General features: G+C 39.8%; 9 protein-coding genes and 2 long non-coding RNA genes across 29 annotated transcripts; 5 read left to right on the top strand and 6 right to left on the bottom strand.

Moving 5' to 3' along the window:
- Positions 1-5,117: 5,117 nt before the first annotated feature.
- Positions 5,118-32,032, bottom strand: prtga (protogenin homolog a (Gallus gallus)). Of its 3 annotated transcripts, XM_037096355.1 has the most exons (20): positions 31,477-31,512; positions 29,884-30,001; positions 29,699-29,806; positions 21,829-21,973; positions 21,528-21,661; positions 20,918-21,214; positions 20,635-20,794; positions 20,086-20,333; positions 18,119-18,283; positions 16,880-17,185; positions 15,803-15,991; positions 9,970-10,065; positions 9,693-9,879; positions 8,705-8,832; positions 8,439-8,609; positions 6,925-7,104; positions 6,700-6,823; positions 6,440-6,581; positions 6,164-6,277; positions 5,118-5,988 (listed from the first exon to the last, which is right to left on the bottom strand). In XM_037096355.1, the coding sequence occupies exons 2-20, from the start codon at positions 29,957-29,959 to the stop codon at positions 5,566-5,568; spliced, it is 3,393 nt and encodes a 1,130-aa protein (XP_036952250.1). In that variant the 5' UTR covers positions 29,960-30,001; positions 31,477-31,512; the 3' UTR covers positions 5,118-5,565. The 3 variants fall into 3 exon arrangements, with proteins under 3 accessions (XP_036952250.1, XP_036952248.1, XP_036952249.1); XM_037096353.1 differs by lacking the exon at positions 31,477-31,512 and adding an exon at positions 31,896-32,032 and having other exon boundaries at positions 29,699-30,001; XM_037096354.1 differs by having other exon boundaries at positions 29,699-30,001.
- Positions 31,572-32,301, top strand: LOC119018575. Its single transcript, XR_005074791.1, has 2 exons — positions 31,572-31,809; positions 32,017-32,301. It is a non-coding gene; the product is annotated as an uncharacterized LOC119018575 (long non-coding RNA).
- A 4,970-nt stretch (positions 32,302-37,271) lies between these two features.
- On the bottom strand, positions 37,272-66,401 carry nedd4a (NEDD4 E3 ubiquitin protein ligase a). 2 transcript variants are annotated; one of them, XM_037095366.1, is made up of 30 exons: positions 66,335-66,401; positions 66,132-66,191; positions 64,074-64,147; positions 62,722-62,800; positions 62,580-62,618; positions 62,299-62,352; positions 49,139-49,189; positions 48,617-48,678; positions 48,350-48,452; positions 47,681-47,844; positions 47,464-47,581; positions 46,325-46,486; positions 46,061-46,144; positions 45,695-45,814; positions 45,324-45,548; positions 44,986-45,063; positions 44,786-44,840; positions 44,632-44,690; positions 43,852-43,917; positions 43,023-43,252; positions 42,657-42,778; positions 42,434-42,504; positions 42,235-42,330; positions 42,070-42,143; positions 41,931-41,991; positions 41,789-41,848; positions 41,587-41,694; positions 41,390-41,486; positions 41,215-41,287; positions 37,272-40,370 (listed from the first exon to the last, which is right to left on the bottom strand). In XM_037095366.1, the coding sequence occupies exons 2-30, from the start codon at positions 66,174-66,176 to the stop codon at positions 40,268-40,270; spliced, it is 2,733 nt and encodes a 910-aa protein (XP_036951261.1). In that variant the 5' UTR covers positions 66,177-66,191; positions 66,335-66,401; the 3' UTR covers positions 37,272-40,267. The 2 variants fall into 2 exon arrangements, with proteins under 2 accessions (XP_036951261.1, XP_036951260.1); XM_037095365.1 differs by lacking the exons at positions 62,299-62,352; positions 62,580-62,618; positions 62,722-62,800; ... (1 more) ...; positions 66,132-66,191; positions 66,335-66,401 and adding an exon at positions 54,667-56,767.
- A 351-nt stretch (positions 66,402-66,752) lies between these two features.
- On the top strand, positions 66,753-75,647 carry LOC119018042. Its single transcript, XR_005074640.1, has 4 exons — positions 66,753-67,176; positions 67,577-67,665; positions 74,802-74,960; positions 75,519-75,647. It is a non-coding gene; the product is annotated as an uncharacterized LOC119018042 (long non-coding RNA).
- On the bottom strand, positions 71,152-88,466 carry LOC119018037 (DNA-binding protein RFX7-like). The gene is made up of 9 exons (XM_037095364.1): positions 87,720-88,466; positions 83,109-83,142; positions 79,354-79,439; positions 78,954-79,076; positions 76,875-76,991; positions 75,739-75,823; positions 75,407-75,620; positions 74,839-75,119; positions 71,152-74,523 (listed from the first exon to the last, which is right to left on the bottom strand). The coding sequence occupies exons 1-9, from the start codon at positions 87,839-87,841 to the stop codon at positions 71,326-71,328; spliced, it is 4,260 nt and encodes a 1,419-aa protein (XP_036951259.1). The 5' UTR covers positions 87,842-88,466; the 3' UTR covers positions 71,152-71,325.
- A 128-nt stretch (positions 88,467-88,594) lies between these two features.
- Positions 88,595-94,990, top strand: tex9 (testis expressed 9). The gene is made up of 12 exons (XM_037095371.1): positions 88,595-88,739; positions 89,784-89,917; positions 90,620-90,683; positions 90,777-90,853; positions 91,039-91,084; positions 91,194-91,276; positions 91,423-91,577; positions 91,889-91,980; positions 92,803-92,976; positions 93,097-93,231; positions 94,543-94,677; positions 94,760-94,990. The coding sequence occupies exons 1-12, from the start codon at positions 88,683-88,685 to the stop codon at positions 94,835-94,837; spliced, it is 1,230 nt and encodes a 409-aa protein (XP_036951266.1). The 5' UTR covers positions 88,595-88,682; the 3' UTR covers positions 94,838-94,990.
- Positions 94,721-99,435, bottom strand: mns1 (meiosis-specific nuclear structural 1). Its single transcript, XM_037095369.1, has 10 exons — positions 99,227-99,435; positions 98,878-99,087; positions 98,215-98,342; positions 97,969-98,071; positions 97,526-97,755; positions 97,084-97,300; positions 96,874-96,981; positions 95,617-95,874; positions 95,333-95,458; positions 94,721-95,232 (listed from the first exon to the last, which is right to left on the bottom strand). The coding sequence occupies exons 1-10, from the start codon at positions 99,227-99,229 to the stop codon at positions 95,122-95,124; spliced, it is 1,494 nt and encodes a 497-aa protein (XP_036951264.1). The 5' UTR covers positions 99,230-99,435; the 3' UTR covers positions 94,721-95,121.
- Positions 99,436-100,728: 1,293 nt separating this feature from the next.
- On the bottom strand, positions 100,729-113,002 carry znf280d (zinc finger protein 280D). 2 transcript variants are annotated; one of them, XM_037095367.1, is made up of 18 exons: positions 112,818-113,002; positions 110,944-111,068; positions 110,387-110,592; positions 110,195-110,294; positions 109,819-110,043; positions 109,661-109,735; positions 109,436-109,542; positions 109,080-109,267; positions 106,705-106,862; positions 106,525-106,625; positions 106,288-106,434; positions 105,454-105,588; positions 105,095-105,327; positions 103,860-104,000; positions 103,706-103,771; positions 103,507-103,622; positions 103,389-103,413; positions 100,729-102,962 (listed from the first exon to the last, which is right to left on the bottom strand). In XM_037095367.1, the coding sequence occupies exons 2-18, from the start codon at positions 111,059-111,061 to the stop codon at positions 102,569-102,571; spliced, it is 2,535 nt and encodes an 844-aa protein (XP_036951262.1). In that variant the 5' UTR covers positions 111,062-111,068; positions 112,818-113,002; the 3' UTR covers positions 100,729-102,568. The 2 variants fall into 2 exon arrangements, with proteins under 2 accessions (XP_036951262.1, XP_036951263.1); XM_037095368.1 differs by lacking the exon at positions 103,389-103,413 and having other exon boundaries at positions 102,780-102,962; positions 112,818-113,001.
- Positions 113,003-114,844: 1,842 nt separating this feature from the next.
- LOC119018606 lies at positions 114,845-125,185 on the bottom strand. Of its 2 annotated transcripts, none has more exons than XM_037096410.1 (13): positions 121,919-125,185; positions 120,898-120,993; positions 120,728-120,817; positions 120,492-120,552; positions 119,323-119,389; positions 117,651-117,749; positions 116,904-116,978; positions 116,725-116,772; positions 116,507-116,623; positions 115,927-116,036; positions 115,695-115,747; positions 115,366-115,471; positions 114,845-115,247 (listed from the first exon to the last, which is right to left on the bottom strand). In XM_037096410.1, exons 1-13 carry the CDS (start codon positions 122,267-122,269, stop codon positions 115,006-115,008), a joined length of 1,515 nt encoding a protein of 504 aa, XP_036952305.1. In that variant the 5' UTR covers positions 122,270-125,185; the 3' UTR covers positions 114,845-115,005. The 2 variants fall into 2 exon arrangements, with proteins under 2 accessions (XP_036952305.1, XP_036952304.1); XM_037096409.1 differs by having other exon boundaries at positions 116,725-116,775; positions 121,919-125,181.
- Positions 125,186-128,675: 3,490 nt separating this feature from the next.
- On the top strand, positions 128,676-209,673 carry tcf12 (transcription factor 12). 12 transcript variants are annotated; one of them, XM_037094434.1, is made up of 21 exons: positions 128,676-128,904; positions 129,695-129,783; positions 129,965-130,037; positions 140,659-140,732; positions 146,069-146,171; positions 169,301-169,362; positions 171,812-171,944; positions 172,536-172,588; positions 189,207-189,306; positions 190,130-190,269; positions 190,706-190,847; positions 191,040-191,110; positions 194,558-194,702; positions 198,532-198,605; positions 200,707-200,778; positions 201,277-201,468; positions 204,033-204,144; positions 204,415-204,577; positions 205,462-205,706; positions 206,170-206,323; positions 207,138-209,673. In XM_037094434.1, exons 2-20 carry the CDS (start codon positions 129,712-129,714, stop codon positions 206,310-206,312), a joined length of 2,169 nt encoding a protein of 722 aa, XP_036950329.1. In that variant the 5' UTR covers positions 128,676-128,904; positions 129,695-129,711; the 3' UTR covers positions 206,313-206,323; positions 207,138-209,673. The 12 variants fall into 12 exon arrangements, with proteins under 12 accessions (XP_036950329.1, XP_036950331.1, XP_036950332.1 ...); XM_037094436.1 differs by having other exon boundaries at positions 128,677-128,904; positions 205,477-205,706; XM_037094437.1 differs by having other exon boundaries at positions 128,677-128,904; positions 204,030-204,144; positions 204,415-204,520.
- A 5,382-nt stretch (positions 209,674-215,055) lies between these two features.
- On the top strand, positions 215,056-244,940 carry cgnl1 (cingulin-like 1). 3 transcript variants are annotated; one of them, XM_037094429.1, is made up of 19 exons: positions 215,059-215,259; positions 218,195-219,890; positions 220,006-220,100; positions 221,623-221,725; positions 222,111-222,200; positions 222,726-222,862; positions 224,171-224,309; positions 224,758-224,970; positions 234,768-234,974; positions 235,082-235,186; positions 235,279-235,431; positions 235,874-236,044; positions 238,442-238,603; positions 239,321-239,410; positions 242,173-242,256; positions 242,489-242,613; positions 242,971-243,079; positions 243,229-243,392; positions 243,476-244,940. In XM_037094429.1, exons 2-19 carry the CDS (start codon positions 218,247-218,249, stop codon positions 243,627-243,629), a joined length of 3,945 nt encoding a protein of 1,314 aa, XP_036950324.1. In that variant the 5' UTR covers positions 215,059-215,259; positions 218,195-218,246; the 3' UTR covers positions 243,630-244,940. The 3 variants fall into 3 exon arrangements, with proteins under 3 accessions (XP_036950325.1, XP_036950324.1, XP_036950323.1); XM_037094428.1 differs by having other exon boundaries at positions 215,061-215,259; positions 221,620-221,725; XM_037094430.1 differs by lacking the exon at positions 242,173-242,256 and having other exon boundaries at positions 215,056-215,259; positions 221,620-221,725.
- The last annotated feature ends 292 nt before the right edge of the window (positions 244,941-245,232 follow it).

Genomic DNA, 245,232 nt, shown 5'->3' with positions numbered 1-245,232 from the left:
GACTGTGTAATGAGATAATCTTTTATTCATAACAAGACACTAATTGCTGTGTATAATTTTCCTAAGACTTATTTGTATGTAAGTATGCTTATGGGCAATTTTTCTTTGTTCTAAATAAGCAAACATTTGTGCATAGGAATGCAAATATGTATGTAAATTACCTCTTACTTTTTATGATTTACAGTGTTAGAACATAAAGTTCACTATTGGATCATTATTGCTGATATATTAATGCATAAGCAGCAACTAATAGATGGTCAAGCTTTTGTTCCTTCAGTAACCTCATACACTTGTTTAATTTATGCATCCTCACAGTTAATGAGCGTGTCATGTTTTTTAATACATAAACCTGCTCATCTGGAAATAAGGATTGATTAATGCTGTCAAATAAATGCATAGGCGTAGAAACTACATTCATAACATTAGTACTAAGTGAAATAGTTACATAGGTGGATCTAAGTACATTACAGATGCAGTACTTAAGTGTTATATGCTCAAGCAGAAGTCTTTATTTCACTTTTATTTATTTATTTTTCTTTTTATTCAACTTTATTCTTTTACCTCTGCACATCTCATAGGGAAATATGCAACCTCAGGAATCTGACAGCTATAGTTACTCGTTACTTTACAAATTAAACCTGATACACACAACAAATATAGCTAAAAATGGACAGTAAATTAATCAATTTGCCAATTGACATAAAATAATGAGGCATGTAGTTTTGGTTTTGGACTGTTGGTTGGACAGAAGCAGCACTGTGCAGGTGTCACTGTGGGCTCTGTAGTTACGACATTTCTCACTACTTTTCTCACTTTTTCTTAATTTACTATAACTTAAAAACATTATTTGTATTATAAAATAACCATCAAATGATTCCATAATTAAAATAATAATAATAACAGGCAATTATATCAGAAATAGATTAAAATCAGTTCCTCCTCAACCAACTAGACAAGTAAAAATTGCTTAAATTAATGAGTGGTAATCTAATGGTATGTAACAGTGCAACAGTCGCAGGGGACATTTTTCTACATCAAGCACCTTAAATACTTGAAGTTAATTTTCTGATTATACTTTAAGTTTTCAGTGAAGGACTTTTAATAGTAATGGATTATTTTTAGTGTGTGGTAAAAGTATTTTTAGTGAAGTAAAGGATCTCAATACTTCAACAACTGAGTATGAGTGTAAAGCACCAACTTAAGGACATTTCTTGAACTTAATTTACTTTGCACCTGTTTTAAGTGTTGACATGTTTGATATACACATATTTTCAAATTGGTGTCCTCTCTGGGAGCTCATTCATGAAAATTGTGAAACAAGTTGAACTGTCCATAAAACTATTCAAAATTACATTCTCAAGCAGCATAAAGATAAAACAACAAATTAATGTTTAATCTGTTTTGCATTTCAAGCAGCACAAGAACTGAAAACGCATTCACAAAAGAACAGTTGCAATTTTTATACTTTTATTTAAACTGAGAATCAGACTTTTTCATAATTATCTACAATCTTCTAGCTAAACATATTTGGCAAAAACACACTTGCAAGTGATTTTGCTGACAAAGACAAACTGACAAACTCTAACAAAACATTAACAGAAAATATCAGAAAACAATAATTACAAAAAGATACATTCAATTTTCAAGACTTGAAACCTGCTTTCTCTTAGAGGAGGAGCAGCTGCAGGTTCCCCTGAGTTTGACTGTAAATGATCCTGCAGCGCTCCTCCTCACAGTATTCAAACACAACATTACTGCAAAAGGGAGAACAAACAGTGAGACCAGACTGTATGTTTTATCCCTTAAAATTCAACTGCTCTGACAGAAAAGTAATTCCAACATAACACCATTCACGAGATGGACAGCAGACCAACGTCACAGGTCTCGCGGATGGTGATGAAACATCTTGACCTCAATCTTACAAACATTAATGACCCAAGTTTACTGTATCAGAGGTAGCACTTAAAAACTTGTATGAGCTTCAACAGACCAGTTCAGAACCTGAACGACTCCGGTACTTTTGTGTCTAATGATCACAAGCTGAAAACACGAAAGAGCTGCAGTTCTGTGAAGTAAGAGGTTGGTTATCTCCAAAACATCACTTGAGAATCATGTTCTGGATTCAGGAAATAAACGTGAGTACTATGTTCATGTTCTGAATTGAGCCCCTGAAGCTCTAATAAAACAGGATATATGAACACATTAAAGGGTTTAATTCAAAATGGAAATCTGAATCCTTCTATTACTTTACTACTGAAAGCAGGTCAAACATGATTCTGGTCATAAAAGATGATTAAGAATCACAGTGTAACACTTCCATCCTGCTGTCTCGTAGTACATACAGTCACACATACAGTCATAAAATGAGTTCGAGAACAATGAAAATGATGACGTTTCACTAGAGATAGGATACTTTTTAACTGATCTCTTGCCAATATGCAACGGTGACCTATTGTGAAAAAAATCTTTGGTTTAAGTTGTTTGCTTTTCAAAAGAAAATTAAGCTGATTGTGTCACTTTTCATCCCAAAAATCTCCCATGATTGAATCCTCATGCAGAATCCTCTGATTAAAAACACAGACATGTGAAAACACCCACTGATTTTTCAATCTTTCTCATGAGATCTTCAGTTTATCTGTATAAAAGCATGATATTTTAATACTTACTAAATACTTTATGTACTTTATATTTTCTAAGTTATTTTTGGTGGTGTAAAATCAGCGGGTGCACGTTGACACATAACTGCACTGTTGCAACACAGACTTCTAATCAATATAATATACTGTATTTAACTCTCATAATTTCCCCTACAATGTACAGATATCTGTGTGCAACAGTTTTGGAGGAACTCAGCTTAAGGATCATTTGGCCCGTGTGCATAAAATTGATTATTAATTGTCACTCCTGTTGTATCCTGCTGGCACTTCCTCGGAGTTTGAACCTGCAACTATCTCCACTCTTTTTGTTGCGGGTCAAGGCCACTAATGTGCAAGGCTTCATTTGGAGGAGCAGCGCCTCAACTCATCTCAAAGGCTGCGTTCAACTCATCTTTGGTCTAATCTGTTTAGATTATTTCGCATTCCTCAGTAACCTTCTGCCAGAGATTAGTTAAGAGGCTAAAATAAACTCAGGTAGCAAACAACTCTTTGGGTTATAGCGTCACAAGTCACCGCTGCACATTGGCCAATAATACAAAACTACTTGGCAGACAAGTGCTAATCTTTATCTACTCTACGGCAAAAAAAAAAAAAAAAACTACTTGGGAGAAGAAACTACAATGTGTACTCGGTAGTACATTATCTTCTAACAAAAATATAGATTTTTCTTACTAAAGTTTCATGGTGTTCATTCAATTCTTCACTTTCATCTCTGATTAAAACACTTCCATTGCTTTTACTACAATCATTCTTCACGTGTTGCATCCTCATGTGGAGCTTCTCCCTCAGAAAGATTAGGCTTCAGCTTCTGAGGGACGCTTCCCACATTAAGGCCAATTATAAAGCTTTTCTGTACCGACATGCCACTGCAAGCACTTCTGGTGTGATTCTTTACACAAATTAAAAAAGGAAGAAGAATAAACAAAAAAGTCTGCTGTAAAGCAAACGTTAGAAGACCTGAGGAGAAACTACAGAGGGGGTTTCCATCTGTTGGGGAGGGCAGCACAAACATCTGAGCTACTGGCACACAATGTCGGAGATACATTCATAGCATTTTCTATTAGGCAATTACACACAACAACGGTTTAGTACTGAGAAGATACCCTGTGAGATCAGCATGTAACACTACATGACTTTTCAAATGTACTAAACCTTGTTCCCTGAGTTTAGGAAAACAACAAGACAATAAAATAAATTCTTAAATGAGGTAGTATAAAAACAGGAACGGTAAGGGCAGCTGCACATACAAAAAAAACAAAAGCAGACATTCATTATCTTTTCATACCATTACTCAATAATGGACGAAATGAACAAAAACACATTATTAATACTGGCACAGCACCTCAGCAACATCTGAGGAGATAAATAAGAAATGTATGTGTTCCCACCTTTTCAGTCCACATGATGGGCGGAGCGAGAGGAGAGAAGCTGCAGTGCCCTTACCATCCATAAATCAGAACAATGCAAGAGAAGAAACACAAAATGGGATGACAATCAGAAGAAAGTCATCAGGAAGTATCAATGTAATGTAACTGAAGTAGTCCATCACATAAGGTAAGTATAAGTAGTTATTAAATATACAGTGGAAGTTTACCCGGAGGTAAACCGAGGTAGATAATCAGTGAAAAGGGCTCATGCTTCCCTTTTGCTCCAGTGATAAACTCTCTTAAATAATGTCAGAAATGTCACATTCGTCACATTCTCGACAGGCTTTTTAAACATTCATGGTGGGTGAGATTTTTTTTTTCAAAAAGATACACACAAATAACGAGAAAGTAAAAAACAACATATTCACTGAATGAAAAAAGGAAGAAGTAAAAAGAAATCAAATGACGCTCCCTGCCAACAACAACGTTTAAAGGCATCTGTTGGCTTTCTGTTCATTGTGTATTGGACCAAAAGAAGATAAAGGATTAAAAAGAAGGCAATCTCTTTGTTTCTTTGCACCTCTCTCTCATACTTGCATTCAGGAAAGTGGTATACTTGCAATAGAGAACAACTGCAGGAAGGTAATGTGGGTTAATTTCAGCCGAATCTGTCCACAGCCTGTCCTGCTGCGAGAATATCTGGAGGGTTTTGACCGTTTCTAAATCTTCATTCCCCCTCCTCTGTCTTGCTTTGTTGTTTTCTGAGTGTCATCATTTTCTCCAGTTTATCTTGATGGCATGGGACAAAATGAATGGAGTAGTTTGGCATTTTGGTGCATATGCATAGTCACTTTCTTGGTAAGAGTTAGATAGTAAGATCCATACCACTCTCATTATCTGTTTTCTCAATATGAAGCTACCAGCAGCAGCCAGTTAGCTTAGATTAGCACAAAGGCATTGGGGGAACAGCCGGCCTATCATAGTCCAAACGGAACAAAATCAACTTACTGACTACGTCTTGGTTCTGCGCTGGCAATAAGCAGAGACCCCAGGGTGTTAGTTGTCCCAATCAAGAAATAGGCCGGCACCGAAAATTCTGTGAAGACCACACCTTGTTTCTGTATTTCAGTCTTTGCACAGATAAATCAAATGAGATATAATAAGCTTTAGATGTGCAGGTAGACACGTTTAGTTCCCTTCGGGCTGAGCCAGGCTGGCTAGGTGCAGCCTTATATTCAGCCACAGACACAAAAGTGGTATCAATCTTCTCAACTTACTTCCTGGCAAAAGGTGAATTTTCGGAAAAAAAAAACACTGAAATGTTCCTTTGATTTTCACTTTAAGAGTAAATAACCAAATATGACACTGCAGACATTTCTATGATGTGATTCCCTGTTTTCTACATCACTACAGTTGAACTCTCGTGCAAGTATACCACCGCCTTCACACGCACACTTACACGCTTGCTCTCGCTTGCACACACACACACACACACACACACACACACACACACACACACACACACACACAGACATAGATTCTCAGACACACTCGGACACACACACTTGGAGAGAAGGCTCAGACTGAGAACTGCCCTCCACTTCACAATGACAGCTCTCCACAGACTCCATTAACTTCCTGTCAGTCTGACTTTCCTCCAGCAGCTTGCCTGGCTCTTCAGCTGAGCTGCCGCAGTCCGAGCCGCTGCTGTCCTCCGCTGACAGAGATGGTGGGCGGCTGCTAGCACCAGACGACAGGTTGGTCATCTCTGTCTCGTCGTGAGAGTAACGACCCGAGTCGCCAGTTTCATGGCTGCCCTCGCTGTTGGAGGAGCCCTCCGTGTCTCCGGGACGCCAGATCAGGGCCTGCATGGTATTGGGCTGATCTGGAGACATGGACAGCTCCTCTTCAAAGGTCAATACTGTGGAACTGAGCTGGTAGGAGGTGCTGCCATGTTTCTTATTCTGTAGCACAGAGAAAATGTTGTTGTCTGTTAGTCTAAGCATTGACAGCTTGGTTGTGTCGCTGCAGATACTTACGACCTCTAACAAGATCTTATTCTGCCTTCACATACTCTCAACTAAACCTACAAATTTCTGATGATGATTGAACAAGCAGGACTGGTGATTTTAATCGTACCTGTACTGCTTTACTGTCCTTTTTCACATTACTGCTGAAGGAAAACCATTTCTCTTTCTTCTCAGTGTTAGGATGAACAGGACCGAGACAATTGATGATGAGATTTGTTCCACCCTAAAAGTGAAAATTTAAAAATGTAAGTCTGAAAAGGTATGACCCATGCCCAGTACTGAATATAAAACATGACTGATACAATTTCTTATCATCATTATTAATGAATTTGTACCATTAGTATCCTTATTTACAAGTGTTAGATGCTGTATTAAGTTTAGGTACCTTGGTATCAATGAAGTGGCTTTGATTCATCATTGGCACAGTCACATCAGCGTTCTCAGCTTGTCCCTCAGAGACCAGATGTCCTGCAGCCAACGCAGATGTGCTCACTCCTTCTCTGTACGTTTTCACAGCTGAAAATTTCCTAGAGGGAAACAAACATGATGTCACTACAGACAGTTTGCTGTTTTAAAGTCTGTGTCAGAACCTGTTTCTAAGTACGGTCAGTGCTGGTGTCACTGTGTTCAGACATACAAACATACCTGTTTTTGCCTCTGCAGACAATGACGAAAGCGCAGATAATAATGCAGATGAGAGCGATGCAAACTCCCACAGTGATCCCCGTCATCGACTTTTGGTCCAGGTGGTAGAAACCATCAGAAAAGGCTGTGAAGGATGAAGGCAACACAATCAGATCAACTATCAAAAGCTTTATTCATTTCAAGTTCTATGACAAGAAGACCCCAACTGAAAACGTATCAAGTGACCTGTGGAGTGTGTGGAGCCACGGGAGAGCCGGGGATCCTGACCAGAGGAGAGATCTGCTCGTACTGTCAGCTCCACCGTATGACAAAATGGCCCATCGCCCATCTTGTTGGATGCAGAAACTTTCACAAAGTAAATCTGACCAGGCTTCAGGTTCTCCAGCAGAGCCATGGTGATGCTCCCTGTTGGTGAGAACAAGTGTGTGGGCTTTTCTTCATCAATTATTCAGAGACCATCAGGAACTGCAGACAACTCAAGAACATGTTTGAACTTTTTGTTGATGCATCACTGCTCAAGCTTGTAGTTTTGGATATAAAAAGGCAATTACATTTGGTACATATTTCAGTATTCAGCAGCCTATTCACTTCTGACTCTCACAGTCAGCTGAGCTTTGAAGAACAGGACTTCGTGATGCAGTGAAAGACATGAAAGACAAACAATCCTCATGGCTGAGAGGTGCTATGACAGGGGAGCTTCAGAAGGGAAGAGCGTGAGGTCAGAGGATCAGGATACACATTCCCTTATCCAGTACCACCCAGTATACACAACACCAGGGTCCCAGCAGAGCCTGGAGAGGGAGCGGGGGGTGTTCAGCTTGAGGCGATAGGGGGCTGGGTTGAGCTGGAGGGGCTTTGTGAATGGCTTCACTTTTGACCCCTTCGCCAGGGGCAAAGGGGGAATTGTGAGTGTTTTTTGTGTGTTTCATAGAGTCATCTGCTCTTAAAAACACCTACGCAGCCTCACAACCCAGATACAACTACAGCTTTATCATTTATAATGCCTGAGACTGAGATGGCTCCTTACATGTTTCTTTCTAAACGTTATATTTCTTTTCAGCTTAATCGTGTCTTTTTACGGCTGCAAAGAAAACAAACTCTAAAAATCAGAGGGGTGCTTTCTCTTTGATTATGCACATCTAGAATCAGCGCTCAAAGCTGTATAATTAATCAATTACAAATCAAATGGTCTCTGACTTGTACAACAAATTGAACAAGGGAAACTAAATGCATTCAAAACTGCTGCAATTTTGAATATTACATGGAGAGAAAGAAAATAATTGGTACTGCAAAATCCTTTATTTGAGTTTTATTGTATAACCTGGTGACCTGTTTGTTCAGTTTTTCTTTGTATTTGTGTTCTAACTTAAAAAAACAGAAGAATTAAGAAATCCATAAAGAACTCTGCACTTTGACGTGAATAGGAATAATTATGATTCTACTTGAATAGAGTGTATTAGCTTCTGTCGAAGATGTTCTGAGTGGACTTTGTGTGAGGAGATAAATCACAGCCTTTGTTCTAATTACATTAAACCTCCAAACTGATCTTTTATCAGTAAGACAAAAGCAGCAGTGAGCTCTCTGTGTCCTGGCACTATTCAGGGTTCACAATGACCACAGACACAGATTGGAGGATGAAATGAGTTACTGATTTCCAATGCACCATTTGTGTGGGACAGGACAGTGGCTTTGTGCTCTCCCCTTCCCTGCACACCTGTATAACGCATTGTTTTTCTAACCTTCTCTCTGCAGCACTTGCCACTCCCCAGCAATCCAGGCATGTCTGGAGGCGTACAGAATCGTGTAATGTGTCACAGCAATGTTGGATTCATCAGGGGGTTTCCATGAAACCAGCGCTGTGTCCTCTTCAATCAGAGTCACTTTCACATTGGAAGGAGGCAGAGTGGGAGCTGGATGGTGGGACAGATGAAAAGAATAAAGTCAAATAAAAATACTACAAATGAAGCAAGGTTTTCATATTGCTATTAATATTTGAGAGTCCTACCATCAGGGAAAGTAGTCTGATAGACCACAGGGCTCCAGGGGCTGGGCAGCTGGTCGAGATGAAGGCGAATGGCAAATTCATACTTGGTGTTGGGCTCCAGATCTCGTACCAGGAGGCTCTGCTCACCCCTGCAGATGAAAGACATAACAGAGGCTAGATCTCTCAAAACATTTTTCACATCCTTGTGCCTGGACGAGAATCTATCATCCAAATCAGCTAAATGTAATTCGCTGAGGTTTGGATATTTACATTTTTGTATATCACTCTATTAAACTTCTCAGGGAAGGATTTTACACAACATTCAGTTTACAGCTATTTGTCCTTTGAAATATTATGGCATAGTTTTATTAATCCACATTTGACTGTTTGTAAGCTTTCTTGCCCAGCAGGTGGCGATATAGAGCCATACTGGCAGTCCAGAAAAGAGGCTCTGGTGACAAGCTGAACACGTGTGAGGAAAGTAAGAGTGAAGTGTTGTAAAGACAAAGTTTAAATGATTTAATACACTTGAGATTGTGATAATCAACTGCTGCTCAATAAAGTATGAGATTTAGCCATCATGCAGTAAGATAGACAAAACACAGTTACAGGGACTTGTATCTAGTATCTCATCCAACTGTGTGTGCATTCTCATCTGCTTGCATCAGAGAATATCACTTTCCATGCACATAGATGTATTATTGAAAACAAAATGCACTCAGAGCACCAGCTGAGATGGAGTCACAGAGGTTGCAAAAGATAACATGAAAAACCCTTTCTATTCTGGTGAAAAGTTTTAAGTGAGACCCCATAGTTACATGTGTTATACATCTGGTTTCACTTTACATGAACAGTAACATACTGAAGTCCACACAACTTTAACACTGAAACACTGATAAAAGTGTATATAGGCTGAGTAAATAATTGACCTGTAAATTGCAATGATGTTCTAAATGTTATTGTGAGCAACTGTTTAAAATGAAAAGTTGTATGATGAAGAAATTCTTACGTCTGCAGGTAAAGCACCAAGGAGGCGTTCTGCAGGCCGACTGGGTTGCAGCGGACAGTGTAGTTGACTGCATGACTGGAGGTGAAGGCTGGTCGGCTCCAGTACAGAAGTACAGCGGTGGAACTGTTAGTCTTGGCATACAAATTGTGTGGAGGAGGTGGAGGTGGCACCAGGCGATCTCGAACAGCTATAGATGCATTAAGAGTAATGTTATTTCCCCCACTTTGTTAAGACAAGTAACACTTCAGATGCAATCTAGAAGTGTATTGGGACTTACAGACACATCCAGGGGTGCTGATAGTCTGGTCTGCCTGGTAGCCATCTCCAATGAAATTGTACGCCAGAAGTTTAACGTGGTACTTCTTCCTCGGGTCTGTTTTTAAGAAAAAGGAAGACAGCAAAATGTCTAAATAAATCACATCCAAGAAATGTGAAACACTCCCAGAGTTCAGGCTATGTGTTGTCCCAGATCTAGACTTCAATAACACTCTGCACTCGATGTAATAATTCACCCCAACACCAAGGCAGATGACACTATGTGATTCCTACAGGCAACAGGAAACAGGGGTGATACATGAAAGAGACCTGGTCTGTGTGGGTGTGGGGTCAGTGAGGTTCTCTGGTTTGATGCTGTGGTGGGAACTAGAGGTGAGGCAGTGTGCGACAGATGCCCAGTGCCGTAAGTCCTTTGGTCAGTTTCTGTGGCACGTAGGGCAGCAGAACAGAAGAGCTCCACTATCCATCACCCTGTCATCAGGAGTCTTTTGATTGTGAATACGAAGGTCCTTTCTCCTGCTGGTTAGTGGTCAGTGGCCACTCCTATTCAGGTCCAGATTCTGGGGGTTAAGTCGGCAGACAAAATCCCCTGGGAAGGAGACCACTGTCGGTCAACAGCAGTTGTGGCCTTCAGTGACCCTGAAGACCCTGTGTTGAACAAAAGCCTTCTGACCAAATGTCCCTTTTACCCCTAAAAGAATAATGATCCTGGGCCAGTGTGAACGTATACAATATTGATAAAGATAATGAAACACAAACTCTCTAACCAACCTCTAACCAACCTCTTTAATTTGTGTTTCTCAGATGCTTAGTCACAGTCAGCAGGGACAGACAAGTTTTTAAAGATGAAAAATATTTTTGCAATACTGTTGGGTAAAACATAATCAGAGCCTTTTGATTGACACTGTAACTATTATGGTACAGCATGTCTCTTAGAAAACAAACTTCTCGTGCTCTATGAAACGTTTAGGGGCTCACAGGAGACCACAGGAGATAAATTTTAGTCCATCAAGTTTTAGGAGGGGTGGAGTTGAGCTACTTGCCGGGGGGGCCCCCATGTAGCCCTTAGGAGTTTCACTGGAGCCAGACCGGGACCAGCAGGTCAGGACGAGATTAAACTCTGAAAGAATCTGAGGTCATGGGTGTAGAACATGAGAGGAGCCTCTTCTTTTGCTTAGCAATGATTCTCCCTGAATACAACTACATGGCTCTTTGCAAAGACAATTAAGAGTAAAATAAAATCACTAAATTTAAAAAAACAGTGATATTAACTGCATCATGAATGTTTAGCATATTGAGACTAAGTGGGGAGATGATGGGAAGGAAAGAAAAGTTCTCTAAATTCTTTTACTTGTTCTAAGTAATGAATAAAACCAGAAGGCCTACACTTTTTGCACAATGTCCACCTTGTTTCTAACCAGTTTGTTATGCCTCAGTGTCCACCTCTAAAGAGGAGCAGGCACATAGTATGCACCTCTACCCAGCCCCACAATACAATGGGCCTGCCGTAATTATGCGAGAGAGTAGCTCTGCGAGGGGGGAAGCTGTGACATCTGGGCCACGACCTTTGACATGGAATCTGGGCAGGCTAAATCCTGCAAAACGAGGGGTTATAGGGCTCTCTGTGAGGGGGGAGGGTCAAGCAGAGGAAGTGAGTGGAAAAACAGGGAGGAGTCAAAATGAAATGCCACTTAATAGGTGATGACACAGTGTCCTGATAAGAGAAAACTCAGAAGACAGTTTTGTTTTTCATTCGCAATGGAGCAGACACCTGAAACTCGTGCCTTAAAAGACTGTATTATCATATCAGTTGCTACTATATCCAGCTGCGTATATAAAAACAAGTGCTTGGTCAAACATAACCAGGATGTTACCAACCCATCCATAACACAAGCTACTTCAAAGTTTCTAACAAAACAGTGTCGTTACTCATCAAACTTAATATTCTTGTTTGTAAGATCTAATTGTGTAAACTAATGACATTTCTGACCAACAGACCATTGACAATTGACAATTATAATCAGTATTATCAGACTGCTATTTTCTCCCTGAGTTGAAAGCCACTTTCCTCTCCTTCCCACTGGCATGGCCTTACTTCCATAAATTATGCTGTTTGTATTAAAGGGCATATTTGAGCCATTTGTGGTCACCCCCTTTTTTTACAGCCAAAATGCAGATCCTGTTGGCCCCTGAGGTTTTGTTCTAGCCTGCGAAAGGCCCCCCAGGCCGCAGCAAGCCAGGCCTGAACAGGGGCCATAAATGTCAACTCCCAAATGAACCCTCACACCAGCATCTATCATCCCCCCCCCTCTCTTCTGCCCTTACTCACACAAATCAACACACAGACACATACTGACACACACAAGACCTTTTAAATGGACGGTCAGAGTACAACTGTAGTTTTCAGACCAAGCATGCTCTGCCTTGTGTTTAATAGAGGGAGCAGAGATGCCAATGGGCCTGCAGCTGTGAGATAAATCTACAGTTGTGCACACAGCACTGCCTGGTGCCAACAGGTATGAGAGGTATTCAAGCTTCAACTTCAACGACATGTTCCTCTCATGAGCCAAGCAGAGAAAACACATGCGAGGAAAGGTCACATCACTGTGTCATTTATACCCGGCTGGAGCCTCTCAAACACATTCCTGTCTCTCAGGGTGTGCTTTCAATCATCTGGATCATCATAAGTGATAATTTAACAGCCAGCTCAGAGCATGTCCTCCTGCAGCTGTACATGGCGCTGAATCAGCAGCATCCAGTTTTACCACAGCTGATCAGAAATCAATGTTATTGGCACAAAAAAGGATGGTTGCTGCACACAACAGCACCAGGATTATAGGAAATACCATTTACAGTACAAGCACATTTAATTTGCAAAGATCGCCTTCTGAGAAAAATCAGCATTTACCATTTGGTAGCCTCAAGGACAATACAAACTTCAATTTGTATAACAAAATACTGCAAATAATGTCTCAGAAATAATGTGCAGGAAAAGACAAGGTATGATATTGTCTCATAGGAGGTTACAAGATCCAATCATTTTGCAATGCAATAATTGAGGCATAAAGGCATAAAGGCATAAAAAAATATGCTCATGTCTTGGGCTTATTTGTGGGAAATATGAACAAACACCTCCTGAAATGCATATTCCCTACTTATGTGACTAAGCAACTTCTTAAAATATAAATAAAACACTCTTCTTGAAAATGAAAAGTGAAACTCATTAGCAACAAAACATTAAAGTTGCATTAAGGGGGTTTAGCTTCTACAGCCGTATTTAATCTAGTAAATTCATGATCTTATGGTAGCTAATGTCAGCTAATGTTAGCAGGCTTTAGATACAGTAGGTGTTGCTTTATAACTGACAGTGAGTTTACTGACTTCTGTACTTGTGCTACTGTCAAAGGAGGTTTTAGCATTAACCATGTATTTAAAGCAGGATTATCTCTAAATGTAGCTGCTGTTGCATGAATGAACGAGGATTCGTCATGATTGGGTTAATACGATCACGCAATAAAATAATTAACAATGAATTAATTTAAATCTTAAATATGGGTTAATAATGTGATTAATGGGGCACACTATAGTAATAACTGACTGAGAGAAGAGCCATAAGTTTGTTTATATTCTGTTTTGCGTGGTGCAACTTGGGTTTCTGGTTTGTGCTGCTGTAACACCATGTCAGAGCTCACTGAAGGACTGTATGGAGCTCAGCATGGACACACTTTTAATATGTTGCATTTTGATTATTTAAGTGTGGAGCTGACAATAAAACAAGCTTTCGAAAAAATGTAATAACCTGTGTAGCTGTAATAACAGCAATTCAAAGCAATGTCTTAAAAAAAGGAAGTTATAATCAATAAAAAGCGTTAAGGCCATCAGATTCCTCACAACACAGCAGGGTTTTTCTCTGATACAGGATGTGCTGCCAGACAAGAGGTCAGATTGTGCATTTTACACCTCTATACTTGTGCACAGCTAAGCCATGAGAAAGAAATCTCAGATCGGCAACATTGTGAACTCACAAGACATACTCATTGTTTGGCCTACAGCTCAGTTGGTGAGAGGCTGCATTTCCTTTAAGTCTTGGCTAATAAACTATCTTTGTGGCGCTCAAAGCCAAACACAATGAGAGGCTTTGATGTCAATGCTCCTCCGGCAACACTGCTCACAGCAGTCATAAAACACATAATAAATCGACCCCCACTAAACAGCTTCCCTCCATTCAAAACACAGTCCTGCAAAGCTCCTTTATCAAAGAAGAACAAAAAGATAATTCTTCTTATTCAGCTTGAGCTCTATTTTTGATGTTACTTATTTTGCTGATTGGCTTGGTATCAATATGAAGCATAATTTGCAGCTTCTTGTTTCTCCCATAACCAGAAAAATCTGACCTCAACAAAACACTTGAGAAACTTTTAGAAAAATACAGTGCTCTCCATATTATTACACACCAAAACAACCATTATGGAAATAATGTTATTGAATATTATTGAACTGGAATCCTAAGTATCTCTTTAAATTTAGCTTGTTACTTAAGTATTCAGTGTGATTTTAGCTGTGACAGGTTTCACAGTAGCTGTATTGTAGCACTCACATTAATGCCAGTGGTGTTCAAACCATTAAACTGAATATCTAACTAGCTAAATGCCTGCAGCAGTTAGAGTTAACACCTAAAGTAATTTATAGTGCCTCCTAATCTTTCTGTCTTTCTGATCCCATTCTAGCACCAAGCTTCCTGATTTACAAGTCAGCTGCTGACCACCTGGTTGACCCCCTCCGGCCACAGATGGTCAGATGTCCACTGCATTGGCCTGATCCCCCTTTCCTCTCTCAAACAAAAAAAGTCAAAATGAATCTGACCTAAAGGCCAGAAGAGCTGTGATATGGCCCAAACACCATCCAGCAGCTGCTGAGAGGACACACACACTGGGCAGAGGTTGGGAGGTCATTAAAGTGGGATGTGGTGCTGCTCTATTCCATGGCTAATAGCGCTGCTCCACACATGACAAGACTTAAGGCAATTAATCACTCATAAGTTGTCAATAGATGCTGCCGTTGGTTTCAACCAAAAGTGTCCACCATTAGCTATTTCAATAAAGCTTTTGCAAAATAAACATTTTAAATAACTGTTAACAAGTTCTCAGTTCAAAATCTTAAATCGTGTCTTTGAAATTGGTTTTGTCTTAGCTGCCTAATGACCCACTATAATCACTCACATATATGGAAAGTAATGGGTCTTACTAGTAAGAAGAGCTGTAATGATTAGCTAATTAATCTAATAGGAGACACAAATTCATCTAATTAATGGTATTTTGATAATTGCTTAATTGTTTAAGGCATCTTTTCAGCAAAAATGACAATCCTTTTTCTGTATCCAGTTTCTTAAATGTGAGAATTTGCAGATTTTCTTTGTTATTTATAATAGTAAATATAATTCACAATTTCTTATGACATTTTATAGACTAAACAATAAATCCTGACAAAAACAATCAATTATGACTATAATCAGCATTTCCAACCCTACTATTAAGTCCAATGATTTCAGTAAATAAGGAATAAGTTGTACTTGACAACTTAAAGTGGTTTTAGAAAAAGTAATTCATTTTTTCAGCAAAATGAAAACTGTACAGTGAACTATACCCTCTGTCCTTGTAAACTCTATTTAAGTAAGGAAAAAAACTCCCTAGAATAAAAAATGGAAGAAACCTCAGGAGGAGCCAGAGAGGAGGGATCCCTCTCCCAGGACAGACAGACATGGGTCAGCATTGACATGAAAACTGTGAAAATAATAATGGAAAAAAGGTACTAAAATCATGTGAAACAGAACTCACCAAGGCCTCCGATGGTGTGCCTATTATCTGAGGCACGCAGCTGAACCGGGGCGTTCTCCGACTGGCTCTCCTCATGGTAGAAGAGTCTGTAGCCTTGAACACTGGCTGAGTTCCTGGCTGCCAGTTGCCACCGCACCAAAATAGTGGTGCAGTTTAAAGGCTCCAAATGCAACTCAGGTGCCAGAGGAACTTAAGAGAAAAGAGTCAGAAAAACATTCATATTTTTGATAATGGTATTCTGAGGTAGATTACAGTCCTACACTAAAACAAAAAAGGTTAAACAGTTCACAAACAGTTTCTTCAATAACACTCTAGATAAAGGTCCATGTGAGCAAAAAGCTGACACTCTCATTTCCGCACTGTGCTACAGCAAACTATCTTAATATTCCCTGATAGTAATTCAAACCAAACAGCAACAACAACAACAAGGGTAAAAGATGTTGTTCCTCTATATGTATTTTATAGTGCAAGCTTTTCAGAAAGCAGGGACTTGTTCTTGGAAAACCGGAATGTCCTCTCCAAGCTGTTTCCAGTGTTTACGTGATGATCAGAGGAGGTTCCTTACCAGGAGCCCTCTTTGAAAAGTGAAACTACCATCTGATGTTCTACCAGCTGTTTCACACTCAACCACTCTCGCAGTCAAGGGAGCAATTTCACACATTTTTATTTTAGGAATGAGGGGAATGAAGCTTACCAACTGAAGACTCCTGTCTAAAGAGTTTAAACTGGAGAAAGAGGGCAATAGAGATGGGCAGGAAAAACAGATTCTCCCCTCCCCCACCTCAAAGCTTCAGATGTGGCTCTAAGCAGCCATATACTCTTTCCCACCCAGAGGCTTGAGATGCTCCCTTTATGACCCATGACTGAAGCCCCTCCAATGTTACTGACAGTGCAGGGCATAGGTCACAGAGTAACAAATGCAATGCCTTAACAAGATTATTAGAGCAAGCTCGTTCTCATGATTTGAACTGAAGAGAAGTGATGATAATTCTTTATTTTCGGGTCAAATTCTTCTGTCTAGATGTTATTTTTTCAATGAGCGGGCACATTTGAGAACAACTCTTCACAGTATTGTACCTCGAGCACTGGATGCCTTCGGAGTGCGGTGGGACGTCCAGGCAGACTGCTCCCCCCACCCTATGGTGGTGGCAGCAGCAATACGCAGGAGATAGATGGTGTCAGGCTTCAGGTTTTCCAGGAGATGCTGGGTCTTCTCTCCAGGTAGCTCTACCTGTGAGACAGCATTCTCGGCACTGGTGCGATATGACAATCGGTAGGCTGAGACTCGGCCACGACTCAGCTTGTCTGGAAGGGGCTGCCAAGACACCTGGATGTCCACGGGACTGTTGCTGGTGAGGCTGAGTTCAGGGGCACGGAGGGGAACTGTAGACCAAGAAGACAGGAAGGTTAACAACTGAGGAGTCCCCTTTGATGATTTAATGGCTATTCCTTCTATCGGGTTGGCTTCACTAAAAAGAAATAGGGGAACCTTGTAATGGTATATATGATCTTAAAAACATTTTTCTCAACATACCGGATCACTGCTGAATGTGTTTTGACTACCAGCTCCATTCACATCAGTGGAATTCAGTACCACAATCTATTAGAGGTCCTCATCATATCATTTGAGTGTAAGCTAAGAATTGGCTTGTTGACACCAGAGAAAAAAACTGATGAAAACTGATAGTATTTTCATCTAAGGGCTGTTTTATGGCAATATTAGACTTTTCTCCTCAAATGTCACAGAAAATGCTTCACAATAGATGCTATAAAAATTAGATAACAAATGACACATTATTTTTTTTCCAATTCAAAAGACATTCTATATACATCTTCCTAAAGTTCTTAATTAGAATTGAATTGGACTGCCTTAAACAGAGCACCTATTTAAGGTGACCTTAAGCTTGTCTGCAGGCTATGTAACATAATTTAATATCTTCAGTCATGTAGAACAAGACAGTGGGTCAAAACAGCCTTTGACCCACAGGCCAAGACCATGAGCTAATGAGGTTTTGCTGGATATCAAAAACACTCCAGGGGCCTGAGACATAAACACAGGCATATAAATATACACATGAGCTTGTGTACATGCTGTAGGCATATTGTCCCAAACATCAACAACAAAGCTCATTCACTGCAGTAAACAAACATCTTCTGAGCTCTCACTGGAGTAACATACAGCCAGTTTAAGATCAATAATAGCACTGTTTTTCCAATATCTGCCATTCTCACTCTTATATATTACCTCCTACTGGTGTTGTATACACTGTGGGAAGGATCATATTGATTATGACTTTCACTGGGTGCGAGCCTCACCGTCCTCGAGCGTGTGCTGGAACACATTGTCCGACATTCGACTGGCTCCCATAGGCATGTAGGCTACAACGTAGAAGGTGTAGTTGCGAGCCGGCTCCAGGTCATCAATAATGTAGCGCGTTGTATCGTTTCCAATGACAACCTGGTATTCCTCGTTGTTTAATCCTGGAGAAATGATGACGTCACAAAAGGAACTTAATTTCAAAATATCCCAAATCAATAGTAAAAGTAGATGAGATTCTTTTTTTTTTTTTACAAATGGCAGGCTGTCTTTTGATAAAAAAAATGCTGTTGCACCATAACAATCTTTAAACCAGGAGATAAAAACCCTACCTATTAACCAGCTGACAAAAAGTGTAAAAAAAAATAAGATTAAATAAGTTTGAAAGTAGATACATTTGAGTGTTTAATGTTTGGTGAAACATGATAACTTGCACAAGTTTTCCAAATGGCCTACTGTGCTATAGTTTTTTAATTGACACAGATTAGCAAAGTCACAAAAGCTGGTGTGATTTCTGACCTTGTAAACAAGGTACTCCTGGAGTAAATAAAAAAAAGCTTTCTCTGCAGTCTGAATACCTCAGTAAGTCTCTCAGAAAAGTGTTACAAAGTCTCCCTTCCTGTCCAATTCACACCGACCTGCTCTCAGAGAATACACACTTTTGGACACTCCATCACAGGGGCTAATTAGTTCCTCCTTTCATTAGAGCCTCCATTTAGGGCCAGGCTTCTCTGTCTACTGCCTCAGATGCAGAGTGTACTTCCTGATACTCTGTCAATGTCAATGAACAGCCATTCTCTGTGTCTGGGACCAGGGAGATTGTATCATTAAATCTAAAGTAAGTACATAAAATCCCCTGACAGATGTCAGTTATTCAAGAATAAACTAGAAACAATTTGTTCAACTTGTTCTTTTTATTTTGACCTCCTTATCCCCAGAAAAACGAGCAGGTGTTCCTTTTTCTATACGTTTCACCTCCCAAATGGAAGTCAGTGGCATTATAATTAAGTGCAACGCTTGAATGAAGCAGCTGAATATTTTTCCTGAAATGTCTCATTGTTTGAATGTGACTCTTGTTGTCAACAGCAAAGAGTTCCCACGAAAGCTGAAAGGCTTTTCTGTTGCCACACCACAACCTATGTGCTTTTTGTGAATAGTTCTGTCTGCATCCTGCATCTTAACAGACAAAAAGAAGGGACCCCGTGCCTCGAGACTCCACAGGACTGTGGTCTTTAGAGGACTATTCCTGTTTGTCATTAAAAAAAGGAGTTGTTCTTTATTTTGGAAGAGTACTTATTTTTTTGCCCCTAACTTCTGCCCACCAACACTGCACTGACAACACAGAGTCAACTCCCAAAATATGCTTCATAGAAAAGGGGGTGGCAGAATTTAAGAAGCTAAACTGCTATTTCCTGTTGCCTTACAGAGGGACTGCAGCAATTGTACACATCAGTGTCTTTTTACAGGTCTTGGGGGGTATTACTACATATGTGAAAAAAGTTGTATAAACTAAAGCATTCAGAGGGAGCTTCTTGAAGTTTGATAAATTGCCTCAAGTGATGTCATTTGAGTCAGCTTAGCTTGAGGCTGAAGACTGCAATTCTGAAACTGAAAAAAATCTGAGATGTCTCATCAGACTTCTAAAGTAAGCTACTGTACTCCCTGTTAACAGAGTGAAGAGAGGCAAATCTCATGAGAGTTTTTCACAAATAAATCTACAGTCCAGCAGCATACAACAACTTATACAAATGGTCTCAATTATCAAGTCAAGTTACAATTAACACAAATATTTATGTACAGCCTCTTTAAACCTTCCACTGTGCTTCCAACAGTGTTATCAATTTGCAACGCTAGTACTCTTTTAAAGGCTATAGATAAAACATCTAAATACATTTACAGTTTCTGTCTACTGGAGAAAATGTCCCATTGAGTAATAAAGACTGTTGTTTGTTTATAGACCACTCACCTTCAGCTTTCATGTAGTGCACAGAGTAAGCAATAACTTTATCAGAGTTGTACAGAGGCCTCTCCCAAGCCAGAAGGATGGCGGAGCTCGACACAGTGTCAGCTCGGATATTCCTGGGAGCACTCGGACGATCCTCAGACATCACCACGATGAGCCTCGCCAAGGAGAGCACAGATCCCTGCTCATTTTCTGCCTGACACTGATAGATGGCATCGTCCTCAGGGATGATCTGGTTGATGACCAGTTTGCTGTGGCAGACATACAGATGGTGTCATCCTGAGGATCTTTAACCAGGGCGTACTCATTCTATAATCACCTTTAACAAGCACTGACAGTTGAAAAGTAGCAGGAGAAAATTACAGGGAAACCAACTAAAACCCCATTTGCATTTCTGTAAATTATTTAGTTTCCTTTCAACTGAAAGGACAGTGTTGAATAATTTATAAAAATAGTTGGCCAATAAAGACTGTTAAACGAGTGTTTTATGGCAAAAGGAGTTAGAGTTCCTGTAGATCTAAGGAAAGACACTTTAAATGAAGAGAACAACACCTGTTGTACATCTTGATACGACCGTTGGAGTGAACTTTCTCTCCATTCTTGAACCAAGTTATTTGAGGCGTTGGTACTCCTTCAGCTTGACACACAAAGCGGGCGGTGCCGGCACGTGGCCGGGTAAGACTCTCTGGCCACTCAACCAAGGAAGGTGGTGCTTTAGAAGAACAACATCAATGAGATACTATTATATGATATTTTTTTTTATATCTTTATATTATATTTATGATCATCAATACAATATCCAAACATATACAGCCAAACTAATGTATATCCTTACCCAACACAGTGACATTGGCTGAAGCAACGGTATAGTTGCGTGTGCCGGGAGTGGTGGCTCTGCACATGTAAACTCCTCCATGCTGAGGCTTGATATCTGTGATAATGAGGTTACCATTTCCCAACACTTTGGTGTTGTAAACGTCAATAGACTTGCTGTCAGCTCTGCTCCAGGAGATGATGGGTCGGGGATTGCCTGTGGCCATGCACTCCAGAATAGCATTCTGGTGCAGCGACACCGAAATGTTCTGTGGCCCGGAAATGATGCGTGGCCTCTGGGGAAGCTGGGGGCTGGGGGCTGCAGAGAGGGAGAGGAGCCAGCTTTAGTGTACAGTAGTGTGATGTGATGTAAACCATAGATTAAGGTGAAAATGATCTCCCTTTAGTAAATAAATAAGCCTTTTAACAAACTATAGACATGTTTACAGCCACTAGAAAGACACAAGCTCATAACCTTACAAAGATATTGCAGTTTAACCAAGGTTTCCCATTATATCTACCATCTCATCATCTCATTTTAATGTCTACAGCAAACATAGTTTCTGCCTTGTGATGGACATTTCACAATTAAACTTTGTGTTGATGCCCTCTACACCACAAACTTTACACACCTGGGGTGACAGTGAGGGTGGCCTCCGTGCTTCGACGGCGACTGGCAATGTTTGTGGAGATGCAGCGGTAATTTCCAGCATCTGCCCGCTGCACTCCGATGATCTGAAGAACACCACTGGGCAGGACTGTGATTCTGTGATGACAGAGACACACACACAGATACAATACCGCATTAATCATTAAGTATGAGTACGGAGCAACTTATAATGCCTAAGGGTTGTCAAGATAATACTTCATGTCCAGTAAGAATGTGAAAAATGGATGGAGTGAAAGTTAAAGTGAAAACAACAGAGTACCGACCTTTCAGTGGCAAGGGGTAATGTGACCCGATTGAACTCCCAAGTGATGATTGGAGGAGGGTGGGCACTGATTTTGCAGGAGAACCTGGCGACTGAGCCTTGTGTCACCACTATTGATGTCGGCTGGATTGCAAAAGATGAGATACCTGCAGCAAAACAGACCACCAAGACACAACTGTTAGTACATTTGATGTTCTGTATAGTGCCAAACTGAAAATATTTTGTCACATGTTACTTCTATAACTTTTCCCCATTTATCTTGTAGTTTATCAGGATAAGAAGGCATATATTGTCTCTTAGTAAATACAAATAAATAGATGATTCACTCAGGTGACAGACCGCTGACAATTATCGACATCCACTCACTTCTTAAGACTCACATTTAGGTCGTAGATCTACCAAAGGGCAATAAGAGGAGAACTGGCCTCGATATATCAACATACAAATTTTGTGGTGTCTCAAACTGTAGAATTCTTCCCAGAGACCCACTGTTTATTTATGTTTTTATGTCTTATGTGTTGTCTTTTTAAGATAAAGTGAAAGGAAACTCCTTTCCATCAAGGTGTTTCTTTGCTGTGAAATCTGGTGTTGTATTTTGCTCCTTGAGTTGCCACGAAACTTGCTTGGACATAACACTTAATGCAATTAGACATTATCATTATGAAATACCATCATGAAAGTGAAGTGTCTGTGGCATGTCGTGGATGATCATCTAATTACCTCCCTCTCTTTCCAAACATATTGATGTATTTCAGTCATCCATCCATCTCAGTCAGTTTCAGTGGATGTCAGAAAACAGAGTTGCCTATTACCTCTTGCTACAGACCTGCTGAGTGCTGCAGGAAGGTGATGATTAGAGTCAACAGCTACATCCTGCGTGGATAGAGTTTCCCTGAAACTGAGAGCTGTTGTCAGCCACCAGCTGAGCAGCAAGCAATGGAGGCCCAACGTGAATTACAATAAGGCCTTTTATAGTGAAGCACACAGCCGAGAGACGTATCTGCATTTTATAATGATTTAAGTTGTTTTCGTTAATAAACCCTCTCTTTGACAGTGGTTCTTCCTGGGCCGTAAAAGCCCTAAAAGCCATTAAGGTCACCCAGTGCTGTACCGTCCCCCTCTGTGCTCAAGCTGCAGAAGCCTGAGGTCAATCATTCCATACAAGAAATCAATCGCACTGCTGTTCGTGGTACAGAGCAAATACTGTGATTACCTAAAAACAGTCAGCATCACGGCACGCTAACATTTAACTCATTATAATAAATATATCAATCATCCATGGACAAATCAATGGACTGTGAGGGACTTTTTCCAATAAAGTAGCAGAACTCTCACCTTTTAAGTAATGGATAAACAAACATACTGCAGTGCTCTTTAACCTTTGTTTATTCATAGCTTCTTATGCTGCAGTGAGCCGTCAGCGCTCAGCGAAGAAGATACAGAAAGCAGCACGAATCCTAGCATCAAGTTGAAACCACATGTGGGATAAACATCCAAGCATCCAACATCCTTATCTGTAATATTTTTCCACAATTCAACGCTGTGGTAAACTTTGCTTTCGAGAAAGGTCCACAGGAAATCCCTTCACTGCCATAAACACACAGTAGTGTGTATGTGGGCCATGATAGATGGCTGTGTGTAAGCAGAGTTGCCAGGTGTTGTGGTGCTAAACAGCAGGAGAGCTTCAGTGAATTATGACTTTTACACAGGTTGACCTCAAATCAAGCTGACATTTGTGGAGGGAGGAGCGTCTCATTTTGATCAAGTCAAGGGTGACAGTTGGGGTTAAAGATTAATTTGTATTTCTGATTACTTTAAAAGAAATTAACGTATTCATTATAACTGTTAAATTTGGTGTAGATTGCTGTACTTAATCATGTTGCTGGGTCTATTTTTTTTCATTGTCATAGCACCATGATGGTACCAGATATGAGGGACATGACGACGGTATGAACTGAAATGAATTTGTTTGTAAAGTGTGTTGATGTTTTCAAAGACTGTGAGGCTAAATGTTCCTAAAATTGTTCTTGCTGTTAAGAGACAAACTGTCATCAGATCCTTTCACCACAGACAGATTTAATCAAATTAGTCCTGAGCTGTTACCCCTCTAAGCTCCACTGCGGTTGTTTGATGTGAACACAGAAGTAGCGAGAGGCACTCAAAACCCTCCTCCTCCTTCCCACAACCACCCTCTCCCACCCCCTCTATGTTAACGCAGGCTTTTACAAAAATGCCTTAATGTGCTGAAGTGATATGCCTGCAGGGCATGAGAGATGAGCTGCTCTCATCTTCTCCCTCACTTCTTTGCTTTTCCATTCAGTCAAATGATGCCAGATTGACAAACAGCGGGATAATCATTGATTATTGATAAACTACTAAGACAAGGTGGAAAATCTATAGCTGCTAGGGCTTGTCGAGCATTGGCCAGAGCTCTTCTCTCTGAAAATAGAAGGCTGACCTTCTGCTGTGAGCGATGATGTTTGCAGACGGGGCATCTAATGTGCAGATGAAATGATCAAGGCAAACACGTAAACCTCTTGGCGATTTTCTTTACTAATCTGTAAATCCCCAACAATTCATTATTTGTGTGTTCAAGAGCAAGTACATGTGTCTGTCATTTTTCTTTATTTAACAAAAGACACAAATATAAAGTCTTTGGTCATGTTGTCCGTAGCATTTCAGCCAACTCAAAGCTAACACAGAAAGAACTGCTCCACCGTTTCTCCAAAAGCATGAAGAAACTGTCCCTCTCAGCAATCTCACTTCTCACCTCTGACCTCAACAAATCCTGTTTAGCACCCGACTCAGGCAGAGCCCTGCATGACCACCCGAAACCAGCCCTGCTGCTCACTGCTGCCCTACTAACTGCCTAGAAATCACTCTGTTTGTTCTCCAGCTGGGAGGTTTTAAAATGCTGTTGATTGATGCTGTATCTCTGACATCAGCCAGTTGCTGCTAGTACAACAAATACAAAAAATATACACGGTCCAGCTGCTGGAGTATGGATGGTATACAGGACATCATTGCTTTATGGATTGCAGTGTGATGAACTGAAAGCTGACTATTTCTCTCACTCAATCAGAAGTGAGAGAAGCAGCAGTTTAATGTGACAGCAATATACAGGGTTCGAAATTCGAAGCTAAACGTACACAGTACACAGGTCTGTCCAAATGCCTTCCTAGTTTCTTACAGTACGTTCTCTCTATCGTCAACACTAAACCTGAAGAGTACAGCTCGAGTTGCTTCACTTCAACTTGCAACAGATGGGCTTGCTGATGCCAGCAGCTCGACAAACTGAAGGTCAGTGGACAGGTCAGGCCCAAACAAAGGTTCCCTTACAAATACCAGGAATTAGTTCAGCCCTCTCTCCTCTGGTTACTCTGGTCAGTTTCTCAGCGAGGACATAGCTCATGGTAGTATAACTGCATCTGAGCCACAGATGTTGTTGTCCAAACAGTGATGTGCTCAGGCGATGTAGCTAGGGCACTAGTGGCACAATTAGCCATCCAAAAATGTTGTATTTATGGTCTTTATTTTTGTGCATTTAGTTTTATAGTTGTCATTGTAAATAATACTGTCAATAGAATCGCTGTACCTTTTTTAAGCTGATGCTGGCCAATCCCCTACACTCTGACCCCACAAATGAAACATGTTTGTTAGGACGTAATACATTTCTGAAATGATTTTTCATTCTTTTAAATAAGCCTCATAACAATATTGTGTAATAACGTGACACCATGATAACTTGAAGCTATGATTTCCTCAGATGGTCATCGTACTGTGTCTGACTCACAACACTGAAACTCTACTTCCCCTATCCTACCTGACAGTTATATTTCTTGTTCAGGCAAGATAACAACATACTCTGTCTCAAATACACCCACAGAAACGTAGAAGTGTCATGATTACACATTATCAGTTAAAAACAGAATTTTTGTAGGGAATAAAATCTAATTATTTTCTGCTGTATAGAACAATCTGAGCAAATAGCCTCACATAAAGTCATCCTTCAGCTTTCTAACAGAGAGTAAACTTGAAACTGACAGAAGCAGGTTTTTGCTCAGTTACGCTGTGTTCATTCACTTCAGCCACGTGGACGCTAATGATGCCCCTCGACCACACCAAAGAAAAGGCTAAATCTACCTTTACTTGCACTAGAACTCCTACTGAAAAACACAGCAATTTAATTGAGTGATGAGTCCTTTACAATTTTCAGTGACCTCACTGAACATTAATAAACGGCTCTGGAAAAAAAGAGGGCTGATAAGCAAGAAGGAGAAGAATGCAGCTGAAAAGCCCACAAATCAATCACTAGCTGGCTGGCAGATGTGCTGCTGCTACACCCAGGCTGCAGGACAGTCAAGTGACCACTGGCCTGGCAAAACAAAGAACTATTCCCACGAGCAGCGTGACCTTTCAAAGCACCGACCAGGCAGTGGGGGAGCGGTGTTGGAAGGAGCATTCATCCCCTCCTCCAATCCCTTATCTCTGCTCCAAAGTTTTCCAATCATTCAACAGCAAACTTCTACTCACCACACACAGAGGCTTCATTGTTTTTAATCTCCATATCACAACAGAGTTGAAGAGGTCAATCTGTCTACATTCTGGTTTCAACAACAGTTTCATCCTTTATCATGAGGAATTAGATAAGTAAGTAGAAAAGTTGTTTTTACAGAAAGTCAGATAAGAGAGCGAAAGATGCTCCTGAAAAAAAAAAGCAGACTGATGACACTACCGCAGCAACTGATAAAATGAAATGAGCATCCAGTATTATTGTAGGAAAGATTTAAGTCCTGCACTCTGTCTCACTGCCCTCCATCTATTGAACAATTTAAAGAAACCTTTGACCTCTGGGCCTGCCGTTCAGGGGAACCATGGTAACCTTTCGTGTCCAGCAGAGGAGAAAAACAAGATTCCAGGCTTTGAGTTGTCTCACTTAAGGCCATCTCATTCATTCACACCACAGCTCACACTGTGCGAGGTTTGCTTTCGTCTTATTGGAGTTTCTAATTGTGCCAAGCCAGTCCAAGCCCGAAGCATTCCTTAGCAACTTAAAATAATGCTGGTGGTCCTGGCCTGGCTGCCTAAAATAAACTTTCAGAGTGAACAGCAGCAGCTCGTTCAAATTCATGTTTAAAACGCTCATTTTTAAACATAAATATAATGAATAATACTTAACATTGTAACATCTGCATCAGAGCCAGAAACAAGAACACAAACTGTAATCTATAAAGCCCTGGATAACTCAAGCTTAACAGGACTAACACTAACAGGAAAAAGCTTGGTTCTCATTTTACTTTAATCTAGTAATCATCTTGTTTCCACATTTTCAACTAAACTACGACAAAGCTATTGGTGCCAGAACCAGATTAGAGATGCACTGACAGATGTGACAAATCCACATAGAATACAGTTTCTTTGACAGTTGTCGCTCAGCTGTCATATTACGTTGCATAAAATGCTTAATGAAGTATGACAACAGTAAGGTAAACACATTTTGAATTTGGGAAAGAAAGTACACTATTACTGGGTGAGTCCTTAATATCGGCAGATCACCTGAGTTGAGGTATCGGTAGAGACAATTCTGGATGACAGCTGCAAATTAAGCTGTGACACAAAACAAACACTTACATAACTAACTTTTCATTCATCTTGCACCAAAAACTAGAGCCCAGTGGACATAATGACATAACAGTTTGACCAGATGTCCTCAATTTGAACTGTTCCTGGAAATGGCAGTTTATCACCAGAAATGCCCCCAGATTTTGCCTTGTACTGCATCAATAAGAGGTGCAGATTAAGCGAGATATTATCAAAATGGTCAAGTGCAATATCCACGGGTTAGGTATCCAAGTACTCTATTGCTGCAGAGATGCCCTGGCCTACAAATCTTGTTCTGAAACCAACACCACGCCTTATTACATACTAATTATCATATGGTGAAAGAGCCCAAAATAGGGAGCCAACTCAGGAGACAATCTCTGAACTTAAATCCCCATCAATCTGAAGTTTATTGACAAATGTCACATGGTGAGGCTCAAATATCGCATTCCTTTTCATCACAGCCAAATCCCTTCTCACCTTTGTGCTTTAGCAACACAATGTTTAGGTTTGCCCTCCATCACTATCACATTCCTCAAAGACAAACTAGTAGGTACACAGCTTCAACATATGAGCAAAGGATTAAAAAGCACAAAATGGGTACCAACCCTACACTTGAGGCATGAAGCAGTCCTGATGTGATCCTCACTTAGCTATTGGAAAGGAAACGGTTGCAAGAGTGATAAAGAGGGGTATGTAAACAGCTATGACACACTCTACATGTTATTCTATCAATCTTTTAGCTCAGGATTTAACATGAGAAAGGACCTCAGGAAGAGATTTTGATCAAAATGTTCAACATAAACTGAACTTCATGTAGAGTTCAATTGTGTTCAAAGACAAATGACCACATGTTGCCATCTCTGCACACTTTCCATGCAATAGGCCTGTCATAAAAGAGAGCCATGCTGTTTAATTATGACTTTAATTAGGACCAACTTAGAATCAATCTCTGATCTTTAACTTATACACTTATTGTAATTAGCCTTGCTGTGGTGAGCAGGTCCAGCTGTTCTGTCCACTGATACTTGGTCAAACAATTGCCCCCAAACTAACCTTTTTCTTCTGCGAGAATAGGGGTGGGGGCAGTGTGGACAAAAACAGTCAGAGTGAAAAGCTTTTCACTCTTTCACCAGAGTAGTGAGGCAGAAAACAATTGTGTGCAAAGCCTCCAGCCCCTACTGACCTGGTAAGACCTGCAATAAAGTTTGGTCATTTAGACACTCGGGGGCAAGGCAGTGGTACTGGGAAACAGCAATTCACATTTGTGTGTGTGCGTGTATGTGTGTGTGCACACACCACTCGCAACAACCCCCACTGCTACCTCTGTGTCCTTCAACTGAGCATTTCTCAGGTATGTGCAAACTTTATGAGCTTCCAGATAGACCCTCAAGAAGGTCTAAGTGCCATTTTAAAACAAACTTGTAAAGCTTACTGGCAGCCTTTATCACCTCTTAACTTCTTATAAACTACTCAATTAATTAAAAAAAATGTATGTACTTTTTTAAGACCAGAATACATCAGAGTTATAACTGGGATCTCTACCAGAAAGCACTGAACTGCACTTCATTTGTCCAAAACATAAAATTAAATTTAATCCTGCACAGAATGTTAAAAATGCATGTTTTAGTGCACATGGGAATGCAATGCCGGCAGGGTGAAAGTGTTAACATATACATGCTGCAAAAGTGGCACAGCAGGACACATGGCCCGTGGTGTAGGAGGTCCCAAAAGATCAACTCTGCCTGAAGCTTCTCTGCTCCCCCCCTTAAAATATGAGGCCAGCTCGCACAGCACTGGAGGAGAAAGAATTCCAAAAGAACAATTCCTCAAGCGATCAGGGTGCAATAACATGAAAGCCCCCGCTTGTGAATAGGGGTCATCTGCTCTTTAGCATTGGAGAGCCGGTATCCTGGACAGCTCCTAACCTTTCAGATCTGTTGCTCCTTCATTTACACACCAATGGGCATATTCCCCTTCCAAACAGCATCTTTTTTGCCCTCTAACTTTGAAGACTTTCTCCCTCTTCCTCCACTGCTACAATCAAAGCTGAGCAGGAAAAAACACTAAATAAATAGAAATGTGAATAACGTTAAATCTCCTTGGGCGACTCATACAAGGAGATCTTAATCTCACACACTGATTATTCTAAGTTAATGGTGGCAAACGATCAGGATATGAGAAGTTTGGGACATGAATACAGTTGTCCTTCACCCTCCATCACATCACATAGCCTTGTGTCTCTGATGTGATTCCAGCACAATACTCACTTGCGATTGTAAGACGGGCTTTCTGGCTCAGGATTGCGCCATACTTGTTCTGAGCAAGGCACTGATAGAGCCCTTCATCTGATTTGTCTCCTCTTCTGCTCTCCACCTCTGAAATATAAAGGGAGCCATTGGAGAGCAGGTACACCCGTTCATTCTCCACCACTTTTACTCCGTTCTTGAGCCACCTGACGTCGATGGGCGACTCTCCGTGCGCCTGACAGTCCAAAATAACGGCATCTCGCCGCATGACTGTGACATCATGAGGCTCCTTGATGAAAAATAACTCACTAAAGCATAAAACACCTGCAGGAAGAGAGAAGAAGAGTGCATTAGGAACAGAGGTGGCTATATCTATCATGGCAGAGGAACAAAACTTGCCCAGCAAAACATTTAAAACCTTTGCACACTGATCTAACTTCTGGTTTAAAGTGATTTAAAGGGTGAATTTTAAATCACCCTTTTACATGCAATCAGTGCGTGAGATCTGGAGTCAGGGAATGGGTACTTTAAGTGTTTATAGTTTCAGAAGGATACAAATGTCACATTGAAACGTCCTATTGAGGTGAAATGAAACATTCAATGGGCTTGGAGGCCTGCCAGCAAGAGGTCTACTTTGCTGTACAGTAATCTCATTGTAGCTTCATAAAGTCTTTCCCGCTCCACTTTAATCCAATTACTTAAGGCTCATAAAGTCACCAGCTGAAGGTGAAACGGTTGATCCTATTAGTCCCTTTAGTTTAAAAAGAAACCTATTACAGAACTCTCAGCATGCGCTTTATGTAATGTTTCATTAATGTGACCTTTGTGGACCAAATAGAGGGACACTGTGTCTTTCCTTAAAAGGTTATCATTCAATATATCTACAACACTCACTGTGGGGTCTTCAGCTATAACGCAACAACATGCAACTATGTGATGTTTTTATCTCACTACCAGGTGAAGTTTCCAAAAGCAGGACTTTCTCCTAAATCAAAGCAAGGGACTATGCATGCAGCATGGCCACAATATGCATCTCTTTCTTGACTACACATCTCCTACACAAGATCTGTGTTTGATAAGAGACGTTTTGATTTCGTATTGATTCACACACCCGGTCTCTCATTTGAGCTCTGTAATTTGAGGATCCTTGCTAGAAGATCACAAAGTCACACTACTGCTTAATACATCTATCTAAATGTACTGCCACTTCACACTGCTCCACTTTGCTACTCACTTTAAACATCAATATTACCACACATCAAGAACACATCAGAAATGTTGGCATATTCATAGTCCATCTTTTCATATCCTTTATGGCATCTAACTCATTTCTATTTATCTCAAAGGTGCATTATGTAGTTTAAGAGAGGAAATTCAAATATCAATGAGCAAATAATACGAACTCACAAGTATCTACTTTTTCCAATACATGAATAAACAAGCTTCTCTAAGAGGAAAGCAAGGTCCCCAGAACACTGTTTGAAGCTAGAAAGGTGGCAGGGTCCGCCACACACCAACAAAATAAAACAACATAAAATTGTGTTGTCCTTTAAGGTTCATTTATTAAATGAGGGAGTTTGTTTGGCATAAAAACAAATAAACCAGTCAATGAATATCTTCTTTATCTGATTAACATGTGTTCCCCAAAACTACATAGTGCACCTTTAACTCGAGCAGCATTGACTTGAAGTGGTAGCTATGAACGTTAAACGGAACAGGTGAACGAAACCACCGCTAAAAAACAAAAAAACTAAAATGTTTCATTGATAACCTTTGAACATTTATATCAAATCTAATACCTGACGGTGAAGATCTGAAGGGAAACAACGGCTGAAGTTTACGTAACGTAACGTCTCAAAGTTAACTGACAGTTTCCCTCGCAGTCACGCGACTATATTTTGTGTCGTCAAAATACATTTTCATTAATAAGTATATATGGAAATGTTAAAAATCCGATTATTTGTTTTAACACCAATGTTTATTCGTCTCTTGCAGCCACCCGCTAATGATAAATGTTGACAAGTTTCTTCTCGGTAACATTTAGTCGAGTTATCAACCGTTATGTTACGGAGGAGCTGTAAACGCAGCCCAGTGGGAACGTTAAATGGTCTGCTCCAGTCAAACCGATGCCGGTAGGTTACGGGGCAGTCACGGTGATGTACACACAACAGTTCAGCGTTTAACGATCTCACAAAATATCACTGAAAACGCTCCTTACCTGAGATTGGAAGAAAAACCACCAGGAACAGCAAACGCTGATATAATTTCCTTTTAACGGGCGCCATTTATCATGAATTGTCCGTGCATGCTAGCTACTCTCTCATAGTTGTTTCCTCCAGATGAACTGCGTTGCTACTGAAGAGGAGGGCTGGTGTGGAGAGCAGCAGGAGTGCAGTTTCCCTCCTCTGGGATGGACAGAGTCAATTAACCACCTCTCCAGGGCTGATTGAGGCTTTCAGACCAACGCCACCTAGCGTTAGCTGCAGGTCAGAGGGAGGCTGGTGTGCTCTGCTTGTCCATCAGCTCTGCAGCCATCATGAGCACTGGTCCAGCTTAAAGTGTGTCCCCTGTTTGAGTCTACCTCACACTTAAAAGAAATGTGAATGTACCCATTTTGTAATTGACAGCTGTCTTGGGTTTTTTGTTAAAGTCAATTTCATTCTCACAATAAAGAGGGAGCAGCATATCACAAGAGTGACCACTAACTGCTCCCAAATGTAGCTGCCAGCCGCTAATTAGCTCAGTAAGCCGTGCAGCTAACAGTGCAGAACGGCTCTTTGGAGTGTTTTTGTTGTTTACCCCGCCACCTCAGTAGCTTTGGATCAGGACGAGTCAGGGCTAGCCTGTTAGTGAAGTCATGTAGTAGAGTAAGTGCAGTTTTTGCATTTGTGTACATTCAGTTCCCTCCTCTCAAAGCCTATGGGTTTTTTAAAATTGGTTTTCAGTTAAATACCTGAAATAAGGTCTGTGGTTACTACAGGCTTAAGATATTTACAGGTTTTGCTCTACTACCTCAAATACATCATTGAAAGTCCAACAATTTGCATTACATGTCTTACAGGAAGCTGTCATGGACATTGGGAACACAGAGATTCATTTACTCACTGTTCTGTCTTTACAGTAAGTCTTTAGTCACAAACTGTCTAACTTTACAACATCCACATTGATCAGTTTATGGAAAATGTAGCAGTGGTGATATTTCAGTCAAGCGACCACAATGTAGTCTGTTTATCACCTAACATTAGCTTTTTACTTCTGGTGATTCAGTTTACTCTTTGAAAATCACAAAAGTGGTGTTAATCAGTGAGGATTATCTTGCTTAACAAAATATTTAAATATTATGAACTTGTGTTTGCCACAAAGTTTATTTTCCAAAAATTGGATTGGCTTTTTGTCGAGGGGACCAGGGTGATGCTAACTTCTGGGTTAGCCTAAAAAAATATTTCATCCCTACACCACTCTACACACAGACATAATGTCAATACTGTTAGTCCTTCACATTCTGTTGGTAATTTAGTTGTGAATGTTTTCAGCTAAAATTCTTACATATAGGATGTTTGATATATGAACAGTGGGCATTATGTTGAAGGTATTCCAGTACTATGTCAGATTACTTCCTTAATAGGCTACCTTTGGATAGCATTCATTGCAATGCAATGTGCAATATTTCATAAGAATATACAATATGAACGCAAAGTACTTACGGCTATGTTTATCTGAAGAGTAACCAGAAATGTCAGATAAACAAGAAAAAAAATAGATGAGGGGATCCCACTGTTTGTGTTTAGTATGTGTATAAAAACACATTTATTTTGGAATGTGCACCGTGGACATTTTCATGAAAGGCCTTTTTGAGATATGTAAGTAAGGATTTTGGGGGGTAGTTTTTCCTTGCTCAACTCGAGGTTCTAAAGACAAAAGAGTTTCATATACGGTACACATTGTAAAGGTAAATGTGATTTTAGTGTATATAGATAAAATTTAACTTGACAAATTAAAGATTTGGACATCACAAGGACATCTTTATCATTTTCTTTAACATTTCCTGTAGAGTACCACATGGGCTCATTTCACAGTGACCAAACATCCTGTGATAACGCTTGTATTCCATATTTTTTGACAAAAAAAAAAAATATATGACAACTGCTGAAGAAGACCATGAGTTGAAATCACCCCAGAAATCCAGTAAATGGAGATTTGGTTAAGATGATTTTTGTTAATATACTGTTTCCAAAGTCAAGAATGATTTTTTGTGCTATTTTTTGTTATGTTGGCTGACACATTTCTTCCTTTATTCAAACATTCTACTTCACACGTAACTTAAATAACCTAGTTGCTTGTGTTGAACAGAACATTGTCCTTCCACTCCTGTACATGTAACAGCCTTTAGATGCAGTTTAACAGACATCCTGCCCTTTGAGACAGTTGCATTTTAATCCAGATTTTATATGCTACGAAATCTGTCAAGTTTAAGTGAATAATGTTCATGAATTTCAACAGCATTCATATTAACACTTATGACTTGTATCAGTAACCTTGTTATGTTTTCTGTGTAGTGTGAACCTTACACCAAAACCCTGACTGATCCATGATGGATGTTTTTTTCAAATGTTGTAACAATGGGAGTTCAACCCTCATACACCAGCAGTGTCATCTCACTCGCGCCACCAAGACCCCTTCACTTTTCCTTATCAATACAATTGAGGCTGTATTGATGAGAGCAGATCCGTCAGTATCAGAGACCAACTGCACACCAAATGTTAATGGAAATTACGTTTCCCTCTTGTCCTTTAAAACTGGGCCCAGCAATTAAGAGGAAGCATTGATAGGAGCAGGACAGCTGCTGTGTCAATGTCGATATTGATCCAATGTCCATCACTTATTGTGCAGAGAGATCAAACCCCCTTCATCCCACGGTCCTCGCCCCTCCCTGTGTGAACCTTTATTCAGACACAGGATCGCAGCCCAGCTGTGATGTTCGCTCGGTCAGAAAGAAGAGAAAACACTGAGAAGGAAAGGTTTGTAATTGCAACAAACGTGTAATTTCTCTATCGCTGTCCTTAACAGTACAGGTTTATATCAAAAATAGATTTTATACTCTTGGGAAATACATTTTAAAAATATGGATGATCCTTCACCTAAATGAACTGATATGTTTGTTCTGTATGTTTGTTCTCCGAAAATGAAATCAGCAAAAAGGCAGTCAAAAATGGGAAAGTCTATTGTCATCATCGCAAGTTCTTTACTTCATTTTCTACTGAAGTGCCAGCTTTTTCCTGAATTTGAATCAAAAACATAATCTTTTTTTTTTTTATTGGAAACTTGGCAACTATTGGTAACATATTTTAAATCAGTGTGTTTCAAGCTTCCTCTCAAACTAATGTCAGATATTGTATGCATGAAGAAACATGCAGTCATGTTGATAGTGACTGGTTAAATTCAAACATTAATTCCAAGAATATCCCAAAGATATCATCCAATTAATAAAAACAATCCAATTTCCTCCACAAAATATGGTCGACGTGACGTCTTCTGTCACGCACACTTAAGCTGTTTGTTCGTTAACGTTTCTCTGTAAAGTACTTGTACTGTATTACATAACCAAATACTTGTCCACAGCCTGAGTGCAGGTTGTGTGCTCCTCTCTTACATAACGTGAGAAAGTGAGAGCCCGGCCTCATTCATGGTCAGCGAGGCTCTCCCCAGGGTGTTCAATTAATCAAGAACTCAGTTTCGGCACCTGCCAATATGGCAGAGTTTGTGGGTGGAGTGATGGCCGGTCAGCATGTGCACTGCGGCCGAGCTCTGAGGCCGGATCGATGCAGTAAAAGTCATTATCAGGTTATGAATGTTGGTAAGGTTGTGGGTAGAGGGGACCTGCTGCCATTGGCTGAGGCCCCTGCCTTTGCTGCTCCCACACATGCCCATCCCCGCTGACCTCAGGAGTGTCCAAAAGGGCCGGCCTGAGTCCTGGGTGACCTTTCCACTGACCCTGCGGAGAGAAGGGGGTTTTACTGCCACAACAGGGGGGTTGTGAAGAATTAGGACCGTGAGGCTGAGTCACACAAAAGGCTTCGACCACAGAGATGAGTCCTCTCCGCTCCTCAACAGCTTACACCTTTTATTTACCGTTTATTCCATACTGCTGGTCAACAAACACACAGGAAAGATCACATCTGCAGCTTCAGATAAAAACTCAGATTGTGCTTTTAGTTCTGTGGTGCAGTGACATATAATTTGAATGAATAACTAAATAAAAACCCATTGCAAGCTGAGAACAGATAGACATAAAAAAGCAGAAGTGGAAGAGAAGAAGTAATGCTTATCTTGCTAAATAAGAGAAGAAAATGTTGTTCCTCGCTGGCAAGCTTTAAAGTTAGACGATGCCCCTAAAGTTAGTCCAATGTGTTCTATCTCCCCCAGCTGGAACAATTCAGTATTACAAACACCTACATCTACACAACACACAAAAGTATGATTAAACGACATGCTATTCAAAAGAGAAACCATACATGTCTGAAATGCAGCTTAAGTACTGAAAAGGATATTCTAAAATAATGGAAGCGAGAAATCATAATCAGCTGTCAAAAATTAAATGTCAAACTGTGTTCATTTCATAAAATCCTAAATGTTTGCTCCAGAAGGTGTCCTCCAAACTCTTCATGCAATCATCAAAAGTGTATTACATTTATCAAGTATTTACAACAACTATAATGTAGTTGTAAACGGATATGTGACTTCTCTGGGTGACACATTTTTTATCAATATGACTGTATTTCACAAGGGCCGGCTGTAGCTCAGCGGGTAGGGCAGGTTGGCTAGTGATCGGAAGGTCGCTGGTTCGAAATCCCAGCTCTGGGCTGAGTTGAGATGCATGTCAAAGTGTCCTTGAGCAAGATACTGAACCAGCGAGGGCCCTGCGATGAGCTGGCCACTTGCCCAGGGAGTACCCTGCCGAGGGCGGGGTACAGTTGGGATTGGCTAGGCAAAAAAAACCCCCAAAAAACCATGACCCCATAAAAAGGGATTAAGCAGTTACAGACAATGGATGGATGGACTGTATTTCACTCTCATCCACAGCATTTACACTCCAGCTTTCACTTGAGAGTTATATGTGTCAACAAACGCATCTCTTTCCAACTACCATAGTTATGGTAAATATATAGTTTAATTGTTTGACAAAGATGCACATTGCGTCAAAACCTTAATAAAAGTATGTGCTCTGAATCTGTGCATTCCAGTATACTACCAGTATAACATTTTGTGTAATAACCATTTATCGTGGTCATGGTTATTCTCAGTGCTATATGGTAGGCAACTACACTTGTTTCAGATAAACCATTTATTAAGTCTACATAATGTGTATAAATACTACATAGGGGACTTAGAGTAAAGTGATGCTAAGAATATGTGAAAAGAACCAGAAATCATTCAAAGTCAAATTCAATGCACCACTGCCTTAACAGTCTTTAGGTACAGATCATCAAATCAAGGGAGAAAATTTCTAGTAAGGATAAAAAACTGAAGTGCACAACAAGAGCAATACAGATGACAGCAGGTGAATATGTGAAGAGACAGACATGGAGACACTGCATAACTGTTTTTACATTTCTTTATTTTTCAAATATATTTCATTTGGTGCGCTATAAGTAATCGAGTTTGGATTTAACAGCTACAGTTCATTCCACCCCTTAAACTGTCGTATATATGTCGCATGCATGTTGTTGTTGTAATGCACTTATAGGTGTTATAATTAGATTCTATAATAACAAAATTTGATATATCAGAAATTAAGTGTTGCTCTATTCATTATTCTTCAGTAGACAACAATACATATATAACAGTACTTCCATTTAGAGATTAAAACATCAATAAACAATCAAAATCTACAATACATTACAAACGAAGGCCTCAGGACTTAATTAGAAGAGAAAGAAGAGAATGTGCTTATTTTCAGCAATGTTCACATGTAAACATTTATAACACAGATGCACTTGAAGCATAGGATCAGATTTAAGCAGTCTGCAGGTGACAGATTGGCAAAGATTCAGACAGTTCAGAAGTAAGACTCATCGATAGTAACAAAGTGCTTCACTTTATAAAAGCATAAGTATAAAATTGTGTTGTCAGAGACAAGAACCAGCCCATGATATCTTCCTTTACCAACGACCTGTAAACGTGGCAGGTAGTGTAAACACATGTTTTACCATTCAGAAAACATTAATGGTACTGCTTGAGTGCAGTTGCTTTCCTACACAGGGATTACAAGTGATGACTCTTCTTGAAAACAGACAAGAATCTGTACACAACCAACAAAACAATCTTTAAAGTTGTACTCGTAAAAATAGAGCACTGTGCTGCAATTAGACACCCATGATGAGTAGAAGAAAACAAAATGATATCACTCATTAACAACAAGACATAATTCACATACTGTATGATAAGGCCAGTCTGTCGATAAATGTTTCTATAAGCTACTGGCCAGGACATATAATGTGTATATACATTTATAGATATTCATCTAAAACACAGTCAGTGTTGAACTTGAGTACGAGTGGCTATTGATTATAAATGACACACGGATGAGGATGAGGAGGTGCACCAATAACCAATTTGTCATTCTGAGTCACTTTTACAGTTTTAATAAATGCTTCATCCTTTTGTAGAAGGCAAATTTATATTTGTATGTACAGTATATTTGTGTATATAATAACAATATCAGTATGTACAATAATAATGCATAGTATTTCAGCACAATCTAACACTGCATGAACTCACTTCTTTGGATATGTGGCCTACACAGACACAAACTACTGTATAATTAGTTTAGCCTGTTACTGGTCCTGGTGGTGATACATCACTACATAAATGATTAAATGACACGTGCTTTAAGTAGTCACTCAAACTGCTACAAATGCTTTTGAGGTGCATATATTTGGGATTTGCATCAGGGTTTCTAGTATGATGGAATGAAAAATGTTTAATTATGTATAGAATCTAAATGACAAGAAAATAGAACAAATCTTCACATTTGTTTTATTAAGTCTGAATTGCCTTTTTAAGTCATTCAAGTTTTGCGTCTTACATACTGTTGCCCTCAGCTAGTGTTCTTGTTGGGGCAATGTCATTTTTAAAAGGGATTTGGGACTTTTAATATGTAACATTTCTGCATTGAAATGCCTTAAATAGACATTAGTTATATATATTCTGTTGAGTTGTTTATTTAAGTGATCCAAAACTCAAGGTAACGCCGAGTTTTATTTTGTCACCTGTCAATGGAGTCATATCCTTTACACGGGCATCTCTTCTAGGGAAACACCAGATGATACGTCAGAGAGTGAAGAATGAAGTCAGCGAACTGTACTGTTAACTATTGATTATATTCAGGGTTCCTACACCTTTGCAGTCAGATTTAAGCACTTTTAAAGCATTTAAAGGTGTATTTTTAAGCTTTACATGAACCTTGGGATGTAACACAATGCATCTTGCAATGTAAACCTACATTTTTGAGTTTTGATCCGTTTTTTCTATCACTAGCTGTTACAGAAAAAAAGTTACAGAAAGCCAGCCCAGTTGCATTTATTGGACTTTTTATTTCTTTATTTAAAAATGTAGCTACTTAGTTGGGTGGCGATTTTTCATGAAAGTAATGCAGTTACAATTTCAAGTACTTTATCAAGATTCCAAGAACTTTTCAGACCTTGAAAACACTTTAAAACTCAAGCATTTTCAAGGATTTCCAACACAAACTGTTTTATTTCGGCGGTGATCGAGCATGATGACTCACTGGCATTTTTTGCAATTACTGAAGCCAGCTGTGTCTGAAAGCTCACGTGTACAACCAAACAACCCAAGACTTTTGAAACTTTGTGACAAACTGGAACTACAGAAAGATGCTTATATCTCATGTGTTCCACTGGACAGAGATGGATAACATTTTCATTGACAACTGTGGCTGTTTAGCAATTAAACAACACCTCTCATGATCTCACCCTTCTTCATGACATCATTAAACTACATTGTTCATTATTGTGAGATTCCTAGAGAGGAAATAACATACTGTGCAATTAACTTTGGAGTTGAAGGGTATTGGACAGGATACATTTTTATATACATATTTATATACCTGTCATAGTGGGCTTGACTGCTCTGACCCATGGTTCCCTCTTTCCAGCACCTACATGTTGTGAAAGGGCAAGTTACGGAAATTCAGACCATTCAAAACATTTGCATAACATAACTAAACTAATTTACTACAACGTGAAGACCAAAATATAGTAGGTACCTGATGTGAGAAACTGAGGCAATTCAGCCCAAATAAAACAAATGTTTTTGTTTGTTTGTTTGTTTTGTTACACAGTATACAGTTTAGAATTTTTGCTTTGTAAACTTTAAAACACATGCGGAGATATTAAATACCTCCAGCACTCAAGATTTTATGTCCTTTTTCTGCTTGTGCCTCAACAGGTTGCAAATTGTGTGACTGTCCTTCATCTGTCACACATCTGGCAGGTTAAGACCCGAATCTGACGCACAGCTTGTTTCTCTCTGACGGCAGTATTGTCCTTTCAGCTCACTAACAGCAGGAGGCTAATCCACCCCGTCGAAGCCCTGTGCATTCTCGATGGCGATGTTGAGTTTCTCCCTCAGCTCTTCAAAAGACTCATAAGGAGGCAGGTCCAGCCGATTGAAGCTTTAGGGGGTGAAAGTAAAGACAATCATCACATCACATCTTAATAGGAGTCATTAAAATAATGCCATTTCTGGCATATCCATATTGATTTTAGCAAGTATAGATGACCAAAAACCAAACAAAATGCAATTTTTGCAAATAGTATCCAAACCACACTTGTAGATGGTTCACAATGCAATTCAAATCGTATTTTTACACAACCCTCTCAGTCTGGATGCTCATAAGTGTCTTTAACTTACAAACAACAGTGCTGACAATCGGGTGTTTAGATTTGATTTGAAAAGCAAAACTGCTCTGCCTGTTGCAAATGACTGTATTCATCTCTCAAATAGCAGAGTGAGAGCTATGACTGCATGCAGCCACTAGAGGGCATTAACCCACTATGCTCAATTATTATTTTGTATTAGTCCTTTTTTATCATTTTCCATCACTGAGGCCACGCAGTAACTCAGTGTAATCTAAGATGAGGAACTAAAGCACAACACACGCAGCTGTCTCCGAACTCACAGGACTGTGTGTCTGCAGTTTACTGTTGTCTCTGGGTGTCTACACATTTTAGCCACATCACAGAAAAATTATCATATTTGTAAATGTTCCTCAGAACTGTGACAAAAAGCCAAACTGCAAACCTGAACCACTCAACATCTACAAATCAGTATATATATATATATATATATATATATATATATCATAGAGTAGAAAGGAATGTGAGCAAGCTCCTTCAGCTTTTTTAAAGTAATCTAGAGTATGTAACTAAACTTAACTGGGTTGAATATATTAATAATAATAATAATAATAATAATAATAATAATAATAATAATAATAATAATAATGAGGTGCTCACCATGTGTGGGCTCGGGGGAGTTTATCACGTGTTCCCCACTGCTCAATGGTGAACAGCTGTGGTCCGTTAGACCCTGGAAAATAAATCCATCAAAACATAAAATAAATACATACATACCGCGTGGATAAAAGTACAGTAGAGTCATGAATCTGTAAAATGCAGCAAGTTATCTCACCATAGAGTTCAGCAAAGCCGTTCATCGGTACCCTTGATGTTCCCGTCACAAACTGCAAGAGCCGGATTCTCTTTTCTGCATCCATCAACAGCACCGTCTGTAACAACACAAACAGACGCACCAATAAATAACTAATGCAAAGCTCCTCTTAAAGAAAAAAAAAATGTGCTGGCTCCAGGCATGGAAAGACTTCTTACTTTCCAAAACCACTGGATAACGATGTGGTTGGACACGTAGCCGTTCTTGTACTTGGTGTTCTCCCTCCAGTCATTCACATCCACATCTCCAAGACCACACATGAGGAGCTGTAGAGGACAAGAAGGCAGGTAGGCAGATCGTTATTCATCTTACTGGAATGAATCTGGTTCATTTTATGTTTCGAATGGAATGAACACTCACCTCAAGCTCATTTTCATCAAAGATCTTGATCAGATCTTGTGGTATCAACTCAAAGAATCCCTAAAAACACAAAAGAAAATATGACATCATATTCTAAACTGTTTAATGGTGACATATAAAAATATATAAAATATATCGTCACCTCTTTGAAGGCAGTCATCTGCTTCTGTACCCTGTTCACAAACCTCCACTGCATCACCAGACTGTCAAACACAGCAGCAGGTTAGCATCAAACCACAATTTATGTGAAGACGATGAAAAGCTGATTCTTTATTGCTTACTGGATGTACTCCTTCTTTGTTTCATTAGTGACAACGATATCTGTGCCACCCGGCGTCAGTTCATGCTGGTGAGTCTGAAAAAGTTGATTGGTTTCATGTAAATTACATGAAAATCGTGTGACAGATTTAAGGCTGTTGAGGCAAATATCAAATTTATAATCAAACCTGTCCAAACAGGTCCTCGTCAATGGTGAACCTCAAATCCAGGTCTGTTGGGTCGTTCTCCAAAATCCACATCAAAGAGTTAAAATATTCGCTGTCCTGAAAAGACAACATACAAATTTAAACACATCACAGATCTTCCAAATTGCCTGTAATATGAAGCTCCTGATTCGAGGTGTTTACTCTATAAAGAGACACTCACAACAGACTCCATGTCCTGGAGAGTGATCGGCTTCTGCAGCATCATCTTGTAGAAAGGCCGAATGAAGAACGCTTTGAAGAGCACAAACAAAAATGTCAGAATCTATTAAAATCACACAACTTGATCTAATTACTTTTAATTTCCTCACTGCTGTGGCTGCTACCTACATAACAACATTTACACAAACATTTTCACAAGTATCACACAGACAGGTAGTGCTCACCATCGAGCAGTTTGCCATGATAGACAGCCATGCCTGCCACCCGGCCAATGAACTTGAAGTAGGACAGGTGGTCCTCGTTACATAAACCTGAGTTGGGGTTGATTTGCAGCGTGTAGTTGTCCCTAGAAGACAAACACAAAATCAGCTCTCCTGCTTCCAACTTGGAGATAATTACAGCTCTCATATGTGTATCTTTATGTTGCTAAAAGCAAAACAATTCTGTGTTTATGTATTAATTTTGACCTGTGCTTGTATTTTCGTTGATGCTCAGTCTGTGCAACACTAGACTGGTCTGGGTTACTAAACTCACTTAAACACACCTTAATGATGTATAAGACGAATAAGAAGGTATAAAAAGAGACTCACGTGGCAGAATATTCAAACAGTCCATAGTACGGGTTGAACATCTCCTTAGACATGAGGAAGAACCACTCCCTTGCCACGCCACCATAATCCAGTCCTTTTTCTCCCTCAAACTCCACCCACAGTCGTGCCTTCAGCAAGTCAGCCCTTTTAACTGACAGGATGCGTCGGTATGAGTCCTCGAACACCGCATTTCTTCTCATCTTCATCTCAAAGCGGTTTGGGATGTCAGCCTGCAAAGAAATGTATTGCGCTCATTAGAATAAAGCTTGTGATTATTCAGTGGTTAAAAATCCCATGTTTTGCAAAAACCGGATGTATACTAGAAAATACTCCAAAAACACATATTTTTCTCATGCTGTCTGTTGCTCTGAGTGAACTCTCTGTGTGTCTGTCTCATTAAGGGTCACCTCTCAAAAAGCCCAGTCTCTTTTCATTGGTCAACTCTCACCTGCCTGAGCAGGCACCGCCCACATCAGCTCTTACAGTGTTTCTGTAACCACAGTTATGCTGACGGCATTGTTGAAGGTGGTGACTGTATAGCTGTGACATCACAGCCTTACAGACATCCTGATGGCTTGTTTGAAGGCACAATACAGGCTGTGTGCATTTCTTCACAGATAAACTGTTTTGATAATTTCACAGAATATATATTATATACAAAGCACTATGCATTATATAAAAAAGACATGAAAATCACACTTTTTATCGTTTGGAACCTTAAAACAAAACTGAGACAAAAAACTGATATCAGAGTAAAGGTAACACTAGTCCTCATTAGAATGGTTTTACTTGCTAAGTAAATATTCTCAGTTAACAGTTAGACACTCACCGGTTTCTTGAGCTTCTTCCTGAAGTAGTCATACTTCTGTTTATAATCTCTGGAATAAGGCACTGCCTATAAGCAAGAGAGGACAGTGTTCAGCGGCAACAAATCAATCCTAACCTTATGACCTACGCTGTGGTCAATGATACATATCTATAGGAAATCTTTAAGCTATAAAAAGAGAACAGGTTTTATTGTATGCTAATATCATGTTACTGGGGATGCAAGATATGGATTTTCTCCTCATCGCTTACCAATAATAATTGTATGATACTCATGGCCAATAACGATAAGAAAATTGATATTTCACATTTTTTGTATTGAAAAGAAGTTCACATGGTTTATGCACACCTGAGGGTGAGAAAGGCTCAGATGTAGTGAGTGAAAACATACTCCACAGCTCTCATAAGACCTGTTGAAACTTGTACACTTGTTGCCTCCTCTCTAAACCCCTTTGAAACATGTGCTGCAAACTGCAAATATGTTGGCTTCTTCTGAAACTGTATGAACATATTTGATTGTTTTGTTTTCGCTGTGTTTATTTTTCAAACCAACTTTCAAAGTGCAAATAGCCACTGAGTGTATCAGAGTTTGTAAATGCTTTTTTAAGTGAATGAAAGCAGTTTGCTTTCTCATTAGCAACTCACTTATTGGCTAAAATTTCACTGATACAGATGAACAGCCAACAATATACATAACCCAATATTGGGCCAGTAATTCAAAAATATATATCGCACTTCCCTACATTTACTGAGAAATAAACGTTCTAATTCAGGTTATACTTACTGGTCCAGTTATAGCTGAGTTCTGTAATCTGGGGTCATCCCATTGTGTGGTCCTGGTGTCTATGAAATATAACACATCAGAGGCCCTTTATCAGTATGGAAAAATACTCATCATTTAGTCTGAGATGTATTTTAGTGATGAATGTCATACGTACTGTGATCTATGTAGAATATCCTCCCATCAGTATGGACTCGCTCCTCCCAACCAGGCTAGGAAGGAAAAAAATGTGTTTAATAATTAATGGTTTAATAAATAACTTTAATAACTTTTGACTACTGAATACAGTAGGCAGCACTGTCAGCTCCAAAGCTGAAAAAGACTTTCAACTGATCTTTTCGTAGCTGATGAACTTACTGGCAGGACTCCAAGATCAGATGGGTCGAGTGAGGCTCTTCTCCTCTGCTGCACAGGAATCTTTAGCCTTGGATCTTCCTGTTCAGAGATAAACAAACAAGGCCAGTTTCAGTCAAAGAGGATTACATACACAGGAGATATTACTGCTGAACAGACTTTGCATCAGGACACAAGTAAGAAAAAGTCTGCTAAGCAATTGAAACTCATTCTTGTTGTGGAAATAAAATACTAGCTTTCCTGGTACTTGCGTCTAGTGGCCATTAATGGAAATGCATCTGTAAGTGGGTGGCCACCACTTATAATTGAAGGAAAAAGCACCAAGTGTGTTGCCTTCTCACCCAGGTAGTAGTCTTTGTGTTGTGGTCAATGAAAAATGGTCTTCCACTGGGAGCACTGCGAACCTCCCAACCGGCGGGCAGGAAGCCAGATTCATATGTGGGCTCGGGGCTCGGGGTGTGCTGGGGAGACTCTTCGCTGGGGGCAGGCGGTTGGGATGGAGGGATCTGGGGTGAACCTGCACCACCCTGTGCTGCTGCTGGTGCTGTAGGCACATCGGAAGTTCTCTGTCAAGCAAACATGGAGACAAATACTAGTGTTAAACAAATGACAAATGACTAGACTTGATGTTCATATTGAATATGTCAGTACACACATATACATGTTAGTACATTTGCCCACCCCATTGATAATAAGAAAGCCCAGTTTGTACCTGAACAAGGGGTTTTGTCCATGAAGTGGTTCGACTGTTGTGGTTGACGTAGTAGCGTCTTCCTTTATTGTCTCGCTTCTCCTCCCAGCCTGGAGGAAGCCCAGTTGAGGTTGGAAGCAGCTATAAAATTACATAAAAATTGAATAAAGTGATCAATACCGAAACCTCAAGCTCCCTGTGAAACACAACACCAACAAAGACATTCATCTCACTCTAACCATTTCCTAACAGCACAGGAAGTGAGAGAAGCCATGCTGATTAAAGAAAGTACCTGAGAATCACTCACACAGAAAAGCTCAGATGCAAGACATGTTTAATAAAAGGTAGGAAGTAAGGAGTGATTTCAACAGGGTGTGAAATACTTACCACAGGATTAATGGGATGTTCCTCTCCTGCTGAAGACCGGGTACTTCCTCTGAGTCTGGAATGGCGTGAATTACTAGCATGATCCTGCATCAGAGGCAAAGGATGATAAATACAATGATGATCATCTGGCTATTTATGTGTTTTCTACTGTACTTTCCTCCTCTCTCTCATTGGTAGCCCGTGGTTCATATAAATCTCATTATGTGTCTGTCTTCCTCTGACTTACAGTAACTACAACCTTATGCTGCACAGAATATGACTCACTGTCTGGGAGGTGTTCAGCTCACTGGATGAGGCCCATGAAATGTTAACGTTCCTCAGATCGTCGCAGAATGAGTTGAATTCGGGCACAGGCGTTCTGGGTGCAGTGACCTGGTTATTGCTGTGGTTCAAAGTGGCCTCATCCTCTGTAATGACCTCCCAGCTCTAGCAGATAAGACATTAGAGACACTTTAAGGACACACAGTCGGAGACTGATCTAAGGTTAGCTCTGCCAAATTACTCAGTTTAAATATACAGTGCAGGCCACTGAGAGTTCTGTTTCAAAAACATAAACGATAGTTTGTTTAGAGGAAATGAAAGTGTTTATGCCCAAGCCCTCAGACGACAAGCCAAAACTGCACTGCTACAGCAACATCTGGCTTCAATATGGGCTATCAGGACCCATTCACCTAAAAAGCATTGTTAAAAACTCTGTTGTGGTCAGGCTGTGTGATATTCTTAAAACTGTAAAAGATATTTTTCTTTGCCACTTGGGGAAGTAGAAAAAAGTGAACATATTACAGTCATATCATCACATTTAAGTTGACATGTTGAACAAACAGGTGCCTATTTACACATCCAGCAGATACAGAGCAGAAGTATCATACATTTGTTTCTGCTGAGGTCCAATATTCGCTCTCCTTTTGGTACTGTTCTTGCTCTTTTGCTAGATCCTGATGGAAAATATCTGGCTCTTTAGCTGCTAAATGCTCCAATATGTTAACCAGCTATTTATTAATTGTGTCTGCCATCTGTTTGGTGCTGAGCAGGGAGTGCAAAGTAGGTTTTTTGATTTTTTTTACTGGAAACTACAGCCAGTGGCACAAAGAATAATGCTATGAAGGCTGTGACGTTACAACCAAAAACAGTTAAGTCAACTGCTGAAAAATGGAAAAACAAACAAACAAACAAACAAAAAAACGATAAGATGAAAAACGATGAAAAAAGCCTGAGTGAGTTAAGACCTGTTCAGTGGGCATGTTGGGATTGTGTTTTAAAACTCATTCATCAAATTATTTTCCGTCCTAAACAAAATGGAAAAATACAGGTAGGTCTGAACATAACACAGTAATACAAGACAAGCAGGACACAGTGAATGGCATGCAAATGGTAATGCAAATATTTTAAAAAGTTTAAATAACCTCAGGAGACTCTCGTGTGGTGTTCTCATCGGGGTCTGAGATCTGTCTGCGTGTGTTAAAAGCATGCTCCACTTCCGTATTACTATTCTGTCTTCTTTGCAGCTCCACATTATTGTCTCTGTTTAGGACGAAAACACACACATACAGATTCACCATCAGTACTGCACCAACAACTACACCAATTTTTTTCTAACTCTGCAGACAAGACTCTGCTTACTGCACTGTGGGTCGCTGCCACTGTGTGGTTCTGCTCTCATGATTGACAAAGTAGGTTCTCCCCAGGTTGTCCTGCCGTTCCTCCCAGCCAGGGGGCAGAGCAGGCAGCATCTGGCTTTGTCTGGGACCTGACATGTCCTGAGACTCCAGAAACTCCCAACTAGGCTGCAAAACATGAACAAAATGATTTAAAAAGGCAGCCCAAACAGGATGAAGACAACATACTAATGTCAGCTGTTTGACTGCACGCACCAAGGAGGACTTGGCTTACAATCTTTCAGATGAAATCAGCAGCATATTTTAAAAACAGTGACGTACACACAGAGAGACAACACACAGAGTGACAACTTCAAGCTACTCATGGACTTAGATTTAGATTAAAGAGATTATCCATGCTCTTAAATGATTCATATCTCTCTCATCAGCTTCAACTGTTGGGCAAGGAAGAGTTTGCTCAGAACAAATTCACAGTGAATTAAAAATCTATGACCAGTGATTGATGCTCTAAAAAGTTTGCTTGAGGCCATCAAGCAACAACTGAATGACCTTATCAAACTGAGCTTATTTATCATAAACGGGTGATTAAAATCACTGAGGAAGCAAACTTAACACAAGATGATATTATTGAAGATCATGAGAGATATTTTGCACAAACATTAGCCAGACTTACATCCGTGTCCTCAGTCTGATCTGCTGTCTCCTCTTCCGATCCAGGGTTTTTTGGTAGATAAGTCATTTTAAGACGCAGATGTCCTTTGACTCTAGACTTGTGACTGTGCGAAAAACAGATTCAGGAAGAAATATAATAAATATATGTCAGGATGGTTTAAAAACAAAGTATTGATGGAAATGTAACCATTTCTCAAAATAAACATGTAAAAATGGAATGTAAAACGGGAAAAGACAAAAGATTTAATAACCATGAAATCATGCCAACCTTCGTGGGTGAAGCAGAAAATCCTTGAATGTAAATGGCCTTTCTGTGTTAGGATTTTCTGTCTGAGAAAGAAACAAAACCATAAAAAAGGAAATCTGAGAATCTGAGAAAACGATAAAAGGAAATCTTTAACTCTCCAAACAATTTTACAGCCACGTGAATACATCTACTGCCCTGCATTCTATCATAACACTATATATTTAAAGATACGACTGCATGAAATGATGTGTGACATTGCACCATGAGAGCAAATGTGTGGGTGTTGTATTTATAATGAAACAAAGCAGGAACATAACATAAACATGACGTGTTGTGTTTACAAAACTATAGACAACGATGTGGAACAGACACTAGAATACGGGTGAGCATGTTTACATCCACATGGTGACTTGAGTGAGAGTCACCATGTGGATCGAGGTCGAGAGCACGTACAGTAAAAACTACAGTTAAAAAAGGCAGTTGACTCACTTGACCTTAAAACAAGTCACATAGAAGAAGGATTTCCTGCAACAAATAACTCACCGGGATCTGATTCAATGGGATGTCCACCTGTCCCAGGAAGTCATCACGTGTCTGTAGGGAGAGAGACACACACGTCAGGATCATGACAATGTTATCTTCTCACACACACACACACACACACAGAAGACTGGCCTGAGCATGTTCCGTTACTTAGCCGGCTTTAGTGTAATAAGAATCACTGTAATTTCCCATAGGAGCATGTAATGTGTATTTTTAGTGGTGTTTTACCTCCTGTCATGTCTCCATCATATCAAGACAAGACCGTCCAACTATCTTAAATCATCCTCAGCACAAATACAGCACTATTTCCTACTTGAAACAAAGAGTCATTTGACTTGATCCATTTCCTCATAGATTAAGAAGTAGGAGAGTGTTTATCAGGCCACAATGAATGGCTGCACTGTGTTATTGCTCGAAAGACTGGGACAAAAATAATGTAGCATTTGTCAAATAAACTGTCCCTTCTTTGAACACTTCACACATTCACTGCATGCCTTTACTGCAGTCTCAAAGGCAGAGGGGCTAAAGGCACTGTGGGAGTCAGCTTTGAGACCAAATTAACACCCTGCAGCAGGTCAGACCGTCCAACAGCAGTATAGAGTGTTTACGTGAACAAATATAGATGCAAGCCTCCTTCGTCCTGCCCTTGCAATTCTATTAGTGCAGTCAAGAAAAGCAGTTAAGTCCAAGTTCAAAGAAAAGCGACAAGCACACAAGTGATGATTAAATTCTGAAAACCCATATGATCATCCCTTTTAACTTTGCCAAGATTTTAACCACAATAGGGTGTGTTTGTTTTAATTACAAATAATCTCAAGTACATCAAAGTTAATTGTTGGAAATCGCAGTCTGTTGGTCTAGAAATTAGACTTTACTCTACAAATAGTTATTCACATACAATATGAATGCAATACAATATATAAAATATATTAGTTAGTCACTTGGGATAAAGTCTGTCGGCCAAAATGGAAATCAGAATTTACAGATTAATCATCTGATGTTTACAATGTCAGAAAATTCTAAAAGTGACTAATTTAAATGACTTATTTTGTCTCAACAGCAGTCTTTAACGTAAAAAAATCCAGTCTCCAGAGAGGCAGCAAATCATCTCAACTTAGAGACTGCAGTTGAGGAATTTCTGGCATTTTTGCATTAAGTCTCATTTCTAGTCTGCAAGCTGTAGATGCTCTCCATTCCCAGGGAGCAGTTGTATTTATGGCTGCAGTAGCACTGTTGTGTTTACAGTGAGCAATTTGTTTAAGGGGATATATGGATTCAGTATCAGAAATGTAAGTTACATTTATTTACTCATGAAAGTCCACAGGATATTAAGAAAGTTATTTGTGTATCTTTTGGTATTGTTTGCATGTGGCCCCTATAATAACCACTGGAGATTTACTAGAGTGTACGTGTGTATAAAGTATACACAATAGTGTTGTTTCATATTGAACATTTTCCTTTCTACTTATATTTATATTCACAACAGTTAATGACAATAGAGAGGAAAATAAAGATAAAAAAATATGATGGTGATAAATACTTTTTCCTTCTGACTTTTTTTTTAGACATTTCGAGATTTGGAAAGAAAAGATATTCATCACTATACAGTCAGATGCACAACATCTAGAAGAATAAAATGATCCATTTAGTGTCACATTCACACTTCATATAAACTGTGTCTTGTCATCATGCCACCTGCTGCTTTTGTACATCAACATTTATCAGTATACTCTGCCCTTCATAACTTTTAACAGACTTCTCATATACCGCGATAATGAACGATACAAACAATCACAGATTAACAAGACAACTGATCCCTCTGTTAAATCAAACCTCTGCACAGTTTTTCATAAACAGTAATGCATTAACAATTACAGTATTGTACTGTAGTGGTGATTGTGCCAGCTGGTTTGAAAAGTTAAGCGTGTTGTTTCCTCAGAACTCACAAATATAATTTTCTGCGTAGTGAAAACATCTCTTTCCCTGCACATGTCCTGGGTGTAAGGTTGAGTGAGGCGAAGCTTAACAAGGAGGGAGTGTATGGCCTGGACACACAACGAGACCTCAAGATAAAAAGTCAACCAGAGATAAATGTCCATTCAGAGCATCCCTGAAGGTTCATGTGACACTAAAAGCAACTCAGTTTAGCATGTGGCATTAAGCAGTGCTGACCACATACTGTATGAGGCTGTGGCAAACAGCTAGAGACACATGTTTTGGTATCTGTGGAGCAAGCTCAGTGATATCCATCTTAGCTCTGCAACGACAAACTACTTTTAACAGGTGGACAGCAGCTTGTGAAACCTAAACTTCTGAAGAGCCGCCCAACTAATGTTATTGGAGCAGGCAAAGTGTCTAATGATGAGCCATCCTGGTTACGAACTGAGGTACAAATCTGTGAAAACATTGACATTTAAGAAGAAGTTATGTTTTGGCAAAGACACAAAGGAGCAAGTGAAGGCTGCCAGAGCTGCAGAGATTTTGTTTAATTATCATGACGAAGTTAATTCTAAGCTGTCAAATGTTGTGCGACGGCCTTGTTTTTTTTCCACACTGGAAACTATTCACTGGAGGAGGCAGTAACATCAATACGGACAGCCAGCACACTTCATTTGTTGTGCTGATGGAGAATGTATAACCAAAACATGTTAAGGAAGGTCATATCTCAGTTTTTACACAGTTGCTGAATTAAAAGGTACTATAAGCTTTCTATGAAAGTTTCAATGTAATAGTGAAGCCTCTCTCACCTATGTAAGCATGAGAAAAGGTTGGCCATTTCCTACATACTTATTTTTAATGCCTTCTGATTGGTCGGATTTCCAGTGAAATCAGACATAGAAATTTACAGTACACAGACCGGAAGTGCCTGTTTACATTTCCCCAAGCCAAGTTTTACAGAGAGTTATGCATTTACTGGTTAAAAAGAAGCAGGAGGAGACTTTTCTTTAGAGACTTCTATTTAAGACAACATAGTTTGTGCTTATGGCTGATGGCAGAGTAGTATTGAAGAAAAAAAATTAAGAAATGACCAAAGGATTTTGATTGGTCATTCCAAAGAAGGAGAGAACTACAACATTTTAAAGGATTCAAAACAGATCCTGAATTGGTCCTCTTTCTCCTATGCAGGTATGTGATACAGTGTATGATGTCAACTTTAGCTTTCTCAACAGAATTTTTATTCACGAGCAACCAAATCTGCACATAAAACCCAAGTGTTTAAACTAAATTTACTTTGATTCACCATCGTCATATTGCAATTATTTATCTTATATATCAAGAAATTCATATATCCTTATTGCTATTCCTCCTGCTTACATCTGTGTTGTGTCAAGACAGATCAAGATCTTATATCTTACAATACAGGGTTTTTAAATAGGTGAATGATTTATGCAAATCATGTTATGACTTTTGAAGGAAGAAGGAAGCACTGCTCTCCACAACAAACACTGTGGCAGTGGCACAAAAACTAATTCAGACAATCAAATCTTAACTAGATTTAATTATAGTTAAATATGGGCCATTATACGACGACATCTGTTTATTCTGCTTGTGCCTTCAATAAGCTATGACTTGCTTTGTGGCTAACGCAGCAGAGAGATTTGTGTTGTTCACGTTCCGTATCTAATGTGGTCACACCTGGTTGTTCATTAACTCATGTGAAGAGTCACACTTGGCTGAGGGCACAGCAGATAAGGGGCAACAAACCTCAAACTTTCACAAAAATTTCCATTGTGGCTTGTGACACATTTGACCATATAGTTTTCCAGTTATTTTCCAAGCAGTATTTGATTTTATTTTGTTTTTTTGAGTAAACCACAGCAGTTACAAATTATGTCACATTATGTATCACATTTGGTCAAAGCAGGTGGAGTGATAAATAGCTATTAGTTCTGACACCTTGCAAAAGTTTGGAATTTCAAAAACTACAGATGTTAATTTTTCCCCATTTATTTGATATATTAAATATTGTTGCTGCTTGCAGGCATGAGGCGATCCTTTTTACAGCTGCTGTAAAAAGAAGGTCATTTAGCCACATTAAGTCAATGAACTCTCTACCTGCTTGTTTTTTTTTTAATGTGTCAATCTATAAAGAATAAGAAACCAATTAGACCATTTGAGTTATGTTTTAGCATTTTTACGTGTTATTTGAATTATGTACTTTTGATAGTGAATAATATTGCTGATGTTCCGTTATGTGTTGACAGAGTCAGAATGTAAACAAAGGCGTGTGTATTTGATGCAGGTTTCTGAGAGGGAGATGTTTGATTTGACACAGGACAAAATACACACAGAGGACTATCAACAGCAAACTCAAGTGAAATAAATACTCTCGATAATGGCATTTCAGGGGCATTTTAAAGTGAAAAAATTGAAATCCTGATTTACAAAAGCAAATTTAGACATTTAAAAGTTAATGGAGTGGCTAATTACTGCAGGGGACGTTCATACTTGACAACCTGCTAAATGCAGGGGGGAGGCTGACACCTGATACTTCACAAACACTGCCTGGCAGGGGGACCCAGAGGGAAGGGACACACCATCCTTTTACTGGGAAAGGCTCACGCTCCCATCCTGCCTACATTACATTACCCCCACCACACAGACACACACACCATGTCCACAGATGGCTGGCATGACTGTGCGCTGCTCTAGTATCATGCTGTTAAATTTGAATCCACGGGACTGGGCAGAGCTACAGACCACCAGACTATCTGGAGTCAGGGGGAATATTTCAGAGGCACTTTATTTATATCAGCAAGGGGCACTGCTTTTCCCACCACTAAAATTAGCCTGGGTAAATACTTAAGTCGATCACTCATAGCGCTAACAGAATAATAAAAATGGAGAACTAACTAAGTTGAGCACGTCTTCACACACACCAAACAAATGAACACACACAAGATGAAAGACCAACAACTTTTCCTTCTTGTCACGCTTTTCTTGGAAACCACCAAGCAAATGGATTTACTGTAATGTAACCGAATACCTCCGAATGTTTGTCCACATTGGGCTTGTTAATTGCATGACTTAGCTGTAGCAATCTTCTCAGTTACTGAGTTTCGCTCTGGCTTGTGCTGAGCCTAATGGCTGACGCTGAGTAAACAGAGTTTTAGGGATTTAAATGGCATATATGTATATTCCCCACTCCATTTAATATCTAGTGTCAGAAAAACAATCCCTCTTAAACTATCCTTCATTAAAAAATTGCACAAAGAAGCAACATTTAGCACAAGGCCAACATTATCATATTTGTTATTTAAAGTACTCATGACAGTCAACTTTTACCAAATGCTTTGTATAAAGGCTGAAGTCAAAGTGGTGTCACCCAAGCAGTCACAACAAAGCAGCATGGAATCTACTTGAACCAGTTAAGCGACATTATGAGTAACACAGTGCTCATTCATAAGGCCTTTCTGTGTCAGATATCTTGACCACTCTTGCCTCACAATTCACTGTGAAATTTCACACATCTCCGCTCATTCCTCATGGTCAGACACCATCAGTTAATTAAGAAACTTAACACTCACCTTGGGGTTTTGACCAGGGCTTTTTGGTGTATTATTCCCTTTGTGGTTTGGGTTTACATCAGCGACAGAGCTAGGCAGCTTAGCCGGGCAGCAAGGAGACAGATGAATATGTACATGTGGAGAGCAAGGGCTACTGAGTTTTGGATTCGAAACGTGACATGAAATTCCAGTGTTAGCGTAGGGCACCTCCAGAGAAAAGCTCCTTTGTATGGCACGATGACAATGGTTTTCCTCTGGCATTTCCTGGCCTTTTCCTGAGCAGACCTTTTGGTTTCTCTCTGACGGTTTAGTTGAGGAGAACAAACAAGCAGAGGTACTACGATACAGTTTTTTGTGAGGATCATGTTCACCCTCGACTGGGTTGGCGACTGTAGCCGTGGTTGCAGCTCCCTTCCCGGGAATAATTGGTCTCTGGTGGGCAAAATGTAGCAGAACGCTGCTAGAGTGACGGTTTGATCTGTCTAGATTCGAGGACAGTTCCATCACTTTACTCCTTTCCTCCGTTTTGCCTTTTGGTTCATCCTGAAGAGGAATATTAAATTGCACCATGTGTTTGGTGTCCCTGAACTCGGCTGCACAGTTTCCTTTCGTGAGACGACGGCCACTTACTGCCGTAGTGGTGGACCCTTTGCAAGTCACCTCCTCATCATCTTGTGAGAATTCACCAGCAGATGTCTGAAGAGATGACTGATGAGACCCCCTCAATGGTGGGAGAGCAGGTAGAGCCACTGGACTGACTGGGGAAGCAGGTGGGGTGCTGCAGGGGCTCTTTGGAAATATAACCAAGGAGGAGCACCGTCTCAGCGGGACCTTCGACTTGCGGCAGAGTTGACTCCTCTCCTGGGTGGTCCTGTGCTTTTCCGGAGCCTCTGGCTCAAAGATGCTGTTGCTGCTACAGTACCCGCCATCGCTGGCCATGCTGCTGCTGCACGAGCCTCCGTCAGAGCCACTACCTGCTCCTCCTTCGCTGCTCCCAGGGTCTCCATCCTCTATAGTGCCATCCGGCTCTCCACTGACCTTTCCACAGGGCTGCAGTGCGATCTGCAATATGCTCTTCTTATTAGATCCTCCAGTGTTCACCCTGGGTATAAATACTGAAGAGTATCGCTGTAAATTAGCATAGTCTGGTGACAGAGGAGTCACCTTCAAGTGGACAGAACTATGCGCCAGAATCTCTGCGGGGCTTCGAGCTGGCACGCTGACTCCACTCTCCTCACCATGGCTGCTGAGGCTCTCTGACAGAGGGTCCGTGTTGCTTCTCCTTGACGCAAAGTGCAAGCGCAGCCGACGTGCCATTCGTTTAACTCTCTAATCCCTGCAGCGCCAGCGAGAGCTGCATGATCAAACTTGCTGGTAGGAAAAAAGGAAAGCAAAGCAACTGCTCCGAGCTCTGCTCTGTGATCACAATCATTAGCTGCTGTACATTGCCAAAATAGCTCTGGTGACAACCTACATTCCTCTCCAGGCTGATCTCAGCTTTTAGTCAGAGGAGGTCAGTGGTTCTGTTTGGAGACATGACCCAAACACACGACCTTTGAAACTAGAGCAATCACAGAGGTTTGCCCCTTTAAGGGAGCTTAAACTCTAGAGAAAAAAATTAAAAATAGACAAAAAATTCAAGGACAAAGCTTCAACCTCTGACCTGCTTTTTACCATTAGCTTAGCTGCTAGTTAACTGTACCTCTTGAGTTCCATACAAATTAACATCTAACACCCTGAATCTTTTCTAGCTGCCTCGCTCCTGTTTACCCTTTTGGAAAAACAACAACATGGAAACCCTCTATGCTGCATCTCAGACTGAAGCTCTGGTAAACTGTTACATCTGCCTCAGGCACCTCACGCAAGACTTCCTGCTGCAGCTATGCTTCTAATGTTTCTGCTGCTCTGTGCCCCCACAAATATTTTTACCCACTGCTATTGAATTACAGGAAATCAAAGGGAATGACTTTCAACATAATTCTGTATAAACCTGAAGACTGGGTTGCAAAACTGCACAGTAGACAAAAACCACCATAGCTTGTAAAAATTCAATCTTAAATCATGCAAAGGTAGATCTAAAATCCAAAGTCGAAAGAAATTATTTCACAATGTTTTTTGCTCGTGAAGAAACAGAAAACTTGTTAAACAAAAATGCAGAGATGAAGTGATATGTGACATATTATCTGCCTACCTACAGAAAACACAAGGAGATAAGAACAAGAATGAACTGGGATTGCTTTGACAGTGACATGACACCTGTTAAATGACACCTCATGTAACAGTCAGTGCTGGTCTGATTTCCGCTCCATGGCTGTTGACAGTTCTGTTTATTAATGGCAGCCTATTGTGAGCCAGGCTAGCCTATTTCAGGGCATTACCCTGCATCCAAATCACTTTCAGTATAGGGTGTAATAGTAAGAGTCGGGGCCAGGATAAAGATATGATTCACCAGTAGACACTGCAATGCTGTAGTGACCTATTTTTTTAAACCAACATGACTACCGGGACACCTCGTGATAGGCTATTAATCACTCATCAGGCCAAAAGAAGGTTGGACTGACGGTGGTACGTAGGCCATAAGATCAGATTAGTGACGCACACACCACGTGCCACGTCATACATACTGTGTAATAGGCTGATAATAAAGCAAAGCTGCTGATAATATACACATGAGTTTGGAACCAAAATGAGCATGTGACTAAAGGAAAAGCTGAAGGACAAGCTATATTTAATAAACTCTTTAGAGAACGTGTTTGAGTGTCATTACAAACTGTGCCGGTGGGGTGTGGTTACAGTAGTCTGCATGAGAGATGGGAGGGCTCTGACACTCAGCAGGAGCTAATGGGCTGATACACTGTATGTGTAATCATTACTTTGAGAGCAGCCTTAATGAGTTTGGCTAACAAGTTGCTATCACTTCGTGACAGTCTACAACCCTCCTCACCACAATTCAGTGACGAATCAAATCTAAGAGAGAGTACCTACCTATCTAAGAGTACCTTGGAGTATCCACCTTATTTCTAGTCCCCATGAGACTTCTGGCGCATCTTGTGCCATAACCTGAACTGGCATCTACCATGGAAACAGGGACAAGACTGAGACTACGCAGCACCTGCAGCTTGTTCAGGTCACTGTGAGAAAGGGCAACAGTGAGCTGAAAGCAATCTCAAGTCTGGTTCCACTATTCAAAACTTAGCGAAGACAACAATGTAATATTTGAAATTTGCAATTCAAAGCTGGTGAGGACAACATGTCTAACCCGTGGAAACATATGATCAAACATGTAGTATTACTAAAAGCTGCACAGTGTACCCTGTTTGATGGTCTGTAACCCATGTCTCCTGAAGCAACTGCAGTTAACATTAGCACGCCTGCAGCCAAGGCAGAGAAAGTTAAACCCTCCATCTAAAGCAAATTTACCAGCTAGTTGGATAAGTTATTGATGGCGATAACTGGGCTTTTTTCCCACTGTCTTGGTCGACATTAGCTTTTCCTAGCGTTTGCTGACACTCTGTCACCGGTTACTATCGTCTGACCTATTTTTTGCCTCTGAAAGTCCATTATTTGCATTACAGAGTAAGTTAAGTACAGTAAAAAGGTACCATCGGGTAGTGGAACCAAATTCAAGGTACCAATACCCATATTAGTTCAAATTTGAATGGTATCAATCCCTAATATTTACCATAAAGTGTACTATTACCGCCAAGTACTGTGAATGACCCAAATCTCAATTTACGTCTCACTATTGAGTAAAGTGTCGAGTGTTCATTATCTACTCTGGGGAGTAGTGAATGAGAGAAAAAGGAAGTGATTTCAGACAAAGCTCCAGTCTCTATGTCCCAGCAAATGTTGACAATCATCTTTTATCTTGTCCCTAAATGCTCTTTCTGAAGAGAACTGACGGTTGTGTTTATGCTGCAGCCCTGTTGTGATAGTTGACTTGTGTGATTTAATAAAATTTGCTCTCTGGTTTACGGACTCTTGAGAGTTTCTCATTTGAATTTGTTGCCCAATAGTGTATTGATAGCTTCACAGCTTCTCACAGAACAAAGCTCATGGGCCTGCTGTTGCAGTCAACCAGTATTGGAAGTTTATTTTGCTGGTTGTATTGTTGTGCGTCTCAACACATAGTGAGAGCAGAAGGATTCATCTTTATAGCGTAACACTGAACAAAGCCAGATACATGTAGATGCTTTAAAGCAGGACATATCAACCTGATCAAATATGTTCTGGACTTCATATATTAGTTATATATATTCATATAGCATATTCTGGTTTGTCTGTGGACAGATCTGTGAAAAGTTCCTGATTTATTTCTGTATCTGTCGGTAACACGACAGCTCTTAACCATTTTATCAGTGTTTTCCATTTGAATTCATGGTGGCCATTCATTCAAGGGATAGTAACCATGGTAACTTCCACATAGTGATGTCATGTGCATACCATCTATTCAGGCTTGTTACAAAGACATCTCCATACCAGCACGTGATATCTGAAAGGAGACTATTCAAAGTTATCTCACTACATTTTGAATGTGTTACTTCGAATAAGTCAGCCGGTGTCTGGGAGTTCGTGAGTCTCTCCGGCTGCTGCTAAAAGAACTTGGAACCAGGAGGGGTTGTTTTGGGGTCCTTCCTGGTTTCGCCAGAGCACTTCTTCTCTTTCCCCCTTAATAAACATCTCAACTTGCTCAACAAGCTGCAAAAGGGCTGAACTGCATAACGTGCATTCCTTAGCATTTACAAAATTACTGATCAGAAGCTGCAATGCTCATCACACTCCCACCAGTTTTTAAATCTAAGGACGACTGCCATTAGTTTTCAAAGATCATTGTTATGAAACAATCAGGAAACACACGATGGCACCAGGTGAAAGGCCAAACTGCAGATCACAAAAACAATCTCTCATTGTGGAACAATAACTTTACAATGAATGGCAAATTTCATGTCTTTAAAAGGGACAAGCAAAAAGACCCAGTTTCATTCTCAGACTGTTGCTGACAAGGCAAAAATGAACAAGTTTTTGTCCCACTCCTCTGTGTGTCAGAGCAGCATTGAATCACATGTGCTCAGACGCACGTTCACAGTGCTGACACACCCTCCGAATTTCTCCCAAATCTATCCAGAACATGACAAGGCGCAGCCTGGCAGTCACACCCAGGTTTGTTTTCTCATGTGACTGTAAACCTGTGACACAACACCTTCTAGAAACATTCAGCATCACAAACAGTGAAGAAGAGAGTTTCCTAAAGATGGTTCTTAAGACTGAGGTGTGTGGCCAAACTGAAGGTATAATCTCACTTGGCACCAAAGTTGGTTGTATCTGAAATACGAAGTGATTCTCATTGCTTGAGCGTCATTTGTACCCTGGCATCTTCATTCTAAATCATTCAAAAAGTGGTGTCCCCAGAGTATTTATATATGAGTATGTGTGTGGCTGTGTACACTGTTTGTATTTACTTTCCAATGTGACCTGCCAAGGGACTGCAAAAATAAACAAATCTTGTGCAACACTTCAAACTGAAACAAATGATCAACGTTGTCCAAGCTTCTCCATAAAGAAGAATGCAGAATTACAAAGCATTGCAATGCTGAGAAACATAACAGCTAAAAGGGAGTGAGGCAAAAATATCATAGTATTTTATTATCATAGCATAGCTTTGGAAGTTCTGTGTAGAATAGTGACACATTGTACATAGTGGAGAGAGAAGAGAACAAATGGTTGTAAATAGCTGCGCCAAGCTGTGCACGGACTTGATTTTTCTGAGAACCCAACATCCTTGTTATATTCACAGAGCAAACTCAACCAGTTTGGACAGGTTGATGAATCAGTTTCTCATCATAGGGAAGACAGGACAGGTACAGATAAGTCTAAATGTAACCACAACTACATTCAGTTAGAAAACAGCCAGATATATTCAAATAATTACAACTATCACATCAACTAGAAGCACCTGCATTACCTATTTATATTCATATGTTATTCTTAAGTACTACTATTATCATTACATGTCTTTATAAATATTCAGTATGCTTGTGAGAGGTTAGATGATAGTCAGTAGGGTCAAACACTTCGTGACTGTTCATGTTGGCTAAATGCTTGACTGTGTTTATATCACATACAGTTAGCAGCACGTCTCAGACAACAGTCGCTCTGTCACTTTAGTGTGGCTGCTCAGGTGTCCCAATACCAGCTGTGCATCAGACCAGCATGAAACTGGGTCAAAAGCTCAACTGATATCGACCTGACATTCCCAAAAGCTTCAACACTGCTGTGCACTAACTGTGTAATCAACCAGAGAATGTTAGATGATGGCCTCTATATTCACCGCAGCTGCCTATCTCCTAACTCAATCGGACATAACAACCTAAACCTCAGATCTCACCAAGCTGCTTCTATACACAAGAACTTTATGCATTGCGTGAGAACAGACAGTATTTAACTACATGTCATCACACATAATGTCTCTGTCACCTACATGATCTACCCTTGATGTGATATCCGACTCTCCATGCACACTTGTACAGTAAGCTACGGGCTTGGGGATGCCCCTATGGAAGCCAGATTTGCCCATATTTACAGCTCTGACTAATAAGGTATCTTTTTCAAACAATATCACACAGGTCATGGCAAAATAAGGGTGACAAAACAAAGTTAAATTTGCACTGACTGGAGGATACCTTTATCTACAGGGATATGACACAATCGATTGGCATTCATGGTGTGTTTGTGGTATATACATACACGATGTTTATATAATTAAATACTTCTTTAAAAAAGCTTCTCTGCAAATCTATCTGTTTTAAATATCCAACTGTTGTGATACTGTTTCCAGGCATAACATATTTGAGCTCTGTCCAATATGCTGAGTGTGTTAAAACTATCAATACCACACTGCTGTCAATTATCAATTAAGACATATCCCTCTATAGGAGAGCAGCTCTTAAAATTGATTTCCAGTACTTTATTTTCAGTGATTTATTTAGATCAGTGTACACAGCCAGAAGGCCTATTTGTGTAGTGCCTGTCCAGGGATTTTAAACACTATATAGTTAACAAAACACCAACCCCTTAATTATAACGAACTGACATTTGTCATGTACAGGTGGAACAGGTTCTCCACCTTCTTACAACATCTACAGACTTAATGGATGTTGTTTTTTCCTGTCCATTATGTGCTAAAGGTATAGAAAATTAGATTTGGTGGAAAGTTAAGACCTATATGTTGTTTTTCATGTCAGGAAACAGACACTAATACTATCTATTGGTGAACAAGCTGCAACACTTTGTCATTTAATCAATTTGTTGATTGACAGCAAATACATCGGCATTTTTCCAACAGACTCTACTGATCGTAAATTTCAGACAAAGCAACAGCTTTAAAAAGCATCTTCTTTTCTGACATTTGCTTGACCAAATGATTAATCGAGAAAACAATGAACGTTTAATTATTTGAGGAAAGTTATCGTTGGTCAGCTGCAGCCCTACAGTGAACGAAGCCTTCCACTTACTCTCAGTGAACATAAAGATGCACTTCAATAGATTTTGTAGGGGGAAAAAAAGAACTAGAGCAATTTAAAAGAAAACTGCGTAGAGTTTGTCAGAATAATACAAATCATACACAGACAGTTTTAACGTGAATATATCACTTACCAGACGGTTCTCGTCAAACACCTCCAACAGCATTCGATGCTTATTGGGATCAACCTGAAACAACAAAGAGAATGTATGGTCAAAACAAAGTACTAGGTTCAACAATAATGTCTGGTCAAAAAGCCAACCACGTGACTTTTTAAATGTATTTTATGGCTAAATTAGTCCAGTGCCCTGACATGAAATGTCACAAATCACATGTATGTGTAACACAACACAAGACAGAAGAGATAAATAGATTTTAGAATACTGAATGTTTATCTATGTCAAGTTCCACTTACTCGGAAAAAGAATTCTTCATTCCATTTTGGGTCCAGTGTCTTCATGTACCATGAGATGCGAATGAAAAATAAAATCAAGATGAACTATCAGTCAAACAAATAGACGGACTGAAACTGCAAATGTAGATGTTCAGTTACTCACCTTTTTTATTGTTTTAGTCTGAAGGCTTGTGAGTTCTCCATTGACAGGGTCATAGAGGGACAGTCTTGTATATGGATCACTAAATGAAAAAGAGAGTCACGTATGTATTAATGTATGGTGTAGATATATAAGATTTTAAAATGTATGATCTACTTTCTGCTCTTTGTGTGATTATGGGGTTTCTAAGGGAAGTGAAACACTTTCCTGCACTGCTTGATCAGATCAGGCAGTGCATCCTGCCCTCAGAAACATTAACATAATGATTCTAGCTAGTTTATGCTCAACGGGAAATTGAGTGTAATTGTTAATTTATAATAGATTTAGGCACTCTGACGTGTATCAAAACCACATCCATCATTGACGTCATATTATTATATTATACCATCTCAATGACACTTTAGGCCTGCAGCAATTTTGTGGCATTAGTAATGTATTAAGTAGCTGGTTAGATGTCGGCGTGTCATTAACACAGCAGTTTTGGTTATAACGTGAGCAATTAATCATACAGCAGAAAAAAGCAAAGAAAACCTCCATAATACAAAAATGACCAACCAACATGTCAAAAGCAAGATGTTAAAAGGTCATAAACAGGTCAGTAAGTGGACTACATTTGCTTATGTCTTTCAAGTTTTCAACCACCTCACAATATAATCTTATAATGTAGAATAACCTAATCAGTACTCTTGACTAATTCATGCTCTTGAGAGAAGGGTCAGTGCAGCAGAATTTGGGGCTATGTGCACATTCAACACCAGCGCACTTCTTATTTTTAAAAGAATAAAGAACTTTCTTTTCCTTTTTTAGTATATGATGGACTCATTCAGAAGTGATGACACACAAACTGATTCACGGTTCATTGAAAGATCACTGACAGGCTCTGACATACGTGTATTCTTTGTTCACCAAATGTCCTCATCACCTTCCTGTCCTGCTAGACAATGGTTCAGAGGATGCAATTTCTGCAAGCAAGTTCTGACTGTCAAGCTGTACTGAAAATAGTCAAGAAATTTGACAGCAACAAGCTATCTCATATGCACAGGAAATGACTTTGATTCCACAGAAAACAGAAAGACATAAAGAGACAAGACCAACAAAGTTTCTGAGATACTGAAAGATATATTAACAGTCAACAATTGTATATAACTATAATCATATATAATAATTTGCTTAAGTAAATCATAAAAAATAAGTTTTTGTCAAATGTGAGGATTTGTTTTCTCATGGATATATTGTTGTTTATTAAACATAAAAAATATCAATAGATTAATGTAGAGCTACAGTGAGTCAACTAATGGATCAGTCAACTTCAATAGTACAACAGCACAACTGTGATGTTAACATCTACAACTTACCTGGCTCCAAGTATGTCTTTTTTGGCCAGCCCAATTCCAGCGATGACTTTCACTTTTAGGATTCTGGATTCCTCCTGAAATAACCAAAGGAAAAGCCATGCAAGTGAGTGTATGAATACAATAATATCATAAGGACAAAGACAGAGATATATCCTGATGGGCAGTTACAGTCACACATAAATCATAAACGAAATAACTCAAGGTGAATCAAAGAGAAAGATGAGAAGCAAACAATAAAAACATAAATTAATAACATTTTAACTAAAAACATGAAGCTAAGACCTCTAACTCTAAATATACACAACAGTGCCTGGTGTTATCCTGTACATGGTCAGCTTAAATCCAGTAGAGAGTGAATATTGTCTTGTATTTGGTTTCGCTTCATTAGATATGTACACACTCATGCTATATACAGATGAGTATACTATAGAAATCAATAGCAATGTAGTTAATAGGGATGGGACGATAAAGAATTTATCTTTGATCATAGTACAAAAACACAACAAGTTGATCAGGCTTAATTTTCATTATTGGGATAACTGTGGATCCAGATGACTGTGACTATCCTCACATGAAAAACTTGAAAACGCTCCCTAGCTCAACCACTTACAGTACTATATTGTTTGCTTGATTTAAGTTGAATTGTCTAAGCCTGTCAACATGGCTGAGGGCCTGTCTTGCACATTACAATCTCCACAAAAGCAAGTTAGATTGGATGCGTGTATATAATTTGGATTCCAAACTACAAAAATCAAGAGAGAGATGAGGTTAACACTATTTATTTATCCTTTATTTGTGCAGGAAGTCCTTATGATTTATGATTACTTATGCAAAGCTACATTATGTAGAAACTGACATTTTTTGCAATTTGGAGATCCCACAATTTCTGAGTGCAACATCCATGTCATAAATACAGACCACAGGTTTATCACTATTTGTCAGACGTAATGTAGGTGCTAACTTTACAAATGAAACTCCTTATGTCATAACAGAGTTGTGTGTATCTTGAAGTAAACATGTATGTAACGCTGTGATCCTTGAATTGTGACACAGTGCAGAAACAGGTGATAGGGGTGGAGTGGCTGAGATGGAGAAACAATTTAACCTACCTACCTATTACAAGACACTGTACTATCAACATGATACGTAATGTTGCTTTGAGTTTCTTTGCGATTGCTTGTTTATCCTATCTGCGATGCAATCAAAATACCTGTTTACTATAAAAATGTAAGGTTAAAGTGATGTCTTCGTTTTTATTTTAAAGTTTTTACGAATATTTGGATGACTATGGGGATAATCGTGAGGAGAATGCCTCATATCATCCCATGCCTTGTAGAAAATCGTAATCTTAGGACACAAAACAATCCCCATTCAATCTTATCTCATAAACATGCAGAAATCTGTCTTTGCACATGAATCCCTTTTACAGGCATGTTGTAAAGATCCCCTCTGTGCAAGCAGTGTCGCCCAGTATTGTCAGGATGATGTAACATCCTGACAATACTCGGCAGCTGAGCGCATTTCCCACCATAATAACCCCAGCCTCATTTATGCCTTTACTGTAAAGTTGATGATGAATCGTCATGCGATTTCGCAACCAAATTACAGCTGAGAGAGCTGGCTTGGCATAGAGTATAACCCTACCTCTGGGCCCTGACATTGTTATCTTTACCAGGGAGCTCTAACAACGTGATTTCCTAGCAAGATAATTCAGTTTGGTGCGTGCGTGCGTGCGTGCGTGTGTGAGTGTGTGTGTGTGTTGAGGACGGGCCAACAGAGGCGTTGACAGCTCAGGAGCCTGTTGTGTTTCCTGGCTAAGAAAAAAAAGTGAGCGGCTACGGCTCTGAGTTATGGATAACATAGATGCAAGCCGAGAAGTAGTAGAGCAGATCAATAACATAGATTTTCTATCAATAGTGAACACATATCAGCCCACAAAGAACTCCTGGTGCCGCGCGAGCTGGCCAGTTAACGTTCGTTAGCTCGTTAGCGTCAACTAGTTAGCCATCTTGCTAACGACGCGGTCACATGAGCGCTCTCATTAACGAGATAGTTTACCTCATCTGTCTGAAGTCCTCGGATCTGGGGAGAAAGTGCAGCCATAGTATCCTCGCCCTTCTTCCTCCCAGAGAGCGACAAGAAGAAGAAGAAGAAGAAGAAGACAGTGGTCCGGCCAACAGTAGTTATACTCTTTTTGTGTTCACTTCCTCTGTTATCTCCTCGGTGTGTTTACGCTGGTAGTTTGAAACCATGAAACTGACCTAGTGGTTAGCTGTGACACCGTCGTCACTCACCATCCTCCTCCTCCTCCTCCTCCTCATCGGTTTCCTTCCTCCTCCTCCTCCTCCTGCTTCCTCCTCCTCCTTCCACCTCCTCTTGTCCCACCTCGCTGTATGTCGCTGCTACAACCTGAGATAACCGAAGGGAAGAGAGGGCAAGTGAACGCATCATCTTGCTATATTTGAGTAAACCTTTGAGAGTATTTGTACTTTACCCGAGTATTTCCATCTCCTGCTTCTGTATATACCTGGCCCACTACATTTCGGAGGCAACAGTTTTTTGTTTGATAACTTTATTTACGAGTTTCCTATACGCAACAACCCAAGCTATTAGAAAACAATAAATGATGGAGTAATGTAACATCTTTGTTTTTTAAAAAATATATATATTCACATTTATTTTGAAAAGGGTATATAACTGCAACCAATTACTCTACTGTCAGGTAGTTTAGTAAGTGCTACAGCTGGCTTAAATAATTAACATTGAAGTGTAGCTTTAATTTCTGAAATGTGATTTATCATTGAAACTGAATTCAATTAAATTAAACTGAAAGCAGTTTCTGGCAGGAAATTAGGAAGCTGGTCAGAAAGTCTGCATCTGTAACTAATGATGTGCAACCATAATGGTGGTTCAAACACAAATCTGTCTGCAGAAACATAAATAGTAGATGGTTAGAAAAGGGCAGAGATGCTTGGGCTGTCATCAGTCAAACAGTAAGCCGAGCTCAGGCACATCACGGTGCTGGTGTTTAGTGCTGCTGCACGAACAACAAGAGAGTTCAAGTTACTCAAAGCAAGAAGGCGGGAGCCCAGATCCAGCACAGGTTCAGTATTATTACACTTCAACACATAGGGGTAAATGGATAGTTAAAGTAAAGTTGCTTCATTTCTGAGGCACTTTACCAGAGTATTTCCATTTTTATACATCACCCTATTTCCAAGGTGTTGGGGCTACAAATGTTGACCTCTATCTTACCACATCCCCCCCACCCCACCCCCCCATTTTACTTACTTCTTTATCCTTGCTTTTAATATTTATTTTTAAATAGAAAGTCATCTTCAAAGATCCTTCACAACCACACAGGTGTTTTCAGTCATTCCAGCTAATTAAACTCAGATGGCAGCTGGTCTGAGAAATGTTGGGGGGTTTAACAGCAGCCGTTTTGACAAATCATAGCAGGAAAAACAGAGCAAAAGTACGTAACTATGTTCTATGTGCCACAGCTCCAAGGTCCTTGTACTCTGCATGCCGGCTGACGGTCATACGACTTACTGGAACAGAGCCAGAACAGAACAGAGCCATCATTAATGCTGTGAGTTACCTGTGATTTTCCCTGCTCATCAAACTTCATGAAATATAAGAATGATAAATGTGCACGATGTTTGACAGGTGCAACAAAAGGGAGAGTCTTGGGATCTTAATCAGGTTTGTTTAAACACCTCTGTGGGCAATTCAGTGGTGAATCTCAAAGAATCTTCTCCTCTTCTCGGATCGCAGTACTTTTATATTCACTATATATCAGTATGCCTAACTACTTCACAGCAGACATTTTGAATTTTCAAAGCAGGAAACTGACAAGAAGAAAAATGTCTGCTGTTAAAAAACATCTATTGAGGCACCTGACACGGTTCCATCACTGCAGTCTGCTGATTCTCATGGACTGCAGAGAATACAATTCAGCTGAGGCTTTTGTTTTCTGAACATATTGTTGTGCAATTCCGTGGACGTTTAACGCCATGCAGACATTCCTCGGCTACATCTGTTTATAATTGCCGACCACATGCAGCTGGCGCCTTTTTTAAAAAACTTTTTTGCCCCTGCCTCCAAACAACCTGAGGACACCACCGTTTGTACCCAGTGCTGTATTTTTTATTTTCCACACATTTTTTGGTGATTCTCAAAAAGAAAAGGCACCACCAGAATAGTTAACAAATGCCAACAAGTGAGCTACTTACCAGAACTCTAGAGTCTCCTATGCTGATATCAAAGAAACACTGACTCATGGATACCGATGTACTTAAAAATGTTTATTAGTTTTAAAAAGTCTTTAAAAATGAGTATCAACAAGCACTTCCTCTTATAAAAGCACTTGCTAAAATGCAAAAAAAAAAAAAAGAAAAAGAAAAAATCGCCTGTACACTGGGCACAGCAACACAACAGTGGAGGGCAGTTCTACAGCTCTGAACCACGTTGAACAAGAGGAAGGGTAAAGGCTTAATGTAACACAAACATCAGTGCTAACCAAATAAATGCAAATGTTTTCACAGACACAGTAAAGAGAAACATCTAAACTGAGAGAACAGATTCAAAAAACTGAATATATGTAAGAGAGGTTTGTCTAAATTAAATTATATTCCAATGAGATCATCTATTACGGTGATATAATCTGCTTTGACATAAGTTTTTTTTAATATATCATGACATTAGTATTACACCATATAGTTATGGATAGTCTCATTCCCACATTTTGAAACTTGTGCAAATAATTTCTAATTTTCCCGCCAAAATCCTTATTTTTTATTAACCGAATATCATGCTGCAGAAAACAACTGCATATGATACATGATAATATGCTATGACACTTAAAAAGTAGGCTGAAAAAACCTCGTAACAGTGCAAGTCCGATTAGTGTGAGTCCACAAGGTTATATGGTTTGCAAGGTTACACCTTCTGTACAAACAACACACTGAATAAATAGTAAAACAAAAACACACTGAACAACAGGCCACACCTCTAATCTGTACAACAAATAATGTCAGTGTGACCAGTAATACACACTCAGGGATCTAATGCTAACACAGAATGAACACATTAGAGTGTTTTGTTTTGTTTTTTCATAAAAAGATCATTTTCCATTTGCATTTACAAAAGCCTCAACAATAGTAAACAAAGAAATCCTTGATGTCCTGATTTTATAAAGACAAGATTTCCGGTGCCACAAACATCACAAATATTTTACTTCTCATTTCTCATTTTCTCATTCATATTATTCAATACATTTGTTATGGCTATGTCCATCACACAGTAGATTGATCTCAGTGCATGTTATTACAGGTTATATTAAAAGTCTTTGGTATGGACATAAGGCTCAGAAACCAAAACCCTTTACACGCAGATCATACGCAGTGTAGAACAAGACTTTCACATTTGATCAGTTGATTAGCTGTTATATCTCAGGGTGTGCAGTGAAAAATACTCCTCTGTCATCTAAAACCAAACAGTGCATTTATGTAAAGAAACACAAGTATTACAGATTGTCAGTGCAGTATCATGAGTGCTACGGTAGGAACCGAAAGTATTGCGTCCATTTTATACAATAATATCTTATTATTATTTTTTTACCATCTCAAAATGCTATTTTTATTCTATTTTTAAACACGATTCATTCTTTAAAAGTGCAAAAACCCGCCCATTCTAGGGGGTTACTGTAGTTCTTATGTAAATTGTTTCTTTTATATATTTTATCCGCTTTTTCCAGCCAGTGGTTTTTTCCTATTCGCCTGTTTGATGGGCACCTTTCATGTTGTACATACTACGATGCCTGGTGTGACATAACTACCATTTCAATGCCAAATGAGTATTCAATACATAATTAAAGCTTATCTATGGGTGTCATAACAGGACAGAGGTCATTCTTCTTGGCTCAAGGTGTCTACAAAAAGTTACTCTGAACCACTGAGAGAAGTTATTATTTTGTTCCTTATAGCGTATTGCTTATATTTCTTAAAATATCTATGGATCTATGGATGGACACATTTTTGCAAAAGGTGTCAAACAATGTGCAAAATAAGCCAAATCATACTACTGATATCAATATCTTAATTTTGTCAGAGCCCTGCTATTATTGCACTGATGATTTTGTAGATTTGATATTGGTTTGATTTTTTGATAGAGATGACAGGTTTACTTGGCTCTTTAAATTTACTGGCTGACTCCAGGACGGCCAAAATCTGAGATGATTGTCGGAATTATTAAACATAAATAATTACAAAGCGTGAAAATGTTGATATAAAAAATTTAGACTAGAGGTCGACTGCTGTGGCCTTTTCAGGGCAGATACTGATACAGATTATTAGAGTGAAAAAACTTATTTGGGGCCGATATTAATTCACAGTAAAATCAAACTCTTTGTGTCAAAATTTCAAACAACCAGCGATGAAGTAAACCAAATAAGAGAGTGTTGTAGGCAGGGTACTGTGTGAGAGGGTGCTGCATTAGAGCCAAAGTAGCCTGTTTTGAATCAGCACAATTAAAAGTATTAACATATACTCATCCTGCACTCAATCAACGTGAACATCAGTGATGAGAGGTCATAACATTATTAAATAGCTGAATTTGATTCTGTCACTAAATGATATTTCTGTAAACTGTCTTGTTTGTAATATTTTTTTCAGACACCAGATGAACAGTTAAAGCTCTGACAAAGATAACCTGTGATGCTTCCAGTTTTTACATTGCACACAAATGTTTCATTTATGACATATAATTAGTTCAGCAGTAAATATATTTTGCGCCTTATCCTCCTGTTAGTTAAAGCTTGCAGTTACCAATATCTAGACATATTGATATAAAGAAATGTTGTTGTTGCAAAATGCTTAATAATATTTATCTTGTTTCATTCATTCCCACATATCTATATATGAAGAAATCCATGGCTCTGTTATCATTTCTGACTGGAATATCAAACAAAGCATTTTAAAAAAGCAGGATTTGGATTGGGTCTTTTTTGCTAAGTAACCTTTGTTTACTTGTTGTTGGAAATGCTCTTGATCAAACAAGGTGAGGCGATGTTCACTGATTAAAGGGAAATGACCAGCATTTTAATCAGTGCTGCAGCATCATTGCAGTTCAGCCTGGCACTTAGACTGGACAAACAAGTGTCCAGTGTTGCACTATAAAATGTAAATGCCTGAAAATAAATAAAACAAACCACAGATTTAACATGTTCAACATGTTAAATAAAAAAATATTATCAACCCATCAACCCAACAGTTGGATGATCTTTGTTTTCCAGCCAGTCGAGGCCACTTGAATGTGCCGCCTCACTGGTAATCTGCTGAAACAGTACATCATTCGCCAGCTCCTCCTCTGCAGCAGTGTTTTGATATTGTCCTTGCTGCTGGTTGGGGTCAAACAGCAGGTTGGTGTCTAATGCGTTAAGGTCATTGATGCTGCTGGAGATCTCCGATGTCATTCTGATTTCACAGGGGAAATCTGCCCCGCCTGTAGTAAGCTCCGTTACCTGTTCCATGAGGTGGTTGCCAGCGGTAAGGCTGTTGTCCATCAGGAGGTCTTTCACAGTGTGGCTGAAGTCCAACTGCTGGTGCTGCTGCAGCTCTTCTTGATGCTGCTGTGAACTCAAAGACAACAGCATAGACTGGGCCTGATGCCCACGCTGCTCTCCAGAGGCTCTGCTGTCACCTGCTGAGAGAATCATTTGTTCGTTCATAGCATTTTCCATGAGGTAATTTGGCCTCTGCATCTTGCTGGTGGATTCGGAGGACATCAGGCCGAGCTGGTTGTCACTGTAGGAGAGGTTGGGGTCAGACTCCAGGACCTGGGTGAGGTTCATGCGTGCAGTGTAGCTGGAGGGTAAATTATTGATGCCGAGACCCCGGACGGTGTCATCCTGGTCCCCATCTAGCTTGTTCAGAAGGACATTGGTGATGTTCTTGCCATTGCATTGTTGGCCCGGCGTGGGCAGGACCTCAGTTTGCATCATGACGTTGAGCGGCACAGAATGGCTCCTCTGAGCCATGCTGCTCACCCTGAGATTTGTCTGGCTGTTTGCAAAGATGTTTAACATCTCGGGCATCACAGGTGAGTTGAAAGGGGACACTACTGATCGAGGGATGTAAGGAAGGTTTCCTGTGTTCAGATTCCTCTGATGCACAGCAGGGCTTACGCTGCGACATCGAGAAGTCGTAGCAGGCGAGTTGGTGGTTTTATTATCCAGAGGGGCAGGCACAGCAAAACCCTCCTGCTTGGCCATGCTAGACACCTGCTGCTGCACTGGCGAGATAGGAGTCAAGCGGCCAAAATGGCTGTCGTGGTGGCGTGCATGAGGGACAGCGAAGGCATGAGGCTTTTGAAAATTATCACCTATGAGGCCTTGATAGCTGGGGAGGATTCCCATTCCACTGCTTGCCTTGTTCAAGCTCCCACTGCTGCTGCTGTTGTAGCTGTTGTTCATCCACTCCAGCCGAGTCTTGTCGGGATGGGTGGCCATCGGTCTCTGCATGGGCTTGACGGGGCTGCTGGAGACGGTGCTGCCGTCATGAAAACCAGTGATGCTGGAGTTGATGGGTGTGAATGCAAACGGGTTTCTGCACTCCACTGGACTGGGAGGCACGTTGCTGCTGCAGTTAGACAGTGGAGTACCAACTGGGGTGTGACGACTGCTTCCCAGCGCACTGTCCACTGGGGTTGTGGAGGTGATGCGGGAGCAGGGGCTCTCTCCGGTGAGACCTTGGGCTCCTCCCATCATTTCTGATGTGGGTGTAGGAGTGGGCGTCGGCGTTGGAGTGTGGATCGCGTTGTTGTTTGCGGCATTATAGAAAGCAGTCATGGTCTGATTAGTTGACGTTACATTATCTGGCATCAGCGCCTGTTGGCCTTGCAGCGTGACACAGCCTCCGAACTCCTGCATGTTGTTGAGTTTCATCTGCTCCTCCATCTGCACCAGCTCTTCCACAATGCTGTCCTGAGTCACGTCATCGTCAAAGGGAAAGTAGTCTGTATCCGTCTGCATAGGGAGCTGGCTCGACGACGACGCTTGATTGAAAAATTCCAAGGATTCAGTCGCCAGGTTGGACTGAGTGTAGGTCTGCTGCTGCACTCCTTCCAGGCTCCCCGTGGTTGAACTCCTCACATCGCTCACGCCTGAGTGTTGTTGGAGGCCAGGGTTATTATTCACACTAGCCAATGTGTGCCCCTGGTGTTGCTGTATTAATGCGTGACTGACCGAGGTGCCAGTTTCCACAACAGTGGAGGTATTTTTCCTTTGCATTGAGCCCTGTGTTTTGGCAACAGAGTAGAAACCACTGGCTCTGAAAGAGGAGGTGCAGAGTGCATGGACTTGAGTGGACGAGTTCATTTTCGTCTCTACCTCCCTCGACACTGGTGCACTTTCAGGTCTGGTAGGAGCTCCTGGTCTTTGGATGTTGCTGACCGTGTTTCTGATCCCATATCCAGACCCAGCAGCTCCCTCTACTGACTGCTGGGGCATAAAAACCCTTTTGACCGGTGAAAAGTCAGGACTGAGGCTTGAGCGTTTCCTGAGGCTCTTAGTGGACAGGAAACCTTCCTTTACTGATGTTCCACTGCTGCCCTCCCCACATGAAGGTGTTCTGATGGTGTTGAGTAAAGAAACAGCACTTGTATTCTGATTGCAGGGAGTTAAGTGCAAAGTGCTTGTATTATCAATGCTATCATCGCTGCTTTCAGTGGCTGCCACAGTGTGAGTGCTTGAGCAGGACCTTCCACTGCAATTAGTGCTGGGTGTTTCCTCCAGACTCAGGAAGCCTCTCGTCTGAGGTATGGGCACACTGGCAGCCCTCTGCACGGCGCCTCCAGCCTTGTTTGTCATTGCCCCTTGGGTCAAAATCAGACTACTAGAATTTTGCATTTGGCTGTTTTTATGTATAGCTTCAACTTCCATTTCAACATCGATGTTAGGGGTATTAACAGCCTGCACCGGCCTGGCCACCGGGGCCAGAATGGGGACTGCAGAAGTGCTCCTCGTGCTTTGATTGCAGCTGACATCTTCCGCAACTGCGGAGTTGCTGATGCCTGCAGAAGCCGGCCGCAGAGAGGAAGTGGTGGTATTGCTGCCGGTGGGTGCAAGTGATATGGCTGTCATCTTCACCAAGCTGACTGGGCTGACATGACATGTAGTCATCACAGTCTTAATGGGGTTGTTGCCGATGATCATGGTGGAGGGCGAGCGCAAGGTGATGGCAGTCGCAGCCGAAGGTTTGGGCAGAATTTGCGCATATCGTTGCCGAGCAGTGCGTTCTCCCATGGGACTGGTTAGAATATTTTGTGGGGGTTTGGGGCTCTGTTTCACTGCCTGAACTGGCTGTGTCAACATCTGGAAGTTAAGTGGCAGCATTTTGTTCTCTACTGTTCCCATTGGGCTGGGCGACATCAGCTGCCGGCTTCTCTGTACCTGTGGAAAGAAAAAAACAAGTGAGTGCTAGACAACACTCATACAGTTTCTAACATCATATTTCTACCTGTCGATTCTCATAATATAATTTAAATTTTGTATGCAAAAGGTAATGTTCCGATTTTTTATAATTCTACTCTCATTACCTGTGAGGAGGGTAATGTTTCCTGTTGCACAGTTTTGTTGCCGTACATAAATTTGTGAAAATGAGGCAGGACCTGTATTATTTTCAGGACAGGTTTAGCTATTCAGGAATATCATTCTTTCTCATACGACAGGTACCAGAATTGTGTTAGGAAGGTCCTGCATTCTCACCGTGATGGGGCTTGGGACCGCTGCGACCACAATGCCGATGGTTGTCTGAGGAGACGGAGGAGTGGGGCTGGCACAAGGCACACCGTCGTCAGCCCTCTTAGTTTGTCCCTCTCCAGGTGAAGGTGAGTGCAGCTTCTGCTCTTGTTGTTTCCTCTGGATCTTCCTCTGGAGCTGCTGCTTCGCATCGACAGAAGGTGAAGACAGGGTGGTCACATGAGGCTGGAAGGAGTGAGCCTCGGCGGTGGGGACGAATGCTGAGACCGACTGTGGAGTGTTCACCTCTGAAAAAAGGAAACAGGGATTTAGATGCGTAGCACTGTTATTACTCAAAAGTAATGACCTCATCATCATAATGTGAAATATGTAAATATAAGCTTGAATTACATGTACAAAAACACCTTAACCTATATTTATTTGTTTATTTACTGTACATCCACATTAGCTACATGAAGCTGTCCTCATGAAAACAAACTGGAACTGAAGTGCAGTAACAGGCAGCTGCCACTAGATGCCAATATCAACCAGTTTTTAGACAGGAGGCATGAAGCCGATGTAAACTGTCTCTTGCCTGTTGCAGTGCCAGTTGTAATAGTGAGCGCTGCCAAAGACTTGTTGCTGATGTAATGGCTGTCAATTAGGAAGCGAGCCAAGTCTTCCACGTCATCAAACTGTCGTTTCAGCACCTTCTGGGCCCACTCGCACACCAGATCACAGGCTGCAAACCGCACGTCCTCCTGTATGCTGCTCAGCTGGCCTGCTGTGTCTAAGACATCACACTGGAGCTGCACGCAAGAGATAAGCAGTTAAACACGTGATACACTGCAGGACAGGACAGTGACACTCATGGAGTCAGAATACAAACATAACATTATTCTGAGATATTAACAAGGCATTGCTTACTCCGTCGCCTGTTTTATGCATATCCAAAGTTGGTAAAGATGGCATGTGAACAAAGGGCCTCTTCCTTAGTCCACTATAGCAATATGTAAGCTGGTGTTAAGAAAAAAACAAACAATTCAAGAAAACAAACATAGGCTGGTATTATACTGTATATACACTACTTTGGGGTGACAATTATCTATCAGCTAGTCAATAATAAAAGTCAATAATTCATACATGTAATGACATCTTAAACTATTAGCTCAGAACAATTGACAACCTTAAAGGCAGTATTTAAAGTCTGAATGAATATAACATTTAGTTGTAGTAAATGACGAATGGCAGAAAAAGCATTTGGCACTTTCTGCAAAAATCAAAAAGTGTAAGTACTTTTTTATTGCACACTGTATCTGAGTTCAAGCACCTGGAATAAGGCTTTTATTAGAGAGCAGTCGTCTAAATACGTACATTTTTAAGTTGCAGTCTATGTTGAATTGCTTAGGTCTGATTTGAGCGTGGTAGCAGGTTTAGTGGTCCAGGTTCTGCTTTTAGATTTGCAGTGATTTGTAGACACAATGTCTCAAATGATGGATGTAGTGAAGTGATCCACAAACTTTTATGTCTATAGACCTAAATATAACATAAATCAAGTGTTAACTGGAGTAAATCTACCTCAATTCAAAATTATTTTACATTTTACATGTGTTAATTATGTTGATGTACATCCAGTTCTTTTATAAGATCTTTTTTTGGTACCTGACTTATTGTATTAATTACAATAAATCCTTTTTAGACATTTTTGGTCATTGGACAGTTGGCTAATATGAGTTCAAATCAAAAGTCCTTCAACAAGCAAACCCCCATAAAATGAATAACTTATTCAATTAACATGAATGACAGAAAGTGGTAAATATAAACCAAATTTTGCAAAAAATAATAATAATAATAAAATTAAAATAGAAAGTTCCCTTTTCATGAAGGTCAAGATCACAGTGACTCCCCCGAGGGGCCTCTGTATTATGCCTCTGCTTCAGAGGCAGAGGGGGACTTTATTTCATTTCACATCTATATTTAGAGAGCTTATGAACTGCAACAGCAGATGGTCTGTGACCAGAGACAGAGGCCAGACTGTTACAACCCATTCCAGTCAAGGATATTTAGATTTCCCTCTCATGCCAAGTCGACGCGCCTTCATGTTCGGGAAGACATTTTTCATCATTTTGCCAAAGTCTGCAGCACTCAGCGGGTGGTAGTTCAGATTGTCACAGAAGCTCCTGAAAGACATTACAAAATAAATGTCAGTAAGAATGGAGAATTTGAATGTGAAGTGATATCATGAGTGCAGGTCTGCACTGTCGAAAGTGACAAGTGCTTGCTCATGGGGGGACATGTTGGGTCTTTTTGATTTACTTAAATAAAGAGTGTGGCCTAGACCTGCTCTAAAGGGGCATGAGAAGACTTTAAAGGTTTTTTCACTCAGCTCTCAGAAATGTCTTTTTAAACCACAGCAGGCAGCTGCTCTCCGACACTTCCTGTCCAGCACCAAACACCCAACAAAAGTTAGTGACTACGACTAGGAGCGACTTGCAGAGAAGAACAATTAGAAGCTAAAAAGACAGTTGGTGGAGACCAAACACAGAGTTTGAAGAGAGTAAATATTGGACTAAAATGTATCACATGGTCAGAAACACGACAGGTAATGTAGCTCTGCGACTGCTGGATTTGTAAATAGGGACAAATTTGCTATATCAACTTTTTAAGCTGAAGTCAGTGTTGGATTTACAGCCTCCTGTGCTGCCCTAACCTTGCCGAATCAGTTAAAGCAGGTTTAAAGGTATCAAAATGTAAAGTTAAAGGCTCATTAACGCAGTACAATCAACAGAGAATTCTGCTCAGAATGAAATCGGGCTCACACGGACGTCCACTTTCCATCACCATCATCCATCACCATCTCTTCCCAGCTGTTCTGTAGTAACTATTTGTCTCTCTGCTGAAGTTACATCATACAGATGTTTAAAACTTCTCACCAACTCAAATGACCTCTCCTCAAAAAGATCTGCTATTTTTTAAACGTCTTTTCATGTCTTGTTTGAATTATTGGCTACACTGATATACTAGCCTGTGTGACCATAGCAGTAACTACTCCGTTCTTCTGTAATTGTATGCTTTCAAAAAATGTGCAGATATGAGCATAAATGAGCTTTAAGTATCAAGAACTGCAATATAATGAGGTTGATTCTGCTCCATCCAAATTCCCACATAAAATATAGTACCTTTAATAGTTATTTTTCCAAAGTATGAACCATATAGACACGTGGGTGTATGAAACATAAATTGTAGTCCTTGCAGAGTATGACTTGAGTTAACTGATGACATTATCTTGCTGAAACATCTACATTGAGTCTTCTGACACAAATTGTTTCCAGTTTCTTATCAGGTACAGTTGAGTTCCAGCTCTGAACTCTGGTTCAATGCAGGTTCAGAGCACACAAATGGCTTAATTGTGTGTGTGTATGTGTATGTGTGTGTGTGTGTGTGTGTGTGTGTGTGTGTGTGTGTGTGTGTGTGTTAATCTTCAAATGTTTCCTCTGTGCTATTTTAAACTACGAGGTGTATTTCTTTCAAACAAATGATCAAACACACATAGTAAAAGCATGTGGCAGGACATGTGAATATTAGTTACCAACTGATTTACTGTTCAAGACAAAATGTTTTCGTAGTTTTAAAGGGATGCACATTGTGTCTGTTTAAAGCCTTTTCACCTGTCGGTCCTAAAGGCGCCAATATTTCTGGAGGGCACTGTATTTCTGATCTGGTAGAGTTAAAAAGACAGTTACATAATACTGTCAGAGCATTTCAATGGCTGTCTCAGACTTTCCATTCTAATATTACCGACACATGCTGCACTCTGTGATTCCCAAGCCTGCAGAGTCTATTTATACTGACGCTTTAGCTGGCGGCAATTTAGAGGAGAGAGAATCTCAAACATCAGAAGCTGTTACCTATTCAAGGGGTGAAAACCAGCGATAAATATTCAAATAAATAGTGAAGCACACAGTTAATTCATGAAAAAAGTTAGATTTATTCTCTGTTATATATGATCTTCATGTGTTTAATAATAGACTAAACAATAAAGCCTCAGCTTGAAATTGGTTAGTTTTTTTAGTAACAGAAATATTATTCTCATTTCAGAAAATGTAACATGTAGCTTTCAAGAACTTTCTGATTATACCTACTTGTATTCATCATAGACCTCCTGTTTGGGGAGAGAGGTTTCTGGGTATTCCTCTAAATGATTGCGGATCCAGTTGAACGCATGCATCTGCTGTGTGCGGCTCGATGACAGGGCACTCTGGTCACTGAGAAAAGATTATTCATCATCACTGATTGATCAACAAATGACCCAGCAAAAGAAACAACATCTAATCTGACTCAAGTCAGTGTGACCTCTGTCCTGAGACGTGGCCAAAGCTAATTTAAGATCTGTGTGTGTACAGAATTTCACGATAAACATTTTTTATGACAGTAGTGAAATGAAATGTAAGCCACTATCAATGACTGATCATTCCCTCTTCATACATATTTCATTAACTGGTCATTGTCCTGTAAAGTCTGTAAGAGCAGGTGTAGTCTTACCTTTTCTCAGTGTTACTGCTCGGACCAGAAGGCAACTTAAGGTAGAGGTAGAGCTTTTCAATGTCTGAGAACTTCTCCACATCTTGCTGTAGAAATAAAAAGAGGTGTGTAAATATTTGTCACTCCTGTATATCAGCACAAATTAGGATTAAAATGTATAGCTCATCCTGTTGCACAGGTGAGCACACACAGCAAAAGAGGGAGTGATTCTTGGAGAGTTCACGAAAGTAAACCCGACTGATTGCTAAGTTATTCATTTTTAGCTGCACTGCTCAACTTTGTCAATCTGCGGGTTGGTTTCTCCGCCACTGTCTCACAATATCTCAATTGTTGTTCAATGGATTGCCATGAGATGACTGACTCACAGCATGTAGACTGTTGGTGCAAAGCCTGTCATTGGGCGCATACTTCAGTCTCCCTCCCTTCCGTTATCTGCATGTTAAAACTTTCCATGGCTCTACATTAAACAACAACAACCAGCTCCAAGCTAGCAATCTACGCACTGATAACGGCAAGTCACCCTGACCTGGTTGCCAATGGTGCCAACCTAAACAAACCAGTAGCTGGTATCTTTTCTTTTGTGGGTATTCAGCAATTTTAATGCCACGGCTCAATGCCCCAAATGCAAAACAAGTTCCCCCAGCACTTTTTTGTCGAGGCACCGTCGCTGCATTCTGGGTTTAGTTTTGCCCAAGACGACTGAGACTGGTTAAATAAATTACATAATAATAACAGCCCAGAGAGTTTCTCCCCCTGTTCAAGAGAATACAGACCATACCATCTTACCTTTAACAGTAAAAGAGTGAACATTGATCCTGGCCGATTCTCAGTACATATGTGACTATAGTAGCAAACATACAATAAACTCAAATACATTCAAATAATAATAATAATAATAATAATAATAATAATAATAATAACAATAATAACAATAATAACAATAATAATAATAATAATAATAATAATAATAATAATAGGCAAACTAAAAAGAACATTTCAACTTCTAATGCATGATACTCTGGCCCGGTTGCCTTGACAAACATACAACCGGCAGCCAGGGGACATGAACCGACAAACCAGTACTATGGAACATTAAACATACTCTAGATCATGTCTACACATGATGATTTTTGCATTTTCATTGCTCCCTCTCATTCATTCATACCCAAAACATACGACACATGACAAACTGAACCTCCTCAGCACGGCCCTCTGACCTACTAACAGTCTTGAGCTCTTCTCACTACGTTCCTCAAAGGTGAAAAAGAAACATGAGAGCGTGAAGAGGGAGCAGTTTAAATTCTGCTGGTTTAGATGGCAGCAGCACCAAGCAGTACTCTAACCCAGCAGGAAGGAATTCAGTGACAATTAAAAGAGGGTTCTTCCACACTGTAATTATTTTTCTTACAACATTGAATCAAAGTAGATTTAAGGAGGCATGTTTTTTGTTAAAGAAAACGTGCCATTTTGTCTTTTGATTACATACTTACAAAGAAATAATTGAAAAAGAAAATTTCTATGATCTAGGAATTGAGATTCCAATTTTTGCACTATATTTTGCACTGTATTAACACGTATTAAAAACCTGTATTCAGAAAATTGTGCCTTCAAACGAGCTGCCAGGACTGTGAACTTGTGATGTCACAACTGTACAGAAACACTTTAAGAGCTGATATGGAAACACAGTGGTCGCTGCCTTCTCAGACCTGTGAGAGCTGACCAATCAGAGCTGACTGGGCTTTTCGGTAGAGTGGCCTTAAAGTGTTGGGAGCTAAAATGGAGCATTCAGACAGTGTGTGAAGATAGGTGCTGCAGCAATGGACAGTGTCAGAAAAGCAGTCTGTTTTTTTAACATTTAAAGCACGTAAACATTTTGTTGTAGACACCCAAAAGTATGAAATCTAAAATGGGACCATTAAACTAATGACAAAAAGGAAATATGAATTCAGTCTTTCATATGACACAACTGAATCATCACTGGACAACAAGAAGCAACTCTCTAAGCAACTCCGCGAAATGGAGTACTGCTTCATGTGTGAGAGGAGTCGAGGGTTAAAGAGGAAGCAGCAAGAAAGCTGATGAACTGCCACAAATAAGATCACTTGAGTCAGTGTCAGTTGGCTCAGAAGACTTTCAGGTTGAAAATTAGACAAACCTGAAATCTGCCTGGAGCCGGCTGTCTTCAAAGCTGAGTGTATAAGAAGTAGACAAGTGAGGAAAGCCACCAAGAGACCTCTGAAGGGGTTAAAAGCTTGAGAGGCAGTGAACACAACTGTTGGACATCTTTGCTATAGTTTGCCAGAAGGCACGTAGGAGACTCTGAAATCAGCAGGCAGAATCTTCTGTAGTCGGACAAGACCAAAATTGAGCTTTCTGCCTATCAGAGCCACACAACGCACATTAAAAAATGCTTCACTCCAAATTAAAGCCCATAGCAGTGCAGAAGTATGAAACATAACACTACATTTGTACACACACTCACATGTGCACACATATAGTGTATGTGCTGCAGACAGACACAAAGGGTCAGACAGGCTTCTGCAGAACAAAATAGCCTGTAAGATGAACTTGAATCAATTGTTGTTAACCCTCCTCTCAGGACAGCTTGCTGCGTGGTGACTGTACAGGCACGTCTACACGTTGCCAACACATGTCTACACTCAAATACACTCACATATATGTGTATATATGTTCTCCCTTCTAATTGGCTCCTAAAAATGTGGCTCTCCTCTGATTAACTTCTTTGTTGTTAGGCCGCCACAGTTCACCCAGTGCTGAGGATAAGATACTGAGCAGCATCAGCCATGAAGAATACATGTACATACACATAATTCTTACAAATAAGCACTTTTTTGTAACTAGGAAAAAATGGTGGGCATAATCTATCATCTGTGGGCTGCATTTTTAAAAGCCATCCTGATAAAACCCTGTTGTGTATCATTCAGAGGACACCGTTGGCCTTTTCAGTGCGACTCACTTCCTGCTCTGTTGACTTGGACTGTCAATGTCTGTAAGTTACTGTGTCATCAGCACTGCACAGTGAACTCCTTTCCCCCCTTCAACTCACTTTACCTTGATACGAAGATGTTACCAGCATTCGAACACATACACACTCTGTGTTTTGTTAGTTAATGTGCATCTTTGTGTACTACGAACTATAAGTTTTTTCACCCAAGGCGACATTTGATTAATATTGAATCATAACATCGGTTTATGCTCTATTCATGAAGACAAAAATCAGACTCTGGTCTGCTGAGGGCATATCTGACCTGTTCATGAGGCTGCTCAAAGGTTAATCCTTTGTAGCCAACGTTCATAGAGGCCCACTGCGGCCCGCTGCACATCAGTACCTCTGTTCCTGAACACAGCACTACATCCCACAGATTTTACATTGTGTTGATATCCGCCGTAAAGAAATAACGTTCATAGGCATGAACTTTCATAGCTAAAAATCAAAATACAGTCATAATTGAGCCAGCCCAGTCAGCCAGTAGTTCAGTACAGTTGTCTGGTCTCAGATGCGCCCTCTATAGATTGACCTGAAATGCTGCTGAAAACAGATTGACTTTTTCTTTAATTTTTTATCATGCACGGAAGGAAACCAAACCATCGGGAAACACTAGCGTTTCAGCTCTACATGCTAGAACTGCAAAGATAAATTACAAACAATATTTTAAAAGGTAACAGTTAAATATAACGATTAAGTTTCATTAAAAGCACAATTTGTAGGTGAAAAAGACATTAAGAATACTCACCAGAATGTTTTCCACTTTCGATTGAACAGATTTGCTGCAAAATAGAGAGATAGTATAAATTAGAATGAAGCCGCTGTAACACGATGAGTGCTTGTGTCTAAAGAGTATTTATTTATAAAGCAGAGGTATGTTTGGTATGAGACGACCCTCCCTTCAGCATCTCTCAGGTCATGTATCCCACCACCAGGAACACATGTTGTCATATGTAAAAAGAGAGAGACAGAGACAGACACTGTGGTCACATTGTCTCTGACAGAAGCACAGTGAATTACATACAGTCACACCAGAAATCCACTTCACTTTAATGTTGTGGGAAGAATTTGATACAAATGGGAAGCCATTATTTAAACATATTTTAAGAAAGGAAAAAAAAAAGTGTTTCCAATTGTTCTATTGTGATTGTCTGAGACACACTGTATAGTCATACCCAAACTATAGATTCTGTAAACATGCAGAGTTCAGCCAATACATGCACAGCAAATAAATGAATGCCAGTCATTATTATGAGAGCAAGTAAACACAAAAAAGGACAAACTAAACTACTCTATCTGATGCCAGAGCATCTTAAAGCTCGTAGGATTTGTGATCAGACTCATGACACTGAATTTCTGTTTGAAGCAGACAACTTTATCTGGCCCCTGAGGTCAGGTAAAGTAAGAGTTGATCCATTTTCCCTGAAACGTCACTCTTCTCCTCAACCATACAGAGTTTTTTTCATGTAGGCTTTTCCGTCTCCACAGTAAACTGACAAGACGACCACTGAAATAAAGTGCCATCATTGTTGACAGACATAAACCTTGTGACACTCAGAAGGAGCCACTAGGTGCCATGCAACAGAAGTCTTTTTACAACCTGACCATTGTCTATATAATACAAAGTATAATACTTGGTATACTTAAAGGCCTGAAATCTTTGCTCTTTCTTGTGGCCAGCGAGGTTGACTTGACAGATTTCCAAAAAAAAAAAAAAAAAAGTCTGATTCTATGTAAACTTATGAGAAAACAACCCCACTCCTTACTTGATTTATTACCTCAGTATGCACTCTACTAATACGTTAATGGTCTCAATAGCTAGATATAAGTCTTCCTTAAAACAACTTTTAAAAAAAGAGCAGGGTATGTATTTTTAGGGCATGGCTTCCTTGTGATTGACAAGTCTCTACCATGCTGTGTCCTCTGGTTTTCAGTCAGATCCATATAGAGCCCAACTGATATATCCGTAAGCTGATATCACAGATATATCAGAATTGGCTTATATATTGAGTGATATGAAAACTTTATTCATATTTTACAGACTATAATGCAGATTAAGATTCATGTCATTGTGGACACCATATTCAATATCCTGCCTCCATTATGTGTCTTTGCATACTCTCACATTTTAAAACTGCTTGTTTAGGGGCACGATTTGACGTATGAGCAGAGTAGTATGTTAAATGTGGACTACTGAAAGTGAAAGTACTGAATGAAATGATTAAAGTATAATCTCTGAGAACCACTACCACAGCACAAGGCCCTCTATACTGATTACAACAGGCGAAACATCAGAGTCAAACCAGCTACACGAACAACATCTCCACTTCTAAACTCCTAATCTGCAGACAGGCCAGGTTGTTGTTTACTGCGAGGCAGCAGGTTAGTCTCATTTAAAGACTCTTTAAGCCACGACGAGAACAGTTCACTTTAATTCACTGTTACTGGGTGGCCAAGGATTTTGTCCGCGCAGAAGGGCCGCCATTAAGCTGTTTGTAAGGCAGATTTGGTAGCTAGACTGAATGACACCTGAGACCTAGATTAGAAAAAGGACTAAAGAACTGATACAAGAGATCCTTCAAATCACATTACGTATGATATCCAGGTGTAAGTCAGCCTCTGATTGGGCGGCTTAAGTACAAACCAGCAGCCCAGTAACACTTAAGACTATTACTCCAAATGAAGACACAGTGGCGGTGTAGTTACAGACAATATTGCTGAACTTGCAAGATGGTCTCCTTCTGCCATGAGCCACTCGGCAGCAGAAGGTCAATATTTATGCTCTAATCCTCTTTAAGGTGAACGATTTAGAGACAAACATTCAATATCCCAGTATGTTATTGACCTCAGCTGGGTGACATGTTTCCGTTGAGGTTTTTTCCTGCAGACATTTCAACTCTGAACTGCTGTGCTTTCTTGTAGTTCAGCCTTTCGACACGTTATGTTCCTTCGCACTCAGAAATAAAAGGTTATTTCCAGTCAGACGACGGCCTTAAATAGCTGCAGCCACGGAAAGCATACACTCGTAACAATTGTTAAGAAAAATAGCATTTTTTTCTTGTCCAGCAATCTTAACCCTCTTTACACACTCTAGGCACGCCTTGCATTGATTCTGTGACATTAGGTTTTTGATTCATTTTTTTTAAATCTATTTTTTTATTTTGTTCAGTGAAATCCCACAGGCTTCAGTCCTGCTTCTTTCAAACTGTAATTTTATACTTCACAGTCACTACAGTCATGTGATTCTGTCTGGCTTATTTTTTGGAAATAGTTATTTGTAGCCTAAAACTAAGCACAGCCATCAGAGTTTGGGGGGCACTTTTAATTAAACTAGTGTGGAAATCATTTGAATAATTTAAATAAAGGTCATACTCTATGTCTGGTATGTGTGAGCAGTTTTCAGAAACACATCTTGTTGATTACATTACATTGGTGCTGCAAGAGTTGAGTAACCCAGTCAACATTTTCTGAGTTTCCTGCAAACTGAGTTATGTCAAGTTAATTCACCCACTGCAGCAGGACATACAATTTATACTGTAGCTGTTTGGTTTCAGCATGCCATTAGTGTTTTGATGATGAAAATAGGGAGCGGAGACATAACTGGGTAAAAATACAGTCAGACAGACAGACAGACAGACAGACAGACAGAATATAGATTGCTACTGCGAGATCAGTAAACAAGCAAGCGATGAAGAGGTGAGTTTGATTTTTACTCTAAGGTCTCATTTGTAAGATCATCAAACATAGATGTTTTGTGATGGTGGCCGAACAGAACTACACTCCCAAAGCGTCAGCATTTGACAAGCTGGGGATGAAACTCAAAAATCAGCTTAAAAAATAAATCAATCAATCAAAAATCAAGTAGCATTACTCTATTACAACTACAAATCCTGCATTCAAATGATTTTCGTACTCAGAACTATCTAAGAAGAGTGACCCTGTAAGATTTAGATTACCTTACACTACAATAACACAGTGTACCTACTGATGCAAGTAGTATTTTTAACTGTCAAATATATGCTGTTTAGTAAAAAGAACAACATATTCTGGGGAGATGTTCAGTAAAAGAGCGTAAAGAAATATGAAACCGAGATAGGCTGAATACAAATACATCAACATTGTAATGTACATGAGTAAATCCACTCCAGAATGCTGAGGATCACCCTAAAACAATGTCCGAACAAGAGTCTGAGTCCTGATGAACAGATTTTGATCATAAGATTATCTTTTTAGTTCTGTTTGTCAGCATTAAAAACCAGCCCAAACAGACAATCTCCAACATATACCCATAATACAGTTCAGGTTTGAGAAGGTTGACATGTCTGATCATGTCCACCATGACTATATTTCTCTCCTAAAACGTTTACATTCCCACAGAGGCAGTCGGTCCTTTATCATTTAATTAAGTATTGATGCTCAAACTACATATTTAGAACTACTGACAGTGGTGGAATGTGTCTTAATACATTTACTCCAGTATTGTTCTTCAGTGCAACTTTGAGGTAGTTGCTGGTGAGGACTTCAACTTAATGCCACTATTACTTTACTGGATTTGAGAGGGAAAAAAAACCAAAAACTTTTTCCCACTTATCTGACCTATAGATTAACATCCCAGTTTTACTAATTACTAGTATTTCTCTACTAGTTACTACAGATTCATATTTTACATATAAAACATACTGTATAATCAGTTCTTGAGCAGCTCAAACACTGAAATGTGCTGATATACATTTGAACTTTCACTTTAGGGACATTTTGTATGCAGTGATATTTTAACATGATGGTGCTGCTACTTCTGCTGATGTAACACAGTGGTGAAAGGAGATTCAGCACATTTACTCGAGTACTGTGCTTCACTTACTTCAGTAGTAAGAGTATATTTCACTCTACTGCAACTACACTATACTTCTCTCACAATTTACTTCAAGGGGAAACATTGTAGTTTTTACTCCAGAACATTTATTTGACAGCTAAATACTTTAGCAATTTACTATTTCAAATATAAAACACATTATTTGATATCATTTTGTAAAAAATGATACAATGAATAAACTTCCGAGCAGCATAAAGGTGAAACTGGTTTCACTTCCAGCAACTATAACAGTATGGCTAGCCTAGATATTAATACATCAATAATAACATAATAATAACAGTGCATATTGATCATATCACAAGGGCTCAACCAGGGCTGTTTACTTTTCATATAAGCACATTTTACTGATTATACTTGTCTACGTTTACCTGTAATGAAGTATGTTTGCACTATGGCATTGCTACTTTTAGTAAGTGAAAAGCCTCAGTAATTCCCCCCAGCAGCATCAACCCATGGTCAGCAGTATGTGGACAGACAGCTCCTCACCAGATGGAGTTCTTGATCCTGAGCTGCAGCGCACTGGCCTCAGCTCCCTGCAGCCCGGGGAGCAGGCCGGGAAGCGTCCTCGCCCCGCGGTCCGGCTGCTGCTGGGGGTCCTCCTCGGCCATCACGCTGGGCCTCGGGACGGCTCTGGACAGGACTGGACTGGACAGGAGGCGTGGTCGGGTGTACTCTGGCCGGCAGAGTCAAGCAACATGGACCGGTGGACGTCGCGATGCTAACGGGACAGCAGCGCGCCCTGTTGTTGTTGTTGTTGTTGCCACCCTGTCCTCCTCCGACATCGCTCGCTTCAAGTCCGCACACTTGGTGAACTGAAGAGGCTGTGCAGCACAACTACGTGTCGCTGCCAAACTCTAGGTGATGCATGGGTATAAATAAGAGCAGGTGTACACAGCAAACGGACAGCTGGAAGACAACTAGCTTGTTCCTCCGGTGTGCTGTGCCCCTCACGTTATGGGATTTCTCTGCATGTGCAGGGTGAGTAGTAGCTGTTGGGCACACGCATGCGCACTAAGACCCCGAGTATTAAAAACAACATGTAGGCAGAGGACGTTACTACGGAGCACGTTACTATCAGGTTACTATGAGTATGGACATCATTATAACAAAAAACAAATGTTACCCAAGCATAATTCCAGATGTAATAATAATAATAATAATAATAATAATAATAATAATAATAAGAAGAAGAAGAAGAAGAAGAAGAAGAAGAAGAAGAATACGCCTTTTAGGGATGGACATTGCTGTAAATGTTTTGATGTATGGCAATTTATGCTAAATACTTGTTCCTTTAGAAATAAACATTAAATAAATAGCAGCAGCAGTAAAAGTAGTAGAAGCAGCAGTAGCAAAAATATCCAGTAAAATGTCCCTGAAGGGCCACCGTATAGTGTGCGCAGTGAACGAGTAGTTGCTAAGCAACCAGAGACACATCGTCTCTGTGTGACAATGGCTGGAAGAAGTTGTGTTAAAAATGTCCGTCCGCCTCAGCCCGTCGTCTCGCAGGTTAGTAGCGTCTTTTTTTTTTTTTTTTTGATATTTTGAATCTCTCAAAGGTTATATCAGTACTGTTTGTTTGCTATCCGTAAAGTATTACATCCAATTATTTGTTTCCAACAGGTGAAGTCGCTCACCTTCGTCAACAAACATCAACGCAAGCTAACGTTAATTAGGTTGCTTCCTCAAACATTGTGCTCTGTTAGGTCTCTCTCTTCCAAAACATGTGCACACCTAGCTGGAGATAGAGACAATAATATGTGGTATTATGAATATTTTAGGTATATCATAAGTTATTACAACGTTTAAGTGAGTGGGTGGTTGAATAATATCAAGCTTATCCCATTTGCTTGTGTTCTATTTTTAATCTGTTACAACCTGCTTTTATTCAGTACTGCTGTACTTATTTTACCTTTCAATACAAGATGCTGTGCCTATAATGCAGAGAAAATGTGAAACTGTATATCACATCATCTGTTGTTGATCTAAGCCAAGTCAATTTTATTCATGTAGCCCACATTCTTACAGGTGTTCTTGTGTGGTTTGTCACTAGACATCAACAATCAATGGATTACTTAAGCCTGGGTGTCAATATAGTACCACTTTCTATTGAGGTTCTGTCTACAATGAACATATATGCCTTTCAGTTAATCAGAAAGATCCATCCAACTCTCCGACATTGTTTGACCACTTACCTGATCACTAAACTTACATGAGAACAGACTGATACTGGTTCTTTAAGGCCTGCAAAAATAGTGTTATTTAAGAATTTAAAAAATCAGATTATGACTTAATAAGTGATTGTTATTTTCCAACACGAATACAAAACATCCCTTAAATGAAATTTTTAAAGAATTGTGACCAAGTTACGACGTTTTCTGCAAAACTTGTCAGGGCTCCCATGTGGATAAACTGGCCGTACAACAGTTTCAGTAGTGCTTAGGTAAAAAAGAGGTGAAACACAAATTATTTGGTATCATATCCAATCTCAAAAAAAGGAAATTTGACCTTCAGGAATGATTGTCACAAAGTCTACTGCTTTGTCTTGTTCAGCCCAAGAAACGGCTGTCCTCTTCCAGTAAGGCTGAGAAGTCGAAGAGGGCTGAAGAGCGAGCGCAATTCAAATCAGCTTCTGCTCCAGCAAAAAAGGACACAGATGACCTGTTTGCTAAGGAAGAACAATACAAGTAAGGCTCTTTTTTTCTCATATTACTTCTTTGGATAGGGCGGCTGTAGCTCAGCGGGTAGAGCAGGTCGACTCGGGATCGGAAGTTCACTGGTTCAAATCCCAGCTCCGGGCAGGGCTGAGCTGCATGTCGAAGTGTCCTTGAGCGAGATACTGAACCCCACATTGCTCACTAGTGAGGGCCCTGCGATGAGCTGGCGACTTATCCAGGGAGTAACCTGCCCTCAACCTGAGACAAGGCTGGGATTGGCTCCAGCAGCAACACCCCGCAACCCCATGGAAAGGGATAAGCGGTGCGGACAATGACATGACTTCTTTGGATGTCCCCTTCTGATTAATTTCAGTGTAACAGGTTTATTAACTTCTAATGAGAATAGCATTCTAAGACTTTTTTTGGGGACTTTAGAAAATTGACTGGGTTGCACTAAATGTGTTTTCCTCTTTTACACTGGTTAAACTCTATTTGACCCCTTACACAAACGTACAATTAATCACTTTATTTCATTAAAATACCTACCATAGCCATAATACCACCTAAGAGACTCAATATGCCAAAAAATGTAAAAGACACTCAATAATGCTGTAAAAATCACATCAAGGAAGGTGGATGTAGTGTATTTATTGCAGTTTAGTGACACAAGAGTCTTTGTTCATGTAAAAATTTGGCATGTAATGTCACTGTTCTCTGTTTTATTTCCTTCAGACTCATGAATGCAGAGCTGGAAGCCAAAACAGCAGATCTAGTGAGGCAAGCAGAGCAACTTATGGTGAGTTGTCAACATGGTAGTATATATTAGCCTGACAAATATTGTCTTGAATAAAGACTTGTGAAGTAATCATTTGTGTGTATTTGATTTTAGAGAGAACACAGTGAAGTTCTGTCAAAACCTTTATCCACCGTCCAGTTCACCGACATCGAGGATGAAGAGAATTCAAGGTAAGAAATATCTGAGTTTCATGCATGTCACAGAAATAATTACTTTCCAGTGGTTCATTTTCTTGTGTCTAGTTCACACAGAGCAATCAAATATTTGTTAATTGAAAGAGTGTGAACCATATCAACAAAAATCCCCCATTTCTTTCATTCTTTATCTATGAATGTATGCATCTCTTCACCTACAGGATAATAAAGTCTCGCCAGGCCACTGTACAGGATCCCAGTGTAAAGGTAGACATTTTTCTCAATAGACTCTAGTTCACAGTCTTCAGATACAGTCGGGTAATGCTGCACGTCTTCAAAACAACACGTTGTTTCTAATCACCATCTCTTTTCTCAGGCGCTGACCAAAAAAAGGGGAACATCAACATCAGAACAGATGGGTACTGGAAAACAAGGGAAAGAGCCCCCATGGAAAACACAGTGAGTTTGATTGTGTATTACTTTTTTTACAGCAATGTGCAAGTATGTCTGTCAGCGACATAATAACACTGTGCAGGTCACACATTTGTTCAATCTTTCTGCATTATCATTCTTCACAAAGTTTTTATATTATTGCTTGATTTCAGAACTCCAAAGGTGTCTCATGCGGATGATTCAGAAGCTGTAGAAGACTCGGCTGACTTTTTCCTGGCAAAGACGATACGTAGCATGGAGGAGAAGATGAACAACACAGTCACTCATGAGAATGTTGAGGATGATACTGGAGAATATGTAGGATCAGGTGAGGATTATGTTACTTTTAATATTTATTAAATGTACGTTTATTTGTCTGTTTGCAAAACCCGACTGTTTCAGTTAGTTCAGTGAAGACATTTTGTCAGAGTGAGACTCTCTGTGTTAGCTCCTGTGTTACATTAATCCTTGTTTCTGTGTTTTGGGGTTAATATGGGGTTTTCTATTAGGAAACCTTGCCACTTATAAATAAACATTTAATCATTCAATATGTCACTCAGAACTCGTGATTATATTGGTAGGTTGTTTTTTCTTTTGTGGGCTTAATTCTTATTGTGTTGTCTGCTCTAACTTGTTAAGGCATTTCAGACGCTCAGATAAGAGTTTTGAAGGCAAAACTACGGATTATGCAGGAGGAACTGGATCAACTCACAAATGAATATTATAAGAAGGTACTGTAAGGTTTGATTGAACTAGAACTGCTAGTGACCCGGTGTATCAGCAGAGGGAGACAGAATTCAGCTCAGCAGCTGTGAAACGTCCAGTGATGGCGAGAGGGCGATAATAACAAGATTGACACACATCATACCACAACACAAACCACTGATGGTCGCATTGTAGTTTCATCGGTTTATTGATTTTAAAATTCAGTCTAGACATACTGCAGGACAAACACTTAAACACACAAAACAAACAACAACAGAAAAATGTTAGTAACACAAAAGAAGAGAAGTTACACATAATGTATTACATTACCAGGCATTGACATACCTCGTTCAGGCAGGTTGCCAGAGAGAGTCCACCTCTGTTTGACAAAATAAATCAAATTTTCTCTAGTATTCGTTCAGCGACATATCAATGTTGCGATCCTCTCAGATTTCTAGAGCTGCAGCAGCAGTTTCCTGTCTAGCAGTGTAGATAGAGAGATGGCTGTGCTTCTCATCCTTCACTTTCCCCAAGTCAACTGCAAATTCTAATTACAAACTCCCTCTATTGTGGTTGGAGGAGCCGGGGCAACTCAGTATTAAAAACAAAGACCAAACAGAACAAAACAAAACAAAACAAAATCTTTTTGTGACCTATGACATTGTAAAAATTGGTAAGACAGAGTTCCTTGATCTTTTGAACATTTCATCTAGAGAATTTAAATACCTTTGCCAAGCATTTCTTGAACTACTGTGAATATTTTCAGCACAGGTTGTTCTCACTTTTCCGCGTCATTTTCAACAGATGACTTTGAAATCAAATAGTGATAAATTACACTGTTTCTGCAGGATGATGAAAACGCCAAGCTCAGTGCAAAAATTAAAGAGCTTGAGGAGGATCGAGCCAGGCTGCAGAAAACAACGAGCATCCAGCAGACACAGATTGAGAAGCACAGAGCGTTAGCAGAGGAGTCTGGCAAAAAATGTGTCGGTCTTCAAGTGCAAGTGTCTGCTTTACACAAGGTCTGAGAGCATTTTCAAGTCCGAGATATAAACACTTCACATTTCTAATAACAAAACGTAAAATGTGACACCATCTCACATTACTCATGTGTGATTACCTCGTGGCTGTGCTCTTTGTAGGAAATAGAGAACCTGAATAGATCTCACAAACAAGCAGCAGCCGTCCATGGCTCTGTGGAGGTCCGTCTGAACAGAGCCTTGGAGGAGGTGGAGAGGTTAAAGACTCAACTGAGCAAGATGAAGCAGACGAACAAGGTAAGCAAATTACAGTGCTGTCACTCCTCATGTACAGGTATACTATTAATTTAATTACTGTAATTACTGTAAATTTTCAAGTATAGAAATAAATTAGAAAGCAAACATTTAAAAAAAAAAAGGTTTTGTGTTAACGAGAAACTCTTGCCAAAAAGCAACCTAGGCTTTATTTGTGAATGCACATGAGTCAAACCTTAGTGTAAATGTATAATTAAGACAAAAGAGGCACTTTTAAGATTTACCGTAGTTTTGTTTTCAGGCAAAAAACCCTTAAGACCCTTTTAAAACCCTAAGAAGAAGGTGACCTAACAGAAAGGAGAGTAATGGTGGACCTCCTACCTGTTAGGTCACACTCTGGGATTGACACTTGACACGTCTGCCATGACGGCAGGGTGCCAGAAATGCTACTGCTAAAGTGAATTGTCCAAAAACTCTCTTTTTAGTAAACTCTGTGTACACAAACCATGTTTTCAATGCTCGTGTTCATGTGTAGAGACCCTGGTGATACTATGAGCAAAGTTTCATGTTGTGCCGAGCCTTGCCTCTGTACTCCACTGAAAATTAGCTTGCCCAAAAACGAAACTACGGTAAATCTTTCGTCATGTGCCTCTTTCGTCTAAATTATGCTTTTACATGAAGGTTTGACTCATATACATTCACAAATAAAGCCTAGGTTGCTTTTTGGCGAGAGTTTCACCTTAATAATAATATGTCTGACAAATTGTCACCTTAACATGTAGAAATTAATGTAAAACAGATAACCAAGTTGAGCCTTAGCAACAGAAAAGTGTTTGGTTTTTTTTGTTGTGGTTTCATTCTTTGCTATCAAAATGTACAAAACATTTAATCAGCAGAGTGCTTCACTTCATTTTTTTGTCCTGAATAGAAGCTAGGGTCCAGAATTGCACATTGTTTCCAGAACATGGTTCTTGTTTAGCATTTTTCTGTTCTTACATGATGTATTTTATTAGCACATTTTAAAGGCAGATTTTCAATGCAGGAGTAATTTGTGGAATCAAAATAAAACCCAGAAATCTGAAATAATTTGATATATTAAGCAAATATGCATCAAGTAATACAAACGTAAATCTAACATGTAAAGACCAAAACTTGGACAAAAATATCATGTTTATAATAATGACAGAATGTAATCTTTATTTGAATATAAATGATATATTCCAGTTGTAGAGGACATAGCAGCAAAAGTGGACAGACACAGAGCTATAAAACTAGAGAGTTGCCACACAAATGTTGGGTTCTGCATAACGTCGACTAATTTCAGTCTTTCAAACTCAAACTCTTTCAAATAAGGACAAGATAAGCGAGGAACACCAGAGTAAAGAAAATCTACTTGCTGAAAACAAAATTCTGAAAAAACAGAAAGCCGAGCTCATCGTGGGTTTCAAGAAACAGCTCAGGCTGATTGACATTCTCAAAAGACAAAAGGTAAGTGTCTCTGTTGTACCCTGTTAATACAATCAACTGTGTGTTTAACCAAAATAATTAAGTAACTTTTGTTTTTTTTCAGATGCATTTTGAAGCTGCCAAGCTGCTGTCATTCACAGAAGACGAGTTCATGAAAGCTCTGGACTGGGGGAAGTCATAAATAAGTTGATTGATGGTGCCTCGATACATTTTAAAAGATATTTCTGTATGTAATTTGATTTATTATTATCACATTTAGCCACCACAGATCTTTTCTTTAATGATTTTAATCAAGATCCTGTCAGCACAGTTCTAATAAAAAGATGTCCTAAAATCATTGTGTTACTTAATGTCAAACAAGTCCTATCATAAAAACTACAAACTGAAGAACTCAACACTTATTTCACTGTCACCTGTAACTCTGCCATCTAGAGGCACAGTGTGCAACTTCAGGGGGAAACAAATCTAATCATCTCCCTCCCAGCTGTCTTCAGAGAAGATATCTGCCTGACGTGATTTAAAGTTTCTTCTGAAATCTTCATCAAAGTGCTCCAGGTCCTCTTCACGAAGTAAGCCCTGAGAACAGATATGTTCATGGTCATACAGTATACATGTTTGTTGTACAGAAGAAATGAACCTGTGTAAAATGATTCATGATTCATTTGCTGCCTCTTACTTTTGGAAGGTATCCAAGGAGCTTAGTCGCATGATGTTTAAGAAGTCGCTGCCTCTCTTCTTCAACTATCCGTCTACGCAGCGCCTCCCTCTCCTGTTCAATCGCTCTTTCTTTGGCCTCCAGTTCCTTGAAAAGATATCAGTGCATTATCAACGTAGGTCATTTAAAATGGGCATTACATTCAAAGAGTGTAGTGCAAGTATTTTAACTTCTGACAATAAAACCACACACTAGCACCACCTTATTCTGGATGTAATTCTGCACACAAAGTGAGTGGTTTGTACCATGTCAGCTTCATGTTGCCGTCTTCTGCCCTCTATCAGTTTCTCCACCTCGCGTTTGTGCTCGAGTTGCTTCATGCGTCGTTTCTGGGCATTCATCTGCTCTATCCGATCGTCCTCTGCGTACTTAGCCATCATCATTTTCCTGAAGGCCTCCTCTTCTTCTTTCTCTGCCTGCCTCCGCATCTCTTTGAAAGCCATCTGCTCTTGGCAAGTCTGCTGCATCATCAGTCTTTGTCGGATCTTCTTCTCCATCTCTTCCTGTTGGATGAAAGTTTTGAAATCTATTAAGATAATTCAGGTGCTCCAGAGCACACAGGACTGTGTTTGTTTCCTGTCTCAGGAGCTGCTGTTCTCTGAAGGCATAAAACTGCCTGCTAGTGACTAGAGCAGACAAAAGTCATTTTAGTTAATTAAGCATTATTACATGAGAGGGTGTGCTTTAATGTTATTTGTTGCAGGACAGTAATACAGTCAGGACTGAGGTGCTTGTGGTCTAGCAGCAATCTAGCAGCAACATAAATCATATTAATTATAACTATAATATTTATAACTAATTTAATCAAATGAATCACTTGATATAAATATGTTTTAAAGCTTCAAGTTCAAAGTTCAATTTATGAATTTCGATTAAAATGAACAAATATTCTATGCTGACAGAACTAGAGGTGAGATCAGTATAGGCCCACAGTGGTTCCTCATTTTTTTCTCATGAGAAGAAAAGATACAAAAAATACCCTCCACTGATTTTTTTTTTACAAATTGCACCTTGTGTATAACTATATGTATACTGACCTTTGCACCAAATCTGGCAGTTACAATGTTGTCATGGAAATGGCAGAGTAGTTTGTGATAATTTGAGATAATATGGTGTTGTGATAATTGGGATGTTCAAACTCAGATTGTTCAGAGTGGTAAAAGGATGCCCTACAGCACTGATTCCTCAAGCGTGAGCTGCGGCCCCCTAGTGGCGACTCAAAGATACTGCATATGGGCAGCAAAAGGTCATTTGTAATAAATTAAAAACACGTTTATAATGTTTCGCTTTGTAATTAAGCTTGAAAAGATCAATAATATTAATGATTAAATATTAACATTAGAAACTGAACAGAACAAATAAGGTGGTCAAATTACTTGTTATTCTTCACTGTTATTTTACATGATGTGGATGGATTATATGGACAATTTATGCTGTTGTGAAGGGGAGTGTTACACAGCAGATATCTCAGCCGTGATTGAAAAGTGATATTTAGTACTTACAATATCCCTCTGCCTGTTAGCCTCTTCTTGTTCTTCGAGGTAAAGTTCCTCACGGACTCGTTCCATCTCTTCACGCTGCTGCTGCTCCTTTTTAATCTTCTCAGACAGCTAGGGGAGGACAAAGAGGAGTCATTTCTGATGCCAGTACAGACTCATGTCATTGAATGAACAGACAGAAGTATGTGTGTTTTTTGAAAAAAAGTTCTCAACTATTTTACGAAGTTGCTCCTTTGCTTCGTCTCTCTCTCTCATCTTAGCCATTCTGGTCTCCTCCATGTGCTGCTGATGGCTTGCAAACTCCATGATGCGTCTGTTCTCAGCCTCCATCTGTTCTTGCTCCATGCGTCTCCATTCGGCCTGCTGTCTCTTGAATTCTTCAATGTGCTGCTGAGTGGCTCTGACCTTCTCCATTTTCAGCTGTCTCTCCCTTCAAGAAAACAACATCATTTTCCAATTAATCCATTATGCTTTGATGTTTTCTGTGGAGAAGATGGTTGCTAGTAGACACTTTATTTGACATGCAGACATACAATGGACTAGCAGTACTCAGCTGAATTTAAATCCACTGAATTCAAGTCAAGTTTTTGCTCACGCTAATATCCTGACTGTTATTTGAAGCGAGAAAAATATTCTTGTATGCATTGTGACTCACATTTGATCCTCCTCGTAAATCTTCCTGACAATCTCATCAACCATGAGCTTCTCTTTCAGGAACTCCTCGTATGCCTCTTGTCTCTTGCGCTCTCTCTCCATGAGCTGCTGCTCCAGCTCTCTCTGAAACTGCACCTGCTCCTCGAGGCGTTTCTGCTGCAGCTTCTGCTGCTCGACGGCTGTTCGCTCATTTTCGCTCCTCATCGTGCGAGCAAAGTCTGCCTCCTCACGCTAACCTCGGAGAAAAAACATACACAGCCTGTGTATAGCCCATTAATTACCACTTCAAATTGAAGTCTCATAAAGCTACACAGTTCCATATTAGAGGGAATAAGTATCTTTTTTCTTCCTACATTGGTGTAAGTGTAATTCTAAGTATTTACTTCTATATTTAATAACACTGGATGTCTGCCTGGTGACTCGTATGCAAAGAAGAGTGCTCACCATTGTCTCAAACCTCATAGCTTCCTGCTCAGCAATCTGTGCAGCTCTTTCCTTATTCAGATATGCAGACTTCAGCTTTGCCTCCAACTCTCGAAGCTCCATGCTGACAAGTATTTAAATAGACATTTAAAATTTATCATTTGTGATTAAAAGAGCACAGCAGAGAAATTTGACAAAAGCAAAAACATGTTGCATTTGTATATTAGAATAAACATTCAGTCATGATAATGTAGTGAGTGTGCGTACCTGTTCTCTTTAATATACTGCCTCATTTTCTCTTCTCTCTGCGTCTCATAGCTGATGCGAGCCAACTCCTTAGCCATTCTCTCCTCTTGTTCAAGTTGCTTTTCTCTGTTAATTCTCTCCTCTTCTGCCTACAAGGAAATAAAATGTATGATTATCTAAATCTGAGTGTAGGTAAGTCACAGGCAATACCTTGATGATACAGCATAGTGTTGTGCAAAACAATGCTTTTCAAAGTTTGGACCTAAACTGAGTGTGTTTTCTTACTAGTTTTAAATGGTGATTACCAATAAACTCAGAAATGATTATTGAAAAATAATTGAACAATCAAAAAAAAAAGAGTATTGCTCTTCCATAAAATTGGGTGTTGCTCTTATAATAAGAAAAAATACTGAATATCTGATTCAGACATCTGAGTCTCTATCTACATAGGTGATTTTTTAAATAACTTATTTTAGCAAAAGGAAAGGGCAGTTCAGTCTGATTATCAATATCATAAACTATCATTTGTTTGAGATTTACTCCATCTGTTGTTTTGAGGACATGGCAGCTAAGTCATCATATTGGGTTGAGCTTTGGTTCGGTGACAAGAATTTTGAACAAAACACAATTGAGAGTGGCACCTTGTTATCTGTCTAACATTACCGGAACAGCAGTGAAGCCTACCTTCAGCAGAGCGCTCTCCATCTCCCTCTCCTTGAGCTCCTGCTGCACCTGTCGCAGGTATCTCCTGTTCTCAAAGCTCTCCTCGTCCCGCAGACTGGCCTGCTGCCGCCTCTCTCGGTCTACCCGCCGGGCCTCCTCCTGTCTGTGCTGCTCCTGACTCTGCCGCTGAGACAGTAACCTCTGCCTCTGGGTCTGCTCCCAGTTTCGACTCTGTACCGACAAAACAGACACATGAGAGAACAGTGAGGACGCCATGAAATGTTGTGTTTACGGTGCGGTTACTAAGCTAACGCTGCTCTGTTATCAGTCGAGCTAACGTTAACGCTGACTCCGGTTTCGGAGGCTTTACCATGTTTGCGGTGCTTTCTGTCGAATTCCGCCTTTTGGACCTGACTCCTCTTAACTGCCGAGTTCTTAAACACGTTATTATTATTTAACTTGAAATACATTTAGAAGAAAAGTCGCCTTGAATGACCAACTCGCAGAAGTTAACCTGGGGCGTAACTAAGTGTACTCGATTGTTTGGCGTTTCGTTGTCCTGGGAACGCCGCGTGTCCGGTCACTCGGCCAATAGAAATGAGCCTTGACAATGACGTCAGGTCCGGGAAAATCTAAACGAGTCTCACTGTAGGAACATCTTTCCGGTGTTTCTACCACATGGGTACATTGTTAGTCAAGATTCTTGTTAGTTGTGTAGCCTATGATGTAACAAGAATTATAGATACAAGAATTTATGAAAGAAAACTACATAAATATAAAATTTACCATAAACGTGATAATGATAATACATTTAATTTGATAATGATAATAATAATAATAATAATAATAATAATAATAATAATAATAATAATAATAATAATAATAATACAAATGTTATTGGTATAATTATTGTTGTTGATGATATTATTATTATTATTATTATTATTATTATTATTAATAATAATAATAATAATAATAATAATATGAAAAAGAAGAATAATACAAATAATAATAATAAACATTCAATTGACATTCAATTAGGTGAAAAACAAACAAACACATAGAATAAAGTACAAAGAAAAAATCATGCACAAAAAGTAAGCAGGTTTAGATAAAATAAAGCATTTCCATTACTTTTTTTCAAGTAGTTTTAAAAGGCCAGGCTGTAGCCTCCAGTGGTGCTCTGACCTGATTTGATTTGCCTATTTGTCCAAACAAAGACTTTTGATAATCACACAATCCTTTCATGTCATGTAACCTTCTGAGGTCTGTCTATTTATTGGTGAACATGAGTTATATAGTAAAAACAACAACTTTATATCATATAGGGTCAAGCTGGAAAACTTGCTCAAAGTGCAGCTGTGAGGCTTTCATACATTCACATTTCTGTCTGCACAACATAAAAAAGTAAAATTGTGATTTTTATTATTATTTTTGATGACTTACAGCCATAAATAGGGGAGACTTTCAATGAATAACAGCAGCTGGGGAAACATTTTACGTGTAAATAGACTTACAGTTTCATTTATTACCTTTTGAGGCTGTTTGTGCATTAATACCTAATCAATGGACTATTAAGGACTGGACTATTAAGCATGCAAAAGTACACAGTGTAGGCAGTTAATAAATGGTTTATAACATGTAGTTTTAATCAGGTATACAGCATGTGCATCTTTCATGTACCTGTCAACAGCTGTATTCAAAACTTTTCCCAAGCACTCAATCCATTCCCAGGCCTGAGAAAAATGCCTTAATTTCATAACTTTTCCTGGAATTTCATGGCAGTGGGAACCCTGATCAATGTTGACCTGCTTTAGAGAGCAAAATTCAGAAAATAATTAATATAACAGCACATCATCCACAGACACAAAATGATTGTAGTAAAGATTTATTTACATAGCAAACAACGGAAAAAACACTGATCCAAACCCAGTAGTGTATGGTTCTGAGGAACACGTGTCCTTACATTTTTAGAGGAATGTATTCAAAAACAGACTCGGGGTTACATTTACAGTGGCATCATAGATGTAGAAGCATTTATAGACTCACTCTACAGAGACTGTACATATGAGCAAAATCCCTTTTAAAAAACCTGTGAAAGAACAATGACTTTTGAAATATTACATCATCAAAGTAAACAAATTGTATAAAAATACCCCCAGAGGAACATATAATCAGCCTTTTTTTAAACCCCTAAATGCAAAATAAAAAGGCAACTTAATCAACCAGCAGCTGAGACATAAAAATTGGCTGACATTTTTCACCGCGGTGTTTTGTCGACGGTAACAGACATTTTTCACAAGCTGACACTTTGAACAGTTAAAAGAAGGATAATAAAATCTACTCAAGTACAGTGGTATACATATTAAATGTGGTCACTTTCCACCTAAGGCTCCCTACCAATGCTTTTTTTTTTTTTTTTAAATCAAAGCCACACATTTCAAAAAATGGATATTCTTTTCCTCTGGGAATACAATTTTAGAGCTAGGTATTTCTATACATTTTATAATATTTTTGAATGGTTAACAGAATCTTTCCTTCTCTTGGGATAAATGATACTCTGGGATCATCAAAACCAGCTGGTGACAACATACCTGTAACACCACACATAACCTGTAAATTTTTTTATTTTTTTATTTATTTATTTTTTTGCCACAAACCAGGAATGTTTTGCTAACTGCCAAATAAAAGTATGTTTCGTTTTTCATTCATCAACCTCACATTCAATACAACGGGTGCGAATCACAGGTTGAAAAGGAAGACAAATCATGATGTTGGTGATGTAAAACCGAAACAAACAAACAAAAAAAAAACCCCAAACCCATCGCCTCTCCAACCAACATATCTATATAAAATAGTCTCTGGTGTAAATGGGACTCAAAATGCCTAAACAAAATGTATTTTTAAAGGTTAAATTACATCATTTTAGTATATGTGGATACTATATGGACCAGGAGAAGAGCTGTATACCATCATCTTTTGGGCAGATGGTGTTTTTCACTAGTTTTTTAAATATTCCAGAACAAGCTACAATCAAGTCGAATCAGTAAGACACAGAGAGATCTGAAATCTTATCATGAGCATAATAATGATTACCGAAGCTCAAATGTACAATTATGCAAAACATAAGAAGTTTGTAGTGGAGTTTTTTTTTTTTAATTCAAATATAAAGAATCTTTACATTTAGTAACTTTCTCCCACAATTGGTAATTTCTCCCATTTTTCTCCCAATTTCATTGTGTTAAAAAGTCAAACAGGTGTTTCTCAGTTTCTCTGTACAATGTATGCTAGGCTATGCAAGACCTCCCTTGTTACTGACATTTGCCTCCTATCTCACTTGCCCACACTATGCAGACTGTAGTCCTGCAAAAATTTATCCTTACTGGCAATGATGCTGACTTGTGATCACTTTTTGATCATTTTGCATGCATTTTTAATTCATTTTACTTTGAGCTAGTTAAAATTCATTTTGCTTTCACATCCTTTTGTTTATTCTATCTGGGGTGAAGGGGTGCCGAGGGAGGGCCATTTGCCAAAACCCCCAAAAATCTTTATCACGCTGAGTGTCTCTCCAAACACATGATTAACAGGAAACATCAGCAGCCAAAGCACAATTATCATCTGTTCAGTATTTCTAAATGAAAAAATGCTGAGGAGTGGCTGATGATACAATTATTTTTTTAAATTCATAACTGTACAGTGTTGTCACGCGTCACTCCGGTTTAGTTTGCTGAGCCTTCGTCTCTTCATCGGGAATGCTCCCTGAGACAGGCACAGTTTCTCTCACCTGGAGGCTTTCAGAGTTGGCCTCTGACTTGTCTAAATCACAGAGTTCTGAAGCCACATCTGACGTATCGGGCGTTGGCGGTGATTGCTGCTTTAATTGTCCTTCAGAAGAACCTGCAACAGGGCGTGCTTCTGTGGGATCCTTTTCCTGATCACCTGCTGGTAACATTGGCTGTGATGCTGGTTGGTCGACAGTGGCCAGAGTAACACTTTGAGATGTGACACTTTCAGCTACTTTCAACTCCATTTCCTTTGGTTTTTGAACAGGTGCTGTCGTCAAGACATACAAGACTGTTGCTGGCTGCTCCAAGATGAGATGCCTGCACAAAAGGAAAACTGTCAAAGCATTTCTCTAAAATTATACCTTTACAATACTTAACAAAAATTCAATAAAGATAAGGAAACTTTTGCAGGAAAGTCAGAGTGGGTTGTTGAAATTCTTGCTCTTGTGTTGTTGTGTAGCAGGCTGCTGTCTGGCTGTTAAGCTGCATAACAGTCTACAGCATTGATCTTACCGTTTTATTCAAATATGGTAAAAAGTGAAATGATTGGCTATAAATCGAAAAACAAGTTCAACATCTGCATAGATAAGGAACTAACTTACTGTTCTAATGGGCTAATTTAAAGATACGGGGCATCATCATGTAACCGAAAATACAGCAATAAATGTTGTTTTGTCTTCTGTTCTTAATAGATTGAAAATAGATGGATTACAGGATGTAATGTGGGTATTAATTTCTACTCACACTCGATCTTTGGCTTTCATATCTGCTGGGTTAAAAACAAGAGACAACCTGTTCATGAAACTTACAACACTAAGTACTGGCCATGACTCAGGTGATGATAGCAGAAAAAGGGACATACCTTTCTCCTGGATGACTTTGCATACGTGATTTGGTCGATCAGTTAAATGTTTGCTCATCAAGTCACCACCTGATGCATCTACCAGCAGGTCACAGTTGAGACACCTCAGGGTAAATCTAAAGAAGAAAAAAAAAGAATGAAAAACAAAACCTCTTTGTGTTTAATATGCAAAATATAAACTTCCATGAAGTGTACTTACTTTAATGCAGATGGTTTTTTCTTATCCATTTTCAGAACTCTGTTTTTGGCTATTCGACTATGATATCTAACAAAGGACAAAGACAGATTTGTCAGATAATGACACTGGGTGCATCAGGGTAAGTGCATTAAATTCAGTTTAAATGTTTACTCACCTTATCATGTGATTCCCGATGGAAAGTTTACAACTTGTCGAATATTTGCACGCACCACAATTTGAAACCATTGGGAAATGAGAGAAGAATTGGTCGACTTGCCCATTGCACTCGATGCAGGTGTAGCGGCCTCCGTCCATGCTGAAAAATGGACAAAAGGAACACAGAACACAATCAATCATATATCATCAGATGGATACTTAGATATTAAAAGACGTTCAGTCAGATTTTTAGATCCTGCAAAAGCATCTTAAAATGATTACAATTTTTGCTGTCATTAATTTTGTCTGTACGGCAGATGCACAAACTAAACAATCACCTTTGTTAATCGTCTGCCGAGTATCTGAACCTCTACATTATCTCATGTCTCTGCTTTTAGACCATATTATGTGACTAAAGCAAGCACACTGTCTTTGATTACTGAGCCCAATTAGCCAAATATCAGACTCATTAGTTTGTTTTTAAAGGCAGAAATCCCACTCTATGGGATATATACAATTTTATTTTTAACCAGCCTAATGATGAGTTTCTAGTAAATTAATTGAAATCTCAATTAGCTACTTTGTGTATTGTGTATACATCTATTAATATGCTCCAATCCTGTCATGAATACCCAGTGGGTGGGTCTATATTGTTATTATATGAATCAAGGGGCCCAAAGCTGGACATGTCAAGGACTATATTTATGATTACGGGGCACAGTTTTTTAAGGCAAATGCAAGTTCAAGAAACATTTCCATTTATTAAAAGGAAGCATCTCCACAATGCAAACATTCTAATCACAATAGGTTGGAAGTAACAAAGTTTTTGTTGTAAATCTGTATTTTATTCAAGCATTTATTTTTCAGAAAACTTTTTACTTTTACTCCCTATATCTTAACACAAATATGTGTACTTTTCAAAATAAGCTTATTACTTTAGTTGTTGTGCATTCGACTGGAATGATCAATAAGACAAAAGGCTATTACACAATTTGGTCACTCATGCATTATTACTCCAAAATATCATAAAAAGATCTGCAGAGATCCCCTTTAAGAGACATTTGTTTGATTAACTGTGATTGCAGAAAAGCCGAACACACTAAAACCTTCAAAGATAGCTACATTTTGACCCTTGGTTGATTTTTTATTGCTTCACAAAGTATGACTATCTGGAATAGCAAAGAGTTTTGTAAATATAAATAAGTTATCCATCCAGTTTCTCTGACTTCAGGATTAAAAAGCCCAGATAACTACCCAAGATTCCTGAGTGCCAGATTGTGCTTTGTCTTATTCCTTTGCTGCTTCTGGCCCTGAGTCATCTTGTTTTTTCCCGCCGCAGAGCCGTCTGATTTAGACTTGGATACACTGACTGGAGGTTTGGTTTGCTGATTGAAGCTTAGTGTTTCTGAACTGACAGTAAAGCCAGATCGATCAGGAGAGTTCGGCAGTGCAGGTGACTTTCCTGTGATGGAGGCTCGTATGGTCACCTGGGAAGAGACAACACAACACATTGGCACCAGAATTTAATTTGGATCAATCTAAGAATAGTGAGAATGATCCACCCCATAACCTAAAACAAATGTCACACTGATGCCATTTTGACAAAGTCAGACCTTTGTTCCTGGAGGAAGGCCCTCCAAGGCTTTAGGTTTTCTGAAAGTCTTGTGGACATGAGTCCTGTGCTCCACTTTCTCCTTGTAGGTGAGGAAATTCAGTCTGCATTTTCCACAGCGATGGATCCCCTTTTTCTGAAAAAGCACCACAGCGTAGAAACAAAAAACTTGATTAATAAGCAGTGCAACTAGAGGCTAATTGCTGAAATGTTTCATTTGGATTCACTGAAAGAACAAAACAAGCATGAAATAATCTACTTTCATTGCTATTAATAGAACAGTAATTAATTTTGTTTGGTTGCAACTCTACAATGTTTATTGTTCCTTTAGGGCAGCTGAAGAAGAGAGGCAGGTTTTACTGTCAGGCTTTTATGTATTACAGTAAGGTGCTCGGCAGACAACCACATCAATCCAACCCTGGAGTTGGAGCTAATGGTACAAACCAAAAGTAAGAAACCAAAACTCCTGAAAATACACTTTTTACAATGCTGAGAAATCAGAGAATCAGTTAACTTTGTTAAAAAAAATCGATCCAAGGCTTCACTTGGCTGACTTAATATGCATATCTTATCTTATTGCACATAACTTATCAACTTATCAGCATTTGGCTGTGACCTGATTAACTGTTGCAGCTCTAATTGACAGTGATAATTTTATTTATTGTTTTGTTTTTCTAGGTTCATCTATTCTATTTAGGTTTATCTGTTGCTCTTTGAAAGAATGTACTTATATTATTTGGTTATTATAATATCATCATATCTGAGGCATAAAATAATCTTAACAAGAACATTCTTTGGGGCAATGATTTCCGGGAACAATATGTCGTCAACATACCTGATGCTTCATGTAGTGCTGCATGTACATGTGACTGCTTCTCAGAACTTTGAGACAGAAGGGACACAGCAGGTCTTTTGTGTTTTCATGGGTAACTCGGAAATGTGTCTCCACATCTGAGAAGAAAGAGGACCTGAAATTGCAGACCTGTGGGATGCGCAAAACAGAAATTCAGCATCAGTGAAAGTTTTCCTTCTAACATTTAAGAAAAGCACAGCTCGGTATGAGGTGACAGACCTGGCACACATAAGGCATTTCCCCGGGCTTGTGGTTGTCCTTCATGTGCTCCAGGAGAACTTGCTCTGACTCAAATGCCAGCTCACAAATCTTGCAGTTGGCTGAAAAAAAGAAATCACACATGAGTGTTTGACCGAACTGTCATGTCAGATTGAGCTGTACAGAAAATGTATGTCATACTTGAGGATTCAATCGGGCTGTGAGCACTCTCGATGTGGCACTGAAGCTGGAATGGAGTCATGTACTGGCGGTAGCAATGCTGGCATGTTGTGTGGCTCTCCCAGCTCTCACTGTTCTGCTTTTCCAGCTCCAGGTGGTGCTTCATATGGTTCATGAACCTGCGGGAGAGGGTTAAAGGGAAGTGCTGAAAAAACGCTGTCAATCCCCATCAAGAGGCTGACAAACATGGGGCAGTGGCAAGAACAAACTCTCTAAAGGGCAGGTGCAAAAAATGAATGAAAGAATGTAAGTGATAAATATTCCCTTTTGCAACAGATTTATGCAAATTTACACTAGAGGGTGGTTTATTCTATCTTCTGACATTTTAAAGTTATTTGGTGCATTTTACTTTTAACATGAAATTACAATTACATCCCACCTGGCTCTCAGACTAATTGACTGTAAATACAATGTATAGTTTCATGTACAAAATTAAAGTAATTTGCAAGAGAGTGGGGCTGTTTTGAGGGCAAAAGTTTAACCAACCACTAATATTCCACATCCATGAATTATAAGTGTGCCAACCACAAACATCATATTATTTACTCATTAATCAAAACATTACAAGTCAAAGTCAAATGAGTTGAGAGGACAAAAATCCCCTGTATATTCATAATCGAGATATGCAGGAGATTACAGTGATTCAAGGAATATTCCCATTTTTGTAAGTCTAAATAAATGAATAAAATCATTAAAACAATATGTGCAGTGCAGTGGGGGTAACAATCCATATTCATGGCCTGTGTACATGCGTGGTTATAGTCCAGGTCCCAAAGGTTTTTAAGATAAATGAAGGACTCTCCTTGCGCCTCACTTTCTAAGCATGTATAATGGCCGTTATAATATCAGCAATTACACACAGATTTCTGTTTTGCCTAATGATGTAGTGCTCCGTGGCTACAACCAGCACCTCCACAGCTACCTGCCACTGCTGCCCTGATGAGGCATGGCCCATTTTTCAACCAGCGCGTTCTGCTGCCTCAGCTCCTCTAATAGAAATTTTTATGTGGATGAACTCTGACCTCGACTGTGAGACTGTGGTTGCGGGACAAATGTGTTACCCCATTAAAAGCAGCTTACAGAAGCTTTTTTTGCGATGTTCTGAAGCAAAGTTATTTAATCAAAGGAGCAGTTCTTGCACCATCTAAACTAACAGCCATTTTTCATCTTTAGGCCCATGAGGGAAAACAGTCCCGGTACTGTCATCCATCTGAGAAGAAAACTGCAGCAAGGACAGGGGAAGACATCAGCTCTTCCTGTAGTGCCACTGGACAAGTATATTTTCAGCAAGTCCTTCAAGCTCTAAGTCTGCATTTTGAGAGTATATTAATTAATGCAATCCAACTCAATGCTGGAAAATACTTTCATCATCCAAATGGAAACAGAACAGTCTCCAACAGTGGTTACACATGGGGTGCCATATTTCAACTAGCAAAGTTGTCAATATGAAAATTTCCTGACATTAATAGAATAATTGTCGAAGACGTCTATAATCTTAATCCAGTGCATATTTATCATGTCTGTGATTAGTTAAGTAAAAATTCTACTCCTTTTAACCTGCCATATTTTGTCAAATGCAGAGCTCATGTGAAAGAGGACCTGTCCCCTTCGTTTCTGGCTTTGCAAACTAAGTAGCTAAAAACAAAACAAAACAAAAAAAACCATCAGGCCCTTTTGCTTATATTCAGACTTGAAAACCCTGGACCCAGAGATTCTTGAACTTCCTCACCAGGCCTCAACTCACTCCCTGATCACTACCCACTGAGTTCTCACAGCATAGAGCAGCTTCAGACTTGGAGATGCAGCCGTGCTCAGACAGATTTTAGCCCTGTGTGAAAAAAACACAGCCTCCACATTCATTTGAGTGAGTCTGGTGTCACAGCAGGGGTGCCAGTGGAGAGGGCCCCACCCCAATAAAAGCAACCTCCTGCATTGATCTAACACAGTTTTGGTATATGTTTTTTGTCTGAACACCAGTTTAGTCCAAATGTTTTAACCCTGCGCAGAATGCTTGGATGCCATGTTGAGGTCACCAAACTGAATTGATGAATAACAAAACAGTTGCATGTTTTTTTTTTTTGCCAATTTACTAACCAATCAATTGAGGCAGCGCTATTGTCGGCCCTTGTATCAGCACACTGGTACTTGGATGCTAAGAAGGATTGCAGCTGCACCTCAACGAGGTTTGGCCATCAGTCAGAGGACAAGCGACAAAACAAGAAAACTAACTGTGTTTTTTTTCTTTCCCTGAGTGACATGGTATATTTAGAAAAAAAAGAAAAGATACCAGGTGGAAAGAAATGGATTACTACCCTTATATTTTCTGATTGTCATACCTGATGTTGTTCTTGAGAACTTTTAAACAGCTCTGGCACTTGAAAGTGGTGTTGGTCTTCTGCGTCTCTTTCTTGTTTCCATCATTGTCAAACCGGCCGTAGTAGAAATCTGAGACCAGCATAATGCGTTTGTTGGCACCAACATCCACAGCTGGTGGGGGTTTATTGTCATATTTTGTAGAGCAGTTCTGAAATAAAAAGATTGTTTTACACGAATAAGCCAAATTCACATCGATGTCTTATTCACTGAGACAAAGTTTCAACAAATCAAGCGCATTTGAAAAGAATTGGAAAAAAACAACAAACTTAATTTTAAGGGGTTATAGTCTAAAAGCATTAATAAAGTATTTACTCACCGTCATATGACATCTCAGGGTATCTTGGTTAATGAATTCTTCATGACACTTTGGGCATTTTCGCTTTATGATCCCGTTTTCCACTGGAACTACTAATTTTGTTGGCCCTACAGAAAACCAGTTAGATGTTACAATTGACAAGACCAACTAAGATTGGGTTTTGTGTTTGTTTACATAATCAACAGAACAGTATCAATAAAAATTCGTTTATCGTTAGAAACGTACCTGGATCAAGCTTGACTCTTTTAGCTACGCTGTCTATTAGCTGTGGTGGCAATGTTCGTTTGGCTACTATTTGGTCTGTTGAAAGAAAATACATTTACATCTTAGTTACTGCCAGGTGTCTGTCCTAAAAGTATGGTAGAGTAAGGCTAAGCCATTACCTTTGTTATTGGTGTCAGCCTTTACAGGCATAGAGAGAGTCTGAAGAGGTTGTGAGTTGGAACGGTTGGGTTGCATCTGCTTAGACTGCGCAGAGTACATAGCAGGGCTCTGGACGTTAGTCAGCGTAACAATATTGTTGCTGATTTGTTGCACCTGAGGCCTGTGGACAGCACCAGGCATTACATTGGCTGCACTGACACGCTGAAAAATCGGCTGCTGACCAGCTGAAACAAGGAACAAACAGACGTTTCAATAAAACTCAAGATTAAAACTACAAAAGAGTTCGCGCATAATTTCTTATTACACAAAGTCACTGATTAGAGGAAAAAGACTAGATTAGAGGACTCCTCAGAAGTGTATAATACTCAGGTTTACCTGGAACGATTGTAAATGAAGTCCCGGGAGGGTACTGGGACCCAAGAGAGGCAATAAACTCACTGTTGTTCGCAAATTGTGAGGAAGTGACGATAAAGCCCTGGAAAAAAAAAAAAGAACAATCACACTAAAAAAATGGATATTTGCTTTTTTGCACATTATTTACTTAAATAATTTTAATAGCAACAATACCTGGTTATTGACGATAACAGGCTGCGGAGCAACTGTTGTCAGAGTGGGTGCTGCAGTATTAACTGCATTTCCAGCGATATTCAATGGCAGCATTATTGGTGACGGGCCAATGGCAGGCTGAGGTGCAGGAAGCTTTATCTCTTGTTTCTCTGCACTTTTCCTCTGGAGAGGTGGAGGGTCAGGCTTACTATCCTTATGGTCATTTGCTGTAGGAACATACAAAAAGGACAAAATAAGCACTTTCATGGGACAAATTGTGTTCACCTGTCAGCAGATATTATATGCTACATACTGGAGGACATGGAAGCAAAACAAATATTCAAACAACCATAACACATATTGATTTATTTATATACTATCAAATATCAATCACTGACCTATATTACAATATTACTTTTATTAATTTCAAACTATAATACTGAAAAACAGAGTGATTCTGAAACACACATGTAATATAATACTTATGCATGGTTTTGTACTCGTGGAGCTTTAACATCAACATAATCAGTTGTTTCAAACATTAACTTTAATACATTTAAAAATGTGTAACGACATACAGAGTACTCCAACGAAGATGGGTTCATCGTCATCATCATCTATCAAGTTAACTTCAGGAACTTGTTTCTGCCACGGCTCCAGCTCCTCCTCAACACATTCCATAAATAGTTCTGACATCGTGGACCTGAAACAACACAAAAACACTTACTGGAAAAAAAAAAACAGGAATGAAGAGGAATTGCAACGACAACACAATACCTTCATCGACATTTTTAGTTTTACAGACATGATGTGACATAAGAACATGCACAGGTGTAAATAATGACATTAACGACGTCTGAACTAGCTACTTTGTCTTCAGGGTCCTGTTCATGCTGACTCACTGTCAGATATGGTAATTAAAGTTCTTAATAACAGCTGTGCTCTACTGCAGCAGGTCAGGCATAATCTCTGCAGTGGAAAAAAGGCTTTTAGCGCTGTAATTTTCTAACTGACAGATTTACTGAATAAAGGAGCCATTGACACAATAACGACACTTGCGCACAGAAATTCAGGTTTCTGGGAAAATATCACATCACGGTGTGAAGCCTGAGGATGTTTCATATGCACTGCAATAACCTGGTTACTACAAAACCACCATTTTACAAGACATCTATCTTACTTCTCGTCCACCCACTACAGCCAAAACAAAGAGCTGAAAGGTTGTCAAGCGAAACAACCAGCTGCAACATTTCCATTCGGCAGTGGTCGTGTTTTAAGTCCACCTGTCAATTTCAGGTCTGGTGTTCACCCTCTTTTTAACTCTTCTTTGCCATCAGTCACCAAGTTTGTCTCTTTGGGTTCTTGGTAACTGCAAAACAGCAATTGTTTTTTTTGTTTTGCCTACAGTTGGTGTAGGGAACAGTGAGAGTAGAACCAAAATAACTACAGGTAGTTAAAGGTAGTAATACTCTGTAGGTTCAGTGCTGTAAACGTCATCCTTCAAGACATAGTCAATTGATTCATTGTGATTATCAAAGTATAAATTATAGCTGCTTTGAAAGTAATGCAACAATAAAAAAATAAGCATCATTCTTGCAAGTGGGACTGCTAAATTAGCAAAACAGAGCACATCAATCCATTAGATGAATATTTGCAAATGGTCTTAAAGACACTAAGCAAGAAATAGCAGGATTTATGTTAGTAAGTCTAGCTCAGAAATAACTGATCAGGGATAATTTGGGCCTTTTATTGCTGGAACAAAGCTTTTCAACAGACGTCCAAGATGGCGACAGTCAGCCCACTGTCCAAATATAGAAACAACTTCAATTTAAAAAAATAACACAAATCGGCGTGCTTTTAAAAATATACATATATATTTACTCGTCGTTGTCCGCTAACGTGCGACAGAAAACAATCTTGGCCACAGTCCATTTTCTCCCGATTAAGAACCAAATTGGTAAACTGAATTGATTATAAAGATGTTGGTATAGTTTTGAGCTAACATTTTTCTCTTCACAGTCAAATACAAAATGCAAAAACTAAAGTAAAACCTAATTATAAGCAAGGCTGTGAGCGGTCATCAGATTAATCACCAGATGCTACCATTAGCAAATAACGTATTAGCATGATTTACCAGCGCCGCAACTGTATTATGTTGTTAGCTTCCCGGGTCCCTTTCAGCAGCAAGACAGCTAATGCTAACTAGCTATCGTGTGTGATTAACAATGCTGCAGCTCTTGAATTCTGCCATGGGATTAGAGGCGCAAGCACAACATCTGCTTTTGAACACTTCTGACGCATTTTCTCTAATTCCCCCAATCGTTTTATTGCTAGACTAATCGGCTATCGATCAGCGCACCATAACATTAGCTAGGATACGTTAGCATGTTCACAGATCTGGGAGGTGGACGTTGGGACAAAGACTGCACTCAGAGTTTGCGTTTGAGCTTACCTCTCTCACGCCCAGCCTCTGGGTTTCAAGGTCCAAATAGCGTCCAAATAACAACTTCGGTCCTTTACCTGAAGTCGAGAGAGTTAAAATATAGTGACTCTGCCACAGCAGGGAGAAAACTGTATCGCTGGCCCAGCTCCGGCCGAGAGCAGCGGAAATGCTCTGACTGGTCTGGACCAATCAGACTGCAGGACGCATTCCTCATCATCACTTCCTTTTTGTGTTGGTTGGATTTCCTGCTGGTCTCCCCTGTGGATTTTCTTGGGATTAACTACCTTTTCTTTCAAATTAAGTATATTTATTGGTGAGAGAGAGTACAGTCACACTGAATAGTATCTGCTCTCTCTCTTTTTTTTTGTTTTTTTAGATGAAGGCCTTTATTTTTCTTTAAAGGGGAAATAGACTAAAGAAGGTGGCTTTTATATTGTTTTTGGTTGTGATGCAAACATTATTTTAATGGTTAGAGTCCCTGAGATGTATAATTCAATGAAATCATCATATTTAAGGTGCACTATGTAGTTTTGCCATAGACATTTTTTATCAGAAGAAAAAGATTGTCATTGACTGTTTTTTGTTTAAATAAACTTCATAAACAAAGTCTTCATTTTCAGAATCAAAATCAGCTTTATTGGCCAAGTATATGTTCACAATCAAGGGATTTGACTCTCAATGTATAAGGAATAGTTATTTAAACATTACATCTGATGGGGTCAGATGCAGTGTGTGAGGTAGAGAGGTACAAGCAAGATACAGTTGGGCTCACCTGGAACCAAACTCCCAGAGAGGGGCTAGATTCTCTCCTTTGCTGGAGTTGCCCAGGGTCGCCTCTGTGTGGCTGAAATGATGGAGAAACCTGATGGAAAGAACACTTTGAGGAGCTCCTGAATCCAACTAAGAAGTCCTCTGAAGTAGAGGCAGAGTCTGAAGACCCAGGGGAATATGTGTCCATATCACTGGCAGAGATTGCTGGAGTAGTCAAGAAGATCCCATGCAGCAAGGCACCACAGGTGGATGAGATTCGCCCTGAGATTCTGACGGCTCTGGACATTGTTGGGCTGTCTTGACACACCTCTTCAGTGTCCTGTGGAGGTCTGGAACCACCACCATTGGCTAGGCCTAGCTCCCATCTTTAAGAAGGTGGACCAGAGGCTGTGTTTAAGTATCTCAGGGTCTGGCTCATGAGTGATGGGAAAACGGAGCATGACATGGTGCAGTGTTAGAAGTACTGCTGGAGCTGTGTCAGACCATCGTGGAAACCATTCTGGTTAAACAGAAGGCATACTCTCGGTTTACCAGTCCATATAGGTTCCAACCATATGACCACAAGCTGTGGGTAGTGATCAAAAGAGCAGAATTGCAGATACAAGCATGCAAAATGAGTTTCCTCCGCAGGGCAGCTGTGCTCAGTCTTAGCAACAGGGTGAAGAGTTCAGTCATCCTCGGGGAGCTCGGTGTAGAGCCACTGCTCATTTACCCCATTTATACTGTAAATGTTAAAATTCTGGGTTAGAATTTCTTATCCAAAAACTACACAGTGCCCCTTTAATACTACATCATAATACACACTTATGTATACAACATTATACACTCATAAAGCTTGCTGGTCTCACAGTCACGGATGGTGGAGTGGGAGTTAAAACGTAAAGAACAGTGTTGACAACATTTGGAGCATATTCTGAGAAATCAGAGTTTTTAAATGACCAAAGTTCACCCCACCTGCATCTAACCACATCCAGGTCACATAAGTGATGTTAACCCATTTAAACCTAAAGTAAAAAGGCCCTTTTTACTACTTTCACTTGTTTCTTTTTTAGAGACAATTAACGTGTGACTCATTTACTAACAAAGATACTTGATAAACTTGTCGCATTTAGGTCTCAATGGCAAACTAAACACTTATGTGCTAACCCTAACGTTAAAACAAATCTGAATCAGCAATGCTTTATTCCACAAATTCTTACTGTACCAAAAAGTAACTGAACCAGTGCCAGCCATTTAATACTACCTGAATGAAGCGCTTGAAAATGTTTTTTGCTTTAAGAATTTAATTTACAGACATAATATTACAATAAAACCCATACCTTTAAAGGGGAATTTAAGTGACTGCATGTAATACAACAGTACAACAACTTGTGAACTTACCCATCATAACCGTTAACATAACAGTGTGTTCTCTTGGTGCACTAAACTATCGTTTGCTCGATGCAGCAGTCAATTTATGTTCATGTTCAGCAAAGCAAGGCAGAGACAGGTTTACAGGACTAGTCTGTGAGTTCGGTTGGTCTGGCAGCAGTTGGTTATATGATGTTGCTCCACACACTGCAGGACTCCGGACACCAGACAAGGACTCCTGGTTGTCGATGATTTCATCACAGGCCTCTTGTTTTACAGTCGTTGTGGCCACATTACGGAAACGACGCTTCTTAGAAGCTGAAAAACAAAACACAGACTCTTGAGACCAGCTTGAGAAAAATAACAACATGTGGACATGCTAACAGAATGCTCATTATACAATCACTGAAAAAAAAAAAAAAAAGCAATCTTTTACCTGGTAATACTGTGAATGAATTCCCAGCACGGCACTTTGTCCCGAGAGAACCAATTAACTCAGCGTTGCTTGTTAACTGCTGCCTGGGAGAAGTCCCAATAAAGCTCTGAAAAATACAGAAACAGAGTCCATACTTCAGGAAACACACCTAATATCCACGCATCAAAGTCTTAAAATTAACATTACATGTTAAGGTACTAGCTACACCTTTTCACCCATTAGTCAGGTCATTTATTACAATTATACAAATCTAATAACATCAATACTTGGTTGTTGAAGGCAGCCGGCTCTGGACTTTCTGTTTTTAGCTGAGCTGGTAAATTACTTACTGTATTTCTCTGAAGAAGTGAAGGCTCCGGGCTACAATCAGCTTGGTCCTTACCTGCAAGAACATACAAATAGACAAAATCAGGTACTTTAACAATAATCCATCAAAAAATGGACTATTCAACAAACAGTCGCAAGTATTTTTGCAATGTATACATAATCACATGCTTCAAAGAATTAGAATGTCTGAAAACCTCAACACCAATATGTCCTTCAAGAATCAGTGCGACATACTCAACTCTCCACTATCATCCCCTTCTTTCAACCGAGCGTGTGAAGTTTGTTTCTGCCATGGCTCCAGCTCCTCTTCCTCACATTCCAGTAAGAGTTCAGACTTTGTGGAGCTGAGACAGAAAGCAGCAGACCGACACCACCGATTCACTTGACGTATAAAATCCAAAGATTTTTGTATGCTACGGTATTTTTACAATATTCTTCTTCCAAACTAAAGACAAGTCATGTCAGGTGAATGAACAGAGGCACAACACAAAATGTTTTCACCGCTTCAGTTTTGGCAGTTCCTTAACTGAATGGGTAGAGAAGAAGTTCAGCAATCTTTCAATTTAGAGTTGTATATTTTTCTTTGCTGCCCTTTTCCAAATATTCCAAAGTTCTTTTATTGTGGAAAACAAATAAGATTGGTTTGGGAAGATTTGTACCTCTTTTTCTTTACTACTTTGATAAAGTTGTAACAGAGGCAACATGTAAACTAGCAGAATCTGGATTTAAAAACTGAGCATCAAGCATAAAATCTTTGTGACTTGATCGATGTACAGATCCCCAATCTTGAAAATGAGCCTGATCAAATACGTACAGGTGCCTCTGGGGAATTGTTGGTACGTAGACCTCTTCATCACAGCTGTCATCAGCTCCCAGACCACTCAGCTCAGATGTTTCTGCAACTTTTTCCACATCACTATCCAAGTCAGATCTATTCAATTAAAAAAAAATTAAAAAATAGAATCTTGAATCAGATCAGCCATAAAAGTGAAAAAATTGCAATGCAATATATCTGACAAAATATAAAATTACAGTCTGTTCTTCATACTGTCCTCGTCAATGGCGACATCCATCTCGTCACTACTGAAAACAACAAATTACAGTTAGGGCACTGAATAACAGTGTGAAATTGTATTTAAATGAAGTCAGTACAGTACTGACAGATACATAAACCTACTGAAATATACATTCGCAAAACTATCCATACTAACCTGTCCCGGGGATAGTTCACCTCAGATGCCTCTAGTGTAGTGTCACTCTGATGATCAACATCACCTTGTTTACCTCTGCAGACATATATATAAATTCATTTTCAGACCATTCAAGAGTTGTTATAGTACATTGATATGGAATGTCTACTGTGACACACGATTACCTGTAAGACTTAATGTCTCTAGAATATGTGTCTAGATAAAGATTTTTTTTTCAATGACTTTATTGCATAGAACAACTGGAGAGTGACTGAAAACAGGATGAGAAACAGGGTATGACAAGCAGCAGGGGTTTAGAGGTTGGATTTGAACCCTGGACCACCGAGGCAATGACACAGCCTCCGTACATGGGTTGCACACTCACACTGGAGTACAGAAAACACAAAAACATGAGGAAATAGGGCCCAGGATCAAAAATGCTCAAATTACCCTTCAAGCTCTGCAATTCACCACAGCAAGTAGTCATACATTTCCCTGTTTTTCAGAATAGACACCCACTGCATACATTGGGCTTCAGGGCTGTCCAAAGTGGCGCCTACAGACAAAGTTGACCAGCCAGATGTTTCTGGCTAAAATAAAAAGAAATCATTTCAAATAGTCATGTTATTGGTTTGCTGTTTTTATTCGTTGTGTGGCAAAAATCTTTTATATATGTAGGGATAGAGTTCCAGTTTTACTGGGCCACTCTATGCTGTATCCCTCCCCCTCCAAAGAAAAAACAAAACAGTAAAGTTTACATTTGCCTACCTTGCAGAGGCTGATACATGTTCAGGACTTGATCGTGCAGGAGGCTCATGCATACAAGTACCAGTGGAAGTCAGCGATATTGAAGATTTCATTTCATAACTGTAAAACAGAAACATTGTTGTCAGACACAACACCTAATTTGGAAATATTACGCATGCTGACAAACACAAAAGCTCCAGTTGAACTGGTTTCAAGTTCACCGGGTGGACATTTTCTGAATGTATGAGAGCAGAAAGCAAGTATTGTAACCACCATACATCTTGTTTGTTACGTATAACGTATAATATGAAAAGTGTTTCTGGAAAGATGTTATTTTTCTGGTTTTCAAACGCAGTTATACATGTGCCAAAACATGTGGGAGTGTTTGAAGATGTGGATATTGTTTTAATCATACTGAACTAAACTGACCGCATGGCTACAGAGCATGGGTAGGTAGGCATTAGGGTGAGTAAGAAAATATTAGGATGCTGTTGGGTGAACCTTGCCCGACCAGCAAAATTGTCTGTGTATTCAAACAAAATAGTTGATGAAAATGTATGTATATTTTGAAACAAACTGTTTAAATTTAAAGTGAAATTGAGGCTGGCAGGTTTACTTAGAGCCAAAAATATTGTAATAACAGGAGAAGGGACGTTAAAATCTTTTGTCTGTAGTTGTTTGAAACATGGGTGTGACTCAGCTACAGCGTAAAACCGTCAGTCTTCCAGGAAACCGAGGCACTCACTAATGCTGCACAGATAAAAACTTAAAATGCTTTTATTCATGTTTTTTTTTTAAATCCACTTTATTTCATGCAGAAAAGATGAGGTTACATGGTAGAACATTTGGAAGAAAGACACAGCAATGTATGTAGCAATCCTGTGAGATAAGAGTTTTTATTTAATTAATACCAAACACATTACAAAATGACTTTGAGATCAATTTCATCACGTTGAACGTACAATAAAACTTCTCATGGAGTGAAATGGACTGACACAATCCATGCAGGGTGGAGGTCCTAGACTTTTTCAGTCTGAGTCATCTACCAGACTCTTGGGAGGAGGGCTGCCCACCGCAGGTCTGACATCATTCATTTTGTTGTCTAACATGTATTTATTTAAATAGGTCCCATGGGGAGTTATACTTCCTGGAAAACAGAACATCCTTAATGGTGATCTCAAACTTCCTGCTCTATTAGTAGGGCAAATGAGTTCATCCAATAAAGCTTTCAAATATTTTTCAACAATCTCACTTTAACAATGTTTTTTTTTTGTTCTTTTTCACTGACCTCATAATTGAAATCTATTAAGTTTACATCTCTAGCTTCACGAGTCCATTTTTTTTTTTTTACATAAAAAAATTTCAGTTAAACACTGTTGGAGGTCATTTGTAATTACAAATACAGAACCATCACTCAACTCTGCACCTCTAGATTCTGGAAGTACAGAGTCTAGAGGCTAATGACAACCACCAATTAGCTTAGCTTCTTCAGAGCTGCTGCATACACCCAGTTTAAGTGAGCTTTCTGTGTCTCCAAACAAACAGCAGGCCTGATTCATGTCACTTGAATATGTTTACTGGATTCCCATAGCTTCGTCTCAATCCACAAATGACTTTAAAAAAAAAAGGTTTACCATGTTGATCATCACTAGCCATTTATAGTAAAAAGTATAGCCTGTACATGCTGCCTCACCTTGACCATGACGATAGAACTCCCTTCTCTCTTCTCTTTGAATAGGCCTTAATGTTCTTCAGAGGACCTTTACATTAAAAACAAGAAAACATTCAGTAACACATGCTAAGCTTTCAACGTCTGGTTCAGTCATTAAGATTATGTCTGATATTAAAAGATGCAACTGACACTGTAAGGTTTTGCTTTACACTGGTGTTGTCTGGCTGACATCCTTTACTCATGTAGGGAGAAGAAAAGATGTAAAAATAAGAGAACTAGAATGACACCTCACTGCTGTTTGCCTCTGTGCACCAGTCAAGTTGCTGTTCCTGAGCTAAGCTGTTGTATAATGGCCTGAACATTGTTTGCTGAATATTATGATGTCAAGTTCACCTTTGACCTCTTGGATATAAAATCTCATGACTACTTAATTTTATCCTATTAGACATTTGTATAAAATGTCATGATTATCATACAAATTGTTGTCCAATGGCTGCCTATGTTGTATGACAATGATATAATATATACATGCATATATACATGCATTTTTCTGCCTTTGAAATAAACAGAGTTTTAGGCTTGAACCTGCAGTTTGATGTATTGGAGAAATAAAAAACAATCAAAGTTGAATCCCAACATTTTTTGGTTTTTGACATTGAAACCAAACCAGGAAAATCACCTGAAATGTGAAGAAGAGTGTCATCACTGCACTGTTGGTGGACCCCCCGCTGTAAAGATCCCTCCCTGCTTATTCCGGTGCATCTGTTTCATTTCAGGGTTGAGGTATGCCTTTTGAATTTCAAAAAAGTTTTTATGACCCATGAAATTCAGGTGCAGATGTTTGGCCCACTTTTTGAAATGCGTAAAGGTGCCACCAGAAAAAAGAATGGAAAGAGTCGTAAGAACGTGGATTTCCGGAAATGCCTCCCAAATGTGGGGTGATGATGTCCATGTGCCCCTGTGTCCACCGAGGCACCTCCACCTCACCTTCTTCTGTGCTCCGCAGTGAGACACATTCTTTTTGGATATGGGCTGTCCACATGTCTGGCACTTCTTAAACAGCTCCATCAAGCAGCTGTCATTCACAATAGTCTTTGACTGACTCAAGTCTGACGTTGCTGTTGAGTTTAATTCAGTCTCTTTCTGTAAGCTCTCACTCAGTCCATCCACGGATGCAATACTGCACAAACCTTTGCTGAGTTCAGCTGGTGGAGGGAACTGGGATGAGGTGCTTGGAGCTCCTGTGTCATTCTGGGACAACAAATGTCAAATTCAAAAAAACGAAGAAGGGAAACTATTCTGAATGATATTTTACAATAAAAAAATGTATTTTGAAAAAAAGTTCTACCAACAAACATTACCTCTGACTGCATGTATAACTCATTTACACAGAAATAAGGCTTCAGATGTCATGTGTTATACCTACAGCAATGGGCAGGGAAGGACATGGACATACAGAATCCACATCAGCGACTTGAACACCCCCAGGAGCAAACTGTGACGATGTAGTTGGACACTAGTGTAAAAACAGTGATTTTTAAAATCAAGAATTAAACATCGAATACTAGGAACACAGCTGTACTACATCATACTTACTGAGGTTAACACAGAGTGCCTTTCCAAAACGCTATCAATGCTGGAACAGGAAACTGCTGAGGAAGAAGCCTGAGCAGCTGTACTGGAAGCCTTGGCCTAATAAAAAAAAAAAAATACAAAAAATGTTTTGGTAGTCAGTCATTTCCCACCCAATTCCACGTTAGAGCAAATTACTTAACATATGGCACCTGCTGCTTGTGCCAACTTGAATCGACGGCTCACTGTGGCAGTTATAAAAGTAATACAAACCTTCGCCAACCCAAGTTTTCTACACAAGTATTGCACTCTCTGAGCAAACGATACATCAAATAGAACCTCAGTTATGCATCTCGACTCCTTTTCTAAGATGGCCCCTGCTGACTCCTTTAATTAGCTCAATTTATACACAAGGTTTAACCAAGGTGGGGCCCAAATAGTAAGTGGGTGAAAGATTGCAGTCCTATGTGAGCATGAACAAGGGAGAGCCTCAAAGGGCATGGCAGTTTCTTATCAGTTCCACAATGATGTCAACAAGCTCCTAATTTACAATATTACAGATCTCTGATTCCAATAAATAGGTGCAAAAAGTGTCTCATTCCAACGTTGTCCAACAGCAACGCTTTGGGGTGGTAGCTCAGCCCAGTACCAGCACAAAGTGTCAGTGACTGACTCTCAACAACCAACTATATTATTGTAGAATAAAGAAAGTTTCAGAAAGAGACGCTTGTAAGTGGAACACACAGACAGACTGTAGCAATATCCATTTAATCAGAGTAATCATGTTCAAACCACAAAATCTTTTACATGCTATTTAATTTGCAATTAATTCACAAGACTACATTTCCCTACATGCTGTGAGGTACTTCCAGGGGTTGAGGTACGGGTTGACGTTTTCTCCTGTCACCATGCACCAGGTTCGTCTTTACCTTTCCACCACATGAATGTCCAAGCTCTCGCCAGCAGCAGCTCTGCTCTAAACCACACATGTGGGGTTTCCTAGCCAACGTTATGTTTAAAACTCCAGGTAAAGTAAATGATTTACCTCTGTTCGGCTGCTGTCATCAGCGGGCAGAGAGGTGTCCAGGTCCTCTTGTTGCCTTCCAGAGAACACAGACGGGATAACGTGGGACTTGAGGATCTTTCTGGGCGTTGTTTTCATAAGTTCTGCCTGTATGTCTGGCTCGTAATCTTCCGGTTTAAAATGCTGGCTACAGACTCTTATGTTGCCGTATTTAATGACTGGCGTGTTTTCATCAAATTTGGGGTTCTGTATGGCCTTTAACCACTTTCTGCATCGGCCCGGGTCTCTTGTAGGCAGAGAGTGGAAGACGACTCCCCGGGACCTGGCCTTCCTGTAGCCCTTACAGCCCGGCACAGAGAACATCCCCGGCATCGTTACACTGATAACACCGACCCCGGTGCAGAAGAAACGAGGAGTTGTCTTACTGACTGACGGTTGCCACCATGTCTGAGTTCAAGCACAGTGACCAGCAGTCTGCCGCTCCAGACATTGGTAAACGTGACCGCGGAGCGTAAACACATTAGTTTAAGGACGTCGCGCTTTGCATTTTGGGAAAGGTAGTCACCAGTGTTTTTTTTTTTTTTAAGAGAAAAAGATAAGTGGAGAGGAAGAAAATAAATTGACTTTTGATAGCTACTGACCTGAAATAATAATAAGAAAAAGAACAAGAACAAAGAATCACAGGGTTTCCCATTTTGAACACGCCAAAATGTTGGTCACACGATAACAGCTCAACCGTCTCCATGGCAACTGACCTCCATTCACTGACAATGGTTTTAAAACATGGCTGAAAGATTTGGACAATTTCCGGGTTGATCTTGTGCTAATTTCTTGTCAAATTACTTATTTGACTTAAAGCTCAAAAATTTAAACGATGACTGAACACTTAAAAAGATATTTCTCATATCATTTTAACCCTTATTTCATAGTATCCATTTTATTGGACTGGACTCATTGTAGATCTTTTACTTGCTGTTGTTATTTATATGCCCTTATTCACAGTAATCCTCCTCACCACCTTTCAGCTGATCTCTCAGCTTCTTACCAAGCACAGCAACTACAAACAAACTATACTGAGTGGTCAGCAGCTAGCTAACAAGAAAGTTGATGTCCTGTTAAGATGATTCTTCGCACAATGCTTAGTTTTGGTGCTTTTAAATGAACATACCCACGCTAAAGAGACAGCATGACATTAGCAGAGATAGAAGAGTTTAACATTTAGCCATGTAGATGCTTTCTTTACATACGTCCAACTGTATACCAGGACATATGTAACTTTCACTGGCATCGTTAGAGCAGATAAGAAAACAGTAAAGTGGTTACTCAAGTGATTTTACACATAAAAGTCAGTTTATGTCGTGGAAACTACTTCTCAGCCTGTGACACAGTTGTATGATCTCTTCTCTGGCTCTGGAGGAGTTTTATGAAATCAGAGATAATAATCTGGATTAAGTCAAATGATGTCATCATGGCTATCATTTTCATTCCTTGAACCCACAGTCTTTGGTGAAAGCGCTTCTTAAGTTTTTGCACCTTCATCCTGGTGTTACAAAGACACCTTAAACAAGATTATTTGATAAATGTGGAAGATTAGGTTAAGGACTATTTAACCAATGAATGTACACGTCCTCTTAATGAACACTGGTAAATTAATGGTCTTGATGTAATTTGCTGATCGCTTTAGGTCAGTTGCTTGTTTCATTTATGTAAAAAATTGTTGTTAAAGAGATTCAGCATCTCAATAAAAATATTCCTGGTACAATACAGGTAAAAAAAACTAAATAAAATAAGAGAACCTTGGTTACAAACTGGGGCACAGACTTTGAAAGACGTTGACTTCAACCAGGCAGGAAAGGGCCAATAAAAAGAGCCTAATTTTTGCATAATAGGAAATGGTAGAATCCAGAATAGATTCTGGAATCGGTGTCTCTGCCTAAACACATGCATAAGAACAGGCAATAAAATGCAGAGCAATGTCCCTATTTCCAACGGAGAGTGCAGCTGAGGTTGCAAGTCGTAGAAGCATGTGTTTCCCAAGATTTTCAACCACGGTTTGAGGAAAAGTAAACAAAAATGTTTTCCCCAAATCTGCTGACCTCCATGAGGCAAGCAATATGACATTTTGCCACTGAAACGAGGGGGACTTATGTCACTGGAAACATTCATGGAGAAATTTACAATCACTTTTTTAGGTCCATCAAGCTTAAACTAATTCAGTAAAATATGGCTCTCTACCTTCATTGAAAGAGATTTTTTTCACCTCCACCCACCACAGAAGAACAAAATCTGGAAGACCAGTAAACAATGCTACGCCCCTCAATCTATATTCCTGACAGTTCGATTAATTCATCTTTTCCAAGACATAACCTTATGTTGTATGTTTAAAATGTTTCTAAATGTACTACAAAGCTGCAAGACTTCTGTTAACAGTAAATTCTAACTTTTGACTTTTGTTATTCCCAACATTCGTGAAATAATTTAGATGAACCAACAAAAGTGTTTTATGTTCATCTGCCTTTTGTCGTGGGAAGAACATCTGGTGAAGTTTGTGTGATCTGTGTTTGTCCAACAGGTGGCAGTCTGGAATTAACAATAGGAGGTAGTGGTGCCTCCCATCACTCCCTGTCGCCTTCAAAGAAAACTTGCTTTAGCTGATGATTACAATTGCCAATAGTTTTTCTTGCAAGGCTAGCAGTCAGCGTAACACTATAAACTAAATGTGAGCACATCATTGCTGAGCGCCCAAGAAACGAAGTTCACTGTTTTTTATTGTTGTAATAGATGCTTTATGCCACTGAATTACAGGACATGGAGATCCTAAAAATACCTCACATGGTTTAAGTTGCTGAGGCGTCCACTAACTTAAAGCGGGGGCTCTTCATTCTCTCCTGTGTGATACTGTTCAATCTTGAACTACTGACTGACATACTTTGGTTACAGCTCTCTGTGTAAGTACATGTGCTGTGCAGAGTGCACGAGGCTCTGTAAAGTTCCAGAAGTGTTGGTGGTTCTTGGACTGAATTAACTGAAGCTCTTGTTAGTGTAACAGGCCTCATTCTTTAAAACATCTGGATAAGATAGGAGGGGGAACCCCCAGTGATGCAGACACACCTCCCTCGTTTCTTCAAAGACTCACATATGGTTTTTGTCCTTATTAAAGTGTTCAAAACTTGATTTCTTTCAAGTTATTTTTACATACGGATTTTCGATTCACACGGATTCAGCCATGCCTTCTTCACACCCTGTTTTCAGTTTTGTTTTTTTTTCTTTTTAAAGTCATAATAGTTTCAGTGTGCGCCTGCCTGCCTGTATGAATATGCTATGAGAAAAACCCTTAACTTCCACTGCAAACTGTCTTCTCTGACTGGCAAACCAAATGCAATAACCACTCAACCTCATCCTCTCAAAGAGAAACTACATTTAAGTGTCCTCAGTCAACATTGATCACATAAAAGATAAGAACACATGAGCATCTGTCTATCAATGATACCAATTTTACAGTTATAATACATGTACCATTACGCAGATTATATGAAAATAAGCAATCAATACCTCTGGAATAATATTATATCTTGGTTCATATTAAATCAGTTCATAGTTTTCTTACATCTTTGAAGAGAAATAGTTAACATTTGTGATCTCTGGAGTAGACTAGGGCTTGTCAGCCACTACTTAATGCTATGCCATTATTAAACCACCTAAAATGCACTTATAACTAAAACAACTAATTCGTAAAGCAATAGCAAAAGGGGGTGCCGGGTAAAATGCCTTGCAGACTTCAAAAACATTGTGATATTTTCATTACAACACACGATGCGCATCCAGAAGCCACAGCCGTAGCCTAACTTTACTGCAGTCCTCTTGTCTGGTTTCTCGCCAGCGCGGAGGAAGAAAGTAGTTCCCACACAGCGGGGAAAAAACGGTACTCTCTTACAGTGGTTTTCATGCTCTCTTCAGAGCATTTACCGATATACATTTAGGCACATTACCCTGCTGTCATTCTACACATTCAATGTTTCTGGGAGCTGTTTCAATTCGCTGTTGACACATTTTGGGGCATCGCAAAGCCTGGCTGTCAAAGCTGACAATGAAAACCACGTACTGGTCCTGAACACACCTGTAGAGAAACTGAGCTGTCAAGTGAAGACAAACGCTGCTAATCAATGACTTTTTCAACTGTACTTGCTTTAAATGAACCGTTTCGATGTGTGTTTACGTTTAAGCCTGCGTTTTATCTTCAATAAAACGAATAAAACGAGAGTTAGGTGTGACACGATCTTAGCATAATTTATGAGATGACAGCGGTTGTCTTTCCTCCGTTATATTCAAGTTTAATGTGTGCATATAGTCTTTTTTTAATGTTTGACCGGGCCTGATGTATGAGCTTTGATGACAATGTTTATTTGTCAGCGAAATACTTCAGACGTCGGTCAGGATTCAAGAACATGGTCTAACGAGGCTTTCACCAAATACTTACAAGTTCAAGAGATAGTTAGCGACGTCTCCGTCAGATCGTAGGTTATTTTCCTCTTTAAACTGTCTCCATCTTGTGAAGCTGTACGATATGTTTATCCTTGTTTTGACTCGCAGACGGTCGCTTTCCTTTCTTGCTCTCAGACCCTCCTCAGATCGACGGACTGGTTTCGATTTTTTCGCCACTGGAGCTGAAGTCTGGTTGATATCAGGCCATTGCGTTGTTATCCCCCATGGATTTGCCATGGGGAAAAATGCCCCTTCTTTTTCATTTCTTGAAATATGGCCAATATTCATCTTGACTATAATTTACAGTTAGCTTGTTTTCAAATGCCCGCCCGGTTTCCGCCGACGGCAACAGCAAATCCGGTCTGAACCCTTCAGACTAAAAGCACAGTCCAACTGAAGTTAACTGTCAGAAAAAAACTTTGATTTGTCACAGTTGCAGAAATGTTGGTCCAAACACTTCAAATTTCTATGTTTATGATTTAAAAAAAATCAACATAGCAAACAAAGCTACAACAAAGGAACGTAAAGTACAGCAAACAACAAATCAAATCGAAAATAATACAATTTTAAATAGAACTTCAAAAGTAAATACATACATAAAAATAAGTATGATAAAAGTCCACTGCTGGACTTACCTCTGGCTGATAATTTGCTGTTGGTCCCTCGCTGACACCCCCACCTCAGTGCTGTCTGTATAATAATAATTACTGGGGTATCAACTACAAAGCACAGCAAAATTAGCTGATAATGCATGTACCACCTCAGTTAGTAATTACTTATTATTTGGTGAAGAGTGCCTTATAAATAACATTAATCAAATTACCAAATCCATTTGAGAGTGAACTTGGGGCTAATGAGGCCTCTCAAGATCTGAGGCCCTGCAGGCAATTAGACACTATGCTGGTTGGTAATCCAGCCCTATTTACAACCCTCTGTTACAGAATGTTAATCAAATTATTGATATTAATGACTATTATCATTATTATCATGATGTCTTCAAGTAGAAGATCGAAGATTTTCATGGATATAAACATCTGTTAAGTCACCATCTACCGCTGAATTAGAGAACACAATGATGATTGAGCCTGTGGCCTCCTGATGAAAAGCCCTTGCATTTGCTGTAATACCAAAGATATACAAAGGGTGTCTTGGCTCGCTAGCTCTTTTTTTATCCATATGAATCAGTAACTGCAGCTAGCATTAGCGGGTGAGCTAACTGATGTGAGGTCCCTCCGCTGACGTTGACCATTGTTTTTTCTGCAAAACCTGCCTCACACATGATCAAGCCTTTGGCCCACTGATGAAAAGCCCTTGCATTTGCTGTAATACCAAAAATGTACACTGGGTGTCTTGGTGAAGAAGAAAAGCAGAAAATATCACAAGAGGCATATATTTAGTGACGGGTTCACCCAGCAGTGGTTGGTTGGCAAGACAGAGTAGTTGCGACATTACAGTTGTTTGTCCTGGTCTCTGCTAGCATTGGGGGAAAATGGCTAACCTTACCGTTAACAGTCATGTCTGAACAAACAAAGAAAAGACTGATAACTGTGGACAATGAAACTGTAGGGTAATTATGGAGGCGTGGCAAAGCTGCCAACTGCCAGACATCACACAGGTGACACAGAATCTCCGGGAAGCAGCGAGGTCCCAAAATACACCTGCAATTGCCGCTTCTGGAAATCTTTAAGATTGCCACTTTCAAGATTAGCCAAGTAGTTGCTTACCTGTCAAGTAGAAGACATGCAAGATCAGCATCTTTCTGCAACCCAAGCTTGTCTCGAAGTTCTCTCCATTTTGGAAAAGCCACACCAATGTTCACTCTTGTTTTACCCCTCTTCTTGTCCCAAAGTCTTCTTGGGTCGTTCACTTCCCCTGTGCATTTACGCTTTTGGGGGACAGCGTCTGCAGAAGGACGTGGCAATGAGTAACCGTGTTCCATCGTCAGTGAGCTATATAAAGAAGTATAACAAGTTTGATAGCAGAGTGTCCAATAATTATTATTACCTATCTGCTGTTTCACCGGAAGTTGTAGCTAGTAAAGAGGATGTGACGTCAGGCGAAATGAAACGCACCGTTATCACCTTTAACAAAATAAAAATGCTGGCTTCTGTCATTTGGACATTGCTGGGAAAATGTGGGATTATGTAAACAAAATATGTAACATAAGTGTCCTTGTTTGCATACTTGTTTAATGCGGAGATGTTATTGTGCGTCAGAAGCACAGATGAACATGCGGTGGATCAGTGTGACCCGCACAGCGCGTGCTGACTCCCGCAGCATCTCCCGCTGTGTGGGACCATCATGTCACTGTGCTTCGGCGGAGGGATACAATAACCAATGTCATCGTGGTGCTGAGGCTTTCGCAAAGCAAAAATGTCTGCCTAAGGGAAACTCGTAACTGCTATATAGAGAGGATATTATCCCAGGTATACCCGCTTAAACCAATATCTCGCCAGTTTGAGGCGTATTGCAAGACAGCGAGTCTTCACCAGATCACCCTAGTCGGGATTTTATTCGGAAAAAAGGTAAAATATCTGTGAGAGTTTGCCAAAAGCTTTCGGACCTGTGAAAGAAGTTGGGAGTTGAGAAAGACCATCATTGCGTTTTGTGTTCTGGAGCTGCTGGGGATTGAGTGTCATTTGCAGTATTTGCTCGGCTTTTTTCACTTCTCTTGAGCCAGTATCTCATTTATATCTCGCTCGCCGGGAAAGGCTTCTCCGTGCTCATGTCTACATGGGCTCAAACCGCTGCAGCTGGTCGCAGCTCGCTAGCTCTTTTCTATCCATATGAATCAGTAACTGCAGCTAGCATTAGCCGGCGAGCTAACTGACGTGAGGTCCCTCCGCTAACGTTGACCATCGTTTTTTTTTCTGCGAAACCTGCCTCACAAATCACTGACATTAACACTGTCAGTGGCAGCCTAATCACCGAGTTACATCAACGTGTTAGGACAAGTGAGAGGGTGTTGTTACAGAGAAATAATGTCACTGCAACAACGCGATGCTGCAGGTTTTTAAACAAGCTTGTGCCATCATCCATCCAGAGCGCTTCCATTTTATCCATTTTTAATCACCGCTATGATGGATAACACTTAATCTGCACGGACTGATTGTTTACTCTCTTTGGTGAATGATGGTGTGGTCAAACTGTCAGTGTGTCGGTATGTTTCAATGCCAGCGCGAACTTTACTCCACAGTGATGGTCTTTATTCCGCATCCCATAACAAATACCTCTCGTGGCATTGGTCATTTCCTGTGGCACCGTGTTGAATAAAAGCAGCAGAGATGTGACCTGACCGGGCTGTGTTGTCTTCAGGTTTCTAGATCGCCAGGATGAACCCTCAGCAGCGGATTGCCGCGCTTGGAACAGACAAGGAATTAAGTGACCTGCTGGATTTCAGTGCGGTATGATGGATTTTCTCTCTTTTTTCTCTCTTTCATTTTGAAGCGTGACTAATTGAACAATTCACATTATTATCCACTTATTTCACAAGCCGTCCTTGAGCAGCTTTTAGGATGCTTGCCATCTGATCATCTCAATGTTGGGAGTCTAATTCTAGGTTTATGTCCACATGCTTCCTTGCAGATGTTCTCTCCACCTGTAAGCGGAGGGAAAAACAGGCCCACCACACTCGGAAGCAGTCAGTTTAGTACATCAGGTAAGACTTGAGCCCTCAAACCTATTTCAGCAAACCCCTCTGTTATGGTCTTGCATTGCATGTGGTTCCTTTTCCTCCTCTGTGATACTGCGCTGTTCACATCGGATCCTTGAATCACAAGCTCTCCACCTTGAATTAAAGTGGAGTGTTGTAGTAAAGATGTAGAGCAAAGCATGGTTAGAGTCTAGACATGTGTAACTGTCTGATTGATCTAATTAGCAACATGATGTAATACAGTGAATATTCCTACTGAGTTAAGGCGTACATAAGGCATGTTTTGACTGCTTTGATCAAGCGTTGATGTATAAACACAAATTACTCGTCTTTGTGCATCTTCATGGTTTGCTTGTAATGACAGGAGTTCAGATTCCTTGCTTCTGGATCGCTTCCTTGCTATAAATGCAACAGGACATTAATCCGAAGCACAACTATTGTCTGATGTGCTACAAGAGAAAGTCAACAATCAAGCATTATGTTTTCTTGAAAGCATGTTTTGTGCACATCCACAAAGCCTCGTTGTAGCCAGTTATCTGTGAAACGAAAGACACACACTTTGTGGAAACTGAACGAAAAGACAAAGAGACAAGAACAGAGCTGTCACTCATGAACTGAGGAGTTGTGGCTATGAATTTTTAGAATACCTTATCATTGAACTGGGGGGGTTGTTGTTAGTGTGCCCTCTTTAATAAAACAAATGACAAAGAAACAGATGTTTTTTTTAAAGTAAAATCAGACCTTCCTGGTCAATTCCCACAAGGATGATTATTTTACATATTGATTACACAGTCTTTAGACTGTTACTGGTGTTATATTAGACTCTAACTTAATGTGTTTTTATTTATCTGTGGACAAAATGTTTGCCAAAAACTTTTATTATAATATAGTCCAGCACAGAAAAACAACACTAACAGCAGCCTCAGAAATGATTGTAGTTGAATCATCTTAGTTCAGTACTGAGAACAAGTGATAGAATTTGTTGCATTCCTTGCCTTTTTATTGGATTGCATCAGATTATACAGGTGTTCCTACATTTCGAATTGTGAAATATGAAAAGTTCTTACAAATCAGGTCATTGTGTCATATCCACTTACTGAGATGCACAATTAAACTTTTGATCTGTTCATACATTTTTTCACAACCAGACTGCATCCTCTATTTATTGTCAGTTAACTTGAATGATTTCAACCATCGACATTTCCACCATGTGCTGTATTGACAAGGCCTCGCTGTTTCTTTTATGATTTTATATAGTAAGATGTGGACAGTCACCTTTCGGCTTGGCCTGCACTCAGTGACTTCTAAAATAGACCCACATCAGCATGGTGCTTTTTGTTTGGAACAGAAAAGAGTGGTAGACAGTCAGGAGAACTGTGTTTTACAGCTGAAGCTCATTGTCATGGATGTGTTGTTGTGTGGCGACCAGCTTTGTCCTTTAGAAATGTAGCAAAGTCTAAATGTGGGCCGTTGTTTTGTACCATTTTCAAAAAATATTATGAGAAAAGATATTGTCCAAAATGAAGATTCTTCCTGTAAAGAATTATGTTCATAAATCAAATGTAAAATATTGTTACATATATCATGTTCACAAATTTTTAACAAACACATTTTCTGTTAAATGTAAATATCAGCATCTTGTCACGACGTAAAAAAGGATGTAGTGTATTGTCAACAACGTGTTCACCGTTTTTAACTGATTAGCTTTTCGATAGGCAGCCATAGTAATCAGATTATTCTACATCACGCAATATATCATCCACATATGATACATGCATACATTTTGTTGGAAACAACAGGATTTATGTAGGTTTTTATTCTTAACTATTAGATATGATCAGTGCTCTGGTTGTCTCTTCTGTATTGAGATGCAGCGTCAGATAAAATGTCACACTATCAAAGTGATACAACTTGAACAAAGACAGTAGAATGTTTTGACTTGTGGTTTGCAGTTTTTTGACAGCCAGATCTATATCTGGCCACACACAAGTTTTCTGCTTCAGTGTATCATCATGAAGTAAATGTTTAGAGTAGTAGTGGACGTGAAAAAATGAAACAATCAGTGTTTACATTGGTCATTGGGCACACGGTCAACCGGGAAAAGGAAGGTTAACTGTCTTGTGTTATTATTTGTGACTCTGGAAAACAGAAACTATGTTTTTGCAAAGGCGGTGCCAATAATAATACCACTTGGAAATGCTAGGGGGGGAAAGATGTCTACAACTTTCAGTATTACCCTTATGTAATAAAGGCCCTATTTTGACTTGGAAGAATGCAAAATATTTAAATGTATCAAAGATGAGTATATTTCTCCAGTTTCTGTAGCAGTGGTCAGAAGAAAATATGTGTGGTCATCAAAAAAATTGGAAGGGAATGAATCAATTTTGGGGGGTTTTAGTGTTTTGTGACTGATCTTGATCCAGGGTGCCTGTAGCTTAAAAGACCTCCAGATATTAGAAGTAAAAAATGTTCCCCATCAATCATGCAACTACATGCATTTGACTTCTGGTTGGATTGAGGTTGGCAGCATCACCTTGTTTCAAAATAAAATGTGGTGTGAAAATGAAGTTATTTGCTCAACTATGGTATTAAATTCAACCGTACTAGTATTAGCAAACACTAAACAGACAAGCCAAACACAGGGAAGCTTTACCTAAGGTGAGTTAAAACAAGAGGACAGAGCACAAAATGTGAAAACAGAAAAAGTCTATATGAGCAATTATAAGAAAATGAATAAAAGTGATAAAACAGGCAAAATCACAGAAAAAGAAAGAAAGAAAAGGTAATGTAAATAAGGAGATAAATAAAAGGATAAAACCAATAAAGGACGATAAGAAGATGATAAACCCGTATCTGTCTTGATAATTTCTTGGTCGAGTTCTTGTTTATAGGTTTTAAATGTAGTCTGCATCTACAATGTTCTAAAACTGAATTCTGCAAACTTTATCATGTAAGAAATAATGATGTCAGAATGAACTCCTGCACCTCAGAGTGCATCAGGCTTATAGTGAGTAAATCCCTCCATCCTCCAGCTTACAGTATGTGCTCCTGTGTCTCTGATCCTCAAGGTAGGGGAAGAAGCACCTCCATAAGTGATTGTGAACATAAGGCAAGTGAGTGTGCAGACAGAAGTGTGGAAATTGCAGGGAATGAGAGTTTGGATTATTGCATCTCAGCTGGGCATTGCCAGATAATTGAGGCAGAGTGGGACTGGCAAGCCCCTTCAAAAGTGTGCCAGAGAAAGATGGATTGGAAAAAATACCCAAAGTGGCTCTAACAGAGATTCATCATCTCTCCCTTCCAGCTGTGTTGATGATGCAAATTTGATGAGGCCATTGAGGAGCAGGGCAGTGGATGGCTGCTGTTGAAAGGCTAATTTTCATTTAGCGATATGTGGGGGTACATTTGTTAGCTGTGACCAGCAGCTATAGGTTTTTTTGCCACACAGTTGAATCCCAAAATAAATAAAAGAAATATAACTGCATTTTTTCATTGCTGGACTCAGCTCCAAGAGCCTCACTGCTGCCTCACTTTGAGTTCAACTTGGTCTCTAAAACCAAAAGCTTGTCTCAACAGAGGACCTGAACTGCAGTTTCATGTAGGTGTGGGACAAAATATAGATATAGATATAAATATTGTAAAGCTCCCTCGTGCGATACGATTATCAGCACACTGCTGCCAGATATCAATATTTTGTTAAAACATGCACCCCTACAATCTATTACGTTTGACAATTTGAGTTTACTGATTATATCAGAGAGCAAATAGACTTAGTTGTAACTTTGCATTGCATGTTGATTTGTTTAACTCTCTTAGAGTGACTAAATTCACAGTTTATCTGAAGTAACCACTGACCACATTTGTTTATATAATGTGCTTTTACTTTTATGGGGCCTAGTGTGTACACTGTAAATCTTGGCTTGCATGGCGTACATTTCTCATTTGGTCTCTGTCTGTTTTTTAGGGGAGGGGGTGGGGCTTTATAGCTGTTCAGAAGCTCAAAAACTAACATTAAAAAAAAAAGAGTATTGACAGCTGAATTGACCTTTTCTTGACCATTAGTTTCTTACTGTAGTCCGTAATATCAAAACAGTTTGTTTGTTTTGTAGCCATTGTGACATGCAGTTCAGCAGTCATGAACCAAGTCACTGTGGTTTCTCTTCCTCTGTCTCTGACTCTCTGTCATAAAGAGGACTGGTACATCTTTCTCAAGAATACTGCTCTAAATCTCAGCCCCGTCTGACCCTGTTTGCCTATGAAAACTGTTTGGTTCTTCTCGGTCCAGTTTCTGTTTCACCTTCATTATTTGTATACATGAGTTTGATGCAGTCATTGGTTTTACAATTTGTACTGCCTTCAGTTAATATATACAGGAAACCATTGTGCCAAATAAAACTAAAAGCTCTCTGTTAATCAGTAAAGCTGAATGTTAACATCAGCTAAACCTCCCAGACGTAAATGTGGTCCGCCCTGTGACATAATACATGATTTTCTTTTAGGAGGCAGGTTAACTAAGAGCGCTGCAGTGGTAGTTTAACATATCTAGTATATTTTCATATTTTTTCATATTCAAAGCATCTAATGATCCTCCATCAGTTTCACTTTTGCATAAGAAAGGTCTGAGGAAATGCTTTTATTTGTGCTTTAATTCATAAATGTTTTCATTTGATTCTGATTTGTGCTGGGAGTCAATAAAAACTGACATTTCTTATTTCTCATTTTAGTCAAGATGCCACCTGGACCAGAAGTCTTTCTTTGTTTTTTTCCCGCCCCTTTAGGCCTGTAGTTTTGCTACCAACTGTTGTGGAAATATTTGATCTCAGAAAGAGTTCGATTTCATAGATTATATCCCCAGTCAAACTCAGCTATTCATAGATTAGGTTAATCCTTGTGTCCAAATGTTTTTAATGATGTTTAAGTGTCTATTGGACGCATATTGAACCAGTTGGGAGTTGTGTTTACATTGTACAGTGTTTGTTTGTCTTGAGTAAAATTAATCAGCAAATTTACATTTTGATATAAATGCAGCTAATATTTAACGCTTTGTATTACCTGATTTGTAAGTTTTGGTTTTAGAAACATGTGTTAAAAGGTTATTAAGACATTATGCAACATTGTTGAGGGTATTGACTATGCTTTATTCACTGTATTATCCAGAATAATCTGTTTTTATTTGTAATCTCTCTGTTCTTACCTCCTTCATATAAAACATACAATACAATGTCCAAATGAATCAAACATCTATTTTTTGGTATTTTGTGACAAATCAGAAACAGGTCCAATTCTCACGAGCCAAAATTTTACTCAACTTTTTATGTATGTATTTATTGACATCAACACCAACAAAGACACTGGTAAATTTGTAATTTAAAATACAATATGTGGTATGGAGATGTGATTTAGGGTGCTTTCACATCTGTAGTTGGGTTCATTTGGTCTGGACCAGTTCCTGTTCACACTTGAAGGAGTATGGAGTAAACATAAAGACTGACAGGTGACTCATTGACTGTGCAGGGTTAGTAAGGTCAACTGGCATCATTGGCTCTAAATAAACCCAAATGGGAAAATCAAATTTTGGTGACTGGATTGCAGGTTGTACTGCCCTTAAATGCTTCTTATGTGTTTATTAATATTCTCTGGGGTCACAGTGGATCAGAATTTCAAGGCCAAACAATCCCCTTTAATTCAATAAAGCCAATCTAATATTAAAAAAATCAAAAATTAAAATAAGCTAGATCTGGATTTTTATTTGGATCTACATCAAAATTGTACTCACTTGCTTCCAACCACCAAATGAGCCTGTTTTTTTTCTTGATTTTACATCAAGATCAGTGTATTATTATCTGACATGTTGACGAAAATGTTGAAAGACGCTATTTTATATGAATCCACACCAAAAGTTGGGGTATATTCTGGACCCCAACAAAAATGTTCAGTAGTTCTCATGTAATGAGTTATGACTTCGGACACTTGAATAATGCAGTATCACTGATGGTGAACAACCTCAAATTTAACCTTTTTCTGCTTACTACCATTTAAGCTGAACGTTTGACATACTTCAGTCATGTTGCACAATTTCATCGTCGCAACTGAAAAAGGTCTTATTCTTGAAACAGAGAAGTCCCACTGTTTCTTTGTCAGAACACAGCTGTTTATGAACTGGCCAGTAGAGACATAGTAAGAGAACGTTATAATAAAACTCTGTGTCCATCAAACCATTACCATAGGTTTATAGGACATTTACAACTACATAGATAAGTGATATATTTAAAATTATGCGGTTGATTGTAAATGATCAAGATGAATCAAACAGGCATAATGATTGCCTGTTTTATTTACCTTAATAATTGCACATGCAATATGTTCTGAACGGTACTGTGTAGCAGAATGATGTTTCTCCTGCATAAGCAAGGCAACTTTTCAAAATAATGCTTTTTTGCACTTGAGAATAGCCTGATATTAGGAGACATGTTTCCCTCAGCAGCAAGGACAAAGAACAAATAGAGGTCAGGGCAGCTTTAGTTACACATTTAATTAATCGCATGTGCTGACATCTCAGCAGCACCAATGCCGTTACTAACACCTATAATGTATGCGGGATGAAAAAGTATTGAGGGTCACCGTACTTTCAGGACATTTAAGGATACAAAATGTATCTACCATATGGCATGTACTAAAACTGCTGAATATAATTTTTCTAGTTTATTTTGAGTTCCATCACAAACATGTGACTGAATCCTCAAGCAGGACCAAGACCGTTCAAAGTGTGTCCTTCTGGTGTAGCCGTCTTTAATTTAAGTTTTTTTTGTGTTAACTAATTCACTCTTCTTCTTTGGAGTTGACCCAAATTGAAGCCAAACATGCAGATATCATGCCCGCTCATTCAAGAGTGAAATTCTGTTTTTAAATTCTACAGCTTCATTTCACTATTATTGGTTTTATTATTATAGAATTATTACATTTGTATGTTTCTGGTTAATCTCTTATTAAATGTTTCAGGAAAACCACAATTCAAAAGTATTTGTAGTCTAGTGTATGTAGCCTAACCTCAATGGTTTAAATGGTGAGGACGAATATAAGAAACACCTCTCAGTGTAACAGTTCAACAGCACAAGAAATTATATCATCAAAGAGGACCATAAATATGACTTAACACCTCTCCAAAACACTTTCAACAAAAACTCAATATGCCAACCTTTTATGAAGAGAGGATTCATTAACCTTATATGGCGAAACTATATTTAAAAGGGCAGGCACTTTCATAAGTTGGCAAATCATTGTCTTGCTAAAGAAGTTATACTACAGCAGTATCTACACTCTCAGGAGCTGCAAATTTTTTTTTTTTTTTTTTCCCAATGAAAAGTCACTCCACACCCCGTAGCTAGAAGTAGTTCCTCAAAGGATGCTAAGTGTATACCCTGAAGCCTGGCAAGATGGATTTGTGAGTTCATGTAATGTTACAAATCCACCTGCCTCACAAGGTAAAGGGTTCATTGCAGGATCATTTTATTAGTTCATCATCAGACACTTGCCAAATTTGTGTACTTACTGTTTAGTGATTGGCAGTAAATTTGGATTGTCTAAGCTTAATATGATGGATGAAACCATTATAGTAGGCCAATAGAGGCTAAAAAGCTTGTCTTCACTGCAAGTTCCAAACGTTCACACTTGATTAATTTGTACAAAAATATTGATTACATCTTTGAGCATTCTGAGTGTGCGAGAAGACTGGACATCCTCTTCATTGGTAGGATTTTGTCAATCTTTGCAACTGAGCCCTTAACAGTAGAGCACCATTCTCCTAATTCCTTAGACCTAAATTATAGCCAGTGCGTTTGTCTCCCCCCCATTTGCCTCTTTTGATAGTGAATAATCTTATTGTGCTGCCTCATCTGTGCTTGGGGAAGAGAGCGGACCCTTGAGCCCTGGAGAAGGTAATCAGATGAGATGACTTCCCAAAGAGCAAACACTGACAATTGTTACATTCAATGTGTAAAAAGGCCTCAGTTGGGCTTCAACATGTCACAGTTATGGTGATGTAACTGTACCAAAGATGGAGCCATGTATAGAAGTAATGTTATGAATGTGGATGATAATGCAGCGAGACGAAGAAGTTTAGACAGTTTATTTTGCATATTTTAAGCCACTGATGAGTGACTGACTGAGTTATTGTGACAACTTTTAAAGAGGAAATGAGTCTCCTGTGTATGAGCAGCAAAACAACATGTTTGTGAAGATGTAACATCTTATCTGCAGCGCTGCTCACTGGAGCGTGATTTCTGGTCTGAGACATGTCACTGACTTCTCATGAAATGTATAATTAGATCTCTGACTAAGATGTGATTGGCAGAATGACCGTTGGAAATGAATCATTTACACAGTATATGTAAATTCTCACATGTCAGATTGGGTATGTTCCCAGATAGCTACCTCAGACCACATTGTGCTGCCTTTTCATTAGTTCTCTTTAATACTGAAGTACCTGGTTTGAAATGTAAAGACTAACTGACACATAAGAAGCACAAGTTAAGCTGCACTGAACCTAATTCATGAATAGCTGTAGTTAGGTGTGCAGTTTGTTTCTATACTCTTTATGAGTCAGAGAAGTGGTCCATGTTCTCAACGTGTTTTGATCTGTGATTTCAGGCTTTGCAGATTCTACTTCTGCTTTTATTGCAGTCATTTGTTTCAGACTTGTAAACCGTTTCTGAGGTTTTATGCCTGATCTTGGTGCTCAGAGGCACCTCAGTGCATATCATTTTGTGAAATTCAAAAAGCTGGAAATATTCTTGTTTTAAAAAACTGTAGTCTGTCATTTGCTATATTATTATTTTGGTGAGCATACACACTTTCTTTAAATCTGATATTTTTTTTATTTGAAGCTAAAAATGAACAAATGATATTGCATTTTGCTGAGAGAGATGAAATTACAACAGGGACAATCAATAACTTCGACAATGTTGATGCTGTACCCGCTCTGCAATTATGTTTTGTTTACAGGGACTACGGCTTTTACTGCAACACAATATTGTTTCAAACAGCAAGAACAATTGAGGCATCAAATATGTTTACAGACTATATCACATAAATTAGATTCTGAAAATCAGATATTATATTTTTCAATATATGCCAGATGGTCTTGCTTTGCAGTTGGTTGAAGTTATTGATTTTATTTGTTTATCTTTTGACTTTTGAAACATAGAGGTTTTCTTTCATTTAAAAATGGGTTTTAGTGCTCAGCTGTTTGAAAGTAGATGCGTTTTGGTGCATTGAGGCAGAAAAACTGTGTTTATTTGTGGCCAGGATTCATGCAAAGCAAACTAAATGGCACCACAATGTTTCCGTGTCCTGAAGCTCAACCTTTGAAGACATGAATTAGTCACTTTTTAAAAATGATTTTCCAAAGAGGGAAAATACATAGTTTGGTTATAAAATCACAATTCTTTTAGGGGAGACAGTATTTCATTACTACAACTATTACGTATGTACTTGAGTAAAATCTTAATCAATCTTTTTCTCCGAAGAGCGTCAGCGAATTACAGGATTTGACTGACACACACACAGTTTACGAAATAGCTTTGCATTTTTCCATTCAAGCTTTTGAAATGTGTTCAGTTGCTGGCTGTATATTTAGTTGTAGCTGCCGATTAAGGCTGCAACTAAAAAATATTTTCTTCAGTTATTTTAATCAATTAATCTGAGGTTATTTCCTTTGATTAACCCTTTTGTTCTGTATTAGGTCCAACATGACAGATTCACACGTCTTGTTTTGTCAAAGATATTAAATTTACCATCAGGCTGTAACATACTATTTTTACTTTTGATTAATCTGGCGATTATTTCTTGTTCTTATTCTTGTTATGTGCTGTTCGGTTTATAAAATGCTAATCAGTTTTTCTAATTCCAAGATGACGTCCTCAAATGTCCACAGCCCAAAGATATTCAGTTTACTGTCACAGTAGAAAAAAAAACAATGATTGATTATGATAGTTAGTAATTGATGACTAATCAATCAATTAATTGTTTACCTCTTTTTACATTGATATAAAATAGAAATGCAGAAAATGCACACATTTAAAAAGCTGTTACGAGCAAATGGTATTTTTGCTTGAAAAGTGACTCGATTTATGGTTCTTTTGTACATTGATTAAAGGAACATTCAAGGAACTTGTGGGAAACATCCAATCAGTTTTATTTCTATAGCCCCAAATGACAACATCTTTCCACTCAGAGAGATGCCTCAGTGGGCTTTACAGTCTGTACAGTGAAGGACATCCACTTACCTTAGAGTGAAAGTGGAGTATCAACTTGTTTGTAATTACTGTAAGATGATCCATATTCCATTCATGATACAGAGAATTAACACTATAACCACATGAAAGAGATTCGACTGGAGACTTTTACAGTGGATCTCTTTGAAAAAAAAAAGGTTTTTAACTCAAAACCTGCTGTTGATCATAATCACATGGACACTGCATAAACATGTTTGATTAAAGAGAACTGTCTTTTGATTCAGTTGTGTCTGTGTGAGAGAGAGACACAGGAAGTAGAAATACTGTCTCTGTACATTGAACTATGTTTGTAATCTCAACTTGTTGATGGAGCTGAGCGTCTCTCTCTCTGACAGGTATGGAGGAGCGGACCAACCAAGCATCTTGGGCCCCAGGTGGTGAGTCCAGTCCCTCCTATGAGTCCTCCCGGGTAAGTTGACCTACACCTTAACGCCTCTGAATGGCCTTTCTGCTCCACAGCACATCATTTAACACTCGTTACATCAAATCAGTACATTCACATGTTTGAGTCTCGCCTTATCCCACTCATATTGTATGATCAGTCGTAGAAATGTACTGTACCTCACATAAAAACCTTTGTTTTTTGTAGCACATCCAAGCACTTATTTGTCCACGACTGAAACTGGTTTGAAGCTTAAATTGACTTTTTGATGCAATATCGGCCCAAACTTCATTTTATTCTCCATTACACAAGGAGAGGGTGTGTAACCTGTGCAGCCGAACAGTAAGGACAGTACTGTATATTATGGCATCATAAATCTATACAAAAGAAGAAATCTGAATTTAATGTAAAAAAAAAAGTGTCTTGGTCTCAAATGCACAATGTATTTTTTGTTGTTTATAAAGTAAAAAGTAACATTTAATTGTGATCAATTATAAAATCACACATTGTATATAATCACTCTTACGTTATGATGTATTATAGCTTATTGCTTTTTTAATGGGAGAAATTTTAAACTGCATCTCTATTGTTGTGCTTGAGTGAGAACATCTCGCTGTTAGTGTGAGCAAGTGTGAACAGCTCTCCCCCCTGTTTGTTTGTCCCTCACACATTGGTTGTTCTAGATGCCCTGTATGAATTTCATTTAATGTCAATCTCCTGTCACTTTCCATTAGAATTCAGTTAAATGTCAGAGCCACTCGGGCTGCGTTACCTTGTTTATTTCTCTGTGCCCTTCCCGAATGAACATCTACAGGCTATGGTAACATAGGCAGCTTGATTTGAATTATAAGACAGAGACGCTTGAGATATCTTTGCTCCAGGTGCATATAAATGAGTGTTTTTGACATTGCAAGGCACAGCATCAGCCAGCAGACAGCTGTTTGTACCTCCATAAGGCGTGCACAGAAACAATCACATGCCAGTCTCCACACAGCTGCAGACACACCTTACAGTGATACAGACATGATTTATATAACCTATAAAATATTATATCCTTATACTCCACTTTAAGAAGTGAGGAGCATGTGTAATGAATCTCAGTAGTCTACATCAACCTGTTTCTTAGCTGTATAATTTATGCTACGGTTATGACATGATGCTTTAATGACATAGGTAACCATGTGAATGATGAAAAAAAAATTCAGAGAAAAGTGGCATATTCCCATTGTGGATGTCAATCATTTATTGATGACCATTAAGAATGTGATTGATTAAAATTATGTTAATTGATAATGCGCAAAAATGGTGTGACAATTTATAGAGTCAGGCGATCAGTATTAGAGCTGAGTTTTGATTGCTGGAGACAGGATTTTAGATGTTTTTCAGCAAAGCTGTGATGAACAGTTTTCAGAAAAGATTTTTTTTTTTTTAAATTGAGATTATCTGATTTAAAAAAACATTCTGTGTAGTCCCATGAATCGTTGGTAATGACATACTATTGGTGGAAACAAGAGTATCTATACAGTGCAAACATTACCATGCCCTGCAGCAGATGCTACCTTTGTTGATATTCAATATTTATTACCTCTGCCTCCTGTGTCTGTTAGATAATTGATTGGTTTGTCAGCAACATTACACAGAAAGTATTGAATGGATCCCTTCTCAGTTTAATTGAAGGTTTGGTCTTGGGTCAAATCTAATATAAATCTTTTTGGTGCCTTGTTTAATCAATGAAGAGTACAGTAATCCTTGACCATTTCTGTTGAAGCTGTTAATGTCTCAGGATATAGATAAAAGCTGTCAAGTATAAGGAAGGCACTTTCAGCATTCTAGTAACACTGATCATGATGTAACTTTTCTACATAAGGAAGATTTGATTTGTTTTTCCTAGGCATTATCACCTGTCTTGCCACCATTTAAGTACTATAGATATTGTTAAATTAGCACTGATATGGTTTTGTTGGTGTTAATGCCATTCTGAACCATATTTTACCAGCTTTAATAAAAAGACACAGATTTCCAATAATGGCACATAAACGCATACAAAAAAAATGTAAGTTGGAAAGAATAAAAATCAAAGTTAATACAATATGAAAACCTTAACGCACCAGGAATGTTCCTCAAAGCTCAGGGCCACCAAAGCTACAGCCTGGACTTTGTGGAGCTCTCAGAGGTCTTTTACTGTGCATCAATTTTCTGTCAACCACTTATCCTGTCGAGGGTCATTGGGGAGACTGGAGCTTCTTACTGCACACAGTGGCCGAGAGGCTTATATTTACACTCTTTGGCAAGTTGCCATTTCACCCAGATAGATTTTAAAGAACTAATTCAAAAGAAAATGTTATTAGCTTTTTTGTATATTTGTAAAAATGATTGTATCCCTGAGATATTTAAGACATTCGCTGCTGAAACCTTCCTGTCATTTTCTGCTTTTCCCTGCTTCTGTAAAGCTGTGGTAACAGTAAGACTGCATAACAGACTGGGATATTATTTATTTATGAGGTTATGATATTGTCTCTATTCTAAGATGACTACATTCATTCTAATACTTTGTTCATTTAATCATTTAAATGTATATAAGCGATGCTCTATTCACAATGTCCATCAAAGACTCTCTGAAGTAGTACTCAGTGCTTCATCTTTCCGTCTGTTACAAAGGGAATTCAGTCTTGTCCCTGAGCTTGTTTGAGCCGGTGAGCTACGAGTGTGTGATCAGTCAACTGTGAACAGTCCCGAGTCCTGCCGTGCTGACCTTGGCTCCCAGCCAGCCGCTGTATCCTGGGCAGCTGTGGCTGTAGGCTGGCGGTCTGACAGTCAGGGCTGTGCCCACCTCCACCACACGACAACCCCCACTTCCCCAGTGCCTTGCCCCGACTTGATACTCGACCCCACACGCATCCATCATGAGCATATCATCACTTCCCAAGCTGCCACAAGCAGCCCCATGTTCACCTGGGATATAGCAGTGTGTGGAAGAGACGACTTTTTAAACGCTGCAGCGAGTGATTGGGGTAAAAGGCGTGAGCTCCGGCCTGCATGCTGCCACGATGATCTGACAGTTATTTAGCCAGTAGTGCCAATGCAGCCCTGTGGCAGCGATGACAGCGTGTGTTAGTGTCTCGGATAGATGTAGGCCACCAGTGTTTGGGAATGATGAGGATCTGTGATTGATGATCTAGCAGTCCCAGAGGAGCAAACACAGTGTGGTTGTACTGACAAACACACACATGTAATGAGCCTGGGTTGACAGTGGCAGTCATAACAATCGAAGTGCTCATTACCATCAAGAGCTTTCTAATATTTAGTCAAAGGAGTGGTTTCACATTTTGAGAACTGATGTCACTGACTTACTGATAAAGAGATATTGAGATAGAGATGAGATAGATATTTCTCTTTGAAATTCTGGTTACAGTCAATGCTAAAAGTGAAAAAAGAGCAAAACTGCGAATTCTCGATCAACTAATTAACATGTTTACATCTCCGTCTATAAACTAGCACATCACCGAAAACATAGCCAGAGGAAAACTTCACTAATGTAAAAACCTCTATGGATAAACAACAATTGTAATAAAAAGAGTTGTCAAAATGTACATTGTTTGCAGTTTGAGGGGTCCTGACAACAACCTCTTGTTACATTCGTGCTTGAAGGGGAATTTTACGGTGCAATACTGCGAGTGGCCACTGGGAAAAATTGGAAGTCAGGCTGAGCATCGCCGTCCTATACAGGTTCTATTAATATCTATGATTCTAGCTAATCCTGCTCAGAATTCTTTCTAAAATGGCAAATTGTTGTAGGCATACTGGCGCCGGTAGTTTTTTCTTAACCTACTTTGGACAGAACCAGTCTGATTCCACCGTTTCCAGTTGTTACGCTAAGCTAAGCTGACCTGCTGCTGTCTGTATGTTTAACAAACCAAAATGCGAGGGTTATCAATCTTTTTCATCAAACTCATCAGATGGTGAATAACCTGTGTTTCTTAAAATGCTGAAGTATTCCATTAAGTCTGTAGTTTAATTTTTCTCGTGTGCTGTGGAATACAGGAAATGTTTTTGTATATGAGCTGTGTATGTACGTCCGTGTGTGTTAGTTTGCTAGAGCCTCTCATGGGGCTGTTGTTGTTATTGAGTCTGTTCATGGTGTGATTAACAGTGTGTGCGGCCTGGCAAGAGCACAATGGGGAATCTCTGAGGATTCCCTCGACACAGCACAACACTCCACTGCCTTTGAAATTACTCCATCACCATCCACTCACAAAAAAAAAGATGGATAATAAGATTTACTTTTTTTTTATTTTTTTTACTGTATGTTGAATGCAAAGGGTACGAGTTGGAAAAAATAGCTCCATAGAAATGCAAGCCCAATGCTGCTCGGTCCCACTGGTGGGAGTTAATGTAGTTTGGGGAGATGAATTTGACTGGAGCACAGGAGGATTTTCACAGGGCTTGGGATTAGCACTGTAACGGAGTGTCTTTTATTACATGGGACCCCGAGTTTTCAAAAACCACACTGTGACCGATATTTAGACCTAAGCCCCCCAAGCTGATAACTGTCATGAAAAGGCACTGTTAAGCTGCAGGAGAAAAAGGCAATTTTTTTAAGCTGCAGGTACCTGGGAATGATGTAGGATTGAATCTCTCTGTTTCTTCCCCCTGTATGAAACAACACCTCATGAACTGTGATTTGGTATATAAACCTGTTACCATATAGATAAGATGGTAGAAGAAATACAAAAAAACTGTAATAAACACAAACAAATGTATTGGGGTTAGATATTATCTGTGCCACATATGTAATTAATATAAAGCAAATATTTCCGCACGTTGAGTTCTACGTGACCAGCACAATCTTATTACCTTCTTTAAAGTGCCAGGTTATGATGAAAGACGGCAATGAATGTTGCATCAGTTGATATCCTGTGTTGCCCATAAAACAATTTTTAACTGAGTCAAAATATTTTAGACACACTTCAGTCCATTTGAGGGGGCGATGTGTAGAAGAAATACTCGCAATGATAATGATAATGATAATAATAATAATGATGGAAAAAAAAACAAACATAAAACATAACATTGTTGATGTGTCTTCACAAAGATGTTCACTGAGTACTTATATCTTAATGGCAAATAATGGGGTTATAAATCCAAATGTATTATGAATGTGAGTGAACCTACAAACCATCAGTGACCAAGACATAAGATCTGCTCTTTCACATACATTTTATTGGACTATAATACAAGAGAGGTGACAGTTTATTAGCATAACGACCAGTTGTGCTCTCCTCTCACTAATTAGTGGTATGCAATACTACTCAATTAATGAAGTTGCCCGATAATGTGCTTAATATTCTGTTCTTTCCCCCCAGGGTTTCGCAGACAGCCCTCATTACGGCGATCATTTGAGTGACAGTCGATTAGTGTCCCATGAAGGATTGTCCCCAACACCTTTTATGAACTCGAACATAATGGGTAAGTAAGTGATTCTCTTCAACTCACCCCTCACATGCCCTTTGGTAGTGGGAAGACATCCTGTTAAAAAATTGCCTGATTGAGGTTAAAGCACATCATGCATCTGGAGGTAGCACCACTGAAAGGGCATGGCAGGCTACAGGGCTATTTTTTTCTCCATCTCCTGCTGTCTTTATTTCCTCCCTTAATCCCTCTTCCCTTTCTCTATCTCCCTCTTCCTCCTCCTGTGATGACCCTCCCCCAGGCTAGAAGTCACGCCATCAGTATAGCTTTCCGTCATAAGAAGCTGTCTCCTAGACATTAAAACCGCCCCCAGCAACTATCATTGACAGCAGGGTAGTGATTTCTGGGAGTGGGGTTAAACAGACTGTTGTACCAAAGACCTCCTCACACAAGGAGACAAAAGTAAAGAAAGGTGTTGAAAGATTCCTAAGAGCAGTTGTGATTATGTTTTATTAGATGTTTCTCAGATCAGTGGTTCTTAACCTTTGTGGTCTGACGGACAGCTCAGATTAGCTCAACTAGCCCTCCATCAACACCATCCATATTGTTCCATGTATTTTTAAAGAATTTCAAACTACTACTAACTGAAAATGTGACGATTATTACTATTATTATACAAGACGTGGGAACTGGACATAGGCTTTGCCTCGGTTGTCAGCACTGGAGGTTTGGTGAAATTCATGTTTTCTGTGACCTGGAGTTGAAGCTGCACTTTTCTGTCATTTAACAATTAAAAAAAAAAAAAACTTGGTGCATCTGCCCACTTGTTAACTCATCCATTTCCACAATACATGGTGTTCAAGTATAACAACTGACTCAGGTTAGTGGAGGTATGTCCTGTGTTGGTAGTTTACTGGGTTTTGTTACAATACATATCGTTTAAGGACTCAAATTTAAGCAATATCTTTAATTGATGGTCAACTGTCTTGACAATTGATCATCGATTCATCATTACTATGAGAAATATGTTGGATGTTTTTCCACGATAAAACTGAATGATCAATATTTGATGCAAAATTAGTCTGTTTTCAGATTTCTTTAAAATTACAAATGTACTTTTTTAATTAGTTAAAAGAAATTTAATTAGATACTTTCCCTGACACCAGTATTTTGCATTTTATGTTGATATATTTACAAATCAAGTAGGCTAATTGTAAAGATACTGTTTGTTAATTTTGTCTCTGATTGTCGGTTTATACATATTTAAATGTTTAAATTCTTAAAGGTGATTATTTTGATTAATGATTAATCATTGACATCCTATTAAATATTTGAATGCTGAGCCTCCAGCTGATTTGTAATGCTATTTTGGTTTTTATTTATTTTTTAATTTAAAATCATAGTTCGTATTTTGACAATGAGCAGCAACGTATTAGTATTATTCCTGACTTGCAATATGTTTTCCAGTTGTAACAATTAAAAGCTGTGTGCAATCCAGCTCTTTGGCCTGGCATCATTGTGATGTGTAACCACTTGACAGTTTTATGGCTAACTACATCTCAGCTCATTATGTAATGGCCCTGGAGACCGGTCTCCAAGCAAAGCGATTAGTTCGCAAATGGGTGCTGCTGAATTGAAACAAAATGTTATCTTTCTTGTAATTGATCACATGACTGTTTCCCCATGCACACACTCACAGTATCTCTTCCATTTTCTACTGTGTCTGTATTATTCTCACACGCCGTAGAATATGGATGTGATCTGTTGCAGTGATATGTCACATCCAGACAGCGTGATTGTAAACTTGGAATTGCCTGTGCTTATCTCAGCCTCAAGATGGGTATGGTGTTATTAAATTGTTTTTCCAGAGTAATATCTGGGATTTACATAGTGTTATGGAGTTTTCAGCCCCCTCATTAAATCATGTCTGAAGGGTTCTTCCTCATCAGTCAACAAGGTAGAATCACCACACAATTGTGAAATACACATATGTAGGTGGGACTTTGTCCATCAGGTGTGTGAAATTCTTTGCTCACCTGAAGCTGTAGTTGCTGTTTTGGACTAGAATATTGACATTATAAAGGTAGATCACTTTGTCACTTGCGATGTGTAATTCTGTGGCTAACCACACAATCAATGAAACAGAGGAAAAAACAGTGCTGTTTTTTACCTCAATCCATGCTCATCATGCTCTTCTGGCTTGGTGTTTGTCAAGTGTCATAGATAAAAGTTGCCTCCCATGTTCTGGAGGCTTGGGCCTTATCCAACATTTTATTTCACATGGCAAAGATGATATGTAGCCTCATTCAATCCCTTGGCTCACCATTTTATCCCTCTTTAAACACAAAAATTTGCAAAACTGGGGAGCTGGTGTTCTTCGCAGAAACAAAGTCCTCCATGTTACTATGTTAAAGCACTGCGTGCATGCCGCTACATCACACCTATTTAGCTGTAGTAACCCCTGCCAGCCCGGTCTCCTTCCCACCTCGTTAAATATCAGTGCCCACTGCCTCCGATGCCATGACAGCTCAGCATGTATTTTATTTTCAAAATAAAATCCGGAAGATTGTTCGATATTAGATATTGTGAAAAATATTCTAAATGACTGCAAATATCATGATATTGGGTAATATCTTATATTTGCACAAGCCTAATGTGCTGTCAAATGTTGATATTTGATAACATTGCAAAGGCTACAACAGAAGGCCGAATGTCACATTTTCCCCCATGTGAGAGAAAATAACTAGTCAGTAGTCTGTTCTTGCAGTAGATGCTGGTTGCAGCCTACTATTTTTATTGTTCTTCTTTTCAATTGTAAAATTGAAAACCTATTTAGAATATGATTGATGAAGAAGCACAGGCCATGCCACTTCATGGTCTTTCCCTCATATAACAGGAAGTCGAGAAAATGCTCTAAATAGGTTACATCACTGATGTACTAGTCTGAAAACTACAGACAACGATCAACTACAGAACCTAATGACGACCCAACAGTGGTCAACAGTCTGCTTGGTGTGTCTGAGCACTTCATGTTTCCTGCCCCTAACCCTAACCCTGATGGGAAATGCCCAATTCCTAAACCTGATGATGTACTTTCCATGTTTACTTGGATATGTTTTGTCTAGTTTATCAGCACTGGGGATCTAAACCGTTCTTTGTTTCAGAAAGAGCAACACTGATTGGAAATTTCCTTTAGAAGTAGTTTAGAAGTCTTTTCTTTTGCTGCAGTGAGAATTATCAGTCCACATTTCAGTCAAGCCATTTCTCTAATGTTTAGCAAATAACCCAATGACTGAGCAGTCATGCTGCTGCTTTGCCAATTAGCTTCAAGATTTCATTTATTCTTTGAGTTTGAACACAATGGATAACGTTAGTCTGGAGAAAGAAAAATCACTTAAGGACACTGAATGCACTGTTCTCCCTACTGTGAAAGTCTGATCGTCTGCTGCTGCTGCCTCTCACATGTGCCCACCAAATGTCAAACTAACAATAATAATGTTGATCAAAGGAACCAGACACAAACAAAAAACTAAATATTTATTATCAAGTGATCTGATCTTGTTTATTATGATTTGCATTTGCTTGAAATTTGGTCAGATTTAGAAACACTGTGGACCTCTGTACTGCTAAAACTACCTCTCAGCAGCTGGAATAACACACGATAATACCTGATTACTGACAGTATTGATACTGTTGTGTGTAGTCCTGAACTAATTCACAATTATCAGCTTTTATACCATAGAATATTACAATTTCAGTGGAGTGAGTATCAGATATGCATTGATTTCTACTGTCAGGGTGCTCTGAATGACTCACAGTGAGCAGGAATCCTTTCTACAGAGTGGGACAATGAAACACGTTAATCATGTCAGCGTGTATGCAGCTACAGTAAACACTACGCTGTAAACACTTTCTTGTTGAGATACGTGGTTTTTAGTAGAAGCCAGTTTTTCAGTTGATTTGAAGGGGTGAGTGTAAGGTGGCAACTCGAGCTTATGTTCGATTTGAATTATTGATAAGTTACAGCACTTGAGAATTAAATATTGAAGATTGTTAGCAGTCAGCTTTGTTTTACATGTGTACTAGTCTGGTCATACTGTTGCTCATAAAACAGAAATAGTAACGACTGTCTTCTCCCAACTCCTGGTCTTGCTCCAGTCTCCCAGGAGAAGAATGTAGGTCTTTGAAGCTGAAGAATGGGGCTTTGGGTGAATGTCTGAGTGTTTAACGATGACACTGGCCTCCCAAGGGGGCTGACTCCCATGTTAGGGCTGACTGTGTATCAGCTGGTCTGGACCCCACGTGCATCTTAGCCCAACCCTCTGGTGCTACAATCCTCTTACTAACTGGCACGTTATCTGCTGCATGCTTGCCCACAGGTGGCAGCCACATTGTTTATGCTCATAGTGCACTGTCGACAAACTTTTTCAGTCTTGGCCATGTGAGTCCCTTTGACTCAACCAATCATCACATGTTATGAAAGAGGCTGTGCCTGGACAGTGTCCTGACTTATCATTCAAACATTTGCAGTAACATGAAAAGTGATTGCTGTGGATTCACAGACACACAAGAACTTCCTACTTTTAGTTTAGATTGTCACACATATGAGCACTTTATAATACTTTATTATGATTTGCAATGGCTAGATTGCTGCTGTTCGCAGTGTAATTGCAGTCTTGTCACCTGTATTTGGTCAAACCCGATCTGTTTGCTCACAATATCATCAGCCCTGATAATAATTTGTGTGGAAAAAAACAGTGGTTATCCTTCTCTCTGAAGTGTGTTTTTTCATGTTCAGGAGGCATTTCTTCTCCAGAAGCCATATGATGTAGATATGTTGGGTTTTAGTGTTTTCTTCATCTCCCATTGACTGTCACCACGGTCTGGCCCCAAAGCAAAATTCATGATGTAATGACTGTCTTTTTTGGGTTCCTTGAATATCAGCATATTGGGATATTGTTTTAAGACGATATCACACACAAACATCACCCATGTTCCAGCCTGTTGCGATGACAGAGCATAATTTCACTGATGTATCTTTATGTTAAAGTTGTACATCACTGATTAGCTGGCAATTAAAAATCTAATTTTATTGTCTCTAATGACGTGACATTCACTAATGACTGGAAAGACTCTAAGACAAAAGATAAATGCTTTATCCTCCAACTGCCTCAAGAAAACACATTTATTTTTAAATGTAGACTGTTGTTGTCCTGATTGTTTCATCTCTGCAGCTGCTGTTTGATGTAATTCACTGAACCTTCACCTCCTTCTCAGTATGTCGTAATGCTCGATATAAGGTCTTCTGTAGGTCTTGTAGTCTCTCAGTCAGTTGCTTTAATTGTTTAGCCACAGGGATAGCCAGCGGTTCATAGCCCTGACAAGAAATGGTTAGATCTAATTACCTGCTAAGATTTTTCTTCGTGGTGTCAGCTCGATAAGGGGAAGCCAGTGGGGGAGGCTGATTTCAAGCAATCTGGGCAATTACCACAGGCGATGAGCTGCAACTGAAAGAGCTGCACTCTGCTCCTTTATTTCACGCTATATTGTGATTGGTGTGTACGCTGCTTAATGTTTGTCTTTTTGTCATTATTTACTTAATGGACTGATATTGTTTTCGCCTAAGTGGAGAAAGCCTTTTAATTCTCAGGCCTAACCTCATGTGATGCTTTAAAGTTTCTATGCCAATTAGCAAGACAGGGTTGATGTAGCTATTCACAGCTGTGGCCCTGTATTGGAATAAAGAAAAGAGGGAATAATGTCTTATAGGGACATAAAAGGACCCATGAAATTACTCCTAACCAGTATTCTTTAATTTGTTTTATATTTATATATTATTTTAAATGACTGATTAAGGAAAAGACTACTAACAAATATGTTGTTTGTTGATAATCTGTTGATTATTTTCACAATTAATTGATTATTTGTTTGATCTACAGTATAGTTCAAGATTACATCCTCAAATGTCTTGTTTTGTCCACAAACCCAAGATATCATGTTTTACTCTCATAGAGGAGAAAGGAACTAGAATATATTCACATTTAAGTGGCTGCAACTACACAATTCTTACTTTTTTTTCCTTAAAAAAAAAAATACTCAAATGGATCAATAGATTATCAAAATAGTTGGTGATGCATTTAGAATTTGAGAGCTGTAAATCCTTTTCAGCAGAGGCTTGCTCTCTGCCTTATACTTTAAACAAACAACTCAAAACATGAAAACTAAGTGGTTTATTTTCATTTTTAGAATGGCATGATTAGAAAGAAAAGAACCAAGACTGTAGTGTGAAAAATCTAGCCGTATATATACCTTGGTTCAGTAAATACAAAGAGCTGCTGTCTTCCTTCTGATACAAAGGTGCATTTCAAATTGGCTCCCACTGCGTAACTGTGGTGATGACTGCTCTTCTTTCCAGCCATGTGCCTGAGGGCGTGACAACACAACTGCTGAGTTGTATTTTCATGCTCACGTTTCCCTGGTGTGCTTCATACATATTACTCATACGGCTTTGCCCTGCATATAAACTAATCAGCTTAATGCTGTCATCAAGACACGCATACAGCCGCATGTATCCTGCCACCAGCCTGTGGACGCACACATGTGACCATAATGTGAGTCCATGAGTGTGATTGAGCAATGGTGTTGACGTGCCGTTCAGCCTCACCCACCGCTGCTGCAGCAGAATTAGATTGGCAGTTGCAGGTGCGTGTGATCCATAGCCAATATCACTCTCTTTATTGCCAACTTTAAAGATCCCAGATGTTAATTAGAAGTACATTAAAACTCACAATGAACTTCTTGCATTGGTCTTTATTTCTATCAGACAGGTAGAGTTTTCTGTTGCCATCCAGTCATTTATTAAAAGGCGATAAGAAAATGTTTAAAGAGGACAGTACTGATGTTTCCGTTACATAATACATCACCAACAAGCTCTCTGTCATGGATTGTATTATATTGTATTGGATCCTAATCCTAATCGTCCTAATCTAAGGCACCTCAGAGCTAAATCTCATGAAGGCCTCAGTGAAAGATAAGAGCCCATTTGAGGGGCCGTACATTTTTGTATCATTCGAACAAGCAGTCAGGTAATCTCTGAAGTTTAGATACATTTGCATGTAAATTCTACTAATAATCATAATAATAGTCCAATCAGAATTAAAAAGCCTCATGTAAATACCTGAGTCAAAAGAGACTGATGCGATCTGAACACATTTTCAGTCAAATCAAGAAACCTTTGAATTCTAAACCTTTGATAATCTGTTGAATAGGGAAATTGTATCGTCTGATAACATGTAACCACTTAATCCAATTGTTTCTATTTGGCTGGAATAAATCAATTCTTTCTGCCCCTGTTCGACCCATGTGGGGGTAAGATCAGGTGATGTTGCTTCCAGGAAGGAACAAAGACAAAATCCAGTATGTGGCTGATACCATTTTGTTTTTTGTTGGACATCTTGATTTTAATGATTGTTGAACACCTTGATGGTCAAAATCCTTGTAAATATTGTTTCCATGACACCATATGGGTCCATCCTCAGAATTGTATTGTCAGATATACTGTGTAGCTAATGAATGAATGCACAAATTTAAGTTAGAAAAACTTCCTCTCTTTCTTCTTCTGTTATACTTCTGGTAGATTAGACTCTCCACAGCTGGCTGATTCACAATCAAAAAAGTGATAATCCAAAAAAATGCTCTATGCTCACTTTATAGGTTGCTTTATCTGGCATCCTTGTAAGCAGTTTTGTTGGAATCTCTAATCAGACTGATAAAATTGAAGAAATCTTGTCCATGTAACCACAGCTTTTATCTAAAAAAATATTTTTGCTTACTAAAATCAAAAATTTTACTGATATGACCAAATAATGGAGTGAAGACGCACAATCAGTTATCAGTTATTATGAAGTGCGTGCAACATTTTAGGGGTTCATTTGCTTTTTATTTTAGAAAATGTCTTAATGCACATTTGCCTCCGATAACTTGATCGTTTAATGTTGCTTATTGATTTCATGGCAGTCCTTTATCATTGTTGTACTCTGCCAGCAATATGGTTGGCAAAAGTCCACAGACTTCATATCACTGAGGGTGTGGTTGTAGCCAATGTTTTGAGTTGTAATGTGATGGTTTGGCAAATAGCTTAGATCAATATTATTGGTCTGGATCGATTATATGAATGTCATTAATGGGTATTTATACACTGTGTATTTGTCTGTTTGCTCTAGGTATTTTTAAAGCTACAGTACTTGCTCGTAAATGGAAAGTGCTGGTTCCTAAGATTTGCATTACATTAGCATTCAGTCAGTGTTTGATAGTTGGTGATGATTGGCTAGTTGTTTCCTCTCCTGTCCTTGAAATTGAACAATTAAATGTTGGGGTTGTGTCGGTGGCTTTTGCTTTAACCCTGTAAGACCCAGACATAGAAAAACATAAAAGAAAAATTTTTCAACCACTTAGATGGTGTTGTAGGAGGCCTTTGGAGATGAAAATGAAGTGTTTGCAAAAAAATTTTGTTTTTGTAAAGTTTTATGAGAACGTTGTAATATTACAACGCTGGGTCAATGGGGTAGCAGAATTTCCTGTCAGCTAGGTGTACTCATTGTCAGAACAGAAAGGTACAAATGTTTATACCTCAGTAAAAAAAAACACTCTGGGTACATTTGCATGGTTGATTGCTTGTTACGTAGCCCCAGAACAGTATATAACATGAATAATAATTTCAACAGTAGTCATATTTTTTATGAATAGCAAATTTATTTAAAAACAATAAAAAAATAAAAAACAGGAACATGTGCATGCATGTAGGGAATGCCAAATATTTACAGTATAGACATATGTACAAGGGGTATGAGGAGTAGTAGGTTGGGAGTAGCGTGTAAAATGCAAGGATGTCAACAGAGACTGGAATCTGTTGTGTGGCATCACATCAGCAACAGGTGCGTACCGTGTGCGTACATTCGCTTTCCAGCCATTTGTACCAGGCCCATCTTCAGATACATGCCCATCATTTGTTCTATTTCCTTTTTGTTGGTGTTTATGGATCTTCCATGTGTTTGAAGGCTGTACTCAATTGTGTTTATTGTGAGTGACTCAATCATGTCTTCAGACACAAATTGTCGGAAGTATTCCAGTGGTGTGTGGAGGGAATGCATATCTTTTGTGAGAGGTGGACCAGAAAAATCCGTATTAGGGCTGATGAAAACTTTTTTCTGCCAGCGATATCTGTCACGGGGCATGGCATGTTTGGCTGGTTGGGGCTCAATGTCCTCATCGGCTGGGCAGTCAGTGGGTGGATGGTTTTCTTTGTCCACTTCTTCATGGGTTTCGTCATCTGACTCTTCATCAGTTTCATCAAAGTCTATGTCCACATCACTCTCTCCATTCTGGACAGCATCGATGACATCCTGCACACTGTAGAAGGGCTTTCTCCTTGCTGAAGACATTCTGAAATGAAAAAAAATAAATGGAAATAACATTAGTACATGGGTGGTGGGGCAAAGTAACCTATTTACACATTTCACTTGTCACACAATACTGTCTGGCAAACCTATTGTGCTCTGATTATCAGGTGAGAATGTTCAAGAATGTGAAACCATCATCCCAAAAGGAATGCATGTTGCATTTCTTCTAGGATGATAATGTCTGCAATGGGAATGCATTACCGAACGTTCTCACCTGTTCTACAACAATGCAACAGGCACCCCTCAGCATCCCCCCACTATCCCCCCAGACTGCTTAGACTATGAATTGACCCAACATAATAGGCACATGTATACAAACAGAATGAGAAACTGAACTATTGAAGGTGATTACCATTATAAGCATTATAAGCAGTAGAAAGTGATATGCTATTGCAATATATTTTGGTAATACAGCTTCTTGTACAGTGGGTTCCGAATAGCACTGGTTTGGAAATTAAAGTAAAAATAAATATAAAGCCTACATAATATATAATCTGGAAAGTGTAATAAATGTGTGTAATTTTAAAATATATTGTGAAAAATAGAAGGTCCCTGTCAAAATGTCTATTTAGACTACACTTAGCCAGGTATGTTGTAAACCTACAACATGGCCATTTTGACTACCTCAATGGCCCAGTGTTGTAAAATTACAACATATATACAACATGCTCTAATTTACATTTGATGAATGTATTTCACAATAATTACATATGTACATGTTCTAGCAAGTGTAATGATTACAAAAAAAAATATTAAAGGCATTATACTTACTTAAATCTGATAAATCCAGTCCAAGGAAACAAAGTGTTGTTGCTCAGCCAAAGTTTTGCAGATTGTGAAAGTTCTGGACCTGTGGGCCGGGCTTATATACAAATGTCCTATCCAGAACCATTGTGAGACTGAACAATAGGACCCAGTGACTATGCTAATGTGAAAAACAACAACAACAAAAAAACATTTCTACCCTTTTTTAGAAAAAATAAAAATGTTGTAATTTTGCAACGCTGGGCCTTAGAGGGTTAAGATAGCACAACCATGCTCCACTGGTCGTTTGCAGTATAACAGAACTTCCTGTCTTTTCCCTCTTCATTTCTAATTGTTCCTCAAGGCTTTTTTGTGAAGTATCAAATCCCACATCACCCTGGCATCCCCAGTGTGTTTTTACTGGGGCAGGTGTCATGTGCTAATGCTCTGTCTCATGGGAGACCCTCCTCAGACACAGGCTGTGATTTTGGCCAGGTGCTGTTCAGGTGTGCACTTGGTTTCTTCTGTAGTGTGGGTCACAGGTGCTGCCAATGCTGCCTCCTCTCCCCACTCTGTCATTCACACCCACCCACACACAGTATTCTGCAAGCTTTCACAGTCAGATCTGAATACAGCATTGAGTCATGCAAAAAATTGTTTTGCACATCCACTTGTTTGTGTTCCTGCAGAATGTTTATATCCGCTGTATATTAGACAAGAACAGAGAGCAGAGAAGGGAAGACGAGAGGACGTGGTGCAGTACAGTTTAGTGGATGTAGCCGGTCATTATGCAGAGCTGCAGGGTGTGCTTATCTATTACCGCGGTCAGTGGAGCATGAAGAGCTGAAGATGAGCTGAAAGGGGAGCAAATCCCTTTTCTCCATCCCCATGCCGCCCACATCTCCCCTCACACCCCAGCCCTCCCCGCCCTCGTGTTTTTCTCAGCCCATCTCGGCCCTGCCCAGCCCTGGCCGTGCCTTCTTGGGCCCTGGCCCCCAGCATGCGACTGGCGAGGCTGTCCAGCTGCAGAGGATCAGCTGTAGTCTCCGTGGGCCTGGAGGGCTGTCTCTCTAAAGAGAAAGGGAAAGCTGGGGCATTGCCAAGGTGTGATGACATAACAAGTCTCTAGGAAAGCAGCTGCAGGGGTTAGAGCACGCTTAGTGTGTTTACAATCAGCGGAAAGGTACCTTTGTGTAGCTTGTTTCACACCTCTTACATGAGAGAATTCCTGTGATGTGGGTTGACTGGCAGGTCCAGGAACGGGCTGCTTTGATGGTTGTTTGGGTGGTTGTAATTGTGTTCATGTGCAGATATTAGCTCAACTAAAAGCTTTAAAAACTTAAAAACTTTATTTTCTGCTGAAAATACACATTTTTGAGAAGTGGTTAAAGGAAGTTCAGATAAATCCAAATTCTCTCTCTAAGACCCATTGTGCTTGTTGGCCTTCTTGAATATCCCCCATCTCTCGCTCTCTTTTTCCACCCTCTTCCTTTCTTTCTCCCCTCCCCCTTTCTCTCATTTCTCTCGCCTCATGCTGCCTGCAGCTGATGCCAAGAGGAATGTTAGAGATTATTTAATACAAGCGCAAAGCTAAAAGGGAAATGATTCATTCAGAAGAATTACTGTTAGTGGAACAATTAAAGTCTGCTGACTTCAGCCCTTGCCACTGCCAATGCGGACAGCATTGAATATCTTATCACTGTGTGGTTTTGATATACTGTATGGCAAAAAAAATGCCAGTGGCCATTGAGTCTTGAATCTTCCTTGCAGAAATCTTTGCTTACTATGTGGAACTGTAACAAAAAACATGTGACTTAGTTCAAAACTGGATGGCTAGACATTTTTTTCGCCAGGTCTATATATATAGTTAACATATTGTTGAAGATTGATGCATCATACATCTATACCCTAGCCGATACTGTACATTGGGAATTCAAAGATTAATCGTTATTGGCCTTGCTTTAAAACTTGGAGAGAAATAACCTAAAGGATAGAGAGCTGAAGTCACGCCCCATGGGAACTTATTTGAGAAAATAATTGCACAGTAGTCAACGAGTAGAGACAAATAATTATTCAGATCCTGTTTAAGTTGTTCCAAGAATTACACATATGATATTTGCTGGTTAAAAGATCATTATACAAGTTAAGAAAAGTCACAGTTTGTCATACAGATAAAATACGATTAACTTTTGTGTTAACCTGCTCAGTGAACTACATCCTGTTGCTCAACACCCACATGGCCATCACCACGGCACAGAAAAAGTATTTGATGAGGTGTAAATCAAATAAATCTGGCCATATTAACAAGTGTAGTTATGTGAAAGGAGACTGAGTCAATTCTGTGAGCTAGCTAATATACAAGACCAGCTCTTCTGGATTTCTTATATGGGTTTTGGCATTTAAGCATTTTTCACAGACTTTCTCAAGTTGAAAAATTGTCTTTTAAAGGATAGATATAGGAAATAATGCCTCTGCTTGACATGTACTGAGGGGTATCCAAGTTCTCATTCATGGAGATTATAAGAAGGATGAGTTCAAGTTCTACACTTGAACACATGCAGAGGTGGTCTCTTGCATGTGTCACAAAGGGGATCAACCTCAGGACTAATTTTGGTAAGATCCACCCACTAGCATCAAGGTTTAAACTCATGTTGGGCACAGATGGGTGACAGATTCATTCTTACCTTCCTTCCTTTTCTTTTTCTTGAAACCAAGTAACTTCACTCCTATAACACAGAGACGGCATGACATCAATTGACCCCTGATTCCAAAGATCTCTGTTTCAATCTCAGGTTTCCTTCACCTAAAGCAAATGATTAGAAAATACATCACAGGTTGCATCCTTGTTGAGATGAGCCTCAGAAAGCCTGGCCCGCAGTTGCTGGTTAACTCTCATGCCCACCTCTCCTAACCCCCGCCTCCATGTTGTTTCACAGTCACAACTGCTCGTCCAGGCGTCTTGTGTCCATGCTGGCGAACAAAACAGTAGATAATGTTGCACCCCCCTCTCGATGGACTGTAGATGATTGCTGATTCGCTGATAAAATGCAAACATTTGTTTCGCCTTTACTCCCACTGGACAATGCCTGACATTTTGTCCTGCGCTGGCACAGCCCTGAGAGTGTGAGGTGTGGGAAGTGTAGAGAGAAGCACGGCTCTGTGAGACTTTTTTCTTGACTGCCAGGAATACGGGGGTGGGAACTTAAAATCAACAAAACTCTTTTAAATGGCTGCTGCAGTTTTTGCTCACATACAATGCCATCCCCCACAGAGAGCGCTCATCAAAAGATTTCACCCCTTCAGGCTGTTTTGATGTTTTATTTCATGCAGGCTTGTGTTCTTAAAGTGTGGACCGCTCAGTGTTTGCAGGGGTTTTCTGTGTAAGGAAATATGCCCACAGCGCTTGGAGCTGGATCAGCATTCCTAAACCATGTGTGTATCCTTCCTTGTCCTTCACCTCGGCTCTCTGTTGTCTTGTTGTTCAACAGTTGTTTGGCGTCTAATGTCGAACATTGACTCGCACTTTGATGTCGCACACTGACTTGATTCTCATATCCAACCGGGGGATATTTCTTCAGCTTGTTAAATGTGCTCTTGTTTCCCCTGGACTGCCCTCTCCCTCTCCCAGGCTGACGGGGACGATGGTTGTGAGCTCACATGATACCGAAGGGGGAGCATGTTAGCGTCCCTACCGAAGCAGCATCCATTACAGTGTTGGTGTTCACATGGTGGGAGACGTTATTAGGGAGCTCATCGCTTCTCTCCTCTGAGAGAATAGATGTGTGATTATGAAGTCATCAGCCATGAACCAGTGAGGCTGCGGAGAAGCACCCCTCCTCATGGGTCCTCGGGGTGCCATTGATTGGTGACCATGTGTTTGTGCCTGATAGACTGTGAAATGGTGTGTTGCTGCACGGCTGTGTCACACCTGCGTCCCACCAAGGTGATTGATTGGTTTGGTCATGTGGAATGTTCCCATCTGGTCCGCAGTAATGCATTTTTTTCCTCGTTCCTGAATAACAAGCACTGGCAGGAGAATAGCCGGGCTCGGAAAAAGGCAAAGGCCAAGCGAAAACATTTTCCCCTTTACACCCCCCTCCCCCTTTCTCCTTTTTACCGAGTTAGAGAAAATTCAAAAAGACCGAGGCATGGCACCTGATTATCCCGGGAGGGGATAAATACAATCAGGAAATCCACATCTCCTTCTCACAGAGATGGATTTTAGGAGAAAATAAACTGTTAAGCTAGTGCGAAGGGCACCAGCTCCTGATTTAGAAAGTCATACTTCAGGCCTGAAGAATGTGCAGTAAAATGAAGGATATCTTTGATCTAGCTCAGGATTTCGACACCTTTCTTGATTAGTAACCCTTTACATATTTCTAGCCTAATCAAAAAGCAATGGTGGTGAGCTTTTCATCACCTCAAGCCTAATGTGTTATTTTGTTTCTTCTTTCCTGTATTCCTCCTGGTTTGATTCCTCTTAATCCTGGTCCCTCTCATTTAATTGATCTATTCATTCCACCTAATGGCTAATTACACATCAGGCTGCATGAGCAGATGCATTTATCATCATAGTACGTAATAATCAGTGACATTTCAACAAAGAAAAAAATAAATATGCAAATAAGAACTCATTAACATTTGCTCTTGCTGTTTTGAATAATGTCACTGCTGACAAGGCTGTTCGCAGAAATTGATGTTGAGCTCAGGGCGAGGGAGACATGTTTCCTCAGTGTATTGTGCCTCAATCTTGTGTCTCCATCCTACTGTTGGTCCTGATGCTGATCTGTATACATCATCTCCAGCCAGGGAAGAAGCTGGTTTGGTACAATACCCCCTCTCCCTGTTACCTCATCGAAACTTACCTAACCTCCAACCCAGCCAGCTTTTATTTACTGTCAGTCAGAACCTGTTCAAAGCATGAACTAGCTTTGACATAATGGAAATACATAAACCTTTGTAAAAAAAGAAAGAAAAAGGAGGCTGTATGGGTAAAGAGTGAGTGCACATCTGATATGTCGTTATGTTGGCAGAAGAATGTATAAGTAACTTAAGAGACTGTCTTACTTTACTTCTAGGTATTCAGAGAGATCAGATATAAGATTTTATGTTAGGTATAGTACCATATGGTCAGTTTATGATTTAATAATCACAGAATCAGATCCTTGTATTTTGCTCCTTGTCACTGTAATCAACACAAGAACAAAGAGTGGAAATCATGGATGAATTAGCCGTGATAGTGCTCTGACTAAGGCTATCCATCCATCCATTGTCTGTATCCGCTTTATCCCTTTTTATGGGGTTGCAGGTTTTTGTTTTTTTTTGCGGGTACTCAATGGACAAGTCGCCAGCTCATCACAGGGCCCTCACTGGTGGCAGAGGCCGCCATGCAAGGTGCCAACAATTTGGGGTTTAGTTTCTTGCTCAAGGACACTTCAACATGCAGCTCAGCTTAGCCAGGGGCTGGGATTTGAACCAGCGACCTTCCGATCACTAGCCAACCTGCTGTCTCAGCTGAGCCACAGTCACCCCGTCCTAAATGATTTAAGTTTCTTTCTGTTCTTGCTTTTTGGGTAGGTGGCAGTGATGCATCTAAATGTTGGTTGCCAACAACCATAAAAGAGGAATTTAGTAGTAAATGTTCTTTTTTGAGTGTCAAAAAAGAGAGAAAAAACACAACAAACAACATTAAAGAGAATTGATTTGACAGAGCTTTTTTTTCTGTAGATATCAAAATAATATTGTAAACATGAATTCTTTTGACAACGATAATCATGATGTCATCATGAATCATGACGGGCCCAGTTCCGACATGAAGAAATCGTCTATTAACTAAAGGATTCATGTATTGTGGTTTGGTGCCATGAAAGTCATCACATGGGAACATGAGCACAGACACACCGACACCAACAGCAAACATGTGTGCACAGACAAGAAAACAGACCCAGTGAGTTGGCGTGTGATCAGTTAATTTTGTTTCTACGTTAACAGCATTTCGTCATCCTGCATTATGTGTTTGTTTTCACGGTGTTGGCTTTCCTTGGTAGAAAGGATGGAAAAAAGAGGCCCTTGGAATGCATCTGAGAGGCAGTGAAGCACGCTCACTAATTGGCTGTTTTTGTGGCGAGGGGTTTAGAATTGATCCCTGGAGACGCTTAGGTCACTACCTTTCAAATTATCAAAGCAAGGGGCTCGACACAGTGCCATGCCGCACTGTACTGCAGCCCTGTGATCAATAAAGGAGGCACAATGTGAATGTCTGGCCAGCATTCCTTCCTGTCCTTTCCCTCTGTGGGATTCTAGCACCTAATATCATTTGTTCACTTCACTAGCGTGGAGGTTGAACTTGCATAACACAAACTGCATTTTCTAATTATTTCAAGTCAAAATTTAATTGAGATTGATTTGTTTCCTGCTTAGTAGTTACTGGTATTGTTACTATTGCTGTTACTAGATATTAGCATATCTTATTTGAGATCTTGGCTATTGCAGTTGAATATTGTACTCTTCACTATATGTTGTATACACAGCCTAATGTAGTGACGAAGGTCTACAGTTATCTAATGAAGCTTGCTTGTGACTTTCTAACTCGTGAATTCTGAATGAAATGACTGCTTTGTAGTGTCAATTTATAGACACTCTGTTTACATTGAATATAAGTGGTCATTAACAAAGTTTGATGCATCCAGTAAAAAACGGTTGCTCACACCTGAATGTATAATAACTGAAACTAAACAGGTATTCTGGTGCTTTCTAGGTGCTTGCTGAATTTGTGTGTGAGGTGTTCTGGTTGCATATTGTTGTTTAAGAAACGTAACAAACGAAACAAAATATTGCTCTCAAAGTACCATTCATATTTTATACTGCTGCAGAATAAATCATGTGGCATGTTGAATTTGGTGCAGTTCAAGATACAAGCTCATATCTGTGAAGTAGATGGTAATAAGCGTATGCTGTATTGGAGAATATCTAGGTGAGCAAAGTGAAAGTGTACCAGTGCAAATAAATCTTTAGAAGTCTCTTTGAGCAGAGCACCTAATCTCCATGTTGAATAGCTTAAATGTGTCCAGCAACAGAAATGGGTGTCGCTTGCAGGCAAAAAGATGCATTTCAGTGGTTGCAATAAAAATAACTTGAAGAATAAGATATCAGTGGATAAAATTTGGTCTGTATGGCAGAATGGGTAGAAGCCCCTCATGATAAGAGTCACGTGACAGCTGCCTGGAGTTTGCAAAACCAACGAAAGAGCGAAAGCCTGACATTCTTGAATCTGGCTAAACAATAATTGAAGTCCAACACAAAGTGCTAAATTTAGCAGAAACTGGGCACAGCTCATCACTCAGATGTCACCCTCCCTGCTGCTCACCGTGGTGGTGCTGTAGTGGCATCATGTGATGGCCAAATCCTTTGCCAGATACATGCAAATTATTGAGGACGCTGCTTCATTGAGATGATGCATTTCTTTCCTGACAAAACCTTGACCTTATCAACACTGGAGTGGCTTCACTCCAGAGTTGAGTTCCACAATTACAGCACTGCCTGATGCCTGGATTGACTTTGCGATAGTTGCTCCGACTCAACTTGATTGTGCCAATCTGCCTGTTACAGTGAGAGATACTGTGGTGCACATAGAATGTGTAAATGCAAGGACAGACACTGAAAGGAAGACCCAAATACATCTTTGTCTTCAGTTGCAGTTTATCAACTTGAATAAGGTGAATACATCAGTCTTATAATCACATTTTTACTTGGAATTGCATTGTGTGATACAGCTTAACACTTGGATCTTTGTATTTTTTGGTTGAACATGTTGGCTTATCCTTATAACAGTTGGTTACATGGCTGCTTGTAGGTTTTGACTCTCAGAAACAGCTAATGAGCAGTGTTAGCTCAGTCGATAAGAGGTGTAAAACATGGACAATTTGTTTGTCTCTGTGGAAACGTTAGCATCTTTCTTTACATTTTCTCCTTTATTAATATGTCTGCAAGGACTCAGTCTGTGTATATAGATTATTTTTCGCAGTCAGAGTTGTGCCTTCACACATCTGCGTGATATGCTAATAAGCAGCTTCACAGAATATTTTAATCAGAATTGATGGATTTTTTTTTTCTTCACAAGATTGATTTTTAATTGCATAGGGGATATACGGTGTGATGGTATTCTGCATACTTACATTCATATTATTGATGGTGATTGCTGTAATTAAGCTACTTTACTTGTGTTGCTTTTGGCCTTTTGTGTGTTTTGCATCTTTGCTGTTTTAACGCAGATAATGACTTTTGCTTCCTATCAATCACTGCACTTTATGCTCATTAGTAGGCCTGTGACACAAAAAAAAAGCACGACTAGTCTGTTGCAGCCCTGCTCAGAACAAATGGGCCGACTTGAAAATATAATAACAGCAATAATAGTGTTGCTCTTGTTGTGAGGCTGTGATCACACACGCCTGCTCAGAGGAGGAAAAACAAAGCATTAGTAATAAAAGCCTGTAATGCATGAAATTGATTTATTCTCCTTTTATGTGTTTGAACTGATTTTGATTTCCAAGCTGGTCCTTCAAACTTAAATACTGAAATCAGGCAACTTCAGCTGAAACATTGTTGAATAACTTGTTTTGCTTCTTTGTCAGGAAATACAGATAATTACAGTGGCATGTTTTCCTCACAATGAGTTACAGTGTGTGTGCGTCAGACAGGAGATTGTGTCACTGCATTGTAAAGGTATATTTTATTCAGCTAATTTAGGCTCCTGGCTTTAGAACTGGCCAACCCAGCAATATGTTCCACTTGATATATCACTTTGTTCTACTTTACTTCTGCATCACAAATATGCATTCTCGTGAAAATCTCAGTTGCCACAGCCCAGAGTTGCAAAATGTGAATTTCATTGAGTTTTGTTTAAGTGGGGATTGTTTTCCATTTATTGCTTCATTGCAGAGTTTAAAAAGCTACACTGGGCTTTAAACTATGTCTCTGTTGCACAAATGAAATAAACTGTCAGTATCAGAATTGATCATTAGAAAAAGATCCTACTGGTTGTTTTAAGGATTTTTTTAGGAAGTTGTTTCAGGACCTTCAGAAGAGGAGTAGAGTAGAAGGGCAGACTAGTTACTAATCAAACCATACATATCACAACTCCGTCAGTGGTCAGAGCTGCTTCGTCTTCGTCAGGACAGTCTAAACAAATTAAGAGACCTGCTCATCCATGACCTCTGGACATTGTGCTGAAGCTAATCCCCAAGTATGCTGCTGCCACGTGGCCGGTCCCCTGAGCACGACTGTCTCCATCTCTTCTTCCTGGCTGATTCAGGTCATGGGGAGTGGGGGAGGAAGCAACCACTGAATGGGGGTCTGCCATATCTAGTGGTCTCACAGGTGCTTCAGCTGGCTCTAGTTTATAAGAGAAATGTGGGTGCTTTTTGCAGTGACAGGACTTTATCCTGTGGCTGGATACTTCTAGGGATAAACGATATATAACGGACCAATAAACTATTCGTATTATTATATTAGAAATTTTAAATTATCGTCTTTGATCAGTACCAGGGAAATTGTAGCCAGTAAATAATATGAAGCCAAATTTGATTTCATTGACTTAAGAAATACATTTACAAACTCTGACAGTTGGTGGCTGCTTGCTCCCTAAAAGTTTGTTTGCGATCCGTCAATAAACACAGGGAAAATAACCTTTCTAGCTTCAAACAGTGTTCTGGGTACCGCATTTTCCTCTGAGCAGAGTTTGTTTATTCAGTTATGGAAAAAAGTCATATTTCTGAGTTTATATAATTACCTCATTCATATTGTAAATAATATTTTAATTGTAAATAAAATGTTTGATGTTCTTCTCCAAAACTGCATAGTTTTACTTGTATTTTGTCACCCTTAGCGTAAAAAACTTGTTTTTAAAATACAAAAATGTGAAATTATCTTCCTGAGATCAGCTTTATAAAGACGGTAGTTATCTGTTATCAGTTTCGACTGAAATTAACTTATATTTCCAATCCTTACTTTAATCTCTGCTAATGTTACCAACTTCATTCATTTGTTTCATCAAGTAGACGCAGCACACTATCCTTTACATTCATGGGGATGAGAAGTGTTTCAGACAGCTACTTTCATGTTATTTTAATACAGTGGTGTTAATCTATTCTTCTAAGTCCACTGCATGGACAGTTGTTATTATAATTTGAAAAAGTGGTGTATTTCTAGCTGAACCAGTTCTGTCTGTCAAATTTTAAATGACAGACAGAAGCTCTCTCGGATTTAGCAAATCCAGACCAATTCCTGGTAGAAGAAGAACATGGTACGGTCGGTACTTCAAAGAATACACATTTGATTTTATTACATTTAACTGCTGCCAGTGGGTCACAGAAAAGAAAGGGTTTAGAGTGAATTATAGACTGATTCAAAGCTCAGACGTTGCATCCATTAGCATACTGATACAGCGACAAGTGTTGTTTTTGTGGGAAAAACTGTTTAAATTGACATGTGGCAGCGATTATGTTATGTAATATCGTCAAATGTGTTGCCAAGTAGTTGCTTTCTAATGCATGCAGGTTTTGAGAGATATAGGGGGAATGGCATACTACTATATGCACCTTGGTCATGGAAGAAAAGCAAAGGGACCTAGACAAATTATTATCCATTGATGAATCTAAGGGCATCATTAGGAATGTGGTGAAGGAAGCATGTAGTTTGAAGGAGGCCACTGTGTTTAAATAGCTGTTCTTTATGTTCATGTCGCATTTAACTGGGTTTAATGTTGTGATTTTGTATGGCTGCTACCCTGGCCAGGTTTCTTTTGTTAAAGAGATCTGAATGGGACTTACTGGATTTATTAAGGTGAAAAAAATAAATAAGATACATTTGTGTTTTGAACATGGAGTTTCTTGTAGACGGTTTGGCAAGAGAAAATGGCAGGTTTTCAATGTTTACAAATGCAGTAAATGTTTATGCACAGTGTATTGCCTAATGATTCCTTGCTTATACTGTGTTTTCTAAATTGAGGCTACACTGTTGATGGAGCACAGGATCCAGAGTGTCTCTGTAGACCCCAACTCTTCCTTTTGCCAGGATCCACACTTTTTGGATTGGATTGGACTTGTTGTTGCCATGTTGCTCCTCCTTGCGCCACAATGTGGACTGAGACATTGTTTTCACACACACATCCGTCTGCTCAGTGGTCATCAATTATTTACATAAGACAGTGTGTGTGTGACAAAACACATGCTGCTAATGAATATTTAACTCTTGCACTTGACCATCAGACCTTTTCTTTTAGGAGTGAAAATTAATTTTACTAAACAGCCTTTAGATATTAGACCGTAAATAATGAAATTCTCCCTACAAAGGAGATGTTTCATCATCCTGCCATGATAGGGAACGTTGGTGGTAACCGACAACTTAATCCTATTTCCTTTTGCAAGAGCAATGGCACAGAACTGTATTGCATTATTGTTACAAAAGAAACAGCTTTGCCATTTAAACCATCTTTCCTGATTTGCTCAGCTCCCTCAGTCTCTGGAGACAGTCTGCACGGATGCAGAACAACTGTCTCCTGCAGGACTGCTCAGATAAGCACAAGTGAATTCTCTTAGATGTGCCTCTGTTCACCTGCGCTTGTGAAAGCAATGTTCAGATCAGTCATTGTGTAACAAAAGATCCAGGCTATGCAGGTTTTTAACGCACAAAAAATATTTACCTTTTCCCCAGAGTAAACAGAATTTAGTTCCAACACTTGTGTCTGCGCCTGTAATGTTTGGAAGTCTGACAAAAAGTAATGTACGATGCTGTTAAAGTTATTCATCATTCTCCCCCAGGAGCTCTCATTTGTTTGTTTGTTTGTTTTTCCTGGGGAGTAAAACTGCTGAGTGTGGATATTGTGATGTGTGTGATTCATGTGTGTTGTAAACTGTAAGTTTTTTTTCCCCCCTGATAGCTGCTTGGGAGCATTTCTTTGAGATTTGCACTCTGAATATGACACTGATAGAAGGACTTGCTAACAATCACCTAATCTGTAATTAATCCACTGAAAACAGTTTGTATAAAGAAAACTTTGTGGCATATTTCTGCTACAACACACAGATCTACAAAGGTCTGTAAAAAATATCTAAAAGGTTGTAAACTGCTGTGTATTTTTTGAGTTGATTAGTGTGTTTAGAAGTATCATAGCACATTAAGAGGACCCGAAGGAACCCTAATTCTATCAAATGTAACAATGGAAACCCAAATTAATTTGGTTTGACTGAATTGTATTAAAAGCTCATCTAGGCTGAACAGTTTACTGTAAGACAATAAAAAATAAGAAATGAATGTCAGTCAGTTATCAATCCATCCTCTGATCCCATCCCTCTGTCTTTCCTTCCTTCCTTCCTTCCTTCCTTCCTCCTTTCCTTTCTTCGTTCTCTGCTGCTTCCTGCCTGCATCAGTACAGTGTTGTACAGTAATATCAAAATAATGTTTGGATCAAAGTGAAAGAAAACAACTGCAGCTGAGCTGCTTAGTCCATCCTACAGAGATTTGGGCATTTCTGTGTATGTTTGTGTTATTACTTAAGTAATCCTAAAAAGAGAAAATGCATTATTGTTTTTTCTGGTTTACAATGAATGTCATTTATTTGTTGAGTGATTGATCATATATGACATAACTGGATTGTATTGTGACTACATTATCAAAAAAGGGAACTTGCACTGTAGCTTATTAGGTATTAATGTGAAGACATACTCTTATAAATGTTGCAAACTGTTTAATCATAACTAACTGAGTTGGCTAAGTAATAAATGATTCAGACACTAATGGGCACAGTGACATACAATTATTGTAATTAAAGTTAAGAAGCAGCAAATTAAGTGTTCATCTAGCACCAAACACTGCAGAACAAAATGCTCTGGACACTGTATGTAGTCTATTATTCAGTTAATCCAGTAATGTACTTAAGTTTCATAAAAGGAAACAATTGTTATAACTGTTCTTTATGTGTTTTTTCAGGTAAATCAGAGAGGGCTTCATTTGTTGGCTACGGGAGGGATCCTGGAGCATCTGGCTGCCAGGTGAGACTCTCATACCATGTTTAGTTTAGTGGGCTTTAAAGGTTTCTATCAAAGCAGTGCTGAATTACCTTCTGTATTCACCAATACCAATGATACTAGTACTGATATTACACCCCTCCTGTCACATTAACCTTTTGTTATAAATAAAGAGATGAAAAAACTTGAATTTAGCCCTGAGATTTGACTCTTAGGTATGAAGTGTTGATTAGTCGGGTTTTAGAAAACTTTAAAATATTGCTAAAATAAGACTTTGCCTCTCTTCCACTAATTTAAAAAAGGGAATCCATGCCTTTGTTTAATCAAGGTTGGATTACTGTAAATCCCTCTTTTCCCTTCAGTATAACACAGTGGTCAGGCTTCTACCAGGACTGGGAGTCAATTAATTTGTATTTTAATTTTAATTTAAGTCTACCTCATTATTGCTTCCTTTCATCTGCTTCCTGTTAATTTAAGAAATATTTGAAATATTACTCTTCCTAAGAGTTTCTAAGGCTTAACAAGGGTAACCCTAGAAACCAAAAGCATGCTGGAACCCTTTGGCACTGTCCTTCAGATATCTATTAAACTTGAAAATGACAGGGATTCTGCAGAGCAGATGGAGCTGCTCTCATTTTAAAAATACCTGACAACATGACGTTTTGCAAATGCGGTTTAGTGTGAAAGAAACTCGGCCTCCTCTAACATTGCACTACACTACCATATGACACTGGGGCACTTGATCAGATACAGATCAGAGATTTAAGAAAGGAGTTCCTCATTGATAAAAAAAAAGGATACCTTTTGAGACATTTTGAAGAAGAGTTGAGGAATGTGTGCAGATCTGCAGCTGCAGAGATCTGAGATTAATAGACAGGAAAAATCAATCTCTTTCCACAGAGAATCTGCAAAGAATGTATGGAGGGAACAATCATAACAACATATGAATAACAATAACCACTGGAAGAGTTTCATGGCAACGGAGTCACAGCTTTACAGCTTGCATTTCAGCCCTATATGCATAACTCCAAGTGCATCTTTTTTCAACTGGTTGATCCAAATAATTGAAAGAGACAATTGATCCCATGATCTGCTCGCCATGTGGCAACTAGTGTACATCATTACCCACAAATTGCCTGATGTGGTGTGTGACTTCTGAGGTTCTGAGGAGATTCCTGATTCAGACTTTCTCACAGTTTGGTTCGTCATTGCTCAGGTGCAATTCACATGAGCTGCAGAGGATTTTGTCAACATTTCAATCTGTGTTTCTGAATCTTTGTGTCACATAGTAAGGATTTGAGTACAACTGCAGGATGCAAAGACTTCAACAAGTCTGTCTAGTGGCTTGAAATTAATTAGATTTCCTGGGTCTTGCATGACTCCCGTATCCTTCCTGTGAGTGAGATGAAAAAAAAAACCCCACAAATTGATTATTGGATAAATCAAATTCAGTTGAATGAAACTAATTCAGAGGTGTTCACAAAGATAGACACAAGCATCCAAATTTGCATGAGTCCTTAGTGGTTCGTCCTAGAATAGCTGTAATGATGAAAAGGAGGCCAGAGCCAATGTAGCTGCAGGGATCCAATATCATTGAACAAAGGAAACAGCAGAAGTGGGTCTGTTGTGTCATCTGAATGCTGTTTTTCGATTACATTTGTGTGTCACGTTGTCTCTGACAGTTGTTTTGACCTACATTTTCAGTCAGAGAATTAATCTTTATTTCTTTTATAGTACCTTTCAGACACGATTTTATTTAGATTTTTTACACATGGAGTTTATTTGTCATTGTTTTCAAATTGTCAGCAGCACGTGTGTTAGATTTTTCAATCAAACAACAAAGCTGTTGTAGGTCTCAGTGAATAATGTGTCAATCCTGAGCCTGTTAAGGGGATTCAAAGGGGGTAAGGGAGGCCAGTTTTCAAGCCAACTATTACACATCTCTCTGAGTTGTACAACCTGACATGATCCCTGCTCTACTGGTCTGCAGCAGATTACTCTAATTAGTCCAAGCTCTTAATTGGCCTCTTAACCCACTTTGCTGGGTATTTGGAGGTCAAATAGATATTGATGATAGGATTATGTGGTGAGCTTTCACAGGTCTGTTTATTTGACATTGAATTGACAGAAGTTATAAGTAACAAATTACCTACTTTGTTGTATGTTACTCTAAAAACAATTTATACATCCATTGATTAGATTTTTTTATATAGTCTTTGTAATGGTTTGGATGTTAAGATATTTGCACTTTACAGCAAAATGCTTTTAGTTCGTTTGCTTCTTTATCTTGAAGACAAAACTGTCAAATGTAGATTTCTTTGTATAAATAGAGACAACATGAGATATGTAGTTGATGTGGATTGGAATTACTAGCTGTCTATACGATTATAAGTAAACACACATCTGGCAAAGAAATCCCTTAGTTGTATTATCCTTTATTTGTAAGCTTTTGTGTCTTTGTTTTGTCTTTCAGCCTGCTGTAAGGCCTGACATTGGGTTGGCAAGTCCTGGTTCAGTGACTACATCAGGGAAGTCAGCTGCCCCGTTATACTCTTTCTCTGGAGCCAATCCCAGAAGACGTTCTCTACCAGATCCTCTGCCTGTCGGTCAGTGCCATCGCAATGATTTTAACTAAAAAGAATAATAGTTGTGTTGTTCATATGCAATATTAAAAATCATCAGAACATAATCCAACCGAATACAGTTTGATTCAAGTCTTAAATGTTTTTAGGTTTCTGTCTTGCACTTACAAATTAGTTGCAATGTTGCTCAAATGAATTGTAGTAAATCTTTGTGTTTACATATACGGTCAGTTTGAGGTAAAGATTGCACCAATCTGAACAAACTGTCAAAAGCTTTTCAAAAAGCTGACCCTCTTTTGTCCACTGCTTGACCAGACAACAATTTACCACTATAATCACACTCTGGTTTGGGGTGGGGATCACTGGCCATGCTCCCAATCATATTAGGCTGTAAGATATATGAGGTATATAACAGCACACTAACGTCTGTTCAAAGTGCATGGTGTACATTCAGTAGATAACAACTAAATCTGAAACAATTTAATCACGCATTTTACTTTATACAGGACAAAACCACAGAGTGGGTTTTGTTTGTTGAGTTTGTTTACTGCAGATTCACATTGCCTCTTTTTTTATTGCCTGTGAATGAGGAGATCTGCTTTCATCTCTCCACAGATCCTCTACAAACAAAAAAGGTCCGCAAGGTCCCTCCTGGCCTGCCTTCATCTGTGAGTGGAAGATCATCTACCTCTCATATAAATAGATTTCACAGTGAGCTTACTTAAGCAGACACACACACACACACACGCCTTCCCTCTCAGCACTTGCACACAAAGAGCGCTCTTGACATCACTACCACATCACTTGACATCAGCAGCGGGAATTCAGTTGTTTTTGTTGCCTCGCTCAGCAGTGACACCAGCAGTGCCTGTTCATTTAAAGTTCTGTTAATGTTTGTTGTTTACATGCTTGTTGTTTAATATTTGTATGTAAATGTCTCCATTGGGTTCATATTTCCACACTTTTTTTTTTTTCCAGTTTTGTGTGTGTGTGTGTGTGTGTGTGTACACATGCATGAATGTGCGCGTGTACACACGTGCACCTCGAGGTGATTGATTTTCAGCGCTGCCCTGTCACAGTCTAGCCTCCTCACGGCCTCTCCTGGGAGAAAGAGAGGCTGTCAGAGCGGATCCCCAGCTCTGCTCTTTTGATGTTTAATTAGTCATTACGTAGCCGAACAGGAGGACAGACAGAGATTAATAGCACAGAATATCTGAAATTTCTATTGGTAATGATCCCGGTGGAGCAGAAACCATTAGGATGCAGAGAAGTGTGGAGCTCAGCTTGCATTCGCTTAGACAGGGGGTGTTGGAGTTCATTAATATGCATAAATCAGTAAGTCAGATGTTCATTGTTAAAGCCCTGGTGGATTGGCAAAGGTTTTATTAAGCCTTGCCTTAAATTCCAGGAACTGGTACAAGACAATGATTTTTCCCCCCTTTCTTTTTAATAAGAAGCAACTGGTTTACCAAAATCCGACCCTTTTCTTTCCTTAAACAATAAAAGGTTTTTTTTTTCTTTTTTTTTTAGTGAGGGAGTATGAGACTGGATTTGCCTTTCAGAGCTTTGATAATCGTCACCTCTGCTGCTGTTACTCTGAAATCAAATATGGAACAGGCCGCGGAACATAAAAGGCTGGCATGTGTTTTGTTTCTGGATTTGTGTTTGAAAAGAAGTTTGTCAGAGCGTGAGGGAGAAAAGCAGTCTCTGGCAGCAGCAGCAGCAGGAACGTGCGCTGCCTTCCTCTTAAGTAAGTGATATATTTGAGGTCTTGTCAGACGGAGGGAGGGAGGCAAAGAATGGTTGCCTCGCGGGTTACATCTCTTTGTTGTGTAAATGGACGCTGGGCTTTTATTTGTCAGTACTTAACACATGGGCGCAGGTGCGGTTCTGTGACTCATAAGAGTACAATCAAGCCGTACAATGCTAGATGGGGAGAAACAGTGACAGAGCATGGGATAAAATACAGCTTCTTCTTGTCACTCAGCACTGCTCAGGAGATAAAGCGTGGAGCTCGGAGGAATTATCCTAGTTAGTCTTTGATCCCATTTGAAAGAATAAAGATGGGAGTGTTGAAAAAAGGGCTGTAGGTCTCTACAAACCTGCTGACAGACACAGGGAAACATAAAGCCAGTTTTTTGATAGGTGGTATATGTGGGAGATAGTTGAGTGGGAGGTCGTCTGGCAGCTTTTAGGACGTGTTGGTATTGGACTAATAGGAAGCATAGGTGAGGTATGGTGGCATTAACTATCAGATGGTGTAAAGAGCTACTTGTGGCCCTTAAAAATGTGTAAAGTGACTGTTGTAGAGGGTGATTGCTGTATATCTAAGTGTGGTTATCAGCCAGGCCCTGTGTTTGTGTCTCTGGTGCCGACACTGGCAGTAGTGAGGGTGGTGTCGAGGAAGTGTCGAAGGGAAGGCGCACCTGGAGTCAGAGCTACTTTGCCAGAGGCAGCTGTGTGAAGAGCCTGCAGCGTACCTGTAAAGCATGAATGCAGCTGCAGATGCCGCTGAAAGCTTTTGCTTGTGTAAGCAAGCATGAGAGCCTCACCAGAGACCTGAATAGCTGCTTGATTTAAATTAAAAAAAAATTCAACACAACACTTCCTATCATTATGTCTACGACTGGGAATTTTTTTTATTTATTTGATTCTCAAATCCCCTTCTTCCTCCAAGCTTGTATTCCTCGCTCCTCTGTCTAAAAATAAATGTGGGAGTTTTAAATCACATGGGCACTGTAAGTTGCAAGTCCAAGCATGCTGTGTGTGTGTGTGTGTGTGTGTGTGTGTGTGTGTGTGTGTGTGTGTGTGTGTGTGCGTGCGTGTGTTTGCGCGCGCGTGTGTGTGTGTGTGTGTATACACTATGTGATGGAGCTGAATCAAAATATTTACAGGAGCACATCCTCTGTGCATTTAGGTTTTGACACTGCGCTGCACCAGGATGTGAAGGCTATCTGGACAGGCCAGCTGGTGATTGCAAACATTTAAATGTTTCTAGTGCTTTTTCATCTTATATACAGAAACCCTCCCTCCGCCACACACATACTTTCCTCTGTGGTCTGCTGGATGTGTGGTTGCAGACATGAGATACTGCAGATGTGGTTGCAATTGTTTGATGCATGTGTGATACCATTTTCAAGGTATACTGTGGTATGAAAATTGACGATTATCACACGGTGTACATTTGCTTATCAAGGGAATTTAATTCTACCATTTAAGTGTTATAGTGACTTAATGATTAGTGAAATTATAATAATCTTCTGTTTTCATTCTATTATGGGACATTGTAACTGTGAATAATAATTATAATAATGCCATTTTTCACCATGTCCTGCAACAGAATGATCAGTGTCTGATATATCAGTCCGAACTGAAAGAAATAAGCTAAATATTTGTTTTATTTAACCAAAATACATGCACTTTCCCAACTAGGTCATTTACAGTTGCGCCTCTGACAGCTTTCTCCTTTATCCACTGCTGCCTGTCTTTTTGTGTCACTGTAGGAGGAACGCAGAGACAAGAATGTTACTCGAGTTGACGACAGGATGTGTTGTGATTATTTGCACCTGATTTGTTTTGGAAATATTAAACATTGTAGCCAAGGATTATGAATAGTGGTTTTATTTCCATTGTCTGAACCAGAGCAGTGAACATTTTTTTAATTCACTCACATTATTTGCAGCACATTACAGACAGACTTCTTCCATTTTTCCCTTTCAAAATAAGAGTCCCAGTTATACCAGTATACGCTGGGAAAAGAGGGAGCTAATATACAGTTGGACATTTAAACAGCTTACAATGTGTTATCTTCATTCATTTTTTTTTTTTTTTTAATCTTCGAACATCAATACAAAAAAAAAGATATTAAAATTTTTCTGCATGATGTTAATTATAGTTCTTGAGTTCTTACAAAAAAAAATATGCCAGTTCAGGCTCTAAATCAGAAGGTTAGACTTTAACAAAAAATCAGAATCGGTCAATAAAAATTGCAATTGGTCTAGTGTAATCTCTAGTGTAATGGTATGATACTGTTAACGCTCATGATGCATATGTGGTACAATTTATATTTTCCCGTTGGATTTAGGATTGTTGAACCCATTTTGTTTTTTCAGCTTCATGCAGGAGAGGAACTTACATATCTATATCTAATATTTTACCGCCTTGTGTGATAGATAAACAAGTGCTCAAGTGTGAAAGCTTTCCCTGTTTATTTTTGTTACAGTACACACATTGGCTATAATTGGCTCTCCGCATTATTTGACTGTATAAACTGAGAGCGAAGGACAGAGCTTGTTGTCATTGGACAGACAGGCGGCCATGCTGAGGGATGCTGAGGGATGCTGATGGGCAGCTGCGTGGGCACCTGTCTGACAGGAGGACTGAAGACGCAGAGGGAGAAAGGGTTTTGTGGCTTGTGGGGGGAAAGTTGCATCTTGGAGGATATTTATGGGAAGCTGCAAGGGCATAGCGTGTGTGTGTGTGTGTGTGTGTGTGTGTGTGTGTGTGTGTGTGTGTGTGTGTGTGTGTGTGTGTAAATAGTTTTTTCCCCCCCCTACAAACCCTTGTCAGAGGCACAGCGGCTTGATGTGACACTTCCTCCCTGGCTTTGGTGACGATGTGGCTGCAGGATGAGAGAAAGAAAGTGGTGGGCTGAGATTCAGTTCCCCTCGGGGACTTTTGCAAGCGAGAACTCTGAGTGTGGATGACAAAATAGATTGACATTTGCTTTTGACAGATCACTCAGACACCCTTGTTTCTGAGAGATTTGTACTGTGCAAGCTGTAAGAAAAAAAGCCTGCTCTAGGCTCTGAATCCTAAGACCTAGAAATGTTCCTCGCAGTGCTGTCTGGTGCATGACATTCAAAAGATATGTTTTCTCTGTCTCTTTACCCATCTGTCTTTAACAGCTCAAAGACAAGAGATGGTAATGTTGTACCACAGCAGTAACCTAATGTTCGTGTTGTTGAGAACGCAGTTCCTTTTTCTTCCTTTCTTTGAACCACAGCAGGGCAGGAAATGCAGTAGTAACACAGCTTGGTGAATAGACTGTGGATGAAATGCATCAGTAAAGCCTAATGTAAACAGTCAGTATCTCCCCAGGCTTCTCAAAATTTGATTTTAGGTCCAACCGCGGGATGGTATAAAGCTGCACGTTTCATTTTTTTGGCCTTTTGTTATTCTGATGTTGTTTAAACCCAAGCACATGCATTTAATTTCGACATTAGGAGGGTTAAAGAATATAAAAAATACATGTAGACACATACATTTTTCATTGCATCCAGAAAGTCCTGTTGGAATGTCCAGTTCCATGATGTAAGCGTTATGAAACAAGGCAGGGCAGGAGTGGGATTATTTAACTCTATTGTATCGGTAATATAGGTTTTTTGAAAAAGCTGCAGGTATTTGGGTGAGCTGAGGGAACAATCATTCAAATTGTTTTATACTACAATTATAGTGGTTACATATCATTTTAAACTCTACTTTGATTTTATACCAATTTGTTGGTAATGAAAGAAATTACAGTGTGTGTCAGTAGTGCTAAACATGTTTTTCTTTTGTGTGCATCTCTGCATGTCTTAAAATTACTACAGCACAGCACAGTAAGAAGTAGTGTGCATCAACTTTAGATTTAAATTTATAATAATTCATTCTCTATCTCTTTACACCTTTTTTAGATTAATTAGTTTATTGAGGTTTTAAGCAAAGAGTTGTTTGCCATAAATGTTAACTGCTATTTTTTTTTCAAATTATCCACAATTTTAATCAACTTCCATTTGATCATAGTCATAGTCCTATTGAAATCAAGATCTCATTTTCAAGAGAGACCAACAAAACTAATGTATGTATATAAAAAAATACAAATATACCAATGGTTACAATATATATATGACCAATATAAATGCAGATGGCCTGAATTCACTATAACCTAAATAGATTTAAATTGGTGGAGATATAGATTTTAGCCAGATTTTTGAATCGATTTGCCTGCCAGTTTTGTCTAACATTGAAAGAAATAATATGCAGTGTTTCTGTAAAGGTTAGTCATTTAGCCAAACCAACAAATGTTAACAGCAGCTTTCACACATACATGCATTGTATGGTTGAGTCTCACCACTCTCATCAAGCACCAGGCAACCATAAGCAGTCATTTCAAGCGAACAAACTTGGACTACCTGCCCAATTTTACCTGTAAGTGAATGTTTTTTCTGATCGTATAAGGAGGCGAGTTTCTGTGAACCCACTGGCACTTTTCGAGCCAGCTGTACTCGGGTCTTATTGTTACTTTAAACTACTACCCTACAGGGCCAATATATTAATATTATGTACTATATTATGTAGTAAAAGTTTAGAACCAGGGAAAAAAACTAATGATTTGATAAAAGGTTCTGCACTGCACATGGATCTGTAACTGTCATCTGGGGTTTGTGTTACTTTCAGCTTTGTAAAACTTGCGCATGAGACAGGTGTGTGTGTGCATGTGTGTGGGCAGGAAGGTCACAGTTAGTGTTCACAAGCTTTCACACGGTTGAGTACTCACACATGGGTGTCATACACATGGGTGTTATACACATGGGTGTCATAAAGAGTCTTGTTCTTCACTTAGGTTTCTCATTGATTGAAACTTTATATTCTGTTAAGCTGTTGTACAAAATGCTCTGTGTGGATTACTTTTTTGATTTATTATTTATTTATATACTTCAGTTTGTATTACAAATTGTATAATGTATATTTCCCGTTAGTGCCCCAACCCGTTTGTGTATGGACAGTTTTTTAAGCTCTGCCCCGACCCCAGTTAGTGAGCTCCCCAGAGATGACCTCATCAGATGGCTGATTAGATAGACACCCTCGGTTTGACGGGGATGACGCTGAACAGTCGCAGTCACCTCTGGGACCCTGGGCCTTGTGTTTATCTTTGTTTGGGTTGCTGAAATTTACCACTGACATTAAAGGCTGCAGATAATGGAACAGGCAAGCAAGCCAGAGGCCTGACCTCTTTCATCTGCGAGGAGAACAAGGAGTTAAAAGGACAAAAGAGAACAAAAATAATGCACAGATTAAAGTCATTACTCACATTCTGGCCTGTGGTAAATTATTCATGTAGGGCTTGCGTGAGTTTACAGCATTAATGCAAACCTTGATTTTTAGATTGCTGGCAGGCTCAAGAAGGCAGCCTGTCAACAATCACTAAGGTAGTGTTTGTTATTTGGAGACCATCTAAACCAGGCTGCTGCGACCTGGAAAGTACATCACTGAATCACGTGATGCTCATGTCGTCACTGAGGCTCTTAGCTGTACGTGTACCTTGATATTTTTGTTCCACTGCTCTTATAGTTTTATTGTGAGTTGTGATGAGGATGAATCAGCTTGTTGTCATGCTTTTTAACTGACATACACTGAAAATCTGCTCGAAAAGTAGGTACATGACTGAATCATATTCATTTAAATAAGGTGATATTTTGCTATTCTTTTCTTGAGTCAACCTGGTTTCAGTTGTCTCATTTCTGGTTTCTGAATCATCTATTTCAAATCAGCTGAAACTGAAGAAATACATCCACACTTTCCCACCACTAAATCTTCTTCTCTCTTTCTTCACTCCTTCACATCTCTCTCATGACTTCTGAATGTCATTGTCTCATTAATTCCACAACGTGAAACAGTACAAATCTGTTTGTTTGATGATGAGAATGTAAACAAAGTGAAGTGTTTGTCAGGAAAAATAATGCTTTCAGGTTTTCAGGGTTTTTAGTTTTTCCAGCAAGTTGCTTAAGACAGATGTCCAACAAATGTGGTGCATCAGGTTTTTTTCCACTCGTAGAAAATGGATATATTTAGCAGCTTTGCTAAATACATTTACTGCTGTCGGCCTTTAAGAACCAGTTAAAATAGCTGTTGTTCGATGGCAGCTGTGCTCAGTTATTGATCTGTGTATAGCCTTCTTTCAGAATTGTAAGCATGATTGGAAACATAGACACAGGCAACACATAGAACAAATTTGATTTATATGACATTTTTGTCCACAACATTGAAATCTTGTTCCAATGTGAGTCCATTGTGTTTTATAGACCAGTTTGCCAAGTATCGAGTATTTTAGTCACGGAAACCACAGATCAAATAAAGAATTCGTAAAAATCGGACACATGACACAAACTGTTTGTTGTTGAACACAAGTTGAACATAAAGTTTTGATAATAAAACCATTTAGTGCAAATAAAGAGCAAGGTAACCAGTGTCTTACATTTTGTTTTAAGCCTATTATTAATCTTCATGTGTGATTTCAAACATAGGTTCTACAGCCCAGAATATTCTTTCTTTCTGCTTGATATGTTTACTCTGTGGTTGGATAGACTAATGGCCTGGGTCTATTTAATGACAGCTGTGGAATTTCAACAAAGATAATGTTGTGCAACAGCTGTAGATGGCAGCCAGTCAAGTTTATTTAAATTTCAGATGTAGTAAAGTTCATGATGTCTCTTAATGCAGCATTCTCTTTAAGTGGCTTCTTATATGAGGATGTGTCTTCAATCAAGACCTTTTGTAAAAGTGACAGCTGTAGGTAGCAGCACATTCTGTTCTGAGAGTTGCAGGTGTAGCTGCTGAAGAGCATCATCTATGTGCACACAGAAAGGGAAAGAGAATCTCATCTTGACATCTTTTTTTCTGCTCTGAGATAGCACGTGACACAGGAATTAGGTTTTGTGATTGAAGATTTGACTACAGTTCTTATTCCTAATGACAATGTTCATGTAACATTTGTGCTGTCCTGTTGGCCTATTGTAATGCATTAGGGCTCAACAGTGTTTCCCCAAAGATTTGCTGACTCTCTTGCAGACCAAAGACGCCAAACCCGTACCTCAGTAGTTAAGACGACATCCATTAACTTTGTAGCATCTCTGTCACCCGTTTCTTCCCGCTACCATTTGAAGCTAAGGCTGAAAAATGCTTTTGGGGGAAAAAACAAGGCCAATTTGTTCCGTTCACCTATCATAACACATGCACATTTGTTGGTAAGATATTTGTTATTAACTTGGATTGATTTAATTTGCAAAATATCTTGTTAGGGACATTTGAACATTGTTTTAGGTAAGTGCTTTGTAATGAGGAATTCATCTTTTCTGGATAGACTCACAGTTATTCAGGCTGACAGTAATGTAAGAGATAAACAGTACTTAACAGTTGGGTTCAATATATGATACTGGGCTCAGTGGACGATACATGATGTTACAATTGTCTTTCTTTTTCTTTTTTTCTTTTTGACAAAATTGGAATTGAAAACAAACTTTAACAAGTGTCCTTGTGGAATCCTCTGTAGGTTTAAAATGCTATAACTGATTTCAAGGGTCTATCATTATCAGACTAGTATTAGAATAGAATTAGAGGTTTATTCAAAGTGGAAACAAAGAAACAGGCAAAACCAGTATTGAATTGTGTTCTATGTGGTGCTTTAAGAAGGGTCTTAAAAAGTCTGGATGAATCTTAAAATCAGTCCATTCATGACACAGCCAGGATTTTGGGCAGGTGGGGGTCTGAATCCCCCGTGTACCCCTCACTCTCCAAGTCAGCCCTCTCTAATTAGAACCAGAGCTTCTTACAGGAAACAATCTTCCTGTCTGATGACATCATTGCTAAATCCATGGGGCGAGATGGGGGTGACCTCAGCCTGTGGATTTGCTCTGTGTTTCAACACCCAAACAAATCCCAAGAAAAGCACCTTGCGATGACTCGAGTGTCTGTAAAGAGGGTATAGTGTGAACAGCTGGGTGGAGTCATCAGCACACTTTAAAATTGCTGTCAACACTGTGCAAATATACTGTATGTATAGGAATAGATAGAGGAGAGAGTCATTGTTCCAGACATGTAAGATCAGTGCTGATGGACATTCTCATAGAAATATATGCATAGTGAAACATGAATAAGATCATGTTAATGGGTTTTGTGTCTCCTTTTATTACTCTTTATGTTGCTTTATTTGGGGGTGGGGATTGTGTTCGAAGTTGTGGAGCTACAGTCAGTATAATGTTTGTGTGGATTCATACAGAACTTTGGGCCACAACTTTAGCCCTGATCTAGTAACTCTCCACCAGTGGTAGCCCTGGCCGAAAGCATTATGTTTTCTGTTTGTCTGATATCTCAGGATCACCTTGAGACATTTTATATCCAATAGTTCAACTTCACTGTGATTTCATAATGTGCAAAAATATTTTCTGTCTTTTAGTGAACACCATACCTCGGGAAGAGTAACAGTAATAGTTTCAGCCTGTATTTGTTATTCACCTGCATTAAAAAAAAATAATGCAGCATTAGCTTTTAGCATTTCCTGTTTACAGTGCACATACATACATATAGCTTTCTTTTTTCTCCTGAATTCTAAGCCCAGGATTCATGAATATTTATTTGTTATAATGATGTCATTCACACCAAATCAAAAAAAATGTGTGACTCATGTCCGTGTGTTCAGATTTCAATGAGTTATGACTCTGGGAACGAGTATGATGAGTGGTAATTGGTCACTTAAGGTTTTAAAGTACCTTAACTGCCTCCATGAGCTGTGTGTCACAGCCACTTCTCCTGCTGTGACTGCCAACCAGTGGGCCAAACTATGATAACTTACTTACTGTTATGTTTTTTTGCTACACCGACATGCACCTGTCTCTTGCCTCACGCCCCCTTTCATCTCTCACAGATTGAAAACCTAGGTGCAACATCAAGTCTGTGACCTGTGTTATAATCAGTGAATCATTAAGTTAAATTAATTAAACCTCTCCACTATACTTGAAATGCATAGACATTCCTACTGTGTCTCCCGCAGAGTGTATATAAAGGAAATGGCTGGCAGACAGCGCTCTGACTCAGCCATCGCTGGAGTGATACGTGTGCACGATTTCCCAAATGAATGCCCATTTCTCCCCTGCTTTAATGTGTTTTCCTCTCAACAGCGTGCTGTGTGTCTGGACTTGTTTTAGACCCCTTCAAACACTTCTATCATTACCATTTTCCTTAAAGCATCGACTTGAAACGGCGCCAGATAGAAAGCGCTAACCGCATGTAGAGCCAGTGTATTGGACGAGTTTAAAAGAGTCCTAGAGAAGAAAGGGGGATAAATAATAACAGTACTAAAAGGAAAAGCATAATAAAGGCCTAGTTTTCTTAGGGAAGTGGAAGCTTTCATCTTTTTCTATAACAATAATGTTCTCAATGAGTCTCCAGGCCTGTGTTTAGTCCAGGAAGCTTCGAGTGGTAGACATGAAAGGCTTCACTCAGACTGCTCAGGCCAGGCTCTCACTGGAATATGGTATCTATCCTCTTCTACCTCTCCTTTCTTCTCCTCTGCTTTGCTCTCCCCTCCTCCCACATGATAAAGGTAATGGGGAGCTATGTGGCTCGCAGTGACTGCAAACCATGGTAAAATGGCTGTCGGTGTTTTGCCCCCAAGTGCCCCCCTCCACCCTCCCGTCTGAGGCCCCCAGGGTTTAGGAAATGGAGCATTATTTTCATGTTCCGACGTCACGAGCCTGCCCCCTTTGCAGCTGTTGCATGCTTTACAACTCTTGTGTTTACAGCCACTTCTCAGCTAAAGGTCTCACTCTGCCGGCACAGAAACTCTCATAGTTCACATTTCATAAATCCCCCCCCCCCCCCCACCTCATTATCTAGATTTGGATTCATGGATTTTTTTTTTTGTTATTATGTTTTGAGCCTTCACTTTCTCTCACTAATGACTCCTAATTGGTGTGTGAGCCATGTGTGGGAACAGGTAAAATGTGTTGCCAGATGGTTGTGTTCTCACAAAAGCCATATTTTTACCGCACTGCCTGTAGACTCATTTAATCATCACAAAAACAAAAAGATTAGACACTTGGGATTAAAATGTGTGGAAGAGAGCAGGCTCACTTATTTATGCTTGCTTTTTAATTACACATATTAATGAAATCCTGCTCGGAATGAAATGATTTTAGTTCCAGTTTGTCGGGGTTCTCTTGCAGAAAATCAGCTTTTTTTATGCCTGGAATTAAATATTTTTTTTCTCTCTCTCTCTTTCTAAATCCGCTCACACATTTGTTTTCCGTCCCTCCCACTTCCCTTTATCTTTTTTATACCCACCTCCCCGTCGCCTCCCTTCCCCCTCACCCTTTTCCTCTTTGCCTCAGCACTTAGAGGCTTAAGAGAGGGATGTATCACATGAGCCACTCCCATCTGACAGCCACCCCTTCCCACAGTGTGGAATGGTACGATCCTGCTTTGCATAAGTTTCCTCTGAGTGGGTCGTGTGTGGAGGCCAGTACTGGAAGAATTATTAGTCCCTTTTGAGCGGTTTGGATGTATGTGTAGAGAGAAGGCTAGTGTGCTCCTATAGTCTACCTTTATCTCTTAAACTGTTAGAGCTATAATGTATTGCGCTTACCCTGTCCCTGGAATGGGCAGTAACTCTTTAATGTATTACTACAACGGGAAATCGGTGAGTAGACTCTTTGGGAATGTGTGTGTATATTAGACAGAGAAGAGCTGTAAGAAATGTTTGTGTGTGTGGCAGTCGGTCTCAGCCTGCTGTCCATTTGTGTGTCCTTGGGTCCATCATTTTTTATACTTTATTCATTTCAAGATTGAAAATAATGTGTTCATGTGGGTGTGTGTGAATGCATGTGCCTGCAGCTCCTTGCTCTCATTTTCCATTACATCAGTTCAAGCTGTATGACAGTACAATTTAATAACATAATTCAAGTGTTTTAAACTTATTTCACAACACTTTTTTTATGATGCTTTGCACCCCAGCTGTGCAAAAACAAACAAAGTGTTCCTGGCGATGTGTGAAAAAAAGTTGTGCCATTTTAAAAACTTTTTCTCACACGCAGAATGAAACTGTGTGGTAAGGAAAAAATAACTATTTTGCAGCCTTGAATTTATTTTTACTGGCTGGTTGCTTCAGCTCTGAGACTGGGTTGAAATAATAACAAGTGGGAGTCTGGGAATGATTAAGGGAGAAAGGCTGCCTGTTGAGGTTAGACTTTCCTGTTTGCAGATTGAGCTCCAAGCACCAGTGTTGCTGTATTTCCATCTGTTTTTAATCACGTTGGCATTCTTGACACCACAGGGAGCCTAATGTGATTTCTGAACTTCTCTGTAACGACCTCTTTGATTTTTGTTAACTCTGAAAACGTTTTTCTGTGCGTGTTCTTATAAATACACAAATCATAGTCTGTGTGTGTGTGTTTGTGTGTGTGTGTGTGTGTGTGTGTGTGTGTGTGTGTGTGTGTGTGTGTGTGTGTGTGTGACTGAGGGCTGGACTTGATGGAGTTGAGTTTTTACAGTTATTGATCTAAAAGATGAGCTGTCGTGCTTGCATTGCAGAAAGTTTTTTGAGCGTGGTCCTTTGAAATTAATCCTGTTTTTATGGTGAATGTTACATTATCGTAAAAAACAATCCAGTGGGCTTGTGAATCTGCTCAAGGATGCAGTTTTGACAATGGCTGAATGAGCTCTGTGGTGCATGTCAGTAATCCTTAAGTAATCATCCTGTCATAAGCAAATTACACAGGCAGATTTCCACCTGTCATTGCCCGTGCTGTGTTTGCTATTACGTAAAGGGCATGTGAAGTAAAAAATAAATAGGTTAGCCTTTTTATGATATTGCATTGAAAAGGTCATCTCACTCAAACCCGTGTATTAACTTCCCTCACAGCATTTCCTCTTGGAAAATGCTGCCGCAAAAAAGCACTTTGATCTTTTTCATATTAAGTATTAACAGGCTTGTGTTACAGTTGGCGATGGGGAGAAAATTGATAGCATGTGGACAGAGCGGAGCAAACGTTATGATCAAAAGCCCTTGCAGAATAACCACTACCAACTTTTTTTTTTTTCTTAAAAGAAAAAAGAAAGACTGTGCTCATTCTTTGCATCAACTTGATCCACATTAATTTGTTATAATGCAGAGTTGCATAGCAGGCTCACCATCTGGAGCACTGGGAGAATTCACAGTGGGCCATTGGCTTGTGAGCTGGTGGCATGGAACCAATACAGATGGAGCAACTCACTGATCTTTCTTCCGTTGCCCATTAGTGAAAAAGAAAAAAAATCGAAGTGAAAGCCCTCCAATGATTATCAGATATTTTTTCCCCTTGTTTTGCTTTCCTGAAAGCTTCCACTCTACAAGTGGAATGTCATAAAATTAGATCTGAAATGGCAAAAACATGTTCTCTTCGAGGTGCCTGTTGTTGTTGTTTTGTTGTGCAACAGGTTCTACCGTGCTTCGCAGAGGTTAGCACTCTTAGCAAGAAAGCTAATCCTTACACATGTGTTGCACATGCACTGAAGCATGCATGCTTAGGTGCATGTGTAAGTTGGAGTGGGGGTGGTGTGGTATGTTTGTGTGTCGACCTAGCACATACTGTATGTAAGCGTTGCACATGTTGTGAAGAGTTAATGAGGTCACATTGATGCCAAAACCAAATTTTTATGTTATTAACGAGTGGAAGGTTTTATTCTGCAGTGGGGTTGCTCTATTTTTAGAGGACTTGACTCCCAGTAGGCTGCTCTGCTGTCAGAATGTGCACTTTGATAAAAGATGCTCCTGCTTCGCTGAAGAGCTGGATCTTCAATTATATGTTCCTGTTTTAAGACAGAACTAAGTTGTGTATCCAGGTGGATATTTATGTGTTTTCAATTTCTCAGTAAAATATTACAAGGTGTCAGATTGGATTGATGGCAGCTTTAGGATGATATGATTGATGTTTATTTTACACTTTTTGATTCTGTCTAAATGAAAGAGCATTTACTTGTTCCTTGTTGATACACTGAACAGGCTTGTTAACTTTTTGATAGAACCTAATTGAGAACACTCTGTCAGGCAATGATAGCATTTTAGCACAGTATACTTTTTTAATGAGAGAAGTGTTTTTCAAACTCAACCGAATAAGTGTGAAATTTTCCTGTCAAGCTCGCAGCACTGGCACCGTCTGCATTGTGCTTAAAACATCCATGATGTCACACTTAACTTCATCCATCAGCGCGTCGTGCCAGTGAAAGTTAGACTTTTGTGACAGTTTTATTGTCACAGTTTCATGCATGAAAATACTGAGCACTTTATTTTCCGGAAAGCATTGGCAGGTATCACGCACAAATGTTTAACAACGCCCCTCCGAGCAGGCTGAGCCGAGCTGTAGTTTTAGGAGGCATTGCGTCTGTCGTGCACACCAAGCCTTGTTAAGTGTGTCAGATTTGGAATTGAAACAAAATGCCCCGGAGGTTTTGTGGTTTGATTCCAAGTGATGACACACAGGACATGCCGTTAAGAGGATGTTTGAACTCTTTTCTTTGAGCTTATTGGCTATTAGCCCGATTCTTTTACTTAGTTTTATTTTTTTATTTTTCCCCTCCATGCCTGTTATTATGCTACATTCTTAGTGTAAGTTGACAGCTACTGTTTTAATATTTGATATTTTAAGTGGTGTGGCATGAAGTTCAAAGGCAGGTGCCACAGGCTTGGAGGCGAGGTGTGCATGATATATCCACTTCTCACACGAGTTGCTGTTGAAAGTCACAGAACCTAAAACCTATAATTCAAATACAGTATCTTCTGTCTGAGGCAGGGTGTTATTCTGCAGCACTTCCAATTGTTTCTACATCACTCTCTTCAATCATAAGTCCACACGGGGTATTTTTCACTTATCAGGAGGCAGAGTTATTACCTCATTGTATGCCTTGCTGTAAATTATTGTTCATTATATAAATGGCTGTCAAGTCATAGTTGAGGAGGAAAGACATACATAACAGAGCATAAATAAAAGTGGTAAATAAAAGCTAAGTAAAATGAACTTTTCCATTGACTTTTACAGTAGATTTTATCGATATTTTTATGCTAGTGAGCCTCAGTTCATGTGAACACTGGTGAAATATAAGGAACAGACGGGAGTTTATTTTTTGATAAAAGGTTCCTCACTGATGCTCAAACAACTGGTGTAGGTCTGTGTTGGTGTGCTGATCCGTGTGAGTGACGGCTTTTAATTAATAGCCTTGTAAAAGGAAACCCAGGCGGGCCCTCTCTTCCATAGGCTGGCGGAATGAGGCACCCAGTGTTTGGGATGGTTTATTAATGCTTTGACTGGTTAGCCCAGGGTAAAAAGGACAATTAGCATTATCCGCTGCCATATGCTGCCCATTGACCGTGGGCAAAAGACAAAAGGCCTGGGCTAACCTGAGATCTCCATGGAACTACTATCAAACCCCCGGTCACATGTGTAAGCCAGAGGACCCATGAGAGCCCCACCCCTCCGAGAGCACTTTAATTACACACCCAGACAACAACACGCTGGAGTTCAGCTCACTCAGCAAAGGAGCCCTGAGTCTCGCTGTGTCGATACTACTTTCACGTGTGTCCTGTGTGTCCTGTGTGTGTGTGTGTGAGTGGGTGATTTAATTTATATACTGTTGTTGCGTGGAATATTTCCCACCCGCACTGTGTCATAAAACAACTCAAAACAACCTTCATCAGCAGACATCAGAATCCAATCTCCATGTAATGTGTGGCAGAGGGATTTATCTGACAGAGTGTGGCACACACAGGTTGAAAATGTGCAGGTGGAATCTAGCTGGCGGGTCTGGCTCTGATTAGTGTTACACGATTGGTGGGGTCATCCAGCCCCTTCCGTGGGAGGGAGAATTTGCTCAAACCTTCTCTCCCTTCTTCCCTCCCTCTTCTTCCTCCCTCCTTCCATCTGGAGTGGATGAAGTCAGAGACCACATCACTGGTTTTTGGCCTCTAGTCTCTTTGATCCTCCCGCCCTAGCTTGGCACACACACAGCTGTACAACAGCATGCCCATTGTACCTCTCCTTTCACTGCTACCACCACCAGCTTCCAGGTACAAATCTAAAGATGCAAAGCAAGCTGTTTTTGTACCACTTATTTGATTTCTGCCTCTCTGGGAATGCTGTAATTTGCCAGGCATTTAGTCTATGCATGTAAGCGGGTATCATTATACTTCCATTAGAGGTTGAGTTGATCTGAAATGCAAATACCTCTGATAATCCACTCCTCTCCTCATGAGCTTGATTGCTTGCTTGTCATTAAAGTGTGTGTGCATTTGTGGTTTTAGGGCCATATCTACCAGACATGTGTTTTTACTTGTGTGTGCGTGAGCTCACATACTTTTATATGCATACATTCTTAAGCATGATTGTACTCTGCCTTCATGTTGAAAGTGTTTATTTACTGACAGTTTTGATAGGTTTCATCATCAGCTGGATAGACGCCACCATTCCTCGTCTCTTAATGACATTTATGTTCTTGCTGCAGGTGTATGCACCATCTCCCAACTCAGAAGACTTCAACAGAGATTCACCGTCTTACTCTTCTCCTAAACCCTCCAGCAGTATGTTTGCAAGCACTTTCTTTGGTAAGTTCAGAAGCAAGTTCACATGTTTACACTGCACTACAGCCAGAGGCAGCAGTTTAACAAAGCTTAACATTGTCATTATTCTTAATGCCCTCGTCCAACCAAGGTCTCTTATTTATACTCTGATCCATCTACAAATTCAAGAATGGCTGCGCTTTGTCAGTAAGGCTCTGTCCATCTTGAACAGCGTCTCCAAAATCGTTTTCTTACCAGTTGTTTTACTGAATATCTGTATGCTTTATATTTTGCTGTGTCTGTATCGTGTGCTGCATTTATTCTTTACTTTGTTCAAAAAGGTGATGTATAGATAAAATCCTATATGATTAGTTATTCTTACATGACAGGCTTTGATTTGATATTTTTATATTGTAGAGTTGTTATCTGTGAATTATTGATGAGCTAAACATCAGTAATGTGCGTATTTTGAATAGTCATCATTTTGGCATTTCTGGCAGTTATCATGATGACAAAAGAAAGGCAGGAATATTGTATCACACTACTTTCAATACTAATATTTTGATGTACCAAGAAGGTTTTGCTTTGTATTAGTGATGCTGTTCAGTATTTGTTTAAATTTGATTTATTCCCAGACCTAGACAGAAATACAGACTTCTTTGTTGGCGTTGGCTTTGTGTTATCTCAGCTATGCTCAGGACAAGGATCATGTTTCAGTCCCAAGAGCAAAAAAACAAGAAGTGCTCCTTAGATGACCCAAGTTTTAATAGGGTTAGAGGTTAGCAGCCGCCTGGCACTGTCTCAGTGCATGTTGTATATGATAATAAGCATACAATTCTTCTTCTTCTTTTTTTTTTTTTAAATTTAGACGGTACCCACAGTTCTTCTGACCCTTGGAACTCGTCCAATGGGATCAGTCAGCCCGGCTATGGGGGGATGCTCGGAGGATCTTCATCTCACATGCCACAGTCAGGAAACTACAACAACCTGCACTCACACGACCGTTTGGTAAGAATTGATACCTCGGCTTATGAATAGCTGATAAATGATTGTTAGTAACTCTTTCTTGCTTGACACTTGTATAAGAGATACATCATGGATTGAGAAGCAGATGCAGCACCTAAACTCTTTGTCAGCCCACCACCCGCTCAGTACATGCAGAGGGTTTCTTAAGTTGTTGTCTGATTATTATCAGTGAAGACTCTGCTGACCCTCTTTGTGTCAGTTTTTGATCTGGTCTTGTCCGGCTGCCTGGCTGCCTTCAGCTGGCCGGGCATCACAGGGAGCCTGCAGATGCTGCCTGCCTCCCCACCCCCCACACAGTTACTTTTGCTTCACCACAGCCTGGGAGACGTCAAAGAAGAATATAGAATTCAGAGCATAAATCAGCTCCTTCTTTCTCACGCAGACTGAAAATAGAGCGTTTCTGTTTTTCATCTTCCAGAATTACCCTGCACACTCAGTCTCTCCAGACATCAACGCCAGTCTTCCTCCCATGTCCAGCTTCCACCGAAGCAACACCAGCACTTCACCATTTGTCACCGGAGCGCACACCCCATCCGCCAGCACAGCTGACGGGGTCATGGGTACGTTCTTGTGTTAACAGTTTAGTTACCTGCTCAGAATGACTAATTCAGTGCCCCCTGATGTAATCATTGTGAAACATCCACTCTGTAAGAAGTAGTGGGTAAGGCAGTCAGACAGCTGCATTGTGCACAGTGACCACGCTTCATTTGTCTGAGTTTGCTGTTACAAAGACTCCCTCTGTGTTTTCTTAGCTGCTGCAAATCGGGGGAACGCCACTGGAAGCTCACAGACTGGGGATGCACTGGGCAAGGCTTTAGCATCGGTGAGTTAGAGCCCCACATTTAATTACGACTCCTGTTTATTTATCATGCAGCCCTGAGGAAAGTGAGGTAAGGATTTGGATTAAAAAACACAGTTGCCATCTATTATTTCAACAAGCACATTTTCCCTGTGCACATATCCTGGTTTTGATGTTATACACACATGAAACAATGGACAAACCTGGTTATTCATATCCCAGTTTATATGATTCTAACACTACAAGTTTCTTCAAACCTGGATGAAGTGTTTACAAGCCACAATATCCAGCTAGCATTGCCAGCGTTTTTAATATAGGATATGGTGTTCACATGCAGATCACAGAACCAGAATACTCCAAAAACCACAATATGCATGTAAATGTACTCATAATCTGACACAGAAGTCTCTACATGTCCTCTCAAGTCTGACCTCGTCTCTTGGTGTGAGACTCCAAGGCTAACTAAAATATTTTTTGATTTCATGCAAAATAAAATAATGGTTCATTTCTGTCTCTAAAGAAGGTGACCTCAGTAATCATGCAGGGAATTAAGTGCTATTCTGACTGCTGATTAAAAAAGCCCAGAGGACATGTTTGTAGTTGTTTTTTGGCCTAAGCCAGGATAATTGTGGGCTTAAACTAAGAGTATTCAAGAAAGAGAATTGTACATTGAAAATACTCCTAAAGCCAGTGGATTACAACCCACACTAGATATCTGTGACATCCTGTAATATATCATAGTAAGTGTTGAATGTGCTGCAGCTCACAGAGGTTCATAATGTAGAGTCTCACAGTTCTTTACACATCAATTGATAAATACACTTTTGGTCACTTAAAACAGGAATTTGAGGAACATTCAACTGGTTTAAGATTTAACCTTTAACACCATGTGATGAGGACATACACTATGAAGAGCTGAAACCCAGGGAGTAACTCTTGAACTGAACAAAGTGACAGTGTCTTGAATTGACATAACCTTGAACCTGATGGACATTTACTTATTTCATGCCAGTGGTCCATTCACAGGTCCTCAAGCTGTCTAATTGCAAATACCCCAGCATTTCTGTATTTCCAAACACCAGATTAAACATTTTATTAGAATTCTGATTTTTGAAAAGCTGCTTTTGATTTTTTAAAGTTTGAAACTAATAATATTTTAACCAAAATCTCTTAAGATAATGTTAAACATGTTGTGTAGACATATTGGTGTTTAAATTGTGTTCAGTTTTAATTTCGCAACCTAGAGCACCAGCTGTAGGTTCAGGAGGAATATATTCTTCCAGCGTAAAAGACAAAATATGAGAGTTAAGGGATGGTAATAACAAATTAAGTCCTTTATATTTGCAGACTCAATTCTATTAGCATGACAAAGCTGCAGTGAAATGGACACGGTTGGACTGGGGTGGGGGTGGGTGGATGGAGCAGGGGGCACAGGGGAGTTTATAACTGCTGTGGCTCAACTCCACGGGCCGCCCTTTGTAGAGCTTTTGTTCTCCGCCCTTTTAAATTGGCCGTGCTTATTGGCCCCATGCCGCCTGCGGGAGCGTAACTGATGATGAGGCGGAGCTTCATTTATTCCAGTAAAATGAGCCGTGTTTCACTTTGAAAGCAGCATTAGTAGCCAGTAAGTGAAAAGAATAGAAAGTCATATATTGTCGGGTCAGAAGTCACGGTTATAAACAGCCTTTGCTTTGAGAAACTAAGAGACATTTGGAAAAAAGAGTCTCGAGTCTTGTTGGTCTCTAACACAGTGGTGGTCACATTATTAATCCTCCTTAGTTGTTGACAGAATTGTTTATCAGAGAGTGAAAATGCTGATCTGAGCAAGACACGGTGTAGAAAAGCATAAAATCCATCCCTCCCTTTATAGACAACGGTCAGTCCCTCCTCCTCCACACTCTGTGACACACTTCAGTGAAACCTCTATCCTGAATCCTGATACTCCAAGTTGATTGAAAAACTAAAGCCCAGAGATCAAGATTGAATAAGGAGATTATTAATAATGAGTGCGTTCTATCATCCCTACAGAAGTCAAATGGTTTCCGGCAAGCTCAATTTGATCTCAACTTGGAGGAGAATTCTCTGTGGATCTGCTGTTTTTTTCTCTGCTAATTAGTCAGGATCCAGCAGTAATACCCTGCGTTCTCTGAGACATGTTCCATTATGGCACAATATCCTCTTATTACAGAGAGAGAGAAAAAAAAACGCTATGTGTTTGTGCTTTAATCCAGCATTTGTTTAGACAAATGAAATCCCTGTGGAAGTTCTGAAGAGGTAATCTCCTCATTCCCTTGTGATTGACATGTCATCCTAAAACTCAGTGACCTCAGTGTAACCCAGCACAGTATAGCTGCTGTGAATTGTCTGCTGTTGTCGAAAAATAAAACTTAAAGCGTTCCCCCATGCAGAAAACCAAGGTGTTTGTCCTAGTTGTCATCTTCAGAGAGTTTGGAAACATGCAAAAATAAACAGCAGCAGTTGAATCATACTCGACTCTGATATATGGTTCACAAAATAAAATCTGGTGCAGGCTGAAATACAGCCCCTGAGATTTACTGTTGTTGGCTTAACGGGGTTTCCAGGTTGGGCGTATGCACTTTTTAAAGCCACAGAGGAATAATAACTGGAGTCACTCGTACAGGCAAAAACAAACCTTTCCCCTGGTAAAGTTTAACAAGTGACTTATTAGGATATGAGTCATTTTATTTATTAACAGAAAACTCTCACTTTTCATCATCATCATCTTCAGACCATGACCTTAATTTAACCTGTTACTCTTATGCTTGCTTATACAATCATTAAAATAAGTCCATTTTAGGATATATTAATCTTTTTCCTGTTGTGTAAATGTGATAATTTGCTATGACGCACTACACAAGACATAACTGAGAGTATTTGTGATGTATCTGTGCTGTCTGTGTGACCAACCATATATCGACGGGGCTCTTATAAACAAAAACGAGAACTGATAAACTGATAACTTTTTGTAAGTACAATTGGACAAACCCATTAAACAAAGCCAACGATTGAGAACATTTCATTTGCCAAGAGAAATGTGTCAAAATCTGTTCTAATTTGTACTACATCTGTAACAATGCTGGTGTTAAATGTAAAAAAAATACCTTTTAAATTCCCCAATTCAGACAGATTGATTCAAAGAATTGCAGTGCTCTTGGTGTAATTCTGAGCTATAGAAACTGAACAGCAAGTCATCAAAGTGAAACTCATTCATGGTTCATTTTGCTAAAGCCGTGCTCTGATGACTAACAGCTCATATGTATCCACTGAGCAGTTTTATGACATCCCTGGCAGTAAAACCACTATAATTGATGATACATGTTTGGCTTGAAGATGGTGACAGCTGGAGAAAATATTAAGAAACAGCGACCAGTGGTGTAAATTTTATTTTCATTTAGCACTGCTGATGGTACATTAATGGCAATTCTTTATTTTCCCTCCTCCTTTCCTCAGATTTACTCACCGGACCACACTAGCAGTAGTTTTCCATCCAACCCGTCGACACCTGTGGGTTCCCCTTCACCTCTGACAGCCACAGCAGGCGCTGCCTCAGCAGGTACCGTGGTGACTGCTGCCGGCACCCCGTCTGGAAGGCCAGGTAGAGCACCACCGTTGGATTTTAATCTCATACGCACTTCCTCTACCCCTACACCAGTCATTAACTGTAGAATATAACATGAACTTCACTGAAACTGCTTTATTAAGAGCCTGTGACAGACACATGTCAGATTGTGTTGAAAATAGGCCTTGACCTCGAATAGCCAAGCTAATTAAGAGGCTTTCATGAATATGACTTTAATTAATCAAATTACCTTTTCTTGTAGTGCATTATATGGATTAATTAAAGCCTAAGCAGAGAGAAGTGTAGAGTTTCTTTAAAAAACTCAATTTAATACCCTTTTTAGTCAGGAAGGAGCTCTAATCTTTCTCTACGTGTTCTCCATACTTTATCTATGCCAGGACTCTTAATGCCATTTTAACATTAATCCATTCTAAAGGAAAGCTCCATTTAGTCTGGGTTAAGACTGCACAGTCTTGGAAACAGCTATGACAAGAATTTGAAATGGTCCAAAACAATTACCATGTAGAACAAACAAAAAAGTGAAGAGAAGAGACGCTTTGTTTGAGCTTTAGCTGCTAGCTGTTTTCTATCTGCGGTCTATGAGCAAATAAAGTGCATTAAATAAAGTTAATTCTGACACTAACAATATGCCCGCTCCTTAAAACTGAACATAACTTGCTGGTCTAGCATCTACAACCAACTCTTTATCATGGGCTTTATTTTCTGTCAGAGCTGCTCCACTCCTGGTGACATCATTCACCAGTTTGGCTCTCAGCTTTTTAGGAGATTCTTTATTCAAGTTCATAAATTGATGATCGAGCTGACAAGTCCTTTCAGGATAGGTATTTTTTAAGTGATGGAGATGACATTTTTAATGACAAGGCCCTGGAATGATAGCATGGAGGAAAAAGACTGGCTTTTCGGATTTGAAATTCTTCTAATGAAAATGTTTTAAGTGGGTCTTGAAAAACATTTTTGAAAAGTTTTTATGTTTTTGTAGTGTTTTTGCAGTTATCCAAGTTTTTTTATGGCTTATAATAGTGGCTCATGGCACTCGCCCTACTTTCTAATAAGACACAGTTTTGGGGGGTAAATTTGTTGTTACATAATCCTTTTTTTTTTTTTTCAAACAAGTGCTTGGCTGTTTGTGATTTTATGTTAGCTTGATTATATATATATAGATATATATATGTATATATACATATCTATCTATCTATCTATCTATCTATCTATCTATCTATCTATCTATCTATCTATCTATCTATCTATATCTATATATATCTATATATATATATATTTTTTTTTTAAATTATTTATTTATTTATTTATTTATTTTTTAAATCATGCAACAAACGCATCCAATCCTCTTTGAATTACTCTAGGTATTTTAAGGTCCAGTGAAAAAAAACTGTATAAGAAGAATATAGGTTATCAGACGTGTTGACAGACGTGAGGGAGAGTCATGGAAAGCGAATGAGGGTGGGCAGCAAGGGAAAGCCCAGTGTGTTGTTTTAGTGGGTAGTTGTGTCATGTGTGGTAATGGAGTGGCGACAGCTGTCTCTACGTATGCCCCCCTCATCCTCAGCTGTTGCCCTGCCCCATGGACAGCTGTTCCCCCCAACACACACACGCAGACGAGGCTGCAAAAGGCCTCGTTTATCTGCCAGTGGGCGAAGGAGGGTAGCTGTGACTCAGCTGATGAGGAGGGTTATGACAGCCTCACATAGGGAGATCCCCCCTATTGACCTATTTACAGTACAGCATGCCACACCTGGCAGAATTACAATGTAATTTATAGTCGAGTAAGTCATGTGTTCAGAGATCAACTTGTTTTGAGCTAGAATGATAGAAAACATATTAATGGGATTCATATAAGCAATAAAAACAAACTGTGAAACATCTGGGATCGTAGGAAATGGATGTCGTTTCACTAATTATTCACCCTTATTATGCTTCTGGGGTTAGAAAAAGAGCGATACTTTGAAATTGGCACAAAATTTGGCTCGCTGTTGAAGATCCATTCATCACTGGGATTACACCGATATACAGCAACATTACTCAAGAACGGTCTGTTCAATTAGCCCTCTCTGGTGCACGTGGGGACCAGAGCCCCAGGCTAATTTTTCATTCGCCGCCAGCCAGCAGAGTCTGTGTAGAGTTCCTGTCTCACTCACCTGGGAGAAAGCTGAGGCACAACAGAGCCCTTTTCATTTCCTCTTCCAAAGTCACTTTTAATAGTCTGTTAATTAAAGTCAGATTTTTTTTCCGAGGCTGTGAGTGTAAAGAGACATGAAAACTTGAGTATAGAAGACCACGGAGGTTTAATGAGACATTTAAATGGAATGAATTGATGGAAAGGAAACTTATTTTGAACCGTTTCCTGAGCTTAAGGGAGGGGTTATTTTTCTTTGTCAGAAATATATATGAGGCGCTTACTCTCTTTTTCTGTCAGCTGTTTATTTTGTTTGACCACATCAGCCTTGATTTGTAGAAACACTGAACAATTAGAAGTTTAAATATGTCATCAGTCTGCTCACAGAGAAGCATCATAGCTTTTGATTTTTTCTTGAAATTTATGAACAATAAAAGGCCTCTCTGTCATCGCTCTTTCCCCTCATCCTGCTCTGCATTTTTCATCGCCTAGCTATAAGAAGATTTGAAGACGAGTGCCCAAAATGAGTTTGTAGACACACTCTAAATTGTAAATGACAGATAATCAAAACAAAGTCTCAAACTGTAAAGTGAGCTCCAGTGTGGACTCCATTCACAAGGGTGTAGGCTGAGTTTGGCACCCTTCCATCATAATAGACACCAGAAGAGCACTGGGAGCCCTGAGCTGGAAAGATATCCTATCCTGTAAATAACCTGCAAAAGTTCATTATTGTCAAAGTCCATTATGGTTATTTGATTGTATAACGCATCGCCTCCTGTTGCACATGGCAGGCAGGCAGGCAGGTTAACTGAATGAATCGTGCTCCAGAAAAAGAGAAAGGAAAAAAATGTTGTGCTTGAACTGGGAATGTGATGAGCAGATGTGGATTCCTTTTTTTCTTTTGCACTAATTTACACCAGATCAAATCAGTTTGATTTGCTTTCCTGTACTTGCCTGTGGATGAACTTTGTTGGCTCGACTAAATGTAAAAATTCACTGTGAAGTTACTCCAGCCAAAGGTAAACGCTAATCTCTTTTGCAGATTGTCTTCAATTTCTCCAAATTTAGATTGTATGATTTTTCATTTGGAAAGAAAAGAAGAAAAATGTCATAGTAAATGCGTTGGACATGTAAGTACAAATGAAACGATGGTACCAGATGCGATAAAATAAACTGTGTTCACCAGTCAGAAAGGTGTTTCACTGACAAAAGACAGAGTACTCTGCAACACCAGCAAATGTAGAGAGAGTATGAACTTGATTGAACCCAGATGCTTCATCATCAAAACCTCTGATGAAGCCAAAACACTGTTTATTGCATTTTTTAACACTCTGATGTGTTTCTAGACTCTTAAAAGTCTCCAGGAAAGAGGACTCGCACAGTGATCATATTGTTTTTCAGCCACTCATCTTTATCATCATTAATGTGCAGACGCCGCCTACATCTCATGGTAAAAGTGGGCTTTAGACAAACCGCCTGCTGGCTCATGTGTCCGGATGCAGTCCAGCCATCAGGAAGTGATGCAGTTGAGCCCTAAAAGATAAAAATATCCCAAATGGAACAACAAGAAACCAGAAAATCAGGATGTCGGTGTGTTTTGACTGCATGTTATTGTGTGTTTCACTTAGCCTTTATGTTTGAGTACCCAGCGGAGCAGGACACAGGAAACTGAATCATCGCTGACCTCCGCTACATCTCTCTTTGTTTCATCAGGTACCAACCAGTGGCCCCGTGCTGGTGGACAGACTCCCTCCTCTCCAAATTATGAGAACTCCCTTCACTCACTGGTAAGCTCCCTGTCAGCATCACTTCAGATAAGTTCCGCAAGAAGCACTGAGCCAATATAACACAGAGATTCTTGTCTGACAATTAATATGCTGTTGAAGGTGGGGGTAGAGGAATAACCAAACTGAACAATACCTGTCCCTTGAGGCTTGCCATCTGTCCTCTACTCCGTGGGCCCGGACGGGGATGGCAGTTGGGGGGTGGGTTTAGTAAAGGGGCTGGTGTTGGGGTGGCAGCTGCTTGCTGAACCACTTCTCAGGATTCCTTTGCTGCCATGCGACCAGAGCTTCAGATCAGCTTTCACCCAGCCTACTACCTGATGCATATGTCATGCATTTCAATCATGAAGGTGTCATGCAGGTCAAAATATTGAATTATAGAGCACTTATTATAATTGAAGTACAAACAGCTTTTCATGATAAATATAAATTCAGGATTATATTTAAATTTAAATTTAGATTTGGCATTATCATAAGACCTCCCCAAACATATAGAGAAAACAGGGTAAAAAATGTATTTAAACATGTTTTTAAGCATTTCTCTTGGTATTATTGTACATCTAAGTCATGAGCTCACAGATGTTTCGCCAGAGTGATCGCTTCTTACTGTCATGCATGCCAAACATCAATTGAAATCTGTAAAGGCGTTATAAAGAAATAAGATAAATACACGAGAAATGTATTGTTTAAAATTGCTCCACGTTTGGACCATAGTCACTCCAGCTGCAGTCTTGTCACGCAGTTCCATTCAGCCAGCCAGCTGCATGTGAGGACGATATTGAACATCACCTCCTAGATGTTTCCTCCCACTCTGCCTCCAGCATTGTTTTGTCTCTTCATGGCTGCCAAAGATAAGCGAGAAGCTAACAATGAAAGTGAATGATATCAGATAACCTCAAATTAGCTGCTGATAAATGTAATGTGAATTTGATTGATGATGTACAACAGAAATTCAGCGCTACAGTATGTTGTTTGATATATTTATATATAAAATTTTACTTGTTACAGTCATCAAAACTTGTTTATTTGACTTTTGACTGTGGCTAATAACATAAATTTCTTTCTTTCCTCTTTTTCACTTTCTGTTACATGAAGAATGTCCTGAGCATTGCTTGTTGCAAGAGGTCCTTTTGATTAACTGTTAACTTATTATTTTATAAGACAGCATTTCCTAGCTGGTGGAAAAAACGACTTTTGGGTGCATGCAGCCATAATACAACATATTTTCCCAAACTAAACAGAAAACATTGATCCGTATAAAATCTTTATGCCCAAGAACTCCACACTTCTTTTTTAATGAATAAAATATTCCACCGGCAGACAGCGAAGAAGAGTTCAGAGAATGGCAAGTTATCATGTTTTGTTTGAGAGTGTGTTGAAATAAAAATCGTGGATCACAGTTCCCTGGTAGTTGAGTCAGAAAATACATGTGATTTTGGGAAAACCCCATTAGTTCTGGAGAACAGTGATTAACAACTATCTAAACACGCAAGCGGACAATTAGATTACAGTCAAAATTACTAATCTTGCAAGTGACTTTGGTTAGTGAGCCATGGACGGAATTATTTTTCAGGCCAAGACTTGTCTGTTTTAAGTCCTGTAAAATGGGCTGTGATAATCCACATTACTGTAAAGTGACCGGTTGCATTTAGGTAAAGCCAAAGGCACGGCTGCATAATGAATATAACAATACACAGTAATGTTTATAATTGCATTTCTCAAGGGTGATATCAGTCAAAAGAGAAAGCAGTAATTATATTTATATTTATACCAAAACACTAGACTTGGGAATCACCAACACAGGTACATTTTTGTGCATTGTATGAAATATGATGTGGATGATGTGAACTTTGTGTAACACCTCCTGCAAATCTAAAGAAAAGGGAAAAAAGAACCAGTACTGTAGAAGGAGTTCTTAAATGTGCAAACAACCAACATTTTCATCCTTTCAAAGTGAATGGTCAGCAGCTGTGCTCTTCCTTCTAAATCCTGCACTTGTCTGTGTGTCTTTACAAAAGCAATCTTTATCCACAGGGTGTTGCAAGTATTTACAGATACTGATCTTTCTTTATAATCCTGTCTTATTCTTATTTGACTTTGCCAGAAAAACAGAGTTCATCAGCAGTTACATGAGCATCTCCAGGATGCCATGTCTTTCTTAAAGGATGTCTGCGAGGTATTCTTCAGATGGAGCCTTCTACTCATTACGTGTTCCATACATCTTTGATCATTTTTGGTTTCTGCAGTCCACGTTTCTCACAGTGGATTGCGGTTTCATTCGTATTGCCTACATTACCTTATTGTCATGTTACATTTTATTTTTTATCTGTTCCAGCTTGCAGTAATCAGCTTAGGTAAAAATTTTGAATTCTAATTGTTGAAGCTCTCCAAGTGGCTGCAACACACCTGACAATTCTTAAGTTGACCACAAATCAAAGAATTTGTTGATTTTAACAACTCAAGCTGAAACAGTTCAATTGATGGTGCATTTGAATTGCCTTCTTTATCATATGTTTCAGATGTTTATTTTTTTTGCTCCTTTTCAAGTCCACACCATGCAATCATTGTTTTCATTTTTTGTCCTAATGTGCTTATACTAAGCTGCCCTGTCCCTCTTTTTCTCTCTTCTCCCTCTCCCTAACCCTCCACTCTTCAATCCCTCTGGTCCTCCCAGTCTCGAATGGAGGATCGTCTGGACAGACTGGATGATGCAATCCTTGTTCTGAGGAACCACGCAGTGGGCTCCACCGCCAGTCTGCCCAGCGACATACACAGTCTGCTTGGACAGGCACAAAATGGGCCAATAGCAGCCATTGGAGCAAACTTCCCTGCTTCTGCATTGGTTCCAAGTCGGACAGCAGCGATGGTATGAGAACTTGAAGTTTTTAGCTTTATACGTATTCAGGATATTGCATAAGGCAAACAAATTTTTTTGGTGCATTCCCATGTTATTTTCCAATACAAGAATGTTCAGCCACCTGTTCTAAACAAGTCCGCTGCCATGTGTAAAAACTAGACATTTTCCACACATGAAAACTTGAATTTATCCTGACATATTTTCCATAAGTGTCATGGCTGGCCTAAGGCTCAGCCCCCTCTTGAGAGTGACTGTATACACAAGGGCGAAGGAGAAACGAGAAAAACAGATGTAGTGGAGTGAAGTTGTGCTTTGGTGTAGGATGTGTTTGTGTGTTGCACTCCTTTTAGAGTTAAAGTGAAAACCTTTTGAGAGACAAAGGGAATGCAGGTCTCGGTTATAAATCAGGATGTGTTTACACGTCCTTCTTCTAAGTTATTTCATTTTACAGAGCCAAGAGATTTGAAAACATCTGCAGCGGAAATGATACAGAGGCGACTCGTCCAACTGTAATCGGGAGGTGTTTGGAAATAGTTTGGTTCGCACACAGAAAAAAGAAAAAACCCAATGCTGAATTAGTTCCCAGGAGTTCCACAAATATACCTGATGCAAATGATGGAAGAAAAAGTTCAGCATCCCCAAACAAAAGCACATTCAACAACATGTTATTACTGTACAGTTAATTACAGTAAAGTCCTGGTTTTGTACATCCTTTAGTGACATCAGAATGATAGTTCTCTTTAGATACACAAGTAGAGACATGCATTTTTGAGATGACAAAAATGATTCAATCTATTGTATTGACTTTTTCTTTATTGATGCAACTAATAGTTATTTTCATAATACAGTAATTGCTTAAACAGTTAAAGTTACAGTTAAACAGTAAACAGAATATTGTTATTAAAAAACAAAAAATGCCCCTTACAATTCATAATAGCTAAGCTAATCTGTTCATGTTGCTTGGTTTGTCCAAAAACCCCAAAAGATTCACTTTACTATCACATTAGCCAAAGGAAACCTCACTTGTAACAGAGAATGTCTTTTTATTTTATTAATTGACCAATCAATTAGTTAAAATTCATTTTTTTAAGTTTCTCTGCTGGCATCCAGCTGACATGAAACACACACTAACATTTTCTTAAATTTAGTTCCGAAAACAACAAACAAAACAAGAGGTTTATTTCATGATTTTATCTTCACGATTAACTGAGAGGAAACATTTTTCATCCAAAAGGATTTCGATTGTGTTTTGTTGGCGTGGTCATCAAAGCTGCTCTGTATTTTGGTCTAACCTCTTACTTTTTTATGTCCCTCTCTGGTCTGTGGTCTCAGACCAGGTCTTTGCCAGATTCATCTATTTTATATACACATAAAGTTTCTACTTTGTTGTTTTCTGTCACTGTGTGTTTTCACTCTGACGCTGAATTTGTTGGATTTCGTTTTGTCCCCTAACAAGAGTTTTTTTGTGGTTGTCAGAAGAGCTCAGTTTGATGTATTTGTTACAGAGAGCTGTGTTGTGGCAGTGATGTTGACCGACTGCGACTGTGAGATAGAACATACTGTGTCTGCACTTACACAGCACTTCCTGTGTAGGAAGAGGTCCCCTCAGACAGAGCTCACCAGCCTCGGCACAGCACAGCCGCAGGCTTTTTACTCCGGCTGACACCCCGCCCTCTACCCCCTCCCACCCCTTTTCATCACTTCTTTTTAACAACCCAGGAAATCTGAATCGTTGGAAACGTGTGTCTGAACCCGCGGCCTCCACCCAAATAGAGGTCCTCAGCTGTATGGTAATCAGGCCCAGCCATGAAAATGGCAGCGTTCTTTTCTTGCCAGAGCCCCGGCTTCCCTCCTCCTCCGCCAGACAAAGAGTTGTTTGGACACCTGTTGAGAGCACAGCAAAGATTAGCGTAGCACCGAGGAAGGGGAGGGTCTCGGGGTGGCGGGGTTAACAGAGGCCAACAGTGACTGGGGATCACATTCCATAAGAAAAGGGGGGAATACCCTCCACCCTCAGTGAAGATCTCCCCACCTCTCCCTGCCTCTCAGAGGGTGAATCAGAGAGCTCAAGAACATGTGGTAAACCGCAGGAAGGAGGGACGGTGGGAGCCGACCATTTTTATGTTATGAATGTCGACTAAATAGTCAGACTGTGGAGCGGATTCAGCTTGACATCTCTCAAAACAGAACACAAGGATTTGTCTCATTTCAGACGTGAGAAACAGACGTGGTCTTAGTTGTGGTTACAGAGAGCCGAGCCTGAGAATGTCTCAACAGTGAGCAGCACGATGTGACACAAACAAATAAAGAGGTTTTCATAATGCATCGTAAATAGATCTTTTTTTCTTTGGTTGAGAGGGTTGTTACACAGGTGGTTTTACTTTGGGTTTTTCACCCTTTGCTTATGCATTCTACAAACAACAAACTGCTGAGAAGCAAATCACCAGCACATCCCTCTGTGTTGGGAATGACACACTTGAATGACTTGTTAAACCCTGTATTGTATTATGCATCATCTCCAGAGAGTTTCTACTTCCCTTCTTGACATGTCCTTCCTGTCTGTGCTGCAGCAGGGTGGTGCCCACGCTGACGATGCTGCCAGCCTGAACAACAGCCACGGAGGCCTGCCCAGCGCCGGCTCCACTTCCAGCACAGAACTCAGCCACCAAGTGGAAGCATTCAGAGGTCTGTTGCACTCCCCCTCAGTCTTATAAAAGTGCGGGTCCAATTTTTTTTTTTTTAATTCTGTAGCTTCTCAGTTGTGTTCTTTATGTATTCAAATCTGAAAATTTAAATACTGGTCTAACGGCTGAATGGGAGTGTCCATTTAAAAACAAAAACTGGAAGAAAACGAGGATGAACCCGCACTTTAACTCATTACATGGCTGCCACAACATGATGTTCATAGCTCGGTTTATGCATCGTGTCTTACTTTTACATTTACAATGTTCGCAGCTGGTCTTAGTTCAGTCCTGGCAGGCCAATTGCCTGCAACCCTGGAGCTGAAGGTGGAGAAACAGGAGAAGGACGAGATGCAAGACAACGTCTCCAACGATGAAAGGTCAGATGATGAGAGCGACAAAAATCTGAGGACCCCTAGAGGCGGCACACGCACTAGGTAAAAACATGTAGATACACAGATAGTGAAATCATCTGGAGATTACCTGATGTTTAGAATAAATAAAATAATTATTACACAAAATAATATTTTAAACCAGCCCAGAAAGATGTAACACTGCAGCTGGCATAAAGAGAGCTTAAAATAATAATATCAATTTTACATCAGTGTGATGTATTTGTGACAGATGTCAGTGCAGCAGTGAAACAAAGATGTCATCAGTGAAGATGCTGAATTCTCAATCACTGCCACTAATAAAAGTGTATTTTTAACAAAGAATAATACATCTATTAAAGCATAAACATACTAGAAAGTTTATCTAAACAGGTAAAATCCTACTTGTTCTTGGTAATGATTTTAATTAATTAAAAGAAAAATGAACAGTTGAAACTGAATTAAATTTAGCCCCAGGTCAAAAAGTAAATCATCTGTGTCCTCTTATATTGATTATCTGTCACCAACATTAATGCATGCCATCAATTTTGGTTAATTAATTTGACACAATCAATGTTCTCAATGTTTTTACACAGTGTAATACTGTAGTGCTTAATAAAGTAATTTGCCACTTGGCCCTGTAATGTAATGAGTTCACATTATTATAGATTGGTTGCTAATTATCAACTGTCCCTGTGTGCAACCATGACTGTTTCAAAAATAATTAGTTTTAATTGTGTGTGACTTGAGCACCCTGGTGGCCTTTGGGTCTGACCATGGACCTTTTGATGCATGTCTTCCCCATCTTTCTCACTCTCACGTCTTTTCCTGTCGTCTCGATGCCATGGTCTCAGTATTACGGCCACAAATTCTACAGAAGGATATTTTATTTTGTGTTTAAGTGTTTTTTTGTTTGTTTTTTTTAATTGTGTGCTTTAACATCTAAACAGTTCTTTCTCCCACAGTATCACTGAAGACGAGGACCTGAATCCGGAGCAGAAGGCAGAGCGTGAGCGTGAGAGGAGGATGGCTAACAACGCCCGTGAGCGCCTAAGAGTGCGAGACATCAATGAGGCCTTCAAGGAGCTGGGTCGCATGTGCCAGCTGCACCTGAAGAGCGAGAAGCCCCAAACTAAACTGCTTATCCTCCATCAGGCTGTGGCCGTCATACTCAACCTGGAGCAGCAAGTCAGAGGTCAGTGTCCAGCTAATTGTTGCAGTAACTCAAATGTCAATGCTACATCCTAATGCTACTACTATCTACAGCTTAATGTCTTAAGGCAGTAAATTTATTCTGCTATCGCATCCAGAGAGCTTACTGTTAATTAAACAGTGTACTGCAGTAAACAGCGTTGCGCTCTGAATTATAGGGAGCTGCCAAATATGGATAGTCAACTAAAATGTCACAGCAGCAGTAGAGGAGTGCTAAAAAACTGTTCAAGTCAGCAGTGGTCAAATGCTAGCTGATGACATTCCTGATTGCTGATGATGTGGAAGTTAAGATAATGTCTCTTAATGCTTCATTCACTCCGTGCAGTGCTGGATCTTCATACCACTTTCTGTGTTCATGATCTGCTGTGATTCATAGGAAATACTCAGATCAAATGCTCTCTCTATTCTAGTCAAATTAATCTCTGTCTGTCTCTCTGAACCTGCAGAGCGGAATCTGAACCCCAAAGCAGCCTGCCTTAAGAGAAGGGAGGAGGAAAAGGTGTCTGGCGGCTCTGGTGATGGCCAGCAGGGCCACACAGGGGTCCATCCAGGCCTGACTGACACTTCCAACCCCATGGGCCACCTCTGAGAAGCAGACAGGTACTCTCACCTCCACTTTCTGCTCCCACCATCATTTGTTGATGATTATTGATTCATCTGACAAATGTTGACTCAGATAATTGATTAATTGATTACTTTAGGATCTCAGTGAAGTCAGTATCTCATTTTTATGTAATGGCTTTCTGAATAAAGTTATAACATTTGATATAAGACAGCTCAGAGGTGGCTTCATGATATACTGCAAAAAATATCCTGGTCATTCTTCAGCACCACAGCTCTGGATCAGGACAGCTGGAAAAGTTTTGATATCACAGGAAGGTGTTGTGTAATTGTATTGTGCCTGCATCAAGAACAGGATCAATTATTTGTAGTAATTCTGGGATTTTTTGTATTTTTTTATCTGGTCGCAAAAATGGCGAAACTTCTAAGTTATCATCTTAAAATTGTCTGTTCGTCGAAAGTCCAAAGATATCACATTTACAGTGATGCAAAGCAACAAAAGTAACAACAACAAATTAAAGAAAAACAGACAAACAAGTGAACAACACAACTTGTAGATCATAATACAATACAATAATAACAGGGATATATGATATATTGATAAATGATGATAAATGACGATGATAAATGATGAAAAACACTTGCTGATCAATTCATATTTATTGACTGATGGATGAATTGACTCGTTGTTTGAGTTCTACTCACCAGACTGGAATATGTGAAACAGTCGCACTTTCAAATCAGCCATCTGTTTAAGTCTTTAACCTAAAATATAAAGGCATAAATAGACTTTGTTTTGTGCCTTTATTGATCTGCACCTCTGATCAGCGTGTTCCCCCCTTTCTCTCCCCAGATCAAAGAGATCCCAATCATTTCTGCCCCGTTTGAGTCGGTGACCTTGCTTCCCAGCTGTGACAGACAGGACTCGCAGTTTGTGACACCAATTGGAGGAGACAGACCACTTGAAGCGAAACTACGAGACTAACACAATCCAATCCTAAGATTGAAGAAGAGCCACGCGTCCAGCTCCCTGTGACCGGTTTCCATCTGCAAAATTTCTCCCCCACAAAGAAAAAAGAATCTCCAGCACATATCACTGTCTGCAAGAAGTGTGTTGCTTCTGAACAATCAGAGACTTCGCAATCTCCTCCAACCGTATGTGGAAATTGCCTTGTGCCTAAACTGAATTGACGAATGCATTGTAACAGCAATTGTTTTTGTTTGTCTGTTTCTTTTTTTCTTCTATTTATTATGGTAATGAGCTATAAAGTGTATGTCTAAAGGGAACGTTCAGTAAATTCAAAGAGAAGTATGCAGCTTTTCACTTGATCTATAGTTTGCCATTAAAAACTGAGCACTCCACCGCGGCAAAGGTTTGGCGAGTTCGAGCTAAGGGGTAGAATATTTTGGCACTGAGAATTTTAATTTATTGGCCAGTTTAGAGTGATATTTATACCCAACGGAAAATTATCATTAGCTGTTAGAACAGAAGACGTAAGCGCCCCATGTTTTAAAAAAAGAGAGGATATATTATTTATATTTATATTTTTATTAATTCTGCCACTGGCCACATGTATAACCAAAACTACCTATGTTTGTTTCTCTGTAGATTAGAGCCCGACTACATTAGCATCAACAACAATGTCTACAAATGTGACTGATGAATGGCAAACTCTAGGTTTACTGAAAGCTCACATTTAGTTGTTTTTTTTCCTCGGTAGTGTGCAGTGAAAATACAGAGAGCAAAACGATTTGCAAACCTTAGCATTCCCTGCATATTTTAGTGTCTTAACTAAAGGAAAAGGGGATTTCATTGCCTGTCTGTTTCCTTTGCCATATAGTGTTAAACGTTAGCAAAGCAGCAACATATTTTTTGCAGATCCTTGTCTTTGTTTAGCCTCCTGGCATCGGCGCAGAGGTGGATTCTTTTTTGTTGTTGTTGTTTTTTTGTCATTTTCACTCCACCAGCTAATCAGAGATCACTTGATGAAGTAAAAGCAAACAAAACGACGACCATGCTTTCTCCTGGCCTGATGAACACGACGCTTGATTTTCTTTCCGTTTATATCCGAAGACATTACATTTCAAACGCAGTTATTCTGAGTAAATCTTAGTTACGCTTATTTGTGTTGTAACAAGTCATTTCTTTAGGCTTCCAGCATTACAATGTCAAGCGGAGAGGAGCTTTAAGTTATTTTTTTTTTAAAATTTTTTATCATCCAAGACTCAGTACAAGAAGTAAGACTGGATATTTCATGGATTTTGTCGAATATAATAGAACTGTAGCACAACAATGAACAAAAATGGTTAACAGGATTTTCTTTTATGTTTGAAGACATTGGTCATGGCTTTATTTTGTTTTTCCCTATCAGTGTGCATGCTTTACGTTTCTCCTTTTATTAAGTCTTTGGTCTTAAGACTTGCTTTATATTCCATTTATTTCTTTGTATATTGTCTTCTGTCATTATCTACACTTTAAACAAGGCTGCCACATTCAGAATGACTATTCTGTATAAAAAAGGGACTTAAATTACAACAAAAGATGCCACACTAAGAGTTTACATTGAAGATTTATGATTCAAAAACTTTGTTTTAGTGGGAAAGAAAAAAAAACCCTACACAGTTTTTTGTGTATTCTCTGACTGAATGTGGCCTTGCTGTTCATTTCAGTATTCATGAGCTTGTATTCATGTCGGCAGACTTTGATTGAGGGTATAATGTACGCCACTTCCTGCTCTCCTTCCTTCCTTCATTTTTTATTTTAATTTCCTGTTCTTCCTATATTTCTCTGCTCCTCTGTTTGCCAAGTTATTTGCTGTATTCCCAGATGCTTTCCCTTGTATAATATATGAGAAAAAAGAAAATCAAAAAGGACAAAAAAAACAAAACATTTGGCTTATTTTTCACTGTAGTTAGTCTTTTATACAATAATACTGTAAGAATATTTCTTGAATTCTAAATATTACTCTTTCTAGATTTTTGAAAACAAAAGTTTTGAGTAAAAAGTTTCTTACTTTATTTTACTATATTAGATAGTAAAATGTACGGTTATTTACAGTAACCTGTCCATTATTACAGGAAATTTACCAATGGCATCTCAAGAACTATAGCTGAATTGTTGCTCGTAGTTTAGGACTTAAAAAACGCTTCGTACGAGCTCCAGATTCCCAAAAGTGCGACCTCCATATCCTTCAGTCTTCATCGGTGATTGGTAAAAGATTTGTTCTTGTGTCAAATGAAAAGGTAATGTTGATACACATAAAAAAAAAAAATAGAAGGAAAAAAAACTGCGGCAACGGGAATTTGAATTTTCTGTCTTTTTCAACAGAAAAACACAATGTATATAACATTTATGTTGCAATAAATGTGCCATCTTTTTTTAAACTCAATTGTATGTGCATTTATTTCTCTCACCAAGCAAACACATTTGTTTCTGTTTCTGTTTCTTCACCATATTTACATTTTCTCCTCTCCATAAAGTTTTATTTTATGAAAAACAAACATCACAGGAAGGGTGAAGTAAGATGAGCTCAGAAACATGTAGAGGTCCTAATTGTATTTGTTTTATGTTCTGAAGACATTTCTACAGTGGATTTAGGCCAAATGAGTGTTTTATAGTATGTAACTCATTTTTGAAAATAATACCAGTGGACCATTGTAGTCTGTATGAAAAGTGCTATGAATATATGTTTCTATTTTTAATAAAGTGTGATAGCAGCGTACTGTACATGTGCTGTGCTCCTGCTTTTTTTGTTGCATTTAGATTAATGTGGGATTAAAGAGGCAACATGTAAGAATCGATCACCTGTCGACTATTCAAACTCCACACAGACAGGGGGCAGTATATCATCTGCTGACATCTTGTGTAAAAGCCACTCCACAAAGAAAGAAATAAAAATCATATATAGAAAATATATCTTATCTTTGAGTATATTGATTTAATTCACATTGAATTTCCTTTGTTGGTTACTTTTGTTTGCAACTCTTTTTATTGGGGTTTTCAGGGTTAAACATGAAGCTGAATGTAGTATATATGGTACCAATATATAAAAAGCACAAAAAGGTGCATCATCGCTTATTTATGAGGGAAAATAGCACATATAGCAAATACATAGCAAATTATTTTGCAGTGCATTTAAACGATTATGAGCTCAGATCAAATATGGACAACATAAAAATGTATTAAAGGTGCAATATGTAAGAATTTTAGTAGGCAACATTAAAAAATTAACCAACCTTGGCCTGTCCAAGCCCGTCGGTCGAAGGGGAAGGCAAATTTATTTGTAAAGCACAATTCAGACACAAGGCAACTCAAAGTGCTTTACTGTGGCATAAAATTACATTAAAGAAATTAATTGAAGTAGGAAGATATCCAGAAACACTAAAACAAATCAAATATGGAAAAATAATCAAAACTAGAATGGCTTTAAAAGAGTAAAGACAATATAAAGTTACAGTGCAGCTCAAGAGATCAACCAAAGCCGTAACATTTCTCCAATAAAAGGCAGTTGCAACCCAAAGAGTTCTCAGCCTTGATTTAAGAAAGGTAAAGGTTGGAGCAGATCTGCAGTTTCCTGGGCGTTTGTTCCAGATATGTGGTGCATATTAACTGAAAGCTGCTTCTCCATGTTTAGTTTTGACAAAGCTCCTGTGCTATTGGCGTAAACACCGAATCTACCTGCTGATCTGAGCTCTTGTTCCCCTATCGGTTTCGAGAATCCACTCAACAGGTGGTCAGTTCTGACATGTTGCACCTTAAAAGATTAATAAATACAAAAAGTATAGATGAAGTGAACATATCGGAAGCTCCCAGTAACTTCAGTCAAATAAAAAACAAAGAAATTAACTGAAACTAGAGTTCAGCAGGAATCAAAGGGATGCAGCTATTATCAAGAGTACAAAAGTAAAGTGGTATTTTCTCATAAATATGTTTAGTTGGAGCAGCTCTCTGTAGGCTGAAGTTCTCAATCTGCTACTTGTTCCGTGACTGAAGTTAATGAATCCCCAAAGTGTTGTGAGAATGCTCCTCTGAACCTGGAGGACTATTGTGCTCGAAATCTGTACATCTGCGCAGAATTATCTTGCTGCAGATGGAGCACGATGAGCTCTCGTCACGTCCTGAGAGGTCTGATCCCGGTTCAGTTTTTTGACGGAGGTGACACCCGGGTTGAAAACTGCTGACTGCTGTTCTGCCTGTGGTGAGCGTAAATCACGACTGTCATCGTTGAATATTCTCCGCAGGGAAAGCAGAACATGTGAGAGCGTTTGGCTGCTGATGGTGCTGATGGTGGCGGGTGGGCGTGCATGTTTTCTGTTGGAGTGGGACCACCATGTCTGAAGGCTGACTTCCTGTCATGGCTGCCGGGCCAGCTGACAGAAAGTCCTTGGCTCTCATCCTTGAAGCTCGACCAAAGAGCCTGCTGCTCCTCCTGCTCCTAACAGTAAGATCATCCGCCTCTCAGCATTCAGGCTGCACAAAAAAATTAGCTTTTCTTTCAAATACGATCCTTTCCTCCCTGTGATTTCTACAACATCTTTTTTGGAAGGTTTCTGAAAATCTAGAATTGTAGGCTTGTGAAATAACATGTTACCTTTTGATGTTGTTCATTTTTCCTTTGTCTTTCAGCTGCACAGTGTCAGTGGCAGTGAGGGTTTGTTTCAAACAAATACTAATTTCCTGCTGTGGTTTGCAAATGAACAGTACAGTCTCTTGCCTCACTGTGAGTTTGAGGGGCCTTTGACATTTCTGTTTCAACAGACAGTGTAATGGGGAGCCTAAATTAAGTAAAAGCTGAATAAAAAGATTAGAAATAAATCATTCCATGTTACGATTACAGCATCTCAAGGACAAAAATTATAAAAGCATACTGGTCATTTAGGAGTCAAGTGGCCCTTGCTGAACGGATGCTCTTGATGCAGGCACAATACAATTACACAACACCTTCCTGTGATATCAAAACTTTTCCAGCTGTCTTAAAAAAGTGAAATCTTTGCTGAGCTTTCTTCAGCACTATTGTTGACCTCCCACTTTAGAGAATACTGCTCCACCCAGGAGTGCGTAGTTGTCCGCCTGTCAGATTTCCTGACTTTTTATGACCATTGTGACCACTACTGTCTTTGTTTAGAAAAGAATAGAATGGAATAGAATAGAAAATACTGTTGTCTATCTTTTGTGCTCAAAAGGCAGACATTTTGTCTTTGCTTGCATGTGCAAAATAGTACATTAGAAACACAGTATATCAGAGACACCCATTTTTAGGAGCAACAGTAACATCAAACCTCTAAGCAGTTGACTTTACATCAGTCCACCAGGGACGAAACCAATTTTTTGTAAGCTGCCTCATTTCTGTCGGAATCGGACTTGCTAATGCAGAATCATCTGCAAACCCAAACAATTTAACAGACCAGGATTGGAAATACAGTCACTTCTCAACCACATGATCTTCGGTGGTGGGTTTGGCTGACACACTGGTTACATTTACATAATCTTTTCCATCTTTTTCTCCTTTTGAAAATCAACAATGGAAACGAGGAAATCAAATGAGCTAAAAGTGTGTGGCGATGGACGGCTCTTGTGCATTGTTGGCTAGGAAAGGCCGCAGTCTTCTTCTTCTGATCAGGAAAAGACCGAGCCGTGCACTGAGCATGCCCAGAGGTCCCAGCTGTGGCACCTCAGAGGAGAACAGAGCTCGCATTGTGCTGCTGTAACACAACACAGTGGCACAGAGCTCAGATTAAAGGCTGCGGCGTCACTCTGCGGACACAAATATAAACAGTGGGCCACAACAAAGACAAAGGGCAGCAGGGCCTCCAGTTTACTGTAGTTTGTGCTGCAGTGCAAAGATTCATAAAAACAACTTTGAGTGTGTCATTTGCTCAAAATCTCGGCATAAATCAGCGAGCAACTTTTTTTGTCACTGTCAAGGGAATTGTTAATGAAAGTAACTTCACAAGCAGACTGCTCCTCAGTTAAAATGTGAGGTCCACATACATCATTTGAGTATTTTTATATTGTGTTACTTGATACTTATTCAGCGATGCGTAGAGTAGTTAAATTTGTTCCACCTCAACCAGCTACAATATTAAATGTTGCTATTATGTAAATGCATCAGTAGTAACGATCCTATAACTGAGGTGCCCAAACGTTTCCCTTAGAGAGCCAAAACTGAAACTAAACAGAGTTTAGGGGAGATAACACGCACATAATGTAATGTATTGTATTGTTACGATGCAAAGTGGTACTAGGATTCTGCACTCTATTCTATACTGTAATATTTAGTAGCTCAGTCTGTATAGGGGCTTGGCTTGGGGACCAGAGGGTGACAGGTGAAAAAAGATGAAAAATATGTAGCTTGACTCAAAATATTTCCTTTTTTAAACCTTTAAACCCTAAAAAGCAAAACTGAGAATAACATACCATGGAATCAAATACCATAAACTGCAGCATCTGATACTGGCAGAAGAATCTGTTTATTATTAATATTACTTTTTTTTAGGGTTAGTTTCATAAAATAGTTAATATATACAATACAGTGGAGCAGTATGGCTCTTGACTGAATGTTTGTGAAGATATGTATATACAGTATTGTTCACATATAAGTACAGTTGATCCCTCAGTGCACTGAAACTGACTGTAATCTTTGTCCGGCTACTTTAAGCTTCATCCCAGATATTATTCATCACTGCTCAGTGGTGTTTGCTTAGTCCTGCACTTCCTCTTAAAGTACAGGCCCACCACACACACTTTACTCCTAAAATAATATTTTTTTCCCTGGAACATTTTTCATCATGTCCTCATCCTTACTCAGCATAATCCCTGCATCATGCCATGCTTTTACTTTGTAGGGCCACCTTGACTCCCAACATGCGCGTGCCCCACACAGGAGGCTCTTTAATATGTGATGCGTTCACTGAACCGAGTCTCAGTGAGTTACATACATACATACATACATACATACATGTAATTCACATCAGTACAGGATCTCATTAACTAACTGTGTTCAGGTCAGCTTACTATCCACTAGATGACGCTCTCGGTTTTTAAAGATATGCAGCCGCAAATTGCGTCTATGTGGTGTGCATATAATTAAACTTTAAACATCGAGTTTGAGGCCTATAACATGTGGACACTGAATCACACATAGAGCAGTTAGTTTGTGCAGGAAACTAGAATCCATTTGTGAAGCTAGAGTGTGTGTTTGTCGTTTTAACTTGTCGTTTTAATATCTTAATATTTATGGAATATTAATTCGGGTGTTTTTGACTCCTTTTTTTCTATATCTTCTCCAGAAGATATCTTCGGATTGCTATCTAATGGGTCCACCCATTAACTGTTGTTTTTTTTCATATAATGGTGACTCACACCACAAAACTCATGAACCCGGTCATTTTTTATGTGAGATCAGGTTTTTTCTTTTCTTTTTTTTCTCTCTCTCTCTCTCTCTCTCTCTCTCTCTCTCTCTCTCTTTATGTTGGCCCAGCTTCTACTAAACACGACCAGCAAGAATGTATTGCTCTCTCTTAACATCTGCGTTCTAGAGTTTAAAATAAAGTTTTCATGACGAGATAACATGTCAGTCTTATTCACCGACTGGGTCCCACCTTTAAACTTGTTGCCTGTTGCTTTTAGAACTTTGCTGAGCTGAACCGAGCCGAACCGAGCCAGGCCGTACGCTGGAGAAGTCTGGCCGAGGCTTCAGGGCGGATTCCTGCTGCGGATCTGTTCCTGGACCAGCGGCCCGGGTCTGCACGGGTGGGCGGGTTTTTGTGCGCTTGTTTCAGGAGGCGGAGCGGCCCGGAGGGTCGGACGTAGTTTTGAAACTCTCTCCCTGTCTCAGAGAAAACAGCACAGCACTAAATAAGTTAGCGAGTTGTGGCGTGGGCACTTTGCTCCACCGTTTATCTCGTTTTTTGAACCCTTTCAAACAAACTTTTTACAATCTGCGATAAGTGATCCGGAGCGAGACACGACGTTGGTGAGTAAACTAGCTAACTGGTCACTGTTGATGCTGGGAGCGTTAACAGCCGTTTAACTCAACAAGAGGCAGATAACTGAGCGTTTGTCCCAATAAATTAGGATTTAACTTGCTCTAAACTCCATTTAATGAAGTGGCGCATGGAGTTGAGAGAGATGTGGAGCTTTGTGAAGTTTCACTGTAATTAAATCTCAGGCTGCTGTTGTGTTTCATGCCACCTGTTGCGCTCAACAGCAACAGCAGCGATGTAAACTGCGTCAACTCAAGCTGTTTCTTCTTCTTCTTCTTCTTCTTCTTCTTCTTCTTCTTCTTCTTCTTCTTCTTCTTCAGTTGGCTAACTAACAGTTAAGCTAGCTTCTTTAACATTTCACTCCTCGTCGGTTATTTGTTATTTACACATCAGTGCTATGATTTTATTGTGTTTACAGTTTGCTCCTGGACGCTCATGTTGGATTTACCTGACTCCTCAGATTAGTGAACTCCCATTCACGTTACGTAACTTAATGATATTTTCCCACAGTGTAAATCCTCAGCCCTAACATTCACCCATTCACGGTTCATTTTTACCTGGTTTGTTTTCTCCTGTGACTCACTGCAGCTGTAGACACAGTGTCGGGACTCTATGTGACACAGAAAACTAATCAGTTCACATGGGGAGATAAAAATCTGCTTCGTTTAACCTTTGCAGAGTGTGAACCTCTGCACACATCAAAGCGAGGGCCTTGACGTCCAACCTGTGCTGCCTGCTGACCTCTCTGCTCTGCAGCACAGGGGTCAGTGAAGGCAGCACTGGCTCTATGAAGGACACACTGAGGGTTTCCTCCTCTTGCAGGGTAAAAATACAATTGGAGGAGAAAAGTTGCACGCTTGTTGGAGCTCTTGTGTTTTGGATACATGTGACAGTATGGATGAAAGAGTCTATTGTGTCGTCTTTAGTTTTAATCTGTCCTCGACAGCACTCTTCCTGCTGGACAGGATAGTTTACAGAGGCCCTCTTCTTCCCTCCTGTGCAGACTAACCGGTGTAAGGCTGACTGATTCATACTAATTGGAGTACAAGGATCAACTTATCATTCTCCGTACTCACTGACTTGTCAAAACTAAGCTGAGGTGAAATATTCTCATGTGGTGCTAGTAGTAACTTGTATAAAATGGCCATCATAAATTATTATTATTATTATTATTATTATTATTATTATTAGGCTATATTGTAATATACAATAGACACCTCAATATATTTGTGAATCTCTTCTAAAGCACTTTAAATGCTAGGGCTGTGCAACAAAATCATATATCACAATGTTTTACACGCAATACTTAAGTATCGACATTGCGACAGTATGGTAAGCGGAAAGTACACAACATCACATCAGTTTATGGTAATGCACCCTAGAAAAACCAGTGTTAAAAATGTAATTCATACACTTATAGTGATAAAATATTAGAAAAGGGCAAGCACTATTTCATGCAGCACATGCCAAATATCTAACAAGGTGAGTGGTTTACCACCTTGGTTAACCAATTTCCTTGGGGAAACCCTGACTTCTTCTATCAGGTTACATGCAATTTTATGTTGTGTTATACCTTAGTATAGTATATTTTTAGGGAAAATTGCTTGTCTTATCTATATCAAACTGTTACAGATAAAATAATCAGACAGAAAAGTCAATTTTTTGCATATCAGGCAAACTGAATCCCTGATATATCAGTATATTTTATCATATTTATGGGGAAAAAAAACATGGATGTTAGACGTTGGACGTCAACCCAAAGTGTCACTATCTGACAACCTGGGGATGAGTTTCAACAATTGATTCTATTTTTTTAGAAATGAATTGCTTCAGACATCGGATCAGATTGGTCCCAGCTCCTCTCCCAACCCTACATGGTGCTACATTTTTCTAAATAGGCTTGTCCATGAATGAGCTTTACTTATTTGATGCTAATGTGCTGTATCCTGCTCCTGCCTTTGTTGTCATTCTTATCAGTGTCCTTCCTCCAGGTCCATCTCGGTCCGTCTTTGTATTGTAACATAAGGTAGAATGGGACACTATCAGCAGGGCAAACAGGAACCTGTTAAAAGCCCTTTGTCCAGTGAAACACATGGTGGCTGCTGATGGGTTTGTCTTTGCTGGCTTCCCAGGCATAAATGTGTCTGAGGAACATTTAGCAGCTTCCTTTAATATTTGTAAACAGTTTGATATTTATTGCCAGCTGTGTTCTCACAACCGCGCTGCAAATCTGTCAACTTTGACAACCCTGCTATTATTATAAATGTGACAAAACTTAGCCCAATAAGGTTTCGTTGCGCTTCCCATGAGCGTGGGCTGCAAATTACAATGTCATTTACACGGATCAAGTACACACACACACAAATATACGCACCATACGTTCAGTCCAGACCTCACACCCTTCATATTTGTGCAGAGAAGATTGAGCTCTCATATTTTTCTCAGGTCTGACTCATGTTGGAGTGTAAGCTTTCAATCTCTTTCTCTCAACCTGTTTAACCTATGTTCTTGTCATGCTCAGTAAACAGTCATTTTGTTGCACCATCCCTGTTAGTCACACACCTGTAAGGTCTCTCGAAATGGTACTTGGTAATTTTTGCTGTTAAAAGAATGTTGCCAATGTTGACTCACACTTTCAGAGATATTATGTGTCTGAGATGTTACCACACAGGGTGCATAGCATATTGTCTCATTCTTCATTCGGCAGGAGCACATATATTGAGCAGTTTGACAAAAAAAAAATCTCTTTGGAGAGAAAACAAAGCCCTGTAACAAGAAAATAAAATAAAAGCAAACATCATGATTCAATGCAGCAAAGCTTCAATGCTTCATTAGAGGCTGAGTATAAATCTGGGAGACAATTGTTTGATTCTGGAATATGTCTCATCTTTGGCTAATACCACCTGTTTAAACCTTTGGTTGCAGAGGTGGGCCACCTGATCCAGGCAGAGGGATTTATTTTCCTTCTGCATTCCTGATGGAGTCTTACCGAGTGACTGGCATTCCTAACAGCGGACCACAGCAGGGCCACACTCAGCCGACCCGCCCATCCAGGCCCCACAGTAATGGAGCTGGTACATATGGTCTCAGCATCCGTGTCCAGGGGATAGATGGACACCCCTACGTGGTTCTCAACAACCAGGAAAGGGGTCCGCAATCCTATATTGACCCTAACAGTAATGGGTACATCGACACAGAGGGTTCTTTTATTGAGAACTACAATGAGTATGATTTCAAGGGAGGGAAGGAGGCTGGATCCAACAGCCCCTTCATGGAGTACAGGTCTCAGAAGATGATGCAATACACGGGCTCTCAAAATGGCGTCGCAGATTCACAAGGGAAGAAATCATCCTCCCTTCTGAACTTTCAGAAGCACCCGGAGATACTGCAGCCATATGATCCTGACACCAACTCACTGAACTTTGATGGTTCCCGCAGCCTGCCATCAAGGTCTCTGCCTCCAGCTGGGACTGGGAACCAGCAGCGAGGTCTCTACTCTAAATCTGCTGTGCTTGAAACACCCCACTCCAAGCCATCAAGCTGGGACCAGAGTAGGGGTCCTGCCCAGCAAGAGAAAAGGCAACTTCCATCCCAGGGCCTGAGTGAAACTGCTCTGTCCAAGCAGAAGTCTTTGCATCCATCCCAGCTCGCTCAGCCTCAGACAAGGACACAGTCAAAAGTGGCAGAACCGCAGTCCAAAGCTTGTTTCACCAACCTGAATCAACCTCAGTCTAAGCCAGTCTCCAAAACCCAGCACCAACCAGTGCCTCCAGCCCAGCCTCAGCCCTCAACTGTGTCCAGTCCCGCCAGTGAGCACACCAAGACGGCATGCATATCCCCCACTGCCATGAGCAGCACAAACTCCAGCCTGGAGCGCTCCCGCCGTGAGCCTGATGTCCTTCCTCTACGCAGAACTGACTCCAGTGGGCCAGTCCTTCAGTCCTCTTCCCGCTCACGCCATTCTTCCTCATCTTCCACCTCTAAGACTCTGGTAGATGAACAAATGGATGCCCTTTATGCAGACACCATCAACCGCCACGAGAACCGTCGCTACATCCCTTTCCTCCCCGGTTCAGGCAGAGACATTGATACAGGCTCCATTCCTGGTGTCGATGAGCTCATTGAAAAGTTTGATGGCCAAGTTGGCAGCCAGCAGCGCAGGGGCAGGACAGGGCGCAGGAACAGAATAAACCCAGAGGACAGGAAGCGGTCACGCAGCGTGGATAGTGCCCTCGGCTCTCGAGATGGTTACGCGGGGTTTACCCGCCAGCAAGGCACATCAATGGAGCATGTCCTGCGGCCCTCGCAGCTACGGCTACAGAAAACAGCCGGCAGTCAGGACTCCTGGATGACAGCTGTAGATGGTAAAGCTGACTCCAGAGCTTCGTCTCGTGCCACTAGCGCACCCGGCTCCCCTCAGAGCACCATCTCTAAAGGTGTGGGCTTCATACAAGGTTACAAAAAACCACAGACTCGCTCCTCTTCACTACCATTCAAGAGTAAAGAGAGCGAGGACAGTGCCTCTTCAGCCGGAAGTGTTTCGACGACAACACTGTCAACGTCGCTATCTAAGACTTCTTCAGCTGCAGACAAAAAGTCCAGTGCAGAGACAGATGTTCAGGTAAGAAGCCAGAGACATATGCTGCAGCACCATAAGTGAATCTTGTTATGACTTTTTGTCTTATTTTAATTACTTACTCTTCATATATTTTCCTCTAATACCCTGTCATTTCCAGGCGACACCTGATCTTCTGAAAGGTCAGCAGGAGCTTTCACAACAAACAAATGAAGAGACTGCAAAACAAATTCTGTTCAGTTACCTGAAGGACGGGTGAGTTATCTCGACTTCACTGTTCTCATCAGTCTATATTTTCGCATTAATACAAGAAATGTGAGAAATTGTTGTGAAAATGTTGTGGTCTGCACACATTGTTCACTCTATCCAACATGTTGCACCATAAGGTGATGCATCATGAAGGGAGGGACTGTTCGGTGGGAGCACATAAATGGTTTTTATCAGAGTTGGACTGTTTGTGATAAAAGTGAAGGAATGTTCTCATTCTTACCCTCCCGTCCTGGCTGTGAGTGATCCAGCTGTCTGGAGTTTGTTTTCATGCGGAATCCCACTTTCTCTCTCTCTGCCCTGCCTTTGCTGTGGTGTGAAATGAGGGGAAGATGTTCTGTTTTTCCCTGTAATCAGACACTTACTGCCTGTCAGGGAAAGGCATGTCGGGTTAAAAGGTTAAACTGTGGTTTAGTTTTTAAAGGAGCCAAATATGATGAGGTTTGCAGTCTTTTAATTAAGGTAGAAAGTGGATGTCACAAATTGTTTTGGATTCAAAAACAAATGCCAGTTCAACTGCTGTGTACTTGTAATCTATTTGTGTTGTGATTTTTGCAGTGACAGTTTTCAGGTTTCTACAGTCAGGATTGTGATAACATAGAAAGAGAACAGGAAACTGCTAGGGTGTGTCGGGCCACAGGTCAGGAGTCACAGGACAAAGGAAAGGAAACACAGATGGAAGTGCTGGAGCTGAAACTGAGCTACATTCCCAAGACCCAGAAGACAAACATTCACCAACAGGGGTTATAAAGGTTTAATGAAAATCATCTGGATGAGAAGAGAGATTTGTGGGGGAGTTTTGCTCTGTGTGTCAGCCTTATAATGCATCACTGCTGTCATGTCAAAGTGTTGTAACTCCATTTTTGTGGATTCTGATGTTTTCACTTTAACTGGAGGATTAGAATATTGCTCAGTTGGCTGAGAGAATCCTCCCATCTTTGGGCTTTCATACGCCTTGCGATAAACTCTGAAATGCTCTGTGTTCAAGACAAAGCTGCTTTTCTTTACTCTGGAGAAGTTGGCGTTTTAAGAAAATTAGGGTTTTTACTGACCAGGGCAGTACAGTTATTAGTTTACGCTGTTTTGACTATGTCATATTAGGTAAAAATCGCAGTCTCCGTTTTCATAATGTTTCCATTTGAAAGCGTTCAAAGTTGTGATATTTCTTAGATGTTGTTGCTGCAATATTTATAGATCTGGTTCGTACTAATTAACAAGCTTATGAAATGAGACTTTGCAGCAATCCCATTATACTGCCCATATGTTTGATTATTCTGCTCCTGCGCCTTGTAGTTTATTAGACGGGTGTAATGAAGCTGTTTGTGCTGTGAGGTGACACATCAAAGCAGCGTGATCCTTCTTGACCCTTTCTAAGCTGGCAGTGAATTACCCTGTTCCCAGAACAGTCTGAAATTAACTCTTGGTGTCCTAAACACTGAGAAAAGTTGTTTTTTCTTACCTTTTAATAACCAGAGTGTGTTCACTTTCTGTGTATGTGTGTCTGCAGTAGCAACGACAATGATGAAACAACAAAGAGAAAAGTTAACCTTGTCTTCGAGAAGATACAGACGTTGAAGTCTCGGGCCACAGCGAGTTCACAAGGGGACACCAAAGTGAGACGTTGTTTTCTAAATCACTAACAGCTGAAATAAAAATGAAATAAAATGTCCTCTCTCTTGTCTATCTGTAAAATGCTAACTACATGTTGAAGGGGCATCATTGCATATTTTTATACATTTAATTCATAGATTCTGGGGTGTAATGGTGCAGTTCCACCTTCATGTTTTAGCTGTTTACCATTAAATTAGTGAGAGTTATGAAGCTCAAGTGGTCAAGTGGAGCCTTTTCAAATAGTGTGCATATTATTTCAGGCTCTGATGCTCTAACACCTTGTTGGCTATTTACTTTGCATAACAAACAGCATAAGCTATTGAATATTAACCCTCTAAATGTCTGTAAAAGGTAACCTACACTAAAACATCTGTCTTCATCTGTCAGTCCCTGGACTTTTCTGCTCAGGCCAAAGCTCTGCAGGAGCAGAATGCTGAACTGGAGAAAGAAAAGACTGAACTGAAGAAACAACTTGAGGTAACAGAAGTCTGACTGCTACTGTGCCTTTGACACCAGTCGGTTTATTTTGGCATGTTACTTTATTGCTAAACTTGTTGTTGTTTGAGAATATCCTTTAGTCACGGGTTTAAGGGATTACTGTTCAACTTGTTGAATTTAAAGAGAAATTCTGGGACTATTGGTTGGATGTATTTGGCTAAGCATAACACAAATATGCATTTTCATAAACAGAAAAATAGGAATGAACAGGCTGGTCTCATGAAAACCTGGAATTCATAATGTGTGAGTGGTTTTATAAAGTATGAAGGAATTCAAAACACTGTTTGCTTTAAAAGTTAAATAACTAAAACTGGGTGCAACTGACAGGAATGCAGACAACATTCACATCTCACATGCTACTTTTCCTATGCAATATTCATAATGGATCCTGCACCACGTCTCTCTTTTAATGTACAATTCACTACAAATGCCAAACGCCCAGGGTAGAAGATGAGCGTCTCTGTATTGAATCTCACCATGAGTATGTGTGTCTTTCACCATCAGAAGAATCAGGCTGACAGGAAGACAGCAGCAGGTTTGAAGGAGCTGCAGCAAGAGCTGGAGAGGATTTCAGAAGAGTGCAAACATCTTAAGGAAAGACTGGCCAAAACCGAGGCTGAGCTCCAGACCACAGTCGAGGAGTAAGTGCAGGGTGACAATGCTGGAGAATGACATGATCACTGTAGATTGATATAATAACATAGCTTTTCCTGAATGTAGTGTCGACTGCAATACAATTGTCAATGCTAGTTTTTTTTTTTCACTTGTGCTAAACCTTGTTAGAAGTGGGTGGCTTTGAGGTGACACCCAAATTCATCACTCTTTTCTGGTATTTTCATAAACACAACTGGCAGTGTTTGTGTTGGGAAGCTGTTGAGTGATCTTGCTCCTGTCACTGCACTACAAGCTCCTTGTTGGCAGGTGAAATGAACCAGCAGTGTGTCAGAGAGCACATTGTTCATGTTAACACCTTCCACAGCTCGTTTAGTCATGAATAATAATAATTAGCTTGACATTTTGTCCATCAGCTGTTGCTATACTTGACATTTCCATGCCCCGTCCTGCTGAAACCATTGTTTGATCTCTGTTGATGAAACCATTCAGACTGTTGATAGTTACTGCAGTGGTCACCATGTCAGTTCCTCTGGGGCTATTATACAGCACATTGTGTCTGGTTTGTTGGGTTTATCGTTCACCCTATATTAATGTGTGCTTGGTCACTGATTTACTATTCATTCAGACACCACAAACTGTCCACCATTCCAGTCCTTTTACATTTTATCCAACCATTAGCGTGGTTATTTGTCTGATATGAGTCTGATATCCACAGTAATGCCATGATCCAAAGCTTGCTGTATTTGAAACTCCACTTTTGTTATTGACTTATCACTTATTCATTCCTCCTTCTATATTGGGCCTTTTATTGTCAAATGTAGTGTTAGGTTTTTGTCAGTTGGATCCAGGATCTTTCAGTTATTTAAGTGAACTGAAGTGTCATCCTCAGTTTCATCATCATCATCATTCGTCAGTTTTTCCAAACAGTAAAACAAAGGGGACAGACAGGTCCCAGACTGGAATCACACCAGGGATCTATCAGTGGTCAGCTACCACTCACTCCTGTCTATGTCTGTTCTTACAGCAAGACACATGTTCTGCTTCAGTCTGCAGGACTGTGTGGTGATTTGTTTGAGGTACCTTGCATCTCTTATCACCCCCCCCCCCCCCCCCCCCCCCCCCCGGTGTTGTAATGTTGAGGTAGTTAAGACATTATTGGTTTTCCATCATTCTGGTATTCCTTTTAACCTCTCTGCTCCATGCCCCCAGACCCAGCACAGGTGCTGCCATTTTTTTGTGCAAATTAAGCAGCAGGTGTGCCGGGGTGCATGTGCAAATCTACAGCATGTAGAGTGCCTGTACTGTGTGGTGACATGTTTTGTGTGGTTTGTCAGGCTGTTCCAGGTGAAGATGGAGAGGGAGCAATACCAGACGGAGATCAGAGACCTGCAGGATCAGCTGTCAGAGATGCACGACGAGCTTGACTTGGCAAAGAAGTCAGGCGCCGATGGAGAGAAAGACATCCTTATGGCGGTAATGCAGTGTTCATTGTTCGAGAAGAAGATAAAGTCACTATCTTTTTGCTTTAAGCTCGTGGAACAAGCTGTGCTCACTAAAACCTTGATGAAAGATGAAAATATTTCTGTTCAGCGTCATGTTCCACACAGTAAAATGCATCTCCTCAAAAACTGAAATAACATGGAATGCATTTTAGTTTGCGTAAAACCTTTCTGAAAAACCATCACGGTTCCTTGTGGTGAAGGTCTAATCTGAAAGATTTCACTCTGGGGACGCTACAGAATAACGACAATGAACAAATAAGCATAGAAATTGCACATACTTTTCTCACCACAACAACACTGATTTAACCCTTAAAACATTTTAAGTTGAGCAAACTGAAGAGTCTCAGCCAAACTTTGCAGGTCTAAGTTCTGCAAATTCTGAAATCATAAAAAGTCACCAAACTGTACATTTTCTGCAGGATATGATGCAGCTGAAGCTTGAGATGCAGGAACTTCTCCTGGCCAAGGAGGAGCAGGAGGAGGTGCTGAGGAGGCGAGAGAGGGAGCTGACAGCACTGAAAGGAGCTTTGAAGGAGGAAGTGGCCGCTCACGATCAGGAGGTGGACAAGATGAGGGAACAGTACGAGAAGGAAATAAGCAGGCTGCAGACGTCTTTGGAGGAGGCCAAGCAGGTTTGTTTCCCCGCTGTCTCTCCTGCAGTTTGTGTTCCCTCCTCCTCATTTCCTTCACTCCCCCATTCCAAAACACACCCTGTCACAGAAGAGTGTGGAGATAAGCACTGCATCAGGGGAGCTGTAATTGTGTCTGTGTGTGTTTTGCATTGCAAGTTGTGCCATATGTTCGTCATCAGAGGTTGGGACGCTGCTTTGAAGTCATTTTATTTACATCTTCTTCAGTAGTTTCACATCTGTGGCATCATCTGTCATCTAAGCATCAACATATTGAGACATCGGTTTTTAAAACATGCAGGATTTAGTGGATCGAGAATAAGGTTGGCTACTAAAATCCATACCGCTGTGTGTCTGTGGAAAAGATTTGCAGAAATCGCAGGAACAGGAGGCAAAGAACCCTGTGTTGCATTTAAAAACATGTTGACTATTGTTGAATATCAACATATGATTTGCTGTAGCCAAAGATCAGAGGGTAGGAAAAGTCAGTCAAGAATTTCAAAAGGTAATTCCACCTGCATCTCACACACTTTTTTTAGTTTCATTCAGTGAATATTAGTTTCTCAGAGCATGTGATGCCTTGGTTGCACCATGGTAACCTTATTTGGATATTGACATACAAGTTAGAAGTTGACTTTTCAATATTTACAGTTCCTCCCACATTTCTGTTAACCCTTTAAACTCCAGTTAGACATGTATAGATTTTGTAACTGGATAAGCAGATAGCATTGTGCATATCTGCTGTCTTGGTCCATGATCTGGTTTTCTTGGCTTGCAGAGAAACATTGATGAAGAGATTCAGCTTCCCAGTTTTTGATGGTGTTTAATCACAGTGCATGAACAAAGTAGACACAGGGATCAGCAGGACTAGATATTCACCTATGGCGGAGAGAAGTCATTGGATGTTTTTATAAAAGACTCAAATGGAGGTTCTCAGTTTCAGTTTGCACACTAGAGCTGCACCAACAGGGAACACTGATAAAACATAAACGAAACATTGTGTAACACTCAAATGTAGCTTGTCAACATTTTTCATGGCAAGTCTTCCCAAGTGTGGAGGTGTTTTGTTATCTCAGTTTGTTCCTCTAGGGAGGAAGAACAACATTTCTTGATAAAATTTAGACATTTATCAGTATATTTGCTTGTTATGAGTTGCCTTACTGGCAAGGTCACTATTGCAACTTAGGAGCAAGGCTCAATTAAATGCTTCACAGCAGACACAGTTCTGTTTTTACTGCATTGGCAAAAATAAAGAAAAGCTGTAACTTAGAATCGTTCGTCCTGAAAATTGATGACATATTCTGCACCATTAGGAGAATGGTGCCAGTTAGTGAACCAGACATTATTTAAAGTGATTGATTAGAGGAACAGCAGTAGAGAGCGTTTGTCAACTTTTGATCTGAAAATGGAGGAAGGTGAATTAGGATGAGAGGTGCACGGCAGGAGACAGGAAACTGAAAGGACTGAAGTTGCATTGTTTTCAGTAGGCTGCTGTGTGACTCATGTGTGTCCTGTTTGTCTCAAAGACTGGAAGTCGTCCTTGTTCTTAGCTTCCTGCTGGCCTGGTGGGGTTCCATAGCAGCAGCGCTCTGCAGCAAGAGTCTATGAGCACATTTCCTTTTGTCAAACAGAGGTACTGCTCCCCCGAGAGAGTGTGTCATCAGGGGTTTACCCTTAGTGCTTTGTAAACACTTGGCAAGATGAAGTCATTGTTTGTCTCTCTTTTAAGATATAAAAGAGTTCTCACTTGTCGCAGCCTTTCGTTTGTGTCCTTGAATTAATGTGTTGTCCGCAGGTCACACTCTGTGTGGCATCTGTATATCAGAGGACTGAGTCTATTAATTATTATTCAGAAACATTAACTCAAATTCATCTGTAACGTGGCACTATCAATGCTTTACACACTTACATATGGTGTTTGTGGCAAATCGAATGAACAGAACTGATATGATGGCAAGGAAAGGTCACACATGGTAAATTTTTTTGCAGTGAAAGCTACAAAATAAGAATGTTACATCCATGTCAGTGAATAAATAGATAAAATAAATGCTGTCATTCTAGGTGTCAGGATTTTCTGCATGATAAAAATAAAGTGTCCTGAGTCCAGCATATTGACAGCATGCAGCTCTGAGCTGCACATATACGCAAAACTGGCATCAGAGGTAAAATTTCTTATGTACTTTTGTACTCATGTACTTTTGTACTATGGGTGAGGATGTCAGAGGAACAAGAAGAGCCAGAGTGAAATGTGCATCTTTTTATTTTTCTGCCCCCATCTCCTCCTGACATATTGCGGTGACCAGAGCGGCCCATGCAAAGAAGAATGATGGAAACTGGAGCACCAAATTGCTCTGCATACTAGTTAATTGCAGTGGCAAGCCATCACTAATCTAATGAGCTGCCGTTTCTGAGCAGCGTCGTGTCGCCTCTTCTTTCTCTGCGCTGAAAGAGCGGTGCGTAATTGCGGACCTCAGTCAACGATGAATGATGAGTTTGTTTCACACAATAATAGCAGCGGGGGTTGGGACTATGCTGAATAAGTGGGTCAGTATGCTGAAGAAAAAGGGGATGCGTGGCTGACCCCCTGAAAGGAGCGGGGGGCCTGTTTTGTGTCTTTAAATTCAAAGCTGCATTGTGTTTCCAGTGAGGTGAAATCTGTGGAATTTCATCAAGCTTGGAAAAGTCTTGCTCATGCTTTCTTGACAAGATTTCATGAACGTACTTATTTTGACTGATACTTTTCTGATTTCTTAATGCTCCGTAACAAAAGACGTCTGCACATTTGGAAGTGCATTTGATCGTTCGTTGTCAGCATGTGCTGGAATTCAAAAAATGTGGAAAGATGAGGTGCGGCGAGTAGAGAGAAGGGTTTGTTTCCAGGAATGTCAGGGTCAAAGTGGAGTATGTGCTCCCTGCAGACCTCCCCTTTCACTCAGCTACATCTCTGTTACAGTGCGCCCGCTTCGACCTGCGGGAGAGGCTCCAATCTTTTCATTTCTGCCTCTTCAGGGTGCTGCAGATGCATCTCCATCTCTGCAGCCCTCCAGATTCTCAGTGTCAGAGGTTTTTAGAGGTCTCAGTCGTACTCTCCCTTCCCGACTGTAAAGACAGAGCCTTGCGCTTATCACACCTTCTCCAGCTCTTGTTATGTTTCACCTACAGCCCCGAGCCACAGTGTGCAACACGGCCACATTGTTATCACACTCTCATCTGTAACCTCAATCCCAAATGCTGTATTTCTTCATTTCCCATCTCCACAGTTTCCACACATGACTCCGCAGTGATCTCCCGCTCACCTAAACGTGGTTCATTTTCAGGCCTGTGTCATTTCTCGCCGTATCTCTGCCAGCCTCTCGAGTAATCTCTGCCAGCGTGTGAACGGAAGTCTCACTGTCTGATCATCAAACTTACGTTGCCCAGAGAAGAGTCCACCCTCAGGCTTGTTTTGAAAGTAAAGACTCCCGCATTGGTCTGCGTGTTTGATGATAGCACTGTATTTCCCGGCGTAGCTTTAGGAGCTGATGGAGGAAGGAGACGCTGGGCAGCGAGAGAGGAAGGAAATGATGGAGAGACTTTCTGAATCTTGACATAGACGGCAAGGAATTAGCCGTTTATCCTTGTTGAAATATGAGGTCTTCTAGGTCTTCAAACAGCTTTATTGATAACTTTATAGATTGATGACATAAAACACTTGAGCTAAATACCTTGGAGCTCGGTTTACCCCGCTGCCTGTAAGTGCTGATGTGTCAGGGGCCTAATCTGCCAATACAACTTGCAGGAGTGAAGTTTAATGCATCTCTTGAGATGACTAGTAATATTTGAAACTTGTGGTTAAAACCTGAGAGTTACTGTAACGGTGTTTTAAAAGGCAGGAAGTGTGTTTTGTAGTTGTACACGATTGCTCTTTTTTCAGTGTTTGGAATTTTGACTTCTTTTAGACATGGAAAATGTTGGTTGAGATCTCAGTGTTTGATTTGTTATCCTTTAGACTTGAACTGTTGTGTGGGATGTGGATTTTGGGCGTTCCTTCTCTCACTCTCTGCTTTATTCAAACCATGTCTTCTTTGGCCTGGAAAACTGGAATGGGATTTTTAACTCCCCTCTTTGTCTTTCTGCTGAGACTTTACGAGCCTTTTGATTTGAGTTTTGGCACTGTGAAGTGTGGAAGTCAAAGTCTTAGTCACATTCTTAATTTTGATAAACGCTCTGTTATTAATGTACTCATGTTAACAAAGTGGTACATCTGGTAATTCCTTCACAAAATATGTTCTCCTGTGACCTTGCATGAACTATTTTTATACAAATCTTCTTTCACAAGAAGATAAACACTCTGTTAATGAGATGATATTAAAGTTTAATAACATGAGACAGGATTTGATAACAAGAGACATGAAAGTGAAAGTGTTCATGCAGTCAGTGAGTGACCATGTTGGTGACCAGGGAGTAAAAAACGAATGAATATTCACCTATTCTGTTTTCTAGGCAACCTCTGCTCACAATAAATTCAGATAGTGTGTTAACCTTTTTCTTCATTGATCTTACAAGCTAGGTGTACTTTGATGAAGGTAGATAAAAAGACTTTCAGCCATGCTAGGATTGTTGTTGTGGGGTCCATCAACTTGTACTGTTTGTGGTGTCAGTTGCCAAATCGCAAAAACTCTAATGAAGTAGTTTTGGAGAAGAAATTCAAACTCAGAATTAAAATATTTACGATGTTAATGAAGCAATAATACAAACTCATAAGAATTTGTCTTAAGAAAATGAGGCCTCAGAACACTGATACTGAAAAATACCACAGTTATATGTGGAGAAGTGTCAGTCCACCCGCCGGTCCTACTGACTCTTCCTCAAATATCTGCCAGAAAAACAGCGTCTGGCTGTCACCGGCAAAAAGCATCCAGTTTACTGATGCCGATTATGTAACTATAGAATTTAGAGTGAGAACTTACCTGTGTCATTTTCCAGGATGTTTGATGGGTCAGGATCTTAATCACAGCACATTATAACAGCATCCATAAGATTATAAACAGTCAGCAGGTTCAGGTTTAGACAGGAGGACACTGGGGAAACACCTTGAAAACACGCGTTCCGTCACGCCTCTTTAGGAGCCGCAGTGCCGACATTCTGTGTGAATTACGCAGCGGCTGCTGCAGCGTTAATGTGGCTTCTCTGTGTGAATGAGGCTAGTCAATGAAGCTCTTTCTCTTCTGATTAAAATGTATTCTTTTAAAGAAGCATTTTTTTTATTTTCTCTTGGAGCATTTGCATGGTCACAATCTTGCTATGCTCTGTAAACCTCTGTTAAATCCGAACACCTCTGTGAGCCTGCCGTTCGGCTTTGCACAGAGACTCTTTTTAAAAGCAGGACTCTGTTTCTAGATCTCTAAGGACAAGACTAGATTTGATTACCGTCCTCCTTTGACCAAAGAGATGCCAGCACTTCTCAGCTATCGCATCTTAATTTACTACTTCAATCCTTCCTTTCATACCATGACAGGCCTTCTGTTCCAGTTAACCTCAGGTGTGGGTACCCTCTTTTATGAAGAATGCTGTTGTATTTGTAACACATACTTTGTGCTGGCAAAGCAAATCCAGGCTGCTCTACTGCCATTTTTTTTCTTTTCTTGATATGAGGGTTAAATTCAGATAATGCGATACCATACAGGAAACTACTTGTTCTCCGAATGTCCTTGGACAGTTTCATCTTAAGTCATGCTTGGCAACGAAGGCTTGTATTGTTTGTCGCAACGAGTAAACATCACCTCGGCTGTCAAAAACCTCAAACCTACAACGAGGAAAAACAGGAATGGTGGCATAGTTTAACCTCCCCACCACCGAAACAGTGAGCATCTGATTGGTCAATAAATACAAACTACGTGTCTACAACACTCACCTTACTACCGGGGTTAAATGGTTTATTATAGCCTGCCACACATATTTTAGCATCTTGGCAAAGCTCTCATCTTCTTGTTTAGACTGATGATGTAATAACTTGTGTTTCAATTAAGAGGTAATCTAGAAACAGGGAAACAGAAGTTGTTATGTTAGTTAATGTAATAGTATTTGCCATTGAAAATGTGAACGTATAATGTCTCGATGGTATGTTTGTGGTGGTGCAGAGACGGCACATGGATGTTGAAGCTTCCTGTTTTAAATCAGTAGGACAATCTGTAGATTATGTTCAGGTGGAGGTATTGTAGTGAAAAGAGAGAATCACACAGGTTTGTAATATGCAGAAGGAAAGCTAAACAAATAGCTGTTAGTGATATTGGGAACTTGTGGATGAGACAATTTTGACAGCACAGGAAAAAGGAAACAGCTGAGAGGATCGACAACGGAAACGACAGGAAAGACAGAGGGAAGTAACCAGTAGTGATACACAAGAGAGGAAAACGTCTTCCTTATGGAGCTTTTGGAGCAGCTTCATTTGGTGTCGGCCAATCTCAGGGCCAATTTGTCAGTGTTGCTGTGAGACAGTTTTTGTGAGTGAAATCACAGTTAGCATGTTTTTTCACCTGCTGTCGAGGGAAGTCATGTGTTTCCACATATCCTGGTTTGGATAGCCTGTAGCTAAGTGCCCCAGTAAAACTAGAAAAAGCTCATTATCAGCATTTTCATATGGCATAATGTATATAATAATACGTAATACATCTGATTTGATACCCAAACTGTTTTGTTTGTTTGTGATATAAATGATTATCAATATTTTTTATTGCTTTGCTGCATCAGAAAACTAGTATTGCATTCATTTTAAGTGTATCTGTGTAAGAAGGCTAAACAAACTGGGCTTTTTGGCAGCCATTGCACTGCATGTTATGTTGTGAACCATTCTGTTGAGTTTTGTAAAACAAATGTTTTCACAGTTTGCCAGATGGTGGAAGGTTGTAAAAACATATGGAAAAGAATACCTCCAATATGTTTGTCTTCAAAAAAGGAAAACAAAACGCATGCAGAGCAACATCAGAACTGGGGAGGGAAGAGAAAAAACAACATGTCACTAGCAGAACTCGGCTTACAGAGGATCTTTCAGAGTTGCAGTTTAGTTTAGTTTATGTACATTAGCTTGAGTTTAACTGGAATCTTTCATACCTGATATAAATGAATAATCTAGCTGACATTCATAGAAGTTTTCACCCTTGGATGTAAGGAACGAACAAGTTCAGGAAACTGATTGACACTCTGGTGGGTGTGGATTTTCCTGCAGCTGTATTTTTTTAGACCATTAACTCTTTCGTTATGCTGCATGTCAGTTTGGTTTGATATCTGAGAAAGCCAGGATTTCAACACAGCACACAACCTGAGATACATACTTCAATTCCAGCGTTCATGCCATGCTTCAAAGACTGCACAAAGTTAGTTAATGTTCAACTTCAACAACAAACAGTTTGAGTAAACACAAGGACCAGAGTCAAACTTTGAGTTTGGGCCGAGGGGAGAAAAAAATAACTAATGGTATTATATTACCACATTTATATATAGTATAGTGAAGTCCACCTGTGTTGTCAGTCTCTGTGTTGAATTTGTGTTGTGGGCGGTGAAGAATTTAATTTGACAGACAAACAAATCGTTGTCTAATAGCTGATATAGAGATTGTTTGGTTTGCAGTAATCTCTCAATGATTGTTAGGTACACTTTCACACTTTTAATGAATAATTAACTTTTTTTCTTTTTTTAAGCTGATCTTTCCGTAAGTGGTTGTATTGTAACTCTTTGTCACTGCGTCCCTTCCTGATTCTCTCTCTCTCTCTCTCTCTCTCTCTCTCTCTCTCTCTCTCTCTCTCTCTCTCACTCACTCACTCACTCACTCACTCACTCACTCACTCACTCACTCACTCACTCACTCACTCACTCACTCACTCACTGGCTGGGTGGCTTTGCCCATATTTTAACTGGTAATGACCCAGTGTGGGAAGTGGGACAGGCAGAGGAGTGAGAGGGCCGAACTTGTTGTGTGCGTTATCAAAATGGAGCACACTGACACAATCCCGACACTCTCTTATCAATGCATTATTATCTTAGTGAAAGCTGTGTTTAGCCCCAGATCACACCCAGCCCCTTTTTTCATTTCTGAACTTCCACCCCCGACACAATCACAGGACCACCAGTGAAACCATGTGGATTAAAGAATGTTAAGTCCGGAAAACTGTGCATTTCTTTAGCTTCAAGAAAATCATAATATTATGTTTCTGTTAAAGAGAGGTGTTGATTCAACTTGAGGGAAATGTTGAAGACCACTTTGTCAGGCTGAGGAATAGTAATTCTCTCTTCTGAGATGTGTAGTTTCAGACTTATTTTACTCGTCTAAATGGTTTTGTCTGAGAGATGAAACAGTCTTCCCTCTATATATAGCAGTATTAAGCAAGTACTGTAAAGTACGTCTCGCTCCTGTGAACAAACTAAATGACCCAGTGAATCAGGGATGAGGGCGTCTCTGTGCTAACAGGGGAAACAGGTCCGACTGGCCTGCCACCACTGAAGCAGGGAGGCAACTTTCTAGTAGAAGAGGTGCCTCTATTCATGCACACTGACGACAAGACGAGCTGACCAACGACTGCCTTTCATCTTAGTCCCAGAGGGTGGTAAAGGGAGAAGAGTGGTAGATTTTGGATGCCTGCAGAAGCTGAATTTTGCATTTGTAAATAAGTTACAACCTTCGAGTGCAGTGACACAATATATAGTGCCATAACTCACAAAATGGAAAAGACATTGCGGTTCTATCATTCTTATTTCATTGTCACTCTTTTCACGATAAACAAGTGTCAGTCTCCATGATTCACCAATGACAAAGGAACCTGTATTTTTACGATATTCTTCTTCCCGCTGACTATGATGTAATTTTGCAGGAGGTTGCCTGCTTGAAAAATACAAACCAGAGTTTAGTTTTATTGATGCAGTTTTCTAAGCCATCTTTCATCAATGTGTCACCAGCGAGTGTCAGCCAGGTCTTAAAGCCCAAAAGGTGTGGATGTGTGTGTGTATGGGTGTGCTGTGATGTTCTTGGAGGTCAACAATGCACTTTATTAACCTTCACATGTGTCACATTGTCAGATTTACACACCTTGAGCATTTGATTTAATCAAATTGTTCACTGATTTCAGTTCTCCTTTTGAATGAAACGGTAGCTATGGATTTGTCAGCTGTCTACTGTTGTGGGCAAACGTCACTGGACTGAGGTAAACAGGAAATTACTGAACCAGTTTTTTAACATTCCAAGTGAAAATGTTGTTTCAGTTCAGTCATTTGTCAGCCCACGCTTTCAGTTGAAACATGTTAACTGTTGTACTGATTGAGTCGCGTGATTGTTGTCAGATTTTTGGCACCCTTCTCTCACACAGCCATGTATTTCCATCTCTCTTCTATTCTTCCACAGCACACCCACTCTGAAATGTCAGAGCCAAAGCACAGTCTTCATTCATAAATCTGGGCACTGTTAGTGGTCACAAGACATCTCACAGCAGCGTATCGGGCGGAAAAACTTTGAATCTAGTGACACAGGAGACCACCAGGTCTGCTTTGCTAACCTGCTGACTTTGCGTGGCCCTCAGTCAGCAGAAGTTAATAGGAGCTCAGCTTTAATTGCCTTTGTTTGTGGTTTATTATGAAGTGTGAGAGAATCACAGGAGGACGCTGTTATTCCCCTGTCTCCACAGCAACAAAACTTTAGTTAGAAACTAAGCATTTTGCTTTTTTTTTTTGAGTCTGCAATGTTCCATCGTGAATCATTGTTCCTTTTTCTGTTGAGTGTCACACACTCCTGCCTCCTTTTATACTGAAGCCTTGTGTCCTGTTCTGATCTGCAGAGCAGCGCAGCAGTGGTCCGTGAGAGGGCTGAAGTGGAGGCAGCCAAGGGTGCGTTGGAGGGCCAAACAGGACGGCTGACCCAAGAAGCCGAGCGGCTGCGCAGGCGGGCACAGGAACTGGAAAATGAGGTGGCGAAACTCAACCGCATCATCGACGAGGCCAAGCTACAGGAGAGCAGGCTGGGGGACAAAGTGGGCCGTTTGGAGGTGAGGGGCCAATAAGCCACAGAACTGCAACTGATGTTAGTTTTATTATTGCTGCAGCATGTTATACAGTATGAACGCTGCATACATACAATATGTCCACTCAACAGAAAGAGAAAAAGCAGTTGGAAGAATCTTTGGCTGAAATTAAGGAGCAAGAAGAGGAGGTGTCACGTGCCAATCGCGCATTGACCCTTCGGTTAGAGGATGTGCAGGTGAGATCAACAACACTACATGTGGGGAAAAGAGATGTGGAGGTCCATCCCAAGCACGGTTTCAACATCTTTAATATCATGCCTTTCTCTAGCGGAACTTGACAAAACTGAACATTGAACACAAGGATCTGGAGGAGAGGTTACAAGAGGAGAAGACTCAGAAGGAGCAGTTCAAGAGCATGAAGAACAACATCGAGGATGAGAGGAGGCTCCTGGACCACACAGTGGAGAAACTCCAGAGGGAGGTGAGTGCACTCTGCTGTGCACAGAAACAATAATCCCAGCAAATGATTATCAGATTTTTTTTTTTTTTGTTGCAAAAAGTTGAGTTGCCAGTTATTCAATAGTTAAGTTATTTTAACAATGCAGAGGCTAAGTGCTCCTTCAGTTCATTCACATGCAGGACGTCCAGAGAAAGTTATTTTGCTCTTGAAGGAAAGAAAATGTTCTCAGGCACTCTTGAGCGAGGAGGAACATTTTATTAAAAGCTTGATTTAGTCAGGAATGTTGGTTTTAAAAGCCAACTGCCGAAATAGTAAGGGCGAGAATGCCTCAAGAACTTTTTCTTTTCTATGACCATTGAAGTATTTTACTTTTGTTGTTTTTTAATTAAGGAATTGAAAGGAGGCTTTTTCCCTCACATTTCTGTCCGCCTTTGGCCTGTACTCATTCTGTCTGTGCCTGCAGATGAACAGTATTGTGGATGCCTCCCAGTCGTCCACCCGAGAGCTGCAGGAGCAGATCGACATTTATAAAGAGAAGAACCGTCGGGAGCTGTCGGAGCTGCAGCGGCTTCTGAGGGAGCGAGGACAGGAGCTAGAACAGTACCTACTGGCTACAAAAGCCCTGCAAGATCAGGTACAGTGGGCTACGTCTTGAGTAATTGGCACAAATTTGAACACTGACACCACTTTCTCGGCCAGGATGGTCAAATCCAGGCCATCATTAGTCAGCCCAGCCGAGGCCTCCCATGCAGAACGTCAGATGATGAGCCATTGTTCTGACTCAAACAGTTTAACCCCCTCCCCTCAACATCATCCTCTCCTTTCAGAGAGAGATGTCATCACTTTGGTATTTCTGCTCCCTGCTGCCCTCTCAAACCCAAACCATAATATTAAAGTGAGGTCTTTGAGCCGAGTGAAGCCGCAGGAAATCTCTGTTCTTTATTCAAATGAATGTTTATACTCCAAGTTGGAGTTAAAATGGAAATGTTGAGAAATTCCTTTATAATGCTTTGATGTGTGGCCACACTGGTGAAACTTATGACCACTCTGCGTTGTTTGCGTACGAGTAATTTATCCTGGAATGTGGAGAATGTTTTTGTTGGAAGTAGAAATGGATGAATGTGAATAATTTTAGTTAGAAAAATGTGGCTTGTGTTGTTTTATTTATCTATCAAACATTTATTTAATGAGGTCGAGTGGTTGAGATTGTATTTACGGTGACCACACAAAAACGGTTTCATTGTTCAGTGAATGCAGAAATGCAGGACATTTAGATACCATGTAGTTTAGAGAGGGAAGGAAGCCATAGACACTAAGGAGTGATAAGAAAGAGTAGCTGCAGTCTTTTTGGGAAAGCATACATCAGTTTCATGGCAGAGTCAGAGTCATAGGGTACATGCACGTAATGGATTTTCACACTTACAGTAAGTACCAGGTTTTCAGCATATTTGAAATTTAAAAGAATAATATCACAATCTATTTGATAATAGTAACAATCAACAGTCTAAATGTCTTTTTTTGACAATACCTCAGCCAGAAGGTGTAGTTCTGTGTACCAGCATGCACACTTGGACAATACTTACACCATGAGCTCAGGGGTGGTCTCATACACGTTTCTGCAGACTTCACAGGAAGGTAACAGTTGTTAGAGGTAATGTGTCCTGAAAAGGAAGCAATAAGCCAATTAGAGAAGAAGAGCAGACAGTACACATGCCAATGTAACAGAGTTTGCAAATGTTGTAAGAGGTAGAAAATGCATTCAGCATGTTTATCAGACCTTACACACACAGTGTGTCCTAACTCTAACCCTGTAAACAACACCGTGTCTGAGGATGATGAAAACTCCACTGAGTACCTTTTTTATAGAGGTTTTGGTGGGACATGCTCTTCCTAGAGAAAAAAAAAAGTATAGACATTTCCTGCTGTCGGAGGAACTTTATATTCGAACCATGGCACATTAATGTCAGCCTTTATTTGACATGCCACTTCAGTGTTTCGGATTTTCCTGATGTGGGCTTTCAGCTATACATGTGTTTGTAAGTAAATTTCTGAGGCAAAGACAAGGTCTGCATCCTTTTTTCCTGCCTTCATCGTGGTGATGTATCTTTGTCCAGCTGCTGCAAAGCAAAAGGAGGATGTCAGTGTTGTGATATCATTGTTGTTGAAGCTGTGCTGGCAGGATCCACATCCTCCTCCTCCACCTCTCCTGAGAAACTAGACTGGGCCTAGTGAGTCCACTTTTCCAGCTGCTCTCGAATGCCCCGTTCGGCTCCGCCCATGTGAACTTGGCAGACTATCTTTAAAATTACAAATTACAAGTGCCACAAAAATGCCTCTTCTTTAACAGTCTTAATTTTCAAAAGAGATCAGGCAAAAAAAACAGCAGTAAGTCACATGTTAACACAGTCATTTAATCATTTCCTAACTTGCTTATAGCTGTCCAGGGCCAAAGAAGGGATGTGTGATTATCCCATTACACCTATTACTAAGTCATTGTGTGCTCACCTTCAGATCCATGGCTTAAATTAGGTCTTACTTAAGTATTTACATAATGAAATATGGAACAGTTCTGCACTAATGGCCAAATATTTGTTCTGGGTGAGAAAGGAGATGATGATGAATTTTCATTGTCTTAGCATTAAGCAGTGGGGGCAATTTTCTAACTGTGAAGGGGCACTGTTGCTGAATGAACACAGGAGGAAACACTAGATTCATTCACTCAGGGGAACCATATAATAATTTCCTTAAGCATCAACTAAATTGTTGGTCATTGCTACAGTGGTAATACCTGTTAAGAAGCAAGATGACATATTGAAGAAGAAGATGGACAGCTGGATTTAATTTACACTTACTGCAAAAGTAATTATAACATGCTGAGGGTCTTTTAATGAGACACTGATCCCCCACTAGGCCAGTTAAACTCCTCTTCAAGCATCACAAATGTGTCATAAACATTTTCTGTGGTATGCTTATTTATACAGGACAATTAACTGGGCTAGTGTTTGAAGTATGTTGATGCATTTCATTTTAGTTATCACACCAAGGTGAGGAGCTGCGGCGGTGTCAGACGGAACGAGATGAGGCTGTGCTCAGAGAGAAGATGCTGGAGGCAAAAGTTCATGAACTGGAGGCAGAGGCTGAGACAAAAGCCCACAGTAAAGAAGACAAAGCTCGACATGTCAAACTCATGGAGGTACGTTATGATGAAGCCACTGGAAAAGGTTTTGCCATGCCACTTGCCATGAAAAAAGACCTTTAGGATTCCCGAACACCTCAGTAAACCTCAGATATGAATGTTTAAGCTAATATTTGTTAGAGGCCACCGTTAATACGTTGTTCTGCATGACCATTTTCTCTTTCTTAGTATGCTTTGCTCAGCATGGGTCTTATAAGGCTGTAGTTCCGTACGAATAGTTGGTATTCCTCAATAACACTTCACAAATGTGGTCTATTCTTGTATGCAAATATAAAACTATGGGGTGCCGTTCAGCTTAGTTAGTAGAGCAGGTGTCCCATATTCAGAGGCTTTGTCCTCGCTGCAGTGGTCCAGGGGTCGAGTCCCGGCCTGGGGCCCTTTGCTATATGACACCCGCCTCTCTCAGACCCTGTTTCCTGTCATCAATAAAGCCATACGAAGGTCAAAAATGAATAAACACAAAACTACGAGTGATAATAGTGTTAATCCTCACAGGTTCTACTACCCACTTGGAGGCTGCTGAGGGAAAACTCTTAGCTCAAGTTGATGGTCTAGCAGTTGGAAATTATGGTCATGGAGAATAAGACATGAAGAATTGCTTGATAATGACAAAGAATCAACCTGCTACATATCTGCATACTAATTAATGGTTAATACCCTAACACAAACATTTATACACAAATGACAATGGATGGAATATGTTTGGTTTTGCAGGACAGAATTGCTCAGCTGGAGCTGGACCTGGAAGAGGAGCGTCAGAGTGGAGACCAGCTGATGGACAGGATAGACCGAGGAAGAGAGCAGGTACAGCGCACACACATGCACACATACACACACTCAACACATTTTCATTATCAGTGCTCACTCACATCAGTGACCTGCTGTCCATGTCCACTTACAGTCGTGTCTCTGTTCCATTTCAACCTGTAAATGATATCCAGATGTCCTGCTGCTTTGTCTCCCACCTCTAACATCATGACCGCAATCACTAATCTCTGAATGAAACCAACATGTGATCTCAACAAAACAATCTCAGGTCTCAAATACAGTCTTGAAAGAGTCACATAATCCACATGCAGGTTGACGGGTTAAATCAGTGCTCCCTTGGGTGTTTGTGTCTTTACATTCAATATCCACACCCCACAAATTCCCTGTTTATTTCTGGTCAGGATAAAGTGGACTGGTTATTGCTTTGTAAGATGATCTTGCATAATCATTCAGGTTGGCGGCCTGCCAATGTGGTCTGAGAGCGTCTATCCAATTTTCATGCATCAGCCACAAAAGAGCCTTCTTAATGCGCTGCCTGAGCCAAAATGCTCGAGCTGCCAAATGTCTCAAGTTTTCAGGTTGCGGAGTTCACTTGGAAGTGATGCTCAGTACAGTAACTTCATCTCGAGAACAAATCCAGTTTTTGTTGCTTGAAGTCCGTTTTTATAAACCTTGCAAGCAAATGCTCCAGTTTTTCCTTCCTGGCTGATAAAGCTGCTGACGGAGGCACTGTGAAGTGAGATTTAGATAAAGTACATGTGCTTTTAGCATTGTTGTGTGTTCGTGGGAGAATGCTTACTAATCAGAGGTAGGATGTTGGTGCTGGACTTTTTGAAAATAACACTGTTTTAGTGCAACCCTACAGATTTTATTCTAATGTGTAACACATACAGTCCAGTGTTCACAGTCTCCATGAGCTCCAAAGACAGCAGGCCGGTCTGGAACTGACACAGATTCAAAGGTTGTGACCAAAAATTCAAATTAATGTGTGTAGCGAAATCAAGAACAGCTTAATGTTGTTGAGTTGAGTATGTGAATCTCCTTAAATGGTTTCCCTTTTAAAAAATTCCTGGCAATGAGGAAAAAGAGGCATTGTGACAAAGTGGCAGTGGTTCAGCGCGAGGCGGAGGTCGGCTGTCAAGGCAACACTCGAGCGTTGTGCAGAGTGGAGTAGGTTGAGTGCTAGTGGTGTGTGTTTGTGACTGCACACACACACGCACAGAGACACGCGGGTATGTGCTGGTGTGTGCGCTCTGATGTGGGGAGGAGGCGAGGGCTGTGTGGGGGTGTATGGCTATGGGGTGGAGGGGTGGTGGGGTTGCAGCAGAGGCAGCAGGAAGAACACCTGCGTCTCTCCTGGCACCAGGTGCTCCTCTCCTGTCTAAATGAGAGTAATCTCCCCTCTCCTCTCCTGCCGTCTTTCACAAAGCAGATTAGTTTCGCTGTATGTTCCAGTCTGCTGATTCAGCTCCCTCAAGCACTGTGCTGGGTGCACCAGTTATAGGGGCCATCGTTCATCAGAGCAGCCCACTGTCACCCACTAATTGGCATAAAATATCACCAATTCTGAGCTCCCCTCACAAAGAAAGAACCATCACCGCTGTATCGATTAGTTTTCATCCTCCTTTCTTTTGAACTAGGCTATCACTGAACAGTCATGCAGCGAGGCTTCCCTCAGTTGATTTTGTGTTCAGTGACAGGATATATGACAGCACCAGATTAATATTAAAGGAATAGTTTGACATTTTTGGGATATACTCTTAAATGCTTGTTTGCCAAGAGTTGGATGAGAAGATCTGCTCTGCTCTCAGTCCTGTCTGTAAAAACATAAGGCCATCCTCATAGCTGTGCCAAACAAACTGGGTATAGTGGAAGACAGCTAGCCGGATAACAAAATCTGCCCACCAGTACCAGTAAAGGCTCCTATATTTACGTAATTCCATGTAAAACTTTTTTGCGCTTCAGTTTTTGTACTAACAAGATATATCATGTTAATCAGTGAGCTAAAGAAGGTAGCTAACCTGCTTCTGGTGGTAGCTTTGTACTTTTCGACAGACATGAATGTGGTGTTGATGTTTTTAAATCTGCCCCTATGTTTACATACTTTAGTGTGGAAATGACTAAGTGCAAAAGGTTTCGGCGTTGCTCCTGTAGATTGTCTCATCCAGCATTTGTAATCCTGAAGAGCAACTTCCACCGTCGAAGTATGACTACTTAAAGTGCTTGTTTTTCACTAAATCCACCAGACTCCATTTAAAAACTTGACACACTAAATACTTAAATCATGACAGAAACCAAATAAAACCCTCAAAAAACATATTTTTGTCCTACTAGCCATTTAAACACTGGACCCAGGTTTAAAAATACTGGAATTTCTCTTATTTTAGTGGATTTTTAAAAATAAAATGTAGGAGTGATATTTTAACGTGCCATAATCAAACACACAAACACAAAGTGTTGTCAGTTTTCAAAACTTTTATTTTATACACAGTCTGAAAGCACGCAGCTATGTTTCTCTACAGAAACTACTGTCATCAATTTTCTTTACTACCGTCCTGTGTCACTGAGAGTTTACATGACAGTCTCGACATGAAGTGGAATGCAGCCAAACAAGAAAATCCAGCTCACCAATTAACTGAGTCCCTTGGAGCATTAACCGTTCTATTGTTTAGCATCTTGACTCACTGGTCGCCACAGTGGTTTCTGTTGCTGGGTGAGACTCAGGCAGTGTCTGATAATAATTGTCATCAGACTGTGTGGGACCGTAGCGATGACAGTGTCTGGACTCGGCTTGACAGGTGGAGCAGATGAGGAATGAACTCCTGCAGGAGAGGGCTAGCAGACAGGACCTGGAGTGTGACAAGATGGCTCTGGAGAGACAGGTACACACTCTCCTGTCTGGAGGAAAACAACTACACACACAGTGTTCCTACACAAACTACACAAACAAAGCACCAACTCATTTCATTCATATGTCTTTTCATTACTTTCATTTGATTGTATCCATTCTCACGTCAACTTCCAATTCATATTTTTGATACGCCCATGTGATTATGGTATAAACAGACATTTATCCAGTGAAGCTCACTACTTCCACATTTGTGACCTCTGCAGAACAAAGACCTGAAGAGCAGAGTGTCTCATTTCGAGGGCTCCCAGAAGTCTAACAAAGAGGGCCTGGTAGCCCAGCTGGAGGGCCGCATACAGGAGCTGGAGGAGAGACTGGAGGGGGAGGAAAGGTGAGACGAAGGCTCCCGTTGGGAATAGAGATGAGGTCTGTTGCATTTAGGTGATGGAAGAGGGAAGCTTTAGGGGGCCGCTGACTGAAAAGTAGAGAGCCTCATTAGTTTGACTTGTAGCTTTCAGTTGAAAGTTTGAGTTAATACATCGACACTGATGTATTTAGACCGCAATTTGGAGTTTATGTGGGAGATTATTCATCCGACTCTGGATGAAATATGCAACCTCACCACTAAAGGCCAAATGCCAGATCCTGCACACTGGTCCTTTAATTGTTTGAGTGGTAAGGTTTATGGAGGTCAGATTGATGTGTTGCATCACATGTGCGTTGATGCATCGGGCTGCTCGTGTTTCAGGGAGCGCGCCAACCTGCAGCTGGTGAACCGCCGGCTGGAGAGGAAGGTAAAAGAGATGATGATGCAAGGCGAAGAAGAACACAACACACTGCAAGATCAAAGGGACCAAGTACGTGTTACAACACTCCAACAGTCATAAAACATATTTTACCACAAACATTTAATTGAATGAATAGTTTGTCACTCAGCCAAAAATTGAAAATACTTCTTGGTGTTGTTGAACTCTTTTAACTCTGTGCTTGATTTTTCTTCTTGAAGCTGAATCTACGTTTAAAGGCCTTGAAGCGGCAGATGGACGAAGCTGAGGAGGAGATCGATCGCCTGGAGCACAGCAAGAAGAAGCTGCAGAGAGACCTGGAAGAGCAACAGGAGGCCAACGATGAGCTCCAGAGCCAGCTCAAGGCTCTGAGGACTGAGATGAGGTACACGACAACAACAAAATGTGTTAAGATAACACACAGACACTCTCCTTGTCCTTAGATTAATATATTTCTGTTTCATCCAGGCGTAAGAACACCTCCGCCCCCCTGCTCAACAGTCTGCACGACGACGACGACGATGATGACATCAGCACAGATGGGGAGACGTACTTCAGCTCATCATTGGGCTACAAGCGCCGCTCGAGTCAGGACAACATCCTGTCCACCTTCAGTCTGTGAACCAAGTCAGAGATGACGCACATTCATCGCTGTCGGACCAAACGGCCACGTGCTCCTGAAGTCAACTGTACATATTACACCGAATTATCTGTGAGACTTTCCGGCTGATATCTGGATAATTTAAGATATTTGTTTGTGAAAATCCACGAGTTCACATCATTGTCCAGGATATTAATACTCAATGTCCATGAATTCACTCAGTATTAATGGATGAAATCATTAAATTTTGGATGTTTTAGTCGGTCTCGTAGAAAATGTAATGTATATACTGTTCAATCTTACATTCCCACATTTAGTCTTATGTAAATTTGTCAATTCTATTCTCATTAGATTTTCCCTTAACAAATGGATTACACACGTTGTCAATGATTATTTTAGTAGTAGTAAACTTGAAAACGCACTCTTTAATGCACTGTAAAACAACTCAACCAGTACTGCCTTTTGTGAACAATATGAAGTTATCAACTGTTGCTTTTTTATGCCTATCAATTATGTTAAATTCACATACAGTTTCTGAATATTCATTTTTGTATCATTCAGTCAAATAAAATATATTTACCTTATTTTTTTTAAAGAATGAAGATCAAATTACAAATATATGAAGTGAGAAGTGACAGGTTTTTTTTTTTTTTATTTATTCATGGTTGAAAGTAAAAAATCCTGACTCAGTGAGGGATTTAGGGAACAGTAAATGAGGGACTTTATACACATCCATTTTTATACAGTTTTATACAGTTTGATGACCAATAATAGATGATGATTTTATTTTATCACACAGGTTTCTCCAAATATCCGTGACATCACAGTATTGCTTGTACATCTACTGGAAAAAGGCTGCTGCATGAAACCCTGTGGAACTTTTTTTCTTTTTGTCTTTTCTGTGATTGTTGTAACAGTTACAGCGCCAACGAAGCCAAACATATCAAAACCGCTTCATCTCTCGACGCAATCATTTTACTGGAAACACTTTGATTTACCTTCTGTCTTTGGTGATTTCTCTCTGACTGGGGCAGTGTTATACTGAACGTGGTTTAAGTCTTTTTGTTTAACCTCATACGTGTGTGACGCCTGCAGAAGAAGACGTGCGGACGTTGTTGAAATTTTCCCTGAACTGAATGAGGGAGTTTCTTCACCTTAGATAAATTGTCAATGATGTTTTTTCTACAATGTGATGATTTGCACTCTCTGTTGGTCTGATGGCTGTGGAGGGAGAGTGAATGAGATGTATTCCTGTCACTACCTCTCTGTACACATTTGTATGTTCATAAATCCTGCTGAGACTAAAAATAAAGTTACTTCCAGTTACTCTCACATGCCCTTCTCTGTGATTAATTATTCCTTGCAACTGACTATAACATTTAAAATCTGCTTCAGTCATCTTTGAAGATTAGAAATACACTGCTTGATTGAAAAAGAAAAAAAATCAGATGTATTTGGTGGAGATGTTTTAAATCTGTATTACTTGATATGGATTAGCTTAATTAAATAAAAGGGGACTGTTGGGCCTTGGCGGAGGTATACACTCTATTGATAAAAGTCCAAATGCATTAACTAAAAATCCTTCTCCCTCATTTTTTAATGTATCTTTTTCCAAAATGGCAAT

This window comes from Acanthopagrus latus, chromosome 4 (genome assembly GCF_904848185.1).
Source record: "Acanthopagrus latus isolate v.2019 chromosome 4, fAcaLat1.1, whole genome shotgun sequence".
Classification (NCBI taxonomy): Eukaryota; Metazoa; Chordata; class Actinopteri; order Spariformes; family Sparidae; genus Acanthopagrus; species Acanthopagrus latus.
This window is presented reverse-complemented; position numbering and strand designations above follow the sequence as displayed.

Excerpts from the sequence above, each read along its gene's own strand:
- prtga (XM_037096353.1), bottom strand. The coding sequence starts at position 31,962 with ATGGCGCCCGTTAAAAGGAAATTATATCAGCGTTTGCTGTTCCTGGTG. Across the intron at positions 21,215-21,527 it reads CACCCTCACTGTCACCCCAG|CCCCCAGCCCCCAGCTTCCC; the intron begins GTGTGTAAAGTT and ends CCCTCTCTGCAG. Across the intron at positions 20,334-20,634 it reads CGTATCAAGATGTACAACAG|CAAACTGGTCATCAACCAGA; the intron begins GTGTTGTTCTCT and ends TGTCTGCCACAG.
- nedd4a (XM_037095365.1), bottom strand. The coding sequence starts at position 55,962 with ATGGCACGTCGGCTGCGCTTGCACTTTGCGTCAAGGAGAAGCAACACG. Across the intron at positions 47,845-48,349 it reads ATCAGACTGAGGACACGGAT|CCTAGTTGGGAGTTTCTGGA; the intron begins GTAAGTCTGGCT and ends CATGTTTTGCAG. Across the intron at positions 42,331-42,433 it reads TCCAGGACATGGAGTCTGTT|GACAGCGAATATTTTAACTC; the intron begins GTGAGTGTCTCT and ends TTGTCTTTTCAG.
- LOC119018037 (XM_037095364.1), bottom strand. The coding sequence starts at position 87,841 with ATGGCCGAGGAGGACCCCCAGCAGCAGCCGGACCGCGGGGCGAGGACG. Across the intron at positions 83,143-87,719 it reads AGGATCAAGAACTCCATCTG|CAAATCTGTTCAATCGAAAG; the intron begins GTGAGGAGCTGT and ends TCTATTTTGCAG. Across the intron at positions 75,824-76,874 it reads GGCATGAGAGGGAAATCTAA|ATATTGCTATAGTGGACTAA; the intron begins ATATCCTTGACT and ends ACACCAGCTTAC.
- tex9 (XM_037095371.1), top strand. The coding sequence starts at position 88,683 with ATGGCTGGAAGAAGTTGTGTTAAAAATGTCCGTCCGCCTCAGCCCGTC. Across the intron at positions 90,684-90,776 it reads GGCAAGCAGAGCAACTTATG|AGAGAACACAGTGAAGTTCT; the intron begins GTGAGTTGTCAA and ends ATTTGATTTTAG. Across the intron at positions 91,085-91,193 it reads TACAGGATCCCAGTGTAAAG|GCGCTGACCAAAAAAAGGGG; the intron begins GTAGACATTTTT and ends CTCTTTTCTCAG.
- mns1 (XM_037095369.1), bottom strand. Across the intron at positions 98,343-98,877 it reads TGGAGAGCGCTCTGCTGAAG|GCAGAAGAGGAGAGAATTAA; the intron begins GTAGGCTTCACT and ends ATTTCCTTGTAG. Across the intron at positions 97,301-97,525 it reads ATTTACGAGGAGGATCAAAT|GGAGAGACAGCTGAAAATGG; the intron begins GTGAGTCACAAT and ends GTTTTCTTGAAG.
- znf280d (XM_037095367.1), bottom strand. The coding sequence starts at position 111,061 with ATGTCAGAACTATTTATGGAATGTGTTGAGGAGGAGCTGGAGCCGTGG. Across the intron at positions 109,543-109,660 it reads AAGAGTCAAGCTTGATCCAG|GGCCAACAAAATTAGTAGTT; the intron begins GTACGTTTCTAA and ends GGTTTTCTGTAG. Across the intron at positions 106,626-106,704 it reads CAGCCCGATTGAATCCTCAA|CCAACTGCAAGATTTGTGAG; the intron begins GTATGACATACA and ends TCTTTTTTTCAG.
- LOC119018606 (XM_037096409.1), bottom strand. The coding sequence starts at position 122,269 with ATGCCGGGGATGTTCTCTGTGCCGGGCTGTAAGGGCTACAGGAAGGCC. Across the intron at positions 116,979-117,650 it reads CATGTATCAGCCTCTGCAAG|AGGTAAACAAGGTGATGTTG; the intron begins GTAGGCAAATGT and ends ATATGTCTGCAG. Across the intron at positions 116,037-116,506 it reads ACAATTCCCCAGAGGCACCT|CTCCACAAAGTCTGAACTCT; the intron begins GTACGTATTTGA and ends TTTCTGTCTCAG.
- tcf12 (XM_037094432.1), top strand. The coding sequence starts at position 129,712 with ATGAACCCTCAGCAGCGGATTGCCGCGCTTGGAACAGACAAGGAATTA. Across the intron at positions 169,363-171,811 it reads CTGGAGCATCTGGCTGCCAG|CCTGCTGTAAGGCCTGACAT; the intron begins GTGAGACTCTCA and ends TTTGTCTTTCAG. Across the intron at positions 194,703-198,531 it reads CACCCCGTCTGGAAGGCCAG|GTACCAACCAGTGGCCCCGT; the intron begins GTAGAGCACCAC and ends TTGTTTCATCAG.
- cgnl1 (XM_037094428.1), top strand. The coding sequence starts at position 218,247 with ATGGAGTCTTACCGAGTGACTGGCATTCCTAACAGCGGACCACAGCAG. Across the intron at positions 220,101-221,619 it reads TTCAGTTACCTGAAGGACGG|TAGCAACGACAATGATGAAA; the intron begins GTGAGTTATCTC and ends GTGTGTCTGCAG. Across the intron at positions 238,604-239,320 it reads GACATGTCAAACTCATGGAG|GACAGAATTGCTCAGCTGGA; the intron begins GTACGTTATGAT and ends TTGGTTTTGCAG.